The sequence below is a fragment of the Lissotriton vulgaris genome, chromosome 8, assembly GCF_964263255.1.
Source record: "Lissotriton vulgaris chromosome 8, aLisVul1.2, whole genome shotgun sequence".
Classification (NCBI taxonomy): domain Eukaryota; kingdom Metazoa; phylum Chordata; class Amphibia; order Caudata; family Salamandridae; genus Lissotriton; species Lissotriton vulgaris.
Genome location: NC_141696.1, coordinates 1,072,123,698 through 1,072,412,055, shown reverse-complemented (window position 1 = coordinate 1,072,412,055; position 288,358 = coordinate 1,072,123,698).

The following is a 288,358-nucleotide window of genomic DNA, read 5'->3' as shown; positions in this document are numbered from 1 at the left end:
CATGATGGCCTGTTCAAATGTGCTTATTTCAATGGGGATTTGTGAGTTAAGCGGACAAAAAGTAGATTTTCTTCTGAGAGTTGTGTCTCCTTCTTGGGGTTGTTGTCTCAATGATTACGCACGCACGTGTAGAAAAGCGGGGACACAGTATATACCGCAAAAGAGAGACCATCACTATCAATATACACGTGTATGAGAGTCATATATGTTTGGGAGATACCAGGTCCTTGACTTGTGAGCCCAAGGTTTAAGCAAGACCAGTGATCCTTTCCCCTTCTGATTATTCAGCAGTATAGACAACAATTGGTCCTCGACATAAATTTCTCAATGATGAAGCATGACAACCCTTGGGGTGTGTGAGGACGTTCGAGGACGAAAATTGTCTTTTCCCCTCACTTGTGGGCATTCCTTACCTACGGGTTTTCTTTTTTCCTTTCTTTGTTTGGATTTCTTTTTCTTGTTAAATGTACGGGTGACTTTTTGCACCCTCAAGCATGGGTGACTTTTTGCACCCTGCTTTAGGAACAGTGTCCTTTTGTTGGTTTGAGGTGAAGTGGACTTGCCAGAGGTTTTTAATTAAATACTTTTTTAGGGAAGTGGGCTGCGTAGACCCTCTCCCCAGGTCTATTTCAGTCCCTGGGCCATGCCTTCACAATCTTTTTTTAATTGGGAGGTGGGCCCACGTGGCCCTCCTTCCGTGGGCTGATGCTGATATCGCTAGGGGACCCCATCACCTGTGGCATGGTCACCTCACTGCAGACTGTAGGGGAACCCTGAAGGTACCAATGGTCCCTGCCAGTTCCCCGCCTCCTGCAGGAGCTGGCCTTGCTTTTGGACAGAGGGAGCTACTAACATGCAGCTCCCTCTGTGTAAAAGCAATCTACTCCGCTTCGCACAAGCGAGAGCATTTTTCAAACCGCAATGTCCTTGGTGTGGGTGTTTCTGGAGCTGGACCTCCCGAGTTGCAGTCCCCAGGGCCATGTAGGCCCCCCTCCTTTCTTCAAATTTGCCCCGAGGAGGTGGTTGTCTCCAGGATCGGGGTCCACAACAGACCCCCTTAATTATTATTTTATTTGTTCCTTGGGGACATGGCAATCTCTGGGGCTGTGGGGGAGGCCGTAGGACCAACCCCACGTTTTAAAAAATAAAGTATGTGCCCAAGGGCAGTAAGGGAGGCACGGCCTCCCCCCATTACTTAAAAAATAAATAGTGTGCCTTGGGGGAAGTAGCAGTCCCCCGGGCAGTGCAGGGTGCTGGAGCCCCCTGCTTTAATATTAAGTCTAGTTCCCTCCCAAATTTCAATATCTCTAGCCCCAGGTTGATGCTACTGACCATGTCATGATTGTTATAATATGTGAGGCCATAAGCAAAGCATTGCAGGTGTATGAGTTATAGTTAACTCAGGTAACTATAGCTGCTGAATTTCTCTGGTTTTGTAAGAGTGAAATGTCAGCCTAACAATAATGTCCCTGTAACCATTGTTTTTTCAGTGAATTTCTAAGGTTTTTTAAATTTTATTTTCTAACTATGTTTCTATAAATGCTAATTCATAACTATAACGTCCCTGCAACCTTTGCTTTTTTCATAAAAAAAATATATATATTTTTTTTAGAAAAACAAACACTTATTGTCTATGTGTTTGTGTGTTGATGTAACAATATATTTATATTTGTATTACTGAAATATTGGGGCAGATTTATGTTAACTGGCCCATCCCCAGGGATGCGCCAGTTAATACGCGCCATAGTGCGCCACAGCTCCGCCACCCATGGTGCGCCGCATTTACAATGCAGCGCACCATGGTGCAAGGCAGGGAAGATGCATGACGCATCTTTTGGTGTACGGGCGGCGCATTGCTGGAGTCATGTCGCAAGTGCGACATGACTCCTGCAATGCACAGGGGCCACCCCTACATTGCATGGTGCAGCACCCTTACACCTGCTTCAAGCAGGCGTAAGGAATTGACGTGGAAAGTGACTCAGTGAAATCTTGTAGATTTCACTGAGTCACTTTCCAGGGGCGTTCCTGCAACAGAACACCCCCCCCCTGCACCGGAACGCCTACATGAAACCTGACGCAGGTTTCATGTGGCGCAGGGCCTTACACCGTGACGCATCTCCATAGATTTACGCCGCCTTGCGTGACGCAACAGCGGCGTAAACGTGGCGCAAGGGCCTCATAAATCTGCCCCTTAATGTCTAAGAACACCCAATCACTTATCTCCTTTTCTTAAACAAGATTCTGTCCTCCATTTTTGATGCCTTTCATTAAACTGTCACATTCAGCTATAGACTTCTTATGATTCCTACTGCCCCTCCCTTCAAAGTGCTTATAGTATCGATTGTGGGTAACAGCTTTGTTTTCCCGGGATAACATTTTGGTAGAGACAGTGGTATCAACAAAGACTTGTGTTTGCATAATGTGCATAATGTGGAAATGAAATGATTTGGGCAGAGAGGATTAAAGTGGCACTAATTGCTGCCTTTAGTCAAAATCATTTTGAATTTCCAGCCCCTGACCTCATGATTGTGTACTGTGGTGTTGATTACCTAGGTGCACTGACTGGAGTGGGGCTAGAAAGCCAATGAAGGATACCTGTGCACAGCTGATGCTGCTTTTCCCTCACACAGTGGTTGTGTGCTCTAATACATGCCAAAGACAGAAATAGATGTGGTTAAATCAGTTTTATCCAGTGATTGACAAAGCCAGGAAGCATGTTAATAAAGCTGTTTCTGCTTACCTCTGAGACCATAACATGAGAACCATTTACAACAACAACCTGCATTTTGACATGGATGAAATCTATAGAAGTGATGGAGTTCACTTCACAGATGAAGGGAACAGGGTGTTTCTCAGGAACCTGAAACTGTGCATCCACATTTACATGTAGCTGCAAGAAAGTCATAATGAACACAAAGGCTCTTCTCACGGCCACCCTATAACCTAACACTAAAAAGTATATATTTTTTTAACGATATTCCTCAACATCATTTTCCAGATTAACAAACCCATTGTGGATCCACAAAACAGCACAAACTCAGTGCACAACAACCCATTTTACAATTTTGACAATAATTGTAACTCTATGCATATTAAAACATTTTTCTAACTAGTTTTTTAACTATATAAATGTGATAAAGGTGTGTAATTCAGTCTGAGTACCTCTATGATAGACTTCACTTGTGTCTGAGTGGGTCTGTGACAGAATGTAACAGACTCCGAGTGGGTCTGAATGTATCAGACTCAGAGTGGGTCTGAGACTAGGTGTATCAGTGTCTTAGTGGAATTTTAAATGAATGCATTGGTGTCTTACTCAGACAGTCACTGACGGCATCAGTGACTGAATGGGTCTTTGAATGGGTGCATCAGTGCTTGAGTGGAAAAGTGAATGAGAGCATTAGTGACCAAGTAGCTTTGTGAGTGGGTGAACTATTGTTTAAATGGGTTTCTGAGTTGGTGAATCAGTGTCTCAATGACTCTGACTAGGTGCATCTCTGACCAGATTTTATCATCAGTGTCTCTATAGGATAGTGAGAGACCGTTTCAGTGTCTCTGTGGGTATGTTAGTGGGTGCATTAGTGTCTGAGTTGATCTGTGAATGGGTGCATCACTGTCTGACTTGGTCTGTAAGTGGGTGTATCAGTATCTGAGTGGGTCAGTGATTATGTATTTTACTGTCTCAGTGAGTTTGTGAGTAGGTACATCAGTGTCTAGATGTGTCTATGACTGGGTTTGTCATTATGTAAGTGAATCTGTGAGTGGATGTGTCTGTGTGGGGGGTCAGTAACTGGGTTCTGGTAATGTCTGAAAGGATCTGTGAGAGGATGCGTCAGTGTCTGAATGACTGTGAGTGGTTGTATAATTCTGTGAGTAAGTTTTTGAGTGGGTGCATCAATATCTGAGAGGGTTTCTCAACGTGTGCATCAGCCCCTGAAGTGGTTGATAAGTGGGCGGAACTGTCTCTGAGTGGATTTCACAAATGGGTATGTCAGTGTCTGGGAAGGTCTCGGTATGACTGTGAGTGGGTATCTGAATCTCTCAGTTGATCTGTCAATGGTTACATCAGTTATGAACTCACACCAAGGAGGGTCTAGTAGGGGCCTTGTACCACCTAAATAACCGTACTGCTCCTACATGAACAGTCACACACTATATAGGGCAAAGAAAGAAAGAAAATGATCTAAATCAATAGGGAGCACTGCTCTGTTAAGACAAGAACCCTCACTCACCTGCCATGTTTCTGCCAGTAGAGACTACAAAAATTCAATCTGAGGAACACCTTGAACTTTTTAATCCATACTGCAGAAGCATGTTGACTTTATAATATTGGGTAATATCCATAATCCCTATTCACTTATTCAGATTAGTGCAGGGGAGGTCCATATGGCTTTTAGATTTTGACATGGTGGGGCCTCACTGACCTCCAGGACCCGGGAACCACCACCTCCCAGGGACAGGCCTTTAGTCAAGGAAATAGGGAGGGCTCATGGCCCCCTCCTGGAGCCATAAATGGCCCTGGGGGTCGTCCCTCCCCTAGGCCTGGCTCCTGCTATGTCTGAGGTGCCCACTCCCAGGACATAGCTGTGTTCTTTGTCTTGGCAGGAGCTTTACTGCTCCAGCCAAGCCATAGCAAACTGTGCTCGCTTCGGCGACTTCTTCACGGCTGTGGAACAATATATGGATCTGTATAATCACTCAGCCGGTGATAATTCCAACCCGGCCGGGCTAATGCAGGTAAGGTGAAGTATTCCGGATAATCAGTGTTATAAAAGATTGCAGACAATACACTGTTAGAGCTCAATTGTGCGAAATAACTGGTCTTGTGCCAGTTTTGTTGTAAATATCTAAGTCGTGGGGGAGTCTTCACAGTTGTAAATCATGTTCGTCTCGTCTCTGTTCGAAGTATTCTGTCTTATTGTTGCATGCAAAACGCAGCCCCACGACACATCACTCGGTACCAGGTAGCGGCCCAAAGAGCTTGGCCTGTGCCCATGCCCGTCAGCAGAGCCTGCAATCTCTGTGTTATGTTAAACAATAGAACCTCCCTTATTGATCAGGCCAACACGGTCTCTTCTAAAGTTTTTTATACTTTGAAAATGATAAAAAAGCTTCTCTTTTTCATTCCACCACACCTACAAAAATCTTTAGTGACCTCTTTGGCAATTTCCAGTATGGACTAGTGTAATGTAGGTATCTCAATGCTTATCAATATTTGATCAATAAGCTGCAAATGTTACAAAACACTGCAGCCCGACTTCTTAAATTTCCAAAATACCATTCGGTCTCCAAACATTTGAGAAGACTTTACTGGTTGCCAATGAGGCCCAAAATTGTTTTGAAGGTGCTTTGTATCACCTCCAAAGCCCTACATAATCAAGGACCAGCATTTCTGGAGAATAGTTTTAATTGGTATATCTCAAACAGGCATTTAGGATCTTCAAAAGCAAAATCAGTGATTGTGCCTAAATACAAACCTGCATCATGATGAGACTGCAGCTTTGTGCTAGGTGCCTACACTAACTGGAATAAGCTCCCTCTCTACATTGAATCATCCACAAATCGTCTATCTTTCAGAAAGACTCTGAAAACATGGTTATTCAACTATGTATAGCTATCTAATTCAAGACTAGTCTCCTTTTACACTCACCGTAGCGAGCAGCAAGACACCTATGGGTATTTGCGTGCTCTACAAGTTCATTTAACATAACATAACCCACACCACCAATTATCGAACCATTCACAGATCCATATATTCACTCACATACACACTCAGTGATCCATAGAGTCAATCACACATCCACTCACTTATACAGCCACTTACCCAACAACAAACTCACATATTCAGCAACTATCACACCATGTTAATCACCCATACAGTCACCGACATACTGACTCAGCCACCCATATAGCTATTCACACACCTACTCAGCCAACTATATAGTTACTCACACATCTACACACTCACTCATACAGTCAGTCACACACTAACTCATCCATACAACACTTATGCACCAGTTCACTCATTCATACAGCAATTCACACACCCCATCACTCACCCATATACCAATGACACATCCATTCACATACACAGTCACACAGAGTCACTCACCAAGTCACTCACCCACCAATACAGCTACTCACTCATCCATACAATGACACACACACCTGTAGAGCTGCTCAGGCACCTACTCACACACAGATATACACAGTCTCATAGTATCTCACATAATATGTCTTACTCATTCGTAGTACACAAACTTTACTAATTCAGCATTTATAAAACCTTACTATATATCTTTAACACTCAGATACTTTTAGAAAACCCTCACAATCACTGGATGATGTCATCAATCATGTCATTTGAGATTTCATCAGTCTTGTCATCAGTGATGTCACTGATCATGTTATGAGTGATATCATGTGTGAGGTTATAAGCAGTGTGTTGCGGGGGTGAGTTATGGTCAGCTCAGGTCTGCCAAACCTAAACACTGGACCAGGAACATCAAAAAAGTCCCCATCACGGAACTAGAACTCAAGATTTATGCCGAACTACAGCTCCACCCCCTACTCACACGGCCACTGATGTCACAGCGCATTTTAACACAATAATGACTAAAGTGTTAGATCAAGTTGCTCCACTCAAACTCAAACAATGAGATCCACCAAATCAAACTCTTGGTTCAACAAGGATCTCAATAATGAAAGAGAACAACTCAGGCAGGCAGAAAGGTCATGGAGACAAGACCCGTCGACTATACACCTTGATCAACTTAGAACCACTCAGGTGTCATATAAAGAACACATCTTCAGAGAAAAGGCATCTTTTTTTCGCAACCAGATTGACCAGGCTAAGAATAGATCCAGGAAGGACTTCAACACTATTAAAAGGCAAACTAACAGCGCACCATTGCAGGACTTAATAGCCACCAATGAATGCTGCAAAGAAATTGCCAGCTTCTTTACTGAGAAGATCACAAAAATTGATCAATCCGTCTTTCATAGCCCGAACCTACTTTCCCCCCTGATCCTGCCCCAATATGCACGCCTCTGACCAAACTGATAAATCCCTGCAGGGGATAATCTGATACACACCCATAAGAAAAATTATGCCAACTGTTTGGAATTCAAAGCCATGTCTGAAATAGAAGTCTTCAACATAATTGCTTGCCTCAAGTCCACTTTCCACTCCAATGACCCCCTCTCTTCCACAACAGTACAAAATTCCAGCCACATCAGCGCCCCCTTCTGTACAAAAATAATTAACTCCTCTCTCACCTCAGGCTGTGTACATAACTCCCTCCAACTTGGACAAATCACACCTAGTCCAAAAAAAAACAGGAGCTGACCCTAACAATCTCTACAACCTCAGACGTATTTCAAATCTCCCATTCCTAACTAAAACCCTAGAGAAATTCGTCCTCCATCAACTCAACAAACATATTGATGATTTCATTCTTCTTGATTCCTTTCAATTGGGTTTCAGAAATGGCTGTAACACTGAAGCAGCAATGCTCAATATCTCCGATGATATCCACAGATCCTTAGATGAAGGTGAAGCTTGTCTTCTCATCCTCATTGACCTATCTGCAGCATTCAACACAATAAATCATACAGCATTACTTGAGACTCTAAAAGGACACTCTGGCATTAACGGTATAGTACTAAAATGGATCACTTCCTACCTTCAACATAGATCACAGCAAAATAAAATTAACTCCTGCCTCTCTAAGCCTTCACGAGTCATGCTTGGTGTCCCCCAAAGCCCTCTTCAAACTCTTCATGGAACCAATCACAAGCATACTAAATCAAACTGTATTTAAATGTCACCTGTATGCAGATGACACACAACTCTATTACAAAATTGAATCTCCTAGTGACATCCAACGCCTCAATGCACACTAAACAAGATGCAATCATGTTTTCGCTCGAAGCACCTAAAGCTGAACTCGGACAAAACTGAACAAATATTGTTCTCTCTGAAAAATAACCACCTACCAATGCAAGATTGGCTTAAGAACCTGGATGCCCTGAACTGCTCCCTCATCTTCTCTGATTTGGTAAAGTCACTAGGCAGTACCCTGGACAAGAACTTGTAAATGAAATACCACGGCAAAGAATCTGCCAAAGGTGCACTGTACTCCCTAACACACCTCAAGAAAATTAAACCTTGTATCCCTTAGGATGATATCAAGACAATAGTTCAATCCCTAGTTCTCTCCAGACTGGACTATGGGAACGCCATCCTAACAGGGGCGTCAACATCCCACCTAGGCCCCACTAAGCTCAGTCCTCAACAGAGCAGCCAAACTCATCACAGGCATTAAGCGATTTGAACATCTCACACCAACCCTTAAATCACTCAACTGGCTTCCTTATTGAAGGTAGAGGTAGGTATAAGTCTGCATGTATCACACACAAAAACCTTCACACACATCCCCACAACTACGTAAACAGCAAACTAGTGAAAGCAGGAAGAGCCAGAACTTTGCAAAGCTCTAACTCACTTATTATCATCCCTCCAAAATTGAAAAAGAAAACCACTAAGTCTCGATCCTTCTCGAGTAGAATACCCAGGTTATGGAATGCACTCCCTATTGAACTCAGATGCAACCCCTCCTTCTTCTGCTTTAAAAGGGACCTGAAACTCCATCTCCTCGACAAATACTTTACCGACAAAGCCAACTGAACCAGTCTCCGACAACCAAGTTGACTCTCCTTACTACCTAGACCATCAAGGATTTATGGTCTTCTGACGGTTTACACCAACCTAAGCTACCTCTTGACTCACCCCTCTAGTGTATTGTCTCAAAATGTTTATTGTTATGCATATCTCCTCATGTATCCTTATACCATGTTTTTCACAACTCTATTCATTCATGTTGTAAAGTGCTCTGATACTCTACTCTAATACTATATAAAACTTATAAAATAAACTTTAAAACATTGAAAACAAATCTTGAGGTAATCTGAGGCCAAGAAGGAGCTCATTTCACAGCTTTGGTACAAAAAGAGAGAACAATATTCCTCCCCATCTTGTCTTTTTGCATCTGGTCGTGGTGAGGAGATGCGGTTGAGAGCATCTTAAGAACGTAGTTAGGACATACATAGATCGCAAATTTCTTATCCTTACTTGACCCTTGTTATTTTTTGCCCTATGAGTAATACAGAGGGATTTGAACCTGATTAATGATGTTGCTAGTTAACCTTTATACATTTTAAACTTTTCTTTATTATGTTCTGTTAGAGAAGGAAAGGAAGGGGTTCTCGAGTACTACATGAGACGTCAGCTGGACTGGTTCACCTATCCGTTTCTTCAGTTTCACGGGTCAGGGTGGTGCACATCACATATACGAATGTCTTATTCACTTTACTTAGTTGACTTTTTTTTAGTTTTCATTTTGATAATGTCATGGGCAGGGTTTCTACCTTTAATCGGCTGTGGATCATTTTTACGGTTATGGACAGTTTTTTCTTTTTAACTACTCTTTATCATGCCCACTTGGGCTTTATTTTATGACACTCATTCTCACACCTGATCCCTGAACAGTACCCCACAAGATAAACTTTAAGCCTGGGTCTGTGGCCTAGGAAGTTCCGGCCATGGCCGCTCCCTTGGACTGACCCAGGTGCCCCTTTTCCCTTAAGTCCACTGCTCACCTATGCCAGGGCACTTGCCTGTCATTGTTTATGTCAAGGATGTCAGGGATCAGGTATATATTCATTTTCCATGTTGAGTGTTTGTTCTTATTCTTTGAATTACACACACCCATGCCAGGCACTTACTCAACAGAATATCTGACCTCATCCACAGGGACCTGGGATGGCACTTTCACAATGGGATTACTCTCTATGAGCCACTCTTCACAGCTGCCCAACGTACACAGTGTATTTCAGTGACATTTGAGTCTCCCATTCACACCATACCCACAATGGGCACCACCTGTACATTTGGGGTTCTTTCAAACTTCTCCCTCATGGCTGCCATTTCCACACTGTGGATACTGTATGCGGCATCAATGCTTGTTTTTCGCAGCACATGTCTCACACATATTATTCAATAGATTTAACAATGCATATGTACCTTGTTTGGCTTTGTATGCAGGTGGGGACCTCAACAGTTCGATTACTTTTCTGTTCAGCTGTTGCAATTTGATTGGAGTACCTACATTCCAATAGACCTGCCACAGTGATGGGTGTGAGATGTTTTTAAGTACACTTCCCCTAATATATTAGACACATGATGCAAAGTATGGTGTCAGAACACAGACCATCCTTCAACAATCATGCTAAAAGCATGATAACAGCTAGGACTGGAAGTGGTGTAGTCACAATACCAACTTTAATGCTCTCTTACTGGACCCCTCTCTAATACATTTAAGTTCCATTCCCATAATTCTCAAAACAATAGTCTCAAAAGAATAATGGCACAAGGTAAAGTTTTGAAGGTTTATGCAAGGAATTATAAGTAAGATACATGAAAATGCCATCATTAAGTTTAGTAGCAAAGCATGCCAGTTATGAACACAAGAACCCAGTAAAGTTCTATATGAAATCCAGTATAGATTTGCCTTATAAGAATGGAAAATGGGGATTCTTGGAAACAGAGAAATGCGAATACTGTCATAGGACTTTAGACAATGCATTTCATACATTAATACACAAGTACGTTTTTCTTAGGGTATGCACCAATGAGGAACAAGCAAGAAGAAACATTTTGCAACAGCCTGCATTTGAAGATTCTCTCATAGTACTATTAGATTGGGTTCAGTCATTCTCAAGGTTTATTCAAGCATTATAGTTGATATGTTGTACAACGATAGCTTGGGATGGTTTGGATTTCCTTGGTTAGGTGCAGCACAGTGGACACAGTCTCTGAGAACATGCTCCATTTATTAGTGTAAAGCTTGCAATTCTTTATTTAGAACAAAAAGAGTCAGCACTAGTCATCACCTGGTGTACTGAGGAAAGAAATACAAGATGTAGGATTGTTCAACGCAGCTTATATTAGTCTAAGCCAAGTTTCTTTTGCATATAAAGCAAATGGAAAAAACAGCTCTCACAATGGTGTGGACAGCCCAAGCAGCCATGGAAAATAAGGATTGCTCGAGCAATATAGAAAGTGAAAAAAGACTATACCGCCACAGTGTGCCTTGTATTAAAGAGAGACAGTCTGGAACATAACTTTAACACATGTTTAATGCTAAAAAATAACTAGGAAGCTTAACAAAACTAAGTACAGATTTCCATATCAATGGACCTGAGCTTCCCACTGGTCAGTTGGAAGATCTAATACAAAATAAAATACACAGACAAAATTTCTATACACTTAAATAAAATACTAAAACATGATCATACCCCTTGTCCCTTAAAATACCAATAAAAATGACTATCTTACTTAGGGAGAAAACGTCTTCAGGAGTAACCTGATTTAAAAGATAGATTTGTAGTTTTACCCTGAAATCAATGGGTTTGATTAGATTATAAAGGCCGAGGTAAAGGTCGTTCTAATGTCTCTGCACCCTGTCTGAGAAATGTTGGCCTCCAGTTGAGTTACTGTGGGCTCTGGGAATGATTAGGATTTTGTTAGTACTAAATTTTAAAGGCTTCTGTAAGGGAAGCACATAATTTAGAAAATTGTGTTTATCCTACAAAGGCATCCAGTACATTTTTCAGCTGCCAGTTGGTAATTTCAGATCCTGAAGATGAAGCATACACGCAGCTTCGTGCCCATTGTAGTCTTTATATTTGCTAAGATGCTGCTGTAATCTAATTGGAAGCTGAGAAGGCCCGTGCTCCTATTGAGTAGGGTTCTCTGGGGATGCAGTCCAAAGAATTAGGAAGTTTCAATTAGAATGTGGACAGATGGTCTTATTTTGGAGCTATGGCTAATATCAGCATTCCTTGTCACTCTAAAGGTTCCTGCATTGGCTTTTATTTGGGCCATGTCTCTGAAGAGTGCCGAGGTTGGCCACGGATTGTGGCCATATGAATAGCACTCTTTACAATGCATGCATTTACAATACAAGTCGTTACTGCGTTGCGTTGTTACATCGCATGCCATTACAACGCAAGTCATTATAAAAACTTGCTGGGGGGGGTCGCTGAAGTTTGGAATAGTATCATTTATTATTCAAACTTCAGTGTGTGCAACAGTAGGGAATGCGTTGTAAATGTTGTTTGCTGGACATGTGTGAGTAGTAAACATCATCTTTTTAACAATATTTCAGTTTTCAAATCCTTTTCGTTTTGAGCTATTTTGTGTCTTTCAATTTTCAGTGAATCGGAGGACTTTACAAATGCTGGTCTGTGTTCCGCCAAGCATGCAAGATCTAGTTCTACCGGTATTGCTAACTCTGGATTCAAAGAAGAATGTTGCCATGTGTACCAGTGACAGCTGAATGTATTCTATGAAAGCAATACAGAGGTAACCTTGAGCGCCTTGAGACCCTACGGGTATGTAGCGCGCTCTATAAATGTCATTGATTGATTGATTGATTGATTGATTGAACCTTTGTAAAGTTAGACAGTAACTCAATAAACTTCTTTTTAATCACATAATGAGTCTTCCTCTACCTTTCTGCATTATCTAGCGCTCAAGACATAGTTCCATAACCCACTTACCTTTTCAATATGATTTTTTATTTTGTTTTAGTCTTTCCAGCTAACAGTGTGGTATGTGTTTTATGTTGAATGCCTGATGAAAGAGGTACTTTTTATTTGTTTTTATTAGTATCTTATTTGTCAAATGGCTTATAAATGAAACTCTTAAGCAAAGTGTATCTCAAGTCAAGTGTATCTCATTGAAACCCTTGGACGAGGGTCAAGCAAAGGTGACATCAATCTTTATTTAATAGCTAATTTGTGCTGTAAAAAGAACTTCCTAAAACTGGGGGTTGGATACCTCTTTTAACCGGTGCATCTATCTTGCAAATGGAACGGTGATGAAATGCGGACCTGATTTAGTATCAATTGCCAGAAACCAGCAGCTTACATCTCCCTTTCACTTTTTAATAAAAGGACAAACCTTGCGGGTCATTGCGCATTATATTCCTTATTAAAGTCCACGAACAGTCAGTTCGCATTTATTATCCGGGATGCTGCCCGGTGGCATATTATGTGTTACCGCCAATTTCCGATTTCAAGAGTTTCTTAGTTTCACTATACTTCAATAAACAAGAGCACCCACAGGATCAATTAAAATGCACTTATTAATAACGTTTTCCCATGACAAGAATTACTTCTGGAGGAAGCTTCAAATAGGAACCATAATTGGGAACACTGCAGCTTTTTATTGCCTGTTTCATCAAACGTACGTGGAGGGCAGCGTGCCCTGCCTTTTAAGAGAGGATAGGGCATGCTGTGTTGTTCAGCTCTGTGCCCGTGATTGGGCAGCAGTTTGCGATGGCAAAAGCTATTTAAGTAATGTTTGCTGGTTATTTTTCAAAATCTAACTCGGTATTTGTTGCCTTTTCTAACAGCCCAATATCAGCTCTTCTGCTTATTATGATATTGCTTAATAATTGGTCCTATTTTGTCTGCATTCGAAAGCTAGATAAGCACACAATTCAAGAGGCAGAACACAGATGATTTCACAAAATGAGGAGGGAACACAGACAGTAGTTGGAGTGGCCGTTCTACTGCTCTGGCACGTTCCTAGTGTATTGCACGCCAGAAGGCTGCTTTCAGAGAAGGCTGGACTGCCAGGACCCACCCACGCGTCCACTGCTCCATTTATAGTAGTAGTCTCTTGCAGTGTGGGGCTGGTTTGTGCGCTTTCACCACTGTTCAATTTTTGTTTTCGAAAATGCAAAAACAAAAAGGTGATGGACAGAATGCTTGAATTAATCTCAACCTCTGGCAATCGCCTGGGGCCGCAAGCTAATCTTTAGTTTTTTGCCCACCATGCCACCTCAGTTTGGGTCCAGCCATACGCAAATCAGACATGACCATGCTCCTTATGGAAACAATCCAGTCTGAACAGCGAGACCAGGTCCTCCCTGAACTAGAACACAAGAAACCTAGGACCTGTTTTGCCCTACGTAGGGCTCTTCAGCCAGGTACAGTTTGGTTCCAGTGGCACAGTGAGCCCAGGAAACACACCTGGGCATACCCTATGCACTTAAGGTGACAGATGCAAAAACAATGTGATGGACAGAATGCTTGAATAAATCTCAGCCACTCGCAATTGCCTGAGCCACATCCCAATCCATAATTGTTTTGCCCACCATGTCACCTCAGTTTGGACCTAACCATTTAGGAATCAGTCTTGACCCTGCCTCTCATTGGAACAGTCCAGCCTGAACTGCCAGGCCAGGTCTTCCCTGAATCGGAACACAAGCAACCTAGGACCAGTTTTGCCCTAGTTAGGGCTCTTCAGCAAGGTATAGCTTGGTTCTAGTGGAGAATGAGCCCGGGACCCGCAACCTAGGATTGTTTCTATCCTTGTTAGGGCTCTTCATTCTGGTATGGCTTGGTTCCAGTGGCACAGTGAGCCCGGGACTCACCTGAGGTTAATTCAAGAATTCCATTCATCACCATTTTAGCTATGCAGTTGATGCCCAGAGTGCAGCGTGCATGCCCAGACATGGGTATACTCTTCACTGTGCCACTGGAATTAAGTTATACCTGGCAGAAGAGTGTTTAATGAGGGCGAGAACGGTCCTAGGTTGCTTGTATTCCAGTTCAGGGAGACCTGGCTTGGCAGTTCAGGCTGGTTTGTTCCCAATGGAGCAGGGTCAAGACTGATTTGCAAAATGATTGGTCTAAACTGAGGTGGCATGGCTGGTGGAACATGATGAATTGGGATGTGTTTTGAGCGAATGCCAGTGGCTGAGATTAAATCCAACATTCCATTCATCACCATTTGTGCTCTAAGCATGATGGTATGCCCAGATGTGGGTCCCGTGTTCATTGTGGCACTGAAATCAAGCTATACCTCGTTGAAGAGCCTGTAATATGGGCAAAACTGGTCCTAGGTTGATTGTATTCGAATTCAGGGAGGACCTGGCTTGGCAATTTGGACTGGGCTAGTCTTATTGAAGCAGTATCATGACTGATTTGCATATGGGTGGATCTAAACTGAGGTGGCATGTGGGCAAAAAACAATGGATTAGGATGCAGCCCAATTCACTGACATAGGCTGAGATTATTTCAAGCATTCATTCATCAACTTGTTATTGAATATTTTGTTTTTAGCTTATCCCTGGAGAAGATTGAGAAATACATATATATCAGACATAGTTTGAAAAAATGACTTGGTTTACAAAATGAAGTTTTGAATGTTTTAAAGAACCTCAACAACAGATACAAGAACAAGAACAGATAATCAAAATATTAGCTAAAGAATAATTTGTGGAGCATTGTCCACCAAGGTTCTGCAGGATTCAGGTCATGGAGAGAAAGGCACTGTTGGAAATTGCATTACTGGTTAAGTGGGTGAAGTCCTACTCAGCAGAAACCACAATCTCTGTTAGGGTGAGATACATGCAAACCCAAAATGTACCTGTGGTCAACCCTCTATAGGTTGGCAGAAAAACAATCAGGATAAACCTATGGCAAGGTGTAAAGTATTTATGCAGTCATTCAAAAAGTAATAAAGTGAAAACACATGACAAGAAAAATTCAATCTCTACAATAATGGTATGCAGTTCTTATTGTGTAAAGCAGGTAATTGTATGTGATCAGGGGCTCTACGCAGTTGTGTAAAGCCAATAGTCAGGAGAAGAGCGTCCTACTTTTGTGAAGAGACCCTCACACACCCAGCCAGCTAGGTGTCTTGCTTCATCATCGGGTCTGCTCCATATTGGGTCGGTGCTGCAATACCCGATCGGCACCCAAGATGGTGCCTTTTTAGCAGAGATCTTTATTTCTTATGCCGTAGGGTGCAGTGCGTGTGAGGGCCCTAGATCAGTGTAGCTGATAATGATGTGTTGGGATGTGAAATTTAAAACAGGTAATGTTGATGGTGGTCCACTGAGAATAATTTTAATGAATTGTGTCCACCACCCTGGTTGAGGAAGACGTGTATGTTCACTCTAAGGTTGTGAGGTTCTATGCGTGTGACATTGGTCAACATGTTTCTGGTTGGTCCACTCAGAAGTAATTCGCTTGTGACATAGGTCAACATGTTTCTTGGTAGTCCACTCAGAATAATTTTAATGAATTGTGGCCACCACCCTGGTTAAAACAAAAAAAGGAAGACATGTATGTTCACTCTAAGGTTGAGAGGTTATACGCTTGTGACATGGGTCAACATGTTTCTTGACTATTATCAATTAGATGGCAATTTGTCAGGACCAAACTTAGATCTCCCTACACTTTTTGGTGGTGGTCAATGACTAAGTGAAGGGAGGCAATGACCACCCATACAGCACCCTAAAAAGTGGTACCTGTAGATTTACAACATAAACCGATTTGGTTCAAAAACGGACAGCATCAGTACTGGCAGGTGTAGACACTAAGGTGTTGTGTCAGTTCTGTAGAAGACTGGTCAGTGGATGTCCTACCCCTGACTCTGCCGGTCCGGGTAGTCATTACCAGTTTAGGAAAATAAAATAAAATGTAATACATTATTTCAGATCAAATTGACAAAAGTCCAATTATTAGAATCAAAGTTATGTAATTTTAAACTTGTAAGTAAAAATAATGTCTAGAAGTACAAAGCGCCAACTGTGGTTATCTGGTTGCGCCAGACTGGGACAAAGTCACAAGTTCAGGCTGACCACGATGGAGTGGGAAAATTACAAAAAACAATTTGATGGACAGAATGTAGATCAATGTCTTACATTCACCCCAGTACAATGATCTTGGCCTAAATCCATCGTTTTTTGCACTCCACACCACCCTGGGTTAGATAATGGCTTTATGCAAATCAGCTCTGACCCTGTGCCCCATGGGAACAGTCCAGTCCGAACTACACAGCCATATCTTTCCCAGACCGGAATCAAGCATCCGAGGACCGGACCGGTTTCGAGGTAACACCTCTCATCAGCCCGGCTAGCTTGACTCCAGTGGTGTGGAGGCTCTGGGACCCACGGCTGGGCTACCCCAGTACACTGAGGGAGAAAATTACAAAAAACTATTTGATGGACAGAATGTAGATCAATGTCTTACATTCACCCCAGTACAATGATCTGGGCCTAAATCCATCGTTTTTTGCACTCCACACCACCCTGGGTTAGATAATGGCTTTATGCAAATCAGCTCTGACCCTGTGCCCCATGGGAACAGTCCAGTCCGAACTACACAGCCATATCTTTCCCAGACCGGAATCAAGCATCCGAGGACCGGACCGGTTTTGAGGTAACACCTCTCATCAGCCCGGCTAGCTTGACTCCAGTGGTGTGGAGGCTCTGGGACCCACGGCTGGGCTACCCCAGTACACTGACGGAGAAAATTACAAAAAACAATTTGATGGACAGAATGTAGATCAATGTCTTACATTCACCCCAGTACAATGATCTGGGCCTAAATCCATCGTTTTTTGCACTCCACACCACCCTGGGTTAGATAATGGCTTTATGCAAATCAGCTCTGACCCTGTGCCCCATGGGAACAGTCCAGTCCGAACTACACAGCCATATCTTTCCCAGACCGGAATCAAGCATCCGAGGACCGGACCGGTTTCGAGGTAACACCTCTCATCAGCCCGGCTAGCTTGACTCCAGTGGTGTGGAGGCTCTGGGACCCACGGCTGGGCTACCCCAGTACACTGAGGGAGAAAATTACAAAAAACAATTTGATGGACAGAATGTAGATCAATGTCTTACATTCACCCCAGTACAATGATCTGGGCCTAAATCCATCGTTTTTTGCACTCCACACCACCCTGGGTTAGATAATGGCTTCATGCAAATCAGCTCTGACCCTGTGCCCCATGGGAACAGTCCAGTCCGAACTACACAGCCATATCTTTCCCAGACCGGAATCAAGCATCCGAGGACCGGACCGGTTTCGAGGTAACACCTCTCATCAGCCCGGCTAGCTTGACTCCAGTGGTGTGGAGGCTCTGGGACCCACGGCTGGGCTACCCCAGTACACTGAGGGAGAAAATTACAAAAAACAATTTGATGGACAGAATGTAGATCAATGTCTTACATTCACCCCAGTACAATGATCTGGACCTAAATCCATCGTTTTTTGCACTCCACACCACCCTGGGTTAGATAATGGCTTTATGCAAATCAGCTCTGACCCTGTGCCCCATGGGAACAGATCAGTCCGAACTACACAGCCATATCTTTCCCAGACCGGAATCAAGCATCCGAGGACTGGACCGGTTTCGAAATAACACCTCTCATCAGCCCGGCTAGCTTGACTCCAGTGGTGTGGAGGCTCTGGGACCCACGGCTGGGCTACCCCAGTACACTCAGGGAGAAAATTACAAAAAACAATTTGATGGACAGAATGTAGATCAATATCTTACATTCACCCCAGTACAATGATCTGGGCCTAAATCCATCGTTTTTTGCACTCCACACCACCCTGGGTTAGATATTGGCTTTATGCAAATCAGCTCTGACCCTGTGCCCCATGGGAACAGTCCAGTCCGAACTACACAGCCATATCTTTCCCAGACCGGAATCAAGCATCCGAGGACCGGACCGGTTTAGAGGTAACACCTCTCATCAGCCCGGCTACCTTGACTCCAGTGGTGTGGAGGCTCTGGGACCCACGGCTGGGCTACCCCAGTACACTGAGGGAGAGAATTACAAAAAACAATTTGATGGACAGAATGTAGATCAATGTCTTACATTCACCCCAGTACAATGATCTGGGCCTAAATCCATCGTTTTTTGCACTCCACACCACCCTGGGTTAGATAATAGCTTTATGCAAATCAGCTCTGACCCTGTGCCCCATGGGAACAGTCCAGTCCGAACTACACAGCCATATCTTTCCCAGACCGGAATCAAGCATCCGAGGACCGGACCGGTTTCGAGGTAACACCTCTCATCAGCCCGGCTAGCTTGACTCCAGTGTGACATTGATCCACATTCTGTCCATCACCTGTTTTGTTTGCAATTGCCGCCATAAGTGCACTGGGGATGCTCAGACATGGGTCCCAGGCACTCCACACCACTGGAGTCAAGCTAGCCGGGCTGATGAGAGGTGTTACCTTGAAACCGGTCCGGTCCTCGGATGCTTGATTCCGTTCTGGGAAGGACATGGCTTTTGTAGTTCGGACTGGACTGTTCCCATGGGGCACAGGGTCAGAGCTGATTTGCATATCGCCATTGTCTAACCCAGGGTGGTGTGGAGTGCAAAAAAAGAGGGATTTGGGCCCAGATCTTTGGACTGGGGTGAATGTGTGACATTGATCCACATTCTGTCCATCACCTGTTTTGTTCACGATGGAGTGGGGGCCGGATACAGGGACCCAGTTTGGTCTACTAAATAAAGTATCTTAAATTCTGTTAAGGGAAGCATTGCAAGATCCTGCATCGTGGTTGCTTCATGCAGCAGTGAGGAGCTGGAAGGCTGCAGTGTGGAGTCCTGAATTTTTGTCAAGGACACTGTCAATAAGGGGTTTGTGATGTGAAGTACTGTGTCAAAAATCCATTGTGCGCCTGTGGCTTTGAAGAAGCTGCGCGGCTGTGATGTTTAGTCCATCATTGAGGATGCTGTCCATGCAAGGCTGGCAATGCAAAGGCCTGTGTCAAGGAAGCGTCATGCAGGGGCAGTTATGAGGAGAATGGTGACTGCAAAATGAAGCTTCCATCTGGGATGAGTTGCACAACTGCGGTCCTGAACTAGCTGTAAAGAGATGCATTGTGTTGCATACGTGCTGCTCACAAGACCGCAGCTGGGCTGGTAGAGCACGTTTATGGCATACTTTCAAGAGCCCAGAACTGGGGTGGCACCATTTGGGGGGGGACTCACAGCAGAGCGAGTCCACATGCTGGTTGGAGCCTTCTCTGTCCCTAAGGTTTTACTCGGGTGGAGAGACAAAGGGCTTTTGGAGTCATTCTTGTGGTCCAGAGTTCAAGAAGCAGGTCCAATCCTTCACTTAGGCAGCTGGGCAACAAGCACCAGGACAACAGAGTAGCAGTGATTCTTGACAAGCAGCACAATAGCCCTTCTGAGTCTTCCATCTGTTCAGTGGTGACCTGAAGAGTTGGGTCTGATGGTTCAACATTTATACCTGGTACCCACTTTGAAGTAGCTGAAGGATCAGGAGGTCTCCACTTCCACTGGTTCTTAGAATATTCTTTCCTCCTTGCACTGGTCCCAGTGTGTCTGTGGTCACAATAAACTACTGTCAAATCCATAGTGAGTTTGTTCAGGCAGAGTCTTTGTGATGTGCCATTGTGGTAAGTGACAACTCCTTTCCCTCATCAAGTCAGAGATGGACCATCCTGCCAACACCCAAGCTCATTTGTCTCACTCTCTACGAACAATATACAAAGACCAACTGCCAGTTACATCTAGTCATATGACCTAGGAAATAGGCTGCAGATGCCAAACGGTTAGGACAAGAACATACCAACTTTCTAAATGTGGCATTTTCGTAAGTGTGAATTAAAAAAACGACTTTACAATTAAAGAGGGGTTTCAATTACAATTATTTAGACACCAGACTTGACATTCGTACCTTCTCCCAATTGAAAGTCATCAATTATTAAATGCAATAAGTCTACCCAATGTGAAAGGCAGGCCTTGTAGTAATGAAAAACTAGTTTGAGATTTTTTCGGTGCCAGGACATGTATAACTTAAAACTACACATCAAATATTTCAAATACACTGCACCCCGCCCTGTGGACTATTTAGGGCATAGCCTAGGGGTGACTTATATGTATTAAAAAGGCATGTTTAGGCCTGGAAAGAGGTTTATTTGGCCAGGTTGAAATGACACTTCAAAACTGCACACGTAGGCTGCAATGGCAAACCTGAGACATGTTCAAAAGGTGTATAAGTGGGTGGCACAATAAGTGATGTAGGCCCACTAGTAGCATTTAATTTGAAGGCCCTGGGTACATGTAGTACCACTTCACTAGGAACTTACAAGCAAATTAAATATGCCAATTGGGTGTAAGGAGAGAGGACAAGCACTTTAGCACTGTTACGCAGTATTAAAGTGAATAGAGTCCTAAAGTCAGCAAAAACAGGAGGATGGAAGGAAAAAAGTTGCAGGGAATCCCATACCAAGGAGGTCAGGTCCAACTGGCACATTTTCCTACACACGTCCAAAACAATATGAATTTAACAGGCTAACAGATTTTTACCTAAACACCCTGGTCAGCATGTTTTGAGGGAGCCCTTTGAGCCATCCTTCTTCAGTGTAAGTGAGGTGATGGGGTTTCAAACTAGAGTGGAGGAAAACTGAAAGTTCTGAGGCTCATGGTGTGCATACTGCACACCTCTGCCGCAACATCGAATAATTTCAGTGGTCCATATTATACAGTGCATACACTCAGTGTTTTCTATTGAAAAAAAAGCCAGAAGACTATTCATCCGGAACAGGAAATGTGTTGCTTGTAAGGGGCTAATTTAGAGTTTTGTTAAAGGTGAGCCCTGCCATATGTGAGTTGGAGTTCGACATTGCCGAACCCATGGTGATCCATTTCATTTGGAGGTAAAGGAACTTCTAGCTTTCTGATGGTGGAGCCACAAGGCTATCAGGGACAGACCATCAGAAAGCCCCCTCTTTTGACACATATTTTTCCTGCCTGGGGCTATTATGCAAGACATGGACAAAACCCACCTTGGGCGAGGATCTCTGAGTTTTACATTTTCAGAAACAATCAATCATTTTGGATGTTTGCTTATGCCAATGCATAATGCCGGCTGGCCACTGTGGCTTGGCTGCTACCGGAAAGTGGTTCTGTGAACAGAGTGAGCATCTTTAAATATTGGGGATGGTCAACAACCTGGAAGTGAGATGTGAGCCTCTGATTCACTGATATGCCTGAAAGCTGTCCTTGAAGGTCTAAAGGAAACTATTAGTCTCTACAGTGGCTACAGCATTTCAGAGCAATTCCTCAGTGATGACAGAAGCATTGGCACTGTATGGGTCAATAAAAGAAATACTGATTTGTATGGAAATTACAGGGGTTTGCAAGGATTTGCATACTCTTATCTGAGTGAATGGGAACTCATCAGCAATCTGAAGGATACTTATATCGACAAACAAGTCATTAGCACTACATCTAAAAAATAGACTCCACTCCAAAAGAAAGATTTTGTTGAATTAGGAAACAGAATAGATGGGACTATTCTTCTTTTTTGGTCTTTCTTAAGAGAGTGTGAAAACTGCATTATGTTCAAAGAATTGTGTAGAGCTGCATCCTCAACATCCTCAACATCATTTGAGGTGGAAACAGTCCACCAAATACACACACATTACATTTAAATAAATATCTAGATGCCTTTATTATGTAATGTTGAAACATATGGAATTTCAATACATGAAACAAATTCTTCAAACTGCTGTCCAACAACCATGATAACATAGGAAAGATGTTCACTTTCTCTTGCAAAAGCCTTTTACAGAGACTAGTTTAACATTTGAAAAGGATGTCTCTAAGAAAATGCTGAATGATAAAAATATAACATCTTTATTTGCTGATTGAACCAGGCAGAAAATCTACTCCTATAGGAAACTTATTTTTTTCGCTACCCTCCACTGTCTTAACCTACAAGCTGCGATCAAGAACAATGCTGTCTTGCATACATAACACAACTTGTGTACCTCTTGCAGTGTTTGGTCTTGCTACTAAATCTTACGCATTTCTCCCAAGCTCCTGTCATTCTCAGAATCTGTAGCCTGCCTTCATGCGATATATACTGAGGCAACCAGTCTGGACATGTTAGGTAATCCTGCTCAGTTTGTGCTCTGTGTGTTACTTAAGTTTCCCAAGCACCGTAGTGTTTCGGCCTCCCTCTGCAAATGAAGTCCATTTATGGATACTTCTCATTGGCAGATAGTCTGTTGAGTCTATAATCCTATTGATACTTAAACTGAGCCTGGTAGATTAACACATGCAATTTGGATTGCACATTAGTGTAGGCATGTTTTCTAAAGTACAACTTAAAAATAAGCATGGGCGGAATTTGCGAATTCGCGATACACAAATTTGTGCAAATTTATAATCGCGATTCGCAAAAATCCACCAAATTCCGCGAGCATGCGAAAATTATTTTTTTTGAGACTTCTCAAGATTTTTTTACCAGTTCGGGAACAAGAACTTGAGCATGCTGTCGCAATGGTCGCGAACATGTTGTTTCCACTTAACCAGCCTGCTCGCGATGCCTTTTTCTGTTTCGGGTCGCAATGACGTGTTCGTGTTCGCAATATCTTGTTTTGGGTCGCAATGACGTGTTCGCGATCGCGACGTCGCTCGGCCAGCTACTAAAATCTCGCAGCGCACGCAAACAGGGAGGAAAACTCATCAGCGAACGTAGAATCATGGTAAGTCAATGCCGCGCGAACGAGATTGTATTTTTGAAGAGCGAACAAGAAAAAAAAATCCGCCAAATCGCGAATGGCTGATTTTTGGGCAAAAACGACTGATTCGTGGATAGCGAAATTGCCAAAAATTCGCAAATTCCGCAAGGGGAACGAATTTTCCGCCCATTCTTACTTAAAAAAACATGTTACATTGGAGTTCACAAAATACAATGGAGACCATTAGGTAGACGGAGCATGAGCAATAAATTAAGATAGCTGTGCTCTCTTCCTGTAGAAATTGTGGTTTCAGCACTCTATTTAGAGTTAATGGAAGCAATTGATTTACACTGAAGGAGCCTCCATTGGCTCTGTCGACATAAACATTTGACCTGGCAACCAGTCTGACATAGGCCATTACATCAAAGTGACAGGGATCCTGTTGTATTTTGGATGGGTTGCTTGACATTTATTTTCCCCACTCATTGCCACCATTCAAGATCTGATAGTCTGTATTTGTATTGTCCCATTGTCCCACATATCACCTGACCCTGGGGAATAACTGAGTGGTGTATTTCTTCTTTCTTTATGTATGAACAGCTTGTGGCCCTCCCAGATCTCTAACGTGTCCATACACATTCAATATCATTACATAAACGAAAACTTTCCATTTCTCAAAACAGAAAACAAATGACGGGGATCCAGCTATGACTGATAAGAGAATTTAAGTAGTGGCTATGAGGGTTGATATGTAAAAAGGCAATATGAGCCAGTTTGCTTTTAATAACATCTTGATTTCCTTGTCAGTAGGGGGGAGAGGATGTTAATGCAATGATTATGTGCATTGGAACTTTTGTTATAACTTTTTCTTGAGGACATTCTATAAAGGTGTACAGTGAAATAACCAAAGGTGGAGGTGTTGGACACAATAAACAAATTAAGAATATATTGTATCCAGCAAGCCCAATAAAAAACTTGCAAAACCAGTGCCTTAAATGGAATGAGATCCAAACTTACATATCCAGCAGCTGAAGCACCATTCACAACCCACCGAAAGGGTAATGACAGAGACTAACCAAAAACTGAACTGAATCTGTGTGTAGTAATTAGGAGAAGGCATTGCAATCCTCTATCCTTAACCCATAACCCCCTAGGCAAGTAACCTTCAGGAGAGGCAGGTTCTTTGGAAATGTAAAGTACCAAATAGAAGAAGATAAGTCATTGAGATTTTGGACAGGACAAAACAAACCCCTGCTGAGAGTAATGATCTTCCTGACACAGCAATTACAAAAACATTCTGAGACCCTCTAGATCCCAGATGCAGGATTATTAGGGAGCAGTATCGATTTGCAAGAGATCTATTCATAGAGCTGACACATTAGGTGGCCTCTGATTGGTCGTGCACCCTCAACTGGTAGATGGTCAGTGGGCATGAAAGAGCTAAAATGTTTATAGTATGGTATACTTTGCTATCTGTAAAAAAAGGTTGATAGAAAATAGCTGCACAGAAGAAAAGATCCGAAACATTATCCATAGCTCCTGGTCACATACCAGTAACACCAGTGTCTATATGCACATCAGTAGCCATTAAAGGGTTTAGAGGCCCAGGAATCTCTAATAAGATCCATAAAAACAGAAAGACTCTGTTTAAGTCAGGTGTAGCAAAATGCTGCCGTGCCATCATCTCAAGTCACCCATGCCATGGAGATTGCATGTCAGTTTTATCAGGAGGACTAGAAATGATGGAAGTAGAATGGGAACATTAATGTCCACCTCAAGAGGGATGTCACGTTTGGTTCCGGACAAATTGTTCTCAATTTATAAAGTTGTTGATAACATAATATTGCTGGTTACATGTTTTCTTTCGAGGGCTCTCATAACAACTCAGAGTTGGGGTAGGAAGGTCCATTGAGACAAAGGGCAGTTCAAGGAGAGATTGTCTGTTCAAAATGTCAAAAGAGTATGTTCCAACTTATTTCCTGCACTTTAATTAAGAGGCCTCAGTTGAACTATAGAACTAGTGTTAGCTCTAATTACGTTTTCCACAGATTAACCTTTTAAAGAGTTTACATCGCGTTTCATTAACAGAAGTGATTGAATATATTTATGTTTTCCAAATGGCAAGGAATAATTGGAGTCTCATTACAAATACCTCACAATTTTAAGAGAAAACAGCTCTAAAATGAGCGGCTTTGAAATGCACTAGATTACAATAAGATGAGGTAAACTAGGTTCAAAGCACTGCGCAGAAACAATAGTGGTGAAAGCATGCACAAATATATATTTTTCTTGTGTGTATCTGTTTCATTATATAGTGTATTATGTTAGGTAAGTTTATATAGCATTTCTTGTTCGAAGCATAGTATATTACATTAAGTATATGATAAATAGTGGAGAAGAGAACACATCTGGGGGTTCACGGCTGCTCTGGGGGCAGCACATTTACCCTAATGTGATGTGTTTTCTTTGATTGCAAAGGGCGCACATTTTAAAAGGTGCCCCAGGCACAGTCAAGGAAAATACGCTGTATGTGTAATACGACCCCGGAAAGCTTGAGTAAGATGAGAATGTAACGGGCCAGTTATCAGGAAAAGAGATGAAAAATATGGACGTGAAAAAGGATGAACCCCCACATGCATCAATGTAAGGTTTTGCGATTCCCTATTTGCGAAAATTAGGGAATCACAAATAAGAAATCGCAAAACGGGATGCAACAATTAATTCGCATAATTTTTGCGATTCGGTAAAAATCGCACTTTTTACCGAATCGCAAATATTATGCGAATTCTAAATTGCGATTTCACAATTCCCATTGATTCCTATGGGCCAAAAGGCCCATAGGAATCAATGGGAAGGCATTGACATTTTGCGAATTTCTATTAGCGATTCGCAAAATGTTAATGCATTCCATGGGTGCCGGGGGGGGTCCAAATGACCCCCCCGCACCCCTGAAATGGAATTTTAAGTGCATGTTACACACACACATGTCCTAAGGACATTTGTGTCTGTAACATTAAAGTGTTTAAAATGCAATTTTGTGCATTTTAAGACTTTTTGGCAAATTACCACGAGGTTCACCCTTGTGGTAATTTGCACCCCCTAATTGCGAATTCGCGATTTCAAAAGCAATCATGCATTGCTTTTAAGGAATCGCAAATTTGCGATTCCATAAAAGCAATCACATTTTTGGAATTCGCAAAGAATAGCGATTTTCCCAAAAATGTTTGATGCATACTAAAAAGATATTTAGGAATCGCAAACGGCTGATTTTACCGAATCGCACCGTTTGCGACTCCTAAATACCTTGATGCATGTGGCCGTTAATCCCAAAATGGGCGCTTGAAAACTGACTACAGGAATTAAGTAGGTTATTTGCTCATATATTGTGATTCCAATGAATACAAGGGGCCCAATTCACACAAAAAGCCATAAACTACCACTTGCGAAGACTTTCGTCTCCAAAAAGCTTCAGATCTATGACTTCTTACTATTTATAAAACGTTCCTGAAATGCACCTGTAAAGCTGTGCCTGTTGCAGATTCAGGTGTATTCCTGAGAAAATTATGTTACTTCTCCTTTTATTTCCCACTACAGACAGCTTCTGCAGTCTGGCAGACATCATATTACCATTATTTAAACATGCATTTACAAAGGCTTGGCTCATGAATGAAAGATTTTCTTCCATGATAGGTGAGTTTGTGTGTGTGGACAGGTAAATATGAGAATGAGTCAAACATTGCACGAATGAATAAATAAGTGCATAGATGGCAGCATAAATGGAAAAGTGAGTGTATAATTAATTAAACGGTTGAATGAGTCTGTGGATAAATAGGTGAGTAGCATTTGTTTGAAATGTTTGTAAAGCCCGGGGACATGGCTTGCCACCACAAGGGTAGTAGGCAAGGGGAATCTGTCCCTCAAATGGTCAAAATATTGTACATCCGACAATCACAATTTCACTATCCTCAGAATGTCCTTCTTTAAAATATTGATTCGGTTGACAAAAACAACTATAAAAGAGGACAATAAATATGGTGTAAATCCGACCCTGCAAAACACATTATTAAACAGGATTACAGAACAGGTAAAAACATATTTTCAAAGATAAGCAAAACACGTACAGTACATAAATAACATTCCCAAGATCAATCATGTCTCAACTGCGTGGAAATTAAAGCAGCCAGGGTGACCCCTTCATTACAGTAGAGGCGTGCTGCCCCCACCACCACCCTCAATTAAAAATGATTATAAAACAGGTTTTAAACCCATTTTATTATTGCTTTGTTTTAATACCCCTGGAGCTGCTGCCAGGAAGAAGACCAGTCTTGGGGGCGGGTCCAAGGGGATGAAACTGTGGTGGGGGAGTGGTAGAGCACTACCTTTACTACACTTGACGGTTTGGGTGATCGTTTCAGGCCGGCCAAATCGTCATGCGCAGTTAGGCTCTCTCCAGCCCCAGCTGCATTGCTGCACCTGGAGAGAGAAGGCATAGGCTCCCAGTCTGCCTGGGAGTGCTATGTCCCAGTGCTCAGGCCTATCCTGACACTGCCTTCAAAAAGCGTCAGGATTGGCAGCAGTGCATTCTGGAAGCCTGTGCCTAGAAGAAGCCTGGAGGAGCAGGAAGCAGCGCCAGGCAGTGATGATCAGATACGTTTAAAAAAAAATATTAATATTTTTTCCCCCGACCGCCACCCCCCTGCTCCCTAGCCTGCCCGCCACTTTTGCAGGGGACGGGCTGCTACTGAGTGCAGTTCATAAAAAAACAGGATGCCACAAACAAAACAAGGTTGTTTGGGAGATTCTGTAGGTATACAAGGGTGGGGTGTACTTGGGTAAAATTAAGAGATTTCAACAGAGTGGCTAAAAATTGCTTCCTGGGCATAACAAAGTGTAAGGTGTCCTGCAGAGACCTATTGTCGTAGCTATAGGGCAACTTTGACCCAGAATGAGCCTGGTCACTAGATACAGCTCAAAGATGATGTTGCTGGTTGAATCTTAACCTAGTCAATAAAAACCTGGTTTATGTTTTGCGTGCCTGTGCTAGATGGGGCTCCATGCCCCGAGTGGTCTTTAAAAGCATATGTCCCCTCACTGAAGGTTTCTGCGACTCAAGTGGTTCCCTGGATGTTAAACCTCGCTCAAGGAACAGACTCTTGATGCTTTTCACTTCCCAGGATGTCAGTGAGTAGGGTTCAGCAAAGATATCCGCTCTGCTAAGGGAGGCGAAAGCTACCTTTGCATACGCTATCCAGGGGATTCTGAATGCAAAGTTCAGAGACAAGCAGTAAGAGAGGATCATAAGATTAAACTTTAAATCCTTCAGAGTCCAGAGCTTGATTCAACACAACAAGGGATTGGGGGCCACTAAATTTGTTGCGTTGCCTATTCATACCTCAGTGGCCACTAAAAAGACAGGGTTGCATTGCGGGGCCTTCACTAGTAAGCAAAGAAATTGATTTTCAACTAGCTGAATTCTATCAATATTTGCGTACTCCCAAACATGAGTCCTATATTGAAACTGGAACACACAGTTAGCCCCCACAATTAGCCTGGTAAACCTTGAGTAGAACTTGCAGTGACTAGGAACACAACCTATGTGCGAACTGTAAACTGCCTCATTGGTTTTGAGGAGTGCAGATTTCTTGACCTCAATTAAGGAACTCCAATTGTTCTTCACATCAAATAAAACACCCAAGTAGGGGAAAGCAGAGACTTTACCCAAGGTTTGGTTTGCAACTTTAAAGGTCTTGGAATTGGTATATTGTGGGCCTAATACCATAACACAGGACCTACTAAAATGTACTGCCAGGACAAGGCTCCCCATGAAGGACACAAATCTTTCCAGGAGCTGCTACAGCACCCTGGCCATGCGTGAGCCAATCTTCCCCACAATGTTCCCTTCTCAAGGCCACTGCCCTCTGGATATTCTGGCTGGGATCCACCCCCTGATTCTTCCTCACAGTCATCTGACAGCGTTGCTTCCCAGCGTGGTACTTCATAGCGATCTAGGGTTGCCTCAAGATCCAGCCATTTAGATCTCCTCATCAAAGGTAGCCCCTCTCCTTGCAAAATAATTTAAGTTCACTCATCGTGTAGATGTACAGGTGCCAAAAGTTAACTTCCATTTTGACAAGGCCCCACAGGTGCAAAAACTACCCAGAGTTTCAGCCACAAATTCCGAAGGGAAACATGGAAAAATAGTATGTGGTGGCCAAATGGTCCACACTAAACTAGTGCTGTATACCAATCACTGTGAGTCAAGTACAAATACACGTTGAAATCCTCGCCGCTGAACACCAATGTTAGAAATGGGGTTCTCTAGTTGCCAGAGGTAGGTACTTTTTTGCAAATAGGGATCCTTGCTTCTAGTTAGGGTAAGGGGAATACACACTTTAGATATACCCTGCTCACCCCCTGGGTAGTTTAGCACAAGCAGACAGGCTTAACCCAAAGGCAATGTGTAAAGTATTTGTACTCAAAACACACAGTAATACAGCGATAACACAACAATTGGACAGCACACCAGTTCAGGAAAAATAAAAAATATTTATCTAAACTCAACAAGACCAAAATGACAAAAATCCAACATACTTGAAATAAGAATATGGCTTTTCAAAGGTTTCCAGCAACTCGATATATTGAAAACTGTGGATGCAGGATTCCACAAAAAGTTCCTGTAGATGTGTCTAAATTCACAAGGCCAAACAGCTGCAGAGACGGCAAGCTTTGAGAAACAAAGAGATGCATCAGTTCCTGAGTCCTTGGGGAGGCAACAGTTCTGCTTCAGGCAGGAGAAGTGATGTGTTCAATCCTCACTGGAGGGGACAGTGATACGTTGACTCCAAGATGGCTTTGGTCAGCGGGTGATGCTTTTGGAAAACTGGCCACAAATGTGCAATGCGTGGAAATCCAGGATGCACTGGTGATAGGTGCGGCGGCGGCAAGCGGCGCTGCAATGCTTTCTTCAGCCGCGATCCAACAATGCGTCGGTTCTTGCAGCTGTGATAGGCACTGCGTTGTCTCGGCAGCGGCAAAGCAATTCATGGAGATTCTTCTCACACGGCAGTGCTGCGTCAGGAAAACAGCTGCAAGAAGGGCTGTTCATCGATTTCTTCAGTTCTTCAGGTTTCTTCCAGCTCCCAACCACAGGAACAACCTCCAGAGGCCCAGGACTGGAACAGGCAACTTCTGGCAGATCATAACTCTCAGCAGCAGAGTTCAGGAGAGCTGGGGGTGAAGTCTTTGTGTCCCTGAGATTTCAAAACTGGAGGCCAGCTCACACAGGCCCTTGGAAACGCATCGGCTTACGACAATACACAGAGGAATGATGAATTAAAATCTAACCTGTGAACAGAGAAAATAAATTCCTTCTCCAGTAAAAAGCAAACCTTCCCTGTGTATTAATGGATACCGGATTTAGACACAGTAAAGAAGTCTAGGATAATTGTTTTAGTCTATCCACCAATTTTGGTAGTTGAAACTCATGTATTGGATGACTTTTTTTTTGTTATTTCTTCTCCTTACGTAAATGTGGATTGTCATACTGTGCTAAATTTGTTTTATTATTTATGTGTATCTAATATGGTTTGCAAAGCAACTGTGTACAGAAAATTGATGTGTTTTGAATCTTGTCTTTTTCATGTTGAAATCATTAATGAAGAATACAAATAATTGATATAATAAAAAGGCATGAATAAAATACCGGTACAAACAATAAGTAATACATTTGTATATAAAGCTAAATTATTAATGCTACACAAACACTACTGCACTGCCTTAAACATTTAAACACTACCGCCAGCACGACCCCCTATACTACACAAACACTACTGCACTACCCTAAACCCTAATTCTATCCCCAGCATGACCCCCTACACTACACAAACACCACTGCACTACCCTAAACCCTAAAACACTCCCCCCAGCATGGCCCCTTCGCTACCTAAACACAACTGCACTACTCTAAACTCTAAAACATTACCCCCAGCACGGCACCTACACTATCCAAACACCACTGCTTGACTAAACCCTAAAACACGACCCCCTACACTACACAAACACTACTGCACTGCCTTAAACCCTAAAACACTACTGCCAGCACGACCCCCTATACTACACAAACACCACTGCACTACCCTAAACCCTAAATCTATCCCCAGCATGACCCCCTACACTACACAAACACCTATGCACTACCCTAAACCCTAAAACACTACCCACAGCACAACCCCATCACTACCTAAACACAACTGCACTACTCTAAACTCTAAAACATTACCCCCAGCACGACACCCTTCACTACCCAAACACAACTGCACTACCCTAAACCCAAAAACACGACCCCCAGCACGACCCCCTACACTACCCAAACACCACTGCACGACCCTAAGCCCTAAAACACGACACCCTTCACTACCCAAACACAACTGCACTACCCTAAACCCTAAAACACTAGAACCCAGCACGACCCCCTACAGTACACAAACACCACTGCACTACCCTAAACCCTAAAACACTATCCCCTAAACTACACAAACACCACTGCACTACCGTAAACCCAAAACACTACCCCTACACTACCCAAATACCACTGCACTATCCTAAACCCTAAATCACTACCCCAGCACGACCCCCTGCACTACCCAAACACCGCTGCACTACCCTCAACCCTAAAACACTTCCCCAGCATGACTTCCTACACTACCCAAACACCACTGCACTGCACTAAACCCTAAATCTACCCCCAGCATGACCTCCCACACTACACAAACACCACTACACTACCCTAAATCATAAAACACTACTCCCAGCACGACCCCCTACACTATCCAAACACCACTGTTCTACTCTAAACCCTAAAACACTAACCCCAGCATGACCCCCTACACTACCCAAACACCGCTGCACTACCCTAAACCCCCTACACTATACAAACACAACTGCACTACTCTAAACCCTAAAACACTACTTCCAGCACGGCCCCCTTACAACACAAAAACCACTGCACTACCCTAAACCCTAAATCTACCCCCAGCACGACCCCTTACACTACCCACACATCACTGCCATGACCAAAACCCTAACACACTACCCCCAGCATGAACTCCTACACTACCCAAACACCAATGCACTACCGTAAATTCTAAAACACTACCCTCAGCACTACCCCTACACTACACAAACACCACTGCTCTATCCTAAACCCTAAAATACTACCCCAGCACTACCCCCTAAACTACTAAAACACCACTGCACTAACATAAACCCTAAAACACTACCCCCAGCACAACCCCCTAGACTACACAAACCCCACTGCACTACCTTCAACCCTAAAACACTACCCCAGCATGAGTCCCTACACTACCCAAACAACACTGCACTACACTAAACCCTAAATCTACCCCCAGAATGACCTCTCATACTACACAAACACCACTACACTACCCTAAATCCTAAAACACTACCCCCAGCACGACCCTCTGCACTACCCAAACACCACTGCACTACCCTATACCCTAAAACACTACCCCCGCATGACCCCTACAGCACACAAACACCACTGCACTACCCTAAACCCTAAAATACTACCCCCTACACTACACAAACACCACTGCACTACCATAAACCCTAAAACACTACCTCAGCATGACCACCTACACTACACAAACACCAATGCACTCCCCTAAACCCCCTACACTATACAAACACAACTGCACTACTCTAAACCCTAAAACACTACTCCCAGCATGACCGTCTTACTAAAACACAAAAACCACCGCACTACCCTAAACCCTAAATCTACCCCCAGCACAACCCGCTACACTACCCAAACACCACTGCCATACCCAAAACCCTAAAACACTACCCCCAGCATGAACCCATACACTACCAAAACACCACTGCACTACCCTAAATTCTAAAACTCTACCCTCAGCACTACCCCTACACTACACAAACACCACTGCACTATCCTAAACCCTAAAACACTACCCCAACACGACACCCTGCACTACCCAAGCACCACTGCACTACCCTCAACCCTAAAACACTACCCCAGCATTTCTCCCTACACTACTCACTGAAAAAAACATAGGATTCAGGCACGTTATAGTTAGAAATTAGCATTTATAAAACCTTAGAAATTCACTGAAAAAAAATCATAGGTTTCAGGGGCGTTATAGCTAGTTGGACATTTCACTTGTAGAAAACCATATAAATTCCCCCTTAGAGTTAGTTCAGCTAACTGTAACTCGCACCCCCGCAATGCACTGCTAATGACATCACATATTACATCACTCATGAGATGGTCAGTGACATCACTGATGGCATCACTGATGACATCTCAAATGACATCACTCATGACATCATACAGTGACTGTGTATTTCTGTAAAGTTTAAATATGTTTAATATCTATAGGAAAAGGCGTGCTGAAGAATGAGTGGGTGTAGAAGTGTCTGAATGGGTGATTTAGTAGGTGCGTGACTGACTCTATAAGTGAGTGATTAAACGTATCTTACGGAATGCATGGGTTAGTGACTAAACTGTGTGAATGTCTGTATCCATCTGTCTGTTGGTGTGTAAGCATCTACATGGGTTTGTGAATAGCTACATGAGTGTCTATATAGGTTATAGATTGGTTGTCTGAGATCTGTATGGGTGCCTGAGTGTTTGTGTGGGTGAGCTTTGTGTGACTCTGTGCATACAATTCTGAGTGGGTGATTCACTGGGTGCATGGTTTCAAGAGTACATCTGTGATGGTTGTATGGGTGGTGAGTGTGTGTATGGGTGTGTTAGTGAGTGAATGTATATCTCAGTGGTACATGTGTGAGTAACTACATATGTAAAAGGCAGTATAAATGTGTGTTGGAGTATATAAATGGCTATATGTGAGAGTGTGATTGTGAGAGTGGCTGTATGGATGAGTGTGTGCTTGTATCAGTGATTGTATAAGAGCGTAAGAATGTGCTAGTGTTTGTACGAGTAAGTATGCTGGTGTGTGTATAACTGTATAGGTGAGTAAATGGCAGAGTGATTAATTATTTACATGACTGACTAGATGTGTGACTACCTTTATGGATGAGTGGTGGTGTGTGAGCTTCTATATAGGTGTATGAGTGCATATGATAGTCCTGAACTGAGTGACCATAAGTATGAGTGACTGTTCGGATGAGTGAGTGGATGTGTGTGTAAACCTAAGAATCAGTAAGAGGGTATGTAGTTATTGGTGTTGGAGTGTCTATGGTTTTGAGAATGGCAGCCTGTATTTAGAGCGGGTGCATCTAAGATTATATTAGGGTGTGAGAAGATGCATCAAATTATCACATGGATGATGTTGTCACTGATATCATCAGTGATGTAATTTGAGATGTCATCAGTGATGTCATCAGTGATATCACTGACCATGTCATGAGTGATGTAATATGTGAGGTCATCAGCAGTGCATTGCGGGGACGCCAGTTATAGTTAGCTGAACTAACAATAACGGCGGTATTTCTATGGTTTTGTACGAGTGAAATGTCCAACTAACTATAACGCCCCTGAAACCTATGTTTTTTCCAGTTAATTTCCAAGGTTTTTTAAATGCTAATTTTGAACTATAACGTGCCTGAAACCTTTTTTTTCAGTGAATTTCAAACGGTTTTTTCAATGCTAATTTCTAACTATAACATGCCTGAAACCTATTGTTTTTAAAGTGAATTTCAAAGGTTTTTTAAATGCTAGTTTCTAACTATGCCTACAGAAGTTGGACATGTGATGAAAGAAGAAACAACACACAGAAAGAAGCAAACAAAATGCAAAAAGAAGCAACAGAAGTCCACAAAGACTAAGAAAAGTGCAGGAAGAAGCAAGCCATGTGCAGAAAGAACCATCAGAGGAACAGAAAGAGGCCTTGTTGCAAAATCATCCTGTATCCACAACTTTTTCAGACTAACTAGGCCTAGAGCCAGTGCTATGCTAAAAGACACTTATAATATAGTGAAAACACCTACATACACTAGGGAACACTATGTGTTGGGGTACCCTTCTAATTAGCATGACCTCCTCTGAAAGACCCTAGTACATAATAGGGCAGGGGGATTAAAACTACCTCTCAAAATGCACCACGGGGCACGTTTGCACAGTGGTAAAGGGATGGGGGCTTGAGGTGACATGTGTGCAAACAAGCCCTGTGGCCAATTTAAGTTGGGAGATTAAGTCCCCTTGAATTTCAAGGGTCCCTGTGGTCCAACTAGCCTATTAAGTACCTCCAGTAAGCGCCACCGAGCTGCATTGCAGAGAGGTGTAAAAAGGGGTGGGGCCCGGACCACCTCTCTGCAACGCAAGCCTGTGGCGCTTACTGGAGGTACCTGGTGGCCTAGTTGGCTCCCAGGGGCCCTCAGGATTGAAGGGGACTTAATTTCCCAACTTATAATGCTTCACAGGGCGTGTTTGCACACGTCACCTCAGGCCCCGTCCCCTCCCTTCACCACTGTGCAAAGGCGCTCTGTGTCACATTTTAAGTTGGGGTATTAAGTCCCCTTGAATCCTGAGAGTCCCAGCGTTCCAACTAGCCCAACATGTGCCTCCAGTAAGCACCACAGAGCTGCTTTGCAGAGAGGCGGTCCGAGGCCATGCCCTATTTTACACCTCTCTGCAATGCAAATCTGTGGCACTTACTGGACATACCTGGTGGTGGGCACCTCGGGACACAGCAGGAGCCGGCACTGGGGGGTGGCGGTCCCCGGGGCTCAGGGGTCCATAACGGACCACCAAATTTGCATAGTTAGTGCCCCGGGGATATGGCCCTCCCCGGGCGTGTAGGAGGCTCAAGCCCCCCACACAGGTAGTTTATTTTTTTTAAAAGAAGCCCTAGGGGGTTGGCGATCCCCAGGGCTGTGGGAGGCTAAATAATACTGAAGTGCGGGAGCCCGCGCTTTGTTTTTTTTCTTCATAGCAGGATCTGCGGATCCTCCAAGCATCTGGAATGGAATGGAATGGAATGGAATGGAATGAGACTTATATTGCGCGAACTTAGCCCGGGGGCATCAAGGCGCATAACTACATGGAGATAGGGACAAGCAGGCAGATAAGACAGGAGGTAGGTTTAGTAGGCCTGAGAAAAGAGCCAAGTCTTCAAGTGCTTCCAGAAAATCGACAGGGAGGGTTGCCTACACAGTTCAGGAGGGAGACTATTCCATAGTTTCGGGGCGATGGTGGAAAAGGCTCGGCCAGCCCATCTAGATGTTTTAAATCTGGGGACAACAAGAAGATTTTTCGAGGATGACTGAAGTGTTCTATTAGGGATGTAAGGGCTGATGAGGGTTCTTATGCCTTCCGAACCAGCACCAAACAGAGCTTTGTGTGTAAGACAAATGATCTTGAAGGAAATTCTGGCTTGTATAGGAAGCCAGTGGAGATCCTTCCTAGCTTGGGTCACCGATGAAAGCCTAGGTAAGTTTAGGACCATCCTAGCTGCAGCATTTTGAACAGTTTGAAGGCGATGTAGTGATTTCTTATTTATACCTCCATACAGCGCATTGCAGTAATCTGACCTGAGGACACCAGGGCCACGGTTGACTGCTTGCGTGCCTCGGATGACAAATATGGAACAATCTTTTTGAGCATCCGAATGATGTTGCAGCAGGTGGATACTGTTTTATTGACATGAAGATCAAAAGAGAGGGCTGAATCCATAAGAACCCCAAGGTTCCTGGCCAAGTTGGTGGGATGGGGGCAATTTCCCAGGGCTGGTGGCCACCAGTCTCCTGACCAGATGTCATGGTTTCCCCCAAAGATGAGAACCTCTGTCTTCTCCCCATTCAATTGTAGGTAGTTTCGCACCATCCAATTTGATACAGCCTCCATACATGTTCTAAATTTGAAGGCCGCTTCTGTGATGGGTAGGGTGGAAGATACGATAAACTGGATGTCATCTGCATATGACAAGATTTGATATCCAAAAGATCGTACTACCTCGGCAAGTGGGGTTACGTAGATGTTAAATAGAAGAGGGCTCAAAGAAGAGCCCGGAGGAACCCCACATTGCACGGTCTTGGAAGGGGATAGAAAACTGCCAAGCTTCACCCTTTGTTGTCTCTGGTGGAGAAAGGAGGACAGGAGGCTTAGTGCACTTCCCCTCACTCCTATTCCCCTCAGCCGCTCAACCAAAATTGTAGGGGATAGGGTCTCAAATGCTGCTGTAAGATCTAAAAGTACCAGCAGCGTAGTCTGTCCCCTATCAACCTCTAGGCTGATGTTATTTGCCACGACCGTAAGTGCTGACTCGGTGCTGTGCATAGCCCGAAACCCATGTTGGGAAATATTGAGAAGACCATTTTCCTCTAGATATGTGGTCAAATGACGATTTAAATGGGTCTCCAGCATCTTGGCCGGGGCCGGTAGCTAGGAGATGGGTCGGAAGTTCTTTAATACTTCTGGATTCAGAGATGGTTTCTTAAGGAGCGGCCTAACAACTGCCAGTTTCTATATGGTTGGAAAGGATCCTTCAGAGATGGCTTGATTCATAACTCCTAACAGTGGGGGGGGGGAGTACTACCTCTCTACATGCCTTCAATGTTTTTAATGGGCAGGGATCTAGAGGTGAACTAGATTTAATGGTGTCCAGAAAGACACTTAGTTCGTTCTGGGTCAGGAGGGGAAAACAAAAAAACTGACAGCATGAATCTGCTCCAGGGGTTCATTGTTTAAAAGGGGTACAGATAAGGGCAACAGTTCTTTGTTAATATCCAATTCCATGTTGCGGGTTTTGAGGGATGGATATATGTCAGAAACTTTGGAATGAAAAAAGTCTGCTATATTATCACATAGTTCCTGTGACTCCGCAATGGGGTCGATAACTCTGGGGATTGACAGGTCCCTTGATGATTTTAGCGAGGTGGTGATTTCGCTAAATAGTCTAGTTCTTTTTTTCAACATCAATAGCCTTTTTATAATTTCTCAGTGCTAACTTATGTTGCCTCTTCTCCGGGGAATCGGGGCGTGCGTACCATGCTCTTTCCATCTTTCGACATTTTTACCGTAGGAGTCTCCGTCTTTCTGAAAACCATGGCGCTGAAGGGGTCTTTCTTGCGGAATAGTGTTTTTTAAGGATGGCTAGGGCATCCATTGCCTTGGAGAGTCCATTTGATAGATTCAGAGCGCCTGCATTTAAATCGGAGGGGGAACCTAGGTCTGAGATGAAAGGAGCAAGGGTAGTATTTGAAATCTTGCTATGGTTTCTTTTAAAGTTCCAGATCTTCCTATTAGCTTGATTCCCCACCCCAAAGGGGGTCGCATTAAGAAAGAGTGGGACTGCACAGTGATCAGACTACGACAGGGGGATGGGAGTTGCTGTCGATAGTCTGGTGTCATTGGAAAAGATACCGTCTAGGGTATGTCCGGTAAGGTGTGTAGGACCATTCACCAACTGGCTTAACCCACATGACAGGAGTAGCTCTATTAGAGATATAGTATTGTTGTCATCATGTCTCTCCAGATGATAATTAAAATCCCCCAGAAGAGTAAAATTGGGGTTACTTATAAAAGGCTCTAGAAAAGTAAGTAAGTCAAGACAAAAGGTAGTTCTAGGGCCAGGGTGTCTATAACATAGAATCCCAGGAAATGAGGCAGAGGGGGCAAGCCGGATAGTAAAATAAAGTGCCTCCTGGTTGCCGGATGAAGATGAAAGAGGCTCAATACGACATATGTAACAATCTTTACATAGAATTGCCAATTCTCCACCCCTACATTTTAATCGGTCCATTCTGGTTAAGGCATAGCCATCAGGAATAGCCTCCACCAGATCTGATCCTGAGGAGTCCATGCACCAAGTTTCAGTTATAAAAACCCAGGGGGGTTTCCTCTGTGTTACAAAATTGTTAAATGCATCTTTGTTTTTTATCAGAGACCTTGCGTTTATGAGAAAGCCAGCTGGATTTTCTAAAGGTTCTGATCTAGCCTTCTGGACTGGTTTGTAGTAAAAAATCTGATCTCGCCGCTTTTTAAAAAAATTAATGCTTTTTTGGGCCCTGGGGTCCTTGTGAGAGCCCCTGAGTAGGCCTAGGGTGCCAGGGTGATTCTACCCTACCCCCTTTTCATGTTTTGCGTGTTTGTTTTACTGCTTCCTTGTGCCTCGGTTCAACCGAGGCACAAGATTGCTGCCAACACTTCCTGGTTTAAAGTGTTGACAGCCAATTAAAATGCAGCTCGTGATCGGCAGGGTGCACAGATCCTCCGTGCCTCTATATATCGAAACTTTTATTTTTTGCTTTTCTCAGTAACTACTGAATCGTTTTACACCATTTAAGAAAAAGAGTTCTTTCTGAAACAAGGACTACCTTTTTGCCAAATTCGGTGTAATTACGTTCAGCACTTAGGGCTGTAGGCATGTCTAAAGTTTCCTATGGGAATTAAAATGGAGAAAACACATTTTGGGACCCCCTTTTTTCTCGGCTTCCCGCTTGCTGAATCACCCCAAAATCTGAAAACTGAAATCTGAAAAAGTTGAGGGTACAGGATGTAGAAGGTGTGCAGCGGTTCTTATGGAGAGGGTATTGCTGTAGTCCAGTCGGCGGGTGATAAAGGCTTGTGTCAGGTGTGACTCATTTGAAGGGGTTGCTACTTGAAGATCTTACATAGCATGCAGAGAGTGAGGAAGCAAGTGGAGGAGATGGCGTTGAACTGTGATTTCATGGTGAGCTTGTTGTCAATGATGATTCTGAGTTTTCTGGTGTGGCTGGAGGGAGCGGGGGCATAATTCCATGTGTTGCCGCTGTTGCCAAAGATTAGTAATACCATCTTGTCTGTGTTCAGATGCAGGCACTAGTTCTTCATTCCGTTGGTGACTTTCGTCATGCATCTGTGGAAATTGGTTCTGGTGGTGGTGGGGTCATCGGTGAGTGAAAGGATAAGTTGGGTGTCATCTTGATAGGAAATTATGTTGACACTGTGGGATCTGACAATGTTGACCAGCGGGGTCATATATGCATTGAAGAGCATCGGGCTGAGGGATGAGCCCTGTGGGACACCTCAGGTGATCTTCTTCGGTTCAGAGGTGAAATGTGGGAGGTGGATCATCTGGGTTCTTCACGTGAGGAAGGAGGTGATCCATTTAAACATGATACCTTGGATGCCGATGTGGTGAGTCTTTCAATCAGTGTGTGGTTGGATACGGTATTGAAGGCTGCCGAGAGATCATTGAGGATCAAAGCCTCTATTTCTCATTTGTTAAGGAGGGTTCAGATGTTGTTGGTGCTGTAATCAGTGCAGTTTTGGTGCTGTTATTGCTTCAGAAGCCAGATTAGGAAGCGTCGAGTAGCTGTTTCTGCTCCAGGTGTGCCATTCATATAGCCTTTATGGACCTCTCCTGTGCCTTTAAAACTGTAAACTGTTTGAAATTATGAGACCTGCTAAGATCCATGGGGGTTGAACAGCTCTGGTTGATTTACTTTGTCACCTGCATTGGGACAAATTTGTGATGGTGTTACTCTCAAGCTGGAGACAGTTCCTCACGTATTAAATCATTCTAGGGGCGTCAGGCAAGGACTTATTCCCGTTAAAATTAAATAGCGCGTTTGTCATGAGATAATCTTCTGCTTTACTCGATATGCAGTGAAGTTTAACTACTATACAGAGTTTTTAACAAAACAGAAGCGCACTCGCAAGGGAAGCATGGCTTCAGGGGAGATCTACGATACATTGCCCCACCGCATACACACAACTATACAAGCGAGACACTAGTACTAAAACGTTGTTTCGCCTTTTCGTTACACACTTTGTTCTACAACTATTGTTATTTGACACAGAATACTCCGTATTTAAAGATCGTCAGAGTGGGTATTATTAGAATTCATCAGTTGTTTTTATAAGAAGACACACATTGGAATATAGATAGAATTATGTAGTATATGGCTCATATGCTACATCGCTATTGGGCCATGAAATGGGTTAAGAATTTCACAGACTTCTAAAATTATGTAGGAAATGTCCCGGTTAGTATACACACATGGACCCCAGTTATTATAGGTAGAAACAATGTTTTCTCTAAATAACTTATTTTTCAATAATTATGTTTTTCCCTGCATTTCAGGTGATTTTGTCCACAGAGCCGGGCCTCATTGACAAACGCTGGTGCCAAGAGAGGATAGGTCTAATCCTCGTGGTGCACTGGTAAATTTACCATTGCAAAGTTGTTGAATGAATGGGGTTTTTAGTTTGATAGACAAGAGATGCAGTTTTTTTCTTCACTTATTTTTCAGATGTCAGATACATCATGTCCACATGGAGGATTTGAAATTGGATAACAAATCATGTGACTTTGAAAAACAGTATGTATAAGAAATGGCTTTTTGGCAGTGACAAAGCTTTTTTGAAGCATTAAGGTCCTGAAGAAAGCTAGGGAGTTTGGCCCCGTAAGCTGAAACACGTCGACCATAAGAGCAGTGCCGTATTTAAACTGCTCTTGAATTACTTTCTCACTGTTTTTAGATAGGAATACATCTGCGAGATCAGAATTAAGAGAGCTTTCAATACTCTCAGTCTCCGTTGTAAATCCTATTTTAACTCACATTTTGCTTTTGTTTATCTTGCACTGCACCATTATATTAGAGAGTTTTTCCCTCTTATACTATTCTCCTGTAAAGAATTCTACAAGAGGATACAACTTGTTTCTTATGTCCTTCTCCAATTTGGAAGTAGGGCGAAGTAAAGTTGTTTGGCTTCCCAGATGATGACACTGGGATCCTTTGCGGAATCTTTCTCTCTGCATCTTGACCCTGTCTTCAATACAAACCCTTTCTGTCTGTCTTTTGCACTCTATTTTTCGAGCACCTGGAACTTTTAGTGTTCATACATTTAGGGTCACTTTTTGAATAGACTTCGGATTACTTTGTGATTGATGAAGGATTTATTTCAGCCATCTTCCTCCTTTCCATTCATAGAAATGGCCTAGATGACTATTTAACAATTTGTGGCAGAGCTATTCCCCATTTACAGACAATGCTGTCCTCATTGCCAGAAAAGCAAATGTGCCACTGATTTGATTGGGTTGGTCCTCATTTTATTGTTTATCTAGTATAATGGGGTGACTCAGTGCCCCTCAGAACCTGGGTGTACATGAATGCGGAGAATGTTGGTTCTGTCAGGTACAGAATTACTTCTAGGATTACTGAATATTAAGAATATTCAGTAATCCTAGAAGCAATTCTGTACCCGACAGAACCAATATTCTCCACATCCTTATTTTATTGTGGCACAAAATCTAAAATCAACCAGAATCAGTTTGTGTAACCCCTTTGAGTGCTTCCCTGTGCCTTGATAATGTACTCTGAATTCCGTGCTTTTTATATTTGAAACATACTTTCTCTGACACGGATGTCCCCCATTACTATGATAACCCTGGGGTCTTAACCATAGACTCTAAAGATACCACAAGAAACACATATTTAATATGTAAGGCTAGGGTGCATAATTTAAAGGCAGAATCTTTGAGGACAGTGTTTGCACATTCGGCTCCATGTGTTTCTGCCGAAATATAAACGTATATGACTTTTATCCAAAATTTCGAATACAGTTTTATTTCACTTGTTTTAGACTCGGTACTGTGCATTTTGTATTTGCTTTCTCGATACAGGGCTGGTGGTTTGATTTGCTACCTATATTCTATTGCGATTTACCCCAACCTCAAAGCACGAGCCACTTTATGTTATTTTGCACAATATATTGTGTGGATCGCGCAGGCATTTATTGGTACTTCATTTGCCGCGCTGCTTACATTAGAAAACATCATGCTGCCCTGGCATATCTACAGAAATTACCTTCACCTCTTATATGCTATGCTGCTTTATATTTTATCAAGAGTGCACTTATTATAAGGCAGTGTTATGGAACCTCTGTAATGCTGTCATTTGATGTCTGTTGTATTCGTTTGCGATTAATGTGTCTATGTATGTATACATCTAATCCATCCGTATTTTTCTTTTTATGGCCTCTTGCAATAAAGTATGTTTCGATTCAATTCAAAATATACTTATAGGGTCAATTACACACTAGGGGGCAGATTTATGTCGGACTTGCGGCACTTTTGCGCTGCTGTTGCGTCACTTATGTGACGCAGTGGCGGCGTAAACCCTGCGCCACGTTGCGACATACTTACACGTGACGCATCTATGAAGATGCGTCACGGTGTAAGGCCCTGCGCCACATGAAACCTGCGTAAGCTTTCATGTGGGCGTTTCCACGCAGGAGGGGCGTTCCGTCGCAGGAACTTCCCTTAAAAGTGACTCAGTGAAATCTACATGATTTGACTGAGTCACTTTCCCAACGCTGATGCGTCGAAACCCTGCTCCTGCTTGAAGCCGGCGTACGGCTTGACGCACCACGTTAGAGATAGGGCAAGTTGGAATAGTGCTGGAGTTTCGTGCCGCAAGCAACACAACTTGAGCACTGCGCCGACTTCACGCCCTAGATGAGACACGCATCTGTTTATTCCTGCGCCATGGTGCACCGCATTGTAAATGCGGCGCACCATTGGTGGCGCAAGGATAAACTTGCGTGCCGTATCTTTCCTGGCGCATCTCTGCCGATTTGCAGAGATGCGTCAGGCAACATAAATCTGCCCCTTGGAGTATTTCAGTTTTTTTTATTTTTTATGTCAGAATTATTTGGATAAAGGCACCTGCACAGAAATTATCATTTCCAGTTAATGAAAACAATTCCTACTCTAGATTCTGTTTTGACTCTGGAAGTTTACATCACTATTAGACATATTTGAAAGCAGATACGTAGAACCGATATTTACCATCAACGTTAGAGCATACCACACCATATAGATCACTTTTTACAAATGTTCCTATTCACAAAAATATTTGTCTACCTTAACTGCTGCCTACTGCTCGCTACAGAAGCTTCCGTGACAACTAGGGGGACACTTTAAATAGGACTCTTGCCCACATTTGAAAGAAATATTTTGATTTCATGCAAATAGCTACACCTTTTGAGTCTTAGGTTCAAGAAAAAAAGCCATATTTACGTCAGCGCAGAGTGAGGTGGTATTTACTGACATATTTCAAGTCAAAATAGATGATATTTCAATGCAGTTTGACTTGGAGAGACTTTGGGGAAGTCCTAGGTAGAAGAAAGGGCCTTGACTTGTAGGCAGTGGAGAGATTTGAGGTGTCTGTTCATGTCTTGTTGTTCCAGGAGATGGAAAAATATTTATGGAATTACTATTCTGCCGTCTATCTATTAATATACCCATGTTTCTTCAGCCAGATACAATTTTTGATAATGTTTTACTTAATGTTGATGACAGGAGATATGTGTTCCTGTTCACCTTAAAAAAAGAGTGAGGTTTCAAAATCCCAAGTTACTATTTTACTGCAATATCAACAGGCCCGGCTTTAGGGTGTGCAACCGGTGTGGCTGCACTTAGCACTGGCCTGGAGGGAGGTGCACTGACCTGGGGGAGGGGGGGGGAGGGCTTTGTTTAGCAATAACTTGCAATTTAAATGCACCTGTTGCAGAATTCTTTATGTGTCCACCTTTCAGGCAGCAATAAAAAAATGTCAAGAGAACTCTTTCTGCTGATGTTCCTGCTAGAGAGAAAGATCGGAGTTTTGTCCAGTGCCAGTTTTGACTCACCATAAAGTAGCGCAGAGGGTTAATATGCCTGCTGCAAAGAACAGGTCTGTATTTTATGTGGATATCTGAGTGGATTAGTACAGCCAACCTTTACCAGCTCTTTAAACCAAATGAAATGTGAGAGATGGGGTATGGAGAGATGAGGGGCCCTTTTGCCGGGTGGTAATAAAGGAATCAGAGGGGGCAGTCATGGGGAGGCACCCAAAAATATTATCGCGCCGGACGCCACCAGCACTAAAATGAGCCCTTTTTGGCTACAACAACTGTCTTGAGCTATGATTATTCTGAATACTCATACTGAAACATCACTTGGGGCCCTCTAAACTGTAAACTGAAAAGTTGTGGTATTGGAAAATCAGTGACTAGGCAATTAATTCTAATCTAAAAATATGGCATTATTTAAAAGCAGTGTTTAATTTGAGCAAGTGAGGCCCGCCAGCACTCATTTTTGGGGACGTGTACATATTTTTCCTCATCAAACTAAGGAGTGAAACACACACAAGGAGGAAAGAAGAAGGAATAGAAAGACCGAAAAACAATGTGACAAAGGAAGAAAGAGGATCCTTCAAGAGTGTGACGAAGGGGTAGTGTGGTAACGAAGTACACACAGATGTTTCCAAAATGTACTTTATTCCTGAAATGCTCAAGCAGAGGGTAACACGATCCTGCCAGCGCAGCACCAGTCAGCAACTGATTACAGAGCATTTCCCTGATATTCCGGAACTTAGAACCCATTACAAATAATAATGCACCCCGAGCTTAAGCGCTAATGCATGTAAAAGAATACAAATAGACGTCAGCCCACAACACATCCCCTTCTCTTAAACAACAAAACAATCATAGTACTACAAATTCAAATAAATGCAATATAATGACCACCAACCCCCCTTAAAAACAAGAACACAACAAAATAACCGAAATAAGGATGTTTGTATTCCTATATACATCCATTCACAAGTATTTTAGAAACGAGGGAGGTTTTCTAACTCTCTTACCCTCATCCACATTCGAATGAGAAACGTCCATTTGCTGAGGTTCAAATTCTAGGGGAGTATCCGTGGTACCAGTATTACATACATCCATAAAATTGTATTTTACTTCAACAGATGAACTGGAATCACTGTCACCTCCCAGTGCAAGGGAAGTAGATTCAATCCCGACAGTAGCTTCCTCAACTCCTTCCCAAAATGTCAATCAATCAATCAAGCTTTTTTCCGTATACATTGTACAACCATAAAAACATTCTATATAAAAACAATAAAAATTAACTTACAGGCATATGCATCAACATTCCGTAATACACGTCGGTAATAGCGAAAAATACCGAATCGCTATTAAGGACATGCAAACCGCGATGCATCAAACAAATCGGTAAAAATTACTGAATCAGTAAAAATCGCTATTAAATAGCGAAAGTACACCTGCACGAGTAGCAAATACCGAGTTAGCTAATACCGATTCGGTATTACTGAATCCTGTATTAGCGATTTCGGTAATAGCGAAAACGGGCAAATTACGCGACGCTTCGGATGCGGGCCGATGACATCACAACCAGGAAGTAGGACCGCCACGCTGCATTCTGTGTTCGGAGTTGCACTGAGGAGGAGGCAGAGCACAGGAGCTGAGGACCAAGACTGAACCTGTAGCAAGCAGGACAAGGCAAGCAGGAGAAGATGGAGAAGGAGGCCCCCCCAGCAGGGAAAGGACACACACCGAAAGCGCAAAAGGAAGTTTTCTGATAAGGAGCTGGAAATCCTCATCGAGTGCGTGACCAGCAATAATGACAGACTGCGCAGAGGGTCAAGGATGCTGATGGCACAGGAGGGGGCACATCCAACGTGACGCCAAACACTGTCCTGGAGGATCTAGTGGAGTCCATCATAGAACGGGAAGCTGTTGTGGGGGTCACACGTCTGGACACCTCTGGTGCTGCGGAAGGAGGACAAGGTAAGAAGCATGGCAGCGTAACAATGCAGCGTGTACTAAGTCCCTGCCCAATCCCCCATGCCAGACCCAGTGCCCATGTAGTGTTGCCCTAAACACATACCCTCACCAATGTGTTGCACCATGGGAGTTGTAGTACATACATGAATGGGTGCATGCCAGAGCACAGAGATGAATACAGCAGCTAAGGGCCAATTGTCAGACTGAAAATGTTATTTATTGTGAGATGCCACTGCTATTTCCACATACTATACCATGATTATAACTATGCACTGTTTCACACACAGATGCATCCCCCCTACGATTCAGACGACAGTGCCCGCCTCGTCATCTCTGAGACGCCAGTGTTGTCAGAAGCCGAGTGCTCACATGGAGCTGAAGCCATGTCCTCCCCTTCACCATCACGGCGGTCGACACCTCCACCATCCCTGCAGTCCAAGGCACCACCACCACCACCAGCACCAACCTCGCGGTCCAAGACACCACCAGCACCAACCTCGCGGTCCAAGAAACCACCACCACCGACTCCAGTGCGGGCCACTCCGCAGAGCCGCAGAGCTGATGTTCCCTCCCTGCCCCTGATGGAATCTGATCAGAGTTCAGCACCCCCAAATGTTCCACGCCAGGCTGTCGTCACTCCAACCAGCCAAACATCATCACGACAGCGCATCAGGCAGAGGGCTGTGACCCCGGCTCGTGGTGCTGCAAGACCAGTCGATCTGTCCGGAGGGTACGGAGTTGTGGAGACCCAGATGCTGCGTGTCCAGCGCCTGCAGGGGAGACACATGGGTGCCATGATACTCTCCATGACCAAGCTATGCAATAAAGTACTGTAGTTACACGGGTACCAACTCTTGAGGCATCATCACTTGAGTTTTGTAAAAATAAATTGACACTATTATTATGAAGGGAAAATTAAAGGGGCCCTAAAACATATCCTTGTCGTATCCCCAGGGAGACACTAAAATCAGAAGTACATTCACCTTTTGGGCCAAAACGCACTCTTGAAGTTAGAAGGGCGTATATTTGTGATAGATAGATTATAATATCGTGAGGATGGCCCATCCCTTTCAATGTTTGCCATAGTTTAACATGGTTATCTAAATTGAAGGCACAGGTGAGGTAAACGAAGCAGAGGTGAAATTGTCCTTCTTTAGCATGGGTATATTTCCCTATCAATAGCTCAAGGTTTACACACTGTTCTATCACTCCTATGCCCCTCCTAAATCCGTACTGGGCATCAGTTAAAATTGTGTTCTGGTTTGCTCAGCTTTCCAGTCTTTCTAACACGATTTTGCCCATCAATTTAGATATTGAATCGAGTAGGAATATGGGCCTATATCACTGTGCATTCCCTCTATCACTTTTTGTAAAAATGGGTACAATTATGCTTTCCACCCAAGTTACAGGTAACACTCCCACTAAAGTAGCATTAAGAACACCTAATAAAATCATTAACAAAAAAACTATATCAGATCCCAACCCCCACCTCTCTACTGCTTCCACTCTACTTGTAGTGCCTGGTTGGCTGTGACGGTGTCCCCGCTACTGCATAGGAGCAGCGAACAGAAGCAGTGAGCAGAGATCTGTGGGAGTAGCTACATCCACCAAGAGCCACAGGATCTTGAAACACTGTTCGATCTCGACACCGACAGCAACCATTAAAAATTAACTACCAACTACTAGCTACCAGCCTACTCGTTTACCTGGGCAGCCATGAGGTCAGGAAGAGTGAGTAGGTCTATTATAAAACCAATGCTAAAACGTAAAAAGGAGGCTGTAGTAGAAGGTGGAGCTCCAACAACACCCTCAGACAAAGACCTCAGTAAAACAACAAACATTAAGGTAAATGAGGACGTTGAAGACACCAACATTGACAAAAAAATCAATAAAGACATGGGCTCCCCTGGATCATTGGCACGGACGCCAGCAAAGATAACAATCCAGCAACCACAAAGGGACTAAACCCCACAAAGGGACTAAACCCTGCAAATCAAACAAACAATAGTCTTAAAGGGGAGAAAAGAGATAGAATTGAAGAGCTCATAACTATAGAAGGAGAGCCCTCCAGAAAAATCTCAAACTCCTATCAACCAAAAATTTACACCAAATTTGCATTTCTAAAAGATCCTGGAATGGCAATTTATACAAAAAACGGGAATCTAGAGGGCTTACCAACCCCATTGGAGCCAGGAAAGATAGAATATCCCCCACAACTAATACAAAAAACACTGGAAATTGAAATAAACGTAAAGATTACAGTAGCGGATATTCACGCGGACAATAGTCGCACGGTGCACGCCGAAAGTTGGCAAAAAAGCAAAATTGGGGAAGAAGGCACAGGAGGGAAAACAACGGAATGGCCAGTGGAGGCCAGTAGTCCACCAGACACCCAACTAAAAAGCTCTCAAGGCAAGGAAACATCTCCCAGCAGGGTTAAAACAGAAAGCTTTCATGGCAAGGAAACATCTCCCAGCGGGGTTAAAACAGACAGAGCATTAGATCCTACCACCAATCCAGAACATCAGGAGTCGCAAGACTGGGGTGATCAATCAACACCATTCCTACGACAAAAAACTCAGAATGTACTGGATAAAAGGACCATAACACCTCAGTCAAACAGTAGCCTCTCACCGATGCTGAAGAACACACAAGCTGGTTCCCTAATGGCCTCAAAAGAGCAGAGAGAAATGGGCCGACTCAATTCACCTCAGAACCAGCTACAGGAAAATTCATACACCATAGACAGTGATATGACCTTTCTTGCAACACAATAGTGGGAAGACCTAGTGGCCTCATATAACCTAAAACCCACTAAAACCCCCTATATAGAAAAACCCGTCAGCATGTACAGAGAAGAGAGTAAAAGCCAGTCTAACACATTCTGGGCAACCTTATTAAATACAAATCAACCATCAGCAACATCTCTACAAAACAAATCTGATAAACTAGACATGCAGCTAACAGTACTGCAAAATGGCCTCATTAAAAGGGGACAGGACAGAAAGCAGCAGAACTCTCTGAGTAAGTAAGAACGGAATGTGACTGCTCCCCTATAATAGACAAGCTATCAACGTTACCGACAATGTTAGAGAACCTTCTGGCAAATTTGAAACCAAACACAACATCTGATTTAACAGCTATAGTCAATGTGGGAATAGTAACCGAGGACAATCAAATAAATGGAATCATAAAAGGAGCTGAAAACAAGTTGATTCAAAATGAGGAGAACTTTCCTCTCAATTCTAGACAATCCCCAGAAGATTCTATCTCAAATGCCTCATTTCACGAAAGAGTCAGTACTGAGGCACCTACAAACTCACAAACTCGCCAGAAACAAAAAAGGAAGGGCAGGAACAGGAAAATGACAGCAGCTGTCGACAAAAAGGAGAGGCAGCCGGCGGAAACCCAGGACCAAGTAGAACAAGAAAAGAAAGCGGCACCTTCTACCCAGGTTGAGCAGACACCGACTCTGGACAAGAAACTGAAAACCACAAAAATCTGAAACAAACTGAAAACTCCATTGTCAAAAGAATTATTAGAGACAGCAATTGAACAGCCCGGGCAAAAGGAGGATAGAAAGGCACAATACACGCAACAACAGAATAGAACTGAGTCAGAAAGTGACTTGCGCAGCAGAGAAAGGAGACATATGGACAGTCAGCCAAGGGAAAGGACACAAAGTGGGGAGGTGAAGGACTGGGTTCTGTAGGACCCAGCGGTGCCAGGGCACAACACCTGAAACCTTCGTGGGTAACCTGCTCCGGCGTACGAATCACAGAGACACGGGACACTTCCTTCGGCGTCAAAGATTCAAGGTTTATTTACTGCAGGGAATACAGTAGTCACGACAAGCAACACACGTGCAACTTGGGGAGACTGCTTCAAATTGGTTCTGTGGATCGCTCCTTTTATACAGTTTTTACCCATATGACAACATGGCACACAAAAGTTTACAACCCGGTTCCCACCATCATCCCCCAGAGGGGTCGCTTTGGTCACTTTAAAACACACAAGGTCCGGATCATAAGTGCGGAAACATTTGGCGGTTCCCAACTGTAAAAACCCATCTTCCCAACATTAGTGCATTCCAATCGGTAGTAAAACAGATCGAAATAGGAACAAAGACAGGTGCAGAGGAAGACGGAGACAGTGGGGAGATCGGAAAGGGTGTAAAAGGGGAGGTATCGGGAAACACGAGATACAGGCATCAAAGGGACGTGCCTAATGAGATGCACGGCTAAGACAATAAGTCCGTGCAGCAAGATGAGCCTTGAGCGGCGCCATCTGCCTTACAGTAACATCCCCCTTGTCATAAAGACACTTACAAAGGACATGTGTCTTCCGCAAATATCTTGGGAGCCCCAGGGTCGCGAAGCGGACAGCGTCCGTTCGCTGGCTACTTGAGGGCAAGAGACAAAATGGATGCCGTATCTAAGATGGAACCCGTGGGTACAGATGAAAAACCCACATAACAAACGAACGGTTCAAGTTAGCACAGCGAAACTGCGTACACTTACTAAACTCGCCATTTGCGGTTCTTAGATACCAGACTCGACCATATTCGTACGAATCGAATGCACCACTTACAATTGTCGAGGAACCTCAGACGCTCCTTTTGCCCTCATGTAGGCAAGCACTAGTCGGAATCATATTCGATATTCATCAGACCATCGAGATGTTGCTGTAGCATAGCTCTGTCCAATCGAGTCCCATTGGTAACAGGCGGCTGTCTCATACACGTTGTAGCACAGAGGCCACATAAGGCAGGACCGCACTGTACACAAAGGCAACACGTGAACAGGAACACCACAACGACTCCGATGATCATCAGAATCTTCCAACCCCAAGTCGACATCAGGCCCCAAAACCATCCAAGTAACGTCCAATCCCCTACATCCACGTGTATGGATTCGGAGATCTTATGTAACCTCGAGATGGCTTGATAGATAGTCGGAGCGTTATCCGGAATGAAAATGCAGCAGCTCGAATGGATCACCTTACATACCCCACCTCGATCTGCTAGGATGACATCTAAAACCATACGGTTTTGTAACGTCATAAGTCTCTCCGCCTGAAGTTCAGTGGTGATATTACCAAGGGCACTGGCAGTAATATTAGCTGTCGATGCTACCACTCAAGTCAACTGTCTCAGGTTCCTACTATTAACCATAGGTCCCCAAAACGGGAGGAAACCCTTGAAAAAGTCTCCTGCCTCTTGACCGGCAGTATCCTCTTCGCTAATTACGCCCCTCACAACTCTAGTCTTGTGATAATCGGCATCTACAGTGAACGTCGGAGGCAACAGATTTGCAATGAAGCATGAGCCCATGAAGTCAGCGGGCAACCATGCGTATGCACGATCATAGCAGATAAAGTATGTACCCTTGGCAGCCAGAAACACAGGGGACGAGAACATTGGCAGAATGTAATTTTCAGTGCAAGCACTTGCTCCAAGTCGGGCTTGTGATCTTCGGCCACGACCCATAAGACAAAAATTACCAGTGTGGGGTACGACCCATATTGGAGGCGAGCTTTTAAGCTGCTTTTCGCTAGTGAACGCACTATATTCACCTCTACTTAGGACCCTATAGGCTTGTACCTCTTCTTCGGGAATAAGCGAGGGATCATAGATATCGCTATCTAAATCCTCTATTGCTATTGACAAAGGTTTTTGATACGAGGTAGGACCAGAGTAGGGGGAACGTGGTTCTCGAATGGGGTGGAAACCCAGTGCGCTTCGAAACATTGTTTGAAATGCTCGAGCAGACCCTTGGGAACTATATGGTAACACCAGATATGGAATTCCCTTATCCGTACTATGTGGCATCAACCCACACACCCAACAATTAGTAGTGTTAACCACTAACTGATGTTGATGAAGGAGCTGAATAAAGGAATTGTTGCGGAATTCTACACGTCTAGCCTGCTCATGTTCCGGTAACATATGAAAGGAATGAGGAGAAACAGTAGAGGTAAGGTTAGGGTCAGAAGTAGGAGTAGGTGTAGCAGAAAGTAAAAAGGAGGACATCGTGTAATACACCCCACCTGCCAAAAGTGCAGAAGCAGTCAAAAACAATACAAACAGTTGGAATATAAAACATTTGGTACGACTGAGTTGTTGCAGCTTGAATCTATGAGCTTGTGCTCCTTCCAAATCGTTCAGCTTCGAGAATGCCATACCCTATGACCGTCCGCAACGTTTCTTGACGCACTTCGTTCTGTGTAGCAATAGTCAATCCCTAGGAGTTCCCAGGAACCGACGGCCCTTAACCTAGCGTCAAGACCTACTATCCAGAAGGAAGTACGCGCGCGGCCCTACGGCCTTTAATGCACAATATGTATATATATATGCAAAAACAAAGTCTCTTCAGCTGTGGAAGCAAAAAGTATAAGGAATGAAGCTCAATATATATATACAGGAATAATTACAGTAATATAAATGTTCAAAACTGATCACGGAAAACGGGATAATGCAGTTGTCAATACAACAAAGCAGGATCTTTTATTAGTTCTTAGTACGAGATCGCAGAAAGTATCGGGTTTTCCCAAGACGTGTCTGCTCGTCGAACAAAGGATCCGTTAAAGAGACAGCGTCCTGCTGATCAGTTGGGTGTTCTGGTCTTGAGTCCTTTGATGACAATTGTTCAACAGAGTCTTTCTGCTGCGCTGAGGATTCTCCAACAGGCTGCGCGTCGCTGAAAGGTACAAACGCTGGCAATGCTTCGGTTTCAGTTGATCCAATGCCTTTCCTTACCCACGGGTCTGCCGGCGAAGGGATAGGGACCTTTTTGGTGTGGGTGGCATGCACCCAATTCTTACGTCCCTCAAGACGAACGGCAGTCCTCGTGGCCAGGAGCACCTGATAGGGTCCAGTAAACCTCGGGTCCAGGTTATTCTTACGTGAAAAATTTCTCGTCACCACCCAATCTCCGGGCTGGAGCTGGTGGCCTGGACCCTCCGTCGACGTTGGCAATGCGTCGTAAACCTGTTGGTGAATTAACCTCAGTTTAGCAGTCAAGTCATGCAGATAATCGATCAACATTGGATACTCAAGATCAGAAAACATTCCTGGCCTAGGAACCCCCCACACATTCGCAGGACGGCCGAACACTATTTCATAGGGACTAAGCCCTACTCGGGAGTGTACAGGCGCCCTAGTTGACAGTAATGCTAAAGGTAAAGCGTGAGGCCACGAAAGACCAGTCGTAGCCTGAATCTTCGCTAGCTTTAGTTTAAGGGTGCCGTTGTACCCTTCAACCAAACCAGCGGACTGGGGATGATTGGCGCTATGGAATTTCTGATTAATTCCAAGGCCCTTACACACACTCTTCATCACACTACCCACAAACTCACTTCCGTTATCTGACCACACGACTCTAGGCATTCCGTACCGAGGAAAGTATTCCTTCAGTAGGATTTTCGCAGTAGACAAAGCAGTATTGTCTTTGAGAGGATAAGCCTCGATCCATCGGGAGAATGCGCAAACCACGACTAAAACGTATTTCAGGTTATTGCATCGTTCCATATGGATGAAGTCCAATTGTATCACCTCAAAGGGACATGAAGGGGGAGCAAAACTGCCAGGAGGAGTTGGGGTTCCTTTGCCAGGATTGTACATCATACACACCATACAATTCTTCACCAGACGTTCAGCACATTTCGTGATACCATCATTCTTCCATACAGGAGACAGCAACTTACAAATACCTTTCGTGCTAATATGCGCTAACCCATGCGCCATTGTCACAACGGCCAGCCCATACGCATCGGGCAACAACCATCTTTTCTGATCCGACAAATCAATCCAACAACCATTCGTATCCAACTTTCCCGTGCTTTCTTTCCACTTCATCTTTTCAGTCTCGGTGGCCTCATTCTGAATTTCTTTCACACTTTCGATAGTATCCTCACACATGCTCGATTCTGTAGGCCACCTAACCGAACTCGTCACATACATTCGAGTGCTAAGGTTCCAGGCAGTCTCCTTAGCAATCTCGTCTGCAAACGCATTACCACGACCAACATCGTCCGTCACCTTACGATGCGCACTACATTTAACAACCGCTACTTGCTTAGGCAACGTCAGTGCATCCAAAAGATCATTCACAAGCTGTCCATGCTGAATCTTCGTACCATGCGACGTCAAGAAACCTCTCTCTCTCCACAATCGTCCAAAACTGTGTGCGACGCCAAATGCGTATTGGCTGTCGGTAAACACATTCACACGTTTCCCTTTTGCTAACACACATGCTCTAGTGAGAGAAATCAATTCTGCAGCTTGGGCAGAATTCTGATTCAACCTTGCAGTCTCAACAACAGTATTCAACGTTACAACAGCATAAGCAGTAGTCACATCACCATTTGGCAACTTAAAACATGACCCATCCACATACAATGTACCATCCGGATCTTCCAATGGGGTGTTTTTAAGGTCCACTCGACCTTTTGTTTCTTCCTCTGTCCTCAAGTAGCAGTCATGCTCTGCTACTTCATCTGACTCTGTGCTAATTGGTAACAAAGTTGCTGGGTTCAGAACATTACAACGTTTTATCTGAATGTGGCTTGCCAACAACGTCAACTCGTACCCAGACAACCTCGCACTCGTCAAATGCTGAGTTTTCGTACGATTCAAAAGAGTATCGACTGCATGCGGAACCATCACCGTAAGCATATTATCCATGACCAGTCCTGCTGATTGTCGGATGGAGACCGCAGCTGCCGCAGTTGCTCTCAAACAACTCGGCAATGCTCTAGCTACTGGGTCCAAGGTCGAGGAAAAATATGCACATGGACGCTGCTTACCACCAAAAGGTTGCGTTAAGACACTCAAAGCACAACCTTCCCTCTCGTGAACATATAATGTAAACGGTTTGCTGTAGTCAGGAGTACCCAACACAGGAGCCGAGCACAATGAATCACGCAATTCAGAAAAACTTTTCTGACATTCTTCCGTCCATGGTAAAGGAGTTGAAACATCCTTGCACGTAAGAGCCACCAATGGTTTCGCTAGCAATGAAAAATTAGGAATCCATTGCCTGCAGTACGACGTGATACCTAAAAAGGCACGCACATCTCTTTGGGTTTTTGGCACAGCCATTCGCGCAATCGCTGCAATTCTCTCTGGGGTCAACCTTCTTCCCTCCTTTGACAATAAGTGACCTAGATAGGTTACTTCTTGACAACAATATTGGAGTTTAGTAGGTGACACCTTGTGATTCAACTCACAGAGATGTTGCAGCAACGACACCGTAGCAATTTTGCAAATGTCCTGAGTATCGGCAGCCACCAATAAATCGTCGACGTATTGGATTAAGGCCGCACCAACCGGCAACCTAAACGCATCCAGTTGACCCTTCAAGGCCTGACTGTAAATCGATGGACTTTCACAGTAGCCCTGAGGAGCGCGCTTGAACCGGAAGCTGCGTCCACCGAGAGAGAAACCGAAAAGGTCTCTGCTCTCTTCGGCAATCGGGATGCTGAAAAACGCATTTTTCAAGTCAATCACTGAAAACCACGATGCAGAAGCTGGAATCAGAGTCAGTAGCGCCGTGATGTCAGGCACAACAGGGAATTGTGGAACCACAATTTTATTCACTTCCCGTAAATCGATAACAAAACGATAAACAGGCGGCTTGGAAGGATCCGTACGTTTAAAAATGGGCAGCACAGGGCTGTTGCACACGTTTCCCCGAGTCTCTTCAATAACATCTTTCTCGATCAAATCATAAATGATCGCTAACAACGCTGGTTCACCATCAAGAGAGATACGATACTGGGGAATACGTGGCAAACGCACATTAGATTTCAACTGAACAACATAGGGCGAGATATCAAGTAGGCCCACGTCATTCGGACCCGTTGCCCACAAAGACGCAGGAAGAGAACTCAATTCCGGTGGGAGCTTGTCGAGAGACAAGTACATGGGAGAGACAACCCTTTCCCCTAACGTAAGCTTTACACCCGCCGGAGAACAATACAGAGTTGCATACAAACGTTTAAGCAAATCCAGGCCCAAAAAGTTTTCACCACAACCAGTAGTCAAAATCAACGGAGCTTGAAGCTCACGTGGCCCAATTGTAAGGGGCAAAGGGCGCGAGACTGGATTGCTAACGGGGGCGCCAGAGAATCCAACGGAAACATTTGGTAAGCCAGACAAAGGTGCGCCAGGGAGTTTCGAATGCTGAATGGAACTTTTAGCTGCACCAGTGTCCAACAGAAAAGGCTCAACGACGCCCGATGTAGCAACTGCGATGTAAGGCCCTCTCTGATCAACCGGAACTGATACCACTCCCTCTCCTTGTCTTCGGCTGTCCTAGTAATTACTGTCGTCAGTTCCCTGATCGACGTAATAGTCGTCTACATTGTACTGCGCAGATCGTCCTTGCGATGATCCACGTTGATCGAAACAATTATTATTATTAGAGGAGTTATCAGAACGGTCATTCTGAGCACCACGACCTCTCCCACGTGATGCCTGCTGCGAACCACCACGACCTCCTCTAGATGAGTTACCACTATTACGTTCATTCAAAACAGGGCAATTGAATTTAATGTGTCCCTCCTGTCTGCAATAAGCACATTGATTGTACCCTAACGACGATCTTTGGGAGGAGGAATCATTACGTGTTTGTGATCGATTCGATTGCAACTGCGACCTATTCTGTTGGGATGCATTCTGATTTGAACGCGGAGGATATGCTTGTTGAAGCAATACTTTAGTTTTTAGTTCTTTCGTCTTTTTATCAGCACGGTCGTTCTCCTCTTTCTCCCTATTCTCATAATATTGTGCTGTAGCCAATATCTGAGCTGAGGTAGAAACAGCCCATGCACTTTCCGAATTCTTTAATTTATTGCTCAAATCGGGCAATAAGTTTGAAACAAATTTATCCACAAACAATCGCTGACCACCCTCGGTACCCATATCCTGTCCACTATGGTCAATGAATGCTTCCTCGAACCTCGTAAAGAAGTCGGAAACACTCTCGTCCTTCTTTTGCTTACAAGCTGACAATTTATCCCAATTTACCCTCATGGCTGGCATAAGAGTTTTCGCTAACGTTATTATTCGCTGAGGAAGAGCAGTAATCATCTGCTCAGGTTTAGCCCCACCAGTTTGTAACCCATCCGCCGCCACAATGGCAGCCCAATCACCACCTAATTCATTTGGATGATTTTCCTGCCGAATCTTAGCCCAAACAGGTTGCGGTACGACATTGCCGAACAACATATCAATATCGGCAAGATTCATTATCGTAGCGTCTACAAGCTGCGATAATTCCTTGTAATACCCTGTAGGATCTTGCGAGGGTCAGGCAAAGATTGCTTCACCTGCAGCACTTCTGAGCGTTTCCATGGGAGATGTATCCACACTCTCTGGAAATGCGGGGGAATAACAGGATTAGCTGTAGCATCACCTGGCATCCACACCGTTGGCACTTCACGCATGGGAAACTGACCAGACTCATCTGGCAGTCTTTCAATATCCTCGATAAACAATGCATGAGGAATCGGAGCGGGGCGAAAAGATAGCAACCGCTCAATAGCACGTCGAACATTAGTATCCACCTCGTCAGGCGCATCAGCCGATATCTGATCGCGAAGGAACTTACACATTTCATCAAACACGTATCTTTGGGTTGGTATATTGAATTGACAGAATGTTTCGAGTACAACACGGGGCGGATTTCTAAGAGGGTTCACCATCCAACCCATCGCCATATTATATAGCGCAACGCGTTCTCTGTTTCCAGGAAGCTGACTACGTCTCTGAGGACCATCGGAGCTAGCGGACCCATGAACAGGTCCAAGCGAATGAAAGAAACTAGCTGCAAGAGGAGAATTACGAGAACAAGTCGAGGGAGAAGTATAGGACACAGGACTAACAAGTGAAGGAGTAGAAACAGTAGCAACAGCAGGAGTTAACAAAACAGGAGCAGCAGCGGGAGCAGGAGTATGTGGAAGTGGAGGAGCAGTAGGGATAGAAACAGGCAAAGGAGCAGGAACAGTCGGAAGAGCGGGTGCAGGCTGAGGAACAGGCTGAGGAACAGGCGGAGGAACAATAGGCGAAAGAATAGGTACGGCAGGAACCACAGGAGCTGCAGCTGCGGTACCCTGTACGTACGGAGGTGGCGACTTCATGAGATAAGACATTAAAGGATCCTCAACTGGCTCTTCCTTCTTTTCCGACTCCGTAGGCAAAGCGGGATAACATTTATCTACGGTCATACGCTGTAGTCTGTCAAACACTTCCTTATCCTTATCCTCCTTATTACGCTGAAACTGCTCTGCTTTCTTCACTATGGTAGCAACATTATCTCGCTGATTACGTTTATTCTGTCTGATTTCCTTCTGTCGGGCTTCTTTGCGCCACAACCGAAAGGCATCAAACATGGCCGGCCTTGATTTTCTTTCGAACAGTTTGATCTCTAAATTATCTAAGATCGGGGCCTCGAAGCTACCATGAGGTGGCCAACGAAGGTCACCGTCCTTCTTCGTGTATTTAATCCAATAATCATTAAAGGTAATCGGACCTAGTCCATGTTTACTATATAGTTCATAAGTGGGAGTTCCAACCGGAGGTATCGGACACGAGTCCTCCAGTCGGGAATCCGTACCACAAGGTCTGAAACAACTAAACAAAGTACTGCGACCAGGCATCTTGCACACTAGCCGAGTTTCACAAACTTCAAGGGTTACGGGATTTACCAAGTCCCAGCAAAGAACAAAAACCCTCGGTTTTTGGCGGCTGCAGTCGTCAAACAACACAACAAAGTACGCTAGCAAAGTGTCACCGACAAAAACACTCACACAGCGTTAACAACAAAAACACTCGCTAAAGTGTCAACAACCAAGAACTCTGGGAGCGACCCACAAATACTTAACTCAAAGATCAATGGCGTCACCAGGAAGGCCCGTCAATCGTCTTGCTATACCAAGGTCTACGCCAGGCGCCAAAACAGGTCTACAGTCAGGGCAGCAGTCCGTCGCAGCTGTCAGGAGGCGGGAATCTTCGCGGGAAAAGTCTTCGGGCCACTTATTTCGACAACAGGATCGATGAAGCGGGGTGCACCTTCCCTTGGAGATTTCACACGAAGTTCCTCACGATCGTCGGGCTTGGACCGGTACCACTGATGCAGCCCCACGTTGGGCGCCAACTGAAGGACTGGGTTCTGTAGGACCCAGCGGTGCCAGGGCACAACACCTGAAAACTTCGTGGGTAACCTGCTCCGGCGTACGAATCACAGAGACACGGGACACTTCCTTCGGCGTCAAAGATTCAAGGTTTATTTACTGCAGGGAATACAGTAGTCACGACAAGCAACACACGTGCAACTTGGGGAGACTGCTTCAAATTGGTTCTGTGGATCGCTCCTTTTATACAGTTTTTACCCATATGACAACATGGCACACAAAAGTTTACAACCCGGTTCCCACCATCATCCCCCAGAGGGGTCGCTTTGGTCACTTTAAAACACACAAGGTCCGGATCATAAGTGCGGAAACATTTGGCGGTTTCCAACTGTAAAAACCCATCTTCCCAACATTAGTGCATTCCAATCGGTAGTAAAACAGATCGAAATAGGAACAAAGACAGGTGCAGAGGAAGACGGAGACAGTGGGGAGATCGGAAAGGGTGTAAAAGGGGAGGTATCGGGAAACACGAGATACAGGCATCAAAGGGACGTGCCTAATGAGATGCACGGCTAAGACAATAAGTCCGTGCAGCAAGATGAGCCTTGAGCGGTGCCATCTGCCTTACAGTAACATCCCCCTTGTCATAAAGACACTTACAAAGGACATGTGTCTTCCGCAAATATCTTGGGAGCCCCAGGGTCGCGAAGCGGACAGCGTCCGTTCGCTGGCTACTTGAGGGCAAGAGACAAAATGGATGCCGTATCTAAGATGGAACCCGTGGGTACAGATGAAAAACCCACATAACAAACGAACGGTTCAAGTTAGCACAGCGAACCTGCGTACACTTACTAAACTCGCCATTTGCGGTTCTTAGATACCAGACTCGACCATATTCGTACGAATCGAATGCACCACTTACAATTGTCGAGGAACCTCAGAGGAGCCGGCCCTAGAGCAGGAACTGGAAGAATCCAACAGAGTTGAAACTGCTGCTACACTTAAAAACAATAATAGCCAACTCCCCAACTGGGTTACACACCACAAGGTACCCTTAGCCCAAGAAACCAGGCCATTGCATCAAAAGAGAAAGATATATTACTATTTGTCCCCGAGTACAAATCTAGAGGAAGAGTGGATACCTTAAACAGAGGAAACATAATAAAACTTGTTCACTCAATTAAGGGACTGAAAGACATCAACTCATTTGACTTGCTTCAAATCGAATTCCAACCTACATGTGACCCACATAAACCAGAAACGACAAAGACAACATGGATATCAAATGAGCTGGTTGTTTGGATCCTAGGAGAAATGAACAAATTCTCTCAGTGGGGAATAAAATTGGAACTAGGAAAGAGACAAGCCTACCCCACACCGTTTTTAGAGGAGAGCAAAAAAGAACACTTTCACACAGTAACATCAATCCGAAAAGGAGGTCTTAGCCAGTCACCAGGGCCTCAAGGGAGGCTCTTACATACTAAAACGGTAATAACAAAACCACCTATCCCCAATTTGGTCAATATACAGCGAACAATATCAAACAGGGGCGGGCAATGACAAGGGATCCCTGCCCAGACCCTACCACATACCACTCCGACTAATCTTAGAATATGTATCTGGAACGCCAATGGTCTGACTAACAAACTGGACGATCGGGAAACATTAAATTACTTAAGGTCATTTGACCTGATATTATTACAAGAAACCTAGGAAGTACGCGAAATAGCCCTAGAAGGATACACAACACAAATAGTTCCAGCTACTAGGACCTCAACCTTTGGTCACAGGTCAGGCAGTCTGATGATTTTTGCCTCAATTCTCACAATAGGAGCAATGGAGGAGATTAAGATTAAAATCATAGCTCCAAACGCTTTACAGGCAATAGCTATAACAACCAAAATCAGAAAGACGGATCAACCACTTGTTATAATCAATTCCTATATACACCCGAAGCACAGACTGAATGGTGCAAGCGAGTTGGTCAAGGAAACAGCAAGAATCATAGAAGAGAGAGAAGCTGAGAACTTGATCCTGGCAGGAGGCTTCAAACTCTTTCTCTTTGGAACTGCACTGGATGACGAACTAGCACAGGAGCTAAATATAGCCTAGGGAATCCCAACTAAGCACAAGCACTTCCAAACAAAAAAAATGTGCTCAAATCAACTACTAAAGGACTTAGAGCAACTAAACCTAAGGGTGCTGAATGGTTGGTTCACAGAGGATACCCCACCAGCATCAACTTATCACTCCACAACAATCTCCTCCTACCTAGATTATACACTTGCAACTCTCCCTTTGTTTGACATCATCAAAACATTTAAACTGGGTGACAATGACCAAAGCGACCATCTGTCGCAAGAAATTGTCTTAAGCATAACCAGAGGGAGTTTTATGGAAACAAGGGTAAGCACTGGGACTGAATATACTTCAGATTTCACCCGAATAACGTACAAACCAGACAAGATCGAAGAACTATCCACAAGTGCGAAGGATCTAATTCATCAAGATAAGCTGGCCACAAACCCAATAGAAGCCAGGGAGGAGTATACGAAGGCCCTTGGGAATAAATACGCCACAAAACCAAAGACCCTTAAAGGTAAATCTCAGAAGCCCATATCAGGAAAGACAAGTACACCGGAGACAAAAAGACTTAAACTGAAAATAAAACAACTTCTGAAACAACTGCGAGCACAACCACAAAATGAAGCACTGCAAGAAGACCTACGTGATTTAAAAGGCAGGCTAAAAAAGGTAATCTGGGAAAAAAAAGACAGATGAACGACAAACTCTGGGCAAAAATAATGCACGACTTGAAATTGAAAAACAGCGCCAAGTTTTGGCAGACAATTCACAGCCTTCAACGGCCAGGTCACCATGAAATAAGCTCATATATATCAGAGGCAGATTGGGCAAAGCATCTGTACAATCCATTTAATGACAAAAACAAAGAGGGTAACTCAACTGAAGTGAAATCATAGAAAACGGAGATGGAATAGAAAGATAACGACATAGGAAAGATCGAACAAGGGACTAGAAAATACATTAAAAGGGAAGTGAAAAAACATAATCAAAAAAACGAAGATGGAGCAAGAAATACCAGCACAACATCAAACCGCAAAGAAAATATTATTAACATAACAGCGGCTTGGATAAAAAACACAAATACAGAACGGCAAGTCAGAAGGAGCATCAGGTCCAAATGGGATACCACCAATAATATTTAAACATGACATTAAATTTTGGAGTAGCACACTGGTACCATTCGTCATGGGCATTCAAGAGCTAGAAACCAGCCCGGCATCCTGGAAAGGATCGATCATAGGCACAATTTATAAGCAGGGCGACAGGAGCAACCCTTCCAGTTACCGGTTGATCGCCCTAATAGACATAGAGGCAAAATACTATGCTGGTCTATTACTGGAGGAACTGACATCCTGGGCAGCGTCAAAACAAATATTCCCGGTAAATCAAACAGGATCCTGTAGAGGACAGGGCACCACCACCAACGTCATGGCATTAACTCTGTTGGCAGACATGGCAAAAGCAGGAAAAAACTTGTTGTTTCTATGTTTTATAGACTATAGCTCAGCGTTTGATCGCATGGATCGGGCCAAATTATGGCAAAAGCTGGAAAAATGGGGGATACCAAAACCTGTTCTGAAGCAGCTGATCTCACTCCACACCAACACCTGGGTCAAGATTAAGCTGGGAGATGGGACGCATCTCTGAAGGTGGATTAACACCTATAAAGGCTTGAAACACGGGTGCGTCCTAACTCCCACGCTGTTCAATCTTTTCCTAGCAGAATTACCAGGGGAATTGGACAGCACTAAATCACATGGCCCATGACTGGGAGAAATCATGCTGTCCAATCTCCTATATGCTGATGACCTGGTCCTAATAAGCCAGACTCCGATTGGCCTCCAACACCTTCTGAATACTACCAGTACATTTTCACAGTGCAACAGACTGACCATCAACTTAACAAAAACAAAAACCATGACCGTGAACTACAGGAAGATTAGGAAAAACATTTGATATTTGGAAGGGCAGAAACTGTACCAGGTAACAAGCAACAAGTACCTAGGGGTACTACTAGATAGCAGAGGCTCATTTAAACCTCAATTAGAGATGCTGCATCGAAAAGGAACCATGAGCTATCTTGCAATGAAGCCTCTGAAGAAAGTCCTGCCAGATTGTACACTGGACCTGCTCCTACAAGTAATAAGAGCACGTTTACAACCTATGCTGACATATGGGAGCGAATCAACATATGGAAAAGATGTGCTGATCCTAGACAAAGTGATTAGTAGAACCTCCAGATCCATCTTTCAGCTACCCAGCTATGTATCTCCTGCCCAAATATGCCTCGAATTTGGCCTCCAGAAGCAGACGGTGGAAAGAAGGGGCAGCTATGTAAAATGCTGGCATAAGATCCGAAATGCTAACCAAGGGACCTTAAATGCCCATCTTTGGACCGAGCTGCAACAACAAGAGCGATCATCAGCCAGAGAGTATCTGTTGGAATCATTAGAGAGACTTGAACTGACTGACTGATCTTTGGGAATCACCAGCAGATCATAAGAGCTTCAAAAAGGTTGTAACCAAAGTAACGAAAATAATATAATATCGTTAAGAAGACAAGGAAACTCTAGCAAAGAGGGCACACGGATGGATAGTGTTAAATGACTACAAAACACTTAAGCCACAAGCTTATTTGGAAAGGGTATTCAAACAGAAGATACAATATTTTTTTTTTAAAGCTGCGGCTTGGCATTTTACCAATCCTCCCTCATCTGGCACCATGGAAAAGGATACTTTCACAACTATGACCTAGACCACAGAGGCACCTATGAATTTTTTTTTTTGATGTTGTACCATACATTGCAGAGCTTTTGCAACTAACTCCTCTATTTTAATTAATGAGGTAGGAGGTACATCCACGTTGGGCCACATTTAAAAATTGCACAATCTCTTTGTGTAAAACAATAGTTGTGAGACGACGAATAACGCACACCTATGTGCCAAACTTAGACAAACAGAAAAAAGTGTGTGTGAGGGAGATGGCGCCTCACGGGCGCACCACCGACGGGAACCTGGCAGGTACTCACCAGGACTGCCCTGATCTCATCATTTGCACCATCAAGCTCAAAAGAAGAAATGTGTCCAATAACAAACAAAAAATGTGTTTGTGAAGATGTGCAATGCAAATGAATTGCCTTGGCAAGTAGAGTATGGCTGGATAAGTAGTAGCCATATGCACTTTTTTAGAGCCCACAACCAACACGAAAGAGACAGAATAAAAGTAAAGATCTGTGTTGTTTGTGGTTTATATGTTGTTTTGACACTATATGTGTTGTCTGTGGTTCATTTACATTGCACATCTTCACAAACATATTTTTTTTTGTTATTGGACACATCTCTTCTTTTGAGATGATCTCCTATAGTTCTTACCCCTTGCCTATCCCAACCTTTCATTACAGAGTCATGAAATACTCCTGGGAGCGATGGGTTCCCATATAGCGGTGTATAGTAGTTCATTCTGCCCAATTTCATCTTCCTCTTAATGATAGACCATACTGTTATTGCAGCCCCCAGGGTCTTGAAGCGTACCTTCTTATAATAGCTTTTCTCATCGTATTTAAGAAGCCATCTATCTGAGTCTTTGACCAGAAGTTCATATACATCTGGAATCACATCCCTCCCTCTCCATGTATCCGTTATATCCCCCCCCAGCATCCCTCTTATATATTGCAAAACTGTAGCCCAATAATAGGCTTTGAAATCGGTAAGCATCAGCCCGCCACGTTCTCGGGGTAGCGACAAACATTTTTGACTGCGGCGTGTTCTTCCTCCTGCCCAGATGAACCTGTTTGTTACCCCTTCCAACTCCCTAAACCACTTATTATCAAATAACAAGGGGATGGTCCTAAAGAGATATAGCACTTTAGGTAAAAATGACATTTTTATCAGATTGCACCGGCCGATTGTAGTCAAATGTAGATTATTTAATCTATTGAAATCAAGCTTGTCCTTACTTATTATAGGTTCTATATTTTTTGCCACCACTGTCGAAATATCAGAGGTAATTAAAACCCCTAAATATATCGCTGTTCCAGTAATTCTTCGATCTACCATCGTTATTTTTTGATTTATTACAACCTGCGTTTTGTCTACATTTAACTTGTATCCTGATAGTTTTCCATATATAGCTGCCTCTTCTTCTATCGCCCGCAATGCCAATTCGGGATCACATGATGTGACCGCCAAATCGTCCGCATATCCCAGAATTTTTGTTTCGTATCCGTTCAAAACAATTGGCCGTATGTCTATATTCTGCTCTATTCTTTGTTTAAATGCATCTATATATAGGGCAAAGAGGAGCGGAGAGCAAGGACACCCCTGTCTGGTTCCCCGCCCAATCGTTATTATATTGCTCATTTCACCCATGATTCTAAGTTTTATTCTTGGGTTAAAATATAATGCCCTTACAGCTTTTATAAATATGCTCCCAAGGTTTACCTTTTCTAGCACAGCCCAGAGGAATCCCCACAAGACCCTATCAAATGCTTTTTCTGCATCTAATAGTATTAATGACATAGGGTCTCGTGAGGCTGCTGTTCCATCAAACAGGGTTAACACTCTCCTAATATGCTCTGCAGTGCCTCTCCCAGGGATGAACCCATGTTGTCTGGGGATACGATCTTACCTATTACACTCCCTAATCTATTTGCCAAAATTTTCGAATACATTTTCACATCGCTGTTCATTAAACTAATAGGTCTATATGACCCAGGATTAGTCGGAGTTTTTTTTTTTTAAATAAACACAATTATGACTGCTTCACTCCAAGACTCTGGAGGGGGGGTACCATTTTGAATATTAGTTATTAAATTGAAAAAATGCACTTCTATTTCAGGCATAAAGGTTTTATAAAATTCTAATGGAATAGAATCCGGGCCAACAGCTTTTCCTGCTGGAAGATCCAAAATTGCTCTATGCATTTCCCCTCGCTTAAACATTGTTTCCAGAGCCCCTTTATCAGCCGCATCCAATTTTTCTAGGTTTGCTCCTTCAAGAAACTCCTCTATATCACGTATCTCACCCCCTTGATCAGGACTATAAAGTAGCTGATAAAACTCTTGAAACCTTGCACATATATCCCTAGGTGCTGTTACTTTGCTACCATCTTGAAGCATGACCTCCGCAATATCCCCCTTTGTGGCCGCCTGCCTTGTTCGAATAGCTAGTATGCGGCCAATCTGTTCACTGTTTTCATATTGTTCCTTCCTCCATGCCAGGTATTTCCCTGCTGCCTTAGATGCAAATATCTCCCCCACTGCTGCTTTAGCGACTGTTAGTCTCTGCGATATTACTATAATGTCTTGTTTGGACCTGATAGCGACGCCAAGTTCTTCCTCAATATTAGCCACCGTTCTTATTCTCCCTGCCACCTCCTCCCTTTCTGCCTTGTTTCGTCTGGTTGAGTAGCTAAATGTCTCTCCCCTTATGCCTGCTTTCATTGTGTCACAGACTATGGCAGGAGAAGCTGTTCCTCTATTTACCTCAAAAAACCCTTTCATCCATTCTCTCATATGATCAATGTACTTAGCATCTTGTAGTAGGGCTCTCTCAAAAGTCCAATTTGAAGTCTGTTTATATTGCGTTGGAATTGCAATATCTAAAATCAGCGGGTTGTGATCCGACATGACCCGTGGGAGCCTGCTCACTTTGCCCATAGTTGCTATTGTAGGGGAGACCAAAAAATAATCTAACCTTGCTAATGTTTTGTGGGGTGCAGAAAAATACGTACTACCCTCAGCAACATTGTGTTGCTTTTCCCATATGTCTATTAAGCCGTTATCTTCCATTAGCCTTATCAAAGCCATATGGCTTCTCTTTTTCCTCCCCACAACATTTTTGGGATCATTCTTCCATAAACCGTTCAAGCCGTTAATATTTAGATCCCCACATACCACCAGGGGCTGGGGCCAATTAGACAGTTGTGTATTCATCGCATTAATCATTTCAGGATCATCAACTGTCGGGGCATACAATGAACATAAAGTAAAGTTAAATCCCTTCACCTGGCATTCCATCAGCACCCAACGCCCATATGAATCTACTTTTTGTCTTTTAACAACCACACCGCCGTGCCGCGCTAATACAGCCACCCCTCGTGTCCTCGTCCCTTGTGTCGTACAAGCAAGCAGTTGAAAGCCTAGCTGCCCCAATAATCCCTTTTGAGCCACCTCTATATGGGTCTCCTGTAGACAGAGCAAGTCAACATGAATTGTTTTTAAATACTCCCTCACCTCCCTTCGCTTCATTCCGTCATTCAATCCACAAATATTCAATGTACCTATCCGCATTGATATTCTTGTTTTATCCTCAAATCAACATTCAGCCTTTCTTCAACTCTCTCGTCTTTCAAAATTTGGTGTTTCTGATCCTCCCCTTGTTTTATCTTACCTTGATGTGATGATTTTCTTGTTTTTTCCCCTCCCCCCTCCCCCCCAACTGTTAGAGCAAGCAGGCCGCTGGCCTCTGTGATGGAGTCTGGCTATCGACTCCCCTTTGCCGACCTTTATAATTGCATTAAATCACCTGAATAAGTTACTTCACTTTGATATCTCCTTCACATCCCCTTCATCCAAATCACCCGTGACTTTACCATTACCCTCATCATTATATTCCATTGTCCTTATTTTGTCCCCAATCAATATGTGCAATCCTTTTGCCCCTAGCCCTCCTTCATCAATATACTATCTCTTTGTATATATTAGACAAGGCTGGACCCATCTTAGACCAACATATCTTTTCACAGATCAAAGGGGTTAATTAGAGAAAACGTCATCAGAGAAGTCTTCAAGGTTTATCTCTAGCTTCACCACTGTCTTCACCACTGGCACGAATCATGTCCATATATTCCTTTGCTTGGATTTCAGAGAAAAAAACCCTAGTAGAATTCTTGTAGATTATTTTAAGTTTTGCCGGGTTCATTAAATAGGCCTGCAGGCCCATCTTATGGCATGGATCCAGTAATTTTCTGAGTCTCCACCTTCTTTCGACAGTGCTATGGCAGTAATCTGGGGTTGAGAAGAAGGACTGACTCTCAAACGAGCGTTTGGCATTGGGGCGAGCTTTTGCATACACTTCTTCTCTCAATAAAAAGTTGCCAAAGTACACTAATATGGCTCTCGATCTTGGTACCCCCTCTGTAGTAGAAGGCCCATTCTTTTTTAAGGTCATTGGGAATCTGTGCACTCTTTGAACTTCCCTGTCCCAGTCCCAATGGTTCAATTCCGGGAAAGCTCCTTTGAACATTCTCAGGGCGTATGCCCTGATATCCCCGCCTTCTGCCCCTTCCTCTATACCCAGGATTCTGAGATTATTTTGTCTCTGGCGGTTCTCTAAGTCCTCTAGCTTCCACTGGGCATCCACCATCTGTTTTTCATATCCCATCAGTCTAGCCGACTCTTTGACTTGTTGGTCTTCCATCATGCCCGTTCGATCTTCCAAGTGTGTCATCCTCGTATTTGTGGCTATGCAAGTCTTGGCCACCTTCTTTATAGCTCCTTGTAAATGCTTGGTTGCTAGGCATTTTTTTTTCCCCTCGGCCTTTGTTGCATCCTGCAATTGTTTGAGTTTAAAATTAGCTGAAGCGTGGGTTCCGCTGATGGTGTCTGTCCGTGTGCCCCCCCCCCAGCAATAGGATCCTCCTTCTCATTCTCAATCTCATTATAAGTATGCTGTGTAGCTGAGTAATCCCAGTTTAAACCTGCTTCTGTTTCGGTGCTTGCCACACTGATTCGTCTACGGCAGCTGCCGGCTTTCTCTTGTGACTGCGTACTTCTCTGTCGCCCGGACAATCTTTTTTTCCTTGGCTCATGGCTTTTCCCCTTTGGTGAAGATCCGCTTCCCCCTTCCAAACTTATGGCCAAGCTTGAATCAGTGTTTGTCCCACTGTTCTCTTCCAAGTCAGAATGTGTGTCCTTGGATGCGTCAGACCCATCTGTCACTGAATAGAAATTATCTACTGGATCTACATTACCCTCTAGCCCGCTCAGGCCGCTATATGCAGTTATTTTTTGTACCAGTAGTCCAGTTTGTTGCACTATAGTGGTTGCTGTCTCCGGAGTCCCACCTATGATTGTGTCCATATTTGTCGCCACTGCTGTTTCTTCAGTGGGGCGTGTATCTTCCTCTATACTATCCACTATATCGTTGAGGTCCATGATGTTACTCCACTGAGTCTCTGCTGAGGGAGTACTGGGCGGCTCATATGTATTGGCAATGTCTAATTTAGCTGTATTAGCTGTATTGGATGGAGCAAAGTATCCGGCGATGCTTTTTAATTGTCCGGTTGGCTGTGCAGCATTTATTGCAGCCTGTTTTCTGGCTCTCGTTTTGCTCCAGGCAGCTGCTCCTTCCTCATTCAGAGCTCTGTGGGCATGGGCTTGCAGGTCCTTATCTCCCCCTTTGTTTTTTGCCAGGATTCTTGCCCCCCTCGGGCGCTTTCACTTTCCCCCCTCGAGCAGATTTTGGTGCCATTTTGACCCCCTCAGCAACCTCTGCCACCTCTACTACCTCTGTCACTGTTACTAAGTTACAATGTTGCTGAGAGACTCTCAGCCGTTCTGTGCTAGGCAAGCTCCAACTCAGGCTCAGCCTCCAACGTAGTATGTAGCTTCTTGCAGTGCTCGCTACTCCCACAGCCCTGCCTGTTGAAATTGACAATGCTGGAGTCTCTCTCGCAGCCCCTCTGACCTCACGCGCTGCTTCTGACTTACCCCTGATGCCGACATCAGCTTTACAGTCCTTGAGCGCGGTAGTCTGGGGTCCTCTCAAGCCGTCACCGTAAAAGTAACCGTGCAGCGATGTGCACCGCCGCCGCTTGCACCACCTCCGTTGTCCTCGTTTCAGCTGCCGTTTCAGCCCTTGTGGCGTTTCAACTGGTACTCCACTCTTCTGAGCTCCGCTGTATCTCCTGCGCCGTTGGGTGCTGCAGGTTCTGAGAGCTCCGTGCTCCGCCCAGCCCGCTTCGCAAATTCCGCCTGCACCACTAGGTTGCCGAGAACGCCGAGAACTTTGCACCTCAGCTGCTGCCGCCACTGCCGCTGCCGCGGAGATAAATCCCAGGACTTCTTCAATCCCCATTCAGGTATCGCTGGAGAATAACTTTGTATTCGGTAAAGCCTTTAAAATATCAAAGTATGATTTCTGCTGTCAGCATCGTGTTCCATCCGTGTTCCTCAAAACAAACAGGTTGGCATCGGAGCGTTCTCCTCTAGCCGCCTAGCCAGACGCCATCTTGCTCTCCGCTCGGCTTAGGCTTAGTTGCCACATTTTTTGACTGAATTAAAGATGGACTATTGATTTTCAGTGTTAGCTGTTTGATCTTTTTAGCCGGTGGGGAGACTAGGTCAGGTATAGAGTTATTGGATAAAACAAACATCTCCAGTGGCAACATTGATATACAAGTGTTAGCCATGTTACGCCATTGTCCTTTTTATTTGTATGATTCCCCTATACCTCCAAGACAAGTTCAGTTTCAGATTCTGATTCCACAGAAACTGGCAAATCTGACCGGCCTATTTTAAAACAGCATTGAGTGCCGTTTTTGTGGCAGCAAATCGCTCCTCTACTTGGACGATTTCATTGTTAATCAGCCCCATGGCACTTTTCAAATAATTGTTAATAGGGACATTTATTTCATATTGCTTCCCAGTGGTAGGCGGTAATTTTCTTTTACCTATAGTCCCGGATTAATGGTAATTCCTAAATTAGGGTATACAACTAAGGTTTTTTTACCGATGCTCTGCCGCCACCAATACCGTTGGACCAAGAGGGGTGGTCTAGCCCAGTCTTGTATTGCCGTGAATAGGCACAGATGGGCCTGCCCTTGGCCGGGGCAAAGCCGGCACACCTTGTCTGCTGCTGGAGCCCATGCTGGAATTTAAAGTGCCTCATGGTACTAAGATTGACTTTGCCAGCTACACTCACTTGGCAGCCTGGTACTAGTGGTCCTGGAGTCAACCTGTGAAAACAGCAGAAAAGCAATTACGGGCGTCCTGTGCTGCGGGAGCCCGCACTGGTATTTAAAGCACCTTCTGGCGCTAAGATTGACGTTGACGGCTACACACCGCTTGGCAGCCTGGTACTCGTGGTCCCAGACTAAACCTGTGGCAATCAGCAGAAAGGCAATTACGGGTGACCCACGCTGCGGGAGCCCACGCTGGAATTTAAAGGGCCTCCTGGCATTGTGTGTCTGAGTTTATGTCATTCATACCCTCATCAAAATTTCTACAGTTCATTTTGCTATCACAATATATCTTTGTTTTACAATTCTACACACTTGAGATGTCAAACTTTGCCTTAAGTTCCTTAAGTGAACAGCATTGTGCAACACTTCAATTAGCGCTTCTGGCTCAAAAAATTTACTTTTATCATTTGTTATGAATCCTGGCTTAAGTATGCATACCCAATCACCTACCTTGACAATAACTGGTTTAGTACTATTCTTGGAATTTTAATAATTCCTGCTTTTTTCATGTGTGTTGGACATGGTATTTCTCATTACTTCCAAAGACCATGGTTCAACCTCCGAATTAAATATCTATCCAGAGTTGTAATTTGTTTCGGTGTTAGGACCCCTCATCCCCTGGCCGGTTATTACACCAGCCAGCCCTTGTAGGTTCTGCTGATATTAGTGAGTCATTCTAGATGATCCACTGCAGTGCTCATGCAATGCTATGCAGTTTGTAATGCAAGAATCAGGCACTTTGCAATGTAAAAATAAGGCAGTTGGTTATGCAACAATTAAGCTGTTCGTAATGCAGAAATAATGCAATGCGTAAGACACTGTCAGCTTCCGCCAACAAATGCCCCCAACACGGGTATGGTGTAAACCAAAGTGCAGCTAGGCACTCCAGCCCAGGTTCTGCCACTCCTTGGCAAGTACGGCCACGATACGAGCTGAAGCAGAGGCTTGCGCTGCAAGAATCGGAGAGGCCATTATTTTCCATAACTGTCTGATACTGGGAGGTAAATTCCTTTAATTAGGCCATTGGCTGCCAACAAATGAGGCAACTTCTTGTAAAAGAGCATTGTTTGCATACTTCTTTTCCCAATCTGCCATCTTCACTGCAGGAAGTCCTACATCATCATAAACTACAGCAATCTGCCAATCTTTCCATTTCTCATCTTCACATTCCTCAAGCGCTGTAGGCATATGGGATAGACAATCAGCCACTACATACATTTTTTTGGAAAAAAACCTATACATAATTTTGTATCTAAAATCCTGCATCCACATGGAAATGCAAGCTTTTCTGGCTGTTGCGTTTGCAGTCCCATTTGTATTAGGTCATTTGATAAGTGGCTTATGGTCAGATTGCATTATGACAGGTATTCCTCATAAAATTGCCCGAAAATGCTCTAGGGCCCAGCCGCATGCTAACTCCTCCTTTTCAATAGTGGGATACTTTTCTCTGGTGGGATAAAAATATCTAGATGCAAAAGCTATTACTCGTTCCCCACCTAGTCTATCCACTTGAGTTCGCATAGCACCCAAAGCCTCATTGCTTACATCAGTAGCAATAAAACAAGCAAGCATGGGGTCAAAACTATGTAATCAGGTAGCATTTGAAATAGCATCCTTGATAGACCTGGCATCATTGGCATAAGTCTCCCTTCCATTTTTACAGATTGCCTCCTCTGTTTTTGACATGTTTTTGCTGGTTATATGCTTTGGGCACTGTGCCACTGCTATTCAGTGCCACAGTCCAAGTGCTCCCTATGTTAAATTGATATACTAATTAGTGATTCCATGATTGGGTTGTTTGATTTACTTGTCAGACCCTAGTACAGTCTACCATGTGTGCCCAGGGTTGTAAATCAAATGCTGCTGGTGGGCTTGAAGGACTGGCTGTGCCACCCACAGAAACAGCTTGTTAAGTGTGTCTCAGGCTTGCCATGGCAAGGCTTGTGTGCAGTCTGTGACTGCCATGTCGACTTGGCCAGTGCACTCACTTACAAGGCCCTAAACCTTTCCTTCGCTTCATATCAGACACTCCTATGGTAGGCCCAAGGGCAGGGTGCATTGCAAGTATACATGACCTGGTGTGTGTAGCATGTCCTAATAGTGAATTACAGCCATTTTTGTTTTTCACTATTGCAAGGCTACCTGTTCTCCATAGACAAGAATGGGCAGTTACATTATTACATCTTATAATCCTAACTGAGTCAGGGAACATGGTAGAAATTTGCATTTAGTATGCCTGAACTCAGAATGATAAAATACATATTTTAGTAAAGTTGGTTTTAGCATTCTGTGTTTGAAAAGTTCACTTTTAGAAAGTAGGTATTTTCTTGTCTAACTATCCAAAGCCTGCCTCTGCTAGGTTGTGTATTTCTTGTCTGGAGTTTGAGAGACAGGGCTGGGGGATTCCAAGAGACAGAATGAGTCAGCCCAGTGGTGAATAGGGAGATATGCATCTCGATGCGAGGGAGGAGTTAAACCTGGGACCTGAATAGGGCTGGGCCCTCCCTCCACAATGCAGGCTCTACCCCCTGGGGAGTGGCTGATGACTCTGCACTGCCCTGTGAAAGAAGAGAAGGAATCATGTCAACAAAGTGCTCTAGGGCTGTGCTTTCCCTCCACAATGCAGGCTCAACCTCCTGTGGGGCATCTGATGTTTCTGCCCGGCAATGTGAAAGGAAAGAAGGAGTCATCTAAACAGAGTGCCCAGGAAGGGTTTGGACTGGGCAAATGCCCCTCTGCCTTCAGAGAACAAAGATAAAAGTAGCATAAATATATCGACTCAGACCCAAGAACTTTACATCATTTCTGGGAACAAGAAGCCTTTTGCCAAGGAGAAGAACCAAGGAAGCTGTAGGAGTTTGGACTGCTCCTCTGCCAGTGTCCTGTTTGCTGGGTTGGCCTCAGTGGTTTCTTTATTGACAAGGGAAAGGAGAAGGAACTTTTTCAAGGACTTTCATAATCTACAGGATATTCTCCAGGGGCTTGAATTTGAACTTGCCTCCTGCGGAAGTTTCAGGGACAAAAGAATTAATCTCCAGCTCCCCCTGAATTCCTTGCTGGGAATTCTAACTGCAGAAGCCTGCGTGTCGCTGGGCGCTGGAAGCGCTTTGCAACAAGAAGAAGCTTGATGCGGCCGCAGCTGAGATCGTCCCATCTCGGGAGAAGTGTGCCGCCGCCGCATCTCCCAGGAAGAGTGTCTTCGTCGAAGCTGCCTGCTGTCGCATCGCCAGAGAAGCGTGTCATAGGGCCTGTCACGGCTCCAAAGAACAGTGTCATTGCAAGGCTGCCAGGGCGTCTACGCATCGTCATCACATCGTTGCATCAAGGGCGCAGACTTCTTTCATCGCACCAGGATCATCACAACACGGCTTCATCTTGCGCATCGCAACCTGACCGCAAGCCGAAAATCTACGCATCAACTCCACACCGGTAAGGATCACGATGCATCCCCTACTCTGCGCAAGCATTGAGGCACGACTCATCATCTCCCCTGGATCACGGAACCAACTCATTTCCCTTTTTGCAAGCCATTACGCATCCAGGTACTTTGTTGAGAACTTTGTCGCATTTATCATCAACTTGAACTAAGTAGCTTTTACCATCTTTTAAGTCAATCTTAAGTACAGTATTTTGGATTTTTGTTGTTTGTGGTCTTGTGTTAAGTCTATACAAATAATACATATTTTTATAAAACCTGTGTTGTGTCCATCTGTAGTGTTTCTAATGTATTGCTGTCTATATTCACAAATGCTAAACACACTGCCTCTGAGATAAGCCTGTCTGCTCGTGCCAAGCTACCAAGGGGGTGAGCAGGGGTTATTTAGGAGTGTAATCCCCTTATCCTGACTTAGCAGCAAGAGTCCCTATTTGGACAAAGGTGTATACCATTGCCAACTAGAGACCCCCAGATCTAACAATCATTAATGATTTTAAAGTCATTGTCACACTGTTGTGACCATATAAATGTAAGCCCCTGTTTCAATAAATGACTAACATGATAGCATTTCTCTCCAAAGGTGGGTATGAATTTGGCACAGTGTTCAGCTAGGCCAAGAAATAAATCTGACATCCTCCTTGGAACTGGGAGTAGCAGCATTCCTAATAAACTGAACCAACAATGGTTTGGGTTTGACTCCTAACTGATCAATTATGTGACCTAAATACGTGACCCTCTTTTATGCAAATGTCAAACATGCATGTGTCAAACTCTACATTGAATCCTTTACCTATAAGAATACATAGAGCTTTCAATAATTTGGCATCATGTTTTTCCTTACTCTTTCCAAAAACGAAAATATCGTCTTGGAAGAACATCAAGTTTTTTTCCTTGCAGAATAAGTTAAACATCAACATCTGGAAAACAGAAGCAGCATATGCGAGTCCAAATAGCTTCCGCTTGTTTTGATAGCATCCATAAGGGGTAATGAAAGTCGTGTATTTTCTAGAGTCAGGAGTCAAAGAAACTTTATGGCAGAGGATAAATCAATGGGAGAGAACCATTGAGCATCTTTGAGCAGACTCACCATCTCATACATTTTTGTAAATCCGAGAATTCCTTGCTACCCGCAGAACAGCTATATCTTTGGATGAAATACCAGCAATAGAGATAATCGCTCGGAGGAGCAACAGAATAAAAAACATTTACAGGACACTGCTCAATAGTATCGCAGATGTTTTACATATATATATATATATATATATATATATATATATATATATATATATATATATATATATATATATATATATATATATATATATATATATATATATATATATATATATCGACAGTAACTCCAAACGACCACCTCCAGTCCAGCGGGACCAGCGAAGCAGGAGACAGACCACAGCATTCGGGTAAGTGTTTTTATTTCACCAGCTTTTTCCCATTACCAACCAAAACATGACGCGTTTCGGGCTTTGCAGCCCTTGTTCACATGCCCAGGGGGCCTAGCTGCGAGGGAATACTGGCAGCAGTGCAGAGTTTCTTCTATGTGCCATCACCCACTGGGGGAGAGACATTGTTATACTTCACGAGAGACAGCTGCACCCACTGGGGTGAGCTATGGAAATCTAGGTCGGGGCAACCATTTTTGACTACTATATCCAGGATGCCATGCGCCCAATGGGGCGGGACTGTAATTTGGAATAAAAATCCTTCCACCACACGCAGCTGCTTCTCTGTTTATTCAGCCACTGAGGAAGAGCGATAACCGCTTGAAACGCGTCTGGCTATTACGTTGTGGGTGGCAGGAAGGAGAGAAGCTGCGCGTGTTGCTGCCTGCAGCTGTGTGCGTTCACCCCTCCGGGTGTGACTTCCTCACTAGGGGCATCTCCTGGAATGTATATATATATATATATATTCACTGAAAAAAACATAGGTTATAGACCATATATAGTTAGGAATTCGCATTTACAAAACCTTATTTTACTCACACAAAACCATTGAAATTCCATATATAGTTAGTTGCACTAACTATATATCGCGCACCCGCAATCCACTGCTGATGATGTCACATATTACATCATTCATGACATGGTCAGTGACATCACTGATGACATCACTGATGACATCTCAAATGACATCACTGATGACATCTCAAATGACATCACTGATGACATCTCATTTGATATTACTGATCACATCACTGATGATATCATTCATGTGATAATACGATGAACCTCTTCAGACTCTAATATAACCTTAGATACAATCAGTGTAAACAGACACTCACAGACTGTCACTCATCCATGGAGTTACTCACACACCTAGTCAGTCATGCAAAGAATCAATCACACCTCCATTTCCTCAACTATACAGTTATACAAACTTTACTTATTCAAACATATACTAACACATATTTACTCTCTTATACAATCCCTGATACAAGTTCACAATGATCCATACAGCCACTCACACATTCACTGGCTCTTATGCACAGTTATTTATATATGTCAACTCTCACATGTACTGTGTTTTACATATGTACTTACTTTGACATGTAGCACTGAGATATCCATTCACTCACCAATACACTCATGCACACAGTCAACCGCCCATACAGCTGTTTCCACATGCACTTTTGAAACCATACATCTAGTGAATCAACTGCTCACACATCTATGCACAGAGTCATACACCTCCCAGCCACCCACACACACACTCAGTCTCCCATACAAATACTTGGGCAACCAATCAATAACCCATATAGTTACTCATATAGCTACTTATCAACACATGCAACAGTTTACAGAACAACAGACATAATGATGCACAAATTAAGACAGTTTAGTCACTAACCCATGCACTCAGTGAGACACATTTAATCACTCACTCATACAGTCAGTCATGCACCTACTAAATCCTTCATCCAGACACTTATACATCCACTCATTCTTCAATATGTAAGACATATTTTAACTTTACAGAAACATACAGGGCCCGATTCACAGAATGAACTTACTACTTTTGGCATTCACAGAATGCACTTACTAATTTTGGAATTCACAGAATGAACTTACTCATTTCGGTATTCACAGAAGTTAGGACTACTAACTTTAGGACTCCTAAGTGTCTTCTGTGAATACCGAAAGTCTTAAAATTAGGATTTTTCTCTATTTAGTAGTAGTAAAGTTAGGACTCCTAACTTTAGGATGCCTAAATGCCTTCTGTGAATACCGAAAGTCTTAAAATTAGGATTTTTCTCTATTTAGTAGTAGTAAAGTTAGGACTACTAACTTTAGGATGCCTAAATGCCTTCTGTGAATACCGAAAGTCTTAAAATTAGGATTTTTCTCAATTTAGTAGTAGTAAAGTTAGGACTACTAACTTTAGGATGCCTAAATGCCTTCTGTGGATACCGAAAGTCTTAAAATTACGATTTTTCTCAATTTAGTAGTAGTAAAGTTAGTAGTCCTAACTTTACTACTACTAAATAGAGAAAAATCCTAATTTTAAGACTTTCGGTATTCACAGAAGGCATTTAGGCATCCTAAAGTTAGGAGTCCTAACTTTACTACTACTAAATTGAGAAAAATCCTAATTTTAAGACTTTCGGTATTCACAGAAGGCATTTAGGAGTCCTAAAGTTAGTAGTCCTAACATCTGTGAATACCGAAATGAGTAAGTTCATTCTGTGAATACCAAAAGTAGTAAGTGCATTCTGTGAATGCCAAAAGTAGTAAGTTCATTCTGTGAATCGGGCCCCATGTCACTGGATGTTGTCATCAGTGATGTCATCAGTGATGTCATTTGAGATGTCATCAGTGATGTCATCAGTGATGTCACTGACCATGTCATGAATGATGTAATATGTGACATCATCAGCACTGGATTGCGGGTGCGCAATATATAGTTAGTGCAACTAACCATATATGGAACTTCAATGGTTTTGTGTGAGTAAAATAAGGTTTTGTAAATGCGAATTCCTAACCATATATGGTCTATAACCTATGGTTTTTTCAGTGAATTTTCAAGGTTTTGTAAATGCTAATTCCTAACTATATATGGTCTATAACCTATGGTTTTTTCAGTGAATTTTCAAGGTTTTGTAAATGCTAATTCCTAACTATATATGGTCTATAGCCTATGGTTTTTTCAGTGAATATATATATATACATACATATATAAACATATTTCATCTGTATATCTATATAAATACAGACATAAATGCATGCCTACATATACTTATATGCATACAGATGCATGTTATTTACATGAAAGTTGAAAAAACACTAATAAAAGCAAAGCTAAAAAGCCACCTCATTACAAACAGAATGGCTTTAACTTAAACGAGGGCGAGATCTATTGCATTTTCAATGCTTGTTTACTTTGGTTCCATCAAGAAGGCATTCAGATGTGTCACACATTTGCCATAAATTCTGAATGTTAGCACTCTAGTTGCACATTAGATTACTGTAGTAAAGCTACTGCTCACCAGGGACGTCTGCTGCTGGTATTCAAAGTGCATGTTTCAGTCTGCATGTCAGAATTTTTTTAATGAAATAGAAGAGGATTTGAGAAGTCACTCAAAATGATCCCTAATTTTTCTTTCTGAAGCACTAATCATACTTTCTATGGCAAAATTAACCCCCTCATGTTGTTCCTTTTTAAATTGAGTGTTTTCAGACTTACCACTTCATTCCAATCAAGATGGCTTCTGGTGTGCCATACTTTTGTCATAAGTAAGACTGTTAGCGCTCTAGTTGTTCTTTAGAACACTCTGGGACATTCTGTCATTGGGCTATACTTGGGGTACATCTGGGTGATATTTGGGCTACATTTAGGCTCTTTTGTCTCTGGTGGCCATCTTGGGAGACTGTATGTCAGAATGTTTTAATGAAATTGAAGAGGGTTTGAGAAGTCACTCAAAATGTGCCCTAATTTTTCTTTCTGCAGCACTAATCATAATTCATATGGCAAAATATACCCCCTCATTTTGTTCCTTTTTAAATTAAATGTTTTAAGAGTTACCACTTTATTCCAATCAAGATGGCTTCAGGTGTGCCATACCTTTGTAATAAGTAGGACTGTTAGCGCTCTAGTTGTTCTTTAGAACACTCTGGGACATTCTGTCATTGGGCTATACTTGGGCTACATCTGGGTGATATTTGGGCTACATTTGGGCTCTTTTGTCTCTGGTGGCCATTTTGGGAGACTGCATGTCAGAATTTTTTAATGAAATAGAAGAGGATTTGATAAGTCACTCAAAATGTGCCCTAATTTTTCTTTCTGCAGCACTAATAATACCTTCTATTGCATAATATACCCCCTCATTTTGTTCCTTTTTAAATTAAATGTTTTAAGAGTTACCACTTTATTCCCATCACGATGGCTCCAGGTGTGCTATACCTTTGTAATAAGTAGGACTGTTAGCGCTCTAGTTGTTCTTTAGAACACTCTGGGACATTCTGTCATTGGGCTATACTTGGGCTACATCTGGGTGATATTTGGGCTACATTTGGGCTCTTTTGTCTCTGGTGGCCATTTTGGGAGACTGCATGTCAGAATGTTTTAATGAAATAGAAAAGGATTTGAGAAGTCACTCAAAATGTGCCCTAATTTTTCATTCTGCAGCACTAATCATACTTTCTATGGCAAAATATACCCCCTCATGTTGTTTCTTTTTAAATTAAATGTTTTAAGAGTTACCACTTTATTCCAATCAAGATGGCTTCAGGTGTGCCATACCTTTGTAATAAGTAGGACTGTTAGCGCTCTAGTTGTTCTTTAGAACACTCTGGGACATTCTGTCATTGGGCTATACTTGGGCTACATCTGGGTGATATTTGGGCTACATTTGGGCTCTTTTGTCTCTGGTGGCCATTTTGGGAGACTGCATGTCAGAATGTTTTAATGAAATAGAAAAGGATTTGAGAAGTCACTCACAATGTGCCCTAATTTTTCATTCTGCAGCACTAATCATACTTTCTATGGCAAAATATACCCCCTCATGTTGTTTCTTTTTAAATTAAATGTTTTAAGAGTTACCACTTTATTCCAATCAAGATGGCTTCAGGTGTGCCATACCTTTGTAATAAGTAGGACTGTTAGCGCTCTAGTTGTTCTTTAGAACACTCTAGGAGGCTGCAGCAGAACACTAAGGAATCAACTGACAGTCTCTGTCCTTGTTGGATGTACATGTTTTACTGAGAATGTCAGACTTCATTTTCACATGACTGAGAAAGATAATGTGAATTTACAGAAAATATGCTTTCAGTTTAGCTTATAGATCCCCTTCCAAACCACTGTGGGAAAATCATGAGATATTAGTTTTCTTTCAAACAATATTCATGATATCACAGCAGAACGTTTTTTCACATGGTAAAATCACCTTAGAACCCACCACAATTCCTAAAACGAGTATGGTACCATCAACAAATGATTTATAATGTAACTAAAGTCCTAAAACCCTCTATTAACAACAATGCTTTTTAATGAGGTGCTATCATGTATATTGGTCCCAAGATGGCTGCCAACACTTCTTGGATGAAGTGCTGGCAGCCAATCAGATCAGATGTGTGGTTAGGCTCCGCCCAGATATTTATCTTTTTTTGAACCTAAATTACTCAAAATCCACTGGAGCACATATATTGAGACCTAGCAAAGGCACATCGGGCTAACAGTCCCTACAATTTTGCCAAGTTTCGTGCAAATCCATTCGGCCGTTCGAGCTAAAAGTGAGGCCAACCGCCCTATGGAAATTAACATGGGAAAAACGCGTTTTGGGACCCCCCTTTTTTCTCGGCCCCCCCTTGATGAAACCCCCCCAAATTGTCAGGGGCTGCTCAGAAACAAAATGTTCCATTTTCCTGAAAATTTCAGCCAATTCCGTCCACAAACGAAAAAGTTATTAGACATAGAATTTTCAAAAATCGCATAGAGAAAAAATCCTAACTATATATACCTACTGGCGACCGCCAGTAGAAAATATATATATATATATATATATATATATATATATATATATATATATATATATATATATATATATATATATATATATATATATATATATATATGTATGTATATATATATATATGTATATATATATATATATATATATATATATATATATATATATATATATATATATATATATATATATATATATATATATATATATATATATATATATATATATATAGCATTGTCATTAACTGCCAAGATATTACTCCTATCAACTAGTCTTAAGGCACAACATTACAACATTACAAAACAATTTTTAATTTGCTAAGCTGCTTGACTGGGGCAAGAGACTAGACAATATCTGCCCAATGTGTGGGGGTGGGCCTGCCACAAAAAAACATATGTTTATGATTGTGCCAGATTACTTCCCCAGAAGAACAGGGTGGTAGGTTTCTGGGAGGGAATGATTTGCTGCAAGATTAACCTGCCCCCCACCCTGATGCTTATGAGATATGACAATTGCATTGTCTTGGATACTTCTGAGTAGTATTGTGTATTTGTTGGCACAGCTGAATTTAGGATAATAATTGCAGCTAGATGAAAGGACTTTAAAGCCCCCACCTTCCAGATATGGTTAGCACGGCTCCTGAGGATACACAACCAAGAGGCTGAACTGTATGCTTGTAGTGGTAGGGAGGCCAGGAAACTTGGGCGGAAAATTTGGTCACCTATCTCAAAGTGGAGAAAGGGTGTGGATGCTCTAATAGATTAAGACTGTGAAACAAAGAAGGTTTTGGATCCTACGTCTACCCAGCCCGGATCTCAACAACAGAGTAAACAGAACAAAGTGGCTGGATAGGGAAAATTCATATCGTGAGTAATAGCAACGCAGTCAATATGTACTACGTAGCCACAGTCATAAGTACCAAAGCAAATTTATTGTCTTTTTATCTGTTTTTTCAAAATTTCTAAAACACAAGGGCAAACCAAGGACTGTCACGACAGTGATTTCATGGGTACAATATCTACATATATACAAAAATACAAATATACAATATTTACAATATGAATGAAGCAAAACGAATAAAGACAAATAGAAATGACACACCAAAAACAATGAAGAAATTCAGTATTCACAAATTAATTGCATTTATATACAATGACAAATTCGTGCAAAAAGCAAGGGAACAACCAGTCCATGGGAGTGTGAAACCAAGGGACAGGCGGGGACAGATGGAATGGGACGCCTGCCTGCCTGCCAAAACTGTGGTTCAATGTTTATGTTGGGTTGCACAGCTAGGATCCCAAGTGATGGACAATTTCTTTTCCTAGATGCACCCTTTTAAGTAACCACAGGGTGGAGGTGTCGACGCGTTTCGAACCCGAGTATTAAGGGTTCTCTTCAGGACGGGGACTGGGAACAGTGAGTCTGTAACAATATACAGAATGGGTGTCAGAGTTGTATATCATAGTATTGTGACAAACAAAAATAAACAGTGACTCCACACATGGAAGTGGACTTTTACCTGCACGTGGCAAGGAGTATGCCTTGGTGTCGGAAATTCGCAAAGAAATGGTTATATCTGGAAAGACATATTCAAAGGGTGCTTAGCACACTGGTCCATTAAGGAGTATAAGGGAATCTAGGCTAGTACATGTCACTTAAAGCCATAAAGAATGATAGTTCATACCTGTGGTTAACCGAGTGTAATTCTTGTTGGGATGTTGCCCGCCGCGCGGTACAAAACTCGGGAGGGGGAACGGCTCACATTGTAACTGTATTGTCTTTGAGGGCTGGGAAAGACACATCAAATTTAGTATGCGAGGTTAGCCGGATTTTTTTATGTCAACCGGTTGTGGTGATTACGGGACAAAGTGGCAATTCCTACCTTAGTAAGAAGTTTATGCAGAGTAGGGCGTCTGGTCACAGAGGCCAATTTGGAGCCAGCGGGCGGTGTCTCAGTGAACCGGGACCTGCATTTAAACAAAGCGAGTGTGTTTTAAAAAGAGCGTCCCCGTTAGACGGGAGCCACAGCGGTATAGCGCTTGACGCGGGTTGCAGGGAACCTGCAGAGCACTTACTTGTTTCGCAGGATTCGATCTCTCTCCGCCGAGTAAACACACAGTCTATCAGTGTGTCACGATGCTCGGTTTGAGTATTTGAAAACTACCCGGTCAGTCGACCAATGGGAGTGTCTGGGGGCGGGGTTAGTAGAGCATCATGGTATATGTAGTTTAGGCCATGTTTTGGACACTGGAGTATATCGCTATCAACCTGAACTCAGTCCTACCATACAATCCGGCTCTACATGGCCTTATTAACTTATCCTTCAGCACGGGTAGTGTTCCTAAAGCTTGGAAACAGGCGACGGTTATTCCAATTCTTAAAAAACCCGCCCTCGATCCTACCAAGCCTGAACACTACCGCCCTATATCCCTTCTTCCTTGGCCAGCTAAATTGGCAGAAGCTCACGCTAATGCTATTTTATCTTCTCATCTGCAGGAAGCTAATATATTGGATAACTCCCAAAATGGGTTTCGTGCAGGCCACAGCACAGAAACTGCCCTTCTGGCTGTGGTGGAACACATCAGGCATATGTTAGATCTGGGTCAGACGGCGGCACTGATCCTTTTGGATCTCAGTGCCGCATTCGACACTGTGTCTCACCAGATTTTGCTACATCGCCTGATGGAAGCAGGAGTCGGAGAGGTGGCACTCGAGTGGTTTCGCTCCTTTCTTAAAGATCGTGCCTTTAAGGTTTCCACTCCCCCTTTTGTTTCTGCCTCTCGCCCCATACTTCAGGGTGTCCCCCAAGGGTCGGCCCTAAGCCCTACCTTATTTAATTTATATGTCCAGCCATTAGCGGAGGTAGCCCACAGTTTTGGTCTCTCCTTAGTGTCATACGCCGATGACACGCAGCTGGCGGTGGCACTTAATGGCGACTCCAATATGGATGCCCCCACCTTTCAGTCAGCCCTAAAAGCTGTGGCAGGCTGGATGGCAAACAATCGGCTTCAACTTAATGCCTCTAAGACCGAGGTCATTATTTTTGGTAGGGAAAGTGAATTATGGGGAGATCAGTGGTGGCCTTCCGATCTTGGCCCTGTCCCCTCCCCTGTGACAGAGGTTAGAAACCTCGGGGTGTGGTTTGAAAATAAGCTTTCTTTTACTTCCCACACAAAGCGTGTGGCCGGTACTTGCTTTGGGACTCTGCAGTGTCTCCGTTCAATCTTCAAGTTCTTCGATGCGGAGACTAGACAGATTATTGTTCAAGCCCTGGTTCTTACCAGACTGGACCATGCTAGCTCCCTGTTTTTGGGCCTAAACCAGGCTGAGTTGTCTCGCCTTCAGAGGGTTCAGAATGCGGCGGCTAGAATGCTTGTTGGCCTTCCAAAGTTTGTCTCGGCACGTCGGACCATTCAGGATCTTCATTGGCTGCCGGTGGGGCAGAGAATTAAGTTTAAAGCTCTTTGCTTAACCTTTAAAATTCTCAAAACAGCCTCCCCTCCTATCCTTGCTCAGACCATCCAGCACTATGTCCCTGCTAGAGCTCTTCGCTCTGCCGGATCCAATCTGGCTATGGTGCCACGTTTTAAAAAATCTAGGATGGGCGGCCGCTCTTTTTCAGTGATGGCAGCATCCCTTTGGAACTCTCTGCCTGCTCCATTGCGCTCCATTCCTGAGTTGCTTCCTTTCAGGAAGGCACTTAAAACTTTCCTTTTTGCTACAATTTAGGCCTTCTCTTTCCCCACTGTTATCCTCTCCTTTTTTTCTGTCGTGTTGTGTTATTATTCTCCAAGCGCCGGGACGCCACTTTGCTGCGGCATCCGCGCGCTATACAAAAACCATATAACATAACATAACAAACCCCTGCTGTTTTTTAACCTTTCTTGGCACTCTGTTCTCATGAGGAAGGGTCTATTGTATTGTATGTTTAATTTACCATGCCATTATTGTGTTGATGTTCAGTGCCTAGTGAGTATGTTGTACATATGGTTGCAGCGCTAGCCTTGTAAACAAAGATCTACGCTATGGTAGGACTGAGTTCAGGTTGATAGCGGTATCCTTCAGCCTTTAGTGGCTGTGAAGCGTCATCAATGTCCAATGCGACACTCATTTTGGGGGTCCGATATACTCCAGTGTCCAAAACATGGCCTAAACTACATATACCATGATGCTCTACTAACCCCGCCCCCAGACACTCCCATTGGTTGACTGACCGGGTAGTTTTCAAATACTCAAACCGAGCATCGTGACACACTGATAGACTGTGTGTTTACTCGGCGGAGAGAGATCGAATCCTGCGAAACAAGTAAGTGCTCTGCAGGTTCCCTGCAACCCGCGTCAAGCGCTATACTGCTGTGGCTCCCGCCTAACGGGGACGCTCTTTTTAAAACACACTCGCTTTGTTTAAATGCAGGTCCCAGTTCACTGAGACACTGCCCGCTGGCTCCAAATTGGCCTCTGTGACCAGACGCCCTACTCTGCATAAACTTCTTACTAAGGTAGGAATTGCCACTTTGTCCCGTAATCACCACAACCGGTTGACATAAAAAAATCCGGCTAACCCCGCATACTAAATTTGATGTGTCTTTCCCAGCCCTCAAAGACAATACAGTTACAATGTGAGCCGTTCCCCCTCCCGAGTTTTGTACCGCGCGGCGGGCAACATCCCAACAAGAATTACACTCGGTTAACCACAGGTATGAACTATCATTCTTTATGGCTTTAAGTGACATGTACTAGCCTAGATTCCCTTATACTCCTTAATGGACCAGTGTGCTAAGCACCCTTTGTATATGTCTTTCAAGATATAACCATTTCTTTGCGAATTACCAACACCAAGGCATACTCCTTGCCACGTGCAGGTAAAAGTCCACTTCCATGTGTGGAGTCACTGTTTATTTTTGTTTGTCACAATACTATGATATACAACTCTGACACCCATTCTGTATATTGTTACAGACTCACTGTTCCCAGTCCCCGTCCTGAAGAGAACCCTTAATACTCGGGTTCGAAACGCGTCGACACCTCCACCCTGTGGTTACTCAAAAGGGTGCATCTAGGAAAAGAAATTGTCCATCACTTGGGATCCTAGCTGTGCAACCCAACATAAACATTGAACCACAGTTTTGGCAGGCAGGCAGGCGTCCCATTCCATCTGTCCCCGCCTGTCCCTTGGTTTCACACTCCCACGGACTGGTTGTTCCCTTGCTTTTTGCACGAATTTTTCATTGTATATAAATGCAATTAATTTGTGAATACTGAATTTCTTCATTGTTTTTGGTGTGTCATTTCTATGTGTCTTTATTTGTTTTGCTTCATTCATATTGTAAATATTGTATATTTGTATTTTTGTATATGTGTAGATATTGTACCCATGAAATCACTGTCGTGACAGTCCTTGGTTTGCCCTTGTGTTTTTGAAATTTTGAAAAACCAGATAAAACGAAAATAAATTTGCTTTGGTACTTATGACTGTGGCTATGTAGTACATATTGACTGCGTTGCTATTACTCACGATATGAATTTTCCCTATCCAGCCACTTTGTTCTGTTTACTCTAATAGATTAAGAGACAGAGGCCTCTAGGAGCAATCCAAATTCACATATTCATCAGCTCAATGTAAATAACTATGAAATGCTGCCTTCTGTCTTCTCTTTTCTAACCACTTTTTTAATTATAATATTTATGGTATTTGTGACATCCTTTTTTAAAATACTTTTTATAAGTGGTGTATATGTTTTTTCTCGCTCCAGAAACACCTGAGCAGGGCAGTCGCAGGCGGGTGCTTTCCAATGTGGGGGTGCTCCCACAAATCAATTGCCGCTCCAATATCCGTAACCTGGGACTTCCATCCTTCCAGAAAAAAGCACTTGCGGGGGGTCGTTTGGGTTGTTTATTATACCAACAAACAGACACTACATCAAACAGATGCGTTTCAGTAAAAAACCTTCATCTATGTTTACCGTAGCGCCATCTTAGACACAGTTTTAACCACCTCTCGTGTTACTGCAATCAAAGAAGGACAAGTGTGCTGTACTGAAATCCTTCTGATTCGAGCGCCATCTTAGAATGTCTAATTAAACAGTTAGGATTATACAAAATTATACATAATCCAGCTAATTACACACATAGATGGGCAATCTAATATTCGACTGGCGCTTTGTGCAAATATCATATACACACCATATATAATATATATACAATATATACAGTCTCAAATATACAAATATTCTATCCTGCCCAGTATGAGCATGCACTCATTTCTCTTTAACATAGGTCTGTGTCTAACCAAAGCCAACAATACTTCCTAATATATACAAGAAGAAAGAAATGTATCAAAACATACGAAGGAAGAAAAGCCCAAAGAGGTTAGAGGGGAGAAAGAGAAGAAAATGAAAAAGAAAAGAAAAATTATTATTGTCCATATATAAAATTCAAAAGCATAATGTACAGTTTCTATATACAGGGAGCATTCAGTAATGGGTTTTGCAGTCACATGTTTTTTTACTCAGCTAACCCAAAACCAAAAGAGCCTACTCAGAAAAGAAGAAGTTATTATTCTCCCAAATGTATAGCCAGTTCTTCACTGCTATTTAATCCCAGGGGGTGCTTTGTATGCATGTCAATAATGTACCTCGACTCCAACTCCGAAGTCGCAATAGTCTATCACCCCCTCTAGGATTGCTAGGGACATGATCCAGCCCAAAGTAACTCAGCAGATCCCTGTTGTGTTGATGTACTTTATCAAAATGGCGCGCAACACGCTGCATTTCATCTCCCTTTGCTATAGCCCGCATATGTTCTAGTATTCTCATTTTCATGGGATTGATCGTACTCCCCACGTAACGCAACCCACACAGGCAGGTTAAACAATAGACACTATAAGGGGTAGTACATGTGAGTAACCTTCTGATCTTTCTACGGACTCCTATATTCGGTATTTCATAGCTCAGGACTCGCTTGCTAATCTTACAAGCTTTGCACTTCCCGCATGGGATAAACCCTTGCAAGGGCCCAAAGGCTGGTTTCGGGGTCTCTGTCAAGTAGCTGTGCACTAGGTCATTTTTTTATTGATCTCGCCTTTCTGAAAGTAATTAACGGATTGGAAGGGAGATCTGTGCTCAGAACCTCTCAAGTCTGTAACATGTGCCAACTCCTTCTCAAAATCTTTTTTAAATGGGATTTTTTTTTACCTGTATATGTTTTTATCTATGTCTATTATCCTGCTCTTTATTATATCTAAGAACATTCTATATATTGTAATTGGATCTCTATGGGTATGCAATAAAAAAAATATATTATAATATTGTTATGCAATTAGCTTAAGTCCACACACAATGTAATATTTCAATTGGTATGCCTAGCGACAAAGACCAGAGAAATCACTCAGCAATGGGTACAATTCTAACCTTGTGAACTTCAGGACAAGCGTCTTCCCTAACACCTTGGCTGCTGGGCAGATCCTTCCTCTGTGCTGGGGCTCAATATAAATGGATGTGGTCATGACGAGCTCAGCTCGTCATGAGCACCCTAGAGGTATACCTCATGACGAGCTAAGCTTGTCATGAGCACGGAAGGGGTTAACATGGATTCTGTGTTCCAACTCCACGAAATTCCCCAATGTTCTGCTAAATACCTTGGGTATTTCTTCCTTACTTCGTCACCAACCAAAGTCCATCATCAGCAATTAGGACTTGCTCCTTGGTTTTAGGGCCTAAAAAGATATGGAGGTCTCTTTGATCTTGCCAGCCCAAATCTGGGGCCCCCCTTTTTGCCAAATACAACTTCCTCCATGAAGTTCTGTGTTTAAATTTAAAAACAAACTAACATAATCATAAAACTTCTCTTTTCTCACCCCCGAAACCTTCTGGGTTTATTTTAGCTTCCATTAGGTACTCTCCAACCTTCTCCAGGAATTTCTCCTTCCACACCTCTTCACTTATAATTGTATATTGAGAACCAGAATCCTCATACATGCTCACCTTCACACCACCATTAAACATACAACATTCAGGTTTGCCAAGACATCTCATTTACATTTAGCATTAATTTCTCCCTGACATCCATTACAATATCTAACGTATCCTCATCACCTTCTTGTTCCACATAGTAATTTTCATCATGAAAGCATTTTACACACTTTCCTTTACAGCAAACGTTAGCATAGGGGCCTCTAATCCTGCAATTGCTGCAGTTCATAGTAATGCGGGGAAACTTTTACTATAAGCCATGTGCTCTTTACTGTCACATCTATAACATCTACCTTTTTCATATTCACCTTTAACTGTCATCCTAGTATTGTCTCCGCTTTGTGAACTACTTCATTTAGTTCTAGCACTCTGAAATACTCTGTTTACTGAGACTGACTCCTTGTCATTCACCTTCAATTCTATACCACTTTTCTCAGTGACTTCAGCCTTTCTAACAAGTGCTAAAAAATATTTTCTGAAGAAGAATCACCATTTATCCATAACCTCTCTTGTATTGCGGGTTTCCAACATGCATCACCACTTGATCTCTAATAAGATTGTCTAATAATCTTCAAAATGTGCTGTCCGCTGCTAATTTTCATGTCAGCCACGTACTCATTGACAGTTTCCACCTTAATTTGTTTAAGTTGGAAAAACTTGTACCTGCTTATGCCCACACAAACTTTTAGCACAAAATGCTTGTCTAAATCATTCAGCGCAGACATAAATACATTACCATGCCCCATCACTGGTGTTTTAGTTATGCGAGAGAACATTCTCAATCCAATAGGCCTTAAAGAATGTAATAAGATCCTCTTCTTCTGTATCTGAGACCTCTCCTCTGCTACATCAATAGCTTCAATGTAGTTTATAAAATATTTTTTTCACTCCATCTATTTTAATTGAGGCTCATTCCCTGAGGACCAAAACGGTTGGGCAGACTGACTTTGACATTTGGGGTACTCATACCGGGGACTAGTTCAGTGTTTAGTAATAATGTAAATACATTGCCCACACTTCACCACTCAGTGTTAAAAGTTGATATAGAAGAAAAAGATCTGCTGGAAAAACACATAAAATGTGACTTACTTGAGAGCACAATTATTAAAGATTTACCGGTGTGCGTTGGTAAATGGGTTTTGGTAAAAAATAAATCTTTGCCAATAACTAAAAATATGCTGACGTAGAAATCCAATATGGCGCCAAGTAAGGTCATGCACCGTGAGACCCCACTTATATTAACTAAAAATATGCTGACGTAGAAATCCAATATGGCGCCAAGTAAGGTCATGCACTGTGACACCCCACTTATAAAAAATGCCATTCCAAAGGCTGCCTAACGCTGTGGAAATCAAACGTTTTAATTTCCATCCAAGGTTGCTGACCAACCATTGCATGCATTGTTAGAAACGTTCCGCAGCTGTCGTCATTCTGCGGAAAGCAAACATGAATGGGATTCAAGTTTACTAGTCAACCACAAACGCATAGCGTTTGGAGCGTGACCTGGCAGTCACGCACCATAGAGCGTGAAAGAACAGGCACCCCAAGCAACAAGATGGAATCTCACCGGAAAAGAAAAGGTAACCCCAGAGGCTGGCCAAATAAGACGTTTTTCAACAGGAAATATTTTGTAGGCCAAACACAACCAAGTTATCTGTGAAAGTAATAAAAAAATAAGAGCAAATAAATAAAACGGAGGAAAATGGCACAACGTAAAAACATATGTGTGCCACCACATTTCTTAGAAGAAACAGGAAACCCACCTATGAAGTGGAAATGTTGGCTTAGAGTGTTTGAAAATTATATAGGGTCCATTGATGGAAAAGGATACGATGCAGAATGCAAAAAAGAATTACTTTTTGGACTTCTTGGAAAAACAGGACAGGAAATATTCGACAGCCTGCCTGAGTATGAGAGTCCACCAGGGGTTTTCATACCATTAGATGAGTATAAGGAGGCAATAAAAAGACTAGAGAAACAATTCTCAGAGGAAAGTAATGTCATGGTCGGCAGGCATAAATTTGCATTAAGGAAACAAGATGAAAAGGAAACTATTGAGGAGTATATTGCGAGTCTGCGCGTACTAGAAAAAGACTGTGAAATTGAGGAAATGACTGAAATATACATAAGAGATCAGCTAGTATTTTATTGCTATTCAAAGAAAGTACAAGAGAGATTGCTCGCTTGCAGGAATCCCACTTTGCAAGGAGTTATAGATATTAAGAAGGGTATAGAGATATCTCTGCTATCTACAAAAGAATTGTCCAGTACAAGTTCTAATTCAAATGTTTTTTATTTACAGGAAAGGAAGAGGTATGAAAACAGAAACTATGATAAAAATAAGAATAGCAAGAAGATTGAATGTAAAAATGTAAGCTGCTTTAGATGTGGATCACATGAGCACTTTGGCAAAGAAATGCTAGCAATGTAAAAAATGTGTCCATTATGCTACATTGTGTAAAACAAAAAAAAGTGTGAGTAATGTAAAGGTTAATGCATAAGTGAATTCGAAGAGGAAATGTGTGCAAATATTGTGTTATCAATAGATAATGTTGACGTTAAAGTAAAAGGACCAATAGGATAGGTGCTTCTAGGTGAAGTTGAGTTACAGTTCACTGCTGACTCAGGATCACCAATAACGATAATACCTGACACACTTTTGAGGAAAAGTGGCATGATGTTGAACTGTATGAAACTGATGTAAACCCAAAGACTTTTGGGGAATTTGATATAGACATGGTGGGGTATTTTAAAGACACCTTAACATTCAAAGGAAGAGTAGTTGATACCAAGATCTATGTAGCTGAAAGGGGATGCAATTTAGTAGGGTGGAAAGACTTAGCAAAGTTAGGGGTGATTTTGAAACCAGGTGCAGATGAACACATTGTCCTTGATAATGAGTATGTGAATTTTATCAACACAAAAGAGAAAAGTGAAAATATAAAACAACTGTTAGAAGATTATAAGAATGTTGTCAATAATGAAATAGGATGTGTCAAAGGTTTCAAACATGAAATAAAACTAAAAGATGGAGCAGTACCTGTTGTCCATAAGGTGAGATCAGTGCTGTTGTCAGTAAAAGGAGAATTAAAATCACTCTTAGACAGATTGTCTAAAGAATGGGTCATAGAAACTACTGATTCCTCTGAATGGGTATCAGCAATTGCAGTTTCCAAGAAGAAAAAAACTGATGAAATAAGACTCTGTGTTGACCTCAGAACGCTTAAAAAAATATTGTGGTCAATTGCCACCCATTGCCTAAGATCCAGGAAATACTAACATCTACTGCTGGATCAAAGTATTTTTCATTAATAAATTTGAGGTTGGCATATCATCAAGTGTGTTCAACAGAGGAATCTAGAAATGTAACTACGTTTGTAACTTCTTTCGGAGCTTTTAGGTACATTAGAATGCCATTTGGGCTAGCGTCCGCATCTAGTGTTTTCCAGAAATTGATGGACATTCTCTTTGGGGACATAAAAGGTGTCAAGGCATTTCAAGACGACATCTTAATTCATGCAAAAGATGAGAAAGAACATTACAAAATATTGAGAAAAGTTTTGAGCATACTGAATGAGAAAGTCATGACCATCTCAAAAGATAAATGCAAGTTCATGGAAAGTAAAATTGAATATTTAGGTCATGTGTTAACAACAGATGGAATCAAACCAAAATATGATCTGGTAAAAGCCATCAGAGATGCACCAAAACCTAATGATAAAGAAACCTTAAAGTCATTCATGGGGCTGAGTGAATATTATTCAAGGTTCATATCTAGTTCTGCAAACAAGGTGGAACCATTAAGAAAACGTCTACGCAAAGGGGAGAAATATCTGTGGAATGAGGAACAAAATCAGGCGTTCGAGATCATTAGGAGAGACATAGTAGAAGCACCTACCCTTCAACCATTTGACCCTGCATTGAAAACGTCATAACTGTGGATGCAAGTGCTAAAGGAATTGGTGCTGTTGTCTGGCAAAAAATAGTTGAAAGGGAAAATACTATTGCGTTTATCTCAAGGAGATTAAGTGAAGCTGAGTTGAGTTACAGCACCATCAAGCGCAAACCACTAGCGTGCGTATGGGCTGTGGAAAAACTGAAAACCTACTTGTGGGGAAAGGAATTTAACATAGTGACGGACCACAAACCATTAATATATATGATAGATGGGTGTGAACGTGGAAATGGAAAGGCAAGTTCAAGATTAATAAGATTACTATCAAAGCTTCAGGAATATAATTTTAAGATTAAACACATAAAAGGAGGTCAGAACCGTAGGGCAGACTGTTTTTCCCGGATGCCAGTAGACGGAAATGAGGACTGTGTTCTTGACGACACAGAATGTGTAGTGGCACACATCGATGCAACAGTTATATGTGATGGGTCAATCTCCGAGAAAGAATGGTTTGATATTCGAAAAGAGGACATGATTTTAGGCAAGGTATGTGATTACTTAACCACTACATGGCCTCCGATCAGGAATCTTAATACAGAATTGAAAAGCTTCCAGCAAATCTGTGATGAGTTGACTATTGAAAATGGATTACTGAAGAGGCATGATCTTTCTGTACCACCCTCAAGGTTAAGGAGAAAACTCATCAATCTGGCACATAAAGGTCACCTTGGAAGCACAGCTACAAAAAAGGTTTTGAAAGCATAATATTGGTGTCCAGATATGAGCAACGATGTAAATATATTTATAGACAAATGTGAACAATACTTGAAAGCAGACAAACATTGGAAAGTAAGTAAAAATGAAACCCAAATGGTTAATATACTTAATGGACCTTGGTCAAAAATAGCCATAGACTTTTCAGGACCTTTCAATGTTCTAGAAAATGACTGTAAGTTCATTATTGTGTTATCTGATTACTATTCAAAATGGGTGCATTACAAATGTGTACATAGCATTACAACTGAGTCTGTGATACAGTTTCTTAAAAAAACGTTTGCATTAGAAGTCAACCTAAAATATTATTCTCCGACAACAGAACGCAGTTAGTTTCTAAATGCATGACAAATTATTTGCAAAAACTTGGCATAAAACAAGAAAAAACTCCAGTTTACAGTCCAAAATCCAACGGGCAGGTGGAAAGACAGATTTTTAAAGGAAGGAATTCAGTTGCCATAGCTTCGAAGCTAGACATTAAAAACTACATAAGGGAAAAGGTAAGCAATTATAACAGCACTACAAATGGAACCACTAAACAAACACCATTCTACTTGATGAGAGGAAGAGAATGTCAAAATTAACTAACGCCAAAATAAAATGAATGGTATGAAAACGAAAGCACAACTGAAACAATAAATAATGGAGTCACTGGAGTAAAAGAGAAAATAGTGGCTAAACAGATGGTTTCAAAGGGATACTCTGATATGACAAATAAAGCAAAAGAGAAGGTATTTCAAAAAGGTGACTGGGTCATTGTAAAAAAACCATATAAGGTGCCTAAAGGAGAATCTGTTTTCACCAAGCCTGTTTGTGTAAAGGAAGTTTCCAAAGGGGCAGTCTTACTAGAAAAAACAGGTTGGTGGAGCAAAGATGATGTAGTAAAATTAAAAGATGGTCAAGAGAAAATCATAATGAAAGGAAGGCCTGAGGGATACGAAAACTGTGACGACAGCTTGTTAGGCTTTGAGGAAAGTACAGTTAGTAATCAACGTTTTTATGATATAGATGAAGACCTAAATTCATCAATACGAGAAACCAACACAAACACACACAATGGTACCAATGAGGTTGCTGGAAAGGAGATGAGCTGTCCACCTGTAGATAATGAGAGACTAGAAAAGGGAGTCCGTGATGGTTCGGCTGTCAGGACCGGTGGTGCTACTGATGGTGGCGATACTCAAAAGTGACTTTGTCATACTGTGCAAGCACAAACCAAATCAGGAAGAGAAATCAGAATACCGAAATGTTCTGAGAATTTTGTTATGACATAGTTGTTCTTATTTTTTTATTGAGGAAAAAAGGAGATGTTGTATTGCCATTGTTTTACATCTCTGCATTGACCCTTAGATAGCTGTTCATTGTTATCTTAGAGCCGTCTGTTTTCTCTTTCTTTCCTTCACTTTTGTATTCTCGTGCACCTTAGAACTCTGGGTGACTATGTAGTGTAGTTCCTATTTTCCCTATAGGCCCTGCGCATTGGAATAACATAAACAGCAGTGTAGATGTAGGACTGCGGTCTTCTAGGTCTCTACTGACTATGTTAGACTTAATTTAGGTTTGCGCCAGCTAGCTCAGAGGTCACTGGAAACTTTCTTGACTGAATAGGAAGTGATCAGCTTCCCTGGCTCAGACAAGAAGGGATTCAGCTTCCGACAACCGCATAAACATGACAACTTTGCTCCTCAGAATAAGAGTCAATCTCTAGAGTCGTGTTGTCATGTGCTTATCTAGGTTCCTGATCGATACTGTGACCTTATGCCCCTATTCGGCTATAAAGCCCTTTTTTCCCTATATTGGCATAACCGTTCAAGTACGATTTTCTGAAAAGTCATCTCTGGCCTCACACGAGCAAAGCCACAGAGCCACATTCCAGCATGACTCTCTGCTACTTCCTTTGCGACCAATTAGTGCAATGACAGAGCAGCAGTCACTATCTGATATTCCTAGATAACACTCCGAGTTCTTCAACAAGATAAAAACTTAGCAAACCTGGAAATCCCCGCTTGCTATGTTTTGATTAGTAATAGAACTCTAATGAGCAACTGATAGCTGCCACTTCCTAGTGACATCTTTAATTGACGTCTTATGTCCAGCAAACTTGCGTCAAACCCGGCACCTGTCAGGTATAAATATTACCAACGTTGCCTTAAGCAATGAGCGTTGCGTTGCCTGTTGCTGATGCCAGCTGCCTGCATGACCAGTGTTGGTAAAAACTAGCACTCTGTCGCTGCAGCCTGCTATCCTGTGGTGGTGAAGCTACTGATTACCATTATCGCCGCTACAGCGCGAACTGTGGTTCAGTACGCTTGAGGAGCCGTGCAGCCGTCCTCTGCGAAGACATCCAGCCCAGCTGCCCGCGGACGCTGTCACCCCTCCTTCCTCCCGACGCGCTGAGAGAAGCCGCTGCCTTTCTCGTGCAGAGAAATCCAGTCCCGGCGCTTCCGGTTTACCCTCGCGGGTGACTGGGATATCGAGAGAGACCCCTGAAGGAGATACCAATCCTCCATCATTCTATTCAGAGGTATGGTGTTGACTAAACCCTTAGAAGAGAATTCTTGAAACAAACCTTGGCAAAACCAACTTAACTTAAGCTACTTACTTACTCCCCCTTCTCACGTGTTAGGCTTAGGTCAGGCACACCGGGGTAGGCTTAGTTAGAAGCACCAGTTGAGTATGTTAGCCTAATGTATATATGACTGTATATATGTTTTATTACTTTTAAACCATTGTATGGCTAAGAAACCATATCAATGCTTTTACAGTTCTATTTCGCTATTCTTATCTTACTGTACGTACTTTTTATAATAACAGTTATTGCAATTGTGGCAATACATTTCTCTTGTATGAGAAGAAAGACTGTTCAATAAATGTTAACCTTTATTGATACACGCCCGTCTCTCTATTCTCTACATACTGTGAAAGTAAACTGCACCAGACTGACTGAGTGAAATCTATGTCTATTGTTTCACACGACCCTAGAGATCGACTCTTGATCTGAGGAGCAAAGTTGTCATGTTGCACGGTTGTTGGAAAGCTGAATCCCTTCTTGTCTGTGCCAAGGAAGCTGATCACTTCCTATGCAGAGAAGAAAGTTTCCAGTGACCTCTGAGCTAGTTGGTAACACAACCCAATTAAGTTTAGCATAGTCAGTGGAGGCCTGGAATATAGCAGTTCCACGTCGATACTACTGTTTATGTTATTCCAATGCGCAGGGCCTAGTGGGAAACTAGGAACTACACTACATGGCGCCCAACGTTTGGTAAGGCGATAAACTAACGTAAGACTTGTAGAGTAACTCAGTCGTGCATATTTCACACCCCTTTCACCCGTAAATACTCCAATAGACGTCTGGAGTGGGTGAAAGGTTAAAATCCGCCCGACCTTAGTAGGAAGAGATTCCTATGTAAAGCTCCGGTTTATTCAACGTTGAAGGATACAGTGTTCCAAAATATTGTGCATCTAATCTTTGTCTCCTTGGAGACCTACTCTGCAAAGCCTGCATTTTTAAAATGACAGACAGTGAAGAAGAAAGGGAAACAGCTAGGCTGGCTTCCATACTAATAGAGGAAGACACAAGTCTCCTACAAGCAGACCCGGATGCTATTATCATCCCGGTCCAGTTAAGAAGATCTATAACTTTAAAACTTATAGAAAACGGACTGCCACCTCAAGGTGGTACAGTAATCTTCGTGATAGAGGCTCACGAATATCGGCAGACAGAGGTATTCTATTCATGGATAAACTTTCCAGCGGTAAACGCAATAACACAAGAGTTTCACTATTACAAAATAGAGGAACCTCCGGATGAGTACGCCCCTTTCGAGGAGGTTGAAATTCCACTTAAATTTCAAGAGCACCTGCTCTGGTTTAATGGCGCCCTAAAACACAATAATCACATAACCAGGCTCGGTCCACTAGGTAGACCAGGAGCCACGTGGCCGGTTCTAGCCAGCTACACACCACATCCTGACATTGCAAGAATGTCTAGAGAAGAGCTGTTAGCACAGCTAAACACATTAATAAAAATACATAGGCAATTAGTCCAATATGTAATACGGACTGCAACAGTCCAGCCAGCTGTTAATTCACACCAGCTGACCCCTCATCAGGGGAACACAAATAAAATTACACCACAGAACATACAGTCATGTCTTGGTAAAACACCCGTAAAACGGGAACAAATTCCTTTCTGGTTAGCCCAGAAAATCACTCAAATAGAGGCAGTATTTCCTGATACTACCCCTATTGAGAAACACAGAATCTTGACCATCTGCCTTCCTATGGGAATCGCACCACACGTGGAGGACTGCGACACTTGGGGTACAGTCTTTGCTTCCATTTACACAAAAACACACGGTGTTCCGTCTATGGCGGTAATACCAGACGTGCTAAAACAGATTCAAAATGAATTCGGTCCAGAGCCCGCTTTAAATCTAGGTATGAAATTACTGAAAGACTTCAAGCAGGTCACGGCTATATTATTAGCCAACGTAAAGGGAGAAGCAGCATCTGTGGCGATTCGCCAGAAGTTGAGGGAAACAGATATAAAAGATCCTGTTGAGCTTGCAAAAATCATAGAAAAGTGCTATGAAGAATTAGGTAGAGACAGCTTGGGTGGAAAACCAGTTAAACCCCAACTGCTCGAAAATCCTGAAAAATTATTTATTAAAAATAATTTAAACACTCCTAAAAAGAGCTGGGATGGAAATAAACAATCCACTCCCAAAGAAAAAGTTTTCCAGTCCAGAGGAAGGTCTCCTCGACGGAGGGAAAGAACTCCGACTCGAGAACGCCAGTCTCCCCAACGGGAGCCCTCTGAGAAAAGATATAACCTTAGAAATAGGGATAATATAAAAAAACCTGATAGATATCAAAGTATTGATACACGTCCCTCTCGATCTCTTCCACAGAATTCGGAAAGAAGAGGACGGTCAGACCCAGGAGAGCACACCAAGTCCAAAGACAAGAAACCTGCTCAAAATAAGAAATCTCAATTTCAGAAAAAGAAGGTAGCCAGTATTAGAGTAATCAACCATGCCGAGAATACTGAGGACACAGTTGAAAAACGGGGAGTGGGCATTGACAATGTTGGACAGTGCAGCAGAGATCAGTATAGCGCGCAAGAACTTGATGAGTCATCTGGAGACAGTGGACACGAATGAATACATTCAGGTTGAAACTGCCGACGCCAGACTTAGCGAGCCCCATAAAATATACGAAATAACATTGCGTATGGAGGGTGATAAGACTAGGAAAATTAAGGGTCTATTTTGGGATAAGCTCTCAAAAGGCTATGATATTCTGTTAGCTGAAAAAGATTGGCCCCCGGAGTTTGTCAGGGAGTGCCCTCGTGGCGAAGAAGTGATTATGCCTGCCTTCTCGAATCACATTCCGATTCACAAAAAATACACATATGCAAGGAAATGGGCAGTAGCCCAGGCACCTGCATTATATAAAAATCATGTAGGATGGGATGAGGATTCAATGCCTCACAAAATCCAATTAAAAAGTGAACCAACTGCCCAACGGCAGTATCCGATAAAGCAAGAAGCTAAAAAACAAGTCAGGGAGATCTTAGATCAACTTGAATACCAGGGGGTGATTGAAACATGCACCTCTCAAATGAACAATCCTTTGTTTCCTGTCTCCAAGCCAGACAATTCATATCGTCTAGTTTTGGACTACAGACACCTTAATACATGTTGCAAAACTTTTGCAGTACAAAACTCGCATAGTGCAGCCCTAATGAATAATATAGTTAGGAAAAAATACAAAACGACATTAGACATTTCTAATGGTTTCTTTTGTCAAAACATTGCACCAGAAAGCAGATACTTGACCGCTTTCTCCGCATTTGGGTCGCAGAAAAAATTCTGTCGACTCCCACAGGGGTTCAAGAACAGCCCAGGACTATTCTCAGCTAGGGTAACAGAGTTACTACAAATCTATGATGATGAAGCATTATCTTACGTAGATGATATTTATCTCACAGACGACGACTTGGATACTCACTTGAAAAGAGTGAACACCATTATACTTGGGTTCGCAGCAGAGGGTTACAAATTCAACTTTAAAAAGTCCCGAATTGCCCATCTGACAGTACTGTTTTTAGGGTACGAATTATCAAGTGAAGGGAAAAGCCTAGCGGACAACTTCTTAGAGAAGTGCGCTGTACTCCAAGCTCCAAAAACGCTGAAGAATTTACAATCAATACTAGGTTTTCTGAATTTCGGAAGAACTTACATCCTAAATTACGCAGAGAGGGTTAAACCTCTCTACGAACTAATTAAACCTGATTTAAAACAAATCAATTGGACTCAAAAACACACAGAAATTTTGAGATCACTGCAAACAGACATGTTAGCAAAAACAAAATTAGATACACGTGACAACACACGCGATCTGGTAATCCGAGTCATCCCAGGAAGATGCGGATTCACGTACCTAACCTCTAATGAGGGAGAAAAGGTACCTATTTCAATTAAGTCTCACTTGTACACACAAGCAGAAAAAACATTCAGTCACACAGAAAGAACTGTGAATGCAGTGCAAATCGCATTAGCAAATGAAAGAGAACTAGCACACGGCAAAAGGATTAACATCCTCACAGCGGAATCCGCCTTCGAGGCGCTATTCAGCCCAGTAAACCTGCCTACAGTGTCACTGAATCCAAAATGGATACAGTGCATAGATTCTCTAGGAGCGGAAGATGTGAAATACTATTTCGCCCCGCAATACACAGAACTGAATGATTTAGATTATGAAGAAGAATATCCTCTGCCAATCGAAATCCTGCCTCTCCCACAATACGCCTGTATAATCTACACAGATAGCTTTGTACAGCATTTCAACGTAGAGAGAAAATCCTACGATGCAGCATGTGCGATCATTAAATGTCGTTGGCTGTGCGGTAAAATCAAACCGAAAATAACAAAAACTGAATCAGTTAAGTACTGTTCGGCTCAAAGAACTGAAATCAGATCTTTAAAGATGGCGCTCGAAAATGCAGAACGCGAATTCCCCACACTTATAGTGTGCGATTCTCATTTTTGCGTAAATTCTTTCAACAACAAACTGCAGAGTTGGATCGAAAACGACTACAAAGATGACACAGGTGCCACAATAAAGCATAAAAAGCTCTGGAACGAGGTAGCTCTTTTACACAAAGAACTACAAAAGACTCACGTGATTCACGCACAGAGTCTTCAACGTGATGGCGTTCACGTTGCAGGGAATTCATTGGCTAATGCAGCCAAAGCGGAAGCAACTAACTCGGCTTCCGTAGCCACAAAAAAGCGTACAGATAAGTATATAGACGGGGAAACCATGCTGGCAGTAAGAACGACCGTAAAAGGCGACTGTGCAGCACTACCCGTAAACTATCCACTCAATTATGAATACATAATCGATGCAAACTCCGTTCCTTTTGCTCGAATCCCTGGAGTGGGGGATAGAGTAATTCCAAACAGGAGCAGGAGGGGCTTCCTCTTACTGGAAGCACACATGGGGTTGGGTCTGAAACACCAAACAATCAAAGCCTCTCTGAAAGAATTGCAATCAGAGTACTGGTGGCCAGGAATGAGTATAGATATTCAATGTTTTGCTCAGAATTGTGAAGACTGCAACAGAGATCGCAGTAATGAACAGGCCAGTGTAGTTTCAGGATCCCTTCTAGACAGCATAAGGCGGTCTATCTGCGCAATCAAAGAAGAGAAGCGCGTCCCAGTGTACAACGTTTAAGACGAAATACACTTAAATAATGAGGCCTCCAGCACTTGGCTGACGCCTAGAACTGTTATAAAAAGATTAGCGAGTCCATATCGGCATATACGCAATTACCACGTTCCATTCTGACCAGGGTCCTGCTTTCAGCTCTCGAGCCTATAAGGAGGCCATGGCCAGCATGGGAATTGGGTTGTGGTATTCTTGTCAGTCATACCCCGGGAGGGAATAGTGTGATAGAAAGAAAAAACCGGGACATAAAGCAATCTATAACTGCGAAGGTATTAGGTTCAGGCGCTGGGTGGGTCAAACATTTAATAAGTGTCCAGACTAGTCTTAACAACATGCCAAGAAATTCTCTAAAAGGTTTCAGCCCATACGAACTATTGTTCGGAATAAGAATGAACGTTCAGGACCTCGATAGTCAGATGTCAGTGGTACAAAAAGAAACAAAGCAGTTTGAAGTAAAAGACCGTTTGGCTGTTTTACAGGAACTGAATGAAACAAGAAAATCATTAAGCAACATAAAGTTAAAGCAACAGCCAAATACCACTGACGAGGCACCACCCGCAACAGCCCCAGCAAGGCCTGTCTGGATTCCAAAGATTGGGGATCTAGTCAGAGAAAAGATCGCGGTGAAGAAGGAATTTGGGCCTTCTTACAGAAAAGCAGTACCTGTCTTGGCAGTCACCGGAACAAGATCAGTTGTGCTACCGCCCCTTGCTGGTAAAAAGGAGAACAGAATCGTGTCCATCGATCTGGTAAAACCACAAGCATGTGGCCTATAATCAACAGTAGGCCCAGTGGACTCCCAAGAAACAACAGAATACCCAAACTTGCAACAATCCAAGAGGTTCAAACTGAAAGACTAATCACATTCGATCAGCCTGCAGTGCAAAATGAAGGACTATGCAATACAGCCATGGAACTCGTGCCTCTTGAAACACAAATTGAAACAGTTCGTCAAGAAACAACACCAGTCTACACTAATGTGGCATCAGAAAGTGCTACCAAGAGACAGATTGAAAGAACAATCCCATCAATTGACAGAACTGCCTCTGGTTATTTCATCAACTTCGACAACTTCTCTGAAGATTTAAACGACCCCGAAGTGATGCCAGAAACAAAAAAGTATTCTACAGAAAATACAACAGGACTCCTTCAACAAATCAAAGAACTATATCTGGATTCACCGTTGATTGAGCATTGGATCATCTCAGGGGTATTCATACTCCTACTATGCCTAATTTTAGTTTTAATTTTAGGGAAGTTCATTACAATTGAATGGACACAGCAAGTCAGAACATCAACCTAGTCCTGAAACCACACAGATCATCCCACGTGAAGAAAAGAGAACTGTCAACAGTAAATGTCACAGCAATTCCAATACCTGGTGGGGTAGTATGGGAGAAAACAGACTATGAGATCTATGGTCCGGTCGAAATCCTGAAGTATCCTCATCAACTAAAGGTTTCCTTAAGTGACTTTGTAACACCAAGTACATTCTCTGATAATTGGGACTTTAACAGTATTAATGACATGATGTCTGATTTAGTAATGTCTGCTAGATTCACAGATCATGATTATTTACAAGGTTCATCTAGTTATGAGCAGTTATTCTGTTACACCCACTATGGGGATCATTACTTGCATAAATCTGCACAGCCTAGAAATGTTTTTATGTATAATCAATGGGAACATTGTTCTACACCACCTAAAAGCAGTTCTAAAGCATTCTTTGAGAGATTCAAATACTTCTCAGGGTTTAACACAAGTGATGCAGAAACGTTTTATTATAAACTGTTAGATAAAACAGGAATGAAAACAATGCTGACAAATTCTAAATTGATATATTCAGAAGCATTTTATGACAAAATGATGACATTTGGTTTTGATTATTGGAAAACTAATATTGAAACGAAAACAATTTGGGGTACAAAAGATTGGCAGGTGCAAGGCTTAGAAGCACTATTTAGAACCTGCATGATACCAGAACAAATGTTATTTTTAAATGACACTGTACACCAAACATCTTGTCTTGGCCTAGCTAAGAACAAAGAAATGAAAACACCATCTATACCAAAGCCAATAGCTGAGAATGCAACTACAGATAATGAGTTAGACGTGTCACACATTTTACATTTCAACAGAACACATCCTGATTGGAAAAAATGGTTAATCTGGCCTACAGACACAAATAGCTGTCAAGATAGGTTCCTGAATAAAACACAGGGTTTAAAAATGACCAGATTAGACTCTAGATATTCCCAGAGACAACATCCAGGAATAATAACAACATACAGTGTAGGTAAACTCTGCCTAGAATGGCTAGCTACATCCACACTGGCTGAAATTAAGCAACACTTGTCTTTATTAAAAGATGGTGCTGATTTGCGCGATTTCATTCTGGGACCACGCAAACAGCGTCAAAAGCGTTTCATAGCGACCAGCATCTATGCGGCTTACAACGAGGCTTGGAAAGTAAAGCAAATTGAAACTGCTGAAAAGATACGAGAAATTGATCGTATTAATTTGGAGAAAACACTTTCTGTAGTAGACAATGGGTTAATGACTCTGTCTTCCAGAATATATTCTTTGGACAATATTGTATCATCTGCCTTTGATGTGATAGACAGAGATTTGCTAATGTTACAACATGGCCAGTCTCAATTACGCTCTATTATAGAATTAGGCTGGACGCTGCAAAACCTTCGTTCAGGCTATGTGCCTTGGCGTTTAATCAACACAACGTCATTGTTTTCCATTTTTAACCTTACTGATAAACAGATCAGTTTGGCACAGAAAGGAGCAGACTATACAATCTTGAGCATCGAGAAACTCGAGAGATTACCATTGACAATGTCAGAGAGCCCTGTCATTGAATGGATAATACACGGAATTATCACAATTCCGATAACAACTTTCCGCTTTAAAAAGTGCCTTGAATACATACCTGCTGGCCAATATGAACAATTGGGTAAGGGATATGTTAAATCCGAATGGAAATTACCATACACTCATTCTTGCTATAGTGACAGCGACAAAAATGTATTTCTTAGTGGTGACAACTGTAAACATTCACTAAGCGGTATACTTTTGTGTCAGGGTATTAATTTACACGGAGCATGTGATGGAAATTCAAACAACCTTTCATGCCACCAGCTAGTCACACCTGCAACTCAGATAGAGCCCTTCTTTATGCAACTCGCAAACGGGAGTTACATTCTAAGAACGGATCACAGGTGCTGTGGCCTCGCGCCCGGACTAAGTTATCTAATAGAAGTAACGTCCATGGTCAAATGCTGTATGCAAGCATTGTTCCCGAGCGGGCCTCCAGACATAGTGACTACCATCTGGCCTCGTCTGAATCTCTATTCTATACGAATTGATACATTAAGCAAAATGAAATCTGTGCTTTTACAGACAACAGTGCCTATAACGTCATCTAAAGAGACGTATGATCTTCTAGTCGCAAGGACGGCTACTGAGGTCCATGACCTTTTATCAACAAATTGCCCCGTGCATTTCGTACAAATGCTTGAGCAACTCCTTAACATGTCTAGTGCCACGAGCATCCCAGGCATATTTAAGACAGTCTTTACGGGACTGCTAACACCCTTCCAGGCAATTTTGGGAATCTTTCCTAATTTTGTGCACTCCATTTTTGGTGGTATTCCACTATTTTTTGGACTCATCGCAGGGATTCTATTTTTGACCATCCTGCTACGTTATGGCAAACCTCGGCTCAGACATAGCTCCCATGGGAATGGAAGAGACAATCCTAGCAATACGCTACAGGGACAGGATAACTAACGTCCTCGGATTGGCCAGGCTGAGAGATCTAAACATGACCTGGTTCCTTTCATTCAGACCGATATGGCAAAATTGCATTTTACCTGTGCTACGGTGTATGCTTTGCGGCGAGGAATGCGTGTTGGACATCTGTCTTTCACTTCCATCAGCAGTACCAATGGACGTCGATACTTTGCTAAGTCCAATAACGGCTCACGCATTGTGTTGTCCCCAGCGGCTACCAATCCTGATGACGGCATTTGTGGAGACTCCTGTACTACAGCCAAGTGGTAACAGTGGAGCGAGTGACAAAAGCAACATCATCCAGGTACAACGTGCTGTGAGCATTGCTGATCCTGTCTTCGATGACAGCAATCATTCTCACACCTGCCAAGTTTCAGCGCTATCTAATTTGGTTGAACTATCACCTGATTTTGTAGACCAATTCTTTGCGAGCCTGTCTGATACGATGTTCTCACCCACAGAGAAACAATAACTTTTGAGAAGCTTTCCGACACAGAGCGTTCCTATGAACTCTGGATTCGGCCTTCAGTTTTGATCAACAAAAAACTGCCAGGAGCTTTGGTAAACTGATTTTTCTTTGAATTGGACAATTTTTTCAAATATTGACCCTTTTCTTTTTTGGCACGAACAATTCTTTGCTTAACGTAAAAACTATTCTTAGAGAACAGAAGCTTCACACTTCTATTTCTAAACACTTCTAGAGACATAACAACATAACACCAGCCTCTAGCACACATATTATTACAATGCATTTTTATGTGATGATTTATCTCGCATTTCTTCTGTCAGAGATACTTCATGTGTAATTCTTTATGCATAATCGTTCATTGATTTCGTATGCAATAATTTTTGAATGATTACTATGCTTTAAAAAACGTACAGTACCTAAATTCCATGTATTACAAGTACGCCTATTTCGAATGCATTTATGTATTTTGGGGTGGGCTATGTTACACAATGTTACACATGCATCTAATTGCTTAGTTTAGTAATTTTGATGGACATGAATTCGTGGAGTGGGTGTCATGTGCTTATCTAGGTTCCTGATCGATACTGTGACCTTATGCCCCTATTCGGCTATAAAGCCCTTTTTTCCCTATATTGGCATAACCGTTCAAGTACGATTTTCTGAAAAGTCATCTCTGGCCTCACACGAGCAAAGCCACAGAGCCACATTCCAGCATGACTCTCTGCTACTTCCTTTGCGACCAATTAGTGCAATGACAGAGCAGCAGTCACTATCTGATATTCCTAGATAACACTCCGAGTTCTTCAACAAGATAAAAACTTAGCAAACCTGGAAATCCCCGCTTGCTATGTTTTGATTAGTAATAGAACTCTAATGAGCAACTGATAGCTGCCACTTCCTAGTGACATCTTTAATTGACGTCTTATGTCCAGCAAACTTGCGTCAAACCCGGCACCTGTCAGGTATAAATATTACCAACGTTGCCTTAAGCAATGAGCGTTGCGTTGCCTGTTGCTGATGCCAGCTGCCTGCATGACCAGTGTTGGTAAAAACTAGCACTCTGTCGCTGCAGCCTGCTATCCTGTGGTGGTGAAGCTACTGATTACCATTATCGCCGCTACAGCGCGAACTGTGGTTCAGTACGCTTGAGGAGCCGTGCAGCCGTCCTCTGCGAAGACATCCAGCCCAGCTGCCCGCGGACGCTGTCACCCCTCCTTCCTCCCGACGCGCTGAGAGAAGCCGCTGCCTTTCTCGTGCAGAGAAATCCAGTCCCGGCGCTTCCGGTTTACCCTCGCGGGTGACTGGGATATCGAGAGAGACCCCTGAAGGAGATACCAATCCTCCATCATTCTATTCAGAGGTATGGTGTTGACTAAACCCTTAGAAGAGAATTCTTGAAACAAACCTTGGCAAAACCAACTTAACTTAAGCTACTTACTTACTCCCCCTTCTCACGTGTTAGGCTTAGGTCAGGCACACCGGGGTAGGCTTAGTTAGAAGCACCAGTTGAGTATGTTAGCCTAATGTATATATGACTGTATATATGTTTTATTACTTTTAAACCATTGTATGGCTAAGAAACCATATCAATGCTTTTACAGTTCTATTTCGCTATTCTTATCTTACTGTACGTACTTTTTATAATAACAGTTATTGCAATTGTGGCAATACATTTCTCTTGTATGAGAAGAAAGACTGTTCAATAAATGTTAACCTTTATTGATACACGCCCGTCTCTCTATTCTCTACATACTGTGAAAGTAAACTGCACCAGACTGACTGAGTGAAATCTATGTCTATTGTTTCACACGACCCTAGAGATCGACTCTTGATCTGAGGAGCAAAGTTGTCATGTTGCACGGTTGTTGGAAAGCTGAATCCCTTCTTGTCTGTGCCAAGGAAGCTGATCACTTCCTATGCAGAGAAGAAAGTTTCCAGTGACCTCTGAGCTAGTTGGTAACACAACCCAATTAAGTTTAGCATAGTCAGTGGAGGCCTGGAATATAGCAGTTCCACGTCGATACTACTGTTTATGTTATTCCAATGCGCAGGGCCTAGTGGGAAACTAGGAACTACACTACAGTGTGAAACAAAAGACAGCTATTTCACTCAGTCAGTTGTGCAGATTTACTTTCACCAGGATGCAGAGAATAGAGAGACGGGCGTTTTCAATAAAAGATATTATTTATTGAGCAGTCTTCCTTCTCATGCAAGAGAAATGAATTGCCACAATTGCAAGACTTGTTATTATGAAAAGTGCGTACAGTTAAAAGGAGTATTACGAAATAATACTGTAAAAGCATTGATATGGTTTCTTAGCCATAAGATAATTAAAATGAATAAAATATATACATTCATATATACATTGGCTAACGACCTCAACTGGTGCTTCTAACTACGCCTACCCCAGTGTACCTGACCTAAGCCTAATACAAGGGAAGGAGTAAGTAGCAGTTTAAGTTAAGTTGGTTTTGCCATATGGCCGAGATACCCGCCACCCCCTCTCAACACAATCCCCAAGAATTGGGAAACCGGAAACAGTTCTTGAATTTTTGGAAGGCGGGAAGGGAGTAAACCCTTCCCGGCCGTATTTATTTAAAATATGAAACAAAATTAAAACATTAAAATAACAGTTTCATATTATGTACAATTTCATTTCCACATTACGATGTTTGGCTAACCTTAACAGATCTCTAATACAGAGGTTCTCCTAGCCGAACTAACATCCTACAAAACATTTGACTTGAAATTGTACCTCCTAACGTTAAGGGCCAACGGCAAGGTCGTAACCGGTGTCAGATCCCTAACCCAGACATACCCCCCTCACTTGTGAGAGGAGCGACCGCACCGAGGCGTACCTCAAGTGCATCTACCAATTTCCCTTTGTACTTGATGGGGGCCCCAATAGACTCGACGCCATTTAACGGTCGTTCGAGGACTCGTGTGAGGTGTCTAAAAGGTAGCGTAAACCCCCTCCCGCACCCCACACAACTTACCCATCTGCCGTCGCAGATGTCCTGGCCCCGGGAAATTCTCCAGGAGGGGCCGTAGCCCCTCCTATCCAGGAAGGGGCCTTGACCACCTTTCCTTTCCTTCCGGCGGCCTCTCCTTAGACAGGACCGCCTCCCCGTTGAGGGGCCAATTGGCCACCTCCCCCACGCGCTCCCATCCGTAATGGGTGACGCCCCCTCATAGGGATCTTCCAATTACTGCTCACCGATCATGACCTTACCGCCGGACCAAAATAAATACGACAATTCTATCTAATTTACTAAACAATAAAACGAACATGACTTATTACAAGCATGAATACTGATCGACATTAGTGCAACATTACTTTATTTGCAAAACAAACTGAAAATAACCAATCTTTATTGCATATTCAAAATTTCACGACGATCATTACAACCTGCAAGAAACAGAGTTACCAGATCAAATCTTTACTCAACACAACTAGCTGTCCTCAGGGGCTGGTGGGTGGGTCAAAATTGGCTCTTCGTTCCGTCTCGAGCTCACGTGCTGCGGGGAGGTGCAGCTTCAGAGCACAGGAACAAGAGGATGCTTTCTTGGCTTCAGCTCCTTTTATCCGTCTTCAGGGTGGGCGTAAACCCGCCCCCGCCTGCCTCCGAGGGCGTGGCCGGCCGCGTTGGTGTCTAGGCCAGCCCACTCTAGGGCAGGAAAAAGGCGCGCCCCGGCTACGCCGCTTTGGGCATACCAGCCGAGACACGCCTCCCGCCCAAGATGGCTTCCCGGGGGGATCGTGGTACTCCACCATACGTTCGGGGGGACCGAATGGTCGCCCCTTTCCAAGAGTTTCTTTCAAGAATTCTCTCTAAGGGTTTAGTCAGCACCTTACCTCTGGAATAGAATGCGGGATGTCTGGTATCTCCTCTCAGGACCCCATATCCCAGTCACCCGCAAGGGTAGGCTGGAAATGCCGGAGCTGGATTTTCTCGGCAGGAGAAAAGACAGCGTCTTTCTCAGCGCGTCAAGGAGGAGGGGCAGCGTCTGTGGGCTTCTCGCATCTGCTGGGCTCTGCAAGGGGACAGCTGTTCTGCTCCTGTATTCACCACCACCGTGTGCTTGCTTAAAGCAAACGTTGGTATATTTATACCTGAAAGGTGCTGAGTTTGACGTAAGTTTTTGGACATAAGACGTCAATAAAGATGTCACTAAGAACTGGTCGTTCTTACAGTGCTCGCAGGAGTTCTATTACTAATCAAAACAAGGCAAGCGGGGCTTTCCCAGGTTGCTGGGGGTTTGTTATGTCGAAAGAACTCGGTGTGCTCTCTAGTAATCTTAGGAAGTGGCTTCTGCTGTGTCATGGACTGTCATGGACTGCAGAGGCGAGTTACTGAAATATGGCTCTGATTGTTATGCCATTATAGGGATATGTATTGATTATAGCCGTATAGGGGCATGAGGTCACAATATTGATCGGGGTCCTAGATAAAACACAACAACTATACATGTGACATCACCCCAACCGTCTGGCAGATGCCGTTATCTTTTGACCTGTCTAGTCCATTGTCTACCTCCTCACCTTTATATCTCTTTAACTTAATAAACCTTTCACTTATTAATATCCCCGGTGTCTCCTCTTCATTCCACAACACAGGGGGGTAACACGATCCTTCCAGCACAACACCAGGCAGCTATTGAATACAGAGAATGTTTCTGACATTCAGGAACTTAAAACCCATTACAAATAATAACACACCAGAGCTTAATCACTAGCATGTGTAATATAATACAACTAAAAGTGAGACAACAACAGGTAGGAAGTGTCTGGTGGTGAATTAAGGAGGCATTAGGTGGAATCAAGGCTATAATGCCTTAGAATTTGGCATGCTGACATTCATTAGCACCAACCACGGGCAAAATTATGTCCCTGCGTTTAATCTTTTACAAATTAAGCACTATTTAAAAGACAAAGGGGCATATGTACAAGCCCCTAGCGCCACCACAAAGTCATCATTACTGATGTTGTGGTGGCGATACGGGTTGAGCCTTACGTACAAGGCAGCGTTAAGCCGCTTAACTCGAATTAACGCTCCATGGTTAGCATGAAAGGTGTGGGCAGTAGGTGTTGCGGTGGGCGTTCCACCACAACACTCATTCATTTTGATGCTGCCCCCTATGTACAAGGGTGGCGTACATAGGAGGCAGCGTTAAAATTAAGACCAGGTAAATCCTGGTCTTAAGTTGGCAAAACGAGGAGAACTGCACATTTCTCCTCATTTTTGCTTTTTCCATGTGTGCTGACTTGTGCAGCACACATGGAAAAAAGTAAACTGCCATGGTTTGTTTATGTACAGGAAGATGTCCCTTCCTGTACATAAACAAACTTTTAAAAACAATTCCATTTTGTCACTTTCACCTGTGTTGCATGTAGCAGCACACATGAAAGTGACAGAATGACACTATGGTGCAAGGGGGCCTGCGTTGGCGTTAAATTGTTAAACTTAGCGCTATCGCAGGGGGATATGCAAGGCTGCTCTCATTCTTGTTAATATGGTGCTGCCTTGCGTTTTTGAAGTGGCAGAGAGCGGCATTAAGCCAAGGAGGCTAGCGCCTCTCACCGCCACTTCATTGTACATTTGGCTCAAAATATCTAAACATAAGAGCTGTTTAGTTCTCTTCTCACCCAGTGTAGAGCACATTACATCTGCGTTCACTCCTCCAAAAAGTGTGGTCACTTATCTCTGTTGAAAAGAATACATTTTGAGATTGTGATCAATATTTTCGAAAGATAAAAAAAAAAATGATAACAGACCCTGCTGGTAGACATTACATAGAAATGATACAAAGACTCTGGCCTGATAATAATCCCCACTCTGTGGAACTAAGTGTGAGATTACAATCTAAATACCGTTGGTGGGGTTAACCTGAGACGAATGCAATTATAAACTCAGTGGCTGGTCTACTACACTCCTGCCTGTTTGCACAAATGTAATTAGCTATATCTATTCATTGCCTCAGGTGTCAAAACTACGGTGATTAGGTACATATGGCTTAGTGCTTCCCTCAATTACATGACTTTTGGAAACAAGTCTTTACATTTATAGTTGACTCTCTTTGCATTATTTCAGGCGCGTCATTAATGATTTCAAGCTGAATTACTAGCTTGTTAATTAATACCCACCCACCGTAAAGATACAGAAGCTCCAGAATTTCAAAAATAGGCTAAGAAAAGATCACGACTTGAAAATAATTTATGCTAGCTACACGGCTAGGGGCTGTAAATAGGTTTAAGAAAATGTGGAGATGGTATGCGACTTTCACACAATTCAAGTAACATAGTATGACTTTTAATATGACGAAATGTCCGTTTTTCTGCTATTGGAGTATGATATTTATGTGGTAAATATCTAGGTTGTATGTTGTAAAGCGCTGAAATGAAATGATGAACAGTATGTAATGCCTAATGAATTTGATAATAATTAATGTACTTTTCCGACAATTCATTAAAAAAGCACACTGTCAACTAATAGAAGAGAAGTGGTCCAATCAAACCAACACCTCAATTTTGCTGAGGTTTTTCGCCGCTGGTTTATCGCCATGTTAATAACAGCAATATCTAATCACACACTATTGTCTCTGTTTGGAATTTGGGCCAATCTTTGGCTGTACAACAATCTTAAATTAATAGTAGATATTTGTCCTGTACTTGTATCCATACACTGGTTGGGGTTTATTAACAAGCCACTTGCGCCACCGGTGCGTCACTTTTTGTGATGGAGCGATGGCGCATTTTACTTCCCCATGTTTACAAGGACTGGAAAAGCCACCTGGTGTGGTTCATCCTTGTAAATATGGCCCCTTTACAAGCAGCACTTTGTGTGAAAGGGATGTTCCATGGGTGTTACTGTGAATGTTCCCACGCAACATCCATGGAACCTGACACATTTCCAGATTTATGAGAAATCCTAAACCTGGAAATGTGTCTGAATGCTACGCCTCCCCGGAGGCGTATTGAGGTGCAACGAGGAGAAATTTATTAATTTCTCCTTGTTTTTCTCCTCTTTTTATGTTTGCTGCATTTAGCAGCACACATAGAACGAGGAAATCACCTCTAGTGACTATTTATGTACAGGACGGTGTCCCTTCCTGCACATACATAATCATTGAAGAACTGACGTTTTGCAAGTTCTATGTGTGCTAATGCAACACACATAGAAGTTGAAAAACGTAATTTTAGATTGTTTATGTGTAGGAAGCAAACCCTTCATGCACATGAACAATCACCCTGGTGCAAGGGTGCCTGCGTCGGCTCATGGAATCCCATTGTCCACCAGCCCAGGGGTGAGCACAGGAATGCAACATATTATTGCAAATATGTCGCATCCTTGTGCTTTGAAAGGGCTGCAGCGTGACGCAGCCAAGGGGCTTGCGGTGCTGCGCTGCGGCACTTTCTTGTAAATGACGCCCCTAATTTGTTGCATGAAGGATCAGTGATATTACTAATCAAACAGGTAAGTGATGTTTATACCTTGAGAGAATGAGAGAACAAAAGTATCTACATTATGTGCAAGACAAACAAGCTGTCAATGCCAAAATAGTTGTAGGAGATATGTCTGTAACCGTGGATCAATAGGAAATTAATGTAAACGATTCCCTGATTCGAATAAAAAAATATATAAAATGAGAAGTACTTAAGCAGCATGCAACAGGCCTCATTAAATACATGTCATTGTTGAGTTGTGTCTCAGTTTTTACTTATTCACGCAGACCCACACTGAAATAGATGAATGAAACAGTTTATCCTGATATCTCAAATAACATTCCCCTCGAGAAGTACGACCTGCGAAGACATAAACGACATTCATAAATTGTCTTCATTGCGTAGAACTGTGTGCACATTTAACTCAAGTTTCTTGCTAAAACATTATTTTATTTTTTTAAATTTATTAGAAGGCTTGTAACCTTGAAAAGCAGGTCTGGGTTGAAATCAGAATAATCACGCCTGAAAATGTCGATGGCATTACAAATTAATTTTAATATTCGAAGAAGTTGATGCCAAGACACATTTGTTTATATTAGGCGGTTTTTGTAAAGGCATAATTTATGGGTATAGCCATTTCAGCAGTCGTGACATAATGTTGATTAATTACTGCATTAAAAAAAGTGGCGGTAGAACACGAGGAAAATCTCAGAAGTTGTGATCAAATAGTTTTTAGTTTTTTTGTGGATCAAAAAGTTTTTTGTTTTTCTTAGTGGGGGCTGACATATAGTTTGCAATGGGTAAGATAGAGGTGCTACTGAAGGGAGTCATAATAACCTGGTAAACAAAAAATGCTTGCTAAGGCTTTCATTAAACAGTAAAACAAGCTTTTGGTGAGAAAGACAAGTTGTTGAAGGGGCAGATAAAAATATAGGGACTGTAAAAAAAGAGTAAGTGGGAGCGGTGGAAGTATAGCTGGATAGAAATACAAATAGGAAAGGATCTATGCAAGGGTACATGTTAGAACTGGGGGTCTCTAGTTGGCAGCACAGCATCAAAAATACAGGAGGTAGAGGTAAAAAGATAGTGGGAAACCACGCCAAAGATGCCAGGTCTAACAGTACATATGAAGGAAACAGCAGGTAGTGTATGAGTATATAGGTGAAGACCAAGTAAAGTGAAGGGTTTTGTAGATGGGGAGTACAGAGTGTCACAAAAGTTCTTCAATCGTGCCATATCTTAAGGGAATGCTCATTTCTCCTCACCCCACCAATTATAGGTCAAATGACTCTACAACTAACTTGTCTGAAACACAGAAACAATATAAAGCTATGCACTGAATATGAGAGTACTTGGAGGGTGGATCTGCAGTTAGGCAGCCACTCTCCTGGAGATAAGTGAATATTGCAAAAATGCTATCCTGTATCTAAACTGGAAATCCTGTACCTCTTGTGAGGGAAACTCCTACTTTCCTATCCCCTGTAGGTAAAGAGTATACTTGTTCCTAGATAGGTGTGTTTTCTCCACTATAACGTCGGCATTACCAACAAATCGATAACAATGTGTTCCTCACAGTGCAAAACTAAGGAAGGGAATCCTAATTTGCTTGGTTGACAATTAGTTGGTCATGGTGGTGGAGGAACTATGTGTGAATCCATTAATTCCTGGTTTCCACACCTTTCCTCACTGTACAGATAGTTAACTTGAACTCCTTCAAAAATATAATTGATTTCCCTTGCTGAGCAATAGTAATCCGTTATAAAAAGGTCTTCGTATGTATCATGATCCGAAGACTTTTAGTGCTTTCTGGACTTCTTTTCAGTTAGCTCAAGTTAGTGAGGTAAACAAGCGACGAGCAAGCTGAAAGAGTTTATGCCCAAAATATCAACTTTTTCATTGGTTATCAGGTTGAAAACCTTTGAATACAGCAAAGAAAGGGATTGCTTCACTTCAGTTTTAGGAAACCCATACATGTGGTTTCGTTGTGCTGTGAAATGTCATGCAATTTGGGAATTTTTAAGGAAATATATTTATCCAAATCTTGGAAGAAAATGTGGGGATCTCATCACAACTGAAAAAAGGACTACTTAGTCTCAACCGGTCAGTGAGTACCCTCAGGTTCAGGACCTGCTTGGCTTTCAGACACCATATACCATAGGAGACAAGCGTGAGAGCTGGCTGTTCAAAGCAGACTAGGGGGCATATTTAAATGTTCTGGCGCATCGCTGCAAATCAGCAGGGATGCACCAGAACAGATGCGTCATGCAATCCTCTCCTTCCGCCACCACAGACGCGCCTCATTTACAGTGCGGTACAAAAGGGGGTTGTGCTGGAAGGAGCATCTGAATCAATCAAACACTCACACCCAGTCAAAAGATCTGGGTTTAATCCATCACCGTTCTTTAGCCCACTCTGCCACCCCAGTTCAGACATGGCTATATGCAAATCAGTCTGACCCTGTGCCTCATGGGAACAGTCCAGCTGGAACTGCCAAGCCATGTCGTCCCTAGACCGGAAACAAGCTTCCGAGGACCGGTTTCTGGCATTCCAGCCGTCTTCAGCCCGGCTTGCTTGAATCCAGTGGCAAAGTGAGCAAGGGAGTCGCAACGTGGCGCATTGTTTACGCCGCCGCTGCATCACAAAAGTGACGCAACGACGGCGTAAAAGTGTTGCAAGGAGCTTGTAAATCTGCCCCTAGGTCTGCAATCACCCTGGAGACATTTCCAGGTCTTCTGAAATAAGAGATTTTCAGGATAAAGCTTGTGAGAAATCTACCTTTAATGCAACAAGCAAAGCATTTATTTTTTATTACCAGGAAAGACTTTATCATGTTCCCATTTTTCAAATTTTATCAAAAGACTTAAAGATATCAAGCCGGATTCTCCTCAGCAGTGTGGGAAAGTGCATCTTTTTGTGTTGTTCCTCCATTTTTTCTGACTGGATGTTTTGGAATGTTTGACTCTGATCACTGGAAGGCTACTAAGCATCTCCCAATTTATGTCCTCTGCTCTTTAATTAAGGTAATCAATGAATAACTACAATTCTGTTAATTGATGCTTAATTGATCCACTGTATGATGTGTACCAGTATCAGAAAAGTAAGATACCATAATTGGACTAGGGTGAGACTTTGCATCACTGACTTGAGTGACTAAATAAACATAGAATCAGTGTTTTTTCATGAACCTTAAGCTGCTGTGGCCAAAATCTCAAGCCAGCACTTGTAAAAGTGAACCTTTATGATTTTTTAAGGTGCCTACTTTTGACTAGGCCTTGATGACATTTCAGTATATGGGTAATTATGTAGTTTCACCTTACGCCATTACGTCACTTATTGTAATTCCGTGCCATCTGTGATGAATATTTACTGAGAACACAGAGGAACAACAGAACACGAGAAGCTGTTGTTCTCAGTGCTTTTGCTTAAATGAAGATTATCACAGAAAATTGATACGAGAATACATTTCACTCTAAAATATAGCGCAAACACATGGATTGGCTGTTTCAGTAATTACTTTGCTGCGATTTTGCATCACTACATGAAAGTGAAAGCAAATTGCTCAAATTTCGTGGACCCCTAGATTTGACATTACCTTCACCCCCTTTAAATAGTGCCTTGATTCCTACAAGCCTGGGCAAGTAATCTATAAAAGTCAGACATTCTAAATATACACTTGGCATTCCTCTGTGGTAATAAGAAGCCATAGGGCAAAGTACAGCATAAGAATTAAACACAAGGCTTAAAGAAATGAGGCACCAAGCGGTACATGAGCTGAAGAAGTAATGGATTAGGCAAAACACTCCTGTATTGGTAACTAGTAGGATCTCAGGGAACGTAGGAAGGGAAAACAAACACAATGCGCATGAAGGGAAAGGGCCATATGCAGACTTGAGTAGTGTGGAGAAGCCCAGATGTTGCCACACATCTCCGTCTGATTCTTTGAGCTACTTGTACCATCTCCTTCTCAGGTGGGACCACTCCTAAAGTGGAAGTGAATGGCGTGTGCAAGGAACTCTTCATATGTTCCTCTTTGTAATCTTTCTCAGAAACTATCTTCCTGGGATTCAGACTCTCCCACTGAGGTTTATACCGCCTGCATGTGAGTATATTATCATTGTATCTTTCCAGATTCTGTATTCTGATGTGAGTGTCTATGAAGTCAATGAACCTAAGTTCTGAAAGGGTCACTTTGATGCTTTGATGCTAACCCTCTCATAGACAGTCTAGCTTCTGTCACCAAGGACATGGGATAAATGGTTTATTTCAAACTAATTGGTTTTACTTAGGTGGGAAGCGAAGTTTCACATTTCAACAAGCCAACTCCTTAGTTGGAAGATAGATCACCACACAGTGGTTGGGGGTCCCTGTCTTCTCAGGAGCATTACATCAATTCAGAGAAAGTGATACAAAGTGCAATAGAGTATATAGAGGAAATTTACCAACTACTGCTGAAGTTCAAAAATTTCTTGGAACTCCCATCAGAGAATCAGAATACAATTGTACTTTGATGAATACAATATAAAGTAGAAGCCTGCTGTTGTCTACTTGGTACAAGATTGTGGCCTTGAAACCTGATCTCTATTGTATCCAAGCATTGGAAATACTTCTCAAGAGTGAGAGCAGCTTGCCTCCTAGAAGGATGTACATTACAATAAGGATCTATCTGAGGAAGGATCAGCTGACCATTGAGAACAAGGACATGCTCTGGACCCACAACTGAAGAGACTGATTAAGCCTGGCTTACCTAATTCTCTCCACCCTGGTATCCTATATGTTGTTCCATGTAGTAGGAGAACTTTAAGCATGAACAAGAAGAAATTGTGCAACATCTGAAAACTACAAGGTTACATATTTGGCTCTGCTGAAGATTAATAGAGAAGGTTTCCTCCACCATATATCATTTGACTGGACCCCTAGGAGAGATCCTAGATGTTTAGGAGAAGAGGGATGGACCAACCTGCCAGATAATAGACCATTCCCCCAGACTGTGAGGAAGAATGTCTTCTGGTGGCCACTTTTGCTAATGCACATAGACTACCAGTACATTTAATTTATTTTCCTATTCAATATGTTTGGTTTTTTATTCAACATCATATCCCCTGATCACCATATCCAATGTTATTCATGTTAGTGTTATTAAATTGGTTTGGGAAATTAACTGTTTGAATTTGTAATGTTACTGTTGTTTTTGTGAAGATTAAGTAATGAAGGTGATTTTTGTCTGAGGTAGGCCTGTCACTTGAGCTAAATGCCACCAAGATACCTGTTTCTACTTAGGTTACTAGCTTTGTGGGAGTTCAAAACCTGTTCTTGCTTCAGTCAATAACTGACATCTTCATTAACAGGTTCCCCTCAACCAATTCAAAGCTACCCCATACTTTTCCCACATCCACCTTCCAAACAGTGTGATTTATTATCTGTTATAAATTTATAAGAAACTTGCCTCAAAGAAAATCTCTGAGTCATTTGATACAAATGTATCTGCTTGACAACCAAGCCATACTCTTTCCACACTGAAGCAATTCTTTTAACTTCTAGCAAAATCACTGGCATGACCTTTGAATCAGAGGGACTCTACCAGAATAGGATAGAATAAAGGAAAACAATATATGCCTACCTTCTGGGTTAAGTTCAACCGAGGAATGTCCTCCCAACATTCTTGTATCTTTACACAGAAAGCCTTTGAAACACGTCAGGACATCAAAACTCCTCTAAGTGCCTTTTACATGGGCTGTTGAGATTTTATTCACCCTGGAAGTGTGGCTTAACATGAATTCACATTATTTGAAAATGGCATTTCAATTTTGTTTCAGATTTAACTATATTGGGCCGGAGTACCCGCTGCATGGCATTCATGAACACATTTCTAGTAAGACAATTTGTATTCCATTAATCCCAGGTGAAATTAGTTGAATAAGATTGCTAAAAATACAAATGTAGAGACAATATGTCATCTGCTTCTAAAATCGTTTACCGAAGGCCACTTCAGAAATTGAGTTATTACTTTTGTGAGCTAGTACCATTGACAGTTTAATGAACCCACTCTGATTAGGTCACAGCACCATTCTGACCCCTTAGTGGCTATGGAACAAGCAGCAGGCAGTCCTCAGAGAGTTGCATGCTAAGTTCAAGCACTAACAACAATTGTAAAGTAAAGAACACAACATAATAAAACTCCCAAATCAATTTAGAAAAATAGAGAGAAATGCAAAGAAAAAGACACCAAGAATATTAAAATGGGTGCCGGGAAACTGGAAAAATACCTGGATTTAGGCACAACGTAAGGCTGACAGTGATAGAGAAGATTAAATGCAAAAAGCGAACTGTTCAGGTCAACATTTTTATCTTATGACTTAGGGGCTTATTCGCAAACTGAATTTTATAGTAAGTTTAGTAATACTACAATAGTACTATTAAATACTAAATACTACTTCTAAAGTATTACAAACTGGTAGTCACAAACATACAAGTGTAAATCTTCACCTCCCCTCGCCTATCTTTTTATGGGAAGATCCTCACACATGTACATTAACTACTCAGTTGTGAATGTAGAAGGGAGTAGCTGGAAAGAGGGGCCTACGTGCTACTAAATGGCAGGGGTTTAGGGAAGAATAAGGACAAGTTTAGAAAGAAGATCAGAGAGGGACATGCACTCACCCACTAAAGCATGTTTTAAAAAAAATGAAGCTTGGACTAATAAGTATGCCACCCTACAAAAAGCAATATTGTTTTTTTAACTATCTACACAATAGCTAGACAACGTTGACCAATCTAAAACTTACATACCACACACACTTTATCCTGTTCTAGATAATTTCTTCTTCAATGACTGGCTAATTATCCAGAGCTCCAAAATTGTAACTTTGATTTAATTTCCCTCATGGCATCCTTGCTCTTCTTCATTGCTTACCTGTATTCAAACTACGTCCTGGTACTTCCTGAAGGAGGCATACCCTATTGTTACATAAATCCTCATTACTGTTTTGACACCCAGAATTCCATCCTGAAGGTTATACCTCCATGTGATTATCTTTAACAAATTTTATGTACCTACAATACACCAATCGTGGGCTCCAAACTGTGCTGATCTACTATAAACTATAAGTGAAGAACAAAAGTTGACCCTATAACCCCCTCAATACAATGACTAACAATATTAAGAGTTACATTCTAACTCTAGGGCCGCATTTGAAACACTGTCCTTACAAATATATGCACTCCCTCTACCATATCATTACGTATAACAATCCTAGCTGGAAAGTATGTCCATATGGTATTGCCTGGGCCTCTGACTACGTATTCATCTAACTTTATCTTAGTCAACTGTTTAAACATCCCTGTCACCCATGCACCGAGTGATTAATATACTCATGTTAGTGATGTGTATCTGGTGAATATTAATGTTTTTCGTTTTTGAAAGGGTTGTGCTTTTTCAGTATATTGCTATGGTCTTCGAACATAAGTTAAAATCTTACTACCTTTATGCCTTCATTTGTTTGAATCTGTTTATTGCAATTTTTATTTTTCATTTGCATCCAATACAGTAGCAAGTCAAAAATACTAGCCATGTCACATAATACCATCACAATGTGATAATCTTGTAGCAACAACTATAATGACTAGTCATGATGAGGGTCATTAGAAAGCCCCAAAGTGCTTTGGAGTTGTGTCTGATAATAGAAACGGAGCCACGAATTTTAATGAACAACAGAACTGTTCCCATGACCGAACAGCTCATCACCATTCTTCCCAACTGCCATCCCCTGCAGACATTCCTTCATTCAGCCACTACCATGTTATCCTGCAAGAACGGGGAAGTGTGTACATGTAAGGTGTGCCAGTGGAAATGAAATTAGTGATATCAGTCTACAGCCCCTGCCCGCTGAACCACTGTCTCTGCCACTGCGCTAGGGGTACTCCCCACCGCAGAAGAGTGATTGGATGGCAAATCCATTAAAATGGTCTCCCAATAAGTAGCAATGGGGTACTTGCATAGCCCAGTGTGTCTTACTTATGTAATGCAATGCTTTCGGCTTGCACCTAGTTGAGCATGGATTGCTCCCAAGCTGCAAACCTGGGGACGTCAAGGCTTTCCCTTTATGGGTGATGAGAAGTTTAGCCACAATGAAGCCCAGATCTCAAAAGCGGGAGGTAACCCAATGCCTTCTCTGCCTAAGAAACAGTCCCAAGAGACATCTCTCCCATTTATGCAGGTCAGGGCATTTAGTGAAAACAGACAATTTTGCAGTGATGGTGGTGTAATATGTATGTAAGTGGGGGCAGGACCAAAGTGTGTGCATTAGGCCAGCATCTATATGGGAACAGTGTGGGCAGGCAGCATCTTCCCTGTGATAAAACCTGTTGATGTTGAGCCCAATGAACAGTGTATAACTGAATAGGGTGCTGCGTGGCATGTGTTGCGGTCGTTCCAATATGGTGACCCATTCTTTCTCATTGCAGGGTTGCGCTAAATCCTCCTTTTATCAGGAACACAATAAAAGGAGCTGGAGAGAAGTGTGTGGGACTGGAGGGAGTCAGCGAACCAGCGTATGAGGTGTCGCCCGCACCCATCATGTGTAGGGACTGAATTGTGGGATGCATGGGCAGTTTGGTGGTCACATCACCCCAGTGGTGCCCAAGTGTTGCGAGCAATGCACTGTGCAGTACAAACTGTTCCAGTGGTAGGCCATCTTCCTCCACCAGATCTTCAAAGGCTGTTAATGCACCATCCCTGTAAAGGTCCCTCAACATGTGCATGCCTGCTGCATGGCATAACAACTATTCGGCTGTCGACGTGGGACTCCTCAACCTAGGCATACCTAGTAGAGCCAACCCTAGGCATTGGGGATTGTCCATTTAGTGATATAGGGCACCTGTGAAAGCAACAAAATGCAACCCCCAGCAGTAGGGAGTCGGGCACTTGCGTTCATGCACAAGAGTGAAATAAATGCAATAAAGCCGGCAGACCCCAGTCAGGGAAAATTGTGCCAGTGTCCAGCAGATATAAATCCGCTAACCACCTAGCTACCCATTGGACTTAAGCAGCAAGGTTGGATGGTTAAAAATGTGTGGCAGCCAGTCCCCTGCTGTCCATGGAAAAATAAAGTTGTGTCAAGGCCACTCTACATCTCAACTTGTTGCAGATGAATTTGCGTATCTGTTGTTCCAATGCACAAAAGACTGCACTAGGGATGATTATGGGTAGATTCATAAAGTAGTACAGTAGGCGGGGCAAAACCGCTATCTTCAGTAATCCCACCCTGCCTGTTACCGCCAGTGGCAATGTGCGCTAGAAGATCCTCTGGGTGCATAGTGAGGTGACCACTCGAACAACATTGCCCTCAAACAAATCATCTGGAGAGTGGTAAACCCTCACCCCCAAATATCTGAAGGTATTTTGTTCCCAGTCCAGCAGTGTCCCACTGAGAAAAAAGTATGTATCTGGTACATCAGAGTGAAATGGGGAAAGACAAGATTTCGCCTAATTGACTCACAATCCGGATATGGCTACTAACTGGGCAAGGTATGTTGTGGGTGCCCCGAATGTATAACAACATATTATCACCATATAAGGATACACGTGTATCCCATCCCCCAGAGGGATGCCCCACCGCATCGCCCAATGGCACATTGCCAACACCGAGCATTCCATTGCCAACGAAAACAGAAGTGGTGATAGCGGGCAGCTCTATCTTGTCCCTTTGTAGAGAGGGACGACACCAATGAGAGGCCATGTCCTATTCCTAATCATGGGGTTAGTACATAGCAGTCTCAGTAGATGTATAAAGCGGTGACAAATACCATAATGGGCCAATACAGTGAAGAGGCATCCCCACTCGAAAGAGTCAGAGGCCATCTCAAGGTCTAAGGCCAGGCATCCTGCGCCAGGGTACACCTGTCGGCATAATTCATGATTTTACAGAAGCAAGAACAATTCAGGGAGGTGTTGCAGGCAGGGACAACCCCGCTTTGGTCTGGGTGAACCAAGGATGGGACCAAGGGTGCTAGGTGATCTGCGAGTATTTTTGTCAGCACCTTGTAATCACTATTGAGCATGGGCCTATAGGAACCATCAGGTCCTTGGCATTTGCCAGTCAGGAAAGCCGCGATTGCCATCTTTATTTCCTTCAATGTGAGTGGGATGTCTAATTCTGCTATCTGGTCATTGGTAATGTGGGGTAGTGTCAGGCTGGCAAAAAAGGGTCATGGTTCACCAGTCCCACGTCCGTAGTGGACTGGTATACATGTGTATATTGTTGCATGAGTGCCTCATGAATAGCATACTGTTTATTGAGGACAGAGTCCATGTCACACCGCAGCGCCATTATGGGCTGCTGAGGCTGGTTCTTCCTAAAAGGCAAGGCCAAGAGCCATCCATCTATGTCAGCCATGGCATGCGTGCAGGCCAAGTGTGCGGTGTAATCAAGGCAGTGCAGCCTTGCTAATAGCATCACTAGCAGCCTGGGTCTCCAAACTAAGAAGGTGATTCTAACTTTATAATCCTTGGACAACAAGGGCCCGACTCACAGAATTAACTTAAGACAAAATCCTAAAATTACTACTTTTGGTATTCACAGAATGCCCTTACTACTTTTGATATTCACAGAATGCACTTACTACTTTTGGTATTCACAGAATGCACTTAAAACTTTTATTATTCACAGAATTGATTTATGACTACTAACTTTACGTCTGCACTCGGGTCGGAGACTCCGGTCCAGAGGCGGAGCTTCTGGCTTGGAGGCGGAGCTTCTGGCCCAGAGGTGGAGATTTCTGCCATGTCTAAATCTCCACCACCGTCCGGAATCCCCACCTCCGGGCCAGAAGCTCCGCGTCCAAGCCGGAAGTTCTGCCTCTAAAACGGAAGCTCCGCCTCCGGGCCGGAATCTTTGGCCCAAGTGTGGACGTACAGTTAGTAGTCTTAAATCCATTCTGTGAATACCAAAAGTAGTAAGTGCATTCTGTGAATACCAAAAGTAGTAAGTTTAGGATTTTGTCTTATGTTAATTTTGTGAATCGGGACCCCAGTGTCCCCAAAGTGTTACTTTGAAGGTGTCTCATTAAAGTAGCCTAGAGAACGCAGTTCTAGCATTGTGGTCAAAGTAGTCCTGAATTGCTGTTCCTAAAGAGGCTCAGAATGGAGGATCCTCCAGCAATGCAGGCTGGAGTTGCCAGGAAGGGATGGGTGATGGCCCAGCCACCCACTGCAGTCCCAAGATTTGGGTGTTATAATAGCAATGGTGTTGCTTATGTATTCTACCCATTTGATTAATAGAAGTATATACGGTGTGACAGTCAGCCTATCAATGTGGACATGCAAGGTGTGAGGAGCTGATTAAAGGGAATACACCTTTGCATTTAAATTCCGGAGCCTCCAGAAGTCAACCAGTCACCATTGCAGTAGCCATTCCATGAGCATTTGTGCATTGGAGGATGCAGTCGTGAGGGGCAATGGGAGGAAGGAGTGGTCAAGGGTAGTGTCCAGTAGACTGTTAAAGTACCTCCTATGAGCCATGGAGTAGCACTCCAGTGTGATAGGGTATGGGAGAGTGCATGAAAGTAGGCAGCTTGTTCCCAGGAATACGGAACTGCTGCCTAAGTGATCTGAAGATGTAACATAAAATCCGTTTGGATCCAGGATCATGTCTTCCGCTACAAATGGAGTCCCTGCCTTGACCAATATATGTACCCACCATGTCTATGTGGAATAATAAATAGCAAATACTTGTCCAGCCCAGCATTGCTGCAGCTTGGTGTTTTCCGTCTGTATCGGATGAGTCTCCTGCAATATTGCAAATTGTGCGGAGTTTCATTTTAGATATGAATACACTGAGTAGCGGCGTGAAGGTATGTGCACGCCCCTTGTATTCCATGTAAGTATATTAAAGTGGGCCATGAGTGATAGGGTAGGATGTTCACAATGTGAGGCTCATGTGGGGGCCAGCGAGTATGGGTCGATTCACCCGGTATGAAAGGGGATCTGATGGCATATTGCAAAGCCAGTGAGAGTTGTGAGCCACAATGAAAAACATGAAAAATAATAACATTAAAATAATAATACCAATGGGTAGAGAGACAACATGTTTCTGCCCAAACCATAATAGAATCAGACTCAGCAGGAGTCAACCAGTCGTGTAACTGATGGGGAAAAGGCTAGGCAGGCAGATAAGAAACACCCTGTACAAAGAAGAAGGAAAGTGTGGGAGCTCATGTCTAAGACCATTGCAGCAATATCCCTTCACCAACTTAGGTGTAAGTGCATTGGGGAGTCCTCGGATCAGGCCAGGTAGCCACCCTTATCTGCGGTCAAGCAGTTATAGATGAAATGAGGGAAAAACTGCCCATGTACACCACCCTTCCTGTGAAAGTAAGAGAGTAAACACCAGGGTTAGACATTGCAGCAATTAATGCAATAAATGACAACTGACATAAACGGAGCAGAAGCATCAGTCCGCAGTGGCCAGGTACTTCAGGCATTTGATAAAATCATCCGACATCTGAGGCAAGACTGTGGGAGCACCAATGACTCTGCCTTGAAAGGCATTGTATTTGAGGAACCCTCATCACTCATAGATTTGTCTGAGTCTCCATCCAGTTCTGAACCGCTGCCAATCTCACTCAGTGCTGCAGCATTCTTTAGGGCTTGGTGCCTCCCACCAATGACATGCTCGAAGTCAGGTGCATTTGTCATCTGAGATGAGTGTCATGATTGGGGATGTGGGTTGCGGCTCCTCCAAACTGCACCGCTACAGGCTAAGGCGACAGTTTGAAGCTTGAACTCCACCGTTGAGCGCCACACCACCTGCAACCATTCCCATACATCCTCTGGAGAGTTGAAAAAGTGTATCTTACCCTCTGTCATCACTCACAAGTTTGCCAGAATGAGGACAACATATCTCATGTCAAGGTCTCAGTCGGCAGTTAACTGCAAGCAAAGAGCTGCACTGTGCCTGTACTCGCAGTGTGTAATCTGGAAAAAACATTATCTTTCATTATCCACTGTAATCTCTGCAGCTTCGTGCCTCCCGCAAGACAGCACCCCTGTCTTTGAAGTGTAACAAATGAAACAACAACGGTCTGGGGTTGGAGCCTGGCTGCAGATGAAGCACAAGGACATGGTGAGCGCTTATCGAAGAGAAGAACTGCTAAAAAGTATCCTGGGGCAACAGCTGTTCATACACCACAGTATCTGTTCCTTCTGCACCTTCCGGTAGCCCCACCATGCAGACTTTATTCCAGCGATATTAACTCTCCGCATCCTCTATGTGGCTCTCCAGAACCTCCACCCACTCTGCCATCAAGCGCATCAATGAGTCAGGTTCACTGGTTTTTGGCTGCACCTCAGCATGGGTCAGCTCAGTAGTGAGCACCATATCCATTAGTTTGAGGTGATCCAAATGTGGAGCGTCAGATCGGTTGCTACCACGTCTTTCTCACTTTCCAAGGACGCCCTAGTTGTCTCCAATGTAGTCCCAATTTTTTCCACTGCTGCGAGAACTGCATTCAGTATGTCGCTTAGAGATGGCACGTGTGTGGTGGAATCAGCGGGGTCAGTGCCGCTCTGTAGTTTGTCCTGTTCATTGGAGGGCTCTGAGAATGCACCCTGTGTGCCCATGCACTGGTATCTCATTGCTCTGAGTCACAACAGGTCTGTCGGATCCAATTCTGTGCCACAGGTTGGGCCTGCTTGCCAGCACCTATTAAAGAGAGGCACAGTGCATCATGAGCAGCCCCGAACACACAGAAGTGCAATATAAGCAGGTGCATAGAGAAGCTTAGATGGCACTACACAGAGCCAGGTGTTGCAGGCAGTAGGATGGTCAATCCCAGTGATAATTTGTGTGTCTCCCTAGTACCAGCACAACAAATGTTAAGGGGCTAGATGTAGGTAATTTAAATTTACAGATTCAAAAATACCGAATTTTACGGATTCGGTATTTTCGAATCGGTAAATGCTATGTGGGTAAAAAATCGGTAAAAAACTACAGAATCATTAAGATTCGGTATTTACCGAATTGGTATTTACCGATTCGGTAATTGTCATTCATTCCTATGGGTCATTGAAATTCACTGAAAAAACCATACTTAGTTGGACATTTCACTCGTACAAAACCATAGAAATTCCACTGTTATAGGTAGTTCAGCTAACTATAACTTGCGTCCCCGCAATGCACTGCTGATGATGTCACATATTACATCATTCATGACATGGTCAGTGACATCATTGATGACATCACTGATGACACCTCAAATGGCATCCAACCCAGGGACTCCCAGTATTGAAGGGGAATTAATTCCCCAACTTAAAACGTGCCGCAGATTGTTGCTGGGAGGTGGCGGGGCCTCCAGACCGACACCAGTCTTTTTTTAATTACTTTTTTTTAGAAGGGGGCTGTGTGGTGCTCCTTCTTTTTGCTTTTTTTGGGCCATGGGGACCCCATCCCCAAGGCCCTGACCCCTTTTTTAAAACAAAATCTGAATGGCAAGGGGGCCGTGTGGGTCCCCCTCCGGTCGCCAATTCTGGCCCGGGGACCCCATCCATCGGGGCATGTTTTTTATGGAGGGGGACTGCATGGCCTCCGTCTGAGGCCTCTATTTACCCTGGGGACCCCATCCCCTGGGGTCTGGCCATCATTTAAAAAAAACGAATTCAGAGGGAGGCCACGTTGCCACCCCGGCAACTTCTGGCCCCTGGGACACGATCCCCCAGGGCTGGCCCTGTCTGTTGGGGAGCGGCTCCCCGCCTCCTGCAGGAGCCGGCATTGCTTTTCCACAAGGGGAGCTGCTGACATGCAGCTTCTCGTATGGAAAAGCAAACTAGTTTGAATTTTGTAAGGGCAAGCAGGAAACCTGCTCTTGTTTACAAAATCCAAACCAGTGCCTTGCCATAGCAAACAGCAGTGTCCCGGGGTGGGCACCCCGGGACACTGCAGGAGTCAGCCCTGCGGGGTGGGGGTCTCCAGGGCCATAAATGGCCCCCTCCCACCTAGTGCATAGCCCCGGGGAGGTGGTGGTCCCTGGGGCTTGGGGGTTCTATAACAGAACCCTGCATTTACATATTAGTGCTCCGGGGAGGTGGTGGTCCCTGGGTCAAGTGGGGGGCTCAAGCCCCCCACCCAGGTGCATTTATGACATTTGAAAAACCCTGGGACGGCGTTCCCCTGGGCAGCTGGGAAGCCATGTGCCCCCACGAATAATTACTAAAAGTCCCGGTTGGCGGTCCCCGGGGCTTGGGGGCCTCAATTAAATGAAGCACGGGAGCCCGCACTTCAGTTTTTAAAAAAAATGTTGGCGGAATTCGTGACTCCTTGAGGGACCCGCTGAGCAGGCCTAGGGGGTCAGGGTGTTTCTACCCTACCCCCTTTTCTTTTTTTCCACCTTTGTTTTTCAGTTTTCTTGTGACTCGGTTTTACTGAGTCACAAGATGGCTGCCAACGCTTCCTGGTTTGGTGTACTGACAGCCCATTAAAATAAAGCTTGTGATCTGCAGGGGTCGAGACTCCACTGTGGCAATAGATATTGATATTTTTATTTTTTGATTTTGACAGCAACTACTGAACGGATTTGCACCATTTTACAAAAGGTCACTTTCTGAACCAAGAACTACCTTTTTTCAAATTTAGGGTAATTCCATTCAGTAGTTACGGCTGTAGCCTTGCTCAAAGTTTCCTATAGGAAATTGATTTTTTGACTCTAGTTTTTTTAATTTCTCAGCAACTACTGAACGGATTAACACCATTTAAAAAAAAAGGTCACTTTCTGAACCAAGCTCTACCTTTTTGCCAAATTTGTGGTAATTACCTTCAGCAGTTCGGGCTGTAGCCCGTCTCAAAATTTCCTATGGAAATTAACATGGGGAAAACGCGTTTTGGGCCCCCCCTTTTTTTCGGCCCCTGCTTCACGAATCACCCTCAAACGTTCAGGATAGGGGTTGACCTGGATAGACTTCGCAAAGATTCGTCAAACGACGCCACAGTTATTAGCAAATCGAAAAATGCATTTCCTATGGAAACTGGGTACTAACTATAACTACCATCTGGTGACCGCCAGTAGGTAATATATATATAGAGAGAGAGTTAATATGCAATGGGGACACAACTCTGCTAAACACACCAATGGAACTCCAGATGGAAGCAACATCATTACATACCATGGCCAAGACAGATAACATGGAGTACTGCTCCACAAACAATACAGAGACAACACAGGAAGCAATTTCGCCATCAACAAGAATCTTTGCACACAAGAAAAGCTACGCCCTGTAAAAGAAAATCTACATTCAATCCATTAATGCCTAGAGACAGTATCGATATTTTCAATGAACAATTTACCAATGAATTTGAGAAACTTAACTATAAGATCCAACACACTCAGTGTAAGGCAATACAAACAGCTTGTCATCAAATTGCAAAATAACAACAATATTTTTGTGAGAAATGCTGACAAAGGTGCCAACATTGTCTTGTGGGATAGAAATAATAATATGGAAGAGGCTTTATTACAGCTAAATGATGGAACATGCTACAAAATCAGCAATATATGGGCAATAAAATCAATACAAGATGATTTCTATGAAAAACTTCTAGTGTGCAAGAGCACTGGAATCCTGACAATGGATGAATATAAATTTATACGAAAGATAAACCCTATAATTTCCAACATATATTTCTTCCCAAAAATACACAAAGATCCAAGAAACCCACTAGGCCGTCCAATCATCTCGGCACAGAACAGTCTGCTAGAGTATGCAAGCCAATATATAGATTATTTCCTACAGGAACTGGTTCAATCTCTGCCTACTTACATCAGGGACACACGCGATTTCTTAGGAAAGCTGCAAAAATCTGAATGGAAAGAAAGCTATCAATTGATGTCCCTGGGTTTAGTGTCCCTGTATACCTGTATTGTTCATAGAGATGGTATATGGGATAGAAAGAATTATATGGAAGAGGCTTTATTGCAGCTAAATGATGGAACATGCTACAAAATCATTAATATATGGGCATTAAAATCAATACAAGATGATTTCTATGGAAAACTTCTAGTGTGGAAGAGCACTTGAATCATGACAAGATGAATATAAATTTATACGAAAGAAAAACCCTATAATTCCAGACATATATTTCATCCCAAAAATACACAAAGATCCAAGAAACCCACCAGGCGTCCAATCATCTCGGCACAGAACAGTCTGCTAGAGTATGCAAGCCAATATATAGATTATTTCCTACAGGAACTGGTTCAATCTCTGCCTACTTACATCAGGGACACAAGCGATTTCTTAGGAAATCTGCAAAAATCTGAATGGAAAGAAAGCTATCAATTGATGTCCCTGGGTGTAGTTTCCCTGTATACCTGTATTGTTCATAGAGATGGTATAAGGGCACTAGAACATTTTTAAGGCAGAAGAAAAACAAGACGTACCGCTCATCATACAATGTTAAGTAACATGACCAAGTTTTGCCTAAACAACAATGTGTTTTTACTTGATAAAACTGTATACCAACAAATGTGGTACGTTGCGATGGGGGCCAGCTTCTCCCTCAGCTATGCTTGTCTGCATATGGGGTAGTGGGAGTAGCTGGTCCTCAATACGACACTCAAGCATTTTATGGACAAAAATGTCAAATTGTTCTTGAGATTTATTGACAACATTTTTATTGTGTGGGAAGGATCAACAACGGAAGCTAATGATTTTGTAAGGGATAGCAATAACAACAATATCAAGCTAAGCTTCACGTCCACCATCAGCAGCCATGCAATCCATTTCCTTGATGTAGAAGTTTTTGTAAATCAAAACAAACTGGACACTAGATTATTCAGAAAAGAAACAGCAGGCAATTCGGTCCTACACTCAATGAGTTTACATCCACGACACCCAGTATCCCCTATGGGGAAATGCTGAGAATTAAACGAATATACAGCAACCCCATTGACTTGCAAAAAGCACATTCACAAAGAGGCTGTAGAACAACAAAACTGGCTAACACAAAGAAAGGGCTTTATGAAATGTTAAAATTGCAAGGCTTGTCAGTACAGTGTAAACAAAAAGCATACAAAACACCATTCAGTGAAAGAGAAATAGAAATTTCACATTCTCTACATTGCAACACTGACCATACCATATATATCTTAGAATGCTCTTGCAATCTATGATATGTAGGGAGCACTAAACTCCCTGTCAATAAGAGAATCCTACAATATCTCAGGGCAATCACAAATCGTGACCCAAAATATCCTGTGGCCCGACATTTCCAAGAAGTCCACAACAATGACCTCCAACAGCTCTCATACTACCTCATAGACTCTGTTCCAAAAAATAGAAGGGGAGGTGATAGGGAGGGTGCACTACGGAGATTAGAAACGAGGTACATTTTAAATCTCGATAGCAAGTCCCCGGGTGAGTTCAATACCACAGAAGATCTATACACATGCATATAATAGATCTTTTCCAAAACTCAGATCACAACATGGGTTGTACAAAAGAACTTCTAGGAAAGTATTTTCAACCTTAATTCTGATTTCATAAAGGGATGCGATAAAAATCTTAAATATAGCTTCAACCATAGCACTCTGTCTGTAAGGGCAAAAGGAGGAATCCTAATATAATATAAAATAAATATATACAACCAAATAATGAGAAGCTGCCACCTGACCTTAATCATAAATATATTTGCACATTTAGAGGTGTTATTTACAATAATTTTAAGGTCACCAATTGGTCCAAATCCCTAATTCTGAGTAACAGGATCATATATTTGCACTAGCAATTTATTTTTAAGGGGGCCGCCTATGACAGGATACAAAGCTATAATGACAAACCAAATCAAATAATTTTTTAACAAACTACATTATGCAAGAATTTTACAAATCAATTTTACTTGGAAAATAATGATGTTTTACACTTTGTTTTAACATAGTAATTGTTTTAGCAATTTCAAAACAACTTTATGAACCATGGTTTAAAAACGTTAACCATTGATTCATATTTCCATGTATATACGTTTTTGCTGCTATGGTATTTAATATGTATATATTTATTAACATAAATGTATTTGTATTTTCGTAATTGTTGGATACGAATGGATAAAATGCCACTTGATTACATTCAAGCAGATAATAAACGCCAAAAAAGTGCAAATATGTTATAAAAAGAAAATTGTTAAAGTGTAACCAGAAGGTTTGCCATCAGTAGTATGTTGTCTGTGTCTATAAGGCGGTAACCGCAACATTCACAAACATGCACTGGCACTTTAGAATGGGGAAAAATGCCGATGGGCGTTGTCATGTGATCAAGATCCAGGTGGACCGAAACGCGTCATGGCCGACTAAAAATAAACTAAAGATTGAGCACTGAAACATGGTCTGTGCCTACTAAATGTATCCGGGATGGTGAATGTGGCAAAGCAGCATTATCGACAGCGCAAAATCTCTTGGTGTCATACTTGACAAAAAACTCAATCTACTCTCACACATCAATTGCATTCCAAAGTCTGCTCGATACCAACTGCACCTTGTTTGGGGGATTTGTCACTTCTTCCTGGAGCAAGACCTTAAAACTCTGGTCCAATCGCTGGTCCTCTCCAGACTGGACTACTACAATTCTCTTCTTACTGGCCTCCCCAAATCCCACCTGTCCCCCTAAAATCTGTTCTCCAATCAGCAGCTCGTTTTATATATGGGGCCTAAAGAAGCGACCACATCCCACTTATTTTATCCACCCTTCGTTGGCTTCCCATCGAGACAAGATCTATCTACAAGACTGCCTGTATCTCCCACAAAGCCTTGCACTCCTCCTCTCCTCGCTACCTGGCGCATAAACTGAAACTCTTGAGAGGCTCTAGACCATCACGTAATGCGGAAAATCTATTGATTGAACCTCCCACTTACAAGAAGGAAAGATTGATGGCCTAATCCTTATCAGTCAATGCGGTGAGAATCTGGAACTCACTTCTGCCTCAGCTCCGGACCGCCACCTCTTCCCAGACCTTCAAAACTGACCTCAACATTTTCCTCCTTCAAAGAAACTTCCAAATTTAATTCACGCCCTCTCTGTTATGTGAAGGTAGTCCTTCCATTATAGGAAATTCTGTTCTCCATGACTATAGAAGTGCCTTCCCAGTGTGTTCTTGTGGTTTGAGTGTCTGCCATTTATTGCAGTATTATACTTCTATTTGTATTTTGCAATCTTTTGTAACATGCACACGTCACTTTTCCTCTTGTAGTGTATCGTTTGCTACCTCTTGTATTTTGTTTGCTTTTGATACATGCACAATTGCCACCATTGCCTCATGCAACGTAACGTTTGTTCTTGTGTTTTGAGTGTCAGCCATTTATTGCAGTATTATACCTCTACTTGTACTTTGTACGCTTTTGTAACATGCACACATGTCAGTTTTTCCTCTTGAAACGTATCGTTTGCTACCTCTTGTATTTTGTTTGCTCTTGATAGGTGCACAATTGTCACTATTGCCTCATGTAACGTAACGGTTGCTTTTGTAATATGCTCACTTGTAATTTTCTCCTCATGTATCATTACTGTTCCTATCGGGTAAAGTCTGTGCTATATAAAAACGCATAAAATAAATAAATATATGTATACACACACACACACACACACACTCACTTTCACTACAATTAAAATGAAGTCTTACGCAATTGTTTCTTGATTTGACCCCAGTCGCCTAGCGAAGAACGCACAGCATCCATCAGAGGAGTGAATGATCGTTGAGGTGCTCTTAAAATCTAGGGTTCGATTGGTCTCTGTCATGCTTAAGATTATTTTTTTATGCAGTGATATCGGGGTGACGTTCGCATCCTCCTAGGTTTTTTTTAAAAAACTGGAATAAATTTGGATAAAAAAGTAATTACAGTAAATTAGCTTCAAACAGTGTGATACAGTGGCTCCTTTCAATGTAATGTTAACATCTGCAGGTCTTCCTACACGATCAAAGGCATGTCTGGGTTTCATATCATTCACATCACCCAACACCTGTAAGACCTCCACTGGCTTCCCATCCAGAAGAGATGCTAGGTCAAGCTCCTAACCCACGACTACAAAGCTCTCCACAAACAAGGACCAGACTACATGAACCACCACCTGATCTTCCACCAACCAAACTCCGACTTCGCTCAGCACACCTCACCCTCGCTCAGACACCACGTAGTCGCCGCTCCGGAGGACGCTTCTTCTCCCACCTCGCCGCCAAAGCTTGGAACACCCTCCCCCTCCACCTCAGCAATTCACCCTTACTGAGCCACTTCAGGAAGGAACTCAAGACCTGTCTCTTAAACTGATACCTGCAGCACAGCACCTAGATACCCACTGTGGGGTAATTAGCTGAGCTATACATTTACGACTTGATTGATTGATACCTACCATGTGATATATAATGGTGTTAAACTGGATGACCGTACCAGTATTTAAATTTTGTGGAACTGTATGCTGTACACCCCAATAGCATACTGTTGGTGCATCATTGACCATGTAGCAAGGCATGTATATATGCATATATTAGTTCGTAATGGAACATACATAGCGTTCTTAACTTGAATATACCATGGTGGCTTACCAACAGTTTATGCATAATGCTTTCATTAAAGGCAAACATCCTGATGAACTTGCCATTGGCATTTCCTGAATTGGCCATGCGGGATATTAACAGTGCTCATTAAAATGTCTTAACAATTTTGTTTTTACAGGTTCACCTGCAATTAACATAACAGGCGACATACAGTTGAGCGTTCAATGACAGGATGATCAGCTGACATAAGCATTTGATATGCGACCATTAGTCAACCAAGATGTAAAGGTACAGGTCAGTGTCTGCTCCATGGAGCACGTTCAAAGCTCTATGACTCATTTTCATGTATGATGTCATCAGTGAAGACAGTGGAAATGAGAAAGCGTTTTTCTTCCTGATATTTGGATTTTCCCAATTGTTCTTTCAATTTTTTTTACTCAAACCTTCCTTTAGTTAGTTTTTTCAATGAATGCATTGCAATTACACCTTTCACATATTCTCAAATTCAATAGTTTATGCGATCAAGGATTAGATTTTGATTGACGACTACGTCTTCAGGAAATCTGTATGATGTGTTTTGATTTCCGTCTCAATAAAAATGAGATTAGGGAACATTTTACAGTTATTTTCTAAATAGGATTTCGAGATCAATGCACTATGTCAATACAACTGCAGTTCTCAAAGCCTCTCATTTAGTTGCCTGGAAAACTCGCAGACTTGTCAGCACATTTGCACATTAACCATCATTTAAAAAACACGTTTAGAGCTCAGCTATATCCACAGCTGTCTGGGAACTCTCTGCTGTCAGAGTTTGCCTCTAAGGTTTGGCTGTTTTCCAGAAAGGTTTTAAGACAATCTTTTTTTCTCTTTCCTTCCCTTAAGGTTTCATTTTGAAATATAAATTATTCATTGTGTAATTGCAGTCATATATTATAGGTTAGAAAGCTATTGCAAAAGTTGAATCCTTGATGCTATAATAGAAATATACACAATGATTGTCATAACAACAACGTACGTGGGTACATCATTTTCTCGGAGTATGTGTGTCCTACTCCAGTCTCAGGATGACTTACTCATGAATTTCCGGGAGTAAGACATACTTACTTATAGTTTCCGTGAGAAAGCATGCGTTAAGTCTGCAAATTACTCACCTTACGTGCTTTATGAATGAGGCCTGAATAGTCAGGTGTAAATTATACCGATGCCCTGAGTAAGATGAACCACTCGTAAATAAACCGTTGTGAAACATGCCCCAGGTATCCGATTGGTCAAAGCAGTAATCACAGGGAAATGTAGATGTTGGGTCACCCGAGCAGTGATAATTGCACACATGTTCTACTCCTGGTTAGGTGTCAGACTATACTGGTAAGAAAGTTTGGGCTTATTTATGAGCCCTTGCGTCACTTTTACGCTGCTGGTGCGTTACTTTTTGTGACGCACCAGCAGAGTAAAAAATTTGCCTTGTTGCACCATATTTACAAAGTGACACATCTAGGTAGATGCGTCACTTTGTAAACCCCTGCGCCACATTATACCTGCGCCAGGTGCAATGTATGCGAGGGGGGCAATTTGACGCAAGAAAGAGTCACAGAAGTGACACAGTAAAATCTATGGGCCGATTCACAGAATGAGCTTAAGACTAATTCTTAAACTTACTAATATTTGGTATTCACAGAATGCACTTACTACTTTCGGGATTCACAGAATGAACGTACTACTTTCGGTATTCACAGAATAGATTTAAGACTACTAACTTTACGTCCGCACTCGGCCCGGAAATTCCGGCCCAGAGGCGGAGCTTCTGGATTGGGGGCGGAGCTTCCAGCCCGGAGGCGGCACTTCCGGCCCTTAGGCAGAGCTTGTGGCTTGGAGGCGTAGCTTCCGGCTCAGAGGTGTGTATTTAGCAATGGCCTAAATCTCCACCTCTGGGCCGGAATCTTCGCTCCAAGCTGCAAGCCCCGCATCCGGGCCGTAAGCTCTGCCCCCAAGCCGGAAGCTCCGGGGACGTAAAGTTAGTAGTCTTAAATCTATTCTGTGAATACCGAAAGTAGTAAGTTCATTCTGTGAATCCCGAAAGTAGTAAGTTCACTCTGTGAATCCCGAAAGTAGTAAGTTCACTCTGTGAATCCTGAAAGTAGTAAGTGCATTCTGTGAACACCAAATAGTAGTAAGTTTCGGATTTAGTCTTAAGTTCATTCTGTGAATCTGGCCCTATGAGATTTCACTGCGCCATCTCTTGGTCGCTAATGCGTCAGAATCTTACGCCTGCCTTATGGCAGGCGTAAGACTGACGCAGGCAGTAACAATATGAGACTTGCCAATGTGAAAGTACACATTGCTGGAGTTGCGTCACTTTTGTGACATACTCCAGCAATGCGTCACTTTTGCGCCTACAGATACGTCAGAAATACTGACATATCTGTAACCTCTTGCGACATGATGCGTCATACTGTAAATATGACGCATCATTAGTGTCGCAGGGTGAGCGCAGTGAAAAGTGAAGCATCGCTGTTTTCAGCCCATTATCTCTACCAAATAAGAGAATAGATTTAGTAAAAGTCAAATTACTTTCAAACCACGCGCTCACTAAGGAAGATGCAACATGAGATGCAAAATTTAAATCACGAGAGAATCCTACTGTTCAAACACATCCGAGACAGGAGCCTGCATATTGAAGGACAATCAGCCGGAAAAGAGAAAAAAATTAAAAGTTGTATTCACAACAAAGAAGACACGAACAGAAAAACAAGGAAGAACTAAGCATTAGAAACCAACAATGGCCTAGATTAAAACTGCAGGATTCCTATGATCAGAAATTGCGTTTAGACAAGAAACCGGTGAAAAATATCGCTTCGAAAAAATATTATGTCAAGAAAATTGAGGATAAAAATACAGTATAGGTACGTTTCTGTAGGTAGGCAAAGTTTCACTATATGTAGCTCCACATATAGATATCTTGACGATATATGTATATCTTCAAGGTACGCAGATGTGGAGTTAAGAATAGTACATCTATTCTCACCTATTTGCACTTATCTTCTCGATATTTTTGTCCTAGAATATTTTTTGCCACCATTTTCTGTTCACATGATATTTGTGTTTCCAATTTTCTATCAGTAATCCATCCGAAACATTTCCTGCATTAAAATCTGTATTAAAGTCACAGCCTTGCATACACACCCCTGCACAGACAACTGCAAACTCCATAAAATCCCCTACCTCAGGATTAACAAGAACCTGTCAAGTGATTGTACAAAGGGAAACTCTCGGGACTACACCATTTACGAGAAACTTAAACGTTAGCTCAACTTCTTTAAAGTGCACTTCCAGCTCACACACCCACTCAGGAGAAAAGGAAGAGAGTCTAAGGTGAAAGCGGCTTATGCAAGTTAGAATACTCTATCACAGCGCTCATCTGCAAAGTCTGAGGAGGTTCAATTTGACCAAGAATGTTTTCCTCAATATACTACATCTGGTTCTATCCACATCTGGAAAAAGCCTTTTTCAACGTGGGCTGAGCTACATGAGTCGTATCTCCGCAAGAGCATTATCGCTTGGCTGAATCACACATTGTTGTAAATAGAAGCCTGGTATCATTTAGGTTGCTTTATTCAAGTCTTCAAGATGTTAAGATAAGATATAAATAAGACCCACCAGGATTGACCAGCTTGCCAGCTTGCCACTCAGCCTGCCTGGTTCCAACTGCCAGTTGTCACCAGGCTAAGCCCCAAACACTCCATGATGTCACCAAAGGTTCTAGTGGTGACATCATGTGAGTGACCATGAAATCCCACAGGTAGGAAAGAGACAGGCTAAATACAACACACATGTGCAGTTTAAACTGATAGACGTCCAGTGTCAGAAAGCATTGTAACAGGAATCGCCGGATGCGGACAGGTAAGTAGGGCTGGGGCCGGGTTTGGGGAGGTTGGTTTTTTGGTTGTAGAGCTCGGTTTTAGGGCTCAGGCCAGCAGGAGCGTTGAGGAAGTTTTCTAAAGGGAGCAGAGTTTTTAGGGCTTAGTGCGTGGGGGGATGGGCAGGTAGTTTTAAGGGCAGGGGAAAGGTTGGGGTAGTTTTTAGTGGTGTGGATTGGTTTAAGAGCTCAAGGCGGGGAAGTCAGGGTAGTTTTTTAAAGGGGGCAGGGATTGGAGCCTCAGGGTGGGGGAAGGAGCAGGGGTGGTTTTAAGGGTGGGAGTATGTTTCAGAGCTCAGAGCGGGGAAGGGGAAGGGTTAGTTTTTAAGGGCAAGGTCCGTTTTAGGGCTCAGGGCAGGGGGTCGAGGTAGTGGGAATAGGATTTTAGGGCTCAGGGTGGGGGGGATGGGGTACTGGTAATGTATCACACATATCCCTTTAGCAAACATCTTGACTACGAAATTCATTGTAAAGGCATGCAAGGGTAAAGGTATGTGTAGTAAAGGATTGTGTGATGAAGACGCATTCGTTGTTGGAACCACGTTGGAGAGGCACATATGATTCAGCCATACGTGCTTCTGTTATACAACCATCCATATCACAGTCCAGAAACGTGTGATGCCAGGGAGGAGAAAGCTGATATGAGCTCTATATTACAGTGTAACTGGTGCCACCCAGAAAGTTAAAGGACAGAAAATGGTTGCACTCGGACTCCATGTGACAAGACATGTCACTTTTCCACAGAGATCCTTGAATATGCACCAAATACTGAGGGACTGCTATAAAACGTGTCACTTCACATAAATCTTAGAGCTTACTGATTGCATGTATCTTGAGGATCTCTGAGTCATTGCTTAGACTAATAAAACTACAAAAGTTACTCCAATTGAACATAAATTTGGTGTATTAAATAAACCATTACTATATTTCATTTTCCATTATTTCCCTCCGTTCCATGCACAATGCAGATATCCTGGGCTCCAGCAGATCCTCTGTACGTATTAAAGCACCCACATTCAATAACTATGCCTGTGAAATGAATTATGAATGCAGTCACACATGACACCATGCCACCTCTAGCGTAACGATTCACCACTCCCTCCACAGGTGAAAGTAGCTATCCAATTTCACAACCAAGCTGACAGAAAACAGATAATCTACAATGGGGCACATGCCTGGATACAGTAATTTCAGTGAATGCATGAAGGGATACTAAGAGCTTGGACCAATTATTGGAAACTGTTAAAATTCTATCCCATTCCCCACAATATGCTATAAACAGATGACTAAAAACCATAATGTGGTTATGTCCTGTGCACAACAGTGTTTTTTTTCACAATTTTTCTATGTATGGCGTGCTCCTTGGGGTTTACTCCCTGCTCAGGAGTTGCATAATACAATGTGGATAGCACTGCCGTAACCCATACGATAGTGGCCCCCAGGGCACAGTCAAATGTTGCTGAATGCTTCAGCTGAACTTTTCTCAATAAAGTTTTTTTACACAAAATAAACCAGAGTCTTTCTTCTTCTTTACAGGATTTTTAATTCATCCTTTTCAATTTCAACTATATATGCTGGTAATTAGTAAATGTAATCACATTGCATATTTCTTCGTTTTTCAAACATAAATTCACATTTCACAATCCATGGAAAATCCAATGCATTTCGCCCATTAGGGCTTCATCAGGGAAATCTACAACAAATATATATATCTATCACCAAATCATATGTGAATGTTCTATTTCATCACATTGTAATGTGCTAAACATAAATGATGTTAATAAAGTTCAAAAAACCATTACCATTCGAAAATATATGTGACCACTTAATAAACGATTCATGCATACCTCGTCTATTGTTCCTTATGATTTCTAAGTTATACACTACTAGTTGGTTCATCAGGGTCTTAAAAAATGCCATGTCAAATATACGTTCTAGCGTGTACAAAGTCCTCTAAACTGCGCCTTAGTTGCAGTACCCAGCCGCGTTGTTCGTAATTCTTACAGTAACAAAACGTGTTACGCGCTGTTCGTAATTTTTACAGTAACAAAACGTGTTACGCGCTGCTTCCTAAGTACACTGAAAGGGATCAGCAGTTCTTACCCGTAACGTCTGAAAATTATGCGCCCGTGATTAGGTTTCTACAGCGTTCTGAACGGTCTCCTCTGCCGGTGGCGTGTGACGAGCTAACCGGAAGTGTGTGTGTTTAAAGACCCAATGTGTTTAAAGAAACACGGTATTTAAAGAGACAGTATCTTCGAAGGGACATACGTGCTAAGTAAACCAACGTGTGCATTCATGAGTCAATTATACATCAATAGAAATACATACATATTGCGATTTAAAAAAATTTGGTAAGTGCATGATAGTCAACAGAGAATTCAAAGAGTCTGCATGCCATACACGAGGCTCATGTGTAAATACCATCCTCATAAGTGGATCATAAGTAACAGCTGTATTCCACTCTTTCATTAATTCCATAAGGTACCAGGCTCTGTAGATAAAAGATCCAGTGATTTTCTCGCATAAGTAAAGATTTCTTATTGTCCTTATCATCTTTTCTCTCAACTATTTCAGGGATGCAAGCCTTTATTTGATTAATTTGGTGTCTATGTTCCAAAAAATGAGTAGCCAACGTGGATTTCATTACTTTTGTTCGGATATTGCTTTTGTGTTCTGTTAGTCTGGTCTTTAGTTTGCGTTCCGTGTGTCCCACGTACACCTTGCCACATGGGCATTTAATTAGATAGATAACATTTTTAGTATCGCAGGTTCCTGTGACCGCTAGTTTTATTTGGTTACCTTTCATCGGATGTCTGATGGTATTCCCTTCCATAATATTGTGACAGTTACTACAATTTCGGCAAGGGATGGTTCCTTTGTGGATTTTTTTGTCCTTTTTGTTATCCGGATATTTAATGATTTCACCCAAATTTTTGGCTCGGGTGTATGCAAACACCGGTTCCTCCAGAAAAATGTTTTGAAAGTCTGGTTCTGTTTGTAGCATTGGCCAATGTTTTTTGATTGCTTTCTTAACCAAATGGCTTACAGTAGAATACTTACTTAAGCATGTTATTTTGATATCCTTTTTGGTTGGTTTTGAATCAAGTAACATCTCTCTGGATTTCAGCTGTGCCCTTTGTTGGGCTGTTCTCAATGTACTTTCTGGGTATCCAAGTTTTTTAAAACGTTGTAACATGTTTTCTGTTTGTGTCATTCATACTTGGGGGTCTGAGACAATCCTTTTTACTCGCAATAGTTGTGAATACGGTAAGTGTTGTTTAAGGGAGCTGGGATGGAAACTCTGATATGTCAATAAGTTATTCCGATCCGTTTTCTTGGTATATAGTGTGGTTTCAAAATGGTCATCTTCTTTCATGATAGTCACATCTAAATAGTTGATCTGTTTGTCGTGGATTTCTGATGTGAATTGGATGCGTGAATCTATGGAATTCAACTGACAAATATTTTTGATCAAGTTTTCTTTGTCTCCTTTCCATAGTATAAATATATCATCGATATATCTTATGTACATACGTAGCCCATGTTTCCATTGTTCATTCTGCATGATGTGTTTTTGTTCGTATTGGTACATAAAGATATTTGCGTAGGCTGGGGCAGCCGGATTGCCCATAGATGTTCCCGACTTTTGTAAGTACCACCGTTTGTCACATTCAAAATAACTGTGCATCAACACAAAATTCAATAGCTCCATTAAAAATTTTTTAATGGTTCATCATATTTCATCTGGAGCAATGCTTCCTCCACTGCCTCTATTCCCATAACATGCGGTATAGAGGTGTACAATGCCTGTACATCAATCGTACATAGGATAATCTCTTCTTCTGGTGTGAATTTGATCTCATTCAATTTTATAAGGAAGTCCGTGGTATCTTTAACATATGACTCCATAGTGGTCACAAATGGCTGCAGATATTTATCAATTAGTTTGCCCACCGGCTCATGAACGCTTCCACATGTAGAAACAATAGGTCGACAAGGAGGCCTCATGGGGTCCTTGTGTATTTTTGGTGTGAGATAAAATTTGGGTGTCTTTGGGTATTCAATGATCAAATATTTCATCACTTTTTCATCAATACATCCACGATTCACTCCTTCCTGAACAATCTTTTTCAGTACTTCCTGTATTTCAGTTGTAGGATTGGCGTTTAGTTCCATATAAGTGTAATCATCAAGAAGATGGATTGCAATTTGAGAATCATAATACTCTTTATCCATGATTATCAGAGCCCCACCTTTGTCTGCTTTCTGACATACTATTGTTGGATTGTTAGCTATGGTTTTTAGAGTGGCATATTCTTTTTGTGAAAGGTTCCTGTGTCTGATTTGTTTCATGCAATTGATTTTGTTGAGATCTCGTTTCACCATTTGTTCATAAAGATCCAAGGTTTTGTGACTCAGTGGTGGCATATATGTACTTTTCTTAGATAAGCCTTTGAGTAAATCTTCACTGGGTTCTTGTTTATCCGTCACTATGTAGAAAAAAAAATGTCTTAGTCTCAATTTTCTCATTAGTTTGTAGAAGCTAATGTTAATTTCCAACTGATTGCTGTGTGCCGTGGGTACAAACGAGGTTCCCTTTTGTAATGTTCTTATTTGTATAGGGGATAATTGCATTTTTGAAATGTTTATAACCAGATTGTCTATCTCGGGGTCTTTTTCTTGTCCTTCTTCGATGTTATCTGTCTCGTTTGAGGTGGATCCTGTTCTTTGTCTGTTGATACATTTCCTCCTTGACCTCCTGGGTCGTCCACTGCGTTTGGGCCTGATTCTAAAAAAGGCTGTGATGCTTTAGAGGTGCCTGCTGTTGGTTTCTGAATATTAGTTGTTCTTTTATAACTTTCTGATGCGGTGTCGGTATCGGTTGACGATGTGTCTGTTTGTTGAGTATAAGGCCGGCTTTGTCGCTTTTTAGCATAGATTTCAGCCCATTGTATACCTCGTCTAGCTTGTAATCTATAGTGTCACGGCGGTATTTGCGCAGTTTCCTTTCATTAACTTCCTCAGTGTGTTTTTCTAGCTGTTTTTTGATGTCTTCTAATATACCATCAAGTTCTTCAGTTGTCATAGTTTTGTTTAATTCCTCTTTGATATTGTTGATGTCACTCTCAAGGACTTCCAATATTTGAGCCAGTTCCTCGATTATTAATAGAATAAGTTCTAACGAGCACTTATTTAAAATGGCGTACCATTTGTCCGTGAATTTTTTAGCATTTTTGCATAATGATGGTTTCAATAAGATCCTCAATCCCCGTGGTATCCGTGACGCTTTGTGATATCTTAACATGGTGCTAGCATGCAGTCTTTGATTGATGATTTTTCGTGATAGGTATAACAATTGTTTAACTTGTTGATCCCTGGAATTAGATGTGGTATATTCATTGGTTTCTTCTTGAATGAGAGCATAAATTTTAGAAGTTTCCTCAGTTGAATATGCAAAGGTGGCTGCCTTTGTTTCTGTAAGTTTTGTTATCTCGTCGTACTGCATCTTTTTAATTTGTGTGCTACAGTAATGGAGCAGGATACTTTTGGTCAAAAATGTGGTTATGTCCTGTGCACAACAGTGTTTTTTTTCACAAGTTTTCTATGTATGGCGTGCTCCTTGGGGTTTACTCCCTGCTCAGGAGTTGCATAATACAATGTGGATAGCACTGCCATAACCCATACGATAGTGGCCCCCAGGGCACAGTCAAATGTTGCTGAATGCTTCAGCTGAACTTTTCTCAATAAAGTTTTTTTACACAAAATAAACCGGAGTCTTTCTTCTTCTTTACAGGATTTTTAATTCATCCTTTTCAATTTCAACCATATATGCTGGTAATTAGTAAATGTAATCACATTGCATATTTCTTCGTTTTTCAAACATAAATTCACATTTCACAATCCATGGAAAATCCAATGCATTTCGCCCATTAGGGTTTCATCAGGGAAATCTACAAAAAATATATATATCTATCACCAAATCATATGTGAATGTTCTATTTCATCACATTGTAATGTGCTAAACATAAATGATGTTAATAAAGTTCAAAAAACCATTACCATTCGAAAATATATGTGACCACTTAATAAACGATTCATGCATACCTCGTCTATTGTTCCTTATGATTTCTAAGTTATACACTACTAGTTGGTTCATCAGGGTCTTAAAAAATGCCATGTCAAATATACGTTCTAGCGTGTACAAAGTCCTCTAAACTGCGCCTTAGTTGCAGTACCCAGCCGCGTTGTTTGTAATTCTTACAGTAACAAAACGTGTTACGCGCTGTTCGTAATTTTTACAGTAACAAAACGTGTTACGCGCTGCTTCCTAAGTACACTGAAAGGGATCAGCAGTTCTTACCCGTAACGTCTGAAAATTATGCGCGCGTCATTAGGTTTCTACAGCGTTCTGAACGGTCTCCTCTGCCGGTGGCGTGTGACGCGCTAACCGGAAGTGTGTGTGTTTAAAGACCCAATGTGTTTAAAGAAACACGGTATTTAAAGAGACAGTATCTTCGAAGGGACATACGTGCTAAGTAAACCAACGTGTGCATTCATGAGTCAATTATACATCAATAGAAATACATACATATTGCGATTTAAAAAAATTTGGTAAGTGCATGATAGTCAACAGAGAATTCAAAGAGTCTGCATGCCATACACGAGGCTCATGTGTAAATACCATCCTCATAAGTGGATCATAAGTAACAGCTGTATTCCACTCTTTCATTAATTCCATAAGGTACCAGGCTCTGTAGATAAAAGATCCAGTGATTTTCTCGCATAAGTAAAGATTTCTTATTGTCCTTATCATCTTTTCTCTCAACTATTTCAGGGATGCAAGCCTTTATTTGATTAATTTGGTGTCCCTTCGAAGATACTGTCTCTTTAAATACCGTGTTTCTTTAAACACATTGGGTCTTTAAACACACACACTTCCGGTTAGCGCTTCACACGCCACCGGCAGAGGAGACCGTTCAGAACGCTGTAGAAACCTAATGACGCGCGCATAATTTTCAGACGTTACGGGTAAGAACTGCTGATCCCTTTCAGTGTACTTAGGAAGCAGCGCGTAACACGTTTTGCTACTGTAAAAATTACGAACAGCGCGTAACACGTTTTGTTACTGTAAGAATTACGAACAACGCGGCTGGGTACTGCAACTAAGGCGCAGTTTAGAGGACTTTGTACACGCTAGAACGTATATTTGACATGGCATTTTTTAAGACCCTGATGAACCAACTAGTAGTGTATAACTTAGAAATCATAAGGAACAATAGACGAGGTATGCATGAATCGTTTATTAAGTGGTCACATATATTTTCGAATGGTAATGGTTTTTTGAACTTTATTAACATCATTTATGTTTAGCACATTACAATGTGATGAAATAGAACATTCACATATGATTTGGTGATAGATATATATATTTTTTGTAGATTTCCCTGATGAAACCCTAATGGGCGAAATGCATTGGATTTTCCATGGATTGTGAAATGTGAATTTATGTTTGAAAAACGAAGAAATATGCAATGTGATTACATTTACTAATTACCAGCATATATGGTTGAAATTGAAAAGGATGAATTAAAAATCCTGTAAAGAAGAAGAAAGACTCCGGTTTATTTTGTGTAAAAAAACTTTCAATCCGTGACAGAGGTTGGGGACACCGGTAAGATGTGAAATTAGAATCAGATGTACGGTCATGAGCAGCGGGAAAGGATTTGGTTTGGGATGTAATCGGAGCTGGAGTTGGTGATGTGCGAGTGTCTGTATGTTTTGCAGGTGCATGTTGGTCTGGTGTATGCAGTGTAGGTTTGGATGTGTGTGTTTTTGACAGGTGTATGGTGTTTGGATGAGTGTGCACATTTGTGTTTGGTGTGTGTTATTTTAAGTGTAGGTGTGCTTGTTTGTAATTGTGTTAGTTTGGATGATTATGCTGTTGAGGTGGATGCTATGGCACATGTGTCTCTATGTTTTGCAGTTTTTTGTGTTTGGATGTGTGTGATTTGACAGGTGTGTGGTGCTTAAGTGATTGTGTGCAGTTGTGTTTGGTGTGTGTTGTTTTGAGTGTAAGTTTACTTGTGTGCAAGTGTGTTGTTTTGGATGACTATGCTTTTGAGGAGGGTGGTGTAGTTGTGGTGTGTGTCTGCATGTTTTGCAATTGCATGTGGGTCTGGTGTATGTTGTGTATGTTTGGATGTGTGTGGTTTGGCTGGTTTTGGGTATTCTGGTGAGTGTACATTTTGGTTGGTGTTGTTTTGCATTTAGCTGTGCTTATGTGTGAGTGTGCTGGTTTGGATGATGACTGTGGTTTTGAGGTGGCTGGCATGGGTGTGGTGCTTGTAGGTGAGCTGGTGGATTTGGATCTGGTGGTGATTGTAGGTGCGGTGGGTATGGCTGTGGTGGTTGTTGTGGTGGTAGCATTGGGTGTGGGTGTGGTTGTAGAGATTATGAGTGTGGTGATAGTTGTGGTTGTGCGTGTGGGGGTGGGTATGGTAGTGATTGTGGTGGTGGTTGTGACAGTTGTGGCTGTAGTGTAAATAGTATATGTTTGTTTTTTGGGTGTCTGTGTCTTTGTGTTTATGTGTGTGGCTTATTTTGCTGCTTGCGTCTGTTGGAGTGGGTGTCTTCAAAGAAGTGAGTGTGCTTGTGATGGGTTGGGACTTTGGAATTAGGATGATGAAGGGACCTAAGTTGGGGCAGAAGTTTTGGCTGGTTGGAAGGCTGTGGTAAGGGAGAAGGCTAGTCTTGCAAATGATTTCTGCCGGCCAGATATTGAACTATGAATGGCTTCCAGGTATGCTGCCAATTGTTGCATTTTGCAACTAAGCCCCTGGATGCTATTTAGGAGTGTGTTCTGGCCTCCAGAGATGCTGCGCAAGAGTTCAATACCTTCTTCACTGAGCACAGCCGGGTTGATAAGGACAGGGGGTGAGGTGCCTGTGGTGAAGGAGACCCCAGCCGATTTAGGGAGCTGGGGTTTGTCCAACTGGCATTGGAGCAAAGAGGAGGGTGGAGATGGGGCTCTAGGTGGTGGTCAAGAATGTGCTTGGTACAGTTCCAGTAGAGTCTGCCACCACTAGGGAGTGGTCACTTGTGGAGGACTTCAAAGATGATGATGGGCTCATGGCCCCCCTTCAAGCCCCCTCACCCTCCATGTAACTGTCCATTGGTGTCTAAGGTCTCACTACCCAAAATGCAGTGGCCATCTCCTTCCCCACCTTTGTGGCCCAATCCCCCTCCCCTGTTCTTGAAGATGCTAAAAAGTCATCTACAATAGTTTTTTTGTACCTGTGTAAATAGGACTGATCATGAAGTATTCTCGCAAAACATTTTTCCACTTTTCATGTGCCCCCTGCTTCAAGGCATTCAAACTTTGGTTAAAGTTTATCATTATCTCATGCATGTAGGGAACATCTTCAGAAACCATGGGCCCGATTCACAGAATGAACTTACTACTTTTGGCATTCACAGAATGCACTTACTACTTTTGGTATTCACAGAATGCACTTACTACTTTTGGTATTCACAGAATGCACTTACTCATTTCGGTATTCACAGAAGTTAGGACTACTAACTTTAGGACTCCTAAATGCCTTCTGTGAATACCGAAAGTCTTAAAATTAGGATTTCTCTCAATTTAGTAGTAGTAAAGTTAGGACTACTAACTTTAGGACTCCTAAATGCCTTCTGTGAATACCCAAAGTTCTAAAATTACGATTTTTCTCAATTTAGTAGTAGTAAAGTTAGGACTACTAACTTTAGGACGCCTAAATGCCTTCTGTGAATACTGAAAGTCTTAAAATTACGATTTTTCTCAATTTAGTGGTAGTAAAGTTAGGACTACTAACTTTAGGATGCCTAAATGCCTTCTGTGAATACCGAAAGTCTTAAAATTACGATTTTTCTCAATTTAGTAGTAGTAAAGTTAGGACTACTAACTTTACTACTACTAAATTGAGAAAAATCGTAATTTTAGGACTTTCGGTATTCACAGAAGGCATTTAGGCGTCCTAAAGTTAGTAGTCCTAACTTTACTACTACTAAATTGAGAAAAATCCTAATTTTAAGACTTTCGGTATTCACAGAAGGCATTTAAGAGTCCTAAAGTTAGTAGTCCTAACTTCTGTGAATACCGAAATGAGTAAGTTCATTCTGTGAATACCAAAAGTAGTAAGTGCATTCTGTGAATGCCAAAAGTAGTAAGTTCATTCTGTGAATCGGGCCCCATTTGTTTACATTTTTGTAAATTTCCATTATTGCGACCATATTATTTGCAGCCTTGTCTCTTAACCATTTTTAATTCTCTCCTGGAAAAGTTTAACTTCTCTGAACAGTTCTGAATTTTTGTTTATAATAGTGAACTTATGTAAAAAAAATGATATCTAGGAAAAATACCTTTGTACAGTGTGTGCAAGGTTGACTTATTCTCATTCATAAACATTAGTATGTGAATCAATGTGTGTCAACAATTACTACAATTTTCTACTAATATTTGTATGAACTGGAAACAAGCTTTATTTGGGAATTACACAATGGTAAAACTTACTTCAAGTAACTTAAGTATATTTCAAATGTTAAACATATTATATTGATTCAGTATTGATGTTGCTTATTAATAAATAATGCCCTATGTATGTTCTCATGCTGTTGAAAAAAATAAGAATTTGTTTTGGGGGTTTACAAATTACTTCTACAGGGCTTGATACATTCCTACTCCACCTTAGTACAGAGCCAAAATAGTTTTACATTTGACTACAAATAACAGTTGTTCCATTGTGAAAATATTCAAAGAATATGCTGGCTTTCACTTTAGGCACAAATTGGTGCATCATTATAGTACATATTTCATACACCCTTTGATTTACAATTTATGAATCTAAAATTAAAGGGCAAATCACAATATTCAACAGATCAAACCTTGCTGCATTCCTACAGTTTTATAATGAGTCATCAGTTGTACATGATTTTAAGTTCTCCAGGTGGGATATTCCTAACATACATGCGACGGAACATTCAAATTCCCTTTGAGTATCCTACTTTCGCTATCTGGCCATAACAAAGGACATTTAAAACAGGTTTCTGGAAATTTGTTCCTCAGTCACCAATGTGTACACATGCCCATTTTTTTACACATTAATGCCTATCATCTTTTTATTTTTAAACAGACAGACTTACATGCACATTTGTGAAGGAAGAAATAAGACACCATGCAAATCTGTCACTTTTAACATAAATTAAATAGTCTTTTTGATTCAAAACATATTTGTGAGATATTTTAAATGAAAAATGTAGGCATTTCATTTGATGTTTCTAGTCAATTTGGGTTCACATGCTCACAAGTACTTGTTTAAAAACCAACTCACCAATGTGACATTTGGAGCATCTACCGTATCATAAGTCTATTGAACCCCTTCGCTGCTAGGCCTTCCATTTGCGCCTACATTTTCACCTGTAACTTCTTCAGACTATGGCAAATGTTTGAAAGCAACATACCGTTACATTTGCTGGACCTTTCTGGTTGCAGGTATAATTATGGGGTTGGAGGTTCACCAAGAACCCAAGGTACTCAGAGCCAATAGGTGAGCTGCAACTTGCAGTGATTTCCTGTTGTGTACCGAATATACAGCAATTCATTCAAAGAGTGTAAAATAGGTATCAAGGAAACCTATGCATTTCCAAAATAGGAACAAGAAATGGAGTTAAGAAGCAGTGGGAATTTGCATATCTCTGAATTTGAATTGCAGATACCCATACTAGCATGTGAATCAGAGGGCCTTGTTCAAAATTACTTTTTTTTTACACACTATCTTACATTTGGAAGGCAGAAATGCCTAGATGGACAATTGGTAATAATAGTTGTTCTACTATTCTGTTCTCCCCTACGTATCCTGATACAATTAGTATCTCACTTGTGATGGTAGGCCTAGTGCCCACGACAGGAAACGGCCCAAAACGCAACATGGGCACATCACTTTTTTCCACCAAAAACTGGCCCTTTTTTTGCAATGTTCCTAGCTGTGGATTTTGGGCCCTAGCTTAGTCAGCACATAGGAAACCTAGCCAACATGTACATTATTTAAAACTAGGCAGACAGGAGAATATAGGAAGGGGTGACCTGTGTGGCTCTCACCAGGTTCTGCTACCCAGAATCCCTTTCAAGCCTGAAAATATGGCAAATAAAAGTAATGTTTCTCACATTTCAATGATATAAAGTTCTGTAATCTGCGGGGAGCCACAAACGTTCACCCACCCAGCATTTTTCAATGTCTCCCTATAAAAATGGTACCTCCCTTGGTGTGGGTAAGCCCGGTGCCCGCACCAGGAAACTGCCCAACTGAACCTGACCCTTTTCTTGAAATGTGCCTGGCTGTAGGTTTTGGGCCCTAGCTCTGCCAGCACCAAGGGAAACCAAGTAAACTTACATATTTTTTTAAACTAGATACCCAGGGGAATCCAGGATGGTGTGCCTTGAGTGGCTCACACCAGGTTCGATAGTCAGAATACCTTGCAAACCTAAATAAAGTTCTCTAAAAACATAATTTCCTCACATTTCTTTGATGGAATCTGTGGGGAGTACCAAACTTTCACACACCTACCCTTCCCTAAGGCCCTCGATAAAAATGGTACCTCACTTGTGCTAGTAGGCCTAGCCCCGTATCAGGAAAGGGCCAAAACCAAAACGTTGACACATCACATTTTTCCACGGAAAACTGACACTTTTTTTGCAAGGCGCCTAGCTGTGGATTTTGGGCCCTAGCTCAGCCAGCACCTAGAGAAACCTAGCAAACCTATACATTTCTGAAAACTAGAGTCCCAGGGGAATCCGGAATTGGGTGAATTGTGTGGCTCCCACCAGATTCTGCTACCCAGAATCCCTTGCAAACCTCAAAGCTTGTCTAACAAAACACATTTTCTCGCATTCTGTGATGTTAAGTTCTGAAATCTGCAGGGAGCCACAAACATCCACCCACCCACCCAGCATTCCCCCAGTCTTTTGATAAACATAGCACCTCACTTCTGTGGGTAGACCTAGTACCCGCAACAGGAAATGTCCCAAAACGCAAAATGCTAGCTGTGGCTTGTGGGCCGAAGCTCAGCCAGAACTTAGCGAAACCCAGCAAACCTATACACTTTTTTATACTAGACACCCAGGGAAATCATACATCCACATTCTCTGACTCCTTGAGTGTCTAGTTTTTCAGAAATATCTGGGTTTGGTAGGGTTCCCTAGATGGCCGCAAGCTCGGCACCAAAAACCCATAGTGCCCCCATTACAAAACCAAGTCATTTTGTCATAGATCATTTTGATGTCTACACAAAATGATTTGGACCCTTCCCTGTCACAGGCACTTGCCCCCCCCCCCACACAACTGAGGTACCATTTTTATCAAGAGACCTGGGGAAATGCTGTGTGGGAGGACATTTGAGTTAGCCCGGTGATCCCACAACTTTCCCACACGTAAATGTATGTAAAATGTTATTTTTTTAGCTACATTTGAGGTGTACAGGGGATTCTGGGTAGGAAACTGGTTGGAGATCCATGCAGGCCACACATTGATGGACTCTCCCGGGTGTCTAGTTTCCAGAAATGTCTAGGTTTGGTAGGTTTCCCTAGATGACCGCTGTGCCCAGAGCCAAAAACCCATTGCCCCCCTTGCAAAACCAGGTCATTTTATGATACATCATTTTGATGTCTCCACAATATGTTTTGGGCCCTTCCTTGTCACAGGCACTTGGCCTACCCATACAAGTGAGGTACCTTTTTTTTCTAGACACCTTGCGAAAGGCTGGGTGATAGGAGATTTGGGTCAGCCCGGTGATCCCACCACTTTCCCACACTTAAATGTGGGGAACATTTGATTTATTTATCTAAATGTGAGGTTTGCATGCGATTCTGGCTAGGAAAACTTTGGATGATCCATGCAAACTACAAATTGCTAGGCTCCCCCGAGTGTCAAGTTTTTAGATATGTCTAGGTTTGGTAGGTTTCCCTAGTTAGGCCAGAGCCCGGAACCAAAAACATAGGTAACACCTTTGCAAAACCAGGTCGTTTTGTGACAGATAATTTTGATGTCTCCACAATACATTTTGGGCCCTTCCCTGTTGTGGGTACTTGGCCCACCCACACAACTGAAGTAGTATTGTTAGCGGGAGACTTGGGAGAACACTGTTTGTAGGAAATCTGTGGTTTCTTTCAGATGCTGGAAGAATATGGCACAGTAATATAAGGAAATATTGTAACTTTCATCACATTTTGGGCTTTGCAGGCCATTGCAGGTATGAAATCTTGTAGGAATCCATGAGAGGAATACCACCCTGTACTCCCCTGCCTTTTTAGTTTATAAAAATATCTGGAGTTGGTATATTTTCCCTAGAGACAGTGTACACCTTGGCAGAGAAAAACAGAAAAGACAAATGTTAGTTCACAGCCAACTATTCCTCTGGTACACACACATGCTGTTGGATTTGACACAAGGGTGAGTGAAGGTTTAGAGCATAACATTTTAACAAGAGATTTCACAAAAAACAAATGCACTCTTAATAATTAGTATGTTTAAAACCTAAAAAAATGACTCACAGTTTGTGAGCTGTAAAGCCATGTCAAGGCACTAACCTCTTTACCGGCCATTCACACACCTTTCATACCTGACACACACAAGACCATTGACACCGCCAGCCGCAGGGCCTAGTACATTACAACACTCACATCAACAGACAATGTACAGACAATGTTCACCTTGTTAGAGAAAGATAGAGAAGGCAAATATTACTTCACAACCAACTATTCATCAAGTACACACATACTGGGTGGGTTTAGCACAAGGGTGAGTCAAGTTTCCGGGCATTACATTTTATTAACAAGAGATTTCACAAAAAGGAAATGCATTGTTAATAATTAAAAGGTTAAAAACCTGAACCAACAACTAACATTCGTCAAGGCACCAACGTATTTACAGGCCAATCACACACCTTTCATACGTGACACAGACAAGACCATTCACGTCGCCAGCTACTGGCCCAGCACTTTACAACATTCACATCAACAGACAGCTCCATTCAAGGGCCCATCACTTTCATACGCCCACATGACTGGCACAGCAATCACACCTACTGGTGGTTGATGTAGTGTGTGCAGTGGCGTTTGACTAAAAGTGTGTGTAATGACCAATAGCAAGTGTCGTCTCACACACCACCATCCAAACACCAGTCCATGCACACAGCCAGACAAGCACCAGTCCACACACGCCACCAGGAAAGCATCAGTCCATGCACACCACCAGCCAAACGCCAGTCCATGCACACCACCAGCCCAGTGTCACTCTAGCCACACTGCCAGCCAAGTGCCAGTCCACGTACACTGACAGCCAAATGCCTCTCCACACACACCACCAGATAAATGAAACTTCATGCACACCACCAGCAAAGCGCCACTTCACATACACCACCAGCCAAGCACCAGTCCACTCACACTACCAACCAAGCACCAGTCCAAATACACCGCCAGCCAAGCACAAGCTCACATACACCACCAGCAAAGCAACAGTCCACACACACCCCATCACATTTTTTAATACAAAAAAGAAAACACAAACCAATTGGAAGTAGATCCAAAACTATAACTACAAACAACAGCTCTAACAAAGTGCCTCACACTAATACCATCCATGAATTCTGAGCAAAAATATAAAAATGATACAGGCTAGTCAATTTAGTTTTATGCTCACGATTGCAACCAAAAATTCAGTTGCGTGTGGCACAATTTAAAACAAGTGGGCACACACAGCCCAGGATTAGAAGGACAATCGGGGCAGTAAATACAGATCTCCTTCTGCATACCTCTTCAGTCACAGACTACATTTCTTAGCGGGAAATAATTTTTGGGCTGTGGGAGGAAGATGATGAGGAAAGTGTTGATCTTTCAATCTAGCCACATCCTCCACTGTTGCAACTCTTGCCTGTTCCACTACAACAAGGCTGCCTATCACAAACAGCTGAAACTGAAAAATTATTATCTTTGAATACAACAAAAGTATTGAAGGTTGCTAAATGGAATAAATGGATGGTCAGCTTCTTATTCCAAACAAAGCCCTAATGAACAGCAGTGGAAGGTTCCAACCTCTGATATACTCTATTGACACCTCCCATGTGCTTATTGTAGTCCAAAATGCACACAGGTTTGTGCACTTAAGCAACCTGGCCCCAAATAGTCACATGTGAAGTACTTTCATCATGGATGGTAGTCAGCATGTAGACATCTCTCCTGTCAGAAAAATTCACAGCTCGAAGTACATCGCTACGCAAGGAACTGAATGCTCCTTTGGGTAAACTTTACGGTAGAGCGGATTGTGCCATAAGCAACAGTATCCACTTTGAACAATTCCCTGAACAATTGCACGCCAGTGTAGAAGTTATCTACGTATAATTGGTGACCTTTTTTAAAAGTCCTCTACCAAGTTCCCACACATTTTTATCATTAACTCCATAAGTGAGAGGACAACCAGGAGGATCAATACTAGAATCCCTACCAGTGTATACCCTGAAATTATTGACATATCCAGCCCGACTCTCAGTCAGCATATACATCGTAATTCCATAATGTGCCCTCTTGCTTGGAATGTACAGCTTAAAAAACAAACAGCCCTTGAACAAGACCTGACTCATCCACAGCTTTTTCTCTCCCTGGAACATAGACCTCTGAAAATCAGTCTATAGCATGAACAAGGACATGCCAAATCTTAAAAATACGGTGACAATAAGGATGATCTTGTGGCAACGCTGAAACATTATCAACAAGATGCAACATCTGAAGAAGAAGCAAATACCGATTACAACTCATGGTTGCAGGTTATATAGCTGTTCCCATCAAGGGACTAGTGGACCAATATGAAGACTGCGATGGATTCCGTATCAGGTCCTTAAAAAAGTTAAACCCAAATACTTCTTCAACCCATGCAGATTTAATGGAATCAACTGGGTGGCTTTAGAGGGGGCTTAAGTCTTGCACTGTTGTCCCTCAAATAGAATTCAGCATACAAATTAGTCTACTCAACAATTTCATCCAAAAATACATCATCCATAAACAACTGACATGAATGTATAGCCAAAAGGTTTTCAGTATTGACACTACACCCTGAAACACCACTAAAGGTGGGCAACACTGGCTCTGTCATGTTTGGGGCAACCCAGGGTCCAGCACTTCGAATGGGAAGCCTTTCAGACCCAGACTACAACCCGTATGCTTCTTGGTACACTATTGGCACATCAGTGTCCTCCTATAAAAGCACCACTTCATCCACACTGAGAGTGGCTTCATCATCAGATGATTCTTCTTACACATAAAATTCACTACCAGAATCTTGGGCTTCCTCCTCGGCCTCAGATGCAGAGTCATTCTATAATCATCATCAGAGAAAGACTCGAAACCCATATCAACAACCTGCAGGTATCCACAATCCTTACTAAGAAAAGTAACTTGACAAATAAGCCAACAATGCCCAACACTGTGTAAAATAAGTAATCAACAAAGTGTGGCTGTATCAACAGGAAAGTAAAACTACTGGTAGCCGAAAGGAAAAGTCCTATATTTTCAAAAACAATACCTCTCACTTGCCAGAGACAGCTAGACTCACCAGCACCTACTCTGTACAGACACATCAAGCACTGATATCCCACTAAAAAGAAAAAAACATTTCACACAAGACAACTCAATACACATCACACATTAATACAATGAGAATTTCACATACATTAAAACAGAAGCTTATTATGCTGCTATTACACCATTTATAAAAAATGCATTCATGCAGGGCAATAATACTCATTTGGAGAAAACAGTACAAAAAACGTGTTCTTGCCAAACAGATGCAACTACACAAACTGCAATTCAACCAGTGACAAAACTGCACACAGGAGACACAATTGTAATCGGAAGCTTTGCACTAGAATGAAAAGGAAAATAAAACATTACGATCACAAAGGCAATTGAAGACGAGAAATAAAACAATTAATGTTATCAAACACTATAAAATCTACCCATCAACATTCAAATGTTATGTTAAATGTTATGTTAAATGCAACTTAAAGAGCGCGCTAACACCAAAGGCTTCCTGGTGCTTTAAGACAGAGTGAGTGAGGGTGGAGCGTGAGTGACGAAGTTTAACCAAGGGGTGGGAAGAGGTGAGTTTTGAGTGATTTTCTGAAGATCAGGAGGGAAGGGCTGGATTTGATAGAAAGAGGGAGAAGATGGCCAGCCACACACACCACCAGCCAAGCACCAGTCCACACACAGCTAGCCAAATGCCAGAACACGCAGACCATCATGCAAACAACATTTCACACACAAACTTTCTCTGTTGTCTAGTGATTCTTCCCCTTTGGGGACTGATGGGCCTACAAATATATGGCCAATCTGCCCTTGAGGAGAGCAGAAACAGCCATAATATTCATCCAAATGGAAGTCACCCTTGCTCAAGGAGCTCAAGGGGCCATTCACCAAAACATTTTGTGCCATCTATAATAAAATCTCTGGTGATCTAGTGTCTTCTGCCCCACTTGGGGGCAGATGGCTCTTAAATATAAGGCCGACCTGCCCCCATGGGGGACAGAAAAAGCCAAAATATTACCTGCCAAAAGGAAAGCAACCCTTGCAAAAGGGTCCACTCTCCAAACCATCATGTTCCACAGAAAAATGATCATCAGTACTTTAGGGGCCTCTGCCCCCCTTGGGGGCATATTAGTCTTAAACATAAAGTTGATATACTGCCAAGGGGGGCAGAAACAGCAAAATTATTAATCCCCAAAAGGTGAGCGACCCTTTCCAAAGGGGTCATTTTCTAACATATAAATAAAATGTCCTGTTGTCTAGTGGCTTTCTGGACTCAATGGGGGCAGGTGGGCCTAAAGTTCTGGCTGATCTGTCCATAGGGGAGCCAGAAAACAGTGAAAACATTTGCCCAATAAAGGAGAGTGACCCTTAACCAAGCAGCCATCCCAAACATACACAACATGCAATACCTGGTGTGTAGTTGGCTTCGCCCCCCCATTGGCAGATCAACCTAAAAATTGTAAATCAGCTTTCTGGGGCAAGAATAAAAAAATAAAATAGCCCCCAAGGGAAGGGTTACCTTCCTAAGGGGTCGCTCCCCATAATTATTGCCATAAAAAATTATCTGTGGCTTCTAGTGGGTTTTCACACAGTTGTTCCTTCCCCCGTGTCTGTTTTTCATTCCACCCACCCCCCAGGAAATAGACATATCTCAAACACGTCCTCCTCTGGGTGCGCTGGAAGTAATGCCTTCCAGGACGTCACTGGTGGCATATGACGAGGTTGTCATGCTGTGAGCATGCCAACATCTATCCACTGCTATTTCCAATGGGGCTTGTAGATGGGGGTCCCATGGGGGAGACCCAGCACTTCCCCTCTTGGTGGGTGCCAAGACATAATGATTATGTCCTTTGCACACAAGCACCGTGGCTGAGTACGTGTGTATATTTGTTGTTTAGGCATGCATTTGTATGCTCAAAACAGTCCTTTGGAAGTGAACAGAAATATAGTGGAATCATTTTTCAAATTCATATACAAAGCACATCATCATATCACCTTGTGCAAAACAATGTCCTTCAACAACACTTCTTGTGCGTTGGACAGGTGTCAACCTTTAAGCTGATCCCATAATTAGTTGCTGTAACAAAAAATAGATATACATCATAAAAAACCTAAAATAATGTACCCCCTTGATGCTGCTGTTGGGCTCTCAACTGCCCATCAAGCTTAGGACAGGCCACCATAGGTATGCGGGCCATTAGGGGGGGTCAGGGTGTGGCACACATGCTTCCATGTTAGGATCACTGGCCAAGCTGGACTTCAGATTACTTTTTGATCCAGTATCATAGGTCCTCCCACATCTTCTTGCAATGGATGTTGCACCACTTATAGACCCCCAGGGTCCGCACTCTCGTGGCGATGGCCTTCCAGATGGATTTCTTTTGATGGGGTTTGACCTGTATGGATACAGAAAAACTAAGAAAACAATTTGCTCTGTGACTTTTTGTTTGTTTGTATTGATGTAACACTAGTTTGAGAAATCAAACATTAGTAAAAAGTTACAATTGCATTTTTTAAATATTATTAAACAAAATTGTGATAGCCTGGTGAGTACCCTTATCCTTTGGCATGTCCGTATCTTATTAATCCAGGCCACTGACATAATCTACCTTAGGGGTCTACAAAATTTTCTGTAGCAAGTGCTACTTCTGAGCAGTGAAAATCATCATGAACTACTGAAGGCTAAACAACTTGTGCATTGTTAGCATACATCTTCACGCCCAGCTCCATTGACTTTAAGGTTAATGTCCAGATACTATGCTTTGAACAACATAGTATGACTAAGGGCTCTCTGAAAGGGCTGCCACTTCTGTCAGTGAGAGTGCGGTCTTTTGGGGAAGAATGAACATGTGTATGTATGAATGGGACATATTTTACTGGGGACTGATAGCCTGTGTCACAGGCGCTTGCAGCACAGGATATACCTTTCACCATATGTGCACCATTACATGACTAACACAAACATACAATTTACATTTTTTTCAAATGGGAGAAATTTAAAGTGCAAACAAAGTTCTGTCAAAAAGTTCATAATATAGTACATTTGTCAGCACTTTCAATTTCTCTCTTTTTAAAAAATGGATGCATTTTTCCGTAATATTTATGGCACAGTGTTCCCCGGGCACTAGGGGTAAGAGGCTGCTGTTTCCAAATGCGACACTTTGGAATGGGAGTAAATTGAAATGAAGAGTTAACTTGCTCATTAGGGTAACTTTCCATGTTCATTTTCTCCCATTTAAAAGCATTCAGAAAGACAATTTTGTTCACAGCTCCAATATTGAGTTGACTAGGGCTTTCATTTCAGAGTTACATATCTCAGTGCTTCAGTTGTTTACCTCTGTGACCCAGACCCAGGCTGGGACATGAATATGACTGCACACTGCTTATTATTAGGCCCTGCTATTTGATATTAATAATGTAAAATGAACACAGCCTTCCTTTAACTTTTAAATGAAAATTTCACCTTGTGCTATTTTAAAAATAAACCAAGGGCTGTGAACTACTCTGAAGGTGTATGGGAGCTACTTGTAAATCACAATCATTAGGCTGGAGAAACCTGATCTAGACTGAGTAATTTGTGGGATAATACAAATAGCAAATACAAATTTTGTTTGGTATTAATATATATATATATATATATTCACTGAAAAAAACATAGGTTATAGACCATATATAGTTAGGAATTAGCATTTACAAAACCTTGAAAATTCACTGAAAAAACCATAGGTTATAGACCATATATAGTTAGGGATTAGCATTTACAAAACCTTATTTTACTCACACAAAACCATTGAAATTCGCATATATAGTTAGTTGCACTAACTATATATCGCGCACCCGCAATCCACTGCTGATGATGTCACATATTACATCATTGATGACATGGTCAGTGACATCACTGATGACATCACTGATGACATCATCCAGTGACTGTATGTTTCTCTAAAGTTAAAATATGTCCTATATATTTAAGAATGAGTGGATGTATAAGTGTCTGGATGAAGGATTTAGTAGGTGTATGACTGACTGTATGAGAGAGTGTTTAAATGTGTCTCACTGAGTGCATGGGTTAGTGACTAAACTGTCTTAATTTGTTCATCATTATATCTGTTGTTCTGTAAACTGCTGCATGTGTTGATCAGTAGCTATATGAGTAACTATATGGGTTATTGATTGGTTGCCCAAGTATTTGTATGGGAGAGTGAGTGTATGTGTGTGGGTGGCTGGGAGGTGTGTGACTGTGCATAGATGTGTGAACAGTTGATTCACTAGATGTATGGGTTCAAAACTGCATGTGGAAACAGCTGTATGGGTGGTTGACTGTGTGCATGAGTGTATTGGTGAGTGAATGGATATCTCAGTGCTACATGTCAAAGTTAGTACATATGTAAAACACAGTACATGTGAGAGTTGACATGTATAAATTACTGTGTATAAGAGCCAGTGAATGTGTGAGTGGCTGCATGGATAATTGAAAACTTATATCAGTGATTGTATAAGAGAGTAAATATGTGTTAGAATATGTTTGAATAAGTAAGGTGTGTATAACTGTATAGTTGAGGAAATGGTGGTGTGATTGATTCTTTGCATGACTGACTAGGTGTATGAGTAACTCCATCGATGAGTGACAATCTGTGAGTGTCTGTTTACACTGAGTGTATCTAAGGTTATATTACAGTCTGAAGAGGTTCATCGTATTATCACATGAATGATGTCATCAGTAATGTTGTCAGTGATGTCATTTGAGTTGTCATCAGTGATGTCATCAGTGATGTCACTGACCATGTCATGAATGATGTTATGTTATGTTATGTTATTTATATTTTTATAGAGCACAGCTGCCCCAGCAAAGGGGCGTCCTGGCGCTTTGACAGACACTATAACATAACACACAATAAAAGAAAAGGGCAACTAATCAGACACGGGAAACAGGAAAGTTTTAATCGCCTGCCTGAAGGCGAGCAAGTCTTCAAGAGCTCGGATGTGTACCGGGAGCGAGTTCCATAAACCTGCCGCGAGCACCCTAAAGGAGCGGCCATCCATTCTGCTCAGTTTAAAACGTGGACAGACAGCCAGGTGGAGCCCCTCCGATCTCAAGGATCTCCGAGGAATATAGGGAGTGAGTAGGTTGGCAAGTGCCGGCGGCGAAGAAGATTTCAAAATTTTAAAGGCCAGGCACAGCGCTTTGAACTTGATTAGCTGTCTAACCGGTAGCCAATGTAAGGCCATGATGGTACCAGACACTGAACAATGTCTGGGGAGGCCCACAATGACCCGTGCCGCGGCGTTTTGCACCCTTTGAAGCCTAGAGGCCTCCGCTTGATTCACCCCTAACATCAGCGAGCTGCCGTAGTCCAGCCGAGATAGAATTGAGGCCTGGACCAAAAGCTGTCTGGTAGGGGGATCAAAATACTTTAAAACCGGCCTTATTCCATGCAGGATGCCATAGCACGTGGCAGCCACCTTCTTAGTATGATCCATGAAGGTGAGCGCAGAGTCCAACCAGATACCTAGATTTCTCACTCCAGATGCTGGAATAGGAGTGACACCCAACTCGGATGGCCACCACTGGTTACCCCATAGCTCAGCGTGCTTCCCTAGTACCAACACCTCCGTTTTGGTGGCATTCAACTGAAGGCAGTTGGTGCGAAGCCAGCTTGCTACTGCCACAAGACCCGCTCGGAATCTGGGGGCCTCCACCTCAGGGTCTCCACTAAGTGTCACCGCTAGCTGTGTGTCGTCCGCATATGAGGCCATCGTTAGACCCCACTGTTTGACGACATCAGCCAACGGTTTCACATAGAGGTTGAACATTGTAGGGCTCAACGAGGATCCCTGTGGGACCCCCAGCTCCAGGGAATAAGTGGCGGATTGGCCTGGTGGTATAGCCACTTTAAAGGATCGATCCGATAGAAAAGATCTAAACCACTGGAGAGCGACATCAGTCACTCCAGCCTCCTGTAAGCGTTGGATCAGTATATGGTGGGACACAGTATCGAAAGCAGCCCTTAGGTCTAATAGTAAAAGCGCTGCCGTACGACCCGAGTCCAGTACCTGGCGGAGGTGTTCCGTGATGTAAAGTAATGCCGTCTCGGTACTGTGTTCCGACCGGAAGCCGTTCTGACTGGGATCCAATATCTGGTTACGAGCCAGATGCTCAGACAGAACAGAGTTGACGAGGGCTTCTGTTACTTTGGCTATCCATGGCAACAGGGATATAGGTCGATAGTTTTCTGGCAACCGGGGGTCTGAGTTGGCTTTTTTTAGTATAGGAGTAACCACTGCCTGTTTCCAAGCCGTGGGTACCTTTCCGTTGGACAATGACATATTGATAAGATTCAATATGGGAGCTCGGCACATCGGGGAAAGTGTGTTGATAAAGGCTGGCTTTAACGGGTCCAAAGGCGATCCTGACTTGATCTTGAGGCTAAGCCTGTCAAAGGTCTCAATAGACAAGTCTGGAAGCATAGCAAGGGTCTCATAACCCACCGTATCGGGGTCGATAGCCTCTCGATTCTGGTGGTGTGTATCAAAACCTTGGTAGATTTTTTTCACTTTCTCCACAAAAAAGGAGGCCAAATTGTCACAGTGGGTGTCTGTGCAAATCACCTCTGAGGTGGATCTATTTTTCATAAGGTCCTTCAGGACCTTGAAGATCAGTTTAGATGGATTGGAACTGGTAGCAAATTCCTGAGCGTAAAATGCGGCTCGTGTTCTGCAAATAGCTCTATGGTAGAGCTTCAGCTCAGTAAAATACTGAGTTGTCAGAGCAGGGTCATAAGATCTTCTCCATTCCCTCTCTGTTTTTCGGCAAGATTTTTTCAGTTCTGCGAGAGACTCATTATACCAAGGACTAGGTGTTTTTGTCCGGCCTTTCGACCACCGCAGAGGTATAAGAGAGTCCAGGGCATCGGTGATCCAAGCGCAGAACTGTTGGTAGCCTTGTTCCACATTAATAAAAGTGCTCAAAGGTTTCTGTTCCAATACACTGTAGAACTCTTCAAGTCTAAGCTTATGCCAAAGCCTTTTTAAAATAGGCCTGTCCGTCGCTATGAAAGGCTTGTCGTGGACCGAACAAAAGGCTTCCACTAGCAAATGATCAGTCCACCCCATCAGCCTCGGATCTGACAACCTCACCCCCTCAAGTGTGGAAAAAAAGGGGTCCAGAATATGGCCCCCTGAGTGGGTCGGAAGGGTAACAAGCTGAGTGAGTTGAAGGGCTTCAAGATCCGCCAACAGAGTGCTCACAGTAGCGGATGACCCATTATCAAAATGGATATTAAGGTCCCCCAAGATGTTGAAATTGGCACAACCGAGCGCTATAGGGCTGACCATATCAGCCAACGCGGACCTGAAGACAGAATCATTGCCGGGAGGACGGTAAATGAGCATACCGCTGAATGTGAAGTGATGGCTAAAAGCAACTTTAAAAATAGAACTTTCGCATGCAGGAAGTCCCGCCTGTTTCCATTCAGCCGGAAAGCAGGATTTGACTGCCATAGCGATGCCACCTCCTCTTGTGGTCCTATTGGAAGTGAAGACAGTATAGTTCTGAGGGAAAGCAAGAATTAAAATAGCAGAATCAGAATCCTGAAGCCCGGTTTCTGTCATTAGAAAGACATCGGGATCATCTTTCTCAATCAGCTCATAAATGAACAGGTGGTGCTTTACCAGAGATCTGACGTTTAAGCACCAAATACGAAGATCTTGAGATGCGACACACTTTCGTGTGACAGGAATAGCGTCTTCCAGGGACCGGATCTTAGTGGGGCTATTAAGTGACCAGCCCTTACAGGCATAGCTATAAGGACCGACTAATGGGTCCACAGGCTTGCATACACATCCTCTGGACATTTGCCCTATGGCCAGCAGCTCTGACCGTGTGTAAAACACCATACCTGCCAGACACTGCAAAGTTACACCACGACGAGAAACAGAGCCTGCCCCACCTCGCGCTGCCTCGACGCGGACGAGCGCAGACGGGCAGGACTCTGGCACGACTCCGGCTAAGCGAAGGCGTCCTCACCTGCGCGTCCCGCTGCGCGGGAGAGGGGAGCTTTAAGTAGGGCCACCAATCCTAGCGCGAGCGCGAGGACGCTCCAAGATGGCGCCCGATTCTAAAATTCCAGCCCTACCCAAAATGGCGCCCACAGTGAACCACCCCCGGGATCCAGGCCCGCCAAAACGGCGGTGAGCGAGCCAATTATATGCAGAATGAGGAAGGGGGCAAGACCCTGCTAAAAACAGGGGAAAAGTGCAGCAAAATAAACAAATCAAAGTCACAAAATCAGGAAGGTTAAAAAGGCAAAATCGCCAACAGCAGCGCCAGCAACAGTGTGTGCGCGGTGAAATAAGCGTCTGTCAAGGCCGCCTCGAAACGGAAATGTAATATGTGACATCATCAGCAGTGGATTGCGGGTGCGCGATATATAGTTAGTGCAACTAACTATATATGCAAATTTCAATGGTTTTGTGTGAGTAAAATAAGGTTTTGTAAATGCTAATCCCTAACTATATATGGTCTATAACCTATGGTTTTTTCAGTGAATTTTCAAGGTTTTGTAAATGCTAATTCCTATCTATATATGGTCTATAACCTATGGTTTTTTCAGTGAATTTCAATAGTTTTTTAATAGCAAATATCAAAAGCTGTAAAATGTATTTTTCTTTTAAAGGAAAAATATATTTTATATGTATTTATAAAAAAAAAATATGCATCTGCCAAACCCTGACCTCTTAATAGTGCACTGTGGTGGAAATGATTTGGACACTATGACTGGGGTAGGTCTGGAAATGCTTTTCAAGGACACCTTTGAGCAATTGATGGCACTTTTTTCCTCACACTGCCTTGGTATATTCAAATATATGCCAAAAACAGAAATGGAGGTGGTCCAATCAAATTTGTCCACAAATTGAGAAAGTGAGGAAGCATGTAAATAAGTCTGTTTCAGCTTACATGAGAGACCATGGAATGGGCTCCATCTACAACAATAACTTGCATTACTACATGCAAGATATCTACAGAGGAGATAGTGTGCACTTCTAAGATGAGGGGAACAGAGTTTTCATCCAGAATTTAAGACTGTGTATTGGTACCTACTTATAAGTACCTAAATCTTCCACAGACCCAAAAGCTCTTTTCAGAGCTACCCTAACTATGATCACTCTAAATAAATTTTAAATGTAACTTTTTTTTTCTAATTTTCACGATTTACGGTTTCCGGAGCGCTACCCGGTTGGCGCACCGGATGCTAAACACGCGCGAAAATGTAAAAAAATATTTTTTCTTTTTTTTGGGCATATATGGCCCTCCTCATCCACCCTCACAGAACATAGGGGGTCAGGATATGTCTCCCTTGCCCCCTTTTACACAATCCCAGCAATGTTTATCATCCATCTTGTGTCCAAATTAGACCTTAACGCAAGATGGCGGACTCCCGTTACGCTGCCGGTAAGCTACCCGGTGCACGAACCGGGGCGCGCAACGGCACATGTAGCAAAAAAAAATGTGGGAAGTTAATGTACCAAAAAAGCACTGGAGCACTTTCACCAGATTTTGAATAGTCCCTACTACATACCAGTCCCTACCATTTTCCCAAATTTGATGGAATTCCATAGAGCCATTCAAGTTGTAGCCCTGTCTAAATAACCTGAGGTAAATTACATGGCAAAAACACATTAGAAAGAGTTGACATTTTCAACCAATGATAACATTACTTTCGTTGTATTTTTATGTGCTGACATTTGATTGGTTGGCTACATGAATATATATGAAAAATAAGAGGGAAAGACAGCCATTTTGACTGGAACTCCCTGAGGCATATTTACAGAGCATTTCCTGAGAAACCTAAGACACTTTTCCAAAGGTAAGTTAATAGTTTCTAAGGAGAAATATTTTGTGCACCTAAAGTTATTTTTATAAAAATGTTTCCTGTTAGATATTTACTGTCCCTCAGTTATAGTTATAGATTGGGTTAGGCTTGTCTGTTGTAGTCATGGATTGAGTTAGACTTGATCACATGCAGTACTTTATATTTCTACTTCCTGCCTTGTACAATACACTGCCCAAACATAAATTCACTCTTAAAAACTCAGAACTATGTTGTACACGTTAAGTTAAAAATAAAAATGTTGAAGTTTCTTACTTAAACTCTATTTCTCTCTATCTTTTTATTCTACCTTAACAGCAATTATGGATAAAGAAGCACAGGAACCCAAAGTACAATCAGAAATACAGGACAATATTGACGATTTTTTTAATGTGACAGTAGACGAACAACTGTTGGAATTTATGGACAATTTTGAAAAACAAGAGACAATTTATGAAAATAAAGATCATGAAATTTCAGATGAAGTAATACTTGAAATTTCCAAAGATTATTAAAATTAATATCAATAAAATTGTATTTATAAATTAAAAATTGTTTAAGACATTATTCATTTTTTTTCAAAATTTAAGATATAATAGTAGAGTAATTATAAAAAAAGTCAGACTAATGGTAAAGAGTACAACATTTGTATATTACTATGTGCTCAGGGAGTGCTCAAAGGATCTGTTTCTACTTTCCCATGAATCTGGGAGAATAATTGACTTACTTGATGTGTTTTAAAAATGTGTTTTTTGACTTAAAATGGCACAAAGGCTTTATAAATATGCCCCATGCTGACTATGAAACTCTAGCAGTACATATCAAGAAACCTAAATGACTTCAAGAAACGTTTTTAAACACATCAAGTAAGCAAATTATTCTCCCCCATTCATGAGGAAGTGACTTAAAATGCCCTAACACACATGAGGGCGTATTTACAAGGCCCTCGCACCACTTTTGCATCACTTTTAACATGGGGAAAATAACTTGAAAGTGGCTCAAAGGTCTTGTAAATATGCCCCATGCTGGCTATGAAACTCTAGCAGTACATATCAAGAAACCTAAATGACTTCAAGAAACGTTTTTATACACATCAAGTAAGCATTGCTTTTCCATAAAAACGATTTTCAAGTCATAATTTGAAAACACAGCACAGCTCCTATGTACAAGCACACCCTGTCAGTACTAATACTTCACATTATCTCCAATTACAATTTCTCAAAGAAACAAAATCTTTTTGTAAAACATTTGACACAAAGCAACATTTTAAATACACAACTTTTTTCGTAATTTTCTCCCAAAAGCATACTAGTCTCTATCTAAATTAAATGAATCTGTTCTCACCTTAGCAAATGCTTTTTGAATTTCAAAACAGTCTCAGACACACACCAATTTTTCTTTAGCAGAGCAAAGGGTATGCACTCCAGAGGCTGCAACCAACAATGGCACAGAAATGCTGTATTTCATCACACATATCTCTCATGTCACCCAATCAAAACTCTTCCCTCACTTTTTGCAAATCAACACCCTTCCCCCCTCTGCCCTTTCTGCCCTTTTTCCATAGCAACTACCTCCTGAAAGACCTCTCATGTTTAGAAGTTCACACAACAATGTTTCAAATGAACTCTGAACTCTCAGTACATCTGCTAATCCACTGCAATGTTTCTTAAAATCATTTTTTCTTAACCATTCAAATTACATCTTTCAAAGAACACATCCATGCACCCTAACTTTCTGTTTTCAGAAATGGAAATCCACCAATCACTACTAGTGAATCATTAGCACTGAAACTCCACAGTTTTTTTTCTTTACAAACTCCTACTGTTTCAACTGCCATTTCATTCCCACACTTCATCTGACTGCAGCAGAACCTCCTCTCACCATGTTTTCTGTCTGGATTCTTGGACATAGCTACATCCACTGGGCTCACAGGTATGCTGATAACAGAAATTTACACAACCTCAATTTACAAAATGTGGAAATCAAATGGTTTGGCCAGAGAGGATTGAGATGTCACCAATTGATACCATTGGTGAAAACCTTTTTGCATTTGCCAAACCCTGACCTCATAATAGTGCACTGTGGAGGAAATGATTTGGGCACTTTGACTGGGGTAGGTCTGGAAATGCTTTTAAAGGACACCTTTGAGCAATTGATGGCACTTTTTCCTCAAACTGCCTTGGTATATTCCAATATATGCCAAAGACAGAAATGGAGGTGGTCCAATAAATTTTGTCCACAAATTGAGAAAGCGAGGAAGCATGTAAATAAGTCTGTTTCAGCTCATATGAGAGACCATGGAATGGGCTCCATCTACAACAATAACTTGCGTTACTACATGCAAGATATCTACAGAGGAGATGGTGTGCACTTCTCAGATGAGGGAAACAGAGTTTTCATACAAAATTTAAGACTGTGTATTGGTACCTACTTATAAGTACCTAGAACTTACACAGAACCCAAAAGCTCTTTTCAGAGCTACCTTAACCATAATTACTCTTTTAAAATTTCGAATGTACCTTTTTTCACAAATTTTCACTTATGTTCGCTTCACGGTTCGCTACCCGGTTCGCGTACCGGCAGCCAACCGCGCGCAAAATTCAAAATTTTTTTCTTCGACATATATGAGCCTCCTCAGCCACCCTCAGAAAACCTAGGGGGTCAGGATAGGTCTCCTGTGCCCCCTTATACCTATTTCCCACATTGTTTTTCCTCCATCTTGTGATTAAATTCGACCGAAACACAAAATGGCGAACTCCCCTTACGCTACCGGTGAGCTGCCCGGTTCGCGTACCGGGTAGCGCTTCTACCGCGAAAAATCGTTTTTTAAAAATGTTTTTGCCCCACGGGACCCTTTAATAGCCCCCACATCATTCCTAGGGGGTCAGGAGGGGTCTACCTTGCCCCCTTTCATTAATTTCCCCCTTCGTTTTTCTCCACCTCTTGTCTCTCGATCCTACCGAGAGACAAGATGTCGGCCGTTCCGGACTGTTTAGAATGTTGACAGACACCGGAGAGCCAATCAGCTTCACTTTGCGAAGTTCCGTTACGCGTCAGGTACGCGAAGCGGGGCGCTAACCGGAGCGCTGTCACAGATATATCTGTTTTTTAAAACGTTAATTTCTCAAAATCCACTGGAGCACATATATTGAGACATAGCAAAGGCACGTCGGACAAACCATATCTACAATTTTGCCAAGTTTCGTGTAAATCCATTCAGCCGTTCGAGCTAAAAGTGATTCCAACCGCCCTATAGAAAAATGAATGGGAAAACGCGTTTGGGACCCCCTTTTTTCTCGGCCCCCCCTTGACGAAACCCCCCTAAATATTCAGGGGCTGCTCAGAAACAAAATGTGCCATTTTCCTGAAGATTTCAGCCAATTCCGTCCACAAACGCCAAAGTTATTCGACATAGAATTTTCAGAAATCCCATAGGAAAAAAATCCTAACTATATATACCTACTGGCGACCGCCAGTAGGTTATATATATATATATATATATATATATATGTCTTAATTTGTATTGCAAATAAAATGTGTTTTCTGAATTAACATGATGTACATTTTCTGGAAATTATCTAATCTACACCCACTTGCACATATGTGTTTAGCAATCCGCAACAAATTAAATATAGGATGTCAAACACACAATGCATACTAATGTTGTAGTGTTCTCTAACTATAATGTGTTTAAATAAAATACAGGTAATTTTAAGTTCACCTCACCCGCACTCTCACTATTCCTGATCACTACTGCGAATAACCAGTTGGTCTCCCTCCTGGTGGAGGTAAGCACAAATAAAACGAAATGATGATGCTGCTCACTTAACAAATCCTAAGGATAATCAAGATATACTGCTACGATGAGCATTACGTGTATGAGGGTTTTTTAGACTAGAAAACCTATAGACCCTGGCAAAAACAGGACAAGTGATCCATTCTCCCTTGATTATTCTATGTTTGGATGGAAGCTGAATGGATCCTAGCTTCTCCCCCCCCCGCTTTTGATTTCGACATAAATAAAATACACACCATCATAGTTTTAGGTAATTTAAAAATAACCAAGGCTTCACTTTAATCATTACAATTCACTCAGGAACTAAAAGGGACATTCTAGCCTGTGTTTTAAAAAAACATTTTAGTCAAAATTACATAAGCCTTTTCAACATGTACCTGTTCATCTGGTGACCCATACCGTTGGCTGTACAGGGACAGAACCTCCCTATCCAGCAATTCATGGATCCAAGAGGTCCGACACAGTGGTAAAAGTTGAGGATGCGTTGTTGGCTGCAGTGCTAGGAGGAAAATGAGCTTTTTTTGAAATGCCACATACATGTACAAGACGTACGCGATCGTCAACGGAGACAGTCACATCCATTGACTGTTGTACATTGCTATTACACACATTAGCATATTACTGTGTCCATCCTGAAAGATACCAACCACCCAGTAAACTTCTACCACAGCAGTCTGATAGTGAATGTTCTGATGGTGAGTTCAGGCGCACATCAGTTTAGATCAGCCGCGGCCCGTAGAGGGAGTTCGGTGGGGCAGAGAGGCAGTGCGGGGGAGGGGCAGTGTGGGGGGCGGTAAACAACGGAATATGGATAATTGGAGGTAAGTAAACAATTCAATAAATAAAACGAATTTAGTAGCGCGCGCTGCATAGCATTTTGCGATGCAGGGTGCGCTACGAAATTCGTTTTATTTATTAGATTGTTTACTTACCTCCAATTATCCATATTCCATTGTTTACCAACCCCCATCCTGCCCCTCCCCTGCACCGCCTCCCTGCCCCACCGAACTCTCTCCACAGGCCGTGGCTGGTTTAGATTGTGAAACTGTATTTGTGAATGTAAAGTGCATCACTACTACTCAAAATGATGGTTAGTTTGTTTACACATACAAAATGCTAATGTTGCTCATTTGTTTTCACTAAAAGTGTAAGGTATTGCTTTAATGTTGTCAGATGCAATATGTGCATGGTGTTGTTTATACCGCCGTTGACTGGATTTTCTATTAAAAAAATTAGAAAAACAATAGAATTGTATATTCAAAATGTATTATTTATGCATTTAATACAAATGTACACATTGACATATAAACCCAATGAGAGTGAGGAGAAGACAATCTCAAGTGTTCAGGCCATTTCCAGACCTTGCCATCATGGAAAAATGAGATATTGTCAAAAAATTCAGATTGAACAGGCAGACAATTCTTGGTTCATGCCATCAACTGGAGCCAGATCTTCTGCCTCACAATTGAAATACCACAGCAATAACACCAATAGTAAAAACATGACAGTACTAAATGTTGTGGCCACAAGATCTTTCCAATAGACTGTGGCAGTATCTGGTAGCATGTTACAACCAACGTTCAGTGATGTTCTTCAGGAAGATCTTTCTTCAGTGATAAGACACATCAACAGCTTCATATAGTTTCCATGAAACAAAGATTTTACCAATGTGAAGGAAGATTTGTATGTTTTGGGATGCCTACAGCATGTGGCTGGAGCAACTGATGGCACTTATATTGACTTAGTGTCACCAGACACCAGAGAACAAGTCTACCGCAGTTGAAAGAGCTTACATTCAATCAAAATGCAGGTTGTCTGCTTAATAGATTTGTACATCTGCGCATTTTCCAGGATGAACCCATGATTCCTTTGTACTACCATTTCAAATGTCACAATGTCTAAAGTTATTCCGTTTAGAACTTTAGGCACGCTGACTCTCTGCACGTGCTTCTGAAAGGGCCAGAGCTAATTGAGGACCCCAAGACAAAACAAGAAAATATAAAAATTCAATTGTATGACTTTGGAAATGAAAACATTGTGCAAGAAGTGAGTTTGGAGAAGGGTCAGACTTAGCCAGCAGACCCTAGGCAATGAAAGATTGGTCAAGTGAAACTCAGAGATTGGCAGGAAGAAATACTGACAAAGGATACAACAGAGCTTCGAAGTATTTGAAGCATTTTCTAGTGATGCAGTTGCTGGTGTGCCTAAGAAACAGTTGAACCAACATGATAGTGGGCAACCTGCCCCTAAACTATAAAGAATTGAGATCGATAGATGTTTTATGACTGAGAGCATAACCAATTGTAGTCTTGATAAAGAAGGTCTAAATAATACTATACCTGAAAAATGAGTAGACGCCTGTTTACCACAAACCCAATGCTCTCAATCCACCCCAAATACTAACGAATCTTGACAGATTGGGGTGTTTTGTGTGCAGTCTCTGGTAGTGGTTGTGGAAATCAATGACACAAATCAAGTGTCTTTTTGTATCTCTCTGACTGTTTTCAAAGTATATTTTGTGTAACTATTGTGTAAGGCATTCCTTTTGCCTTGATGAAATATTTTTAATTTTGTAGCACTGTTTTAATAAAATCAATATATCTGTATATTAATTGTAAGTTTCTGTGCCAACACTCAGACCAATGGTATTTGATAATGATTCATTAGACTGAATGTGGAAGGATAATTCCTTGGGTGAATGGTAGTTGTGTCTGGAAGAAAAGACTGTGGTGTGATTTTTGGAATTCCCAGAGAACGCCTGTTTTAGGATAAGTAGAATCTGACAATATATTGTTTGGTTAATTTCAAGTTTAATGATCTAAAATAGTTTTATATTTTTTGGCTATTTATTTTTTCTTATATGATACTTAGCTTATCCTAACTCACCATTGTTGTTGACTTCTGAGAACTCCAACAGCCCTATAGGAAGTCCACTTCAATAAGGCCCATAGAAGAACACGGAGGCAAGTGGAGTGGGCTTTTGGGCTCCTAAAGGCCGGATTTCGATGTCTGGCTAAGACTGGTGGAGCCATCCTCTACTCACCCAAAAAGGAGGCCAAAATCCCCATTGTCTGCTGTATGTTACACAGCATAGCCCTGCAAAGTAACATTGCATACATTGTAGATGATGTAGAGACCATGAAGAGCCACCAGGTGAGGATTTTGAAATGACAAATAAATATGAAATTGGTGAAGAGGCAGGAATAGATTTATGTCAAGATGTTATTGATGACTTCTTGACATGAGTGTGAGTATACAGTATCAATGTATTACATTAAATTAAAAAAAACGTTTAATCTAATGAGGATGAAAGTCTGTGCTGGAATTTCTTTAGAATAGGCAAGTTAAGGAAAATACTGGGCAAATATGTTTGTTGATCAAAGTATCGACACATTGAGTACTCTGTTCATTTACATTGTTTATCTTTGATTGTTCTTAGAAAATGTTTCCTCAAAATGATTTATTTGCTATGTGAACGAATTGTAATGTAATCAACTAATTTCTTTTGTTTTACATCTGGTCTAGGTTCCTTAAACATGTCATTTTCATTTGGGCATTTCAAAGTTGTGACATTTGCAGTTATATGCTGCTGTTCAAAATGACAAAGGGAACATGGATTGATCCCGTGAAAGACACACACATACTTTGAGAGTGCAAATCTTGTACAAAGACAACTTGCACAGTGATTGAGTTGAAGTTGTTAAGATTGTGTTAGACTTGTTTTCTGTGGAATGGTGGCACCAACTTAATATGTGCTGCTTGAATTGTTCTAAGCGGATGTATGACGTTACAGCGCATGCTTTTACCACGCATGCCTTTACAACACGGTTTTTACAATGCATGCCTTTACAACGCATAGTGCTTTGGGGCGCTGGATAGTGAATAGTTTAATTTACTTTTCCAACTCCAGTCCCCGTGGATAGTAGGGAAGGTGTTGGATAGTACATTAAACCTATTCCCTATCCTAGAGCACCCCCCAGCGCAATGCGTTGTAATGGTTTGCGTTGTAAAAGTTGCGTCGCAAAGGTAGTTCGTTGTAAAAGTTTTGTTGTAACGGTTGTTTACCGTTCTAAGCACATGTGGTAGTTGACGCATTTATTCTCCCTTAAAATTTTCAAAATGCTCATTTTGTGTTGAGTGCCAGAGGTTATTTATGTGTGTTATCATTTATCTAGTGTGCCCCATCCACTGGTTACTGGTCTAGAGTGGAGGTATCCTCAGTGGTACATGGTTGTTCACTTACTCTGGCTGTTGGATCTATCATTAATTAACAAAACAAAAAATTATAAATGTAATTATTTTGTATTAAAAATATAAAGCAACCTAAAAGTAAAAGGTAAAAGATTATAGTGATTCTACCTTCCTTTGAGTGGTATTTTAATTAATCGGTTTAAATGGCACACAAAACCTGAAAAGGTGTCCTGAAAAGCAATAGGATGATCAGAAAGTAGACATAAAATATACCAATCATTTCCCACAAAACAGAAGAGAGTTAAAATATTAAATAAACCATTCCAAGGCTTTGCAGCTTGTGACTTGTGCACAACTTAGAATCATTCACACCATTAGTCATCATATTAACATTGCAGAGTACAATTTCACAAAAAATAACCACTAAATAAATGTTGATTTGTCAAATAAATAACATCAGTTTCATTAGAGAGTAGGGCTAGGACGACATACAAAATTAAACACAAACACAATTCAAATCATTGCAAGATATAGAGATTGATCAATACTTAACACTTTGACATATATGAAAATGTGATGAGAAAGAGAGAATTAGAAAGACAACATTGCAATGTTATTTTCACAAACCAAAAACATGGCATCATGGTATTTATAGCCATTTCAATTAAACATTAACACCTGTAAATTTGTAAGTTAAACATACCTACTGATTTTTTTTGTTAAAAAGAATATACATCTACAATATTAAAACATATATGAAATTATGGTATTTGGTGTAAAAACACTTACACACACAATTATATCATGTGAAATGTTATGGATATTGAAACCTGAAATCTTATATACAACAATAAACATTCAAACAAGACAACAGAGAATTGATAAACATATTTATATGTTTTTATGTTTCCAAAATGAGCAAAACACATCAGCAACAGCTACATGAAAATCAAAGACTTACCAGTCTCCACTCCACCAGGGATTCCTGTCAAGCCTTCAGGATGTAGAATGTGCAAGACATTCTCCTCCCAGGGAAAAAGTTGTAACAGGAGGCTAAGAGAAGCACCACCAGTCATCTGGGCCTTTAAGTTACGCTTGGAGGCCAGGGAATGCACTTTACCCAACAGGTTGTTCCACCTCTGGCTGATTTCTTGCTGTGTGCACAGGTTGTTTGGTACAGCATTAACTCTGTCAACTATTCTGGCCCACATATTCTTGATAATATGCCCTTAAGTATATTATTATCTCATCGTGTATCTAGAATGTATTCGACACATTGTTCTCTGCGCGTCTTAATTTCTGGAAAACCCAATACATTTTTTTTTTTAAGTTCACATAACAATCATGTTCCCCTCTGAATCCTTTCATGAGACACAAAAACGAGTTCCTTCATCCCCCATTTCTAAAAAATTACTTTAAAAAAAATTAAAACAGCAATGGAAATCATAGTCATTAGAATTCAGAGTACAAATATTGAAAATGCACAGACCGGATTCTTGACCGAAATGTGAACTAATGCCTTATCTGCTATCATTAACCAACCTCCACCAGTTTCCCTTCTTCCTCACCCCCCACAACTGTGCTTTCTGATTTCAGTCAAAATAGACAAGCAGCACTGCGCTGTAGACTGTCAGAGAGCCCTGCCAGCCTGGACTGGAAGGCCTTTGTGCCTTAGCAATTATGGGTACTGAGTTTTGTAATCAACTATTGAAACATCATACCAGTGAATTACCATATTTAGAATCGGGTATAAAAGATAGAGGCTTCCTAAGGAAGCCATGCATAATACCCAGATTGTGAAGTGGCCATGTACTATCTCTAGCTACTCTTCATCATTGCACAGATAGTTGCTGCGAACTAAGATAATATAAGAGCATTACTTACTTGCCACAACACCAAACACTGCAATTTAACACTTGTCAACCAAGAAGTCCACCACAGTATAGCATGCTACTCATGAGCTAATGTACTTTGGTGCCTGTGAAATGATTAAATAGGAATGCAAGTACAATACAGTGCAACATGATGATAAGTAAGTCTGACTTTTGTGAGAGTCCTCATTCATGACTCACCTTCATTCTTTTACATCCTCCATTGGATGGACGGTTGAGAAATATCATCAGAGGGTGATAGGGAGGAAGACAGTGGTGCCATATTAAAGAATACACAGGCATATATGGAGGAAGAAAATAGTTACATTGCTACAAATCCTAAATACATTTCTTCCCCCTCTGAGCAGCGTAAAAAAGATGTCCTCAACCTGTGCTATGCAGAAGATGGAAGCTTTAACTCTTTGTAAAAGCCATAGATGAACGCTAGGGATTTTTTAAGTGCAACAAATCAATTAACGTGTCATAGTTAAACATACAATTTCTTTCTTAAGCCTGACCTTTTCTTTATACGATAAACTAAAATGTTTTGCATTTAGTATTTAATTTGTAAGAAAAAAGGCTCATCAAATTGTGGGGCATATTATCAACAAATAGCGATATTTATCGCTAAGTAGGCTTAGCGGCAATTTTTTTATCGCTGCGCATCACTGGATTTTATCGCTGAGATAACGTGCTATTAGCAACGTTTATCTCAAAAGCGATAACATTTCCAGCGATAGCAGCGAAATCCGTGAATATCGCTGAGAATACAGCGATATTCATGCATTATCGCTAACAGGGTCTTAGCCATTATATCCACCTCCCATTGGATATAATGGCTAAGAACTGGTCTGAGCAAGCGTTAGTTTTTGGAGATATTCGCGCTTAGCGCAAATATTTCCATCGCTACGCCTGTGTTGGTAATAGGCGATCGCGATGTTGGCGACTGCTTTTAGTCGCTAACAGGTTGGGTACGCCCACTTATCGTGTCATTAGCGATAAATATCGCTGATATGCAAAGCAGGCCCCAAACCACTCGCTATCGCCCAAGCTTTCGCCCAACCTGTCGCTAACTGCTGTTAGCGACAGCTTGCTGATAGGGCGATAGAATTATCACTGCTTAGCGGCCGAAAACGTCTGCTAAAGCGGCGATAATTTCCTATTGTCCCCCTTGATAATATGCCCCTGTATTCTTTGTTAATGATCTGAACTTGCAGGTTTGTTAAAAAGCGTCTTTGTACTGTATAAAGTGTGAAAGGTTTTGGAGCAATAATTATCGCCATGTGCCAAATTTTGGAAATGTAGACCAGAGACATATTCACATCGAGAAAGGTAGCAATTGCCCAGGGCCCCCACCTCTCCTGGGGCCCATGTAAAAGTGAATTTTTCTCTCTCATATTTCTATTTCTCTATCACAGCCATTTACTTAAATATTGTTTGACATCGTAGGGCTTAAATAAGTAGAAATGGGTAATACAATTCAAAGTTGTTACGAACAATGGCCCCAAATATTTCTTGCCCACTCCCCCCAAAATCATTAATATTACATTGGTACGAACATAGATTGTCTTTTACCATTTGTCTGTCAACTTTGCAGAGGAAACTGATCTAGAAATCTTAGTAGCATGAAATGATGGGGGCAGCTAGTAGGAAAGAGTTTACAAAAATAAGCAAAAATAAACCTGCACACAGACAGTCCTTGTTTATAACTGGGTGCCAATGGACACTGTACTTTGACACTTACATCTTATACTCCAGGTCAAAGGGATAGACAATACTTCAATCAATGGATTTAACTATCATGAAAGACCATATTCGTTTTTTGTAAATGTATGTGATTCATTTGTCCTAATACTTGAATTCTTCTGTACTCTGTGTCATAAAAAATGGTATGCAGACAAAATATTGATATTTAAATATCGATATACAATAAAATCGAAGTTTAAATATCGAAGAGACATAATATAGAAGGTAAGTAATATCGATAGATTTAATATCGATATTAGTAATATCGAAGTTTTAAATATCGATGTTAGTAATATCGATGTTAATAATTTCGATGTTACAAATATCGATTTTTAAATTATTTTTGTGTATATAATGTATTTTTTATGTTTTTAATTTATTTTTATGTAATTTAATTCAATTTTGTATTTTAGTTCTGTAGTGGGTTGTGGGTTTATAGGGGAATAGGGTGGGAAGTAATTTAATTATGTTAAATTAATTATTAATTAGTAGGAATTATAAATTAATTTTATTTAATTGGTAATTATTTTTAATTTATTTGCAAATAATTTTACTTAATTGATTAATTGATAAATATGTTCTTTAGTGGGTTGTGGGTTTATAGGGGAATAGGGTGGGAAGTAATTTAATTATGTTAAATTAATTATTAATTAGTAGGGATTATAAATTAATTGTAATCAATTGATAATTATTTTTAATTAATTGGTAATTTATTTTAATTAATTGATTAATTGATAATTATGTTCTGTAGCGGGTTGTGGGTTTATAGGGGAATAGGGTGGGAAATAATTTAATTATGTTAAATTAATTATTAATTAGTAGGAATTATAAATTAATTTGAATTAATTGATAATTATTTTTAATTAATTGGGAATTCATTTTAAATAATTGATTAATTGATAATGATGTTCTGTAGCAGATTGTGGGTTTATAGGGGAATGAGGTGGGCAGTAATTCAAATGTAATTAAGTAAAAATGTTTTTAATTAATGGTTTTGTTAATTATATAATTGTTAATTAATTATTAATTGGTAATTAAATATTATTAAATGGTATTTTTTATTAATTTTTTTAGTTAAATATATTTTGCTAATCTTGTTTTTAATAATTATGTATTGGTGTTTCTAAATGGTTTATATTTAATTAATAGTTAAGTTTTTTATTATTTAAAAAAATACATTTATTTATAAGTATGTTATTTTCACCCCTACGCTATCCAATAAATTCCCTACTGTTGCACTGTCTGGAGTTGGAATAGTAATTGTTACCCCTACGCTATCCAACACTTTCCCAACTGTTGCACTCTCTGGAGTTGGAATAGTAATTGTTACCCCTACGCTATCCAACACTTTCCCTGCTGTTGCACTCTCTGGAGTTGGAATAGTAATTGTTACCCCTATGCTATCCAACACTTTCCCTACTGTTGCACTCTCTGGAGTGGGAATAGTAATTGTTACCCCTATGCTATCCAACACTTTCCCTACTGTTGCACTCTCTGGAGTTGGAATAGTAATTGTTACCCCTACGCTATCCAACATTTTCCCTACTGTTGCACTCTCTGGAGTGGAAATAGTAATTGTTACCCCTACGCTATCCAACACTTTCCCTACTGTTGCACTCTCTGGAGTTGGAATAGTAATTGTTACCCGTACGCTATCCCAATTTTTATTTTTTTAATTTGTGTTACATTTTTATTAATTGTTATTTATATTAATATTTGATGTATATAAATGTATTTGTAATTTATTATATTTTCATTTATTTATAAGTTATTAAAATAATTTATTAGAGGTATTATTAATGAAGTATATACTATGTATTATATCTTTATTATTATTAGTTTGTATTACATTATTAATTAATTTCAAATATTATAATACATTTTTTAACTATGTTTATTACATTTATAAGTATTATTTTGTTAATATTACATTTTTTTAAATAAAAAAACGATATTTTAAAAAAACAATATTTTTGACATCAATATTTTTTTTGTTGATATTTTTATATTTACCTTGTTAGAGATAGGATTACGATATTCATGCAATCGATATTTTTGTTGCGATATTTTTGAAGGTAGATATTTTTGTAGTCGATATTTTGTCATAGATTCATAAAAAATATCAATATGTTAATGGTAATAGATTTCTCATTGTATGTCCACCGCAAGATTTTTCTTGGAATATCCTTTTTGGTGAAATAGTAGGGACAAACATGTAATACAGAGGGGAAATAAAGGCATCATAAATTTAGTCAAATACAAATAATCGCGGAAAGACTAAACAATCGCCATCTGCCTTGGTTACACGCTGTTTACTAATGTAATGGGTCGATGGCGCAGGGCCGGACTGGGACAGAAAATAGTCCCAGGCCATAAAATAAAAGTAACCCCATTTGCAAATCGAATAACTAAAAAGTGTAGGCCATATTTGCAAATGTAAGCAGCTTTTAACTCGCAAAGACACGCATTATATGTGTTTGTCACTTTGTGAGAGACTTTATCCATTGGTGTTTTCTGTGGGCAATGTTTGTGGTAATATAATTGAAATCCACAGTAAAAACAGTCCCACCAGATCGTAAAACAGGCTTTCACAATAACCATTTCAGCAAAAACGAATAAAGTTTTGAAATTGTGTTTATCCTTTGCACATCACCAATTAAAGAGTCTTGATTTGTTTCGATCCCATTACAATCTCTGACCCACATTTATCATCTCTTAATGCAGCAGGTCACCTGCACTACATGAAAAGGAAAGGACAGGAGTGGGTCTTAACATTATATGGCACATTTCCATCCTTTCCTAGTGCTGGCGGAAAGACTGCTGCCAAGCTCCAACAAAGAAACTCTTGTTTCATTGTGCAAGGGTGTCTGTGTTGTAGACAGGATTGTTTTTCTGTGCATGGGCGACGCAAAACCTTGATAAATGTGGAGTTTTGTTTCCATCACACTTCAGAATTACATACAAGTGCTTCATTTGTTCTTTCTAACTGCTAATCGTATGCACCCTCAATTGAATTAACAGTGTCAGAGGGACAGAATATTGAGGACAAAATATCGAAACTAAATATTGCCAGATAAGTCTACATTTTCAATACCTAACTCCATCTATATGTACTTTGAGAAAACAAGCTTTTTGCAGGTTTCCCTCAGAATTTCGCCCAATTGTGGGCTACTATTTGCTGTTTTTTTACTTTGAGAGTGCACTGATGCCTGCTGTCCAGTGTTCTTTCCTTTTCAAAATGATATGTTTAATTGAGTGTTCCGAATTGGTCTGTGATGACTTACTTTTAAGTCCCCAGTATATGGAACCCAGGTACCTCTGGCATGTAAGACTGGCTGTCCACACAAGAACTGCAGCACTGGCTGCGACACTCTGAGTGTGACAAAGTGAAAACACTACTTTTAGTTGCCATTGTAGGCTGAGGAGACTGTGCTTGCACTGCACACAGGTCTTTCCCATTACCATTAATGTCAAAGTGCACAAATCCCTTAACTGTATATATGTCTCCTCTAAGGCAGGCCTATAAAGCCCTAAGGCATGTTGCTATATATTGTTAAAACTGACATATATTGCTGATATACTTATACACCAAAACACTAAAGTGTTGGTGTTCGCTAAGGAAAGTTAAGTAGCCTTATAAGATAATTACAGGGTTAAAAGTTAACATTCCAATACTCCTGACAGGCAACCTTACTATGGGGCCAATTAGGATCGCGGATGGACCTGCGTCCGTCCGCGACCCCCGAGGTGGAGGGAACGTCCGCAGGGGTTGCGGCGTTCCCTCCAGTGCAATTAGGATGTGACCGCCACCCTGGAGGTCACATCCTCAATATTTAACATTGTGGCAGGTGCTGCTTGAAGCAGCACCCGCCACAAGGTTAAATATGCATGCTTCGTATTTGCATGCACAAAGCGGCAGGCACTGCGCGGTGCCTGCCACTTTGTGCATGTAAATGCAGGCGGGTACCATAGGTACCCCCCATGTGCACCCCCCACCCCCTGTCACCCTGGGGACCTGCAACGGGCCCCCAAAGGAAACACTGTATGCCTTTCCACGGCGGAGAAGCCGCCACGGAAAGGTATTTGTTCTGCCCCATCCTAATATGGCTGGCGGTGTCTGTTAGACACCGCCTCCATATTAGAGCTTTTCCGCCGCGGTCGTAAGGCGAGCTCGGCGGAAAAGCGGCGGGCGGTCTTACTGACCCCCCAGCCATCCTAATCTGGCAGGGGGTCTTTGAAGGCTCCGCAGCGGTTTTTCGGCATCCTCCGGGCCGGCGGACACTTCCGCCTGCCCAGAGGATGCGGAAAAACCGCAATCCTAATCGGCCCATATGTTGTGTAACATATCAAACTAAAGGGGACATCGAATGTGACTCAATTGTGCAGTCAGCGTTTATGTCAAATATAATGCTGGCCACTTTTGCCAAAGTTGCCACTCTTGGAACCAGTTGGTCCAGTAACTTTGCAGAAGCGCTGAGACTGAGCCCAATTTGTGTCCACCAGGAGAGATGTGTGAATGAATTCCAGGCCAAGAACAAAGGCTGTTGCTGCACTTTAAGTGTGACTCCCTCACGCAAAGAAACTGCGAAGGGTGTTTGCCCAAAAGGCAATCATCAATGTGTGATGCTGCCTTTAAAGGGCCACTGAAACAACACTGCCATGCAGGGAGCCTTTTGTTTCTCCTGGACAAGTTAGAGCCAGGGTAAAGGAAAACAAGTTTCAGAACTGGTTTTCCATGGGCGTGCAGCCAGCGGTAGCTACACACCCAAGAGTGGGTAACAAATATCCTTCTACTCGAGGAAGCCTTCAGCTATGGTGGTTGTGGCATGCAAGATGTACTCTGGGATAGCCAAATGTTGCATATCACCGGAATAGTGTCACCAGACAGACAGGGACCTATTAGCCAATTGGTTAGTGACCGCGTTGTCCCCTTGGGTCATTTTACTGGAATATAATGGGCTCCCCTGGCACCCAAGATTGTAGTACTTGCTGGATTTGGAACAAGAACAAGAGGAAGAACAATTTGCACCTGTTGGAAGTGCACAAAGAGAGGCTGTGACTTCAGAGTAACTGCACCTGCTGCACTTGGGCTAGTGGAGTGTGGACCCTGTAAAGCGGGCCTGGATTGGGGAAAAGTTGATTCCAAGTCCCTAACCAAAGCAGTTGACCAAGGGTCAGTTGACTGTCCATCCAGAACGGCACTGGGAACATTAAAGCTGGAAGAGCACAAACCGCATTTCTGGTAGCCACTGCAGCTGTTTTGACACTACCAGGCACTTTGACAGTCAATTTAGAAGTGGCCAAAAGTTGAATCTGAGTATGCAGCATCTGTGGGTGAGGGTTATGAGCAGATTTGTCAACTCCAAGGGACACTAGTCCTCACCAAAGGATTCAACCATAACTGCTGTAATGCAAGAACAAAAGGTCTCCATCAAGTAGGGGTGGGCGGAATTTGTGTAGTCGCGCCACGCAACGCTCCATGAAATGGTAAAAAATCTCTGCGAGCACGCGAAAGTTCCACGATCACGCGGAATTGCTTGTTTGGCCCACTCGCGATGCTTTTTTCCTGTTCGCGAACGCTGTTTGGGTGCTTGGGGGGGGGGAAATATCTTGCGATCATGCATTTTGAAAGCGCAAACAAGCACAAAATGTCACGTAGCCGCCAATCTCGGAATTTTTGGCAATTCCGCGTTCTCCGTGTAACGCAAAATTACCCAAATTGTGCAGATTCCGCGAGCTGAACGGAATTTACCGCCCAGGCCTAGCATCAACAGCTCTTTGACTCTTCGACCCATAGAGTACATCATGGGACCTCGAGATTCATGGCCAGAGTTGCCTCCACTCACCTTTGGACCAAGGACTCGACCAGACTTCATCTCGATGGACCGTACACCATTGGGAGCACCCATTAGGCATCTTTAAGGCTGCATCCCTCAGCATCAGGTTCACTCCACAAAAGTCAATGGATGTTGTACTGTAAAATTTGGAACACACTCTAAAATATTCTGGTGGCCAGGTAACTGACCAAAGATTCATTTTAGACCTCCTACACCTCTATTCTGTCGGATTTAGTCACCGAGCTTGGGTCTTAGTCACCAAACTCAGTGTTATAAACTCTTCAAAACTTTTCAAATGATTTCCAACTCTGCATTTATCAAATGCTTGTTTGTGGTTGCATTCGAAAGTGATAAAAAGTTATAAAATCTGTATCTGCAGAACCCTGTAGTAGGTTTTAATGATTAAGGTCTCTAAAAATTAATTACAATATGCTCTATATTTATAAATTGTTGTCATGTCTCACTCTCTTTCCTGTTTGGCGATTTTCTTATACTGTTGTTTGGAGCTGATAAATGCTTTACACTTTGTTAGTTTTCAAAGGCTTGCTGCTCTGCGCCAAAGCTACCAATGGGTTGAGCTAGAGGTAATTAAATTACCCTGACTGGGCTCAAGATGGTGTCAGTGAATGTACTCTATGACATGGCCTCACAGCCATATCATATAATATACCCAGATCCACACATGTATCTTCGTGCTACATATATCTTCAAGGCATGTGTGGTTATGAGTAGAAAATCTATACTTCCCTGTGTGCACTTACATTTCAATATTTTTTCTCTTGATATTCTGTCCTTGATATTCCTGTACATCAAAACTGTGGGAATCCATATTTAGTAGTGCAGCAACTACAGATATGCTTTGAAATATGTGTACATTTACGAACAATAAACTGTTGGTAAAAATGACATCCTTCAGTCTATCCTTTCACCATGCCTGTACACCAGCAGGATTGTTACTTAGATTAGTTTACAATAGCCTCTCAATTTGCAGTGAGAGAAAGAAAAGTGAACACCAATCCTCATGTTAAAAGAATAAGCAAAGATTTGTCAGAATATATAGCTTGACATTTTTTTGTTTATCTTTGAACGCACAGATTTGGAACTCCAGCATGTTTAAAGCAGCACCCCTTGCACCCCTCATTCAATCAATCAATCAATCAATCGTAGGCATTTATATAGCGCACTACTTACCCGGAGGGTCTCAAGGCGCTGGGGGGGGGGGGAGTGCTGCTACTGCTCGAATAGCCAGGTCTTGAGCTTCTTCCTGAAGGAGAGGTGGTCTTGGGTCAGGCGCAGGTCGGTCGGTAGGGAGTTCCAGGTCTTGGCGGCCAGGTAGGAGAAGGACCTTCCTCCCGTTGTCATTCTTCGGATGCGGGGGACGGCGGCGAGGGCGTGGCTGGCTGATCGGAGATGTCGTTTGGGAGCGTAGAAGTTGATGCGGTTGTTGAGGTAGCTGGGGCGTTGATCGTGTAGGGCTTTGTGTGCGTGGGTGAGGAGGCGGAAGGTGATTCTTTTGTTGACGGGAAGCCAATGCAGGTCTCTCAGATGTCCGGACATGTGGCTATGTCGTGGGATGTCGAGGATGAGTCTGGCTGAGGCGTTCTGGATCCGCTGGAGTCTCTTCTGGAGCTTGGCAGTGGTTCTGGCATAGAGGGCGTTGCCGTAGTCCAGTCGGCTGGTGACGAGGGCCTGGGTGACCGTCTTCCTGGTCTCGGTGGGGATCCACCGGAAGATCTTCCGTAGCATGCGCAGGATGTTGAAGCATTACGAGGAGACAGCGTTGACTTGTCTGGTCACGGTGAGGGAGGAGTCCAAGATGAAGCCCAGGTTGCGTGCGTGGTCTGTCGGTTTGGGTGCGCTGCCCAGGGCGGGGGGCCACCATGAGTTGTCCCAGGCGGAGGGTGAGGAGCCCAGGATGAGGACCTCCGTCTTGTCTGAGTTCAGTTTCAGGCGGCTGGTCGTCATCCACTCGGCTACGTCTTTCATTCCTCCTTTCATTCCAGTGTCTATGCCTATAGGCCAGCATAACCCTGTGATGGAGTGTAATTGCAGCCTGAGGAACAAGGTAGTTGAAGGTCTGTCATTCCCAAGCACACTGAAATGCTAAATTCAGTTCAGGATCGTGCCTCAAAATATGGAGAAGCAGTGGGTGGATGACCAGTTCCCATGTCCAAGATAAACTGACATACTGATCAACAGTAAAGAGTCATGCCAAAGGGTATTTTTCCCTAGTCATGCTAAAGGGTATTTCAATATATATAAAAAGAAATGTATGCATAAGCAAACCATGTGAAAGCTACTTTTCAGTGGGGCTCACCAACTGGAATGTGTGGCCTCATTAGGTTGGATTCATGTGCCATATGGCACTGTCACTTTATAATGATAAAGCATATTACTAGACTCTCCTATATTCAAATGTCCCAACATGAGAGACACCACATTAGATTATGCTAATAATTACATCAATACAACTATATAGCAAAACATGACAGCACAGCCACTTGGACAGTCATAACATAATATAGGGGCATATTACCAAGCAATAGCGATAATTATTACCAAGGTTTATCGCAAATGCATGAATATCGCTGAAAAGTCAGCGACATTTATGCATTACCGAGCTAATGCTCTTAGCCATGTTATCCCCCTCCCATTGGATAACATGGCTAAGAACTGCTCAGGGCAGGTGTTAGCTTTTGGAGGCATTCGCGCTTAGCACGATTATCTCCAAAAGTTGGTAATAGGAGATAGCGATGTTAGCGACTGTTTCCAGTCCCTAACATCTTGGCATGCCCACTTTGCATGTCATTAGTGATAAATATCACTGACATGCAAAGTGGGGCCCAAGATGGTCGCTATCTCCTACTAGCTGTCGCTAACTGGTGTTAGCGACAGCTAGGTAATAGGGAGATAATTTTATCTCCACTTTCTTAGCTTTTAAAGTCACAAAAAGGGGAGATAAACCCCCTTGATAATATGCCCCATAGTTTGTTGTAACAACAGACAGATAATTACAAATGCAGGATCTACCAGTGTTTGTTGTGTTTTCCCCTATTGCTTTACTATATGTAGATAAAAATCATCAAACTTTCAGTGCTAATGTAGTTAATTTTCAGGTTGCTGCTTTATGGTCATAAACAGGCTTAGTATCATTTATACTGGCATTTATGTAATCTGTAATAATAAAGAGAACCTATTGCACATCATCTGCCATCTGCTTTGTTTACAGTGCTGTTCAGTTTAAAGTTAAACGTAGTGTAATAGTAAAAGCAAGATACATTCCATGATATCTGAGGCATCATTATGTCAGTAGCGGCCGGCATAGCTAGCAGATGAGGAGGCAGGTGCGGGGGCCTGTGTGGGGAGGGGGGATTGCACAGGTAAGTGGGGTGGGGAGGGATTATAATTTAAAAAAATTAAAACGTACCTTTCCGCTGGGTCTTCACTGCTCTTGCTCTCCTACTCTCCTGCCTCCGACAGGTACAAGAAGCAGGCAGACAGGCTCTCTAACCTAAGCCAATCACAACGCTGCATGTAGAGTTGTGATCGGTCTGGAGCACTGTGACGTGGCACTCATCCAGGAGCTAGAGAGATATGAATTTTCTCCATGCAGGCAACAATGCAGCCTGCATGGAGAAGCGCAAAGTGTGCATGATTGGTTTTGGTGGCCTGATCAAACAGTAACTGAGCTCTCAGGAGTGGCAAACCAATTCTCCCCTGGCCTCCTCAGAGAGCAGAGCATTCCTGCCAACCCAGCCGCCCACAACACAAACCAAAAATGGTAATAAGTAAAACGTAATACCAATTTATGTTTTGGCTTCTCGCACTGCGGGAAAACAGTGAGGCGACGCTCCTCTGCCATAGCGGAGGAGCTGCCCCTGCATTATGTGCCGATATCTAACCAGTGATGCACATCACTGAGTTCTACTCTCCCTCAACACAGAGCAGGCTTCCTTCTAGCAGATGTCTGCCAGCAGCCTGGACACACATGTCAATCATTTCTATTCTAAAAGAAAAATTATTATGTTTAAAAGCACTTCTCAAACAGGGCCAACACATAAATATCAGCACCTCCCTCACCAAATTGTGGCCTGATTCACAAACAGAAATTGACACTTTTCTATAAATATAATATTTTTGTTGATATTCACAAACTACAAGTTACATTATTACATGATAGTAATTTTATGACTGCGGAGACTCAGCAGTCTGGGAGGAGAATTCTGGGCATAAAAAGATAGGCTCATACTAGTGCCGTCTTACTCATGGGCACGCTGAGCAATTACCTGTGGGCTCCATGAGCATATGGGCCATTGCTAATCTATTTTTAATGTCAAAACACTGATTTTCTTGGAGGTGGCAATAAATATACGTTTATTTCATTGATAATTTACATCTGTATTACTGTGAGTGATTGTGTAGGAAGGGCCCAGTGCACTGCTTCGTCCTCCATTCTGAACCTATAAGGAGTTGTCAAGTCAAGCAGAAACCTGAGACACTGATATGGCACCCTCCCATAGGCCCCACAGTAATCGACACTGATGTTAAACTGATAATGCAAAAGCATCTCTCCATGAAAAACATGATTCTAAGAAAGATGATCCACCTAAGCCTACAAGTATGCCACCACGAGTCACCAAATTTAACTGGTAGCTCAATGTAAAAAATAAGGTCCTGAACCCCTATCAGGGACCGCAAAATGAGTCCAACATCAGAAACATCAGTGAATTATTTTCCCCTATCTCTGTGGTAGACGGTGAGGCATAGAAAGATGCCAACAATTGTATGTGTTTGGGTAAATTGTCTGGGATTACGCAGAGAGTACCACTAGCATTCAAGAAAGATCACAGTCACTTGAAAACCATCTGAATAGAGTTGCAGAAGATAAGGAAAGAAATGAGGCCATCAAGTGCCTATAGTCACCTAGCATGTGAAATCAACTAAAAATCAAAATACCATGAAAGAAACCATAAAAGATGTATCAAATTAGTGTGATCCCACAGAAAAAGAGGTGAGTCCAAAGAAGAGGTGATGGAGCAAGGATTTGCACGGTACGCGACTTGCTTGAACTCAAGAACCTCGCATAATGTTAACGTCATAATCAACTTGTTTTGTTTATTAATATTGCACTTTTACACTACACGCGGGTGTCCCAGTGATGCTTGCCTGTGTGTTTACTAATCCTAACTACGCTTGCAGCTAATATGGTCGCTGCTATGCGGAATTCTAGTCTGCGCATGCGTCGGTCATACCCATGTGATGTGACGCACTCGTAGTTCTGGAGGGAATTTTTCGCTCATACGCAGTACAGCTAATATGGCCGCTTTGTTCTAACATGCTCTTCGCTTGCCACCGCTGCTTTTGCTCAGCTGTTTTGTTCTGCTTAACTCCTAATGCTATAGATATTATAAAGTAAGGGGTGTAGTGAAGCTAATCATGGTATACAGTGTCTTCAATTTTCCGGTGTTTCTAAATTGTTTTCCCTTACTTTTCATGTATTGCTCATTGTGGGCCTAGGAGCGGTGAGCCACTCCATCTTTGAAGCCCGTGTAGTACTAACCATGTGATGAAGGAGAAACGAATCACGCAGTAGTGGAACTTAGCCAGCTGGCTGCCGAAGCTAAGATGCTCCTGGGAAAATGACCCCTGCTACAGGAGAAGACTTCGACTTGTACCTGAAATTGTTACATGATGCGATAAATTTGTATGCCCTATTGTATTCTGAATTTCTATGCCATGGGAACTGGAATGTAAGGGGTGGGTTCGAAAACTGAATATTATTTCTGAGAAAGTTCAAATTATAGGTGGTGTCATGACCTAACCGCCTCTCTTGTCCAATCCGAAGTTGGGGATCCTTTCACTTGCAACATTTGTGGGTGGTACAACCCGAAAACAGTATAACTGGCCTAGGTTTAGCTAGAGAAATTGTCCGACTTGTCAGAATAGCTGACCTGTCACTGACCCTACGAAATCTATAGGTGATTGATAGAGAGAGCTGCGGAGCACTCTGTCCATAATTTCCACAAACATAGGGCCTCATTAGGATCGCGGACGGACTTGCGTCCGTCCGCGACCCCAGAGCAGGAGGGAACCTCCGCATGGCATGCGGAGTTCCCTCCTGTGCAATTAGGATGTGACCGCCACCCTGGCGGTCACATCCTCTATTTTAGCATTGCAGCGGGTGCGGCTTCAAGCTGCACCCGCGGCAATGTTAAAAATGCAGGTGTTGCATTTGTATGCAGAAAGAGGCAGGCACCGCGCGGTGCCTGCGGCTTTCCGCATACAAATGCAGGGGGGTACCATAGGTACCCCCCATGTGCACCCCCCAACCCCCCTTCACCTAGGGGGCCCGCAACGGCCCCCCGCAGTGAAGTTACACATGCTTTTCCACGGTGGAAAAACCGCCGCGGAAAAGCATGTTTGCAGGCACATCCTAATCTGGCTGACGGTGTCCGCGGAGGAAAAGCTGCGGACGGAAACCAGGACCCACCAGCAATCCTAATGTGGCGGTGGGTCTTTGGTGGGTCCGCTGCGGATTTTCCGCATCCTCAGAGCCTGCGGTGGCTTCCGCCGGCCCAGAGGATGCGGAAAATCCGCAATCCTAATGGCCCCCTAAGTCTGGGGTGGAGAAACCTTAAGTGCTGGCGAAGCACTTTGCGGGGAGATTCGAGAACCCAATCGGGGTTATTGGCAGATTCCTTGCAGAGAGGGCGTAGCACAGGCATTGCATCCAAAGCTGCAGGTGTTGGTCGTACCCTTTGATGAGCCCAGTCCTGATCCAAATCTTGGGGTGGTCCTGTCCTGACTGCCCAGGAGCTGTACCTGCTCGCCTACTGGCATTCCAAATCCTTGAGGGCCCTTTCCCGCCTTTCCCAACTGACCCGTGGCCAGGGTTAGTCCTCATTCTGTCCTAGGTAAATATAAATATATGTGGGTGTTTGTCTATCTAAATCTTTTCTCTCCTATTTTCTTAATAAAGCAATCTTGCCTATGTGATTTATCTCTGACATTTTGACTCTCATGAAAAGTATTTTCTAGCATGTTCCTTATCTTCTCCTTACCCTTACTCAAATTCTGAACTGTTTTGCCTATCTAGTATGTTCCACTGTTACCATTCCTATAGAAATTAAATGTATCTTGAAAAGTATTGTTTCTTCTAAATCGTTTCAGTATATTCAAATTAGCATTTTTAGTAGAATGTTCCCTTGTTCTTACCCAACCTTTAGTAACATGATACAAATCTGTTAGACATAATTAGCGTGTTCCTTCTCTTTCCCATTTCCTTTAATTTTCAAATGTTAGATGTTCCTTACATTGATTCATAGTTATACTATTTTTCTAATCTTGGTCATAGATGTTTTGATCTGTGTGAATTTCATTCTCATGGCATATGATTATTTTATTGACTAGATAAAGCTTTCAAAACTTCTTGCGTTTGTGGTTATTGCAAAGTATAGACAAAATATTGATGTATATGGTATTGGTGTTTATCTGCTTGAATCTCATTATTAGCTCCTGATCCATTGTGATTATAGGTACCTGATCTCGAGGATTGGTAAGTCAGGTTCACGGAAATAAATAGAAAGGGAAACTCGAATTACTGATAGCGGTGTGTAGGTTACCTGATTTATGAAATATAAGTGATAAACACGTTATAGGCCCAGTAGTGTATATTTGGTAAAATAAGGATCGGGTGACCTGCGCGCTCTATCAGTAATTTTCTGGTAGCGAGATGATGGTTCGGACTAATTGAGACAGGTAGATATGCTAATTGTTGACAAACTGTGAAAAATGTTAAATGTGCTGCTAAAAATATTTTTTTCCCCTTGAGATCGATCGACTGAAAATTATTGGTTTGAAATGTTATGAAATGTTTAAAATGTTTTATGAAATGTTGCTATATTAAGTGTTTATTAACAAATTGTTAGTGATTGTTATATGTTGTCTGGAAAAATCCCCAGGGATAGAATAGCGGGTGGTGAGTAGCATCCATCTCGCAGTGAGGTCAGTGGCTTGAGGAAAATTAGTGCATGGTTAGGTAGAACTGGAAGCGCTAATTATGGTTTTCTGAATGAGCAGTTGAATAAATGGTAGCAACGAGTCCGCTAATGAAACTTCAGTTGTGATATTACCTAGTAAGGGTCACACGAGGAAGGAGTAGTAGGTTCATCGGAGCTTGAGTGATAGCAAAGGAGTTCGCTAGTGAAACTTTAGACTTAGTATATATCCCAGAAAGAGTGGATGAGTCAAAGAAGTAACAGGTTCTCTAAGGATTGTGTGAAAGGGTAGGCAGAAGGGTCTGTCCGTAGTGTATGAAAAGTAGACAGAAGAGGTTTACTTGCAGTGTAACAAAGCGTTCTTTATAGACACTCAAGTACAGTGGCGAATGTTATACGTTGTAAACTAAATTGAGCACTTGCACTTTAAGAAAAATTCAAAGTTTCCGTTACCTTGTGAAGGAGGGAGTCGGTCGCGAAGCGGCGCTGACGTCACTCCGTGCCGCGCTGGTATTGGTTGAAACAGCAGGCGTGTAACGAAGCTAGTATTGTAAAGGAGGGGTGAGTGCCGGAGCGTGAGACCATGTCTCGCGAAAAGGCCGCCCACCCATGGGTCGAAATTATTTGCAATCACAGTGTTGATGGGTTGTTGAAACAGTTAAAAGACGCGCTAGCATTGGAAGAGGATTTGTAAACAAAAGACGTAGTTAACCACAGAGCTTCTGGTTACGAAATATATGTGGTATCCCGAATTCTTACCTGATCCACAACTTTTAGGTTTTCGCAAGGATCAGATGATAAGAGGCAGACCTTACAATATGTACGGAAGCAATAGGAAAATGTCATTTGTTGACAAAGTCAAAAATTATTTAAAAAAAGACAAGCCTATTAAAACTAGAGAAGGTGTAATTATTCCACCACCTAATACTCCCGCATCATTTATGATGTTTGATAAAGGTTATCATACTTGTGTATGGTTGGAAAATTGGGCAAAGTATACCCAAGAAGATGGAATCTTAGCATTTCCCTTAGATGGCACTTTTAATAGTAGAATTCTGTTTAATTTGAGGACCCGAATGAATAACTTACATCCCAGACCAAGTTTGACACAATATGAGTCTTTAGAAGAATGGGAGATTGAGGCATTAGAGCGAGACAGACCCAGAATGGCTAAGGGAGTAAGTAAATGGTACCCAAAAATGCAGAGAGAGACCAAAGAGAAAAAGATGAAACAATGGAGACAGAATATGATGGTCGAGGGACTATTTCCAGTACTTCCTATAGACGAGCATGTAGGAGAAAAAAGGACAGAGAAAACCCGAAACTTAATGGCTATGGGTGATTCGGAAGATGAATACCTGGAGGATTTATTTGTGAAAAATCCGCCCCCATATGATGAGGATTCAGGGTCTTTGAGCTCAAAAAACCCATTCTTCAGACATCCTAGAAGGAGAAGTGCTAGTGAAACAGATACAGCAGGTATAGGCAATAGGCAAACTAGTAGAGACGGATTTTGTAGACCTGACCCTACTGTCCCAAATTATAGATGTAAATGTATTTGAGCTTATATAGCGCACAGCTACCCGCAGTGGGTGTCCCGGCGCTTGCTTAGGGAACCCGTCCTGGTATTCCCCCTGGTATTCACCTTGTGGATACCCCGGCAGGGTATCCACAAGGTGAAAGCCAGGCATCCCGCCGCGAGGGGCCGTTGTGGAGATTAAGCAAGCTATTGCCCAGAGTCACAGAGTGTGAACCCGTGAGTCGAGAAAGCACCGGAGCGAGAATTATCGAGTCTGTGGAATTTTTAGCCCAAGACCCGCCGAGGCAGGGAATTGAACCCTGGTCCAGGGCCGATCTCAGCTTCCGTGTCTGCCGCCTCTAACCCCTGAGCCACACTTCTCCACCATTCGGTGATGAGAGATCAGGTGTGACAGCCCCAACTGCCCCCTGTCTGTATCCTCCTTTAGTTCCACAAGTATTACATGACGCATCAATTGACAGGGCTTTACATGAACGAGAAAAGGAAGCCTTAATCAAACAGCGAAATTAACTCATTCAGACAATAGCTCAGATAAATCCCAGGCGGAAGCTCTGACAATTCCAGTGACTATTGGTCCCGTTGTTCCTCTTTATGGGGATAGACAGACCAGTCCAAAAACACTAGTTATTGAACCAGCTGTAGCACAGCCCAGAAAAGACCCTCTCATAGTTGATGATCAGGCAAGCGAATGCAAATCTGTAATCTCCCTGATGGATCTGCCCATAAGGGAACCGGAAAGCAGTGTACCGCGGAAAGGAACACAGACTAGGATAAAGGAAGTCCTCATAGAGACAGCTTCGGGTACCCGAAGCGCCACAGTAGTGACTCCGGGAAGAATTAGACCGATGGACTCGAGAATTGGAAAAGGAAACTCCTCAGCCAAATCCATTAGAGATTTACAAACTAAGAATAGAGATGGAAGAACTAATAGCCGGAAATATGGGATTAGACTGGTTGAACACCTTTAGTGAGGAGGAGTTACTGTTTATAAGCAAGAGTCTAACCCGAAACACCAGAGTGTTCCATGAGAAACTAATGGACACTGCAGCTAATATGGGAATAGATGTTAGCAAATCTAAAGTCTTACAAAAACCTTACAGAACCGAATTTTGGGATAAGGATCTAGAAAACATGAATGTGTCAGGAAAAAAGGTACAGATAAGAGAATTGTTGAATCTGTTGCAGAAATGGGGAGATTTAGAAAAATGGAAAGTCAGATGGGCAAAGAAAAAGGAAGACAGCAAGGCTAGACAGAGGACTTCTGAATATGTCCTAAAAGAAGTCGATAAGGCAGAGACCTTGTATCCCATGAGAGAAGTGCCAGGTGGAAAATATGTACATGTACCATGGTCCCGACAGGATATTGTGTCATTTACCAATGATTTCCCGAAATTACAAGAGAAGCTTCTAGAATGGTATAGGCAGGTTGAGAGATTCGTCAAAGTTCAAAAGTGTCTCCTGAAGGACCTAGATGGGTTCTTCGACATTGTAGTTCCTGTAGATTTATGGACAGAATGTAAAATTGCAGTTGATTGGCCCAGTGAGGAGTATGAAAGAAACTCAAGAACCGGAGCTCCCTCTCCGGAGGTGATGAGACAGTATGACAAAGTAATACTATATTTGAAAGGGAAGGTGCCAGCCAAAGAAACTGATTGGACCTGCATAGATAGAACTACCCAAAATCGTGATGAAACTGTTCACTCCTATTATGAACGACTGTTACAGGTATTCAAAACCTACAGTGGAATCGATAATATTGAAATGAAGGATATGACTCATTTCATTTATCGATTTGTGTTGGGATTGAGACCTGAAATCTCACAATGGATTAGAGATAACAAAATCTGTTGGCAGGGAAAACCCATAGATGAGGTCCTGAAGTACGCCAAGTACTGCGAAGATGAGATGGAGAACAAACGAAAGGCATTAAAGGAAAAGGTCATGTGGGCTCAAGTAAAATTGGCAGAACAGCAAGAAAAACAATTAGGTAAATTGAATAATAATACCCCGAAAACAAGCTCTAGGGGAGGAGGGAAACCCTGAGTAAAAATGAGTCGAGAGGAAGCCATGAAAAAATTTCCCTGCCACAGGTGGGGTCAGATAGGGCACTGGAGAGACGAGTGTCCAATGCTACAGAATGGTAATGTCCAAATTAATGATTTAAATCCACAGGTGCAGAAAGGGGGGCCACAAAAGACCCAGCAACAGGTAAAACAGAATCAGTTGCCTTGCGCACTTAGACCTAACTAGAGGAACAAAGCGCAGCAGAATGAGGGGGTCGAGGTATGGGAAGGAAGGGAGGATAGGAATGCAGCAACCTCGCAATTCCTGTTGAATGATACATTCCTCTGTGATGAACCTTACTGACGGGGCCTGAGGGGGGAGGATGAGGTGTGCGTACTTGGCGCCTCCTTACCGGTAGACCAGACAGGGCCATACATTGAAGGAAAGATTGAAAGAAATGACGTCACCTTTCTGTTGGACACTGGTGCTACCCGTTCTACTGTGAGAACAGCAGACGTTCCAAACCTACCCCTCTCGAGAGAAGCTATCCAAGTAGTCTGTGTGTCAAATCAGATCATTAGTACCCCAGTAACTGAACCAATGGAGATTTCAATAGGGAATTTTAAAGAAATGCACATATTTGTTGTCTGTGATTCTAGTCCTGTGAACTTATTGGGACGTGATTTGCTGTGCAAAATGAACTGCACCATCTTTTGCACACCAAAAGGCATTGAAATTCAGACTCCAGATGAAGACGGACTGTACAAATTAATGTTGCTAAGGCCTGACTCTGAAATTAAGAAATTGACAATGCAAGATTTACCTGAAGAGCTCCAACTGACAGTGATACCAGAAGTGTGGGATTTCACTGGAAAGGATGTAGGACTAATGGCAAACGTAGACCCGATTCAAATAGCCATAAAACCAAATGCAGTTTACCCAAATACCAAGCAGTATAAAATTAATGCAGAAGTAAAAGCAGGAGTTGCCATCGAAATAAAAAGATTACTAGAAGCAAACATCATACAGGAAGTAATGAGCAGTCCTTGTAATTCGCCCATAATTGGAATCAAAAAGCCTAGTGGGAAGTACAGGGTAGTGCAAGACCTGCGCAAGGTAAACAAGATTGTTGTTCCTTGTTGTCCTATTGTGCCAAACCCTGCAGTGATTTTGTACCAAATTCCATGGAATGCTGGATGGTTTACCGTCATTGACTTATGTCACGCATTCTTTTCCATCCCATTGCATCCAGACAGCAAATTTATTTTCTCATTTGAATTCGACAGTCATATCTATGTCTGGAATCGTGTCCCTCAAGGGTACACAGAAAGTCCTTCTATTTTCAACCAGATTTTGAAAAGATGCCTTGAATCATTAGTCTTACCTGGAGAATCAGTTTTGGTCCAGTACATAGATGACCTCTTGGTGGCGTCTAAGAGTCGGAACGACTGTGTTTCTGACACCATTGCATTGTTGAATCATCTAGGTAAAGGAGGGCATAAGGTATCGCCAAACAAATTACAGTTCTGTAAAAATTCAGTGAAATATCTGGGGCACCAGATAGAAAAAGGTATCCGGAAAGTTACTTTAGAAAGGATAAGGATAATTCGAGACATGGAATTACCCCGTACTCAGAAAGACATCAGAATGTTCCTGGGAGTAGTAGGATACTGTAGACAGTGGATTGTGGGATTTGCAGTCCTAGCCAAACCATTAATAAAAATGACCAAGAAAGAAGCTAAGGATCCAGTCGAGTGGGATGATGAAAGCATGACATCCTTTATAAAATTACGAAACTGTCTGTGCTCAGCTCCTGCATTGGGAATGCCTGACTATTCAAAGGACTTTGCCTTGTTTTGTTACACGCGAGACAATTGTGCACTTTCAGTCCTGACCCAAATTCATGGTCTAATTAGACGTCCGGTGGCATATTTTTCTGCTACCTTAGATCCAGTGGCTGCTGGATTGCCTGGATGTCTGAAAGCAGTAGCTGCAACGTGCATGAGTCTTGAACAGAGTGAATCCATTGTCATGGGACATCCGGTAACTGTGTATGTTCCACATGCAGTAGTAATCCTACTGACCCGGACCAAGACTCAATACCTCACACCTAGTCGGCTGACTAAGTATGAAAGGATTTTAGTGGGTGCAACAAATGTAACAATCACTAGATGTAATATACTGAATCCAGCAACTCCAAATACACTGGCTGCAGAAGTCAGGGAAGAGGTTGAGCATAATTGCATTGATCTGACTGAATATAGCACAAAACCACACCCAGATATTAAGGAAACAGCTTTCCCCATAGAAGACAGTGAATTGTTTGTAGATGGCTCATGTTTGAGGCAGGAGGATGGAGGTCTAAGTGCTGCCTATACTGTGGTCACTCTAGAAAAAACAATAGAAGCATCCTACCTATTTCAAGTAAAGTCTGCACAAGTAGCCGCATTGGTTGCATTGACAAGAGCTTGTAAAAATGGGAAAAACAAAAGAGTAACCATATACACTGACAGTCAATATGGTTACGGGGTTGTGCATGACTTCGGCCAATTGTGGCTGCAAAGAGAATTCATGACTTCCTCGGGTACCCCTATCAGAAATGTAAAAGTGGTACAGAACCTACTGGAAGCAATCCAGTTACCAAAAGAATTGGCAGTGGTCAAATGTGCTGCTCACAAATCTGGCAAAGACGATGTGACAGCTGGTAACTGATATGCTGACCAAATAGCCCAATATTGTGCACAAAACAAAATGTCATTGAATATCAATTTGGGGGGAGTCGGAAACAGCTGCCAACTTATGGTGTTTGAGGATGTATCAACTTGGGAGGAACTGAAAGGGTTGCAACAGGCAGCAGAACCAGAAGAAAAGGAAAGATGGGAGAAAGATGGTTGTCAACCAAGGGATAGAGATGGTGTCATTGTCTATATTAATGGTATGCCTGTGTTACCAGACAGCATGGTTGCTCCTATGGTTAGACTGATACATGGAGACTTACACATAGGGAGAGATGCGATGGTTCGTGTTTTCAAACAAACATGGTACAATTCGAAGTTCAGGAACATTGCAGAGGCGCTTTGCCAGAGTTGCTTAACTTGTCAGCAGTTTAATCCTGGGAAGAAAACAGTGGTATTACGAAGTACAATTGGAAAGGCAGAGGGTCCTTTTATCAGACTACAAGTTGACTTTATACAGTTGCCCCGTTGTAAAGGAATGAAGTACGTCCTTGTCATAGTCTTCCTATTCTCAAAATAGGTGGAAGCCACCCCCTTACCTCCCCTCAGCTCCCACCATTTTGTATTGGTTTATAAGGTACACAAACTTCACTGCACGCATATTTTTCTTATCCTAGGCACATGTAATTAATGTGTATGACATTCTACTTTGTGTTATGCTTTGGATGGTAAAAGCGTTTTATTGTGTTTACGGAGCTCCTAGACAAAGGGCATCTTCCGCCCGAAATGCATCGGAGCATTGTGTTATAATCTTCAAGAATGATTTCCTAGTGATCGAATCAATTAACTTGGGAATACATGATCTTTGAAACTTTTTTGAAACTTATGAAAAAGATACATTTATGAACAATAAATTGATTAACAGAACTTCAATGGAGTCTGTCTGTATATGACAAACTCAAACAGGTGGCCCAATACCAAGGATGCGTTTACTTCCTGTGTAACGCACTGAACCAGTGAAATGTGAAAGAGAAAGTTGGCATCTGGTTCCATTATTAGTGATGATAGTAAATATCATCAAAGAGGGGATTGATGGAGCAATGATTTGCACGGTACGCGACGTGCTTGAACTCAAGAACCTCGCATAATGTTAATGTCATAATCAACTTGTTTTGTTTATTAATATTGCACTTTTACACTACACGCGGGTGTCCCAGTGATGCTTGCCTATGTGTTTACTAATCCTAACTACGCTTGCAGCTAATATGGTCGCTGCTATGCGGGATTCTAGTCTGCGCATGCGTCGGTCATACCCATGTGATGTGACGCACTCGTAGTTCTGGAGGGAATTTTTCGCTCATGCGCAGTACAGCTAATATGGCCGCTTTGTTCTAACATGCTCTTCGCTTGCCACCGCTGCTTTTGCTCAGCTGTTTTGTTCTGCTTAACTCCTAATGCTGTAGATATTATAAAGTAAGGGGTGTTGAAGCTAATCATGGTATACAGTGTCTTCAATTTTTCTGTGTTTCTAAATTGTTTTCGCTTACTTTTCATGTATCGCTCATTGTGGGCCTGGGAGCGGTGAGCCACTCCATCTTTGACACCTGTGTAGTACTAACTAGGTGATGAAGGAGAAACGAATCACGCAGTAGTGGAACTTAGCCAGATGGCTGCCGAAGCTAAGATGCTCCTGGGAAAATGACCCCTGCTCCAGGAGAAGTTTTCGACTTGTACCTGAAATTGTTACATGTTGCGATAAATTTGTATGCCCTATTGTATTCTGAATTTATATGCCATGGGAACTGGAATGTAAGGGGTGGGTTCGAAAACTGAATATTAATTCTGAGAAAGTTCAAATTATAGGTGGTGTCATGACCTAACCGCCTCTCTTGTCCAATCCGAAGTTGGGGATCCTTTCACTTGCAACATTTGTGGGTGGTACATCGACCCGAAAACAGTATAACTGGCCTAGGTTTATCTAGAGAAATTGTCTGACTTGTCTAAATAGCTGACCTGTCACTGACCCTACGAACTCTATAGGTGATTGATACAGAGAGCTGCGGAGCACTCTGTCTGTAATTTCCACCTACATAGTCAGGGGTGGAGAAACCTTAAGTGTTGGCGAAGCACTTTGCTGGGAGATTTGAGAACCCAATCGGGGTTATTGGCAGATTCCTTGCAGAGAGGGCGTAGCGCAGGCGTTGCATCCGTTGCTGCAGGTGTTGGTCGTACCCTTTGATGAGCCCAGTCCTGATCCAAATCTTGGGGTGGTCCTGTCCTGACTGTCCATGAGCTGTACCTGCTCACCTACTGGCATTCCAAATACTTGAGGGTCCTTTCCCGCTTTTCCCAACTGACCCGTGGCCAGGGTTAGTCCTCATTCTGTCCTAGGTAAATATAAATATATAAGGGTGTTTGTCTATCTAAATCTTTTCTCTCCTATTTTCTTAATAAAGCAATCTTGCCTATGTGATTTATCTCTGACATTTTGGCTCTCATGAAAAGTATCTTCTAGCATGTTCCTTATCTTCTCCTTACCCTTACTCAAACTCTGAACTGTTTTGCCTATCTAGTATGTTCCGCTGTTACCCTCCCTATAGAAATTAAATGTATCTTGAAAAGTATCGTTTCTTCTAAATCGTTTCAGTATATTCAAATTAGCATTTTTAGTAGAATGTACCCTTGTTCTTACCCAACCTTTAGTAACATGATACAAATCTGTTAGAGATAATTAGCGTGTTCCTTCTCTTTCCCATTTCCTTTAATTTTCAAATGTTAGATGTTCCTTACATTGATTCATAGTTATACTATTTTTCTAATCTTGGTCATAGATGTTTTGATCTGTGTGAATTTAATTCTCATGGCATGTGATGATTTAATTGACTAGATAAAGATTTCAAAACTTCTTGCGTTTGGGGTTATTACAAGGTATAGACAAAATATAGATGTATATGGTATTGGTGTTTATCCGCTTGAATCTCATTATTAGCTCCTGATCCATTGTGATTATAGGTACCTAATCTCGAGGATTGGTAAGTCAGGTTAACGGAAATAAATAGAAAGGGAAACTCGAATTACTGATAGCGGTGTGTAGGTTACCTGATTTATGAAATATAAGTGATAAACACGTTATGGGCCCAGTAGTGTATATTTGGTAAAATAAGGATCAGGTGACCTGCGCGCTCTATCAGAGGAACGTCTAGGGGAAGTAGCCAGCGGAAACCTATTAAGCTATTAAGACGCATCCTATCTTTCTAGCAGATGAGAGGATGCCCGGGAGTGGCAGGGCAAGCAACTGGGACTAGGTGGGGAGGTAGGGAGGTCATGGGACTGCTGATCCTTTGGTTTGTGAGGTCACAAGAAACCTGTCAAAAAGGTGTGAAAATGTCATGTTAAATGCTATGGGGCTTTAGTTTCACATGGTAAAAAAAATTAAATACAATATGCTGATTGTTGAAGGAGAATGTTTTCCATATCATGTTAAAGCCAATAGCTTTTTTAATAAAATAAACCTCTAGTGCAAAAGGCCGTAAGCCAGTTACACTGATGTGTAATTTCTTAACAAAGACAATATGAATTACTATTGAATAGTGGAAAGCCTTCTATGTTCTTGCACTATGCATATATAAGGGAATATATTGAGGGTATTTATGTTTATGACTATGGCTTGCTGGTGCACACATTCTCAATCAGTTCTCTAAACAAGACTAAAATTGAGGATTAATTGCCGCTAAGGCATTTCTATTTGGTGCGTAATTGCACTCCAGTTATTCTACGATTTCCCTTAAGAACGGATTCTAATTTGTGAGTTCACATGCAAAACTGCATTTTTTAAAATTTTGGATGTAATATTTAGGGGCATATTACCAAGTGGGGCGATAGGCAATTATCGCCGGTTTAGCGGCCGTTTTGGGCCACTTAGCGGCGATAATTCTATCGCTCTATTAGCAAGCTGTTGCTAACTGATGTAACCGACAGCTTTTAGGCGATAGCGAGCGTTTTGGGGCCCGCTTTGCATGTCAGTGATATTTATCGCTAATGACATGCAAAGTGGGCGTACCCAAGCTGTTAGCGACTGAAAGCAGTCACTAACGTCGCTATCGCCTATTAGCAAGGCGGGCATAGCGATGGAAATATTCCCGATATCGCCAAAAACTAACGCCTGCTAAGACCAGTTCTTAGCCATGTTATCCAATGAGAGGTGGATAACATGGCTTTTCGTCGCTAATGCGTGAATATCGCTGTACTCTCAGCGATATTCACGCTATCGCCGGAAAAATTATTGCTTTGGAGATAAACGTTGCTAATAGCAAGTTATCTCAGCTATAATTTCCGGCGATGCCTAGCTATAAAAAAATTATTACAAAGTCTAGTTAGCGATAAATATCGCTACTCTTTGTATAATATGCCCCTTAGTTATGTAAGCATGAAAGTTATTTCCCCTTTTTTTTGTAATGCACTAGGTTGGCAATACATTATCGAGTACTTTGTTGATGAGTTCTGACTTCCTAACTCACAGTACTGCACTGATGAGTCGCGGACGGCTCTGCAAAATTATCCTGTGAGTCAAGTTTTAAAAGGTGTAATTGTTCAACAGAATGGTTGTACTAGGACACCAGAGGTGAAAGACCCCCATGGACACAAGTAGGGCCTAGTAACGTTTTTGTGCAATGAGACTTCCTAATATGCATTTCTCTCGTTGTGTGCGCTCTCACCACACAACGAATGTCTATAATGTGACAATGTGTGCCAATGTGTATCTGCAGAATACGTCTATCTTCACTGCACTGAGAATATCTATGATTCCTTCCGCCTTCCAGTGAAGCCTATGTGCCCCAGCCTATAGTTCGAATTAATAAAAGCCCAATTTATTTAATGCATTTTAATGTAACAGCTTGTTCATAAATCAACATACACTGACTGCAGTCTGAAGTCGCTGCTGCTTCGTTAAATATTACTGCTCTGGGAAGGCTGGTGGGTCCTCAAATATCAACACACCATCACACCTTGGTAGCTATGGAGCGACGGAGGGACCGAGGAACCATATAAAGCCACCGCCATGTTAAGAATGTATGATTGACGCACTATGAATGACTATGTGCTGCAAGTGTGAGAGGCGTTCACCTGAAGGTGCCAGCCTGATTCGTAGACATCAAACATTGGGCATCCCCTGTAAAAAAAAAGGTCGACTTTAGCTCTCCTGCTGAATCGGAAGATACACCTTTTTCACTCAGACCTCACTCCACCATCAAATCCCCTTGTTCACTTATCGCAGGTTAGAGTAACCCATTCTGTGAAACCAGGGCACAAGTCCTAAATAAAGAAGTGGGGGGACTAACGCAGTTAGGCAGTAAGCAAGTGACATCACGATGTGCAACATCACAATGCGTGACTTGACGGCACATGACATCACAGCGCATGACATTTCATGTGGCATCACAGAAATGGACATCATAGGAAGTAGCATCACAAACCACTCCAGTTCAGAAAATCAGAGAGGGATCCCTTGTGACCAAAAGAATGTGGCTCAAATAACCAATAAAAAAGAAGGCTCACTTTGGTTTGCTCAATAATATGCACCACTCAAAACAGTCACCAAACCACTTAATCCCACATCATCTTAACACAAAACTAGTACACAAGAAGTAGAAATTATATCTATCTTTTTATTAAATATATTAAAAACATATCAAGAGATTAAAAACAAGATAAAAAGAATTTCAAATAGAGGTTACGTAAATTTCAAATTCATACACAGAAATGACAAAGTTCAAATTAGTTGTAGCGGAGAAGAGATTGACACTGCATCTACAAACAACTAATGGGGCAACAAATAATGAAATCATGGATAATACAAAAAGACAGTGCAATTTGTCATAAAAAAAACACATCCATGTTTAAAACACGTTGGACCTGGAACACGATATGTTGTTGCTGAATCAATATCTGTAGTTCCAGCTACCACACAGATTGTGTACCACAGCGTCAACGCGTTTGGATTGCGATGTTTAATTAAACCATCTTTATCAAGACCAGGATATTACTCTCACAACACCTATATGATGCCAGTGTTTGGTCGTGTACCTTGTAATTCATACACAGTTGCTCAGCTGCTAACTATGGCAAATAATTCACTAAGGGCTGAAAGATACCTTCTTGTGTCCTGATCACACTCAATATTTTGGAGGATCAATCTTTATCGAAATTATGACAGATGTAGTAAGGAAAGTACCCTATTGGTGCCTTTCTTGTGACTTAAAGCCAAATAACGCTAAGAAGTTTGCCACCCTTCTCAATGCAGGATATCACATACAGGATCCCCTATCGTACATCTTATGGTGCACGCAGTTTAATGATATTTTTCTTTTTTCATTCCCAAGTCGTTCAAATTGCTTTAACGATGCCCTTCATCAATTGCGCCTTCTCGCCAAGAATACGCCACCTGTATGGATGTATGACGTTATAATGCATGCTTTTACCATGCATGCTGTTACAACGCCAGCTTTACAACGCAAACTTTTACAACGCATAGCGCTTTGGGGTGCTGGATAGTGAGTAGTTTAATTTACTATTCCAACTCCAGTCCCCGTGGACACTAGGGAAGGTGTTGGATAGTAAATTAAATCTATTCCCTATCCTAGAGCGCCCCCAGCGCAATGCGTTGTAATGGTTTTCATTGTAAAACCTGTGTTGTAATAGCACTGCATTGTAAAAGTTTCCTTGTAAAGGATGTTTCCCTACCTGTATGGGCTTGTGCGGCGTTCGAAAAATATTAAGAGAACCACAAGCTACAACTTTTCTATATACGTGTGATGTAAAGCGTTCTGACACTCTGCTTTGTGAGGAGCAGTGCCATACAAGAAACAAGCATTTGCAATGCAAACGGTCTCCCCTTTTGGACCTTATAAGCATTTAGCCGTGTCAATTGTTCCTTGTTACATGGCTCCCTACTGTCCCACACCTGGGCTGCCTACTGCTTTTATTCTTGAGTCAAAATCACACTGAGACACCTAAAAATACAGTTTTTATCTACACACACTCAAGCACATACTTATATAAATATAGAGGAATGGTCTAATTAATTACAACAAGATCCTCAACACGTAACAAACGCAGCTCTAGTACACCGAATGCAGATAAATTCAGTGAATCTCAGAACCAAGTATAAAAGAAAAATGTTTATAAAAGAAGCAGATGCTACTCCGGTTCGTCTACCAATAATCACAGAACTATAATAGCATGCCTTGGGCTTTTTGCAGCCCACAAGCACGGTCATCGTCCACAACTCCAGCACTGATACCCTTGTTGCCAGCAGGCTCTACCCTTTAATAATGCCCCTTACCTGGCCGTGCTCGCTGCTCCGGCCCAGTGGAGTGTCCTCTCGCAGGAAGTACAGCTTGGGGCTGGACTGGAGCTGACTGCTGGCCCTCTCCTCCCACAGCAGCTGCAGTTCCGCTATACATACCGGGTGCCCCCTGGGCTGGCATCGAACAGGGAAGAAGAAGCCAAGGCACGGGATCCTGTCTCTGCCCTCCAAGCAGCACTGAAAAGCCTTGTAGAAGGTGTGCAATCTGTGCGACCCACAAAGAGAGCTGACACACTATAAGGGGGGGGGGAATAAAGCAGGATCACACACTAAGAGGTGTTAACAGCCCCCATACGTGTTAATGGCACTCTGCCTGAGCAGTGGAGCGCTCCTGGGGTCAGCTTTGCCCCTGAAGATTCAGGTATGCCTGGCTGACCGTCCTGCCAGGTTTAGGGGTGAGTGGCAGAGCATAGGACTTGTGTCGAGGAATTCTTCCTGGCACCGATCTTGTCCCCTACCGCCCCCCGGAAAACCATTGGCATAGCCAATAGGTCTCTCCTTTGGGACCTATAAAGTGTTTAGCCATGCAGAATATTATCTTGGTTACTATTGTTGCTTCAAATGCCACTGGTCAACGGACAAACCTAAGGTCGGGCTTTCATGCTATTTAATGAACACTCGAAATGCAATTCATGCTTATATAGTGGAACTTTGCAGCCTAAAGGTATTTAAATGATGAATCAAAATGATTTATTCCAATAATGCCTTAGTTAACTGGGCAGGTGCACTGTGTGGAGATCAGTCGATCATTGTATGTAAGGCCCTGGTTAATTCAGCATGAATCCCAGCTGCACTTCATGATAGTTAGATTTATTATGCACTCACTTGGAAGCTCTTGAATTCAGTGTACATCCAGTCATAAGTTCACAAGACATACTAAAGCCTCATCTATTTCTACACACCTATCTTTGTTCATATGTGACAAGGGTACTGCCTAGCCTAAACATGGTCTTCAAAAGTCTCATCGCAGACAGGAGCACAGTATGCAGCATTTGTAATTATTTTCCTTTTTTTATGTAAAAAACAATGGGCCTATGAATATTACTGCTTCCATATATAGAGAAGTTGACAGAGATTGAAAAACAACAGCTTGCTTATAGGTAGAAATGCACTTCTAGGAACAAATGCCTCATTTGGAATCAACAAACGTTATCAAAATAATATGAGCACACCCATGAACCACTTCCATGCTGATGACGGAACCGCTCCGTCATCAGCCGCGGTAGCGCTGTGCTGATGACGGAACGGTTCCATCATGGCCCGCCCGACCCGCCTGCGTGGCGCGTTCTATTGAGCGGGCGGGGCCATGACGGAACCGCTCCATCATGAGCACAGCTCAACCGAGGCTGGTGACGGAGCGGTTCCGTCATCAGCATGAGTACCCCGTGTGGCCCCCCTAAGCGCTGCGGCGGAATAGCCGCCGCAGCAAAGGTGTTAATCCCTTCATAAATACACACTGGTTCACTCAATCAATCAGTGAATTGTAAGCGCACTACTCACCTGTGAGGGTCTCAAGGTGCTGGGGGGTCAGCAGTTCCATTCAACCGAAGTGCCAGGTCTTGAGAGCCTTCCCCAAGACGTTCAGGGACGGGGCGCGTCTGATGTGAATCGGGTTCTAACAATTACCTCAGCAGTCACCATTTTATCAACTAAGAAAAGATGAAAGTCTGAGCAAGGTAACCAGGAGTGTAACATACTATGAGTCAGCACAGTTTGGTGAGCTACCCACTCAGATGTTGGAGCCTGTGGCAGAAAGCCTTAAAGACATTTTTAGCAGGCGCACAGGCCCACGCATGTATTTAACTGGGATTGGAGCCTGGAGCTTGGACTAAAAACAAATCTGTGCAGTGGGCGTTATCACACCCTGATCTACTACACCAATGAATCGTTTTCTAACTAAGGAGACATTTCAGATAAAATGTGAAAACCATGGTTGTTCTTTGGAAAACATAGCTCCCATAATGAGTATTCTGAAAGTGCATGGTCTGTAACTCATTGGGCGTTTCCACCATTCAGCAAAAAACAAAAAAATAAAAGTGTGGTGTGGAACATTCCAGAATGACAGTGTCTGCTCTACACAGAAAAGTTTAGCTCACTGTTGGTAACACTGCACAAATCCAAATACTGCGGTCTACTACTTTCATTTGAATCTACTGGGAATGAAAAACCAATGTGCTACAATACACAGTTGTTATGACAGAACAAGGCAGGAAAATACACTGAATGCCTTTAATATGCATTTTTTACCCAGCCTTTTTTTAGAAGGCATAAGATTTTACTACGTATCCCTTTACCATGCATTGTATGTATATATATATATATATATATATATATATATATATATATATATATATATATATTACCTACTGGCGGTCGCCAGTAGGTAGTTATAGTTAGGATTATTTTGTATAGGGAATTCGCAACATTCTATTGGGAATAACTTTTGCGCCGGTTGAGGAATCTGCCTGAAATTTTCCTCAAATTTGCCTCGCAGCGCTCCGCTCCTTCCATGAAAGTTTGGGGGGATTCATCTAGCGGGGGCCGAGATAAAACGGGGGTCCCAAAACGTGTTTTCCCCATGTTAATTTCCATAGGGCGGTCAGACTCACTTTTAGCCCGAACGGCTGAATGGATTTCCACCAAACTTGGCAAAATTGTAGGGACTGGTAGCCCCATTGTGCCTTTGCTATGTCTCAAGATATGTGCTCCAGTGGATTTTGAGTTATTTAGGTTAAAAAATATATATATATCTATAAGCGCGCCCCGGTACGCGCACCTCGGCGCGTACCAGCGCGCTACGCGAGTTCGCGCGTGGAAAGCTGATTGGCTCTCGGGTGTCTGTCAACATTCCAAACAGTCCGGAGCGGCCACCATCTTGTGTCTCGGTAGGATCGAGACACAAGAGGTAGAAAAAACAAAGGGGGAAATGACCAAAAGGGGGCAGAGTAGACCCCCCCTGATCCCCTAAGTTTGATGTGGGGCCATAAAAGGGCCCCGCGGGGCAAAAAAGAAAATATTTTTTTTTTCGATTTTGCGCGTGGGGAGCGCCCGGTACGCGCACCGGGAAGCGTACTGGGGAGCGTACCATGAGGAAAAAAGAATGACAGTTTTTAAAAAATGTAGCCTTTTTTTATAAATTGGAGGTAGTTCTAAAAAGAACAGTTTTTTTTCTTCTTTTTGTTGTTTTATATTTTTTTATTGTTTTTTTGAACATTTTGTACTTTTTTTGGCTTTTATGAACAATTTTATATTTTTTAGTTATTTTTATGGGGAGAAACAAAAAACAGGGAATTGTAAATGGCTCAACTGTAGCAAAAAAAATCTGGAAAAAAATTAAGTTTTTTTCTGCAGATATGGTTATCTCCTGCACGGTTGATTAGGTTTATACTTTTTTCGCCATATGTAATTGTAGTCCCACAATAGATACAAACATTTTTAAAACATCCAAACTTGGTTTGGATGTTTGGGACCATCTCCCTTGCCTCTGGACCCGATGGAGTGGGTTCTTTGCTTGTTGAGGTTCTGGAAGAAGATTGGGGAAGGTTTCTGGACAGTTCTCTCACCTCTGCCGCAGAATAGTTGTTAGGATGCTTGCGTTGCATGTGGCGAATCATGGTGTGATTACCAAAAGAATATTTTTTTGTAGGGTTCCCCCTGGAAAGTTCACAGCCACAGATCAGACAAGTCACTTTTGCTGCATTGACTTCCTTCTGGCCTCTTGGGAATTAAAAAAACTCCCACACAATGTGTTCTCTCGGTTTGTAATGGGGATTGTCTTCAGGAAGGAACGTCCTCTCCTCCTCCTCCTCTTCTTCACCACCAATGTGGTGTTGTGGTGGTCCTTGTGGTGGTGGTGGTGGTGGTGGTGCAGATGCTCCTGCTGCTGCTGCTACTGTAGCCATTTCTCAATGAATGAAAACAGGTCTTCCTCACTCAAAAAACAAAGTGAGAATGAGGAAAAAAGGTGGGGGCTTTCATCATTAGGAAAAAAAAACTGTCCTGAACCAATGAAAAGTGTTATTTTCAGGTCACATGACCAGGGCTTTCATCATTTGGAAACCAAAACTGTCCTGAACCAATAAAAAGTGTTATTTTTAGGTCACATGACCCGACGCGCTTACGCTACGCGCCCCGGGGCGCACCCCGGGGCGTGCCCAGGGGCGCGTCGCGTAAGCGCGTCGGATGGTTACGTAGCGCGATCGTATGCGCTCGAGTGCTTCCGGGTGCGCTTACGCCGTGCATATCACGCGGACGCGGCTAAGCGATACGTCACGATGATGTTTTCGTTCACGGCAAAAGCGCTAATGGGACACTCACCATTACGCGCCCTGGGGCGCGCAGCAAGACTGCGCTTACCAGTGCGCTCACCGGGACGCGCACCGGGAGCGCTCCAGGGCAAAAAAAAAAAACATGAACAATATACATAAAAAAATAGTATTACATAAATATACAATATAGGATTCATTATAAAAAATATTACATTTCATACCTATAGAAATTTGCTATTAAAAAACCTTTGAAATTCACTGAAAAAACATAGGTTTGAGGTCCTATATATAGTTATGAATTAGCATTTGAAAAACCAATGAAATTCACTGAAAAAACCATAGGTTTCACACCAGTTATAGTTAGGAATTAGCATTTAAAAAACCTATGAAATTCACTGAAAAAAACTGAGGTTTCACACCAGTTATAGTTAGGAATTAGCATTTAAAAAAGCTATTAAATTCACTGAAAAAACCATAGGTTTCACACCAGTTATAGTTACCTGGAAATTTTACTGACATAAAAACATTGAAATTCCCACGTTATAGTTAGTTAGACTCACTATAACTTGCGCGCCTGCAATGCACTGCTGATGAGGTCACATATTACATCACTCATGACATGGTCAGTGACATCACTCATGACATCACTGATGACACCATCCTTGTGACAGACTGACAGACCTCCTTTCAGTGTAATGTAAACCTTGAAACACATATTCAAAAATAGAAACTAACATTTCAAAAAAATGGAGATACCCATACCAGATACAACAACCAATTCAGTAATTCCACCATCTATATACACATCCACTCATTCAGCAACAGTTCTATATAGTCACTCTTACATATACTCACTCATCATATGTAGTGATACACATATACATCCTGTTACACACTGACAGTCATCCAAAAGTTACTCACACACATACTCACACATGCAAATAAACTATTGAACATCCATTTATTTGCATACACAAGTATACACAGACAAGCACATTACTTCTAAGGAAACTTACACATACTTACTCCCATAAACAATCACTTAAAGAAACACATACTTATTTAAACAGGAACTCTTACAATCTCTCACTCTCACATATACTTACTTATATACATCAATACTCACATATACTAGATTAAAACATATGTCGTTACTAATAAAGACACTAGTGAGACAGTCATTCACTCACTAACACACAGATATACACACTCATCCACCCTTACAATCCTACATATATGGTGTCTTCAAAACACATACAAACAGTGAGTCAGTCACCAACCCATGCAGCCACTTATACACAAAGTGAAACACTGATACATATATTTCAATATTTAAAAGTTACTCGCTAATATATGTATTCACTAAGATACACTTAATAAGCCAGTTAACCAATCAATTTTTTTTTTTAAATCCATTTAGACACTTATTTAAACATTTATTCTTCCATCGACCTTTACATAAACATAAATAAAACATATTTATTTTTCAGAAAGACACACATTCACTGGATGGTGTCATCAGTGATGTCATGAGTGATGTCACTGACCATGTCATGAGTGATGTAATATGTGACGTCATCAGCAGTGCATTGCAGGTGCGCAAGTTATAGTGAGTCCAACTAACTATAACGTGGGAATTTCAATGGTTTTATGTCAGTAAAATTTCCAGCTAACTATAACTGGTGTGAAACCTATGTTTTTTTCAGTGAATATATATATATATATATATATATATATATATATATATATATATCTACATTTATATATATATCTGACGAACGCCGCAGCCATTAAACACAGCAACCATGGACACATAATCAGACTTTTCAAACAGCAGGATTTATTGGCATAAAGACATGCAGAGTGTCTGGAACACTCACCCCGTTTCGGGATTACTCCCTTGGTCACGAGTGTGTGAGTGTACGTTACGCCATTATTTTAAAGGGACCAACCAACAGAAAAAATGCCAATACTGATAATTATTTAGTCTTATGTCGACAAGAGTGCAAGGATTACATAACAATGCACCTTTAGGCTTATCAATTGTACTAAAATAAGCCTCAGTGCCATCTAGGACTTATGTAGTGTTGTGTGTTTGAAAGTAGTGTGAGTGTGGAATGAATGTAATATAGAGTGTAATATAGAGTGAGTTTGAGGGATTGTGTGCAGAAGTTCAATGTGATCTGTTTTTTGTATATTGTTCTTAATATTGGTTTTCCCTGATCTGCTTGTATATATCAATTGAAATTTATTTTTTGATATAGTAATAAAGGCAGTTGATAAGCCTAAAGGTGCATTGTTTTGTAATCCTTGCACTCTTGTCCATATAAGACAGTAAATAATCATCAGTATTGGCATTTTTTCTGTTGGTTGGTTTAGTGGACTCATCCTTACTGATTAGAGTCAAACCTTTTGTCGTTGCATGATTATTTTAAAGGGGACATCGGGTTATCTACAACATGGTAAGTGAAAACAGACTAACAATGAACCTAAATTCATCATGCAATCACAGTTAGTGTAAAAAAATAAATCAAGTATACATACAATGTTGATGTTCTTAAACATGCAGAAACAAAGTTGAATGTTAATTCAATCCTATCACGCGATGAATCACGTTTTACTTCCAGACTCATTCAGTATAGATCAAAAACCAACTAATATCTATTACAATCATTGCAAATTACATTGTAGCATCATGTAATCACACGCCTGGAAATTGTGCAATAGTATGGTGCTTTCGAAAAAAACTGGTCAAAATGAAATCAAATCAGCTGGCTTTCACCCGCCCTTCATAGCAGTTTGCTATTCAACATGTAGTTGTTCAAAACAAAACTTTATCGATACCGCCCCTTAACATACAGCCAAAATAAAAACAGTATCTTAAGGCAAATGTCAAGAATCACTTGCTGAGGACAATACGCCTCATAATTATTAGGGCGACTGTAGACAACATATGTCTAATCTGCTAGCAGGGGGAATATGAACATTGGTGATAATGCCCGAGTGGGCTTAAAGATCAAGTAGCCAATGCTGAAATTCAGGCTTCAGATGATCTTTTGAGAATAAGCACCTATTTAAAAACGTATTGGTGTTCTGCATGATATTTAACAAACAAATAATAACTAAAGCACAAACATTCATATCTACAATGTACTTGCACCAAATTAATGCCCATGTGGGCTAGTGATGAGAAGATACTTTTGCTCTTTAACGAATCTTCATACATGGCCACCTGTAGAAAAACAAAACAAACTACAGTTTAAATTAGAAAAAACATACACATATTATCTTTAGAAAATATCTACAATCTGTCAACTACTCAGAAGCAATCAAGGCTAATACAAAATATCTTAAAACCAATTATTCAATGGGGATAAGGTTTAGCAAATTTGTCAGGGAAAGAATCAAGTGAAACAAAAATACTTGTAATATTCAACCTAGGTGGAACGCTAGTTCTTCATCATAATTGTGTCCAGTAGGAATAAGAGTCCTATATTGAATAATTATTCTGGACTCTAATCTTCGCAACTCTTTCATACTGTTGCCTCCTCTTACATTAAGTTTGATGGTGTCTAGCATAACAAAACTCAATATATTGGTGTTCTGATTATGGCAGCTCTGAAAATGGCGTGCAATCGGGTATTGTCTATCTCCGTTCCTAATTGCACGTAGATGTTCCAATATACGCAGTTTAGCATGGGCAAAAGAGTGCATATACTGCATACTCCGTATTGCATGTAGTATATTTCGTGATCACATACGGTTTACATTCTGATGAAAGTTTACACTCTTTTACATTTCTGCTGTTTTTACAGGCTTTACAACTACGGCAAGTATAAAATCCCTGTATTCCTGCTATTTTGGATTCCGTAGGTTCTACTGCATTACAAAGTGTATCTTTCAAGGATTTCTCTCTTTTGTACGTGATCTGAGGATATGGTCCTACACTCTCAGCCAGAGCTTTTTCTGTACATAAAAAAGGCCAGAATTTATTGAGACTTTTACGTACCTCATGAACCTGTCTATTGTATGTAATTATGAAACGGATGACCTGCGTTTCATCTTGTTTTTGCTGTGTATCATTCTCATTGAGAAGTGCCTCTCTTGTTCTTTTAGATACTTCATTCAGTGCTGTGTTTATTGTGGATTGTGAATAGCCTCTTTCTAGGAATCTTTCTGTCATAGTGGTAACTTCTTTTTGATAATTAGTTACTGTGCTGCAATTCCTTCTTGCTCTTAGGAGCTCACCTAAAGGAATGCTTTGAATCAATGCACTTGAATGACAACTTCTAGCGTGCAAGAGGCTATTTCCAGCTGTACTATTTCTGAAAAGCAAGGTTTTGCGTCTATTATCGCACACAGTTAATTTAAGGTCCAAAAACTCAAGTGTATGTTTGGATCATTGTGCTGTAAACTGTAAGTTGACCGCGTTGATGTTAAGTTCTCGCACAAATTCAGCCGCCTCATTTTCACTTCCATCCCAAACAACAAAAATGTTGTCTATGTAGGGAACCCACAAAGCGACATTTATCCTGTACATGTTACACCTACATACCACCTCTTTCTCCCAGAACCCCATGTAGAGACCTACAAACGAAGGAGCAAAGCAAGTACCTATTGATGTTCCAAGGGTCTGGCGATAGAGCTTATTATTGAAGAGGAAATATTTTTACTGTAAACAGGTGGACATCATTTGGGCGAGCATTTCTGTATGAAGTAATAATGAGATAGATCTGTTGCTTAGAAAATGTTTACAAGCTGCAATATATATAAATATATATATATATATATATATATATATATATATATATATATATATATATATATATAAACAATGTGTTTGTGGGGGAGATCCCCCACGCCCCCGACCTTACCTTAAATGCGTAATAAAGGCATACTTTGTAAAAGCATAGGCTTTCTAGAAACATGCATTGTAAAAAATTCATGGTAAAGGTACATGATAAAAACCTAGTTTTAAAGGCTGTTTCCCCAATACACAGGCTCTCCAAGTCCTACTGACATGCTTCTTCAGCAAAAGTGCATTGTTGAAGACCACAGAGTAGTTAACAGCCACATCCGTTTTGCTGTCCTCAAACACTCTTCCCAGTTCCAGCAGGACATGCTAGTTGGTTATGTTCATGGTTGCTCCTTGCAGAAAAATCACTCTTCTCTTCCAGGACTTGATAAGCCTCACAATCTGCTCACAGCAGGAGAGGGAAAGTGCCCTGGGCATGGAGGAAGAGGCTCTCAGAGAGGTAGAATTGAGAGCTGCTAAATGCGGAAGGAGACTGTCAGGGCTGGTGAGAAGCAGCCACCACACTCAAGTAGGAGGAAGTTAGTCGTGAGAGAGAAACCTGACTCGACAGTATATGAGGCAGGCGAACTGCGGAGATGATGAGGCAGCCCGTTGTGAAGAGAAAGAGAGAGGAGCGAGTAGGTAGTCTGAAACCAGATAGATGCTCAACAATGAAACTGAAAGCAGTGTGCATAAAAAAAGAAATGGGGCTGCCATGCTGTGTGACTAAATCAAATAGGTCAATATAATTGCGCACCGGAAACAAAGGGCGGCATCCCTGAAGCGGCCGCTCTGCGTCTACACAGCTGAGAAAAACAAGAAAATAGTGCACAAAAGACCATAAATAATACATTTTAAAACGGTGTAAGACCACAGTAACAGAGGCAGTCACCTGGGAGGGTCAGGAACAACAAAAGGTGGGACTAATTAAACATATCCACCAAACAAAAGCAACCCTTTACGAAGGGCACTAACAGGAGCCAATTGAAAACATGGGTGGTGCTTCAAGACCACATTTAGATACTACAAGCTTAGCAGCGCATATGCGCTGCTAGGCACGACCTAAAAAAATTCTGCGATGTGGATGTGGCCTTGCTTCTGTGTTTAGGAACACAGGTGTGAGTGAGGAGTGTTGAGCTCAATACAGCCCAAAATTGAAATGCTGGTTCTTGCACTAAAGTTGTAATTCCTGGTAATCTGCTGACCCTGTCACAGCGATGGCACTCCATGACAGCATGCTTCATGTAGAACAATAGTGGTAATCCCTGGTAAGCGGCTAATGCTACAACAATAATGCTAAATCCTGGCAACATGCACAATGAGTCACAATGGTTATATTTCCTGGTAACAAGGGTATTGCAGATGATTCAGTCTGTAGTGTGCATATATTCAGTGTAAATTATCACATCACAACAGCTTAAATGATTGCACACTAAATCATAGCGCACGCCTTAGTACTGCAAAAAGCACTACTAAATCCATCCACTGTCTCATACTACAAAACTGGTTTGATCTGGATCGCTCAAACTGTATGACCTCCAGACCTATCTTTTGTACAAGGTAATTGCTCTAATAGCAGGAAGCATAGGGGCTGGCTCCAACCACAAGTACCCAAAACAGATGCAATGAATTGAAGGATTTCTGCTCCTGGCTGTCAGCCTTACTAAGTAGTAATATGGGACAGAACAAAGGGAAGGCCTGGCCTAGAAGCTTTCTCACCTTGAACAGAAGCTGCAGCCTCAACCCTCACCACTACCTGCTACCAAATAGCAATATTCCGGGAGAATTAATAAGCAGCCCTCTGCTAACAAAGGGCTTGTGGAATGTCTAAAGTTACAGCTGTCCCATACCACTCACTTCAGTGCCTAGGTCTCTACAAACATATTTGCAATACAATACATTTACACTCTTGGTGGAAGCAATTTTCGTCCCATCCTGTATCATGCTAAACCATTGTCATCCAACCTGATCCCACTTGCTTCTCTAATTAGTGAAAGTTTACGGATGATCAAAAAACTTCTGCTTAGCATTTGTTGAATCTTATTCACACTGTTTGCATAACTCAACCTCTAAATTCATTTACACTATGATCATGGAGTTACTGTTCCCTAAAGCACAGCTTAAAACAACCTAAATGCCCCTATATGTGTCCGGCTGTTAATATAAGCGTCCAAGCAACGGTGAGCATCAAGAGCTAAACGGATTGCATAAGTTGCACACAAAACTAAACCTACGAATATTTCAGTAGCGGAAAGTAGGATCACAAATTGGGAGAATACAAATCCCCCACTGACTTCTACTGAAGCAGAGGCAATTTGAAAGGGGGGGGGGGCATCCAATATAAATCATTTTTCTGGTTCAAAGATCAACAGTCTCCAGTCTGAATTGGGTCTATTAGCATGTATCCAAAACTTGTAAGTTTTCCATAACATACCAATATGTGGAAGGTGGTTTTGGAGGCATCGGAACAATGTAGTGATTAAGCAATGCATCAGAAGCTAGAATACAGTGGTTTTCATCCAAGGTCGCGTAATAAAGCACACGTTTCTTCGAAGCCCTGTAAACATTCATATCAGGCTGCAACAGTATAGCACAAACTAGGAGAGAGGATGGCAAAAGGCTCTCACTGAGACATCAATCAATCAATCAATCAATCAAGGGATTTGTAAAGCGCGCTACTTACCCACTAGGGTCCCAAGGTGCTGGGGGGGAGGAGGCAGCTGCCACTAGTGGTCAAAGAGCAAGGTCTTGAGCAGTCTTCTGAAGGCAGGCTGGTCTGTGGTCTGTCGTAGGTGGAGGGGAGGGCATACCAGGGCTTGGCGGTGCGATGGGAGAATGATCTGCCCCCAGAAGTGGTTCTGTGGATGCGCAGGACGGTGGCCAGGGACAGGTCCACGGAGCGGAGTTTCCTGTTGGGTACTTGAAAGGCGAGTCTTTTGTTGAGATAGGCAGGGCCGGTCTTCTGGAGGGCTTTGTGTGCGTGGATCATGAGTTTGAATGTGATTCTTTTGTCGACGGGGAGCCAGTGCAGGTCTCTCAGGTGCGGGGTAATGTGGCCCCTGCGCGGGACGTCAAGGATCAGCTGTGCTGAGGCGTTCTGTATTCTTTGTAGTCTGTTGATGAGCTTGGACGGGGCTCCGGCGTAGAGGGCGTTTCCGTAGTCAAGTCGGCTGCTGACGAGAGCGTGGGTAACGGTTTTCCGTGTGTCCATCGGGATCCATCTGTAGATCTTGCTGAGCATGCGGAGGGTGTGGAAGCAGGAGGAGGAAACTGCGTTGACTTGGTTGGTCATGCTGAGCTTGGAGTCGAGGATGACTCCTAGGTTGCGTGCATGGTTGGTAGGTGCCGGGGGGATCCCAGTGATGCTGGCCACCAGGAGTCATCCCACGCTGACACGCTGAGGGGTTAGGACCGAGGATGAGGTTCTCAGTCTTGTCGGTATTCAGCTTGAGCTTGCTTGCCTCCATCCAATCGGCAACGGACTTCCTGCCCTGGTGTAGGTTGGATTTGGCGGTGAGGGGGTCCTTGGTGAGGGAGAGGATCAGCTGGGTGTCATCAGCGTAGGAAATTATGTTGAGGTTGTGTAGTCTGGCGATGCGAGCGAGGGGGGCCATGTAGACGTTGAACAGCGTCGGGCTGAGGGAGGATCCCTCGGGGACGCAGCAGATGGTTTTGGTGGCTCCGGAATGGAACGGGGAGGCGGGCTCTCTGGGTTTCCTCTGTGAGGAAGGATGTGGTCCAGTCTAGGGCCTTGTCTCGGATTCCTGCATCGTAGAGGCGTGTCCGTAGTGTCTAGTGGCAGACGGTGTCGAAGGCGGCAGAGAGGTCCAGGAGGACGAGGGCCGCTGTCTCGCCGTTGTCGAGTAGGATTCTGATGTCGTCTGTGGTGGCGATGAGGGCGGTCTCGATGCTGTGATTGCTGCAGAAGCCTGACTGGGAGGGGTCCAGGATGCTGTTGTCATCTAGGTAGCGGGTGAGCTGGGTGTTTACGATCTTTCCCATGACTTTCGCTGGGAACGGAAACAGGGAGATGGGCCGGAAGTTCTTGAGGTCGCTCGGGTCAGCCTTGGGTTTCTTCAGGAGGGCGTTGATCTCGGCTTGCTTCCGGCTCTCCGGGAAGGTCGCCGTTTCGAAGGAGAGGTTGATGATGTTAAGCAGGTAGGGTGCAATGAGGCTGTTGGCTTTGTTGGCGATGTGGTGGGGGAGAGGATCAGACGGGTAGCCTGAGTGGGTGGTGCTCATGGTCTTAGTTATGTCTTCGGTGCTCACGTTGGTCCAAGTGGTCAGAGGGTCGTGGTCGGTGGGGCTTGGGGGGTTCATCGTGGCGGGGTCCGTAGGGTGCGTCTGGGGGTTGAAGCTGTTGTGGATGTCGGTGATCCTGCGGTAGAAGAAGGCTGCGAGGGTTTCGCACAGGGCTTGAGATGGCGGGATGTCGTTGGTGAAGGAGCTAGGAATGGAGAGTTCTTTCACGATATTGAATAGCTCTTTGCTGTTGTGGCCGTTGTTGTTGAGGCGTTTTTTGAATGCAGCTCTTTTGGTGGTCCTGATGAGGTGGTGATGGTTGCGGATGGCGTCTTTGTGGGCTGTGCGGTTGGCGGGAGTTCGATCGTTGAGCCAGATGATCTCGAGTTTTTCGGCAGGTGCGCTTGGTGGCTAGGAGCTCCTTGGTGAACCAGCTGGCTCTCTGGCTGGTGTCTCTATTGGTGGGTTGTTTCATAGGTGCTGTGGTGTTGGCGCAATCCTCCATCCAGAGGCTGTGGGTGCGGGACTCCTCCTAGGGGTCGGTGGAGCTGGTGTTTGGTTGAGTGAGAGGTGAGTTTCCGGTCACTCCTTGGTGACTTTTCCCCTGTGACGGCAGGGGATCTGTGGAGTGCGGTGGTGGGAGACAGGTTTCTGGTGGGTGAAGTGGACGCAGTGGTGGTCGGTCCAGGTGAGCTCGGAGGCTTGGCTGAAGGTGACATGGGGGCTGGCGGTGAAGATGGCATCAAGCGTGTGGCCGGCAATATGGGTTGGGGTTGTGACGATCTGTTTCAGTCCGAGGGTGGCAAGGTTGTCGACCAGGATGGAGGAATTGCTGTTGTTATTGTTTTCTAGATGGTAGTTCAGGTCGCCGAGCAGGATGTAATTGGTGGAGGTCAGAGCATGCATGCTGATGAAGTCGGCGATGGAGTTGCAGAATTGGGGAGGTAGGCCTGGTGGTCTGTAGACGAGGGTGCCTCTAAGGGTGGTCTTGGGGTCCGTGTTGATTTTGAAGTGCATGTGGTCGGCGGTGGTGAGGGTGTCATCGGTGTTTGTGGAGACCTTGATGGTGTTCTTGTGGATGATGGCGAGGCCTCCTCCCACTCCAGTGGTGCGGTCTCTGCGCAAGATTTTCTATCTGTCGGGGATGGCCACTGCGATATCTGAGGCGGAGGCTTTGTTCATCCAGGTCTCGGTCAAGAAGGCGATGTCTGGTGAAGTGGTGGTGAGCAGGTCCCAGAGCTCGACAGCGTGCTTGCGTGTGTAGCTGGTGTTAAGCAGGATCCATCGCAGTTGGTTGGATTCCGTTGCTGTGGGTGTCTCGGCGTCGTTGTTGCAGGAGAAGTTGCAGTTCTGGCAGGTGAAGGGGCCGCGGGTGCGCTTGGAGGTGGCCTTGTAGCAGTTGGTGGTGCGTCCATGGTTGAGTGCGATGAGGGTGCTGGCGTTGTAGCGGTAGCGGGTGTCATGGGTAGCGTGAGGGCCAGTGTTTCTGGTGCTGGGCCCGGTCCAGGCGCGGACGGGCGCAGACGGGCTTGCCTTAGGCGCGCCTTTGGCCGCGCAGCGGCCACCATTTAAGGGAAGGTGGGGAGGGAGGATCAGCTGGGAGGCGGGAGGTGGGATGCCAGACAGCGAATGAGCATGAGGGGTGGGCCGCAGGGGAGGCAGTGGTGGGAAAAATCGGCAAAAATCGGACGACAGGGCACTGGCACATAGGGTACAGAAAAAACGGGCAGGGGCACAAGCACAGGCAGCAGGAAGCGGCAGCAACGGCGCTCGGGTGCGGGGCACCAGGAGCACAAGGAGGCAGCAGAAGGGTGGCACGAGCACTGGTGGCGCTGCAGCGGAGGGGGAGTGACCTACCTGGGAGGTCAAGGGTCGCTCTCTCTACCGCTCAGCAACCACCATTTAAGGGGAGGTGGGGAGGGAGGATCAGCTGGGAGGCAGGAGGCGGGATGCCCGGCAGCGAATGGGCACAGGGGCGGGGCCGCAGAGGAGGCAGAGGCGGGAAAAATCGGGGCACAGGCATACAGGGTACAGAAAAAACAGGCAGAGGCAAAGGCCCACAGGCAGCAGGAAGCGGGAGCAAAGGCGCTCAGGTGCGGGGCACCAGGAGCACAAGGAGGTAGCAGAAGGGTGGCACGAGCACTGGTGGTGCTGCAGCGCAGGGGGAGCGACCTACCTGGGAGGTCAAGGGTCCAGCTAGGGTTTTAAAAATCTGCAGCACTCTGGAAGGTTTCATATCGGACCCCTTATGATGAACTATAGTTAATGCAAAGGATTAGAAGTAGTTACAAAACAAGACCACAAGCACAGAACATAATGGCTAACTGGGTGACACATGCTCACGCTGTAGTACTATGTTCATTTACGCCATAAACATTTGCAGCCGGAAAAAAAACATGTTAATGTTAAAAAGTAGCGCACATTTGTGGTTTTATACACAATGATATAAAAGATGGCACATATTACATTTACACATAGTGCTTCTACAGTAAATTCGCTATGAATGTCATATTCCATGAATGGTTTTGACAGCACCAGATATGCAGAGGTAGAGGTGCTGTTAGCTCACAATGTATGCCCATATAGTACTGGTATTACAAGAGAAGCAAACACGCTTACCTGACGCCCATCACATGATCATAGTCATGTAACTACATCTGAGAAGTATCCCCCCGTGGCCACCATATTATAATATAAAAAAAAAACTGGCATGGACAGAACGAAAAGGGCATTTATTATTAAATGAAAACAAAAACGAGGAACAGAACCATATATGACATTAACAGTCATGAAAACTGCATCCATGCACAAATTAAACAATGTGAAAAAAGAAGAAAAATAAAAGAAAGTACGTCTGTTCGAAGGGCAGGGCGCCATCTGATGCACCATCCGTAATCAATGGTGAAGAAAGTAGCAATTACCCATTGAGGAATAAAGAGCAGTGGTAAAAGAGTAGATGTACCCAACACAAATAGTGTATACGTACCAGCCACTCTAAAACACTAAGCAACAACACTGCTGTCATTTCAAGGGCGGAGTCAGCAGTGCACGAGATCAAAAAAGAGTGCGATCATCCAGTCAATCCCAGGACAAAAAAGTATTTCTTAATGCAATAGGATTCGTAATTATGCAAGACCTATTGCATTGGAAACGGTAGGGCAGGGGTCCCGGTTGGCACGAACGGGAGTGGGTGTGAAAAGTCACGGACTTCAGGAGGGGGCGGGTGGGGGAGAACACAGGGCCAAAATTTGTTTTGAAGTAAAGGGGCCAATAGCCAGGGAAGAATATAAATGACAACATGGTCATCAGGAGAGGGACTAACAAGCCAAAAACGAATCAAAATGCAGCATTTATGATTGAAGCCAATCAAAAATATGTTCGAAAAGTGGGTGGAGCTTTCCCCCACTATAGTGTATACTGCATGCCTCACAAAGCGAGACCAAAAAATAGTGGTACTTAAATTATTTCAACGCCTCCTCACTACGCCGGACACACACTCGACACCGTCTTCTCATCCAGCAAAGACATCGCCTTCAGCCACGCCACCGGACTCCACTGGACGGACCACAGCTGCGTCCACTTCAGCTTCAGAAGGACCACGATCCACCACCACCAGCAACAGGTTGCCCGCAGAAGCTGGAACAAGATCACAGCCGACCAGCTCGCGACCTCCCTGAGCATGAACCCTCCCACCAGCGCTACGGACCCAAGCCAGGCGGCCACCAACCTCAAAAAGTGGATCAGCGACTGCGCAGACGACCTCGCCCCTCTGAAGACCCCGCCTAGCAGACCCTGCAGCAAGAAAGCCCCATGGTTCACCGACGAACTCAAGAGCTCCAAGAAGAACTGCCGAGACCTCGAGAAAGCCTGGCGCAGAGACCCAACACCGCACAACATGGCTGCCTTCAAGCTCGCCACCCGGAAAACCACCACCGACGGATCCACGCCACCAAGAAGTCTGCATTCAAGTAACGACTGGACAACAACGCACACAACAGCAAGGAACTCTTCAACATCGTCAAAGAGCTCTCCAACCCCAATGCAGGAAACAACGACATCACCCCTTCACAAGACCTCTGCAACTCCCTGGCCTCCTACTTCCACAACACGATCGCGGACATACACAACAGTTTCAGCACCCAACCGACGCACGCCACGACTGAACCAGCGCCCCACCACCACCACCCTCCGCGCCTGGACCCCGATCAGCACCAAAGACACCATCCGCACGATGAACTCCATCCACTCCGGATCTCCGACAGACCCCTGCCCTCACCACGTCTTCAACAAGGCAGACGCTGTCATCGCACCCCACCTGCGGGACATCATCAACTCCTCCTTCGACACTGCGACCTTCCCGGAGAGCTGGAAGCACGCCAAACTCAGCGCTCTACTAAAGAAGCCATCAGCCGACCCCACCGACCTCAAGAACTACCGCCCCATCTCGCTGCTCCCGTTTCCTGCAAAAGTCATCGAGAAGACCGTCAACAAGCAGCTGGCCGCTTTCCTCGAGACGATCGGATCCCTCGACCTCTCGCAGTCTGGCTTCTGGGCCAACCACAGCACCGAGACCGCCCTGATCGCAGCCACCGACGACATCCGAGCCCTGCTCGACAACGGAGAAACAGCGGCCCTCATCCTCCTAGACCTCTCCTTGGCCTTCGACACTGTCTGCCACCGCACTCTAGTGCAGCGCCTTAGCAATGTCGGAATCCAGGAGAAGGCACTGGAATGGATCATCTCGTTCCTCCTCGGAAGGACACACACAGAGAGTCTGCCTCCCCCCGTTCAGATCAGAAGCCACCGAAGTCATCTGCGGCGTTCCTCAAGGCTCCTCGCTCAGCCCAACCCTCTTCAACGTCTACATGAGCCCCCTTGCGGCCATCGCACGCCAACACAACCTCAACATCATCTCCTACGCCGACGACACCCAGCTGATCCTCTCCCTCACCAACGACCCCGCAACCGCCAGAGCCAACCTGCACAAAGGGATGACAGAAGTAGCCAAGTGGATGATGAACAGCCGCCTGAAACTGAACTCAGACAAGACGGAAGTCCTCATCCTGGGATCCTCACCCTCCGCCTGGGACGACTTCTGGTGGCCCCCCGCCCTGGGCAGCGCACTCAAACCAACAGACCACGCACGCAACCTGGGATTCATCCTGGTCTCCTCCCTCTCCATGTCCAGACAAGTCAACGCCGTCTCCTCGTCGTGCTTCAACATCCTGCGCATGCTACGTAGGATCTTCCGGTGGATCCCCACCCGACCAGGAAGACGGTCACCCAGGCCCTTGTCACCAGACGTCTTGACTACGGCAACTCCCTCTACGCCAGAACCACCACCAAACTCCAGAAGAGACTCCAGCGGATCCAGAACGCCTCAGCACGACTCATCCTGGACATCCCCCGTTGCAGCCACATCTCCGGACACCTGAGAGATCTGCACTGGCTCCCGGTCAACAAGAGAATCACCTTCCGTCTCCTCACCCACGCACACAAAGCCCTGCACAACCAAGGACCAGCATACCTCAACAGCTGCCTCAACTTCTACGCTCCCACACGCCAGCTCCGATCGACCAGCCGCGCCCTCGCCGCCATCCCCCGGATCCGAAGAGCCACCACAGGAGGAAGGTCCTTCTCCTACCTGGCCACCAAGACTTGGAACACCCTCCAGACCCACCTCCGCCTGACCCAGGACCACGTTGCCTTCAGGAAACAGCTCAAGACCTGGCTGTTCGAGCAGTAGCGGACCCCCCCCTCCCCTAGCGCCTTGAGACCCTCCGGGTGAGTAGTGCGCTATATAAATGCATTGATTGATTGATTGATTGGGTAGTAAGCACTATATAAATTTAATTTGGTATTATGTAAATACTGCGAGAGATCAGCACATCTGACATTCTTACAGTGCATGCATATCTAGTAAACAGAGCCTGCACAAAGTGAAAAGTTGCTCTTCTTTAATATGTATTTTAAATGTATGCTTGTGCTTTTATGAGTCTATTCCTCGAATAAAGCTTTCTGATAAGAAAAGTTGCTCTTCTTTAATATGTGTGAAGTGCTAACCTTTGTTTCCCCTCTGCTTCATTTGCATCAGGTGTGAGGCTCCTCACTGCTCTCAGCCAGGAGACTGGAACAAAAGGAGGCCTGATGACCCTCAAATTCGGCCTTTATTATGGGCCCAGCAGGAGTCTAAAATAAGAAAGCCCAGTCCCAGCCTACAACTTGTTGCTTGCTGCAGATGGGAAGCAGACAACGTGCAGGCGCTGCTGGAAGTGTCCCGGTGTTTGGAAATTACACTGGGACGAGTTCAGCACAATATTTAGTGGGGCCTAAGTTCTTGGCATGGGAGGACGGCGTTCACCCTGTGAAAATAGTCGTTGGATGCTGTTCACTCATGTGTACCCCCGACTCGTGCCCTGTGTGAAGCCTTCAGCATTACCACAAGGAACCGATGCTCACTCAGCGTGCTTCGGACCGAGACAACGACTTCTTGGACTGTAGTTGTCCCACCTCTGGCTGTTCACTTATACTTCTCACTATTACTGACTAAAGAGAATATTGGCATATTTTTCAACTTGTAGCATTTACAGTTAAACCTAGATTTGGGAAAGTTAGCTCTGAGGCAAGGCAGCACTAGTGAACCACTTAGCATGCCGCCTGCAGGAGGCGCCAGACTGCACCTACAGCGGCAAATGTGGCCCAAGGGTGGTGGTGGTCAAGGAAGAAGTAACATGTTAACTAGCTCAGGGTGGAAGCAAGTCTTGTTGTGGTGCTGTGATGGAGAAGTGTGGCTCACTGGTTGAAGGAGGCAGACCTGGAAGCAGAGGTCAGCCCGGGACCAGGGTTCAATTACCGGCTCGGCGGGGTCTTGAGTCCTAAATGTCCACGGACTCGACAATTCTCCCTCCGGTGCCTACTCGATTCACGGGTTCACGCTCTGCGACTCTGGGCAATAGCTTGCTTAATCTCCACAACGGCCCCTCGCGGCGGGATGCCTGGCTTTCACCTTGCGGATACCCTGCCGGGGTTATCTCACAGGGGAATACCAGGACGGGTTCCCTAAGCAAGCGCTTAGAACCCGCTCGGTGATTTGCGCTATATAAATTCCTGTACATTTACATTTTCTTAATTTAGACTTCATCTGGTGTGTAAATGATTTCGTACGGAAACTACTTATTGAACAATCAAGGCTTGAGACTTCTTTTGCTCCGGACCTTATTATTCATTACAAGCACAGATGGCCTCCTATGGCTCACTCTGCTGGTAGTTTCAGTCATTAACCAATGAACAGTGACCTATGTCCATGTGTGCTGGTAAAAGGCAACAAAACTATATCGTGCCTCTGACAACCGAAACCTTGAGACGGCCGTGCTCCTGCTTTTCAGGTCTGTATTACTTCAGCACTCCAGTATCTACGAACAAATTCTTGCTCTTTAGGAAATTTAGTTCATCAATGCTCATTGAAGCGTTTTTTTGGCAGCTCTTTGGGTTCCTACCGCTCATAATGGCATAATAGCAATTCAGCTTCAAAGGCAATTGCTCACAGTGAGGAGCAGCCAAAGCTTCGGCCCCATTGCACGATAGGAGCAACTGACGACTTCCGGAAGTAGAGCATTAGAAGTGTTTGCCGTTTACCACAGTTGAGCGGTCGCTAAATGAGAAAGACGTTTGGCGTTGAATGAACATGAAGGCGTAACCAGCGGGCGGAGGGATACACCCGTGCGGAAGCAGCTGCATCTGGCGGTACAGCGCAGTCCCGGCCACCCAGACTGACTGTCAGCCTCTTCGTCTCTTCTTTCTAATCAACAATACAATTTGCAAGCTGCTTACTCTCGAAATAATATATTGAATTACAAAACTATCAGACTGCAATTTGCATTACAGAACATATTCATCCTGGCTATCCTCTTTGCCAGATGCTATCCACTATTCATTATGTTTTCTTTTTTTTTTCTTTCCAGATTTTAAATTGTGAATTTAGTGTTCACGCTAGGTGCTGGTCTGTCAGCACCGCGAACTGATGCACCCCACTGATTTCACACTTTTACAGGATAGAAGAGTGCTTTTTATATCCAGCAGCCTGACTCAATCCTCAGCTTCGAGTCTGGGTATTTATCATCTCAAAATTGTCCAGCTCGTTCCTGCATTTCCTATGCACGCGCATCTCCCTGTGTAGCCAGGAGCAACCTATGACCACCCGCTCATTTTCCCCAGGCCCCCTAGAAATGTCCGATGGCTAAAAGCTTTTGTGACCATTCAGCCAAGAAATTGTTGGAATAGCAACTAACAGATGACAGAACTTGTCAGCATCGGTAAAATCTGTATGACCTTGAAGCTGCTCATTGAAATTCCACTACAGATAACTTATTTATCTGAATTCGATTTTTTCGCCTTCATTAAACGCCCATTTTCTATTACATAGAAGTGCGTTTGCTTAAAACTACTAAAATCATTGTAAGATTTACTGCTTCAAATGAGCGCACTCTGGTCTAGGGAAGTCACAAGGGAAGGGCCAGGTCGTGTTCGATTTTATTATTCTTCCTTTATGTTACACGTTTCAAAATGAGGTGTGGGTGGTCAGGCAAAGCGAGTGATTCACCAGGCAATCCCTGCAAATGAACAGGCTTCTCGATCGAGGGATTTAAAGTACTAAAAAATATCAGTCAGTGCATGGTTTCCCATCATTTTAGGAAGAGATATTTTACAACCACGTCTTCTTTACCGACATTACATTTGATGTTTGCAGGCGCCTAATTTTAGCCAGTGGTTTCCGGTGCTCGGCACTGTATTTCTTTATTATCACCAGCACTTATGACATTCTGCCTCTGGTGGAGTTGTTTGTCTAATTTAGAGATGATTACAACAGCTATTTAGTAATTCTAATGACTAATACATGCCACCCTAAGCCACTCTTATAGCTTTGGGGGCCTGGAATAGTCTGTGGGCCTTATTTAGGAAGGCCTTGCGACTCTTTTGCGCCGCCATTGTGTCACTTTTCGTTATGCAACGGCAGCATTAACAATGCACCACGTTGTGCCATATTTACAAGGTAAGCATCTAGGCAGACGTGTCCCCTTGTAAAGCCCTGCTCCACATTATACCTGTGTCAGGTATAATGTATGCAGGGTGGACGTTACCATGTAAAAAAGGGTAATAGAAGTGTTGCAGTAAAATCTATGAGATTTTGTTGAGACACTTCTAGGTGGCCACTGCATCAAAACCTTATGCCTGCCTCATGGCATGCGTAAAGGTGACACAGTCCCATAGGCACAGGTCTACCCCATGCATTCCGGGAGTAGTGTCATGTTTGCGACACAACTCCAGCAATGTGTGACTTTTGCGCCAACAGATACGCCAGGATTCCTGACGTATCTGTCATTCCTTCCTTAAATATGGAGCATCCATCGTATCCCAAGGAGGGCACAGTGAAAACTGTTGCATCTCTGTTTTATCGCAGCATTGCAAAAGTTTTCATAAATGAGTCCCTGAATTGTCACACTTGCAGGAATGTGATCGCTAATGGCTGTGTTAGAACTGTCATCGGCAGGGTTGGCAGGGGCAAAAGATGGCTGGCGAGGGCCCTGGCACTTCTTTATTATTAATATTATTCTTAGACCTCTTCGTTGATTTGAGCGCTTTGCAAGTTCTTTTGACTTTGACTTGGACTTTATTATTTTCACAAATTTAGCACTGACACAATGCAGGGGGGCTTCTAGTAGCATCAGCTTCCCGTTTTGAAGGACTTTTCCTTAGTATTGCCAAAGAGGAGAATGTTAGAAATCATATGTCTGTAATTTTCATTGAAACAATCTATCTCCCCATGGAGCAAATTGTTTACATTGAAGGCGCCCTGCATGGTTGCTGGAGCCACTGCACGGATTCAAAGACCACAGGTCACTGAGGGCATCAACAGGTGACCCGCCAGTTTACCAGGTCATTGGAAACACTGGTCTCTGTTCGTCTTGAAAAAGGACTGTTCACCCTACCAAGAGATGCTCGTCTGCCTTTTGGAGGAATGACCGATTTTTGGGCCTTTGTTACACTCGTTTTTGTTGTTCAAAAATAAATTCCCAAACAAAAAAAAAACAGTAGCCATAATGCAGAGAAACTTTTTTGAAACCGCCTAGTCATGCATGGCAGGATTCATTGGTAGGACACTGTCTCTTGTTGACATGGGATTGAACAGGAGGCTGGTGCGACCAGCCGTGGAGAAAATACAAGAGCAGAAGTCAATGCAGAACTGCGGACGATTATCTTCACCCCTAATGCAGGAAGCCAGGCCTTTTACAGTGTTGCAAGAGACAGTGAAGTTTTCTCTTCTTTGGTTAGATTTTCTCCTTAAAGTGGTTCAAGCAGGACGTTTCAACAGGTTGAGCATTGGTGATAATCCCTAATAAATCCGCAGATATACTTGGGTAAAATTCTTGCAACAAAAGAGCAACTTAAATTGATTCTCTTTTCATTTTAAAATTACCTATTTAGATCTTTGGATCAGAGCTTGTAAATTAAAAATAGCTGCACGTTTTATGTGAGACCAGAGAGATCCAAGTGGATATGGGGATGGTTAGCCATAATACTTTACCTAACGCACCCATGTGCCAGTTCATTAAGACGTACATGGGCTGCTCAGATATGCCAGCCGCGAGTTTGAAACCTAGTAATGCCATCATTTGCTTACATCCTTCCAAGGAAGATACATTGGGTAACATAAGTACGTAATATTTACACTGCTTAGACATTGCAGAAGTATGGTATAAAGTGATGTATACAAAAAACCCTCAATGTTATACTAAGTGCTTCAAAGCCCGACAGAGGAGTAGTAAGTACTGTTAAAATGCTGCAATACAGTTATAAATCTAATAGTCAAACTATTAACCGAAATGTCATCAGGTAAATCAACCCACTGGTCGAAATGTGCGATCTGGATACTTCCCATCGCTGAATAGGTGTGAAACATTTTGCTTATTTTCTTTGAAGGTTACACAAAAGAATGACTATGGGCCATATGTATCATAGTTCCGTTTTGCGAATTCCAAATAGCGAATTTTAAGGAATCGCTATTTGGAATTCGCAAAACGGTATGTATGTACAAAATCGCTGTTTCATAGCGATTCCTTACCATTCCTAATTTGCGAATAGCAAATAGCTAATCGCAAATTACCCATTCATTTCTATGGGCCAGGAGGCCCATAGGAATGAAGGGGGAGTTTGCGATTAGCAATTTGCTAATCGCAAAGTAGGAATATTTTCAAGGGTGCAGGGGTGTCTCAAGAACACCCTGCTGCACCCCTGAAAATGACATTTGGGGGCATATGGCGCACATACATGCCCTAAGGGCATGTATGAGCGTCATATGGCACCTTTGGTTTTTTTGAAAAAAGCTTTTTTAAAAGAATTCGCAACTTACCACCAACTAGAAGTTGGTGGTAATTTGCGAATCCTTAATGGCAATTTTGGAATATTTTTTCTTTGATACATTGCATTTAAGGAATCGCAAAATTTGCGATTCCTTAAGTGCAATCGCATAATAAGGAATAGCAAATTTTACGATTCCTTATTTTGCATCAAACATGCTACATACATATCATTTAGCTAATTAGCATTCGCAAAGGCCGATTGCGAATGCTAATTAGCTTGATACATATGGCCCTTAATTTCGTGCTAGGACTCACTAAGGCCCTCAATAGGAGAGACCTGTTAAATTGTAATCCATTCACAAACATTTGTTTGTTTATGTATCGCAATTACAGGTGGTGCAATGTTTATTGCACCCAGTAATGACCAGGTGCGATAAAGGTCATACCATTTGTTATATTTTGGCAAGTGGAACCTATGGTAATTTAACAAGAGGAAAAGGCCTGGTTTTCACTGCAGCATCCAGATTTTGATTTAACAGGCACCAAAATCAGTATGTTGTTTCCTACATACGCGGAATATGCGATAATTATCACATCCAATTACATCCAAACACGTTTGTATGTGATTTTATCCATGCAGTAGTTATCCCATCAAATTTAGGGGTGGGCTTAATTTGCTGTAGCAAAATTGCGTGAAATTACAGGACAATTATGCATAACTAGTGAGTAATGTCGCCCTGCATTGAGTGCTCTTTTCATAGGGCAAAATGCACCCTCATGTCCAAAATGTACCCAATATGGATTTTGCGCTGAGAAAATAGTGCCAAATGCAATAAAACATACGAAAGGCAGACACCAGCAGCTGCTTCCGCTCTGTTCCTATGCTCTTCCGGAACTCATTCTGCACCAAATTAGTTAAAATTTTGCATGCGGGAGTTATCATGTAATTTTCTGTCATTATGATTTAGAAGAGTATTGCAGAATTACCCGTTACTCCAATTACTCAGGGGTAATAAACATTTCACCCAGACGTAAACAATGATCGGAATAAGTCCGTAAAAAATTTCATGGAGGAAGACAAATGTGGCAGATTTATTTTCTCTCTTTTAGTCAGTGTCTCACTTTCCCTCCCAGGCATTGCTCATCCTCTATCCATTTGGGAATGCTTGCAACCAAGTAAATGGTCTCAGCTGTACCAAGGCATGACAAGGTTGCGTGCATTTTCCCTGAGGTGCAAACCCTTGAGCGGAACACGTGGTATTCTGAAATAGGATGTACCAGTCGGGATTCCTGTTTCTACTTCTAAACGAATATTTTCAACAGACTGTAGTAAATACATTTGCCTAATGTGTTCCCCTCACAGCAGTGTATGCCATCAACTCTGATATACTTCGAATTCTTTAATATCCTTTACAAGATGATCTTTTCTTGCCTTGTCACATATCATTGTGGTGACATGTCCTGTCCAATACAAAAATGCTTTTTCTGATCTGCCAGTGACGTGTGTCACTTTAGATTAGAGCCCCCTTCAGATTAATACAATAATACTCAATCATTGCTCTTTCCAAGTAAAGTTTCCAGTCAATTGGCTTAGACAGGCTGGAATAGCATGTAGCGCATGCATTTGTAAATGGCAAACAATAGGTGATACTGTTCCTAGAAGATTAGAATTTTGTTCATGTGTCCTCTCAACAAAAGTTTACCTTAAAAATTGAAGCTGCCTCTTTTTGGCTTGCTCCTGCAGTGGAAATATGTCATTTCTTAGACACGTAGCCAAAGATATTATAGCTGCATGTTATTTATGACTGCTTTCTCAAGGCATCTGTCACTCTAACAAGGGGCTCAGCTTTTAAAAGGCGAGTGAGCTGCAAAAATCTCTTGAATTCTATGACAGTTTTCATTAAATGAGACTGTCTCATTGGCTTTCGCATTCGACGTGGCATGACATCACAAGGAGAATATTAAAGATCAAAGGGCATTAGGACAGCCTTTTGTTGTGCTTTCGGTCAACACTATTTCATGGCCTCATATTTTACATTATATATATATATATATTCATTGAAAAAAAGCATAGGTTTCAGGGGTGTTATAGTTAGCTGGACATTTCACTCATACAAAAACATTGAAATCCCTCTGTTATAGTTAGTTGTACTAACTGTAAATCTCGCACCCGCAATCCACTGGTGATGATGTCACATATTACATCATTTATGACAAGGTCAGTAACATCACTGATGACTTCACCGATGACATCTCATAGATATCACTGATGGCATCATCCAGTGAATGTGGTTTGGTTCGTTATTTAAATATGTATTATATAAATAGCAATCTGCATTGAAGAATGAGTGGATATATAACTATCTGGATGGAGGATTTAGTAGCAGTGTGATTGACTGTTAATTGACTATTTAGTGTCCCACTAAAATATTGGATAGTGACTAAACTGTGTGAATATCTGTATTACTTGGTCAATTGTAGTGTAAACTGCTGCACCAGTTGGTTACTAGCTACGTGAAAGTCTATATTAGTTATTGATTAGGTAACTGACTATTTGTATGGGAGAGTGAATGTGTGTGTAGTTCGGTGGGGGTTCTGTGACTGCCCAAAGATATGTGAATAGTTAATTCAGTACGTATATGAGGTTAAGACTATATGTTAAAATAGTTGTTTGGGTGAGTGAATATCTTTATGGGTGTGGTGATGAGCAAAAATATTTCTCAATGGTACATGTCCAGCAAAGTAGAAAAAATAAAAGACAGTGTATGTGACAGTTGTTGTATATACATAAGTGTAGATAAAGCTCCTTGACTGCATGAGTGACTGTATAGATAACTGTATACTTGTAATAGTGATTTCATAACACACTAAGTATGAGTTACTATCTATATGAATAAATAAAGTGCTATTTGTATAGGTGTGTAGCTGAATAAATGTAAATAGGATACATTTTTTGCAAAAGTGAGTAGGATGACTGCATAACTGAATAGGATGTGTGCTCGTGTGTAATGTCGATATAGGTGTATAAGTATATGTGATGGTGTTTTATTGATCATTGACAACATGTATGAGTGAAGCTATAGGTAATTGATTGGATGCATGTAGATCTAGGAATCACTGAGTGAGTTTTTATATACTTGTATTGCTGTGTGCATTTTACCATGAGTGATGAAAGGTTAAACTAGTGTATGATGAGGTGTATCTGATTGTCATGTGGATGATGTCATCAGTGATGTAATTTGAGATGTTATCAGTGATGTCATCAATGATGTCACTGACCATGTCATGAATGATGTAATATGTGACATCATCACCAGTGGATTGAGGGCACGAGAGTTACAGTTAGTACAACTAACTATAACGGAGGAATTTCAATGGTTTTGTATGAGTGAAATGTCCAGCTAACTATAACACCCCTCAAACCTATGGGCCTGATTCACAGAACTAACTTAAGACAATATCCTAAACTTACTACCATTTCGGTATTCACAGAAGGCACTTACTCATTTTGGTATTCACTGAAGGCACTTACTCATTTCGGTATTCACAGAACTTAGGACTCCTAACTTTAGGACTCCTAAATGCCTTCTGTGAATACCGAAAGTCTTAAAGTTAGGATTTTTCTCAGTTTAGGAGTAGTAAAGTTAGGATTCCTAACTTTAGAACACCTACATGCCTTCTGTGAATACTGAAAGTCTTAAAGTAAGGATTTTTGTCAGTTTAGGAGTAGTACATTTAGGACTCCTAACTTTAGGCCTCCTAAATGCCTTCTGTGAATACTGAAAGTCTTAAAGTTATGATTTTTTTCAGTTTAGGAGTAGTATAGTTTGGAGTCCTAACTTTAGAACTCCTAAATGCCTTCTGTTAATACCGAAAGTCTTAAAGTTAGGATTTTTCTCAGTTTAGGAGTCCTAAAGTTAGGAGACCTAACTTTACTACTCCTAAACTGAGAAAAATCCTAACTTTAAGACTTTTGGTATTCACAGAAGGCATTTAGGAGTCCTAAAGTTAGGAGTCCTAATTTCTGTGAATACCTAAATGAGTAAGTGCCGGCAGTGAATACCAAAAGGAGTAAGTGCATTCTGTGAATACCAAAATGGTAGTAAGTTTAGGATTTTGTCTTAAGTTTGTTCTGTGAATCGGGCCCTACGTTTTTTTCAATTAATTTCTAAGGTTTATTAAATGATAATCCCTAACTATAACCTGCTTCAAACTTATGGTTTTTTCAGTGAATTTCTAAGGTTTTTCAAATGATAATTCCTAACTATAACCTGCCTGAAACCTAAGGTTTTTTCAGTGAATTTCAAAGCTGTTTTAAATGATAATTCCTAAATGTAATGTTCATTAAGCTTATCTGTTTTTTCTATTTTTTTTAAATATCATCACGTACTTAACGTCGTAAAAACTGCAAATATTACCATTCTTCAATTTATTCCTTCCTCCAAGAAAATCGCCTCAAACCAAAACCACAACTAACATTAATGATATACAAACTAGGCGTTCCCTTTGTAAAAAAACAAAAAACACCACTTCCCCATATTATCAACAAGCCAAATCTGCAAATGCTACCTAAAAAAACGGACAATAGTTTCACTTACCACTAACAAATTAATATCAACATTTAACTAATGTAATGAGGTGGACTATGTACTGCGTGAATTACATCTAACTCACACCCATATCTAAAGACAAATATGTAATAGACTATTTATGCACTTCCAACAGCATAAAAAAATCACAACACCTTGCACCACCACCACTACAACCACCCCTCCCGACCCCTACCCCTCTACTACCTCAGAGGCAGCGCAAAACAGGACAACGGACCTTTCCAAAATAATATATCCCCTCAACAGCACACTAGCTCGATGTTCAGAGATGTGACAATCACCTATGTATAAGGGAACAAACTCACACATCAACAATAATGTACACAATGCTAACACTACCAGTGATAAGGTTTACACAACTCACTATACAAACCAAAAACCTTTCCGTGTGTAGATATACTATTGATACGTGTAGTGTAATGCACAGTGGACGCAACCATATTATCTCAGACACTGGGGAATATTTCGGTCATGTAGCTGTGTTGTCTCTTCCCCCCCTTGAAGAAGAAGAGGAGTAGGCTGGTCCAACGTATGCAACTCCAGCGTTAGAGTATAAATAATTAGCCTACGCCTTGGGGGTGGTTCACTTGTGCAAAGACAAAAGACTCTGCCACAGCGAAGGTCCTCACCCTGCAACGTGGCTGCCACCATGACCACGTGCCTCCTCGGTACAGGCCCATTGCGAACTCAGCGCCACAGCATCACATACTTATGTCTGTATCGACTACTGCCTTCGATCTACACTGCGGACAGCAAGGTTCACAACTTGAATTCAGCTTTGGATCTACACTATGCACAGCATTGAAGTTAGCCTTGATTTATGTAAGGCAGATACAATTGTTCTCTATGTCCTCAGACTTTGTTAAAATAAGTGACAAAAAATCTTCCTTGATATCTGTGCTGACTACAGCCTTCAATCTACAGTGCGGTCAGTAGAGTTTACAACTTGATACCAGTTTAGCATCAGCACTACAGACAACATTCAATTCAGTCTCAATTTATGTAAGGTAGAGACAATTGTACTCAGTCCTCAGATTTTGTTAAAGGATACGACAAAAAACATTCCTCTATGTCTGTACTGACTACTGCCTTCAATCTACACTGCGGTCAGTAGAGTTTACAACTTGATACCAGTTTGGCATCAGCACTGCAGACAACATTGAATTTAGTCTCGATTTATTTAAGGCAGAGACAATTTATACTCAGTCCTCAGATTTTGTTAAAGTATGTGACATAAATCTTCCTCAATGTTTGTGTCGACTACTGCCTTAGGTCTGCACTGTGGACAGCAGGGTTCACAACCTGAATTCAGCTGTGCATCTACACTAGGGACAGCAATGAAGTTTGCCTTGATTTATGTAAGGCAGAGACAATTTTGTTAAAGAATGTGACAAAAACATTTCTCTATGTCTGTACAGAGTACTGCCTTCAAATGTACACTGCGATCAACAGAGTTCACCACTTGATACCAGGAGTGCATCATCACTACAGACAACATTGAATTCAGTCTTGATTTATTTAAGGCAGAGACAATTGTACTGTGTCCTCAGATTTTGTTAAAATATGTGACAAAAAAGCATTCCCTGATGTTTGTGTCGACTACTGCCTTGGATCTACACTGCAGACAGCAGGGTTCACAAGTTGAATTCAGCTTTGCATCTACACTACGGACAGTAGGGAATTGAGCCTTGATTTATTTAATGCAGAGACAATTGTACTGTATGTGTTCTGATTTTGTTAAAATAATTGGCAAAAATAATTTGTCCATATCTGTGCTGACTACTGCTTTTGATCTACAGTGTGGACAGCAGGGTTCACAACTTGAATTCAGCTTTGGATCTACACTACGGACAGCATGAAATTCAGCCTTGATTTATTTAAGGCACAGATAATTGTACTCTATGTCCTCAGATTTTGTAAAAGGATATGACAAAAACAATTTCTTGATGTCTGTGCTAACTACTGCCTTCGATCAACAGCGAGGAAAGCAGGGTTCACAACTTGAATTCAGCTTTGGATCTACACTACGGACAGCATTGAATTTAGCCTTGATTTATTTAAAGTATACTTCAACAATGTATTTCAACCTGTAATGCAACACGTGTGTCCCTGGTGGGGTATAGACGTAATAGTATAAATCATTGAGCACTGATCCCAAATGAATGAGAAAGTAATTATTTACTGAACCAATTCAATTCAAAATAGTCTTTATTCGCTATTTTTCTATCATAAAAAGACATTTACAAAATTGACCCCCCACACCCAGCAAAATACAAGATCCACGAAAAATCATTTCAGTTTTATCTAAAATTATCAGACTAGCTCTTCACTATTTACGAAATTATTAAATATGTTATATTAAAAAGGGTTAAAAACAGTTATTAAAAAACGAAATTCATCCTTTTCAAAATATATCATTTGCTTAATACAGTGTGCAAAATCAGATAGCAGCATGTAACGACCAGCCCTGGGTTATTCCAAACTCATTTTGCAGGCCCGAATTATCCCCATCCAGTGAAGAAATTTCGACATGGCTATAACAACTGGCTGGGAGGTATCAGCTCGTAAAATTCTAACCGCCTCACTAGCAGTTTTAAGGCCCAACTGGGCGCAAATCGGTTTTAGCCTTGATCGCCTGGGTGCGTTATATTCTGGGCAAGCAAACAACACATGCCCAATATTTTCCTTTTGATCAGGGCAGAAAGGGCACCCTGAAGTTTGGTTCTCATACCATTTTACAGTTAAGGCATTCAATGGTAGTGTCCCCACCCTCAATTGATGATACCTCTTCCGGTCCCCTGGGACAGTAATCCAATCCCAATAAAGTTCTAGGGCCGGTGCATGCTTGAGTTCTAGGAAGTCTGTAGTAAAGGATCATTCAATACGACATCAAAAACACTTAGCCTCAACCATGCTCCAATACAGATCTCATAGTACTTTCTTAGGGGGGAAGACATTCCTTACAGGGTCGTCCCATAATAAAGATAATCCCATAGCCATATAGATTGTTTTTACCTCTCTCATCCATGAAGTTTTATGAGCTTTGTCCAAAGCTCTAACCTCGAGGAAACCCTGGGCATACTGGGAGAGTTCTGGGGTAACCCATAGTCTCCTCCAGTAGGCTACTGATCTGTATTTGGCTATGTCCTCAAAGCTATGAGTTCCCAAATCATAGTGGAGAGGTATTAGAGGAGTTAATATTGGTAAGCCAGTAATATTGCGAAGAAATTTATTTTGGGGTACCGTCAACTTTCTAAGGTTACTGGGCCCCCAGAGTTCAGCCCCATAAAGGACCGCTGCTCCAACTTTTGCATTATAAATCTTTAAAACCGGAGTAATAGGTCTAGTATGTGAGGAGAATAATTCCTTGGTAAGTGCTCCTGCCAGTTGTGCCTGCCTCGTAACCAGCTGGTTAGTGTGCTGTTTCCAATCTAGTTTGTATGACAGGGTGATGCCCAAGTAATTAAAAACTTGGGTCTGTTCTAGTTGCACCCCGTCCATGATAACCTTCCCTCTGATATGTTTCCGTTTGTGCAGAACCATGAATTTTGTTTTAGTTGTATTAATAACAAGACCATGGTCTGCACAAAACGCTTCAAAGACTCCAATGGCCTTCTGAAGTCCCTGTTGGGTCTTTGATATTAGTAGGGTATCATCCGCAAACATCAACAGGGGGATCAGTTTTCCGGCCAACTTAGGTGCGTCGGTCGGTTTTTGAAGTACCTGATCACCCTGTTGATGTATAGCGAGAAAAGGGTTGGGGCTAGCACACATCCTTGGCGTACTCCCCTTGCAATGTGGAATTTATCAGTTACGCTACCCTGCTGGTTCCATCGAACTTGCGCAAAGTTGTTCTCGTGTAATCTAATTAGTAAGGACAAAATTTCATTTGGGATGCCCTGTTCTTGTAGCGCGTTCCAGAACTTAGCACGAGGAACCAGGTCGAATGCTGATTTTAAATCAACAAAGGCTGCAAAGAGCATTCCCCCCCAAGTAGCACTTCACGCCAATATAATAAAACAAATCTAAAAACTTGATCAATGGTACTAGTGTGACTACGAAACCCTGCCTGTAAAGGTGACAATATGTCCTGTTCATCTACCCAACCATGGATACGCTGCAGTACAAGCCTGGCCAATACTTTTTGTATGCATGCGATGAGGCTGATAGGCCTATAATTACCTGGGTCCGAGCATGCCCCCTTTTTAAAGATTGGGATAATCTCGGCTCCCTTCCAGGTCTCCGGAATAGGCGAGCCCTTCGCAATACCGTTGGCTAGCAACTGGATATAGAAGCCCAAAGATCCTTGTCATGCATAAACAGATCTGCAGGGACAGAATCCAAGCCTGGAGCCCTCCCTTTTGGGATGTTATTCAAAATTTTTAGGACATCAGCTTTGGTAAAAGATAGGTAGCTAGCACTCACAGTTGTATTTATAAGTACTTCGCACCCTTCTTCATCTCCATCCTCAGGAGTGAACTGGGACGCATAATGGGAAGCCCATGGGTCTGGTGACACATAGTTTGTGGGTTCACTTCTTTTGGCCCCCTTCCCCATTTGACGATGTTCCAGAAGGAGGTCATAGATCGTTCTTTACCAGCACCTAATAGATCTCTTCAATACCCTTCCTCCCATTCCCCCTTAGCCCTAGTTTGTGTTCTTTTATACATGACTCGGGCTTCCTTTATCTTAATTATATATTTTGTCTTTACTGCATCAGACAGGGCCCTGTAGGCAACCCTACAGGATTTATCATACCATTGATCCTCCTTCCTCATTGCCCTACACTGTTTTTTAGCGACTTTTTTGACAAAGAAGAATTTAAATTTGTTAAAAAAGACATCATGGATCGTACTAGCATCAGAATCCGGAGTCTCCATAATGGAGTTTCTCCTTAATTCTATGATAGCCTGGGTTGTTAGGTCCCTCATAGCTGTTATACTTTCCTCATTAGTTGCACAGTTGGACCATCTAATACGTCTATTATCATTAGAAAGAGCTATTTGAACGTTATCCCTCAATTCATCACTTTTCAATAAATCAAACAATTTAAATGACAGAATTAATGGGTCGTGATCCCTTTCAGCCCTTGACTCTATCCACATATCAACGACATTAAAGCAGTTCTCCTTATTGGTGAGGATGTAGTCGATACGGCTTTGTGATATGCCATTATTAAAAGTAGGGGCACCCTGTTGATCAGAACTCGTTCTTCCATTAGTGGCCCGTAGCCCATGCTCCATACATAGAACTTTTAGTTGTAATGCGACCTCTGTCCACTTTTTAATAGGTATTAGAGACATCTGAGGGATTTCCCAGATATAGTCCTCTTCTGCCGTGAAATCTATATCATGGCTATCTAGGGGCTCAAAACAACAATTAAAATCACCGCCTACGATAACGTTGGCGTTCAAACAATATTGTTTTAAAAGAGAATCTAATTGGTCAACTGCCTCAGTGGATTTACCACCTGGTAGCCCCCTTGAGTAAATATTGCAAACATAAAGGTCCTTACCATGAGGTCGCTGTAATTTAACTAGCAGAATATCGGGACTATTAGTAGCCAATTGAAGAGCAGAGTGCCCAGTGTTCTGTTTTACCCATGTCACCAGGCCTCCCTTTGGCCTTCCCCTTAAACTCTGTGTAGCCGGGATAAAAAAATGTAAATATCCTTGTATAGGTTCTGGGACTTTCTGCCAGGTTTCCTGAAGAAGGATTATGTCCTTTGTGTCCAGGAAAGTTAGCCAGTCCAGAGATGTCCTTTTACTTTTTAGACCTGCAACATTCCATGACACCAAAGTATATTGTGCTGAACCATCAGCATTAAGGGGTTCCGTGCTAATGGATTGACTGACCATATGTTGTTGGGATGGAATGCTTTCACTCATATTATTCTCGATTTTCACCAAGTTAGAAAGTGTTTTTACATTTGAGCTATAATTAGTTATGTAACCAGATCGGCCAGTAGGGTCATAAGCTTCCTCTGTAACCATCAGAGTATCTTGTCTGCTCCTCACTTCTGTCTGAGATGTGGGAATATCAACTTTCACAGCGTTTGCCTGAACCACTTTCTCAATGTTTTAACTTTTCAAGTATTGATTGTACTGTGCATACAATACATAAAATACACACAGTGCTATGCAAAGTGAAGTGTGAAAGACCAACACAGATTATACAGAATCAAAATTACATACACATTACAGATATTTGGGGATGTCGAATGTCAATACAATAGTCTTTTTAGGCAAAATGTATTCTTTAGTTCCTATCAGACTTTGTGCAGTTCGATCTCTAGTATATTACATCGACGTTTCAACCCTGTTGGTGATGCGCAGACTACGTGCATCAAGGGCGGGTCATCTTCAGGACTGGGAAAGTGATGGGCAGCCTGGGGATAATCATGACAGAATGTCAGGCCTTTCCATGGGTCAGCGGGGATCTAATTTAATTATTAGGGGCACCTCAAAATGTGTTCACCTTAATTTCTTCAGATATTATCCAACCAGTGCCATCAGCCGACTAGGCACGCTGGATTAGGTTGGCTCACTGCGCCTACAAATGATGTACATAAGGACTTAGTATCTACATGGAGGGAGGTGGTAGGGTGGTATTGTCTCGAGTGGATGTGAGAACATACCTGTACTTGTATGTGGTGGGTTCTTCAGTAAAAGTGGGTAGCCAATGTACTATGCTTGGACACCTTGGCGACTGCCTGAAATGATAATGGGTTGTATTTCAAGCTCACGGACCAATCTGGGACCATGATATATATAACGTGACATTAGGAGTGTAGTTAAAGAGTGTAGGTGCTGAACATGAATACACCAGTGAATTCTCACGGTCATATAGATATTTCAAAGTACTGCTCGAAAGGTGATTATATAAAAATTAATTAAAAACAATTCGGGATATGCAAGCTGCTATCTTAGATACGGGGTGTGTGGGTGAAAAGACCAGGTTTGAAGGGATTTCTAATCATGCACATATCTAAGCATGCCGCACAACAAACAAACAAAAACGCAGTGCCTTCTCTTGGTAAAGACGTTATAACGCCGGCGGTGCAAGCACTCTGTAAGTTAACCCATTAGCTTGAAACCCGGGACGCGTGAGTAAAAAGGCCTCAATGGTTTCTGATTGCCATCGAAAGTGTGGTCATTGAAACTAGATCAAGGGGCATTCAAAACCTGCCACGGTCTATATTTATCATGCGTGATGGTGAATAGGAGTGGGGGCTAGATAAAGTGATTTAGTCAAGTACGGTTCAAGAGATGACAGTGTATTCATGCAAGGTTAGGGGCTGTGAGCCGCATTACAGACAGTTGGCTATCTAGGTGGAAAGTTACTCAAGCGCTGGATAGGAGTGACCGTCTCCTGGGATTCTCCTTCGTGAATGACGAGAGCTGATCCAGTTAGCGCTCTATATGACATGAGCCGGCTACAAGCGTGCACGTTTGGAACGTTTCTTACGTGTGCAGCGATTGATTGGCTCACTGGATGGGGATATTAACATATAATGGCAATGATGCCTCATGTGTGGGAACGTCTGTACGTATTGAGCGTGCCTAATGTGTAGAGTGATTGATTGGCTGGCTGGATGGGGATATTAACATATAACAACAATGTTGCATCGTGTGTGGGAAAGTGTGAATAGACCAAATTACGGGCAGGCCTCTTATGAGCCTACAAGGATTGGAGTATAACAGAACTGTTTGTAGTGTTGGTTGTAACAGTATCCATCCAGACAGATGTTGGAAACAATTTACATGCGGCCTATACTTCATTACTTAGTGCTTGTAGATCTACTCACGAGATTTATACCATATTCACAATACCGATGGTACACAATGTAATACTTCGTGGATACGTTACATCTGCTGTCTATGTTATAAAGCATTGCTTCCATGTTGGATAATCATAGCAGGGCACGGTTACATAATGGAAGGTATTAGGCCAGATAGAAAGGTTCTTGTGAATGGTCACCCTAGCGCATTGAATGCAGTTTAAAGAAACGTGATAATTGCATAAAGGCATCTTAAAAAAATGTTAATCCAATCACTGGCTGCTTCTTTCATACTTTTGACAAAATGTTAAATAATACATCAAACAGCAGGTTACTTTATGATACTTTCTGTGCAGTTTTGCAATAGATAATATGTACTGGAGCATGGTAGGAAATTACATGAGAACATATTTCATATACCAGCAATCCATGTTGTAGTATTTGGTCATTCTGCAATATTTACGGGTCCTCAGTATTTAACAGCGGGACCATGATAGACAATGTGTGTCTCAATGTGTAATATGGGCTTCAGTATATAAGGGTGCAACCAATATGATCTGATGTCTAGGTGAATCAAGAGGAATATGATGGAGACCACATCAGAGATTTTAGTGTCATCGTGCTGAGAGACATCATAATACTGTAATTATTATAGTCTGCTCATCTGGACATTTGTCTCTTTCTGTTCGTTGAGACCATGGGTGGTGGCTTCCGTAGTGTCTATCCATCGAAATTCTTTGAAATTAAGTTGATTGATGATGTTGCCTCTTCGTTTGTGAAGGATGACCTTTTTGAGTACAGTCCATTCCATCTCATCTGGTGTGTGCCCTAGTGAGCTGTAATGGTCCATTAGCAGTGCACCTTGTACTTTGCACTTGATTCTGCTTTGATACTGTAAAATTCTGATTGTAATTTTCTGAGTCGTCTGGCCTACGTAGATGAATTGTCATGGGCATCTTATGGCATGAATCACGTTTTGGCGGTTACAATTTGAGAAATGGTTCAGGGTGTAGGTTTTCCCTCTGTGTGTTATTTTATTCCCTGTAATAGCATGTTTGCAGGCTTTGCAATTGCCACATTTTTGGTGTCCTGTGATCGGTGGGAGACCAAGTTGTGACAGTGTGTCAGGAGCAGGCAATGAGTCTAGGAACGAAGAGACGACATGATCTTGCACGTGTTTTGCCCTATTTTTTTTAAAGCGAATATGGATGCCTCTGTTATGCCAATCTCAGGGCCGACCAGACCCCAGTACTTCATGATAATGTTGATGATTGCATTACTTTTGGTATTGAATGTGGTAACACATATTAATCTGTCCATTTTAGTGTCTCTTGGTTGTATTTCCAGTAGTGTTTCTCTTGGTCTATACCATGCTCTTTTTCTGGCCCTGTTGAGAAGTCCTTTGGGATAGCCTCTTTCATGATTAGTTGGTCACTCTCCTTGAAATAGTCTTTCCTTCTTGAGCAATTTCTTCGGACACATAGAAATTGACCGTATGGCAGATTGTCTTTCAGATTCCTAGAGTGATGTGAGTTGTATTGTAATAATGTATTGCGATCCGTTGGTTTTTTGAAAAGACTCATTATGATTTTGCCCTCTTCAGTTTTCAAGGTGAGGTCAAGGAAAGGGATGGATTTATTGCTGTGTGTCATGGTGAACTGGATGTCTGTAGAGCGAGTGTTTAGCCATGTGAGAAATTCTTCAAGTTTTCCTTCAATTCTAACAAAACATTTACAAGAAAACATAATACCCAAGGGCCTACAAGTACGCAATGAGCCAGGGATTTTCATTGAATTACCAAAGTTCCGTGAAGGATTCAGTTTTGTGGCAAACAACTGTAGCCAACATTGGATGGTGTTGGGTATTGAGACTGCCTTTGAATACGTGAAGAAGCTGTCACAAGAAATCACCAACCTAAAAAAAGAAATCTTGGAAGACAAATCTCTAAAAAACACACACGAGGCATTGGAGAGAGCGGAGAAAGCCACTGCTGAATTCAACACCGTCACCCTTCATAAAAAATTGGATAAATTGGCAAAGGATATTAAGACATATGACAAGAAACTCACATATCCATACGTCAGTGAAGAGTATTATATCCAAGACTCTGAGGTTCCGTGACAATTGTAAGTGGTGTTTTATTGACTCGCACGAATATGGCCGAGTCTGGTATCTATGAACCGCAAATGACGAGTTTAGTAAGTGTGCGCAGTTTCGCTGTGCTAGCTTAAACCGTTCGTTTGTTATGTGGGTTTTTCATCTGTACCCACGGGTTCCATCTTAGATACGGCATCCATTTTGTCTCTTGCCCTCAAGTAGCCAGCGAACGGACGCTGTCCGCTTCGCGACCCTGGGACTCCCAAGATATTTGCGGAAGACACATGTTCTTTGTAAATGTCTTTATGACGAGGGGGATGTTACTGTAAGGCAGATGGCGCCGCTCAAGGCTCATCTTGCCGCACGGACTTATTGTCTCAGCCGTGCATCTCATTAGGCACGTCCCTTTGATGCCTGTATCTCGTGTTTCCCGATACCTCCCCTTTTACACCCTTTCCGATCTCCCCACTGTCTCCGCCTTCCTCTGCACCTGTCATTGTTCCTATTTCGATCTGTTTTACTGCTGATTGGAATTTGCTAATAGTGGGAAGATGGGTTTTTACAGTTGGGAACCGCCAAATGTTTCCGCACTTATGTTCCGGACCTCATGTGTTTTAAAGTGACCAAAGCGACCCCTCTGGGGGATGATGGTGGGAACTGAGTTGTAAACTTTTGTGTACCATGTTGCCCTATGGGTGAAAACTGTATAAAAGGAGCGATCCACAGAACCAATTTGAAGCAGTCTCCCCAAGTTGCACGTGGTGTACTTGTCGTGACTTCTGTTTTCCCTGCAGTAAATAAACCTTGAATCTTTGACGCCGAAGGAAGTGTCCCGTGTCTCTGTGATTCGTACGCCGGAGCAGGTTACCCACGAAGGTTTCAGGTGTTGTGCCCTGGCACCGCTGGGTCTTACAGAACCCAGTCCTTCAGTTGGCGCCCAACGTGGGGCTGCATCAGTGGTACCGGTCCAAGCCCGACGATCGTGAGGAACTTCGTGTGAAATCTCCGAGGGAAGGTGCACTCCGCTTCATCGATCCTGTTGTCGAAATAAGTGGCCCGAAGACTTTTCCCGCGAAGATTCCCGCCTCCTGATGGCTGCGACGGACTGCTGCCCTGACTGTAGACCTGTTTTGGCGCCTGGCGTAGACCTTGGTATAGCGAGACGATAGACGGGCCTTCCTGGTGACGCCATTGATCTTTGAGTTAAGTATTTGTGGGTCGCTCCCAGAGTTCTTGGTTGTTGACACTTTAGCGAGTGTTTCTGTTGTTAACGCTGTGTGAGTGTTTTTGTCGGTGACACTTTGCTAGCGTACTTTGTTGTGTTGTTTGACGACTGCAGCCGCCAAAGACCGAGGGTTTTGTTCTTTGCTGGGACTTGGTAAATCCCGTAACCCTTGAAGTTTGTGAAACTCGGCTAGTGTGCAAGATACCTGGTCGTAGTACTTTGTTTAGTTGTTTCAGACCTTGTGGTACGGATTCCCGACTGGAGGACTCGTGTCCGATACCTCCGGTTGGAACTCCCACTTATGAACTATATAGTAAACATGGACTAGGTCCGATTACCTTTAATGATTATTGGATTAAATATACAAAGAAGGACGGCGACCTTCGTTGGCCACCTCATGGTAGCTTCGAGGCCCCGATCTTAGATAATCTAGAGATTAAACTGTTCGAAAGAAAGTCAAGGCCGGCCATGTTTGATGCCTTCCGGTTGTGGCGCAAAGAAGCCCGACAGAAAGAAATCAGACAAAATAAACGTAATCATCGAGATAATGTTGCTACCATAGTGAAGAAAGCAGAGCAATTTCAGCATGATAAGGAGGTTAAGGATAAGGAAGTGTTTGACAGACTACAGCGTATGACCGTAGATAAATGTTATCCCGCTTTGCCTACGGAGTCGGAAAAGAAGGAAGAGCCAGTTGAGGATCCTTTAATGTCTTATCTCATGAAGTCGCCACCTCCGTACGTACAGGGTACCGCAGCTGCAGCTCCTGTGGTTCCTGCCGTACCTATTCTTCCGCCTATTCTTCTTCCGCCTGTTCCTCAGCCTGTTCCTCAACCTGCACCTGCTCTTCCGACTGTTCCTGCTCCTTTGCCTGTTTCTGTCCCTACTGCTCCTCCACTTCCACATACTCCTGCTGCTGCTGCTGCTCCTGTTTTGTTAACTCCTGCTGTTGCTACTGTTTCTACTCCTTCTCTTGTTAGTCCTGTATCGTATGCTTCTCCTTCTACTCGTTCTCGAAATTCTCCTCTTGCGGCAAGCTTCTTTCATTCGCTCGGACCTGTTCATGGGTCCGCTGGCTCTGATGGTCCTCAGAGACGTAGTCAGCTTCCTGGAAACAGAGAACGCGTTGCACTATATAATATGGCGATGGGTTGGATGGTGAACCCTCTTAGAAATCCGCCACGTGTTGTACTCGAAACATTTTGTCAATTCAATATCCCAACCCAAAGATACGTGTTTGATGAAATGTGTAAGTTCCTTCGCGATCAGATATCGGCTGATGCGCCTGACGAGGTGCTGACCGCCCTGTCTGAGCTTCAGCTTCAGTTCGCAAATGGACTGATAGTAGATACTAATGTTCGACGTGCTATTGAGCGGTTGCTGTCTTTTCGCCCCGCTCCGATACCGCATGCATTGTTTGTTGAGGATATTGAAAAACAACCAGATGAGTCTGGCCAATATCCCATGCGTGAAGTTCCACCGGTTTGGATACCAGCCAATCCTAATGCTCAACCTCCGACATTGGCGCATTTCCAGAGAGTATGGATACATCTCCCATGGAAACGCTCGGAAGTGCTACAGGTGAAGCAATCTTTGCCTGACCCTCGCAAAAATCCTACAGGATATTATAAAGAATTATCGCAGCTCGTGGATGCTACGGTAATGAATCTTGCCGATATCGACATGTTGTTCGGCAATGTTGTACCGCAACCGGTATGGGCTAAGATTCGTCATGAAAATCATCCGAATGAATTAGGTGGTGCTTGGGCTGCCATTGTAGCGGCAGATGCTGGACAAGTGGCTGCTACTAAACCCGACCAGTTGATTATTGATCTCCCTCAAAGAATAATAACATTAATGAAAACGCTTATGCCAGCTATGAGAGTAAACTGGGACAAATTGTCAGCTTGCAAGCAAAAGAAAGATGAGAGTGTTTCCGACTTCTTTACGAGGTTCGAGGAAGCATTCATTGACCATAGTGGACAGGATATGGGTACCGAGGGTGGACAGAGATTGTTTGTGGATAAATTTGTTTCAAACTTACTGCCCGATTTGAGCAATAAATTAAAGAATTCGGAAAGTGCATGGGCCGTTTCTACCTCTGCTCAGATATTGGCTACGGCGCAATATTATGAGAATAGAGAGAAAGAAGAGAACGACCGTGCTGATAAAAAGACGAAAGAGCTAAAAACTAAAGTGTTGCTTCAACAAGCATATCCTCCGCGTTCGAATCAGAATGCACCCCAGCAGAATAGATCGCTGCCGCAATCGAATCGATCGCAGCCACGTAATGATTCTTCCTCCCAAAGATCATCGTTGGGGTACAATCAATGTGCTTATTGTAGACAGGAGGGACACATTAAATTCAATTGCCCTGTTTTGAATGAACGTAATAGTGGTAACTCATCTAGAGGAGGTCGTGGTGGTTCGCAGCAGGCATCACGTGGTAGAGGTCGTGGTACTCAGAACGATCGCTCAGATAACTCATCTAATTCTAATAATTGTTTTGATCAACGTGGATCGTCGCAAGGACGATCTGCGCAGTATAATGTAGACGATTATTACGTCGATCAGGGGACTGACGACAGTAATTACTAGGACAGCCAAAGACAAGGAGAGGGAGTGGTATCAGTTCCGGTTGATCAGAGAGGGCCTTACGTCGCAGTTGCTACATCGGGCGTCGTTGAGCCTTTTCTGTTGGACACTGGTGCAGCGAAAAGTTCTATTCAGCATTCGAAACTCCCTGGTGCACCTTTGTCTGGCTTAACAAATGTTTCCGTTGGATTCTCTGGCGCCCCAGTTAGCAATCCAGTTTCACGCCCTTTGCCCCTTAAAATTGGGCCACGTGAGCTAGAAGCTCCATTGATTCTAACCACAGGTTGTGGTGAAAATCTTTTGGGCCTGGATTTGCTTAAACGTTTGTACGCAACTTTGTATTGTTCTCCTGCGGGTGTAAAGCTTACGTTAGGAGAAAGGGTTGTCTCTCCCATGTACTTGTCTCTCGACAAGCTCCCACCGGAATTGTGTTCTCTTCCTGCGTCTTTGTGGGCAACGGGTCCGAATGACGTGGGCCTACTTGATATCTCGCCCTATGTTGTTCAGTTGAAATCTAATGTGCGGTTGCCACGTATTCCCCAATATCGTATCTCCCTTGATGGTGAACGAGCACTGTTGGCGATCATTTATGACCTGATCGAGAAAGATGTTATTGAAGAGACTCGGGGAAACGTGTGCAACAGCCCTGTGTTGCCCATTCTTAAACGTACTGATCCTTCAAAACCACCTGTTTATCGTTTTGTTATCGATTTACGGGAGGTGAATAAAATTGTGGTTCCTCAATTCCCTGTTGTGCCTGACATCACGGCGCTACTGACTCTGATTCCGGCTTCTGCATCGTGGTTTTCGGTGATTGATTTGAAAAATGCGTTTTTCAGCATCCCGATTGCCGAAGAGAGCAGGGACCTTTTCGGTTTCTCTCTCGGTGGACGCAGCTTCCGGTTCAAACGCGCTCCTCAGGGCTACTGTGAAAGTCCATCGATTTACAGTCAAGCCTTGAAGGGTCAACTGGATGCGTTTCAATTGCCGGTTGGTGCGGCCTTAATCCAATACGTCGATGATTTATTGGTAGCGGCCGATACTCAGGACATTTGCAAAATTGCTACGGTGTCGTTGCTGCAACATCTCTGTGAGTTGAATCACAAGGTGTCACCTACTAAACTCCAATATTGTTGTCAAGAAGTAACCTATCTAGGTCACTTATTGTCAAAGGAGGGAAGGAGGTTGACCCCAGAGAGAATTGCAGCGATTGCACGAATGGCTGTGCCAAAAACCCAAAGAGATGTACGTGCCTTTCTAGGTATCACGTCGTACTGCAGGCAATGGATTCCTAATTTTTCATTGCTAGCGAAACCATTGGTGGCTCTTACGTGCAAGGATGTTTCAACTCCTTTACCATGGACGGAAGAATGTCAGAAAAGTTTTTCTGAACTGCGTGATTCATTGTGTTCGGCTCCTGTGTTAGGTACCCCTGACTACAGTAAGCCGTTTACATTATATGTTCACGAGAGAGAAGGTTGTGCTTTGAGTGTCTTGACGTAACCTTTTGGTGGTAAGCAGCGTCCATGCGCATATTTTTCCTCGACCTTGGACCCAGTAGCTAGAGCATTGCCGAGTTGTTTAAGAGCAACTGCGGCAGCTGCGGTCTCCATCCGACAATCAGCAGGATTGGTCATGGATAATATGCTTACGGTGATGGTTCCGCATGCAGTCGATACTCTTTTGAATCGTACGAAAACTCAGCACTTGACGAGTGCGAGGTTGTCTGGGTACGAGTTGACGTTGTTGGCAAGCCACATTCAGATAAAACGTTGTAATGTTCTGAACCCGGCAACTTTGTTACCAATTAGCACAGAGTCAGATGAAGTAGCAGAGCATGATTGCTACTTGAGGACTGAAGAGGAAACAAAAGGTCGAGTGGACCTTAAAAACACCCCATTGGAAGATCCGGATGGCACACTGTATGTGGATGGGTCATGTTTTAAGTTGCCGAATGGCGATGTGACTACCGCTTATGCTGTTGTAACGTTGAATACTGTTGTTGAGACTGCGAGGTTGAATCAAAATTCTGCCCAAGCTGCAGAATTGATTGCTCTTACTAGAGCATGTGTGTTAGCGAAAGGGAAACGTGTGAATGTGTTTACTGACAGCCAGTACGCGTTTGGAGTTGCTCACAGCTTTGGACGATTGTGGAGAGAGAGAGGTTTCTTGACGTCGCATGGTACGAAGATTCAGCATGGCCAGCTTGTGAATGATCTTTTGGATGCATTGACGTTGCCTAAGCAAGTAGCGATTGTTAAATGTAGTGCGCATTGTAAGGTGACGGATGATGTTGGTCGTGGTAATGCGTTTGCAGACGAGATCGCTAAGGAGACTGCCCGGAACCTTAGCACTCGAATGTATGTGACGAGTTCGGTTAGGTGGCCTACAGAATCGAGTATGTGTGAGGACACTATCGAAAGTATGAAAGAAATTCAGAATGAGGCCACCGAGACTGAAAAGGCGAAGTGGAAAGAAAGCACGGGAAAGTTGGATGCGAATGGTTGTTGGATTGATTTGTCGGATCAGAAAAGATGGTTGTTGCCTGATGCGTATGTGCTGGCCGTTGTGACAATGGCGCATGGGTTAGCACATATCAGCGTGAAAGGTATTTGTAAATTGTTGTCTCCGGTATGGAAGAATGATGGTATCACGAAATGTGCTGAACGTTTGGTGAAGAATTGTATGGTGTGCATGATGTACAATCCTGGCAAAGGAACCCCAACTCCCCCTGGCAGTTTTGCTCCCCCTTCGTATCCCTTTGAGGTGATTCAATTGGACTTCATCCATATGGAGAGATGCAACAACCTGAAATACGTTTTAGTTGTGGTTTGCGCATTCTCTCGATGGATCGAGGCCTATCCTCTCAAAGACAATACTGCTTTGTCTACTGCGAAAATCCTACTGAAGGAATATTTTCCTCGGTATGGAATGCCTAGAGTCGTGTGGTCAGATAACGGAAGTGAGTTTGTGGGTAGTGTGATGAAGAGTGTGTGTAAGGGCCTTGGAATGAATCAGAAATTCCATAGCGCCAATCATCCCCAGTCAGCTGGTTTGGTTGAAGGGTACAACGGCACCCTTAAACTAAAACTAGCGAAGATTCAGGCTACGACTGGTCTTTTGTGGCCTGACGCTTTACCTTTAGCATTACTGTCAACTAGGGCGACTGTACACTCCCAAGTAGGGCTTAGTCCCTATGAAATAGTGTTCGGCCGTCCTGCGAATGTGTGGGGGGTTCCTAGGCCAGGAATGTTTTCTGATCTTGAGTACCCAATGTTGATCGATTATCTACATGACTTGACTGCTAAACTGAGGTTAATTCACCAACAGGTTTACGACGCACTGCCGACACAGACGGAGGGTCCAGGCCACCAGCTCCAGCCCGGAGACTGGGTGGTGACGAGAAATTTTTCACGCAAAAACAACCTAGACCCGAGGTTCACCGGACCCTATCAAGTGCTCCTGGCCACGAGGACTGCCGTTCGTCTCGAGGGGCGTAAGAATTGGGTGCATGCCACCCACACTAAACGAGTCCCTATTCCTTTGCCGGCAGACCCGTGGGTAAGGAGAGGCATTGCGTCAACGGAAACAGAAACATTGCCGGCGTTTGTACCTTTTAGCGACGCACAGCCTGTTGGAGAATCCCCAGCGCAGCAGAAAGACATTGACGAACAATTAGCATCAAAGGACTCAAGGCCAGAACACTCAACTGATCAGCAGGACGCTGTCTCCTCAACGGATCCTTTGTTTGACGAGCAGACACGTCCTGGGAAAACTCGATACTTTTTGCGATCTCGCACTAAGGACAAATAAAAGATCTTGCTTTGTTGTATTGACAACTGCATAATCCCATTTTCCGTGATCAGTTTTGAACCTTCGTATTACTGTAAATATTCTTGTATATATATATATATTGAGCTTCATTCCTTGTACTTTTTGCTTCCACAGTTGAGAGACTTTGTTTTTGCATATATACATATTGTGCATTAAAGGCCGTAGGGCCGCGCGCGTACTTCCTTCTGGATAGTAGGTCTTGACGCTAGGTTAAAGGCCGTCGGTTCCTGGGAACTCCTAGGGATTGACTATTGCTACACAGAACGAAGTGCGTCAAGAAACGTTGCGGACGGTCGTAGGGAATGGCATTCTCGAGGCTGAATGATGTGGAGGGAGCTCAGGTTCATCGATTCAAGCTGCAGCAACTCAGTCGTACCAAATGTTTCATATTCCAACTGTTTGTATTGTTTTTGACTATTTCAGCATTATTGGCGGGTGGGGTGTATTACACGATGTCTTACTTTTTACCTTCTGCTACACCTACTCCTACTCCTGACCCTAAACTTACCTCTACTGTTTCTCCCCATTCCTTTCATATGTTACCGGAACACGAGCAGGCTAGACGTGTAGAATTCCGCAACAATTCCTTTATTCAGCTCCTTCATCAGCATCAGTTAGTGGTTAACACTACTAATTGTTGGGTGTGTGGGTTGATGCCACATACTACGGATAAGGGAATTCCATATCTGGTGTTACCGTATAGTTCCCAAGGGTCAGCTCGAGCATTTCAAACAATGTTTCGAAGCGCACTGGGTTTCCACCCCATTCGAGAACCACGTTCCCCCCACTCTGGTCCTATCTCGTATCAAAAACCTTTGTCGATAGCAATAGAGGATTTAGATAGTGATATCTATGACCCCTCGCTTATTCCCGAAGAAGAGATACAAGCCTATAGGGTCCTAAGTAGAGGTGAATATAGTGCGTTCACTAGCGAAAAGCAGCTTAAAAGCTCGCCTCCGATATGGGTCGTACCCCACACTGGTAATTTTTGTCTCATGGGTCGTGGCCGACGATCGCAAGCCCGACTTGGAGCAAGTGCTTGCACTGAAAATTACATTCTGCCAATGTTCTCGTCCCCTGTGTTCCTGGCTGCCAAGGGTACATACTTTATCTGCTATGATCGTGCATACACATGGTTGCCCGCTGACTTTATGGGCTCATGTTTCATTGCAAATCTGTTGCCTCCGACGTTTACTGTAGATGCCGATTATCATAAGACTAGAGTTGTGAGAGGCGTAATTAGCGAAGAGGATACTGCCGGTCAAGAGGCAGGAGACTTTTTCAAGGGTTTCCTCCCGTTTTGGGGACCTATGGTTAATAGTAGGAACCTGAGACAGTTGACTCGAGTGGTAGAATCAACAGCTAATATTACTGCCAGTGCCCTTGGTAATATCACCACAGAACTTCAGGCGGAGAGACTTATGACGTTACAAAACCGTATGGTTTTAGATGTCATCTTAGCAGATCGAGGTGGGGTATGTAAGGTGATCCATTCGAGCTGCTGCATTTTTATTCCAGATAATGCTCCTACTGTCTATCAAGCCATCTCGAGGTTGCATAAGATCTCCGAATCCATACACGTGGATGTAGGGGATTGGACGTTACTTGGATGGTTTTGGGGCCTGATGTCGACTTGGGGTTGGAAAATTCTGATGCTCATCGGAGTCGTTGTAGTGTTCCTGTTCACGTGTTGCCTTTGTGTGCAGTGTGGTCCTGCCTTATGTGGCCTCTGTGCTACAACGTGTATGAGACAGCCACCTGTTACCAAGGGGACTCGATTGGACAGAGCTATGCTACAGCAACATCTCGATGGTTTGATGAATATCGAATATGATTCCGACTAGTGCTTGCCTACATGAGGGCAAAAGGAGCGTCTGAGGTTCCGTGACAATTGTAAGTGGTGTTTTATTGACTCGCACGAATATGGTCGAGTCTGGTATCTATGAACCGCAAATGATGAGTTTAGTAAGTGTGCGCAGTTTCGCTGTGCTAGCTTAAACCGTTCGTTTGTTATGTGGGTTTTTCATCTGTACCCACGGGTTCCATCTTAGATACGGCATCCATTTTGTCTCTTGCCCTCAAGTAGCCAGCGAACGGACGCTGTCCACTTCGCGACCCTGGGACTCCCAAGATATTTGCGGAAGACACATGTTCTTTGTAAATGTCTTTATGACGAGGGGGATGTTACTGTAAGGCAGATGGCGCCGCTCAAGGCTCATCTTGCCGCACGGACTTATTGTCTCAGCCGTGCATCTCATTAGGCACGTCCCTTTGATGCCTGTATCTCGTGTTTCCCGATACCTCCCCTTTTACACCCTTTCCGATCTCCCCACTGTCTCCGTCTTCCTCTGCACCTGTCATTGTTCCTATTTCGATCTGTTTTACTGCTGATTGGAATTTGCTAATAGTGGGAAGATGGGTTTTTACAGTTGGGAACCGCCAAATGTTTCCGCACTTATGTTCCGGACCTCATGTGTTTTAAAGTGACCAAAGCGACCCCTCTGGGGGATGATGGTGGGAACTGAGTTGTAAACTTTTGTGTACCATGTTGCCCTATGGGTGAAAACTGTATAAAAGGAGCGATCCACAGAACCAATTTGAAGCAGTCTCCCCAAGTTGCACGTGGTGTACTTGTCGTGACTTCTGTGTTCCCTGCAGTAAATAAACCTTGAATCTTTGACGCCGAAGGAAGTGTCCCGTGTTCTGTGATTCGTACGCCGGAGCAGGTTACCCACGAAGGTTTCAGGTGTTGTGCCCTGGCACCGCTGGGTCTTACAGAACCCAGTCCTTCAACTCCCAGGAATACTATACACACTGCCACAAGCAGTTAAATAGAAAATGTGCTACTTTCTCAAATTCTTCATTCAAGAGTAGTCAAGAAAGCGACTCTGAAGGGGCCAGCACTAGCTCGTACCCAAGAGGATACCAACAAGGTTCAAACTACCAATAATCAAGAGGCTATACCACTGGGCCGCCGCAGGGAGGCCAACAATTCCAGGACTCAACAGAATTCAACGTCTTTTTAGGAGACCCTACATGGAACAACAGGGATCCCAATTGGAGCTGCCCTCAGAGATGGAACAGAGGATCAGGCAATCGCCGAGGGAATACCAGAGTCAGATTCCAAGCACAACCACCGCAGAACCACAGAGAAAACTGTACTAGGCGACAGACCTACCGCTGGTAAACGCGGACATGACGAATAATGGACATATAATGTCCGCAGGATCATTAGAAATTCAATACCCCCTGCAGAACCATTGGCAATACCATCTTGTTCAATGAAAAGAACTAACACTGTCACCATCCCACATGTGGTTAGCATGGATCCAGTGATCACCACATCTAACATAGACCCCGAAGTATTGGAGAAAAATCAAGGCCCCCCTACAGAACCACTGGCGATACCATCCATCTCAATGGAAAGAACTAACGTTGGCACCATCCCAGTTGCGGATAACATTGGTCATGTTAACACCACAAAAACAAAGATCCCATACTGAACATTTCAAATCATGTCCTCAGTCGAGCGGAGCATGATATCCTGGCGAAACGGCTATCATTTGTACCTACTGTTCCTCCAAATTCATTCAACATCACACTAGAACCCCAACAGTTTTTCAGGAAGATCAGGTTGAAATATTTTTTTGCCAAGAAAGAAGAATATACAAGAAAAACATGGGCCACACAATTTCGCCCCACTTCCACCTTCAACCAAGGTAGCTATCTTATGAATGAAAGGATATTAGCATATGAAAAAGTGGTGATGATGGAAGTAATGAACAGCCTACAAAAGTATATAAAGCATAACATCACAAAGGAAGAGAAAGGAGCTTTACTATCACTGAAAAACAACAACTCCATCGTCATTCAGAATGCGGACAAAGGTGGTGCAGTGGTCATCCAGAATAGAGAAGACTATGTTTCAGAGATCACAAAACAACTTGGATATGAAAAGAGCTACATCCTCACACCTGGAGACGAAACCAAAGAAATTGCCACACTTATAAATGCCTTGACGAAACAAGGATTGAAAGAAGGAATTCTTTCAGAGTGGGAATTCAAGTTCTTGAACAATGAAACACCCAGAATTCCAACAATGAATACGATCCCAAAGGTACATAAAAACTTACAAAGACCACCTGGGAGACCCATAGTCTCCGGCTGTGGGTCGATCCTGGAACCCATTAATCAATTCCTGGATGCCTTTCTACAACTGTTTGTCTTGGAAACAGAATCATTCCTAAGGGACACTATGCATACAATCAACATCTTGGAAAACCAACCATTTGATCCATCCATCCAATTCTTTGTGACACTCGATGTGTGCTCACTGTACACAAGCAAACCTCAGGAAGAGGCTATAACAGTGATTCAAGAAGTCCTAGACACACGCCTAACACCACAATGGATCCCTACTGAATTCCTTATTCAATTACTCAGGATGGCCATGACCAAAAACTACTTCATTTTCCAGAATGCCTTCTACTACCAATGCAAGGGAGCAGCCATGGGGGCAGACTTTGCTCCAAGCCTGGCAAACCTGTACATGAATCACTTTGAATACTGTCACATGTATCCTGATCATAATCCATACAAAGAAAATATCACATCCTGAAACCGATATATTGATGATATCATAATGATATGGACTGGAACTGAAGGAAAACTTGAAGAATTTCTCACATGGCCAAACACTCTCTCTACAGACATCCAGTTCACCATGACACACATCAATAAATCCATCCCTTTCCTTGACCTCACCTTGGAAACTGAAGAGGGCAAAATCCTAATGAGTCTTTTAAAAAAACAACGGATCGCAATACATTATTACAATACAACTCACATCACCCTAGGAATCTGAAAGACAATCTGCCATACGGTCAATTTATATGTGTCCGAAGAAACTGCTCAAGAAGGAAAGACTATTTCAAGGACAGTGACCAACTAATCATGAAACTAAGGGAAAGAGGCTATCCCAAAGGACTTCTCAACATGGCCAGAAAAAGAGCATAGTATAGACCAAGAGAAACACTACTGGAAATACAACCAAGAGACACTAAAATGGACAGATTAATATGTGTTACCACATTCAATACCAAAAGTCATGAAATCAACAACATTATCAAGAAGTTATGGGGTCTAGTCGGCCCTGAGATTGGCATAACAGAGGCACCCATGTTCGCCTTCAAAAGGACGAAAAACGTGAAAGATCATGTTGTCTCTTTGTTCCTAGACTCATTGCCTGCTCCTGACACACGGTCACAACTGGGTCTCCCACCGATAACAGGACATCAAAAATGTGGCAATTGCAAAGCCTGCAAATATGCTATTACATGGATTAAAATAACACACAGAGGGAAAACCTACACCCTGAACCATTTCACAAATTGTAACAGCCAAAACGTGATTTATGCCATAAGATGCCCATGTCAATTCATCTACGTAGGCCAGACGACACAGAAAGTTAAAAGCAGAATTTTACAGCATCAAAGCAGAATCAAGTGCAAAGTACAAGGTGCACCGCTAGTGGACCAATACAGCTCTCTAGGGCACACACCAGATGAGATGGAATGGACTGTACTCGAAAAGGTCATCCTTCACAAAAGAGGAGGCAACATCATCAATCAACTTAATTTCGAAGAATGTCAATGACGTCGATGGATACACACTAAGGAAGCCACCACCCATGGTCTTAACGAACAGGAAGAGACATATGTCCAGATGAGCAGACTATAGTATTTATAGTATTATGATGTCTCTCAGCACGATGACACTCGAATCTCTGATGTGGTCTCCATCACAAGACCTATTCCTCTAGATTCACCTAGACATCAGATCATATTGGTTGCAACCTTATATACTGAAGCCCACATTACACATTGAGACACACACGGTCTATCACGGTCCCGCTGTTAAATACTGAGGACCCGCAAATATTGTAGAAGGACCAAATACTACAACATGGACTACTGGTATATGAAATATGTTCTCATGTAATTTCCTAACGTGCTCCAGTACATATTATCGATTGCAAAACTGCAAAGAAAGCATCATAAAGTAACCTGTTGTATGATGTATTAATTAACATGTCGTCAAAAGTATGAAAGAAGCAGCCAGTGATCGGATTAAAATTTTTTTACAAATGCATTATTGCAATTATCAAGTTTTTTTAAACTGCATTCAATGCGCTAAGGGTGACCATTCACATGAATCTTTCTATCTGACCTAATACCTTCCATTATGTAACCGTGCCCTGCTATGATTATCCAACATGGAAGGAATGTTTTATAACATAGACAGCAGATGTAACGTATCCACGAAGTATTACATTGTGTACCATCGGTATTGTGAATATGGTATAAATCTCGTGAGTAGATCGACAAGCACTATATAGTAATGAAGTATAGGCCGCGTGTAAATTGTTTCCAACATCCGTCTGGATGGATACTGTTACAACCAACACTACGAACAGTTCTGTTATGCTCCAATTCTTGTAGGCTCATAAGAGGCCTGCCCGTAATTTGGTCTATTCATACGTTCCCACACACGAGGCAACATTGTTGTTATATGTTAATATCCCCATCCAGCCAGCCAATCCATCACTCTACACGTTAGGCACGCTCAATACATGCAGACTTTCCCACACAAGAGGCGTCATTGCCATTATATGTTAATAGCCCCATCCAGTGAGCCAATCAATTGCTGCACACGTTAGACACGTTTCAAAAGTGCATGCTTCTTGACGGCTCACGTCATATAGAGCGCTCACGGGCTCCGCTCTTGTCATTCACGAAGGAGAATCCCAGGAGACGGTCGCTCCTATCCAGCGCTTAAGTAAGTTTTCACCAGGATTGCCAACTGTCTATAATGCGGATCACAGCCCCTAACCTTGCATGAATACACTGTCATATCTCGAACCGCACTTGACTAAATCACTTTACCTAGCCCCCGCTCCTATTCACCATCACCCATGTTAAATATAGACCGTGGCAGGTATTTGAATGCCCATTGATCTAGTTTCAATGACCACACTTTCGATGGCAATCAGACACCATTGAGACCTTTTTAATCACACGGCCCGGGTTTCAAGCTAATGGGTTAACTTACATAATGATTGCACCACCGGCGTTATAATGTCTTTACCAAGAGAAGGCACTGCGTTTTTGTTTGTTTGTTGTGTGGCATGCTTAGATATGTGCATGATTAGAAATCCCTTCAAACTTGGTCTTTTCACCCTTGCACCCCGTATCTAAGATAGTGGCTTGCATATCCTGAATTGTTTTTAATTAGTTTCTATATAATCACCTTTCAAGCAGTACATTGAAAAATCTATATGATCATGAGACTTCACTGGTGTATTCACGTTCAGGACCTACACTCTTTAACTACACTCCTAATGTCACGTTACATATCAATGTCCCAGGTTGGTCCGTGAGCTTGAAATACAACCTATTATCATTTCAGGCAATCGCCAAGGCGTTCAAGCGTAGTACATTGTCTACACACTGTTACTGAAGAACCCACCACATACAAGTACAGGTATGTTCTCACATCCACTCGAGACAATACAACCCTACCACTTCCCACCATGTAGATACTAAGGCCTGTTGTACATCATTTGTAGGCGCAGTGAGCCAACCTCATCCAGGGTGCCTAGTCGGCTGACGGGCATCGGTCGGATAACATCTGAAGAAATTAAGGTGAGCACAATTTGAGGTGCCCCTAATAATTAAATTAGATCCCCCACTGACCCATGGAAAGCCCTGAAATTCTGTCATTATTATCCCCAGGCTGTCCATCACTTTCCCAGTCCTGATGAAGACCCGCCCTTGATGCATGTAGTCAGCGCATCACCAACAGGGTTGAAACGTCGACGTAATATACTAGAGATCGAACTGCACAAAGTCTGATAGGAACTAAAGGATACATTATGCATTATGATTGTGGTTTCCTTATGGCCATATAGGGTCATTGTCGGTTTTAGTTAGTTAATTGCATGATTGTGGTTGGCCATAAGGAAACCACAATCATGCAATTAACTAACTAAAACCGACAATGACCGTATATGGCCATAAGGAAACCTTAGTCATGCAATTAACTAATTAACTACAACCCGGGAAAAGGTATAAAACCTCGGTTTCAAAATTCCTTCTGGCATTATCACCGGAGCCACGTAGGGATCGATCGAGAGGTATTTCCTCGTAGAAATCGTGAGTAGAAAGGTCTGATGATTGTGAGCACTGCCACCACTACATGAATGTAAGTTAAACCAAGACCTGAATATACCTTTCTTTCTCAAACAGGTGCTAGTTAGCACACCAGATCCTGACGTTTTGGCTCATGAGGTTTATCTACAGTATGTTGTAAATATGTAATTGCATGAAATTGACATTTTTCCTCCTCACTTTACAGGGATATAACACAAACTTTGTCCTTTCCCTCTTTACCATCAATAGAGTTACGATCAGGAAATGATTTGAAAACATCTGATCAAAAATTTCCTCATTAAGTGTGTGTGCTCTATGTTGTGTGTCAGTGAGTCTAGTGTGTTTTTTGTAAAATATTTTTATCCCACTATAAGCACTGGAATACAGCTATAGTATGTCACCTGTATCCACTGGACATTTTACCTATGGATATGGAGAGAGAGACCACCAGAAAAAAATGTTTTGTCTTCTTTCCTTTACAGGTTGATCAATACACAATGTCTTTTTTTGCTAGGTACATTACTTTTACCTGCACTGTAATTTTTCCTCACTTTTATTAGAAAATTCTGGTATTAGTTAGAGAAACGTGAGTTAGGTGGGGATTTGTGCACCCCGTCCTGAAGAAGGTGCTTTTGGCAGCGAAACATGGCGACGCACACAAAAAGGAGGTAACGCACATTGTCAGCGTTGTGACATCCCACCCTAATTTTTAACAGCACCAGCCCGGGGGCTTATTAAATAATTTTTAGTCACCCCACGAGCCAATTTCTTTTTAACTATCACTATTTCCCAAACCCCACAATACACTCACATTTATTCAAAATACCCCCTCACCAACACCACAGATAGTCTAACAAGTGCTCCCATGTCTCCGTAGGTCGCAGCACGCCATACCCCGTAGAGGGGTACGATAACCCTGATGATGAAGCATGACACCATGGGGCCTGTTGGAGTGTGAGGGGACCTAAAAACATATAGGTGTTCCCCACTGTGGAGGAGACACCCTTAATATCAAGGAATGGATTCTAACTGTTTATCTAGTTATCAGAATGGCACACACACACTCCCTCATGGCTGGTATACACCCACACCACACCCATTCAGCACATGTGTCACAACACACGTGACCCTAACAATAAAAAAGACGGGGGCGCACATGCTTTACGTCATTTTAGAGTTGCTCCCATCGCAAGCGCTGTGATGGCACATCCTCGTGGTTTGAACGCCTCATGTAGGACTGACCTAATGAACAGGGTTGCCCACTACCACGTGTGTGGCCTCTTTGGTCACTGAGTTAGTGGTGCCGCAAGGACTGACCGGGTGAGGAACCTTCAATGAAGATAGGTGCACGAGTATGTCCTTTGCCATAGTGATATAAAGACTCAGCACCAAATCTGAGACTGCATGGTGGCAGAGCCGGACTGCATGATGTAGAACGTACCCTGTCCGCGAAAAGGTGAGCAGTGAGACCTGGGTGCGCAGCGAACGGAGTAGATGGGGTGCAGCAGACTGGATACAAAAAGACAACGCAGTGATTTAGGTGTACGCAGTCCTATATACCGTATCTTATTACATTTGTATTTTTTTCCTTTAGCAGGAAAGTTTTTGTAGTCGGTCAAAAGTCCGTCGCTCGTGATGATTAAAACCGCGTGGATCACTGCGCACCACTTGTTTTCACAACTGGATGGAAACCATTACTACTCTACTAATTCTTCATAAATCGAAGCCCATTAAACAAGTTGAAACTGTACAAATAGTTGTACTTTTAATACGGGAGGGAAGGTGTGTGAAAGGGCGATGTTATTCTACTCCACATTATGATAGTGACAATCACCAATCATAGCATATTTCTTTTACTATCTTTCAGATATAGAGCTTCAGGGTGCACTATGTCCCACACGTGGTGGAAGACACACCGGTGACAGAAAGGTGTCAGAACCCGTCATGTGGATACGCTGGTGTGTGGTTCAACCTCGACCCAAAGCGAAGCCCGAAGATCCACAGAGTTATCGTGGTCGGAGAGGGTCCGACTCTGGAGAGACAAAATGGCTGCCGCTGTGCCGTGGTGCTGTGAGGTTGACGCTCTAGTCGTTTAAGCCTCGTTTTGGTGCGGAGAGTATGAGCGGGACGCAAGTTCTAGAAACTACGCACTTCACCTGAACCGTTAGCGAAGAAGAACCTGTGTGCGTACTCTGGTGAATTCCTCGAATCCTTAGATTAAAGTATCCTGGTTGCAGTACTCCATTTGCGATTAGCGCGAGTGTCGAGGAAACGTTATTACGGCGTGCTAATTCAAACGCGTAATAACAGCCCCTTTTCCCAAGTCCAAGTGAACCGCCGAAGAATCGTCGAAGTGTATCCTGAGTTAAAGTGAATTCCTGTGGAGAAGAAGATTCAGCGAACAAGAGAGTCAGTCAACAACAGAAAGCTAAGTGTCGAATAACTAGTGTTTGGCCAAACTGAAGATATTCAAAGTGTCATAATTAACTTTGTCAAGTGCATATTCTGAACTTCTAAATTCTATGTGACCAAGAGGAACGAGAAAACCTTTCTTGAACATCGAGTAAATGGATAAACGAGAAAGACCTTTTCTTGAACACTGAGTAAAAGAGACTCGAGAATTCCTATTCGAGCGTTGAGCGAAAGGAGGAACGAAAAGTCTTTTTCTCTAGAACATTGAATGGCAAAGGGGAAGAGAAACCATTTCCTGAACTTTGTGTGAAAAAGTCGGAAACAAGGATTGCCAGAACATTCCTCCTTGAGTCATTGCTAGTGTAAAGACTATCTATAAGTAAGGTCCTGTTCCATTTTTTCCCAATTCAGAACAACTTTACAGAACCCCCGAAGCAGCGTTCTCAAGTAGTTAGTCAAGTAAGTATATTTAGAAGAAGGCAGTATCAGGGGTGACCATAGAATAGCATTAGTAAGGAATTAACCCATTCGCCCTTGTCTTCCCTGCAGCAACGACTACTAGACGAGAAAAAGAAAAAACACATTTCATAGAAGAGAAGCAAGGTCCGGAAAAATATTAAGTGAGTTTTAGATTAAACCCGAGGACATTAGAGTTAGAGTAGCGTAGGAAGGAAAAACTAATGGTGTGCTCCTCTTACAGGTTTCCAATACGCAGGCGCCCTGAAGGAAGTAGTCTGAGGAAACTTTCCGGACCGGTCTCTTCTCTGTTTGTTATTTTATCCACACCCCCTTCCCGGAGGATGATGTGGGGAGGTTCTTATTGACCTGCCACCATCGTCTCTTGGGATTCGGGTACTGGCATCTAGTTCCTGAGCCTAATCATCTCTGCTCCCGCGCAAGTACGGTCAAGGCGATTACATATCAGGTATGCTTGGAGCTCTGACAGAGTGAAGTGCCCAAGTATTTTTTGCACCTGAGCAGAGATGGCCGAAGGAATAGATGTACAATCGTTAGGGACGATCCTAGACGCAATCCACAAGGAACTGGGGGCAGTAAGGGAAGAAAATCAGAATTTAAAACAAGAGGTAGTGAACGCCCGAAAGGAAACAGCCGAGCTAGCCCTGAGGTTACACAGAACTAGTAGTTTAGAGCGGGAGGCCATGAATCCAGTGTTAGAAGCGACAAACAGGTCAACTACACAAGTCATACACTCCCTGTCTCCAGTTATCCCGCTAGCCGCCCCTGAAAGGTTTAGTGGGGATCCACAGAAGGCACAGATATTTCTCTCGCAATGCTCCTTGCATTTCCTGTGCCGCCCATCGATTTTCCCTGATGCGCAGTCCAAAGTAGCCTTTATTCTCTCATATTTGAGCGGAGACGCAGCGGCCTGGTCCATGCCTCTAGTCACCAGAGAAGACCCGCTGTTGAGGAACTTCGAAAATTTCAAACAAGAGTTTCTTCGAATATTTGATCACAGGAGGATCTCCCAAGTTGTGGACAACGAATTATTAGATTTGCGACAGGGCAATCGAGACCTAATAGCATATCTGGCGCAGTTTAACAAGTTGGTGGTGGAGACGGATTGGCCAGAAAGCAAACGAGCAGCAGTGTTTTATCGTGGGTTGAGAGACGAGCTGAAGGACGTGTTGGCCCAAATTCCAAATCGCCCAACGGAGATATCGGCCCTCATCGATTTAGTTCTAGAAATAGATTTTCGTCAAGGAGAGCGGCGGGGGGAAAAGAAAAAAGAATTCCGGACTGTCGTTCCCAGATTCGACAGGGCGCGTCCAGAGGGGACACGAACCTCAGAAGGAAATTCCGGAGTAGAACCGATGCAGATCGGAACCATCCGAGGGCCCCTAACGAAGGAAGAAAGAGAAAGAAGGAGAACAAACAACCTGTGCATATATTGTGGTTCGAGTGGGCATTTTGTCCGAAACTGTCCGAAGAAACCCAAAGGAACTTTCAAGCCGAAGGAAAACTAGCGGCACCACCTGTGGCTGGAGTTGAACGGGTGGGTGCGATTACTGAAGAGACTCCAAAAGAACACCATGTGGCCAATACCCTACAAGCGGCGGCTCCGCATCTGATTCTGTCTATGAGAGTGATGTTCCGATCGACGGTCCTGACCGAAGTCTCTGTCATGGTAGACTCTGGAGCGACGGGAAATTTCTGTGACTTGCGTTTTGCGGACAAGGTGGGAATCAAAGCCATTCGAAAAGAGAAAAGCGAACCAGTCCGCGCCGTGGATGGAACCAACCTATCGTCGGGACCCATCGTAAGCCACACAGAGGTGATGGAGCTGATCACCGCAGAGGGCCATCGTGAATTAATCCAGTTCAACCTGATCGATGCTCCACAGTTTCAGTTGATTCTTGGACTACCATGGCTCACGGAGCATAACCCCACGATTGACTGGAATTCCAGAACCGTTCACATGGACTCGAACTACTGTTGTGAGAACTGTTTTGTCCCAAGGAATAGTGGAGAAGAAATAAACCCAGCTCATGCCTTGAGTCTTGTAGAGCACTCCGTGTGCGCCATAGACACCCGCCAGGTCCCGGAGGTGTATAAAGAGTTCGAAGATGTGTTCAACGAAGTGGAAGCCGAGATGTTACCTCCACACAGAGCCTACGACTGCAAGATTGATCTAGAACCTGGAGCCAACTTGCCATGCAGTCGAGTGTACGCGTTAACCGAGAAGGAACACCAACACCTGAAAGAATACCTGGACAAGTACCTGGCGAATGGTTTCATCCGACCCTCACAGTCGCCTGTCTCGTCGCCCCTATTTTTCGTGCCAAAGAAGGAAGGGGACTTGAGAACATGCATCGACTACCGAGCAATCAATAGGATAACGAAGAAGAACAGATACCCCCTGCCCTTGATATCGGAGTTATTGGACCAAGTCAAAGGAGCTCAAGTCTACACAAAATTAGACCTGCGAGGGGCCTACCACCTAGTCAGGATGCGAGAAGGCGACGAGTGGAAGACGGCTTTTCGGACTAGATTCGGCCTATTCGAGTACCAAGTGATGCCCTACGGGCTATGTAATGCCCCAGCTGCCTTCCAACATTTTATTAATGATGTCCTGAAGGAGTTCATCGACCAGTGTGCCATTGTATACATAGATGACATCTTGATTTATTCCTCCGATGTGACGAGACACCACGAGCAGGTGAAAGGAGTTCTGAGAAAACTGCAAGAGAACAAGCTGTTTGTAAAACTGGAGAAGTGTGCCTTCGACGTTTCCCAGGTCGAATTTTTGGGATTTGTCCTTTCCCCGTCTGGCATCTTAATGGATCCGCGGAAGATAGAGGCAGTAACCACCTGGAAATCTCCAACGAGTGTGAAAGAGGTCCAAAGTTTCATTGGGTTTGCCAACTTCTACAGGCGATTCATCAGAGAATTTTCCGGGAAAATTCTACCCCTTGCCAGGCTGTTAAAGAAAGGAATGAAGTTCGAGTGGTCGGGAGAGGCCGAGGAGGCTTTTCAAACCTTAAAGGAAGCCTTTACTACTGCACCAGTCCTGCTTCATGCTGATCCATCGGAACCGTTTTACGTCGAGACCGATGCGTCGGACCAGGCGTTGGGAGGAGTCCTATCGCAGCGTCACAAGAGCACAGGTCAACTGCATCCAGTAGCTTACCGATCTAGAAAGCTGACCCCGGCGGAAATTAACTACACCATCACCGAGAAAGAATTACTGGCTATCAAGGATGCCTTCAAAGAGTGGCGGCATTATTTGATGGGGGCACAGCATCAAGTCACAGTATTCACAGATCACCGAAACCTGAAGTTCTTGAAGTCCGCCAGAACGCTCACACCAAGACAACTCAGATGGTCCCTGTACTTTGCGGATTACGACTTCGTAATTACCTTCCGCCCAGGAGCACAAAACGGAAAGGCCGACGCACTTTCCAGACTGGATACCGACCCTCAGAGAACGACCATAGAGATTCAACCGATCATCCCTGAGAACAAGTTTATTGGGGCCACAGTTTCGATCAATGTCCAAGAGGCCATAGCAGGAAGCATGAGTCCGGAGGACAAGCAAAATTGGATTAAGGAAGGCCCTGGCAGGAAGATCGTTCGTCAGTTGCCATATCAAGGGGAGGCCTTGTATGTGCCTACAACAGAATTGCAGCAACAGGTGATGCGTGAGTGTCATGATGATAAGCTGGCGGGGCACAAGGGAGAGAACAAAACCGAAGAGCTGATTAAGAGACACTATTGGTGGCCTGGGATGTCAACAGATATTGAGAGATATGTTAAGGCTTGTGAGATCTGCGCGCAGGGAAAATCTGAAAGACAAGCACCTAAGGGGCTCCTGCAACCCCTGCCCACCCCTCCTTATCCCTGGCACACAGTGACTCTTGATCTCATTACCGATTTACCCTTGAGTAGAGGTTATGACACTATTCTAGTGGTGGTAGACGCTTTCTCAAAAATGGCCCACTTCATAGCATTAAAAGGAACTCCGTCAGCTAAACAAGTAGCGGATCATTTTAACTCCCAAATAGTCAGGATCCATGGCATACCCAAGGTGGTCATTTCGGATAGGGGTACTCAGTTCGTATCCCACTTTTGGAAGGCATTCATGAAGGGTCTAGGTACAGAAGTTAGGTTTTCCACTAGCTATCACCCAGAGACAGATGGGCAAACAGAGAGGGTGAATCAAGAGCTGGAGCAGTATCTTCGACTATTCCTTCTGAAAGAGGAAATTCAGTGGGCCGATTACTTGTGGTCGGCAGAATTCGCCCATAACAATGCGAGAAACAGCTCCACTGGTTTCTCCCCCTTCTTCTTGAATTATGGGCGACATCCAAACGCATCAATCCGACAAATGGAAACGGCAGTCCCCGCTGTCGAGGACCTGGTGTCCCAGATGGGTCACATCCAGCAACAGGCAACAGACAATCTGCAAAAGGCTAAGGAGAAGTATAAGATTTATGCGGATAGGAAGCGGCGCGCTGGTCCTCCACTGTCCGTGGGGGATAAGGTGTGGTTGAACACAAAGCATTTGAGACTAAAAGGTAATCGAAAATTTCAACCCCGCTTTATTGGTCCTTACCCAGTTGAGAAACAAATCAATCCCGTCACCTATCAATTGACACTTCCTCCTAGGCTAAAAATTCATCCTGTCTTCCATGTTTCATTGCTAAAGAGAACTTCTGCAGACCTGAGAATGCAAGCACCCCCTCAGCCAATTCACCTGGAGACGGGAACGGAGTTTGAGGTAAAAGACATTCTGGACTCCAAGTTCTCCAAAGGGAAACTGTATTACCTCATCGACTGGAAGGGTTATGGGCCTGAAGAGCGATCGTGGGAACTGGAAGAAGATGTTCACGCTCCCAGATTGGTTCATTCCTTCCACCAAAGCTACCCCTCCAAGCCCAGAGGGAAGGAGCCTGCCTTGTTGGGGGGTACTGTCAGAACCCGTCATGTGGATACGCTGGTGTGTGGTTCAACCTCGACCCAAAGCGAAGCCCGAAGATCCACAGAGTTATCGTGGTCGGAGAGGGTCCGACTCTGGAGAGACAAAATGGCTGCCGCTGTGCCGTGGTGCTGTGAGGTTGACGCTCTAGTCGTTTAAGCCTCGTTTTGGTGCGGAGAGTATGAGCGGGACGCAAGTTCTAGAAACTACGCACTTCACCTGAACCGTTAGCGAAGAAGAACCTGTGTGCGTACTCTGGTGAATTCCTCGAATCCTTAGATTAAAGTATCCTGGTTGCAGTACTCCATTTGCGATTAGCGCGAGTGTCGAGGAAACGTTATTACGGCGTGCTAATTCAAACGCGTAATAACAGCCCCTTTTCCCAAGTCCAAGTGAACCGCCGAAGAATCGTCGAAGTGTATCCTGAGTTAAAGTGAATTCCTGTGGAGAAGAAGATTCAGCGAACAAGAGAGTCAGTCAACAACAGAAAGCTAAGTGTCGAATAACTAGTGTTTGGCCAAACTGAAGATATTCAAAGTGTCATAATTAACTTTGTCAAGTGCATATTCTGAACTTCTAAATTCTATGTGACCAAGAGGAACGAGAAAACCTTTCTTGAACATCGAGTAAATGGATAAACGAGAAAGACCTTTTCTTGAACACTGAGTAAAAGAGACTCGAGAATTCCTATTCGAGCGTTGAGCGAAAGGAGGAACGAAAAGTCTTTTTCTCTAGAACATTGAATGGCAAAGGGGAAGAGAAACCATTTCCTGAACTTTGTGTGAAAAAGTCGGAAACAAGGATTGCCAGAACATTCCTCCTTGAGTCATTGCTAGTGTAAAGACTATCTATAAGTAAGGTCCTGTTCCATTTTTTCCCAATTCAGAACAACTTTACAGAACCCCCGAAGCAGCGTTCTCAAGTAGTTAGTCAAGTAAGTATATTTAGAAGAAGGCAGTATCAGGGGTGACCATAGAATAGCATTAGTAAGGAATTAACCCATTCGCCCTTGTCTTCCCTGCAGCAACGACTACTAGACGAGAAAAAGAAAAAACACATTTCATAGAAGAGAAGCAAGGTCCGGAAAAATATTAAGTGAGTTTTAGATTAAACCCGAGGACATTAGAGTTAGAGTAGCGTAGGAAGGAAAAACTAATGGTGTGCTCCTCTTACAGGTTTCCAATACGCAGGCGCCCTGAAGGAAGTAGTCTGAGGAAACTTTCCGGACCGGTCTCTTCTCTGTTTGTTATTTTATCCACACCCCCTTCCCGGAGGATGATGTGGGGAGGTTCTTATTGACCTGCCACCATCGTCTCTTGGGATTCGGGTACTGGCATCTAGTTCCTGAGCCTAATCATCTCTGCTCCCGCGCAAGTACGGTCAAGGCGATTACATATCAGGTATGCTTGGAGCTCTGACAAAAGGTGAGCTGCGAATATTCTTTTCAGTCACTCTCTCTTTTCCTCTCTCCTTTGATAAACAAATGACGCACAATATTATCTTCCTTTTTATCTAACAGGTTGTGTTTCACAAATTGGCGTCCCCCTCCCCAACACCTCCAAAGCTCAACGTTTGAGGATTCTGCGATGATGCGTGACCATCATAACAACGTCTGAGAAGGTTGGTTCGACATGTGGTGGACCCTCTTTGAATCACGCCAATAGCACAAGGTGAGCAAAGAAGCTTGTTTCCGAAGCAACGAGAAGTCACCAGTGGGCGGAGAGACTGGGTAGTGTGCAGCAGCTTGACTAGAAATGCACAATTACCTCTGGGCAGTGAGAATGGATAGGTTAGAACAGTCTAGGTGCGCAAGAAAAGGCACTCACCTCTGGACTCTGGGAGTCAATGGGGTGCAACTGGCTGGGTACGCAGTAATAAGAACTTACCGCTATGCAGTGGGAGTGCATGGGGTATAGTACCCTGAGAGAAAAGAGCGCACAGACACCACCTTGCAGTGGAAGTTGATGTAATACAGTATCCTGAGTGTCCAAAGGCATAAAGCAGAAATATACTTGTGCAGTTGTATGTATTCTGCTAATATTAACTCTATACTATCTTTCAGATCACTAAACTTGAGGGTGCACTATGAACCGGCACGTTCTTGGACACACAACGTAGGCAAAAAGGTGAGCTACGAAGATTTTCTCCAGTATTAACACTACGTCTCCTGCTCCATCTATTACTTTCTCTCTCTCACACTTTCAATGTTGTTTTTTCTCTCTTTCTCTCTCTCTCTCTCTCTCTCTCTCACATTGTTTCTCTTTCTCTTTTCAAGTTATGGACGCTTCTGTCCACTCTGCAGATAAATAAATCAAGGCTGATTTTAATACAGTCTGCAGTGTAGAAACAAAGCAGAACTCCAGTTGTGAGCTCTGTTGAACACAGTGTTTACAAAAGGTAAGCAGAGCGGCCTAGATACACAATGCCTCCAATTAAATATGTTGCAAATAAACGATATTGTCCTGCATAATGACGTGATCCCTCACCTAATTCTGTCTCATCTCTGAATCATTTTAAAGACCTTCTGGACCATACTGTAGATTTGACACAGTAGGCACTTCCCTACAGACATCTCTTCAACGTGGGCCTATGAGAGAGGTGGGATGTATCAGGCATACTACACACATGCAAATAACCAATATTGCCAAGTGTTGTGTTAATTTGTGATCTTTGACCTCAATCAGTCACATCTAATGTTAAACACTTATTTTCATTTTTGTTTTGCAGGTTACCTACCCTCCTACCATTGGAGTCCATCTCACATTTTGTTTATTATATTGTTATGTGAAAGTTACGTTTCTAATTATTTATTTATTATACTGTTATGTTAAAGTTATGTTTCTAGTTATTTTTGTTGTACTAAAAGTTAATTTAAAAAAGTGTATACGTCTTCTTTTAATGACAACATTTCACTATTATTTACTGTGCTAATCATATGCTTAGAACACAATAAACAATAAAAAGTACAAATGATGCTTAAAACTAGAAGTATAATACTGAGGCTAACTCTTTACCAGTCTGTAGCTGTGAGTAACGGTCCCTATGGAAAATGTTGAAAACTCCAGCACAGTTACTGTTTGGATTAGCAACCTTGTGTGGTGAACTTGTGACCTGTGTGCTCACTTAAGTGTTCCATGAACTGTAACTATGGTAATCAATAAATCAGTCAATTAGTTCACTTATAGAGCGCACTACATACCAATGAGCAATGTTCCCTCTAATTTTTTTCCTCTGTGTGCAGCAGTGTAGGGTCTCTGTGCGCTGCGCCACAGCTGTGTGTGCTAGGAACTAGACCGCGCATGTGCGCAGCGCCAATTAGCACTCCAAACTTTTGCAATTTGGATACACCCCGCCATGACATTAATTGGTTACACAGGCAAGTACACTTCAGGTTTAGAAAAGCACAAGACTCCAACGGCCGAGGGTCTATAGGCTGCCTGAAGTACATGCAGTTCTTGAGCTGAAAATGCCATCATACCAGAATAGTCAGAATGAAATTGGGGAGAAGAAATTAGATGGGCGATGGGGAGAGCCTGCAAGCTGACAGGGATAACTTACATACTTTAGTTAGATCCTCCTAGGACTTAGTGCAATCTCTTAATATTCCACATACCCAACAGTGGAGATATGCTCTACTGGTGCTCCCAATACGTGGAAAACTGGGTCCATGACTTATCTAAATACCACAGTGCCCGATTCTTCAATATCTACTCACCTGGAAGGAATATGGTGGGGCAGATTCTGGTTTCTATGCAACTATAATTGCTAAGATCTTCTTGCCAGGCACCTCAAATGCACTTCATAATCGGAGGGAAGTGCAATTACAGACAATTCTTTGAGGGGGATTCAGAGGAGCCAATAGATGAACATGATTGAGGGTTAAGGGAGGCCCGTCTGAAAGATAGTTATTTTCAGATACTACATCAATGGAAGTGGACCCCCAAAAGACTTTATGCCTCTTTCTAATCCAACCCTTTTTTCTCTCCTTTTCCCTTTCATGTGTCCTGCTTCTCATTTTGTCTCTGTCTCCTCCCATTGCTCCCCTCATCCTCTTCTTTTTGCCTTTCTCTTCTTCTGTCCTCACCTCTCATCTCCTTCCTTGTTTGTTCTCTTTTCCTACTTCTCCTTCCTTTTCTCTAGTTTTCCCTGATCCTTCAATCACACATGTGATCTTTGTTTCTATCATCGCCTTGTCTTATCCCTCTCCCCTTATTCTGTTCTTTTTTTTGCCTGGTAACTCCAACTCTTGAAATCTTTGACCATCAGGCCCTAGGGCTACTTTGTGTAGTGGAGAGCTCTAGAGCTCTTGAGCTAACAAACACTGATTTATGAGGGACTTAAGTAATCTACCAGTCACTGCCCCACTTCTCCTTAGATGCATTAATGGCATAGCAGGGTTAAAACTGTTTTTGTATTGGCAGAGGCTAAGGGTAGTCCCAGAGCTGATACCATTTTGTAGCACCTTAGAAAGTGTTCTGGGGCAGACTGAGGCCTGTAAGATCACCTTGCTTTGAACTATTGTAGATCGACTGGATCGGATTGCGTATGAGAATCTCTGGTCTTCCCCTAGAGAGACCATCTGTTTCAAAGCCAGAGGTGAAAAGTACAGATTTGTGCTATATTGACAACCTAATTCTGCATCCTCTGTGGGCTGGATCCCTCATTACCTCCTTTATGGAGCTAGAAGTTTATTATCATCTGTAGGCATTCTTGGATCATATTGAACCTCCCCTTGCGTAAGCTTTACATATTACATTTAACATTTTACTTGGGGACTTTGCCTACCTGCTCCTTCACAGCTAAATGGTAAAGTGATGCCCATGATTCTGACAAGATCTGCCTTTTCTGCCCCCAGGTGGTCGAAACAGCTGCACGTGTTGCATTTTTCTGCTCAGCATAGCAAGGTATTAGAAGGTAATGGATTTTAGCACTTTGCCGTAAATTGGGCTTTAGGAATTTTTGGACCGTGTATAGAATATTAAGAAGGGACACTAGACAATGTATTGTAGTTCCTGTCACTTGTTTTTTTATGAACATGTCGTGACTTAGATGGAAAAGGATGCTTAGATGGAATGGGTTTCATCTTCTGCCGCTATTTTAAACTTTTCAATTGCAACTTCAATCTGCCATTGTTTTAAACTGTTTAAAAGTTGACTTTTTATGATATGCAATGTGCTAGATTTTTATGAAAGTCTTTATGAATTGAAAGATAAGTATAAATGATTTTATTGTTTTATCCATTTTTATGTACTGTTTTTAACAAGCTCTTTTATGCCATTGTGCTGAAATAAACACTATGATGATGAGTGATTTGATTAATTACAAGGAAGAGCACAGTACAACAGAACAGAGCTGCTGATGTTTCAGAAATAAAGCAAGGATGGGTTCTGCTTGTGTGGAGGCCATTTCTAGTCAGGATTGATGCCTCAGATGATTCTAAAAACGATGATTTCTGAAAGTTGACTTTTGTGCATTCAGCACATTCCTGTCCTGCTACATTAAGTTATAATGATAGTACACATTCGTCACTATCCCACCTTGTAATCAATATATTCTGTTTTCTATAGCTAATTCTGTGATCAACTTAATTTTACCATCTCAATATTGGTTTTGCTGTTTGTATATGAATGATAAATCAGTGAAAAGACCCTATTGGTTTTATGAGCAGAGATGCTTCCACCTAAAGAACAACCATTGAAAAGGGCTAGTCTCATGCTGTTACATTTCGTTTATTTTTAATCTTTCTGATAATTGTCACATCCTTTTGACTATTGTCAGCAAATGGTTAGAAAGATTCTTGAGGCGGTGCCGGAAGCCTTGGTCAGAGTACAGACTTGAGAAGTTTTAGGAGTCTTTTTATTTTCCATGCGTGTTAGGAATTACATAGTGTAGTGCAGCCAGCAAAGGCCACCAGCAGCATGACGTCCTTCACTACCACTTAGGTAACAGGATAATAAATGACAGTATGACTATCAAAACACGACAATAGGTCTCGCATTACTGAAAGTTTGAGCTATGGGCGTTGCATTATTGTTTGCAACAGCAATAGCTTAAACTTTCAGTAATGCGAGCAGTGCTTTACAGAGTGCAACTTCAGTTAATTGAAATAAATGCCACCTTGAGATCAGCACACTTGCTAACCCGAACTAGCTGGATGCACTGTGGCAGGCAGGCTGCTAGAAGGATGACACGAGAAAGAGCAGCCCTGCAGATTAGACCACAAGCTCTGCAGTACCGCGTGCTTGTGTGCTGCTGTGACAAAGAGGTAACATATATGACAACAGCACTACTATCACCAGTGGGCTACATGACCAACAGAGCAGCCAGCCCGCAATTTAGCTAATCATATGCATTAGATCTGGAGTGTGCCCCGTGTGCACTGCTGTGAAGGTAACAACACTTCAGTGGCAGGCAGCGGCTGCGTTCTGACCCAAGAAGGATGACGAGACAGAGCAGTCCTGCAGATTAGATCATGACACATCATGCATCAGGAACACAGATCTGCAGTGCCGCGTGTGCATGTCTGCTGTGCTGCTGCTGACATTATAAAGTCGTAATGCGCACATAGAGGTAAACAACAACACTGTAGGAGGCTGCCTGACCAAAGAAAAGTACTCATATCACAGAGATCTGCAGTGCTGCGTCACCGCGTGACCGTGCGGTGCGTGCATGTGCTGCCTGCTGTGAACAACATTAAAGCCTGTGGCAGGCTGCCTAACCGTGACGGAAGGATGACGAGACAGTCACAGACCAGCCCTGCAGAAGATCACACATGTCTGCAGCATCACAGATATGCAGTGCGCCACGTGTGTTGTACTGCAGCGCTGTCTGACATAGAGGAAATGCGCTGCTCAGAGCTCACCGAGAGTTAATATACTACTAACTTAACACAGTCATGTGAGGATGCCTGACACGTTACGGTCCGGTAAACTTCACTGATTCCTCCACATGAGTCCTGCGGGGCCATGGCAGACGGGAACCATCCTGGCTGGTTTTTTATTGCCTCGAGTCAAGTCAGTCACCCTCCTTCACAGGTAGCTGCAGCGCTGCATGATAGTGCCAATCAGGCACACAACTCACTCACACTGACTTTGTCATGGAGTCTAGTCCGATCCCACCGCCCTGGCGCGCTTTTTATCTGGGTCATCCGACCGGGGCGAGTTGCACGCTCCCCCCCACTCGGCTGAGTCTGTCAGACTAGCAGCAGCTGCTGCCTGGTTACTGCGGCAACAACTCTGGGCCGCAAGCCCTGCCCGGGGTCTGGTGCGCGCGCGTCACAGCGAGCCATGTGGTGTCAATATTCGCGCCAGTGTCTGGGCACAATAATTGAAACCACATGTCAGCGGTGCATGTAACGGACACCAATAGGCCATGGGCGTAGCAATGCGCCTGCCTTTGGTCAATTGCGTGCTGTCTTTGATAAAAAAGACGCACGCAAAGGCCAATAGCGTGGCCCACAAGGAAAAGCACATGCACAAGTGTGTGCGATTCCTAGGTCTGTTTTCAAACCCCCTACATGAGGTCTCTCACTGCACACTGCAAAGCTAGGAGCGAGACCTAAAAACAACAAAATACAAAAAAACAAAGACAGTTACAGACCCAACCACTAGGTGGCAGAATAATGTGCAGAATGTGAATCCAGAAATGTATTCACGTGGCAAAACTACTCCTACTGGGAGTACTCGTATTCATGCTTTTGAAAGGACGCCAACTCATTGCGACCAGTCTGCGGATTGTGATTTCTTCCAATACTTGTTGCTGGAATCAGGTTTTATGTATGCTCTTACTTGCCAGAGCGCCTTCCGAAAGCTGTTTGCTTAGCATTATTTAGCAGAGTTCAAAATATAATTAAAGAAATGTAGATAGAAAAATAGATTGCTGCATTGTTAAAGAGGGATTCCTCAGAATTCTCAAAATGGAAAAAAAGGGAAACTTTCTTTTGTGTTACACGTAATTCAAAACCTGTGAACTTTTACACATGGGTGATTCGAGATCAGACGTTGGTCTGACAGACATCTCATCAGCTTGCAAAACAAATAAGGCTTTCAAGCCCTTAGAATTAAATACTACAAAGAACAAGCTACTGTTGAATTGATCTTGAAGAAATTAAATTTGCAGTTTCCAAGTAATGTATAATTGCATAATAATAACCGGAAGCTTAAAGTAGGAGGTAAATTAACACAGTCCTAAAAGAAAAGTGAAAAGCTAAATGATGCCATAAATTGGTGTAAGGTGAAAAACGTGCAGAGAAACTACGGGGAAAAGAACTGCCATATAGCCACACATTCCCCACTTCTTCCCCACACTGTGGCTGCGTTTCTAAGGAAAACTGCACCTAATGTTTAGCACCAATGAGGTCTTGGTTAACATAAGAGGAAAAAGTGTGAAACTCATAAACACTTTTTCTTGTTGTTCCAAAAATAAACCTCACTTTTTACAATTTTCAATGGGTCAGAAGTAAGGTAGCAGTATAACTTTTATAAGAGCCTTAGCGAGGGAGACTAATTTCTAGAATGTCTCTTCTCTGTGGCTTCGAAGGGATAGCTTTCCTAGTGAAGACATTTTTTGCTTCTGATTGTAAGCGACTTAGGGGCATATTACCAAAGCGGGCGATATGTGATTATCGCCGCTTTAGCTTTAGTTTTCGGCCACTAAGCGGCGATAATTCTATCGCCTCATTAGCAAGCTGTCGCTAACAGCAGTAAGCGACAGCTTGTAGGCGATAGCGAGCGGTTTGAGGTCCGCTTTGCATGTCAGTCATATTTATCGCTAAAGACATGCAAAGTGGGCGTACCCAACCTGTTAGCGACTGAAAGCAGTCGCAAACGTCGCTATCGCCTATTAGCAAGGCAGGCGTAGCGATGGAAATATTTGCGCTAAGCGCAAATATCTCCAAAAGCTAACGCCTGCTCAGACCAGTTCTTAGCCATTATATCCAATAGGAGGTGGATATAATGGCTAAGACCCTGTTAGCGATAATGCGTGAATATCACCGTATTCTCAGCTATATTCATGGATTTCACCACTATCGCCGGAAATCTTTTCGCTTTTGAGATAAAGGTTGCTAATAGCACGCTATCTCAGTGATAATATCTGGCGATGCGCGGCGATAAAAAAATTGCCGCTAAGCCTACTTAGCGATAAATATTGCTAGTTGTTGGTATAATGCCCCCAACTTCCTCAGACCTTTACCAGGGTTCTGAAAAGTTTCTTCCTCTCACTTGCTGTGCGGGGAACACTCAGCGCTTTTGTTTAAGTATTCGTGTTAGTCACAGCCCCTTCACGAGCAGTGATTAACACGAATACCTAAACAAAAGCCCACAGACTTCCCCGCACCACGCTTTACCAACAAAACGGTAGAGCACATTTAAAAACACAGCATGTACTTACACGCAGTGTTTTAAACGTGCTCTATTCATCTGTTAGTTGCCCAGTGCGGGAATCACACTGGGCTTTTGTTTAGGTATTCATGTTAATCACAGCTCTTGAAGGGGCTGTGATTAACACGAATTCTTAAACAAAAACCTGCATATATTGTGCACATTTGACTGTAGCACTGCTTGTCTCAATGCCTGAGTCATTCTGCAAGTGCATAGACAGAGGCCGGGTTCCTCGAGTGCCAGTTTTTGACAGCAGGATAAGTTTATAAGCACTTATATTTCAGCAGAGCGATTAGATAAGGACATGCTTCTGTCAGTATGATTGTAGGAGTAGACAGAGCTGCTTAAGAGCCATAGAACAAGTCAGCAGAGCTACATTAGAGCCAGAGAACCAGGTCAACAGAGCTGTTGTAGAGCCAGAGATCCAGGTCAGCAGAGCTGCTGTAAGGCCTGAGAACCAGGTCAGCAGAGCTGATTTAGAGCCATAGAACCAGGTCAGCAGAGCTGCTGGAAAGCCAGAGAAAGCAGGTCAGTAGAGCTGCTTTAGAGCCAGAGAACCAGGTCAGCAGAGCCGTTGTAGAGCCAGAGAACCAGGTCAGCAGAGCTGCTCTAGAACCAGAGACCCCAGAGACCCATTTCAGCAGAGCTGCTCTAGAGCCAGAGACCCAGGTCAGCAGAGCTGCTCTAGGGGCTGAGAACCCTGCCAGCAGAGCTGCTGTAGAGCCAGAGAAACCAGGTAAGCAGAGCTGCTTTAGAGGAAGAAAACCAGGTCAGCAGAACTGCGTTAGAGCCAGAGAACCAGGTCAGCAGAGCTGCCTTAGAGCCAGAGAACCAGGTCAGCAGAGCTGCTTTAGCGGCATAGAACCAGGTCAGCAGAGCTGCTTTAGAGCCAGAGAATCAGCTCAGCAGAGCTGCTCTAGAGGCAGAGAACCAGGTAGGCGGAGCTGCTTTAGAGGGGGAGAACCCGGTCAGCAGAGCTGCTCTAGAGCCAGAGAAACCGGGTCAGTAGAGCTTCTTTTTTTTTTTTTTAAAACCTTTATTTACAAATGCACAATACACAGCGTCTGCCTACAACCCCGTAGGGCCGGCCGCTATGACAAAAACAGGCTGAGCGAAAAGTGCAATACGAGGCAGTACGTTGCTGGAGCAATCTCTCACATCAACATTATCGGCAAGAGCGTAACATCATACAAATAGGATAAGAAAGGTTTAATTTTATGTTTTTGTCGAAATGAACACAAACAAACAAACACATGGTATCATAGTGGCAAGGGTTGCTGGAGGTGGGGGGGGGGGGAACGGATGTAGGAGGAACGACGATGGCGAGGGGAGGGTGGCGCGCGCAAGAGAACAAAGCATGTGGTGAGAATAGGAGAGGAACGTAAATCACGGAAAGGAGGGGAGAGGGACCTCGTAGTCAAGTGGGGGAGAACAGATGTATCCACGATAAGTATTCCAGGGAGCCCAAACTCTGGACCACTTCCCTGGATGCCCCCGGGCCTCATATACCGTCTTCTCTCGGAACATGGACCAGTCCATGTTCTCTTTCCAGGCACTTAGCGCTGGCGGTCTAGGGGAGCCCCAAAGCTGCGCAATATCCCTCTTCGCGACCATATTGCCTAGGGTAACCCAAAGTGTCTGGGCAGCAGTGCAGTCAGACGGTTCCCACACATTCAACAGACAACGACGCGCCTCAGGAAGCAATGGGACCCCCGTGACACGACTCATCACATCATGCACCCTAGACCAGTACGCGATAATCATCGGACATTCCCACAGAACGTGAAGAAAGGTACCATCCATCCCACACCCGCGCTTGCATCGTCCGTCCGAAACCAAACCCATTCGCACCAGACGCATTCCAGTAAGATACACGCGATGAAGGATTTTCAATTGGACAAAGCGAAGTCGTGCCAGAATAGCCACCTCCTTAGGGGAGGACACAGCTGACTGCCAGTCCTCGTCGTCCAATTCAAGTCCGTCAGCAGTCCAGGCAGCCCGGAGCTTCTCGAGCTGGTCAGTTCTATTATTAATGAGCTTCTTATAAATTAAGGAGATGGCACTGTCTGGGACGTGGCCATCTAGAACTCGATCCTCCAAAGGGGAGGACTGCGGAACGTCCGTACCGGAGGGGAAGACAGAAGACAGGGCATGCCTCACCTGCATATACCGGAAGTGCTCCCTATCATCGAGCCGGTATTCCAGATTTAGTGATTCAAAGGACTTAACCGCGCCACGTGTCCACAGGTCCCCCACCGTACTAATCCCAATCATGTCCCATTTCTCAAACCCTTTCGTCTTCCACAGGTTGCCCAGTCGTTCCGAATCATACAGTGGCGTCATACGTGTCAGTCTACCACCCCAGCCCGTGGCCACCGTAGCGTCTCGCCATGCCCGCACAGCACATTTCGTTGGGCCTGTAAGGAGTCGGAAGGGGGCCTTAGAGTACAGCGCCCTATTAAAGTTGCCACCGGGCAACAGCAATTTATCCAAAGCAAAGGCAGGAGCGGGCTCCGGAGAGTATGTCGCATGGTTGATGGCGCTCAGGTGTGAGGCCCAGTAGTATCGTCTAATATCCGGCAGCGCAATACCTCCGTCGTACCAGGAGAGCGTGAGCTTGGATAAGGCAATGCGGGCACGGCCGTCCCAGATAAGTTGCCGCTGTAAACTCTCGACTTCATGGAAATAGCGAGCTGGAACAGGGTCGAAGAAATTTTGCAGGGCATAGAGGAATCGGGGGAGCGACATCATTTTAAAGAGCGCCGCCCGGCCTAATGGAGATAAGGGCAGATCGCGCCAACGCCGAACATCCTGCTTCAGTCTGCGGAGCGGAGCATACAAGTTCCGCTCATATCGGACCGAAGAGATCATGGATACATGGACCCCTAGATACTTAAAACCATCGGTCGCTACCAGGATGGGAAATCTGAGGGGGAGGGGCGGCAGAGTACCAGCTATGGCGTAGACACAGGACTTGGTCCAATTAATGACAAGTCCCGAGTTCTTACCGAAGGACGTGAGAACGTCGAAGAGAACATTGAGTGACTTCTGAGGGGAAGTGAGATAAAGGAGGATGTCATCCGCGTACAAGGAGACACGATCCTCGAGGTCAGGGGACCATCGGATCCCTTTGATCGAGGGTTCCCACCGGAGCCACGCAGCAAGAGGTTCGAGTGCCAAAGCGAACAAAAGCGGAGAAAGGGGACAGCCTTGACGTGTGCCACGGCCCAAGGGGAAGGGGTCTGAGCACCTACCATTCACCGCGACCTGAGCTAGCGGCTGTTCATAAAGAAGCTTGACCCATGCGATGAAATTGGGGCCAAAGCCAAATTTAGCGAGGGCTGCCCATAGGTAGGGCCATTCAATAGTGTCAAATGCCATCGTGGCGTCAAGGGAAGCGACTACTGCTGGCTCGGCGAGAATAGAAGCTCTCGCGAGGACACTGTGGAGCCTACGCAAATTAAGAGCAGTGTTTCTGTGGGGGATGAAGCCGGATTGATCCGGGTGGATCAGGTCACAAATCACAGCCAGCATCCGATTGGCCAGCACCTTAGCGAGGATTTTGGGTTCCGCATTAAGGAGGGAGATGGGGCGGTACGAGGCACAACGGTCACGAGGTTTGCCATCCTTATAAATGACCACTATGGTAGCGAGGCGCTGCTCAAGGGGGAGGCATCCAGCCTCAACCGCCTCGAGAAACATGTGACGCAAGTGGGCGGCCATCTTGTCGGGGCAAAGTTTGTAAAGTTCAATGGGGAGTCCATTAGGGCCCATTGCCTTACCCGAGCGAAGGGAACGAATTGCAAGGGCGATCTTGTCGACAGTAAAGGGGGCCTCCAGAGCGAGGCAGTCAGCATCAGACACAGTAGGCAGGGCAATGTCACGTAGGAGTAGCCTGGAGTCGGCCTCATCTCGATCACTAACAGGCGTATAAACCATACGGAAGTGGTCAACAAAGCACTCAACAATCTCACCCGGATCAGAGACAGTCTCACCAGAATCACGAACAATGGAGGGAACAACACGACTCGCACGCTCAGTCTTATCCAGCCACGCAAGAAGCTTGCTAGCCTTGTCACCCACATCATACAGTCGACCAAGTTGATTAGACCTAATCAATTTAGCAGCATCCGTGACACAGGCTTTATAGTCCGCTTGCTTCAATTCCAATTCGTGCAACAGTGCAGGCGTGTCATTCCCACCCAACTCACTTTCAAGCGCAGTGATTTCGGTTTCAAGAGCCACAACAGCCTCCCTCTTGACCCTACGCTCAGTGGCAATGAGTGACAGGGCGGAACCCCGAATAACCGTCTTGAAGGCCTCCCAGAGAACAGTGGGGGAAGTGACTGAGCCCAGATTCTCAGAAAAATAGCAATCTATTGCTTTAATCAAGTCTGAGCGGAGCCGGGGGTTTCGAAAATGCCAGGGAGGGATCGGGGGAACTCTGTTACCAGGCAGACCGCCCACAGAAATCGTGATCAGCAGGGGGGAGTGGTCCGAGATACCCCGGGGGAGATGCCGAATCTCACGGACAGTGGACAATGTGGAGGCTAACATAAGAAAATAATCGATACGGGAGAGGCTGCCGTGCGCACCAGAGTGGAAAGTGTATTGTTGGAGTGTGGGATGTAGTGAGCGCCAGACATCAACTAAGCCAAAAGTGTCAGCCATTTCACTGAGCCACATCTGGGACTGTGGCAATACTCTAGGGGGTAGCCGGTCGCAGTCGCCGGACATGACAGAATTGAAGTCCCCGCCCAGGACCAACAAGCCGTCTGGCAGCCCAAGGAGAGTCCTGCCTAAATCAGCATAAGTGGTAGCCTGCAGCCCCGGGGGGATATAGACAACAACAAACACGACCTGCTTACCCTCCCACCTCCCCGAAACAGCAGCATACCGCCCACGCTCATCAAGGATAACATCGTCAATAGCAAGAGCAAGGGAAGACTTTACCATAATACCCACACCCCGGGAACCCGAAGTGAAACCCGCATGTGCAACCAATCGATAACCCCGGCGGTCTAAGGCCTTGCAAGCATTGCCAATCAAGTGGGTCTCCTGAAGGAACACAACATCAGGGGCGTGGCGTCTCAAGAATTGCAGTACAATGCCCCGCTTGATCCTGTCACCCAAACCATTTACGTTCCAAGAAAGAATCCGCATTTCACCCCCCCCCATTGCGACAAAAACATTCCACACCCACCCCCCAGCAGGACCCACTATGAAAAGTCATTGCAAGATATGAAATACCATGAAACAAAAAACAGAACAAATTAAACGAAACACAACACAGTCCCCAAACACCAACCCCAGAACCCAAACCCGTTACAACACCCCCCTCCCTGCACCCCTGCTGACTAAAAAGCCACCCCCAACTGCAGTGTGCCTGTCGCCCCATACTTCTACACAAAGAACCCCCCGAGGAGGAAGGGAGAGATCACCCGTTACCGCACCGCCACGGGCAGAGTCATTAGGAAATGAGTCAATTTACACAGTACGTTGCATAGTCTCAATCGGAACCTCCAGGGCATCTGTTACTCCTGGGCCGCTGCACCACCTTCCGCACCACCAGGGCCTCCGCTCCCAAAGTCATCTGCCGGCAACGAGTCCAACCAGTCGGTTGCACGATCAGGTTGATCAAAGAAATAGGCACGCTCCCGATATTCGATCCGGAGGAGGGCCGGAAACAGCATGGCATATTTCAGTCCCCGGTCCCTTAGGCGACGCTTCACTCCAAGGAAACCTGATCTTTGCCGCTGCACTTGAGGAGTGAAATCGGGAAATATGGAGACAGAGTTATTGTCATACTTCAGGGGACCATGTTTACGGGCGGCCTGGAGGATAGCATCCCTGTCCCGGTAGTGAAAAAGCCTGGCGATGATAGGCCTCGGTGGGTTCCCCGGCTTCACTTGACCTCCAGGAAAACGATAGGCGCGCTCCACGGCAAAGAACTTACTGAGTCCTGCCGGAGCCAGTTGGGCGACTATAAGTTCCTCGACCAAAAGGTCGGTCGCTACAGCACCATCGCCTTCCGGCACTCCGACAAGGCGTATGTTGTTCCGCCTGGCCCTGTTGTCATAGTCCTCCATCCGCTTGAGCAGTAAGTCGTGCGATGCACGCAGATTGCCAATTTTGGATTGTGCCTCAGCCATGTCGTTCACCAGGCTCGACGTTTTAAGATCCAGTGCCTTCACCCGCTCATTTGTTTTGCCCAAGTCTGCCCGAATCAGAGTCACATCCACCGCCACCGTGTCTATTTTGGTCACTACGGCTTCGAATTGTTGACTCATGTCGTCCTCGAGTCCAGTAATGGCAGCCATAAGGTCTTGGAGCGACACTTCCGAAGTAGACGATGTGTCTGTTTGAAGTCCTTCAGCACCCATGCATACGGCCCCGGGGGAGCCTCTCGGCTGGGTGTAGCGTTCGATCATGTTCGACTGGATCGATCCCCCCCGGGTCGCAGCCTTCCGGCGTTTTTCGGCCTCCACTTTCGTTGCCATCTCGCATTCAGAGTCGGCCGGATAGCCAGGGGAAGTGACGAGAAGGTAGAAAAGTCTCGAAACTCCGATGCGCCACTGAGACAGAGGTGTCGCAGCCTTCTTGCCAGTCCAACGGAGGATAGTGCAGGCTGAGAGGGCAGCAGGCGAGGCAGAGTAGGAGGAGACAGGAACAAAGGGAAGGAAACCGAAAGTGAAAGCAATACACCTCCGGCGGGCCAGATGCCAGGCAGCCGTTGTTGTTCGATTACAGGTCGGCCACAGTGGGCAGCCGAGTCCCCGGTCGCGCCCGCGGGCAGGCCAGAAAGTTGCAAATGTCAGAAAAATGGTCCCCAGGGTCCGATTTTGACCGGAAAAGGATCAGTAGTATCAGCGATGATGGTGCTGCAAAAGCCCGTCAAAATGACCAGGATAGGTGAAGGATAGATAAAGAAGGACGGTGCGGGTCTCGGGAGCTCTCTGCTCACGCGACCATCTTGGATGCCCGCGTGGCTCCTCCTCCTCCAGTAGAGCTTCTTAGAGGCAGAGAACCAGGACAGCAGAGCTGATTTAGAGGGAGAGAACCAAGTCAGCAGAGCTGTTTTAGAGCCAGAGAACCAGGTCAGCAGAGCTGCTGTAAAGCAAGTGAATCCAGGTCAGTAGAGATGCTTTAGAGCGAGTGAACCATGTCAGCAAAGCTGCTTTAGAGGGAGAGAACCAGGTCAGCAGAGCTGCTTTAGAGCCTGAGTACCAGGTCAGCAGAGCCATTGTAGAGCCAGAGAACCAGGTCAGCAGAGCTGATCTAGAGCCTAAGAAGCAGGTCAGCAGAGCTGCCCTAGAACCAGAGACCCAGGTCAGCAGAGCTGCTCTAGAGCCAGAGACCCAGGTCAGCAGAGCTGCTCTAGGGCCCGAGAACCAGGTCAGCAGAGCTCCTGTAGAGGCAGAGAAATGAGGTCAGCAGAGCTGCTTTAGAGGAAGAGAACCAGGTCAGCAGAACTGCTTTAGATCCAGAGAACCAGGTCAGCAGAGCTCTTTATAAGGAGAGAACCAGGTCAGCAGAGCTGCCCTAGAGCCAGAGAACAAGGTCCGCAGAGCTGCTTTAGAGCCATAGAACCGAGTCAGCAAAAGCTGCTTTAGAGCCAGAGAATCAGGTCAGCAGAGCTGCTCTAGAGGCAGAGAACCAGGTAGGCAAAGCTGCTTTAGAGGGAGAGAACCCGGTCAGCAGAGGTGCTCTAGACCCAGAGAAACCAGGTCAGCAGATCTGCTTGAGAGGGAGGGAACCAGGTCAGCAGAGTTATGTTATGTTATGTTATGTTAAAATAAGTTTATATAGCGCATGGCTACTCTAAAAGAGTGTCCCGGCGCTTTCCACAGGCGGCTCAGTGTGTAATAACATAACAAGGAAAACAAATACAGGAAAGAGAAAAAGACCCACCAAAAAGCAACTAGAAATTAAAAAGCCAAGTTTTCAGGCTCTTCCTAAATTGAAACAGATTAGGGGTACTGCGTAACACCAGTGGTAGAGAATTCCACAACTGGGGCGCCTTGAAGCTGAAGGAACGGCCCCCAGTGCGGGCCTTCCGCACACGTCGAACCACGGCAGTAAAAAGAGATTCGGACCGTAGTGAGCGGGCTGGGCGGTAAAAGGCCAACCTACGCCGTAGATACCCGGCCCCTGAGCCAAACAAGGCTTTGTGCATCAACGTAAGGGATTTAAACATGATCCGCTTACGGCAGCCAATGGAGCTTCTGCAGCAACCCAGAAGCTCGTGATCGCCTATGCAGGCCAAAGATGGCACGGGCAGCAGAGTTTTGTGCCAGCTGTAGGCGCTGGACCAGGTAATCAGGGAGGCCAAGAAAGAGGGCATTAGCGTAATCGAGCCTGGACCCAATAATCGCCTGCACAGTAATCCGCCTGTGCTCCGCAGAAAGCAGTGGAAGAAACTTGCGGAGCATCTTCAAAATGCCGAAGCAGGTTCCGGCCAGACCAAGGATATGAGCTCTCAGTGACAGCTTATTGTCGAGTTTGACACCGAGATTTTTGGCAACCAAGGATGACTGTGCGGGAGGTTGTTTTACAGCCAGAGAACCAGGGGAGCTGCTCTAGAGCCAGAGATTCAGGTCAGCAGAGCTGCTTTAGAGCCATAGAACGAGGTCAGCAGAGCTTCTCTAGAAGCAGAGAACCAGGTCATCAGAGCTGATTTAGAGGGACAGAACCAGGTCAGCAGAGCTGCTTTAGAGCCAGAGAATCAGGTCAGAAGAGCTGCTCTAGAGCCTAAGAACCAGGCCAGCAGAGCTGCTTTAGAGGGAGAGAACCAGGTCAGCAGAGCTGCTTTAGAGCCAGAGAACCAGGGGAGCAGAGCTGCTCTAGAGCCAGAGAGCCAGGTCAGCAGAGCTGCTTTAGAATCAGAGAACCAGGTCAGTAGAGCTGCTTTAGAGCCAGAGAACTAGGCCAACAGAGCTGCTTTAGAGCCAGAGAACCAGGTCAGCAGAGCTGCTCTAGCTGACACTGACTGACTGACACTGACTGATTGACACTGAGTGACACTGATTGACTGACACTGATTGACTGACACTGACTTACTCTGAATAACTGACACTGCCGGACACTGATAGACTGATACTGACTGACTGACACTGACTGAATGACTGACACTGACTGACAGTGACTGACTTGCACTCACTGACTGACACTGACTGACACTGACTGACAATGATTGACTGACACTGACTGACTGACTCACACTGACTGACTACTCTCTACTACTCACTCTCTACTACTCTCTATTTACTACTCTCTACTACTCACTCTCTGCTATCCACTCTACTACTTACTCTACTATTCACTCTCTACTACTCACTCTCTACTACTCTCTACTACTCACTCTCTACTACTCTTTCCCTACTAATCTCTACTACTCACTCTACTACTCGCTCTCTACTACTCTCTGCTACTCTCTCTACTGTTCACTCTCTACTACTCACTCTCTCACTCACTCTCTACTACTCTCTACTACTCACTCTCTACTACTCTCTACTACACAGTCTATACTACT